Raw genomic sequence first — 225783 nt, forward strand, 5'->3', positions numbered from 1 at the left:
TTAAGAGCCAAACCATCGCTGAACCGCAGTCGCACCATAATCTAAACAGTTCTTGCTAGCAGAACCATAAATTACTATTTCGCCGAACCACTGCCAAAGCACAGACACACCATTTAATGTTTCGCCGAACCATCGGTGGCCGGATCACAATAGCACGCAGCATTCGGTCGCATTTTTTTTGCCAAATGCCAGTGGTTCAGCTGAGCTTCGGAGGCGGGGGATCGTAGTCAGAAATAGGTTATTTACAAAAAAAAATGTATTTCCATTTTTACTCTGATGTGCTGGGAATGAAGGATCCCACAACATCAAATCACTCCAATTAGAGAGAGTTCATGCGGCATAAGATATAGAAGGCATCGGGCAAGTAACATTCTATCTTATGAACCAGTTAGCATGATAGGCTACAGAGCATGTAAATTTTCTTAAAACAAGAGAAAGTATAGACTGGGCTATAAACACTTCGGACATAATTCATGCTCATCACTCAAGTTCAGCATTCGCTCAAGTAAAGTCTTTATTTTATACCGCCCTATTCTGCTATTCGATTCATGTGAAAGTCTAAAATAAGAAGCGTTTAAATGGGTGTTCAAATTAAACTTAAAACATTTTTTTTTCTATAGAATTTCTAAAACAGTCGGAAACAACGCTTTGTTTTTGAAAGTTAGAGGTTATTCAAAGCCAGTCTGACGTGATAAAGGAAGGAAATATTATACGATCCACGAATAGCAAAATAAGACTGATAGCCATCACTAAAGTCGAAATGTTTCTAAATTGAACGTCTGGGGATGTATTTTTACTTGAAGATTTCCTCAGCTCACACTAAATCCATATTTAAGTGTTCCTTGTATTTATAACCAGAAAGTGGGTTATCATCATTCGGTCAGGATTTTTAGAAACGAAAGATTAAAGTGTTTCCTTGATAAAACTTTACTTTTGATTCCTTCATTGGTTTGACAAAATTTCTGCCAGTGTTATCAATTCTTAGGCCCAATTTATTCACTCTCCATTATATTTAAAGTCATTTAGAATTCGGTTTGAATGCATAAAAATTTTAAGATTTCCCGCTCTAAATGGCGACTTTAAATTTAAGGGAGTGTGAATAAATTGAGCCTTAAATTCATTTTCATAAAATGTTTCTGGCAGACATTAAACATTTTATCTACTTTTTATTTTCCTTAAATTGGGCCAGCTCGCCAAAGCATTAAAGTTTTCTGCAAAACAAAAAGTTTTGAGCAAAGAAAACGTCTTTTCAATAGAAAATGGCAGTCATTTTCGAATTTCGAATAGTGCTTAGTCTTGACTTTTCAAGCAAGACTTTTTTCGAATAATTCTTCGAAACTGATTAGCATTCTGTGATAGACTCGATAGTAGTTGCAAGAACGAAAAATTCTGATTGAGAGCAAATTTAATTTGAGGACTCGGATAAATATCATATTATAATATCTTTTCTACTCTTTTCGTAATTAAATGAGTGCGGGGGAGAAAATTATCTTGCATACCCTTAAAACTAATTCGAAAAGAGTTAGCCTCATCGTGTAAGCAGTCTTACGGTAATTGTTATTCGAAATTTTGGTACTCTAACAAACATTTGTATATGAAAAAAGAAAACAATACAAACAGAACATACCCTATTCGAGCAATTTTTCAAATTATTTTTATTCAATTCGAAAAGTCGGAGTTTGAGAAACTTTCGAAAAACCTTCGTACCCATCAACAAGAGCTACAGGTTCACGAAGAGTATAGGATTATATAAAAAAAAAATCCAAGAGTGAAGAATACATATTATGCAATCATTCATCGCGACCGCGAGAACAGTAGACAACTACATTTATACTCTTTACTTCATCGGATGCGGACATGAAGATTAAGCAGACATTAACCCCTATCACCGCTATCTGAGTAGAAAAAAAAAAGATACTTTAATTTAACATTAAGGATTAATGAATTTGGCTTAAATAAGATGACTCTCTGTACAATTCAGAGACAGATTGTTCCCTATAGAATGAGACAAACCTAGAAATACACTAGTTGCATGTATACACATGTGCAAGTGCATATGTTGGATATCGAAAAATTCCTTTGCTTTGATTTGTTTGCATGCAAACTCTAGCTGCCTGGCAGTGTTAGGTAGTCTATCTCTCCCTTGTAACCTGCCACTATACCCAGTGTGCATTAAAATGTTGCAGATCTAGCAGATCCGCAATCATCATCACATCGTGGTGCGAATTTGCCGCAATTAATTTGCCAAATAAGATCTGACATGCTCTTGTTTAGATTTCGAGTAAATTTTATTTAAAGCCTTTCGGATTGCGCGTCGGTCGGACGTCCATCATCATCATCATCGGTTGAATACAACTAGAACTGAGTCTGAGTCCATAGAACAGAAACGTGCCAAGAGTTTTGTTGTGGTATGGCAATGGGATGGTTTGATGATGCTGGGCAATAGGAAAAAAAATAAGGGAAGACAACTTCAATTGGGGACTCAGGAATTTCCCGGAATGAGATCGGGATGCGAATTGCGACTATGGGGATTTTATGTGGTGCGCGAAATGTAATCCAAGCTAAGGGCATTGTACACTCTGACTCTTTAGAATCAATACATATAGAAGAATACATACTTATACAAAATTTACGTGCATATAAGATTTTTGTTTTGTTTATTCAACGCACTTCATTATGGCGGATGTTTAGCTTCCGGTGGGAGTTGGGGTCGAGTTTATGAAAAGTGTGTACTCTCTCAGCGTTTTGATGAATGATTCTGAAATTGGTTGGGTATAGTGTTTAGTTTATTCAGGTGTTTAAGAATGGCACTAATGTTTTCTTAATTTAAAGAATTTACTAAGAAAACTTTAAAGAATGTTTAATGAAAGTTGTAGTTTGTGGTAGAGAACTTCGTGTTCAAAGGGTAGAATGATTTATTAGCTTATAGGTGGATGGCGTTAGTGGCAATAGCAACTAGTAGGTAATATCGATATGGGAGGTTGAATGAAAAGTGTTTTGGTTTCGTAGAAAGTATACAACACAGAGTTGTTCTTAGAGACTTAAAGAAAAGAAAATTGTTTGCTTTTAGTGTGATTTCTGGCTGTGGTAATTTAGCAGATGCAAATAATGAAACATATACATACGTTCTTTTGCAGAAAATTTTTAGCTGAAATTTTGTTCTGATAAATCGAAGAAATCATTCATTTGACAGCACATTTGATCAATTATTTCATGTTAATTGTCATTCATGTTTGTTTTGTATACTATGAATTCTGTGTACAAAGCCCTTGTCTCCCTGATTACATAAATACCCATGACAGACGTTTAAGTTGCCCCAAAACACCCGACAGACAACTATCTTTAATTTTTCTTTAACTGCCTCCTCCTTCCTAAAAGGAGGGAGATGAGATAAACTTCCTCGAAAAAATATGCTTAAATTTGATTATATTTGACTCCTCTACAAGAATCCTTTAATTTAGTACCTGTTTTCTATTTTTTTTTTATTAACTCAAACGACAAACAAGATGAAAATATTGTTGAATTATCCAAGGCAAGTGTGATTTTATTTTGGTTTCAGTATGTTGGCACCTTAGGCCAAAGTTGTAATTCATATTACTTGTACGTTATTTTGTATTTATTTGTGTGTCAATTCCACACAAGAAGTAGATATAGTACTCCTGAAATAAACCTTTTTTTAAGTTGGTGGAGCTCGGGAATTGAACCAAACATCTGGCGTCATAGAGTCTATCGCATTTACCATCGCACCATCATCGAGTTCGACAACTTTCTTATTTTTTCAACCGTTTATTTTCAATCGATTTTAATGTTTTTACCGGCTTCCAAAAAGGAGGAGGTATTCAATTCGTCTGTATTTTTTTTTTTTTTTTTTTTTTTTATGTTTGTTACCTCATAACTTTGGACTAAGTGAACCAATTTTGTTAATTCTTTTTGTATTGGAAAGCTGGTGGCTGCAGTGTGGTCCCATTTTAATTTTGTTCAGTTTTAGCTATGGGAACTATTAGAAAAATCATAAAACCCTGTTTTGATCCATGGAAGTCGGTTTTGTTTTTTGATAAAAAAGATTATTCAATGTTGAGAAGATATTTAGAAGAAACTTATATTTCTATCTCGAGCTGCAACCGGAATGCCTCAAACTTCTTGCTGAAAGGGAAATTAAAATTTTGGGGTTGGTTATAGCGATCAGGAAAATGAATCAGGAAACACTTTCAAATAGATAATTTGTGATGTTTTAATTCGATTTGAAACACAAATGCTATACCAATCGATTATACTGGTTTACAAGGGTTATGTGTGTTGAACTCGAATCCGAACTCAGAAACAACTAATCAGCTCCCGTTTTTGAGATATTACCGTTAGAAAATGCAAAAAAAAACGTTTTTTTGAGTTCTTTGGACCTTCTTCTTATTTATAAGGAAAATTGTTTGAGCATATCTAGTAACGTTTTCCGTCTTTAGATACCTGTTTAAATCTTTTCAATATCTTTTGAATTGCCCGAGATATCTAAAAATGAAGTAAGTGGGTTTGGCTTCATATATCATAAAGGAGATAATAGCGTTATAAAATTTATAAAAATACCAAACAACTGAGGATATCTCGGGCAATAAAAAAGATATCAGAATGATTTAAACAGATTTAAAAAGGTGGAAAATTCGAGTTCAGCATACCGAAAACCTTCAGTAAAGTATATTTTAGTTTCGGCAACAAAAAAAAGTTTAATTTTGTTTACTAGTGTTATAAATGACTCAAAGAATTTTTTTCAAAAGAAAATTTACAATGGAACTATTATTTTTTGTTTAAATTGTATTTGTTTGTATTCCTGATGCAAATTCATTTTTCGTGCCAGCTGATTGTAATTTGAAACAAAATGAAACAAATCGTTCCCCTGAAGTGTTTCAAATTTTTCCTGTTCCACAGCATACGAAAAATTTTTTCGTGTATGTTTCAATCACGAAAAGAAGAGAGTAGGTAGATTTTGGGTGTTAACTGAAGCAAGTTTTCCTGATCGCTATAAACGAGCATCAGCTAAAAATATTCAATTTCAAACTGTTTCCTTTTCCTGATGCATTTTCCTGATCGCTGTAACCGGCGTCTTTCTTAGGACCAAAATTAACGGTAGGTACTTGCCATATGACCAAAATGGAAAAGTTTGTTTTTCTAAAATAGGCCTATACGATTTTGATTTAAAAAACATATGTAATTTGGCAAATAAGATCATATTTTTGCAAAAAAAAAATATTTTTTCGACAGTTATTTAAGGTAATCCATAAAACAGTCCGAATTTTTTTTATGCCACGTCCCTTTGGATAAAAAGTTTGTAATAAACTACCGCCCCACCAATATTCAGGCAAATCGGCTCAGTCGTTCTTGAGTTATAAATAGTTTAACGAACACAATTTCTTTTATATAAACTATATAAGACTATTCAATGTCTAAAGTCTAAACCCTATAAATTGATCCAATAACTAAAAAAAATAATAAAAAAGTGGAAATGTTCAAACATTTTTTGCGAAGGTTTTTCCAACTAAAAAACATATTTAAAAATATTATTTAAGATCTTAGATTTTTCACTAAAAAATATTTGCACACTTTTTTGAGAATTAATTTGTGAGAAAAAAAAATGCTTTTACTTTTGTGTTTTTACAAAAAATGGATAATGTAGTTAAGGCTTTGAATAACCTCTCTCAAAATTCTGTCAAAGCGCTCCCATAGCTTTCAAAGTGATTCAACAGGTTGAAATAAAAACTCATGGCACGGTGAGTGTTAACGTTAACGCGTATGCAGTTTTAATGCCAAATACAAGCAGTTATAACAGTTTGTTTGTATAACAGAATCAGAACCAGGGTAAAGTTCAATGAACATTAGTTCTTTTAATAACAGAACCTGTTATAACTGTTATAATATAAAATTAGATTCGGGTCACTGTGGTGTATAGGTACGTACTTTTTTTTTAATTTTAGCTTATTGTGTAAATTAAACAAATTCTCTTAATTTAAAGATGCTGGGTACGTCAGACATCTCTATACTAACTCAACAATCAACTTGCTCGACAAAATGTTGCTGCCTTAGGAGAAATAAAGATATTTACTGGTAAAAATGACATTCTTCACAAAAACCTGTACATACATATGTATTTATTAACATCTAGTCCATCAAATGTCGATTTCTGTTAAACACTTGCATTATTTGTTCCATAAAGCCTTTTGCATCTTAATAAATTATTAAATTCCACTTAATGTTAATTATAAGTTTTTTTCTTTTCTAAAATTAGCAAATTGCATTTCTTCGATGAAAATTAAATATTTTCCCTCTTCTGTATATTATATCCGATCACTCATCTCATTAGCATCATCTTTCTATATACTTGTTACAAAACTGACTTGGACACGATATGTGATGATCGCGTGGTCCTTCTTTAGTGGAAATATAATTTCCTCGATGTTTAGTTGATGGTGGCGTAGCACACCACACCTCAGGCAATTGACTCCTGAGCTAGAATGTATAAAACGTAGGATGATTCAGATTTGGATTTCAGGGCGGATACGGATTGTGGACTTGTCTATTTACGATGACGTTTCAAGTAGCCACTACAGGCATCGGTGGTGGCGGCGGTGGCGATGGCGTCGTGTCGTCGTCGTCGTTGTAGTCGCGATCACGTCTTTATTTAGTGTCGCAAACTGAATGCAACATTTCCAATTGCAGCTCGTTCAGGCGATTACTTTCTATTTTGATGCCACATCAGTGAGAGAAAGAGAGAGCATACACACTGCCATCTAGCGAGGGTTATAAATAAAAACAGAAGTTTTTTGCCTTAACCTTTATTTATTGGGGTAAGCCAGCCCAAGGGAGGTATCAAGAGAGAAGGACGCTCTATAAAATGCTAGAAATATTCTAGGGGAAGGGGGCTATACAAAAATGATGATGGAATGAGCGAGGTGGATGTCCGCGCGCGCATTCACAATCATAAAGTGAATGACTGTCCTCAATGGGAACCCAAATGATCATCATTTTGATGAAGATGATGATCATGAAGAAAGATGACGATGCCCGCAATGCACACGCACCTCGACGGAGGCGGCGGAGGGACAATTAGTATAAGTTTGGGCTCATCATACTGTGTCGCGCCGGTGTGTTTACAATTTTACATGCAAGCCGCTGGGTGTCGCCCCTTTGGTATGCAGTACAATATTAAAATAGAAAAGTTTAGCGAATGGAATTCAGAGCACTCATCGTCATTTCGGTTTTGTTGGTTTCGGAGGACTCGCTAGAGCTATATGGTGTTTTCTGGTGTGATTATTTGAGCTTTGTCTTTTTAGGTTTTTTAAATATGTTTAGGTTCTTTTCTATAATTCTTTCGTTTTGTTTTTTGTTGTTGTTGTTGTTTTTAAATTTTAATTCAACAAGAAGAACGCAATCTATTTTGGTGGTGAAAGAATCTCTATTTTTAGGTTCATGCTAAGGAATTTATCGTATAATTTGTTTAATTCTGTATACTTTTCGGTTTGTCATTGGCTGAGAGAGAAGATTTTTGTTTTCATGAGTGTTGACTTCGACAGAAGAGCTGTTAAAAAAGTGCATCAGGGCGATTATGTTAGACCGATTTTGTTTTTTTTTTTTTAATTTGGCAACACACAGATGAAATAGTTTGAAAGGAATTTTGTTTTAATCTTACAGCGAGGTCAATGCTCTCCTACTCGTATAGCTCAAAAAGGGCCAGGTCATGTCATCGGGTTTAAATAACTTGGCATGGGTTGGCTTATATTCTTAGCGTAGAACATTCTTTGAGAGTCATTGTATGTCAGTGACAGTTGGTCGAATTAAGGAATTTAAACTGATGAATTAAAACATAAACAAATGTCTTTTAAGCATTATGTTAATGAGCATTAACGGTTTTTCTCGCTATTTGCTGTCAAAGTATTTTTACGAAACTAAAGAGCGCAATTCAGAATCGTTACGTTGAAATTATTTTCAACTCCAGTAAGTTAAAAAAATATCTTAAGCATTTGCTCAAGCAAAATCTTTGTTCATAGCAAAAATAGATTGTTGACAATGAAATTTGACTGAAGTTTATTCAAACTTTAGACTAAACATTTTTTTTTATTATTATTCGGATATGTCCCGAGCATGTCTTGAAGATGTCCCGAGCATGTCTCGAGCATGGTTCGAACTGTCCCGAAGCTGTCCCGAGCATGTTCTGAAGCTGTCCCGAGCATGTCCCAGAATGTGCCGAACATGTCCCGAAGATGTCCTAAAGATGTCCCGAGCATGTCCCGAAGATGTCCTGAGTATGTCCCGAAACTGTCCCGAGCATGTTCCGAAGCTGTCCCGAGCATGTTACTAAGCTGTCCCGAGCATGTCCCGGAATGTGCCGAACATGTCCCGAAGATGTCCCAAAGATGTCCCGAGCATATCCCAAGCATGTCCCAAGAATGTCCCGAAGCTGTCCCGAGAATGTCCCGAGCATGTTCTGAAGATGTCCCGAGCATGTTCCGAAGATGTCCCGAGCATGTCCCGAGAATGTCCTGAGCATGTTCTGAAGATTTCCCGAGCATGTTCTGAAGATGTATCGAGAAACCCCTGAAAAAAATTTGTATGGTTTCCAAAGTTGAAGTTAGAACTAAAGATATTACAATTTGTATTCAAATATCGACGAAAACTAAAACTCACTGCGAAATGATAAAACTTGTACTTGCTCTTGCTCTCGCACTCGCACCTTTGCTTCTACAAAAAAGTTACTTTTAATTTTTTTCTGTGGCATGTTACTATAACAATAGCTTTTTTTAACAATAAGCATAATACTTAAAAATTAATATTTTAATAGTTACATAATTACTAAGTTGACTATTACGATTGTCAACTATCAATAGATAGTTTATAAAAAATAAATTTCGATCTCTTATTATCTAATTTGCAAAAAAACTTGAAAACAAAGAATGATGCCAACCGTTATTATGTGAAATGTAATTGAAAAATTCAGTTAAAAAAAGGATCAGTTTTCCCCTAAAACACTTAAAAAATAGCTATTTCCAAAATTTAATTGAATTCTGTCAAGTGACTATGAAAATAGTAACTTTATTTTTCTCTGAGTGTACTTTCGAAATTGAAATTCGGAAGTGGAATTTTCGTACTACGTTACTAGTTTCCGAATAGCAAAAGAATTTAAGCTTTGATTTGACAACATACTCATGGCTGAACGTTTGTGACTCAAGAACCATATAATTTTGGCTTAAATACTTTGAGTGTTTATTTCAAGAATTTTGTGTAGTCGATACAATTGAGTATTGGCAGCATCTAATTTGGTTCAATCGAAGGTTTTCAATGGAAAATGATCGATTGGAAATAGGTGCTTTCACTGCTCGATTGTACAAAGTTACGTGCTGGAACCCCTGAATTGCCGTTTGATAAAAATACAAATTAAAACCATATTTGTATATTTTTTAATTCTTTATTTTTTTTTAATAAATTTATATCCCACATATTTGAATGCTTGTTTTGTATTTCCCCTTTTTTTTTTGTATCATAATCAAAAATGTTCAAATTTTGTATCCAGTTATTCATTTTTCTTTTTTTTTTTTTGTTAATTTATTTTAAATCGAAATTTATAATTACATTGATTTTGCATTTAGTTTGTTTTATTTTTATTTATTTTTTTTTTTTTTTCATATCTAACACACGAGACAAAATATTTATTTCGATTTCTGATAAAAAAAAAAACAATTTCCAGATGAGTGTTGAGGTTAATTAACATTATTTTTTTGTTTTTGTTTTGTTTTTTTAAATAAAATATTATAAATTTAAAATAATGATATATAATTAATAATAATATAATAAATTTAATATATATATATTTATATTTTTTGTTTGTTTTATTTTTTTTTTATAATAGTGCAATTCTCTTTTAAAACAAAATAAACTAATTGATCAATTGATCATGCATAAACAGAAATTGTTGTTAAAAATGTAAAAAGTTGTTTTTTTTTTTTTTTTTTTTGGATTTTGAAGTAAAGAATCCCACTATTGTTAAATTACTATATTTTATGTTATGGTATGTTTCTATTAAAGATCAGAGCATTTGGGACTATAAAAGTAATTCATTATTTTTTATTATTTACTTTTATTGCTTAAGTGCTTCTGTGTGTGTATTTTTTTTTTATAGGACGCTGGGGTAGGGGTAACATTTATCTATTATTTTTGTTTTAGTGCGGACATGATTTGATAAAAGATCGGAAGGACTGATGTTTTTTTTTTAATTGAGGAACCGCAATAAAATAATTTGATTATTTAAATATAATAATAATAATTAATAAAATAAAAAAACTTCTATTAGAAACAAAATAAAAAGAAAAAAATTAATTAAATTAAAAGCACAGTGACGAAACGAATTCGATTTGTTCGAAGTGCTCGCCGGGAAGATTTCACAGGTACTTTCGGTAGTTGCGCAGATCGCCGTGGTCATCGGCGGCAATATCTCCTACCGCTGCCGCAGCTGTTTCAAACGATGGCGGCTCTGTACCTATTCCGGGGCTCGGAGGATCCAATAGACGACTGGTGGCGTCTTTGGGTACCTTGCGTCGACCTCGACCGCCACGACTGCCACTCGCACCGGCTCCAGTGGCACTCGATCGACTCTTTCGACTTGTTTCTGTCGGGGTACCAAGTGATTTTTTGCCCGGTCGTCGCTTTCTTCGTTTCTTGTTGCCGTAACGTGGGTCATAGTCGTATTCGTCATCGGCTGGTGACTTTGGTTCTTCCAATGAATCGATTTCATTGATATCCATGTCATCGTAAAACCATTCCTTGGGTAGTTCTTCTTTGAGATGTTGCTGGCTGTCTTTGCTATCTGATGTATCACCAGCCCCACCTAAGGATGAGGATTCTTCCAGTAAGGCTCCATTGAATTCCGGTTCGGCTGGAATCGTTGGAGGCAAAGGAATAGTAACTGCTGCTGCTGCAGCAGCTGCTGCAACACTTGCACTGGGAATCACCAAACTGACAGACTCTTCTTTACGAAGTGCTTGGAAAGGTCGATCGGGAAATCTAGGACAAAATACAAAAGGCATAACGATATTTTTAAATTTCATTAACATTGGCATACATATTGTATAATGTAAATACATAGAAATTAAACGTTTTTATTTTTCTTTTAATTCAAAACTGTAACCTATTAATTGGTTAGGCATTGAATACCTATGTTAGTGGTAAATTTTTATTACAAAAAATTTAAAATAAAACAAAAACAGTTACAATTTCAGAAAGAAGAAATAGGGACCAGGAAAAAAAAAATAGTATAAAATTGAATAATTTCCCTGATGGCCGTTTATAGCGATCAAGAAAAATGTGTCAGTTGGAAAGCCACACAATCTGCTTCCTATTTTTCCTGATTAAAATGATAACGAACAAGATTTTCCTTTGCAGTGGAACAGGAAATATTTTAGAAGTTTACTTCAGGAAAAAACCCAAAGAAGATAAATGAAAAAACTTCAAATACTGTGTCCGTAAACAGGGGATCCTAATTTCGATTTTCTATGCATATCGGTTAGTGATCTGATAACTGGTGATTCTAACCTTAATGAAGATCGTCATGCGATTAATGAATCCTCTTTTGTTAAATATGGAAAAGTCTAAATGCATGCTCTTTAATGTACCTGTTATACCGTCTCATATTTTTACTAAATGTGCTGAAATCGTCCCAATGAAATTTTCCTCATATAAAATACCTCGGGATTATAACAGACAATTAACTATCATGGAATGAACACATAAGCTATGTTTTCAAAAAAATTTCAATAAAAGTGTATAATGTGATAATTAAGACCCATTTTGAGTATTTTCATACATATTTCTCATACGGAAAACGCCACGCATTTCTATATTTTTTAATTTGCAATGTGATTTTTTGCTACGATTCCCAAAAAAACAATCATGCAAATTTTCATACAAATCTTTCATACATCATTCCCAGGGATTTTATTTCACGATAACTTCCAGTATTCAACTAAGAGTATGTTAACTACTATTTGGAATTTTTTTCAATACCAGAATGACTTAACAATAACGAAAGCTTCTCGTGAAAGATTTTAATTGGATATAGAAAATCGACCATCCTAAATCTTTAAAAAAATATAAAAAAAATTCTTTATAAAGTTTTTTTTTTTGGTTCATCTAATTGCAATATTATGTCAGTCTCAATGCAGCTATTAGCTGCGGAAAAAGACACAATTTGAACGTTTTTAGTGTAGATAATTGGTACATGAGGATAAAACCTATAATTTAACTTGGGCAACAACAAAGGAATACTTTTATTTATTATTAATAAACCGTTATTGTTGAAGGATAAAAGATGGATACGTTTAGAAAAGAAAAAAGAAAAAAAAAATAAACAAACAAATGAAAAACTTTTGTCTATCCTTAGCAATCATTTGTTGTTATTTTCCGTTCAAAATCATATATCGATCTACCTCGATCAACAGATTTGACTCTCTTCGTAAATTTTTGTTCAAGAAATATGGAAAATAAATGTCAAACTGATGTGATTTTCACAGATTTTTCAAAAGCGTTTGATAGGGTTAGCCATCGAATTTTATTAAAAAAAACTTTCCTTTTTTGGATTTCACTCTTTTCTTTTAAAATGGTAATTATAATTATATAATTATATATATATATAATTATAAGTAATTATTTGTGTGATCGTTCACAGTTTGTGAAAATTGGGTCTACATTACCTTTTAAAAATTTTAACCACTCGGATGTGCCACAGGGCAGTCATCTTGGGCGCCTTCCATTTTTAATGTTCGTTAATGACCTTCCTACAATAATTAATTTTATAAAATGCTTAATGTGCACGGACGATGTTAAAATGTTCAGTAATGTCCTTTTCGAGGTTCACCATGCCTATTTTATTTAATTATATGATGGGTGGAGTGAGGTTGCAAAGAGTTGTAACTCAAAAGGACTTGGGGGTTATTTTTGATCTACATCTCTCTTTTAGTGTACATATTGATTATATTATATCAAGGGCTAATGCTATGTCTGGATTTTTGTTTAGAAATTCTCATGAATTTCGGGACCCCTATACGTTAAAAACTCTTTTTGTAGCCCTAGTTCGTCCTATTTTGGAATATTGTTGTGTAGTTTGGTCCCCACTTTTCAAAAAAGATTATAATCGCATTGAAAAAATTTAAAAACGATTTACAAAATTTGCTCTTCGAAAGTTGAATTGGTCTTGCTCCATGCCATCTTATGGCAGTAGATGCCTACTAATTGGTTTAAAGCCTTTATCTAGTAGAAAAACATACTATTCGGTAATACTCGGGAGAGACGTTTTAACGAACCATATTGAATGTCCTATTTTAGCCTTGTTCGGTATAAAAAGTAACTTTTTCTTTCTCAAAATGAGCCGATAACAAATGCTTGTGTTAAATTCAACCAGTATGCAAATTCGATTTTAATCAAAGCAGAAGTAATTTCAAATCACTTATTATGTTAATGATAATCTAATTGCTTTGATTTTTTATTAATTATTTTTAATTATTATTAAGTAATATCTTTGTAATTAGTCTAAGAGAGTTGTAATACTTATAGACGTAATTAAATAAATAAAAAATTTTACTGAACTAAGTACTGTAAAAAAAAACACGGCTAAAATAAAAAATCATCTACTTAAAGACAGCTATTCTCAAAATTGCTTAATAAATCTTAAATGGATTGCAAACAAATAATGTCGAATTAAGTATTGTCGCAGCTAGACTTTCGATTTGTAGATTCCAACTATAACGAAGTTTTAATTGATATTCCATATGGATTTGGCAGGTACAACTTTCATAACTTCTATGAAGTATTCACTAACTCAAGTACCTAACAACTGGAATACAAATTCTTAAATATCATAGAGGGAGCATAGACATAGAGGGAGCATTTGATAACACCTCACATGTCGCTGTAAACAAAGCTCTTGAAAGGAAAAAAGTTCCTATCACTGTAGTGAGATAGATCAATGAAATGCTGAGCCCAAGAACAGCTGAGGTAAGGACAGGTCTTAATGTACAAACTATCATCACAACAAGAGGCTGTCCTCAGGGGGGATGGGTCCTTTCACCCTTGCTTTGGAGTATTGTTGTTGATGAACTATTAGAAAATCTAACTTCCTTAGGTATACCATGTCTCGGTTTTGCCGATGACATAGTAATAATAGCCAGTGGGAAGTTTGAAGAAACTCTTTGCGATATTATTCAAGGAGGATTGAAAAACATTCGGAAATGGTGTCTATCGGCTGGACTTAACATCAATCCTACCAAGACAACAATTATACCATTTGCCAAAAAAAGACTTCTTCCCCGTATGAAACCTGTAAGGTTAGCTGGAGAAGTAATAAAAACACAGAAGGAGGTTAAGTATCTAGGTATCACACTAGACAGTTAACTCCTCTGGAACAAACACGTAGAAATAACCACTGGTAAAGCTACGAAAGCCTTAATGATTTGCAAAAGATTAGCAAGCAATTCATGGGGCTGCAAACCATACATCCTAAGATGTACCATGATGGTAAGACCTATAATTACCTATGGTGCGGTGGCTTGGCACAAAAGAACAACTAGGAAATCACTAGATAAAGTGCAAAGACTCGCATGTGTCTGCATCACTATCTATCCAGTCAACTTTAATTATAACAATAATATCTTAAAAAGTACTATTGAGATCTCTGACGCGTTTGCAAATAACTTTAGTCAATCTTTTATTGATACCCCCATCGATATAGATATAAATTACTTCCATTATTTACGTGATTACCCCCAAGTTACATTTAACAGTATTCCAGTTGAGCTCGATAAGATCTCACACTGTCTTTCACTTCTTCATGACGATTGCTCTCTGGGACCTGATGGAATTCCTCCGATAGTTTTGAAAAACTGTAGATCCGTTTTAGCTCTCCCTCTTCAACACATTTTCGTATTATCTCTTAAATCGGGTATATTTCCAAACATATGGAAAAGCGCATATATTACTCCTGTTTTTAAAAAGGGAGATAAAGCCCACATAACTAACTATAGGCCAATATCTAAACTTTCATGTATTCCAAAGCTTTTTGAGCAAGTTATTTGTGATAGTTTAACGTTCTACTGTAAAAATATTATTTGTAATCAACAACATGGTTTCATGCAAAAAAGATCAACGGTTACGAATCTACTTTCATTTTTGCAAAATTGCTCCTTCGCTTTAGAAAGTGGACAGGAACTCGACTGCATTTATACAGACTATTCTAAGGCTTTTGATCAACTTTCTCATGACATCATAAAATTTAAATTAAAAATGTTTGGTTTTCCTATAAGTTTTATCACTTGGATTTCTTCTTACCTTAAAAATAGATCATATCAGGTGAAATTCAGAGGGACCTTCTCAAAATCGTTCATTGCCAAATCGGGCGTCCCGCAAGGTAGTCACCTGGGACCTCTTCTTTTTATTTTAGCTATTAATGACGTACCGTTATGTTTACGTAAGAGTGAAATTCTTATTTTCGCAGATGATATGAAAATTTACAAAAGCATTAGCTCTGTGAATGACCGCATATCCTTGCAAGATGATCTTGATAGATTTGCTATTTGGTGTACAAGGAACGGTTTAAATCTCAACCCGACTAAGTGTCAGACGATGACCTTTTCAAAGAAAAAAACTCCTAGTCTGTATGATTATAAGATATCTCATCACACTTTACTCCGTGTGCATAGCTTTAAAGACCTTGGTGTTAACTTTAACTCCAACCTCGATTTCTCAGAGCACATAAACCTGATTGTAAACAAGGCCAATTCTATGTTAGGTTTTGTCAAGCGTTGGTCGAAAGAGTTTAGGGACCCTTACGTTACATTAGCTCTTTACAACTGCTTAGTTCGCCCCCACTTAGAATACGCATCTCAAGTTTGGACACCTTTTTACAGCATCCATATAGAAAGAATAGAATCAGTCCAACGTAATTTTATTCGTTTTGTCTTAAAAGGCTTACCATGGACGGACCCTTTTAACCTTCCTTCCTATGAGCATCGAATCAACCTACTGCAGATCCAAACCTTGTCTCAAAGGAGAGTAAATAACGACCTTGTATTTATTCATCAACTTATAACGGGTGTAATTGATGGCCCGGATCTGCTTAATTCTATTAATTTTAACTACCGGAGAGGTGCTTATAACTTTCGTAGCTTAGATTTAATAAAATTACCCCAACACCGTACTAATTATGGTATGCATGTGCCCTTAACTCGCATGTGTAAGCTTGTAAATTTGAATACTAATCTGTTTGATTTTAATATTAATAAAACTAGTCTGAAAAAAATACTAAAAACCAGTGTACCACGCTCATAAACTTTTTTTTTGTATTTATGTTCAATGTTTACTGATTCTTTTCTCATTTAATGTCTTTATACCTAATTGTATGTACATATGTATATTGAATTATTTTTTTATCAACACTCTTGACTATTAAAACATTTTTGTTTTAAAATTTTGACACTTTCTGAAAATTAAACATGAAATATTAAATTTATTTTTTTGTTCATTTTAAATTTTTTTTATTTTGCACAGATATAATAAATGCTTGTACTAAGCAGTCCCAATCTTTGACCTTCCTTTGATATTCGTATCACCATTCTCTTTACTTATTTAGTTCTTTTTAATTTGTTTTTACCTTCAAAAAACACTAAAAAGTGCCGATACGATAATCATCCGCAAATGACTTCGTACTCGGTGAAAATGGACCCCAGCGCGTGCGGTATCTGGGGGGGAAAGAGGCGTGGGAATTTAAAAAAAAAAAATCACCGGGGCTATGAGAACATGCCCTACAGCAGCAATGGAGGTTATTCTTGATTTAACTCCACTTCACCTATTCATTGAAAGTGCTGCTAAGGGAGCTATCATGAGATTTGCCAAGGAAGGAACTGGGGCTGGAAAATGCATAGGCAACAGAGAAAGAGAATTCCTGTCCAGATCCTCAGAAGAAAACTTCCTTGACTTTCCAAGAGATGCCATGGTCACAAATTATAACTTTGTGAAAAACTACAATATACATCTCAGTAGTAAAAAAGATTGGGTAGGTAAATCTATCAACTACTCATTCAAAGAAAATACCATTAAATGGTACAAAGACGGGTCGAGAACAGCGGAAGGTACAGGGGCAGGCGTCTTTGGGCCTAGTACCAAACTCTCCGTACCTATGGGTCAATCCCTAAGTATCTTTCGAGCTGAGGTAAATGCCATTGTAAAATGCGCAGAAATAAACCTCGAATTAAATCACCGAAACAAAAATATTGCCATTATGTCTGATAGTCAAGCTGCCCTAAAAGCACTTATGTAAATCCTATTGGAGTGTATAGGAAAACTTAGTGAACTTGGCAAAATAAACAAAGTCACTCTCCACTGGGTACCTGGGCACGTTGGTGTCCAGGGTAACGAGGAGGCGGACTCCTTAGCAAAAAACGGGAGCAAATTCCCCTTTAATGGGACCCGAACCGTATTGCGGAATAGGAGAAAATGTCATTAAAAATAAAATAAAACTAGACGAGGAGACCAGGAGAGCAAAAAACTGGGCAGAACTACCAAAACTGAGACAAGCGAAAATGCTTCTCGAGAACTACAACCGAGAGCGTTTCAAATCATGTATCAGTCTAAGTAGGAACAATCTCAGGTAAATCACTGGGCTGCTCACGGGCCACTGTAAGTTAAGAAGGCACCTACATATTTTGGGCTTAGTAAATAGTGCAACATGTAGATTTTGTAGCGAAAAAGAAGAAACACCAGATCACATCCTGGGTAGTTGCAATGCACTAATACACCAAAGATTTAAACACATGGGTCGCTACCAAGTCGAAGAGGATAAATTGCACTCTTTGAAAATACCCCAAATAATCAATTTCATGAAAGGAATTAGGTTAGAGGAGGAGCTATAAAATGAGGTACTAACTCATAAAGCTTAAAAGGGGGTTACAATAGATCTTACAGGTCGCAGTACAGCTTACAACCCAATATCAATCAATCAATCAAGTCGGTACTAACTTTAGGACTAGTACCGGTACTAGCGTAAGAAAAAATTGGTTGTTACCGAAAATAAGCTGTAGGTTTTTGTTATATTTTTTTACAACAATTCTACTTGAAAATCAAAGTCGTTTATTTTTTGTTAACAAGACAGCTGCGACCGATTACCAGATGGCACCATCTAAGAATGAGTCGTGCTTTAGAAACTAGGTAGGTTTAAGCCTTAGATTTTAGTCTTATTAAGAACAAGCTTATATATAAATTTATGGAAATAAACTAATGCCATTATAATGTTTTGAATTAAAAATTGTCTAACCAATATTATAAGTAACAAAAAATATAAGCTTACCTGTACATTTTACTCAAATACTGACGGCGGCTCTTGCGCCATCTCGCCGCCGGATACGTGTATATTTGTCCCTGCCGAAAGCCGGGCATTCGTTGCCTTTTGTCCATAAACAAATTGGAATGATTCTGTGCGACACCGGTTTGCGGATCGAGGAATGGCAACCGCAGTCTCCGTTCGATGCATAATCTAGTATTGAAGTTGGCACTAACTTCTATCGTTTCCCTGTATGTCGAGTCTTTGAGGAAATTTTCAATCTTCTCCAGATTTGGAGGATTAGATATTTGTATATCTAATGCAGACGACATGATTTATTTCTGTTTATTATTTTTGTTTTCTTTTTCGTTTTTGATTTTATTGAATACAATTGCAATTTTGTTAAATGAATTTCTATTTTATATTCATCTCATTGGAATTTTTTTTATGAGAATGCCGACCTTAATCAACTCTTACTCGGAGAAAAGATTAAAAAAGGTGATTAGGGCACAGAGAATGCTAGTGTCTATTAGTCGCTACTCTGTGCTATTGCCTGTGGATGATGATAGAGCACCACACCACCAATACCACCACCGCCATAAACTATTCTCCGGCAAAGGCAATTACCTACCCAATTCGGATGAATTTGCTGCTTTTTCTCACCAATTTGACCAATTTTTAAACACGGCCAATAGCAAACTCATAAATACAAATTGAGATTAATTAAGTTGGTATTATAGTTTTAGTTAAATTGTATCTTTAGTTTTACAAACATTTTCTTATGAGATTATTTATTCATTTTATTAAAAAAAAATAAAAACTTGGGATGGATTAAAAAAATATTTTTCTTTTTCGTTTAATGAAGAAAATTGACAGATTTTTATTTGACAAGTGCAATTAAATATGGCGGCATAAACAAAAAATACCAAGACTGGAAACTCGGCGATCAACTGACGTTTGCCTACAAGCTGCGAGGTATGGTGAATGTCGTGAACCTATCGTTGTGTTCGTGTCCGCTGTGTGGTGAATGTCGTGAATCTATAAATGTGTGCGTGTTAACGTCATTTACCAACGTGGTGGCTTTCACATATATTCACAGACAGCACTGTACACAAAAGGGTTTTGCGGGGAAAGACGTACGAAATTTTCCAGTCTTGGTATTTTTTGTTTATGTATGGCGGCTTGTGTTTGTACGAAGGGATATTTTTTTTTTTTATTTATGACGTATGGAAAAATTCCCTTTTTTGTTGGAGTGTAGAGAATTTAAAATGGGAGCAAGTTGGTTTTTTGAATTTTTGAAAAACATGTAAGTACTTTTTTGAGAAATCCCGTTTTTAAAAATTAATAAAAGTATGTATATCGGTGGTATTTAAATTTCTCACTTCGAAACAGAAGTCATTTTTTCGATAAATTCGAATCAATGGGGTTCTTATGCCCCATTTACACTAGCAGTAGAGTATTTTTGACAGAATGTTGCCATTATATTTTTTTCATTCGTGTAAATGCTGTGCCATTTTTTTTTTAAATAATGGCAATTTGCCAAAAATTAATAAACTCCCTCATTTCTTGGCAATTTTATGACCAGAGCATTTTATAGTAAGTGCCAGTTGTACAAACGTGGATCAGCCTTGGTTCAGGAATTTAATCCACCGATTTCGGCGGATTAGCTGCGGGTCAACTTCGGTTCAAGCATGAATGTGGCTATTTCTACGTATATGAACCTTGAACCAGTGCTAAACTTCAACCTTGCAACCGATTTCAGAAGATAAAAGTTGCTGATCCACGGATTAAATATTTGTACAACTGGCCCTAAATGTGTGTCATAATTACTGGCAAGTTTTTCCTATTGTAAATGGACATAATTAGTCCGCACTACCATACAAATTCAATAGGTAGAATTGTGTAAAGCACATTCTTGTTGAACTGGGTTAGATTGTTTACCTACTTGAAGGAAACACGGATAATGTAGCCGGGGATTTAATATTCTTAGTCTAATGGGGGTATTATTTTCCTTTAAATTTCCCCGAGTTCATAGATGAAAATTTCTGTGTGCGTTCGAATTTTTATCTATGATGACATCCCCGTTCGATTGGAGATGGTAGTTTAGTCATGAGTAGATAGTAGTATATAGAGAGGTAGTAAGTAAGTACTACAATTATTAACATATGAACTTCTACTTGAGGAGATGGGAATGTGTAGTTGTTGTACTACATTTCTAATCACGAGTAAACTGCAACCTCCAATGGAACAGGGCTAATATAACAGCCCATGTTCCATTGGAGGTGGTAGTTTACTCGTGAGTAGAAATCTACTACAACTACACTTTCGTATATCCTCGAGTAGAAGATCGTGTGTTATTTGTAGTACTAGATCTACTCATGAGTAAACTACCACCTCCAATGGAACAGGGCTAACGAAAGGCTCAAATAACCATAAGTCTAGCCACCGTGATAGTTGTTCTAATATTCGTTCCAACTCGAAAATGGGAGAAAATTGAATATATATATCTCCCTCATCCTAGAAAGTTGCCAGCTTAAAAAAATAGTAAAACTTCTTTGACTATCGGAAGATTTAAGGCTTGGCCACACTGGAGGGTATGCGGTAGCGGTATGGGTAGCGGTGAGGGTACTTGTATGAAAAAAATTCCAAACTGACACATCAACGTTCAGGTGTGGAATTTTTTTAGTACAAATATCGTTACCGCTATACCGCATACCCTCCGGTGTGGCCAAGTATTTAATTTGATTAAATCTGCCAAAACAGCTGCGAAATTAGATAAAAGCCAGAACTATAATTGTCGGATCGTCGGATTCAAACGGAGGGGAACAGCGCTCGCAACCGCACTCGACGGATGAAAACTTGTCGAAAATACAAAGAAAACAACAACAATTGACAGTAGCTTCTGACTCCATCCGCCAATTATGGTTCTGGCTAAACTCTTCTACAAATTTCCAATTGGGGATTGGTTACGTTGAATTTTACCACCGGTGGTTGACATTTGAATAAATAATCAAATAGTGTTATAAACTAGATACGCGTAGTGTTGAGAAAATTTAACACAAAATCAATCTGCCATTGGCGTTTTTCTTTTTTACCTTATGTCGTTTTCTATTGACGAATCTCAGAATGAGATTTGTGAATCTGACAGCCGAAAGGGGGGGGGGGGGGTGAAGAGGGGGAATAGTGGAAAAATCTCAGATTTCATGATCTATTTGCGTCTTGAGATTCAAAAAAATGACAAAAAAAATGAATCTGATGTCGTTTTCTATTGACTTTTGAGATTATGAAATCTAGTTTTGTAATTGTGTACGAAATCTGTGCGTATAAAATAAATAAAACAACAACAAATGTTCAGACAAATGTCAAACAGAGGAGTGTGTGTGAAAGTGCGTGTGTTTGTATGCGTGAATCTTGATAAAAATCCAGATTCAGATTTCTGATTCTCAAATTCATTTTTTTGTCATTTTTTTGAATCTCAAGACGCAAATAGGTCATGAAATCTGAGATTTTTCCACTATTTCCCCTCTTCACCCCCCCTTTTAGCTGTCAGATTCACAAATCTCATTCTGAGATTCGTCAATAGAAAACGACATGAGATTCAAGAATCTGAATCTGGATTTTTAGCAAGATTCACGCATACAAACACACGCACTTTCGCACACACTCCTCTGTTTGACATTTGTCTGAACATTTGTTGTTGTTTTATTTTTTTATACGCACAGATTTCGCACACAATTACAAAACTAGATTTCATATTCTATTTGCAGTGGAAAATCTGAAATGTTTACACAAAAATCTCAAAAGTCAATAGAAAACGGCATTAGATCAGATCACGGAATTGTCACACAAAATAGGTATAGAAATATGATTTTTTTAAGGACAAACATATCAGCACAAAATTGTAATCTTTGAGCTTCATCGATTTGCTCAGTTGTATTTATGTTACTTTTTTAATGGTTTGATAGAAAAAAAGAACCAAAAAATCAATATTGATTTCCAGGACAGTCTTACTTCAGGCAAACAAAAAAAAAATTAATGAAATGACAGCTGAGCGCTCAAATATGTTTCATAATTAAATCTGAGAGCTCTGAATATAATCTGCTCTGATCGCTTAGAGATTTCCTCAGAGCCAAAAAATAAAAACGCCACATGAGAAAGAATCAGATAGAAAAAACGACAGTTATTCGCATACGAAATAAGAAAATTGGTCTTCGTCAACAATGCCAATCGTATACGAATTCAGATCAATGCCAATCGTATTGAAAATTAGCTACGAATTCTTATCACAAATTTCCTAAGAATACCGAAAATCACACAATCAGCAATCAATACCAACGAGCGTTTGTTTATTAGAGGTCGAATAAGAGCACACGATTACGATCATACGTTAATGTTTTGACTATTGCCGTCTCTACTTAATTATTAGAAAAAGATAGGGACAGATAGCGGTCATACGTTAATGAACGAATGCCGTGATTCGACCCCAGGATTGCAGAAGTCGACTGTTCTAATATTCATTCGAATTTGAAAACGAAAATTGAATCCGTACGGATTGAAAACGGTTGTTCTGGTTTCCATTCGACTTTTTTGTTGGAGAATATTGTTTTCCCGTAGCCAATTGCTACCCGGATTGAAAAAGGCAAAAATGTGTTCGATTACGGAATTCGGAGCAGCTAAAATTCGGAAACGGGAGAAATTATTCAAGGTCCTAAGAAAAATGTAAACCAAGCCATAAGTTAAAAAAACGTCAATTTTATAATATAATATATATTTATATATATTTCTTCAATTATTTTAAGTACATTAGTTCTTATGTATTTTCATTTACATCTAATTTATGTTTATATTATGATAACTAAAAAAAAGACAAATGTTTATTATTAAAAACACAAGATAATTAAAATAATGCGATCAAAAAATTTGAAATTTTCCTTTAAGCAAAATTAGCAAATGTGTAAATTAAAGAAATAAAGCAAACAAATTTAAATAGCAATTAGATTTTTTCTTTCATTTAACATAAACTTAAAATCCAAATATGCGATCTGATTTTTTCTTTTTTTTTAAATTTTTTGTTGAAAATAATAACTTTTTAGGATTTAATAAAATACCAACAGGAAACGGGACGGTGTTAAGTATAAAACTTTATTTGAAGCCATTTGAATTGTTTTTTTTTTTTTTTATTTTTAGGTTTTATATATTTTTTTTTGTTTGAATTCCATTCAAAAAGCATTTATACATAATTTATATATTTTTCTAAAACAATTTTGAAATAAATAAATAATAAATTTTCGTGGCAATCAATCGAGACTGATTCCACTTTTTTAAAATTAAAGTTGCCACAATGATTGTGTGTCTTTTTATTTGTTTCTGTGTAAAATTCTTAGAGAAAAACAAAATAAAATTTGAAAATACTAAAGACAAATGTTAAAATAAATAATTATTTGTTTAAATAGTAATTTTCATTTAAAAAAAAAAACTGATTTTATTAATCAATATATTTAGAAAAAAAAAAATGGGAAACAAAGAATATTTATTTTTTTTAATTAGCAGCTTAACCAACACTTTCCATCCTTACAATTCAGTTAACAATTTTTTTTTTTCATTTCATAATAATATAGGATAATACAAATAATAAATTTTACATTCAAATATTTTGCTTTTGTTTTTTATAATTGGTTGGTTTACTTAATTGTTTATGTTGTCTGTTTGTATTTTACAAAATTGATGGTGTTGTTTATTTTTTTGAATTGTTTTTGTTTATTTTTATATAAATTTAATTATTTTGATTTTTATTCGGGGGAATTATCGGGAAATCCAGTCACTTCCGTTTGTTCGAGTACCGGTTGACCATCTAATACATATGATATGCGTAACCTCATTCGGAGGATGGCCTGCAATTAAAAGTTTATTTTAATATGTACGTAAATATTTTAAAATATAGATGATTTCGAAAAACTATTTGCCTTTCTATAAAACTTCTTTTGAGTCTACATCTATTCTATGTATTAACAAACTGATGAGATAACAACTCAAATAATCAAAGTATTACTATTGCGCCATCGTTACACTTCCCATTGAGATTGAGATTGAAAATCGCCAAATCGTGCGTCGGCGGAAAGCAATAATCGTCGGTACAACCTCAAAACCGCGAACCTGCATTTTTTGACATTTTCACTTCAATGCCTTATTTTATCTTTTATCGGTTTCTCTAGTCAATGCATCCATCCCAATCTTCCATAATATGTTGCTTAGAAGTCTAATAGTCTAAGAACGCACAGCAAATTTTGTGAGTGGAGGTATAACCAAAATGTGAGTATACAGTTTTATAGCCTTATGAGTTCTAATAACGAGTTCAAAAGTCTGGCAGCTTTAAATCGCGGCTTTATATTGTTTTCACGGGGCTACAAAATGTGGAATTGCTTCATATTAACACCAACAAATTCGAATCAAGAGTATTTTCAAGTTCTGTCAGGAGCCAGAGCCGATGTCGGAAATATGTACTTAAGAAATGGTTAGAAAATACAAACTTAAGCTTGAGTTTAATGTTAGTTTCAAAAACAAAATAAACAAACGGAACCCAATTTCTGCAAAACAGAAGATTTTTGACACTGAATTGATATGCTTTCAAATAATGGGGTATAGACGAGTATGAGCGATTTTTTTTTAAGTATTAACTTGCGTTTGCAAACCCAAGCTATGCACTGTACCAAAAAAAAAAAAAGGGCTTCCCAAACTTATCACCAGCACCTTAAAGACTCGGGCAGATTTTATTTTAAAAGTTTTTTGTCACCCAGGTTAACGGTTATCTTAAAAATTGCTGTTAAACAAAGTAAAGAATTAAAATTGTTGGATAGCGAAGTGATGATTGATGAGGTGGTTTCTGTATCAAATAATTGAGAAACATGAAAATTATGTGGATGATGCCTTTGAAAACAAAGCAGATTATGTTTTTTGTGCCAAAATTAACTAAACTAAAGATACGTGACTGATATCCTCGAACAACATTCGGTGGCAACCAGCCATGAAGATTCTAGGACTATGAATAGTTTCAAAATACAAAACTACAAAGTAAAGAGGAGTGCGTTAATTTTGAGCAAGAGTGTATACCGTCTTTTTCATTTATAGACCAGCGGCGATAAAAGTAACCTATTCCATGAAATTAAATTTTTGCACAAGAACCAAGAACAGAGCCCTACATGCGAATTTTAGGTTAAGGTTTCATAACTCTTAGGGTATCATAATCGATGTCGATACTCTAAATTTAATGTAGTAAGATCAAATGTCAACCCATAAAGCCAACTCACTAGTAAAAAATATCTCTTTTATAAATTGCTACACACATCTATTAAAACTACTTGTTTAAGGTTTATAATGATTACTTTCTAACATAGCGTGATTTGCGTTAGATGACTGATTCTGAACGATGATTTCAAATCACATTAATTAAATAATGTAGTTCATGGTTATGAAACGAAACCTTGATACGGCATTAATAACATGAACTATTCTTGAACGTTACTTGATTTTTTTTTAGTTTCATATAATAATATAAAGGTACCATTTAAAGCAACTAAAGGAAATTTTATAGTAAACAATTGTTTAACTCACCTTGGACGTACTAACGACTCTCATTTCTTGGGTTATAACACCACCAGGTGCTAGTAAAGAACCCGATGGTGATAACATTTGCAGAGTAAAGCTCCTAGGAACTGCAGCCTATTTCAAAATAAGAAACAAAAAAAATATGTATTATATAAAATATTATTAAATAAAAATTGATATCTACACAAATATTAGAACAAGCAATTTAGTAAAAAATCAATATTAAAAATTCAAAATAATTAAAAGAAAATTTGAGTTAACTTGACCCTAACTATATAATCCAGAATCTAAAATAATGTTTCTTAATATAATTAGACTTTTCATACCTGAAACAAATATTGTTCGATTGTACTCAACGAACTATTTGTTGTTGTCATAAATATCTGCATACAATCACTTCCTTTAACTGGAACTAGTTGAACTAAAATACCATTTTTATCTAAAGCCGTTAGTTTAGGTCCTTGAGGCTGTAAAATATAATAATAAATTAAAACAATAAATATAATCACTTATAGGTTTTTATACCGTTACACTTGTCGTTGTCGCTGTCAAATCATTTAATAATGAATTTGACAAAACATTAGATTCTATAATCGATGGAGCATTCAAATTAAGTCCACCTCCTCCAAGGGTAGATATATCGTTGCCATTAGTCGATGGTGATGTAATCATATTACCACCACCAACAACACTTCCACCACCATCAACCAATCCCATAATATTTATATTTTGCACAGGAGCTGCTATTGTCGTTGGTGCTGACATATCCAAACCACCAAGTAAATCCAATAGATCTTGATTGTTGGATGTTTCTGTAGTTGCCAATGTTCCTACTACATTTGCATTCTTTGAATTCTTCTTTTGCACTGTTGATGCATTCGATAAATCTGTTCCTAAATCACTTCCACCCAAGAGATCCAAAAGGATGTTCTAAAAGAAAAAAAAACAAAAGAAAGATAAAATTGTGTTTTTTTTCAGGGATTGCATTTCTTACCGATTGATCACCTAAGGCAGGCATTGAAACTGTATTACTTTCTGCTTCCTCGAGGCCATTTTCGATTAAATCGGGATTATTTTCGTCATATGTGCCACCATTTTGTGTTGCAATTCGACTTATTTGCATTGGTGGCATCTTTTCGAGCAACGCCGGACGTAGATGATTGTGGGATCCGAATAATTGAGTGAATTCAACACCTCTCTGTTGAAGATCTACATTCAAGTGGCTACCAAATGACTGGATTAGACTTTGGATTTCACTAAAAAATAAACAACAACAAAAATATTTAAACCAGGTAAATGTGAATTATGTTGAAAAGTCTTACTCTTGACAGTGATGTAATCTGGTGCTGAGTTTCGCTAGCGCCACTAATGCATATTGCTTGCTAGTAGTCGATACTTGAGCTGAGGTCAAGAACTTGTGATACAATGCAATAATATCTGCTTCTGTTGGGCGTTCTATTTCTAAAAAGGTTTTGAGACAACAAATTTTTAAAGGGTTATTCAAAATCAATAGAATCTAAACTCACCATCTTCAGAAGCTCCATACATGAACAGGTCACCATATTCTCCAATAGCCCATACCGCCACTTGCAATAGCGGCTGCTTGTCCTCACAATGATTGCTCACTTGAAGTGATTCCCAGAAGCGATTAGTTATGTAAGTTTGCTCCGAAACTGGACTACTTGATACTAACTGGATTGTTGATGAGACCACATCATCTCGTACATAGTTACCAGCCTAGAAGCAAAATACATCATCTTTCAATAAAATGATCTTGGTTTTAAGTTAAATATTTTACCGCAATCAAAACACTTAATTGTGTATCCAAATGCCATCGAGTTGTTGGTGAATATCGTTCAGCCGATAATATCATACCCGAACTGCATTGCGCTTTGAATTCGGGATCGGCCTTCTCAAGGAACAACAACAGTTCCTTGGTCATTGTTCTAATATTCTGACCATTGATTAGAGCAAATGATAGTTCCATGGCGCGACGACGAATCGAGACATCGGGATCCTTGAGACATTCAAGTATTGTTGTGCGATGTCTTTGCACAGCCGAAGTGTCTGCGTGTACGGTACGCAGCAAAGTGTTCAATGCAACATAGCGAATATTTTTATCGGAATTTAAGAGAAAACGTCCCAAAATATTGACAGCCAATACTCGAAGTCCTCCTTCAGAACTAAAATACAAACGAAAATAAATTTGTAATTTTTCCCTTCTCCTAAAAGTATACTATACACTTACCGAATATCCATGATTGAGAGAACAGTTTCATAGAGAATAGTATTTCCAACATTTTTACTAGTCTCCGTGTTGGTGGCAACTTGCGCCAAAATATCGTTCATCGCTTCTGATGCATCTGGATCATTGTGTCCAAGAATTCTTAATAATCGCAAGATTTTCACTTGTAAAAATGGATCACTAACTCCACTGACATCGTGTTCGGGTGAATAACCGCCAAGAATAAGATTTTTCAATATTCGCACCAAGTTGGGGACAATCTGAACAAAAAGTAGTGTAACCAAATTTAAAATAAAAAATTCTCAAAAAAATATTAAAATCAAAACATTATGTTTTTGACCATTTCTATATCTCATCTAGAACACTCAAAAATATTTTCTATAAGAATTATATATACAAATAATCTAAATTAACTAAGTTTTAAGATTATAAAGATAATTTATTTATTCTAGCATTTTGAAATGAAAAAATAGAAAGAAAAAAATGAAAGAGAAAACGAAAAAAAAGAAAGAAGAATGTTTCAAGCCAACTGGCAAATTTGGCATACCTCTCGATTTCCGCTATCCTGGCAAGCAACATACAAATTTGGGTATAATTGGAAGAATTAGCTATTTTAATGCTTATTGAATACTTTAAATGCATAAATCATAAAATAAAATTATAACAAATATTTTTTTATACGAATTTAACGAATATGTATGTATGTTTTTTTGTATTTACAGTTGTGCACATGCACATTACAAAATATAAAGTTCATAATAATGCATCTTCTACAGTGATATACATATGTTCACTTTTTTTTTCTCGATTTAAATTTGGAGGGTGGTGTAAGATTTGTTTGCAGCTAATCAACTCGACATGTTGGTGAAGTTTTCAATTATTACTAGCTTCCAGGATAATTTCTCTGACTTTTCCTGATTTTCGCTGGTCGAAAATGCATGTGAAATGTCTAAAATAACTAAAACTGATTTTACGATATTTTTTTAATATTTTTGGATAACTTTGTTGAAGAGACATAAGATTTTATAACAAACTCAAGACTGGTACCCTGATAAACTACTTTTATTATGCCATTTGTCTTCTTATTTTAAATAGAGAATTATTTTGAGGTTTTACAGTGTTCAAGAGCCGAATGTTAACAGTGAAAGAGACCAAAGGGAATAACTAACAACTAGTTAACTTTGATCTGATAAACTATCCCTTATTACAAAAAGTTTAGCAACAATGCATTTAGCACTGAAAATATATTTTTTTACAATAGACGGATATATCCTCCTCAAACCGGTATCACCTGTAATACTCTTGCATTACTGTGATTCTGTGTCATATTCTGCTCTGTATATGAGCAAAGTGCATACTATGCAAACCCTTTTTTTTAACAGTATATTAACTTTGAAACCTTTAACCGTTTTATTAATTTTTCTTTTATACTTTTTTTTTTAAAGAGATATTGCCAAAAACCAAAGATTTAGTAAGAATTACTTGGATCTCAAGAGAATATGAATAAACACTTCCAAAGAAAAGTTCTAGAAATGAAGAAATAATAAAAAAAAGTCACTGTATTTCTATTCTATTCGTTTTTTTGGTTAAAAAAACGTATTCCGCTTGAAAGTGCTACTTGTTGCAAGACAAGTGTCTGGCACTTTACGTTAACATTTTTTCCTTGAAGATTTAAGAAAGACAAGGTAGGATGCCTTGTCTCAAATTTTCGTTGTTTGACAGGAAGAACTCAATGACAAAACAGAAATAAAAAGTTTAAGGAAAGGAATAGGCATTGCATCCTCAACAATAAAATCAGACTTGATGGCCATCTCACATTTCGTTTCTTCATTGATCTAGCAAATGAATAGATTTTATAAACATTCAAAAAATCGCCAGTGATAAAAGTTACAGAACAGGGTCATCAATGGAAAAATCAATCAGTTTATCAAGGTCAAGAAACCATTAAAAGCATTTATTCATACAGATAGACATATGAGGCGTTCAGAATAATAATGGATCAAGTCCACTTCTCTATAGGTTGAAGGTTTTCAGGTCTTAAAAATTAACGGTTTTGTTTTATATCAAATTGCACCAAAGAAAACAACTCTGGAGATATACATAAACATAAGTTCTTTTAGTTTCTGAGAAAAAGCTTCTTAAAGTTCAAAATAATGCACAAATTTCAAATGGACTTGACCCATTATTATCATTCTGAACGCCTCATGTACAGATAAAGTACGCTGACAGCATAACTATATACTATGTTTAACTACAACTGGATTCAGATATTCGAATAATGCAAATTTCTTCACCAGTTAAAAGAATAGTTTTATATGATGACCTTAAGTCAAGTACCCTTGCAAGGGTGATATTACCCTACAGCCTACACAACCTTGTGCATGAATGTCTACAAACTTACTATGGGCCGATAGTTTAGTTGGGTTGGGCTGCTAGTGTGCGCATAATAGGCCGACTTAAAAGTCGGATCGCTAAGATAAACTTTAGTTTGAAGATAGTCTTTTAGCAAAACATGCTTTTTTTCGATCGTTCAAACTTTTTAATCGATATTTATTCATTGTAGTGTGCGGACTTGTATACATTATCCGGGTGATAGAAAGTCTGTTGTGTATGGGGGCTGCAAGACTTGGTATTAATAATTTTATATTATATAGTTATAGTTATAAGTTGAGTTTTTAAGTTTCCCTTTCATTTTTTGACTGATGATTTGATATCATTTTTTTTTACTATCGGTATCGGTAAGACTAAAATTTTAAAGATGGAGACTTACTTTTTAATATGATTTCAGTTTTTTAGATTCTTATTGGCATCGTTTATGAACCTAAACTGGCGCAATTGGTATCGAGTGCAAAAATTTGGATAACAAAACTACTTAGTTCCAAAAAATTAAAAAAAAATGAATTTATCTCGATTTGAAAAGTCGTACCTCGAACGCTATTTTTCCCTACCCTTAAGCGTATTTACTTTTCTTTGAATACATGTTTTTCATATAAAATAATTTCATGCATAATGTTATATAACTCACGTGAAATCTAACTTGTATACAAAAAAAAAACTACCACACGTGCAATTTTCTTTATTAACTTAACTAAACCAGTTAACACATGACCTAAAGATTAAACAAAAATCTTACCCACCCTCCATTTTCAAGTTAATATTTTTTTTTTCTTAATTGATTTTGATATTTATTATATGAAAATAAAAAAAAAAAAAAAAACAAAACAAAAAAAAAAATAAATATCCATAAATGCAATGCCTTTCGCGAAAGCAGGGGGGTTAGGAGAATAATTACTATATTATTATTTAAATGGGTTTTCTGTTTTATTTCGTTTATGGTGTAAAATTATTTACGATTGAAATGTTTTTTTTTTTTTTTCATAAAATGATTATTACAAAATGAGTAACGAGCATATCCAATTAAGAATTACTTACCTTTTTAAAGTGGCTTAGTGTGTCAGCACTGTTCTCGCACATTTCAGTGATTAATGTGACGCCAGTTATTAGTATTCCTTAAAAAAATTAAATCAAAACTTAATTATTATGGAAATGACAAATTAAAATAAAAAGAAATACCATGATTTTTCTCACTCAGCAATGACCTTGTTGCTGGCAAGAATATCTCCATTAATTCGGGCACCCGTCTTATAACACGAAAAGCACATAAAGTCGCTTTCTTCCTTATATATGTGTTTGGAGATTTCATTAGTCTCTCAACTTCACTAGCCAAATCTCGAGCCATTTCTGGTGAAGCTATTGCACCCAAGGTACATAATGCCAATCCCACAACAAATTGTGTTGAGCTATTAAGATCACTAGAAAACAAAAAGAGGTTTAAAAATGAAATATTTCAAACTACAAACGACTAACTTTTTTAAACAATTTGTTATCAGCAAATGCACATCCTGTCTCTCGTCTAGTAAAAGCATCGCTCCCAGATAACCAATTCTTTTGTCTGTGAATCGTGTGCTGGCAGTCAATTTAAGGCATTCCAATTGGCCAAAGTGCGCTGGATACCCAAGCATATGGATGTACAATAACTTGGCGATGTTTCGACATCTGCAAAAATGAATTATGTGAGTCAGAAGTGAACACACAAAAAAAAAGCATGTAATTAAAAATTCATATCCTTCCTCCTCTCATTGTTGAAGGAAAATGATGTTCAACAGAAAAAGTAAAAGGAACATTAGCGGGCAGCACTTACCTCCAGACCGAGTCTTCTTCTCGAAATGTACTACGAATGTAGGCGCATTCCTTGTTCACCACAGCCCTCTCTTCTGCAGCTGTTCGAGCAGCGCGAATTTGTCGAATGAGATCTCTTAGCCGTGTGGGTGTTGGCATTCTCACTATGGTGTGATGGTGGTGATTGGGTTGGACGATAGTTGGGTTGGTACGAGTAGTTGCCGTTTTCAAGTTAGTTTTGTCATTTTTCAATTAAATCCAAGAAAGGAAGTAAAGTGAAATAGAAACCATCAAATAGAAAACAAAATAAAAAAAAAAAGAAGAAGAAAAAACAAACAAGTTAAAGTGTATTTTCTTTTTTTGTTTCAATTTATTTTTTAATTACACATCGCGTAGTTGTGCGATAGTCAGAGAGGTTGGTTGGTTATAGTAAGTAACCAGGTCAATGCACACTTAAGGGTTAATGCAAAAGTAAATGTTAAATATTCGGTGGCTACTTACCCCGTTCGACGGCTTCTGTAAATGCTTGGCGGATTGTCGCCATATTAAAGGCCGGATTAAATCTGTAATGCACAAAAAAATACGAAAAAAAAACACAAAAAATAGCATCAAGTAGTAGCATGCAGTTAATATTGTTTTTTAAATTTTTAAATTAAATTAAAAAAAGAAAAATACAAAAGTTAAGAGGAGTTGGAAGGGGTTTTTTTCTGCTACCGAAGCGCATAATTCCATTTTTATGGAAAGTTAACGTTGGGTTAATTTTTTTTTTGTTTTTTTTTTTTTTTATTTTCCTGAATACCAGCAGTTGTTAAGTGGTGTTTGGCATATCAAAGGAATGCAATTAAAAATTCAAGCAGAAATAAATCTCATGGGGATGCCTATAAGTGCCAGTTTACATTGTTGTTGTCTGTGAGAAAGTCAATGACATCATTTTTACATGCAGATGAAGATATAATAATAAGTAACATGATAATGATTGTGTCAGTTAAGGAGGAGGCTACCTCATGCAAATAGTAAAACAGAGTTGTTGTGTACTCGACAAGTAGATTACTTTTACGTTTTAACAGATGAGCCACACTGATTTGGTAGATCGAAGACATGTGGCTGTTTTGAGAACCGAGAGAATAACTTGAGAAGCTTTTTGGTTGAGGGCCAGTTTCGGTTGAGGGCCAGAATACCTTTATTTTGCGTGCAGCGCTACCAATATATCTTTGAAGAACATGAAATAAAATCCAAAAGTCTACCCTCTTTTGTGAAGATCCGATAGTCATTTTTAAGGTTAAACTGTGGACGACCGGATAGACAAAATCAGAAGCAGAAATGACTTTGGTTAAATTCTAAATTCATTGATTATTTTGGAGGCTATTTTTGAAGGAATGAAAATGCTACATTTTGAATAGTTTTGATTGTCATTGTTAGATATTATTCTCCAGGGTTTCAACACTTCAGACTGGAAAAACGCTGAAGTGATTCATTGATTTTTATAATGACCGTCTGATTTTCGACTTTATTAAAACTGAAGAGTTTCAGCAGGTCCTAAAACTGGACGCTAGGACTCTATTGATGAAATGCCGTTTGTCTCCTATGTAAGTTATCTGTTATTTAAGTGGTACTAGTAATGATAATGTTGATAATTATCAACAAAAGGTCATCACCATCAACATATTAGTAATGATAATGTCTACAAAAATGATAAATATGCATAAAACCAATCTTAGTTTAGGTAAGATTATGAGCGGCATGTACAGCTTATACGCTATTGCATCCAGGGGAGCCTATTGGTACATTGTGATCCTTTTATAAAAGATGGCAAAGATCCAAAACCAGTGGTTTACATAGATTTGCTCATTTGCGAACCAGCCTGTGCTTTTTCTATATTATTTGGAAGTTTAGATAATCGTAGAGCAAATGTTTTATGGTTTCTATCTCATCTGAGTTTTGATACGTCCTACAGAAATCGATTGCAAACTCACGCAATAGCCCTTTCAAGATTCTAATATTCTTTTTACATCGGAATGCCTGGTCCCATATCTAAATATCTTGTCAGTTCCTGCTATATCATTCTGTTTATATCATTCTCTATTTATAGTATATTCCGTATTCTTAAGTTTATTATTGTACCAATATTGAATCGAAATATATAAGGAATTAATCTAATCTTTATAAGTCTGTTCTGGAACTCAACAGAGTTTGACTTCGTAAGTGTTAGAAATGGTATTAAATTTTTAAATTTCATTTAATTTCTCTCTTTAGTTGAAATTTAATAAGCGTTTCCATGACCTTGGAAAGGTAGCTGGACGGTGAAAAAGATCAACCTTCTTAAGGGACCGGCTGAACAAATTTTGTTTTCTATCTACTCCAGAAGAGCCCATTAGAATATGACAGATGAAAAAGCTTACGTAGTGGTTTTGGCAGCTTGGATTGGCAGCCAGCGGATTCGTTGAATGTAACGTTAGCGAACATGAATGGAATCATGCTCGCTCTCGTATATGGGAGGAGCTATGACATGACTATTTCTCGAAAAGATTCACTTTCTTAAGAGAGCTAGATAATTAAAGGATTGTCATTGAAGACAAATGTTTGAAGTGATGATAACGTAGCTCAATTTAGTACTCGATTAAGCTAAACACGATCTAGCTGTACTCGGTCCTCAATTGAAAGTTCTAGTGCTTAGTAATTCAGTGAGTAAATGAGTTGATACCGATTTGAGTACTAACTTTAGGAATAGGTATTAGCGCTAGGGCTCTGTGATTGTTTTTATTACAAATGAACACAAATTTTAACTTCCTGTGGGACATTGTAGAATTTTTGGTCTTATTCTTTGATCATCCAAAAATTAAGTTCGTCGAATATGGGCGTTGCTGGCGTTCCTAGCAGTTTTAAGATTTTTTACAGTTTTCCTCAGTAGGGTTAGCTTTGTAACAACGGAAGCTTGCCTCTTTAAGTCTGCATAACAACCTCTTTGCAGCTCGAATCAAACAATGAATTCTTTCTTGGTTTAATAGTTTAAACCCTATTTCGGATAAAGAAAAGAAAAAAACTCATTTTGAAAAGAGTTAAATCTGTGAACATATCTAAGCTGGAGTCTACGTCACTACCGGAAAGCATATTGGCCAGTTTAAATTTCGGAAGAAATCATTGAGACTGTCCCAGTTATGTTCTCTTTGGTGTTTTTACTTTTACTGGAATAATATCACACGAGAAAAAAGCACACACTAAAAGTGTATTTATCAAAAGTGCAATGCCTAAGATGGCTAGGTCATGTGGAGCGGACGGACAACAATACTCCAACCCGGAATGTTTTCGACTTCAACCCAGGTCATGCACGCAATTGGAAAGCCTGCAAAACTGGAAGCAGCGAGCTAAGGATAGAGCTGGATGGAGATAGAGAAGCTTGTTCGTTTAGGCCCAAATTCACAGCGAATGCTAGCCGCCTTATGGCGCTGATCACCCTAAGTAAGTAACAGTGGGGCATATTCATAGTCGTTTTTATACCCCAGTTTATCTTGCACTACGTTTCCAAGATTTAGCTAGAATAAATCTCAAGATTTATTCTAAATCTACTTAGATAAATCTGGGATTTAGGGTAGGTGGGAACATAGTATTAGACTGGGGTTTATCCAATGCCATTTGAATAGGATATACTTCAGTCTTTTATAGTAGAAACTTAGGCAGCGTCTATAATTATGGTCCAGCGTATTTATTAGGGTCAGAGGTAAGAAACAAGTCTAGAGTGTTTTCAGCTCAACAATCAACGTCCGAAATTCAAGTTGGCTGTGTTAGCTGGTTTAACTCAGCGAAGATATCAACATTACTTCCTTCTAGTGTTGCCTGGCCAGAATAACCCAATCCACGAGGAATTGTGGATATTAAAATCATCCGTAATGACGATTTTAATGTGAGGAGCATCAATTTCGTTAGAAGTTGAATGCAGTCACGTTTGAGTCTTCCATAAATAAATCCATTGGTTTTAAAAGGGATACCTTTTTCATAGATTATCCCATGTCTTTTTTGGGTATTATCAACATTCGGATCTCAAGTCGGGCATCATTCTATTCCAAACCATAATGAAGTATTAAATAAACAGTATTAAATTAGCCATATACAAATTAAGTCACCAATCCTTTTAATGTAGGTACTCTTACCAAGTCGCGACCCCACGTTGGGCGCCATATGAAATGCAAACTTAATACCAATTTTGTGTTGACCATATGGAATTAAAAAAAAAAAAATTAGTAATAATTTTGAGAATTGTGTTGTTCTTTTTATAACCAAAAACCCTTCCAACTCCTTAGTAAATTTATGATGATGAAGATGAAATATTATTAAAAAGCGTTATTTACCCATGTTCGGAATTCATGATTTTTTATGGATTGTTTTCTAAAGCAATACTGCTTGTTTTTTTATTTTTTTATTTAATTAATTATTATCTTAACTGAGCAATTCTATTATAATTATTTAATTAAAGTTTTCAATAAAGTTTTAAAGAAAAAATAGGGTACCCACGCACAGACAACAAAATAAAAAATTAAAAACAAATCAAAATTTAAAGAAGGCGGGGGCGGTGGCGATGATGGCGGTCTTCGGAAGAAACACAACGGAACTCCAAAATCGACGACGAGTGAAACGACCACGACAAGAGGACGAAAAATGAAAAAAAAAAACGACAACGGACGACGACAACGATGTCACACAGGAAAAAACAGAAAGAAAATCGTGTCACAGCACAACCACACGCATTTCGTGGGTTCTGTTCTTTTTTTTTAGAGAAACAAAAAGAAAACAATACTCTTGAACTTTTATTATATTGCTTTTAGATTAATTTATTCTTTTTTTTATAAATTAAATCTTTTTAACAAAAATTTGCAGTCTGTGTGTTTTTTAGAGAGTTCCAGCATTAATCACATCAGCAGGGTATTTTTTTTTTAACAACTTTGCATAATGACAGCCACAGGAGGATGATGATGGGGAGAAAATCTAGAGCACACAATTCTCCACACACACACAAAAAAAAAAAAACCCTCAAAAATAATAAGAGAAAAAAATCAACACCAAAATTGCACAAGCAAATTGCTTAAATTTATAAAAATTATTCTTTTATTTACAATTAGAATCTGGTTGAGTTGAATAATTGCAAATATGTATATTTAACAATTATTTGCTGGTAAATTAATGAAATAAAAGAAAGAAAAGACCGAAAATATGTGTGAAGAAAAAATCTTCTTCGACTCGCGGAATGACACACGACAAGGGGATATATTTTTTTTTTTTTGCTTTCGTTTTTCTCTCTTGTTGTTTTTGGTATATTTCACTTTTAACCAAGTTCAAGTGTGTGATTTTTTTGAAGGAAAAACTTTTATATATTGATGTTGGAATGTATACAGATTTGAATGGTTATATTTATTTAATAATAAATTGGGATAAATATATCCAAATAAATTGAAATAAAATCACATAAAATCACACGAAATGACGGATGGTTTGACGACCGAACACTCTTCTTTCTTTTTGTGACGATGACATTTTTCGTGTGTGGAGAATTTGTTGGTGAATTGTTGAGAGAGGGAAATTTTGTTGTCTTTTGTTGTTCGCTGAATGCGGTGGGATTTTTTTTTGGTGAAATATGAATTTGAATTTAAGGGAGAGTTAACACTTTATACAGAAATTCTTTGATTTTGTTGAGTGTTTTTAAAAATAAAATATGTATAAAACTAATAAAACTGTAATAAAATATAAACTGTATAAGATGTAAACTTTTTTTATTAGATAACATTGCATTAGTCCTATTCCATTGGAGGTGGTAGTCTACTAATAGTAGATGTTTTGGTTAATTTAGTACTATCATCTACTCATGCTCTTCTTCCCGAGTAGATACGATTTTTATTGAATTAATTGAAAGTGCGTTCTATTGAAAATCGCTAGTAGTAGTAGTACTTTGCCACCTACCAAAGGAACAGGGCTATTAGCTGAGTAATTTCAGACTGAAACTTAGTAAGTTCTACTTTTAATATAACAAATTAGTTTTGTTTTTTTGCATACTGATGTCGGTTTTGATTGATTTCACTCAAGGATTCACTCATTTTGAAATCCAATTTTGGACAGTTTAAATAGCTACCACTACTCAATTTAAAAATTTTGTTTCTGTTTTGTGCTTTTGAGTTGTTAGAATCTACTAAAATCGAAAAGAAAATTTCTCTTCTGAGAAGTGTTCTATCTTACATTTTCGTTCCAATAAAACACTTTCAGAAGACTTTGGGATGCATTCGGACGCTTCAGGACATTCAATCGAAAACGACATAAGTATCATTTAGAATCTCAAATCGTATATAGGAAATTATTTCCCTTGATTTTTAAAAATGAGATTATTATGATAGAAAATACGAAAAAAATTTTATCTGTGCGCATGTCTGTTTCTTTCTCGAGCTTCAGCTCGAACTTGGTAATTAGGTTTAAGGAGATTCCCTAGAAGGGAAATTGAAATTTTGTTTTAAGCTCAAAAGTTATCAAAAAAAAACTTTTAAAAAAATCGACTCTAAAGCCTTAGTACGCTGCTGAAGCGAAACGAAAAATTTTGAAGTCTCCAAAATCAACAGCAGACATGTTAACGAAAAAATGCCATCAAGTATTATAGCAAAGTAAAAGCAAAAACAAAACAAATTTAATTTCGTTCAAGATTTCGTTAACGAAATTTGAACGTTCTAAGCAACGTTTACTATAAGAGCAAGTACGTGCAACCGTGAATGATAAAAAAAAATGAAAATGCTGAAAAAATGAACAATATCTATTGTAAACTATTGCTGGTACAAACAAAAAAAAACACTTTTAAAACTTTTACTCTTTCCAGAGAAATAGAAAACGTTGAAAAAAATTATGGTCTTTAGCGGACAAAAGGCCTATGATTGGTTTGAAAATCAATATTTTTCAGTTTTCATGTACGTATAATGTTCTAAACATTGCACATTTTGAAAACCATTTTATTTAAAGCAATTTTGAATAACATAATAATTTTTTTTCTGAAGGGGGGGGGGGGGGGGGGGGGAGTCACGACTCCGTAACTACCAACCCCCCCCACCCTCCTATGGATACGCCGTTGATTAATCGCAAATATTTCACACTACAGTGATAAGTGAGATGGAACCACTAACTGACTACTTGTACTAAAATGTATTTAAAAAAATATATTCGTTTTCAACAAAATCTAACGATTTTAGCAAGGGATTAAAATCAGCAGATATTAAAATCAAAAGATGTCCTGTCGAAACTCAAATTGCGTTCGAGGTATCGTTTGCGGGATAAAAAAAATGCGGCCTACAATCGCTTTTATTTTCATAAAATAGTATGCACAACTATTAGTCGTAAAACTTCGATATCAGTACACACACCTGTAACAAGCGATATTTAAAATATTGCTTTGCATTGTGTTTGTGTGCATTATATGCTGAAGATTTTTCCGAAATGTCAATCGGAACGGATAGGAATATGTTTCAACAAGAAATAAAAAACGCCTTTTCTTTTAAAAACTATCCCTCTCTTAACTCTAATTAATTAAAATTGAATTAAATAAATGTATCTCCATTACAAAAGTAGTGCATTTAAATCACACATAAATTATCCAAGAAGCGTTTTTTAAATTCTAGATAACACACCAGAGAGACATTATTTTTATCCGAGTAACTAGAACAGATGATTCAACTGTTTATCACTATCAATTCAATACAGAATAATACTATTTGAAATGAAAATACTACTAAAATATAATTGTTATCAATAGGAATCTTAACAAACCTTCTATTATTTTCCGGTGGTAAAACACTCCAATCTTGTTCATAATAAGGATACATTTTGTATGTATTTTTTTTTTTTTTTTATTTTAACACTTCACTTCCAAGGCACACAATAATTTTGTACTTTTTTTTTTGTTAAATCACTATTTTCAAAACATCTTTTATAATCTGAATTAAATTTTCTTCTTCACACAATCAAAATCAAAATCACAATCAAAATTTCAACTTTAACTACACGCTTCAATACGCACACCATTTACGAGAACGACTAGTTGGTTGGCATTGTTATCTTCAGAATACCTACTTCGCTATAAGCAGCGCGCATACATAAATTTATTCCCCAATCATTTCAATTGTAGATATAGAGACTCATTCATTATCAGGAGAAAGTAAATTAATTTACTGATAAGAACCAGGTAAGTATTACTTGTATCAAAGCAGGTAAGCAATAAGCGACACACTAGCGAAGACAAGTCAGAGGCGGTAGTGATAAAGAACCCACTGCTTGACTGCATTTAAAGTACAAACAAATGAGATAGGTATTTGGTTCTATAAATTGTTGTATTTCTTATTTCTTTTTCGTTTCGATTAAAACCTTAAAAACTAAAGATTACACACAAGGAATAAACTTTGTGTTTTATTTACATTAAAGTTGGATTTTAGTTTTGGAATTGATTTGGAAAATTTAAATTGGAGGGGATTTATTGGGTAGGGTGTTTTGGGAGTTTCAGTCATTTTCCATAGGTGGTCGGACAATTGAGTTTCTTTTGACGGCTTCCACAAGCCATTTGATGCCTTCGTCAACACCTTCCCTAGAAATGTATTTTATTTTTTATATTTGGATAAATTTGTGTCAAGATTTCTTACCCCGTTAGAGCTGACACGGGCATAGTTAGGCAATCCCTGCGACCAATTAGATCGCCAGCTTGTTGGAAAACAGGCTTGATTTCTCTCACACCCATGACATCAGGAAGATCCTGTTTATTGGCCAAAACTAGCAATGGCACTCCAGACAAGTGTTCATTTTGAATCATAGTATCTGAATAAATAATGAAACAAAGTCTTTTAGTGGAGAAAGTAAAGCAAATAATAAGGGAACCCAGCCGAACAGCTCCGATGTCGATGACCTTTTTTCAAACATTGGTAATTAAAAATACTTTAACAACTGCCGATGTTGCCGTATTTTTTTTTTTTTTATTTAAAATTATTTTTTTTTTAACAAACCAATATTTTTGCTTAAATTTCTGAATTAAATTATACCAAAAGATTCTCTAGGTAACTATAGGAAAAAAAATACATATTTGGGATTAAGGGACAATCTTCCATCGTTTAAGCGATAAATGCAATTATCTCACAAACTGACTTCAAACAGAAAAAAAAAAAATATTTTGAACACAACGGCAACACCTATGTACAATATTTAAAAACACATTTTTAAACAGCCAGATGCTTATTCCTATCTATAAAATTTAAATCCTCTAAATTTAATGAAGAGTTTTTGAAAAAATGGTCTCCAAACTTAGAATTCTGAAAAAAAATGTTATTAAAAAAATTTAAATGACTTTTTTTCAAATTTTCTCACAATAAAATATGAATTTATTTTTAAAAATTGTTTGGCTTTAGAAACTATTAGTTAAATTCCGAAGAGGAAGAGGTAATATATTTTACAGTTTTGAAAAAAAAAAAAATTAAAAACTACTTCAATTTCATTGGATTTTTTTTTATCAAAACAGAATTTTTGTATCGAAATAATTGATTTTCTTTGAGACTTTGGAAAATAAGACCTTCAAATTTTCACTATTTAACCTTTAACAATAAGGGCTGTTGAATGAAGAAAAAATAATTTAAATATTTAAATGTTGAACTTTGAAAAAAATAAGTTAATTTTTTTCAGAGACTTCTATTGAAACAAATTCTTCAAAAATGAAATACTTTTTAATTAATCATAAACTGTAATTTATATTGATATTTGCTTATATGAATTAAAATAAAAATTAACATAGCCGAAATTTTTTTTAAATTAATGCATATTTTATTACGAAAAAGTTTTAAAAATGTTCAGTAAATTTTTTGTTTCAAAATTCTGAGTTTGAGAAGTTTTTCGAAAACGCTGCATTCAATTAAATTAATTTTTATTTTACACACAGTAATAAGTTCCTAGCTTTTTAAAAATGTATGTTTTAATATTAATTAATTTTCCAAATGTTCCAAAAAATTTGTAATTAAATTTAAAAAATCAATACGACAATAGCGGAAATTCTTAACCTATAGAGCAGTAGCGTATCCAGAAAAAAATTTGGAGAAGGCTGGAAAATTTTTCAAATATTTTTTTTGTAGGTAAAATGTACGAAATTTGTTCCCTCTTTTTTATTCATCTTTGATCGAGATTGAAGAGCTGCGCTGCGGTACTGAAAGTGGTATAGTAGCATTTTACTGCTCTCGACATCTTTGTACTACTGTCTCCTCCTTTCACATTCAAAGTAGTGTTTTTGTTTCAAAGTTCTTGTGTCCCAAACAATTTACACAAACAGCAAGGGGTTGAGTCATCCTTAAGAAAAAAAAAACACATCATTTCGAACTTTGTCTATTGCTGAATTCAAAACTGTTAAAAGATTTATTCCTATCACGTCTAGTTTTTGAGCTATAGTCATCACTATTTTCTATATAAACGCCCATATTCCGCAATTACTCTGAAAGTGAATTGAAATCACTTTTTTATTTCACGTAAAATGAAAAATCATATTCTTCCAAGACGATATTATTGCAAATTGTAAAATAAAACTGAATTAGGTGAAGTGTAAAGCTAATGAGATTGCAAACACAGAGGCAGTGTTGAATTATGATAATTCATGCTTCATGTGTTTTATGGATTTTATATTAAATTTACAACAAATAAACATTACAAAACAATAAAAATTTAAGTTTTGATTATATTTTGTCCAAAATTTGCAGATAAATGAGTGAAAAAATCCAGAACAACTAATTTCACTTTCGGCAAGTGAATGCGCAAAAAGTGAAAAAGCAGAACTTGAAAGCTTCAAAAACTAATATGTATATATATATTTTTCGATAATATGTTGCTTTTTTTATCCAAATCAGAAGCGCAAACTGGAATTTGCTTAAAGAAACCATTAGTTCTGTAGAGTAGCTTATGTTGACTTAAGGAATTTTCGAAAATTTCATTTTTAATCTTGTTTTTTCATGGTTTTTAATTTTAATTGAACTGAAATTTTTGTCTCTACATTTAAGCGTGAGTGAACTAAGGTCCATTTTCTTCACTCGGAGTTGAACATAACTTGAGAATTTTTATATTAAAAATTCTCAAGTTATGTTCAACTCCGAGTGAAGAAAATGGACCTAAATTTCTGTAATTTTGTTTTTAAATTAAAACTTATAATGTAATGAGTAAATGCAGATAAGAGTTGACTGGTTTTCAATTTTTTTTTTTTTTTGGACTCAAGCTACTCTGTCTTATTGCCACAGAATGTTGACCACTAAGATTTTGAAGATTTTGATATACCAAAAATTTCATCTTTGAGATATTATTTTTGAAAAAAAAGTAACTATACTTAAGACGATACAATACGGCGTATTGAGATTGCATAAGAAGTTTAGCAAAATTTAACGGTGATGTAATTCGACGTCAAAATACTACAAAAATGATCTGAAGAATTCCGAATTGGACTAAAATCCGAAAAAATGTATCCCAATCTTAAAGGTCAGCTAAGGCACTTACTCAAACAAACACAAAGATCATCAAAATCGGAGCTGTTCGGCCAGGTTCCTAAATATTGCCATTTTTTGAGCTTTAGTTACTCCACTATTTAGCTCTTACTTAATAGGCTATTGATTATGTCGAAAAAAACAGGGTAATAAGGAACTAAGACGTTCACGGGTTTTTATTGCACGAATCGTTCAATGGGTTATAAAATAAGATAAAACCGCGGAGTGCTATTAAATGAGAGGGTGGAAACTGAAGATAGGGGTGCAAAAGCCCCCTTTTTGGTTTTTTTCAATATACCTCGTAAACCAAGCAAAATTTTGATATATTGCACATACAACTTTTTGTAGAGAATTAAATTTCCAATTGGAATAATGTTTTTTAAAAATTGAAAAAAAAATTTTCCATACCAAAATAGTCGAAACAATCATAAAAAAAATATCAAAAAATCGATTTTTTGAGTTTTTTTTGCTTTTTTAGTTGTACATTTTTTTTTGGGTTGAGATAGACATAAACATTGCTCCAAAGAAAAAAAAAAAGATTAAATTTCCTTCAAAATGCTGTACTCACTAAATTTTTTCATTGAAAATTGACCGAAGTATGGCCATTTTAATCTATCTTTTATTCGCATTTTTAGTTTTACTTAAGTAAAACAGAAACATTTAAGGGGAAAGTACGATAACTTAAGCACCAAGAACTGATAATGAGATTTTGTAGAGGGGTTAAATACAATCATTGTTTACTATAGGAGGGAGGGTCAATGTCCCCCCGTTTTGGAGGGAGGGGCAATTTTCTAAAAAAAAATACTTAAAATTTAAAAAAATTATTAAAAAACAACGGCAACACTTACAGTTTTGATTGATACTTTTTTCAAAAGCTAGAATTATAAACTTAATATTAATTTTAAAATTAAGTTATTTTAATCAATTCTTTTTGAAATAAACGATTGATTCCGATAAAGAAAGTATTTTGTCTATTTTTCAATTTTCTCAAAAAGTAGAAGGCATAGGAACATTATGATTTTCATGATTTGATAAGAAATCAATTAAGGCAGTTTACTTTGTCGTATTGAAGTCCACTGTCTTTGGGAAAATTGTACTCAATCTGCTTTTTAAACTTTTTTTTTCACAAGTTTTGACTTTGAAATCGGGCATTTCAAAAACAATTGATTAAAATACCTTCATTTTAAAATTAATATTAATGGCGTTTTCGATTGGCAGTCTGGAAGCGTCCGGAATCATTCTGAAAGCGTTTTATTCGTACAAAACTGACAGTTTTGTGTGAATAAAATTTTTTCAGAATGATTCCGGACTGCCAATCGAAAACGCCATAAGTTTATAATTCTAGCTTTTGAAAAAAGTATCAATCAAAACTGTAAGTGTTGCCGTTGTTTTTTAATAATTTTTTTAAATTTTAAGTATTTTTTTTTAGAAAATTGCCCCTCCTTCCAAAACGGGGGGACATTGACCCTCCCTCCCATAGTAAACAATGATTGTATTTAACCCCTCTACAAAATCTCATTATCAGTTCTTGGTGCTTAAGTTATCGTACTTTCCCCTTAAATGTTTCTGTTTTACTTAAGTAAAACTAAAAATGCGAAAAAAAAGCTAGATTAAAATAGCCATACGGTTAATTTTCAATGAAAAAATTTAGTGAGTACAGCATTTTGAAGGAAATTTAATCTTATTTTTTTCTTTGGAGCAATGTTTATGTCTATCTCAACCCAAAAAAAAAAAATGTACAACTAAAAAAGCAAAAAAAAAACTCAAAAAATCGATTTTTTGATATTTTTTTATGATTGTTTCGACTATTTTGGTATGGAAAATTTTTTTTTCAATTTTTAAAAAACATTATTCTAATTGGAAATTTAATTCTCTACAAAAAGTTGTGTGTGCAATATATCAAAATTTTGCTTGGTTTACGAGGTATATTGAAAAAAACCAAAAAGGGGGCTTTTGCACCCCTATCTTCAGTTTCCACCCTCTCATTTAATAGCACTCCGCGGTTTTATCTTCTTTTATAACCCATTGACCGATTCCTGCAATAAAAACTCGTGAACGTCTTAGTTCCTTTCTAAACTACATAATCAATAGCCTATCTAGATCTTAAGTGAACAATTATTACCAAAAATCTCTTTTGATTCATCCATTCGTTCACGATCATTAGAATCAATAACATAAATGACACCATGGCACTCTTCATAGTATTTATCCCATAACGATTGCAATTCTGTTTGACCACCTAAATCCCAGAAATTCAAACGTATTCCGAATACATCAATTTGGCCAATATTTAAGCCAACTGTCGTTGTGATTTTAGCTGGATTCATACCTTTATAGTTTTTTGTGAATTTTGTTTTAGCTGCTTCCAGGTAAGTCTGAGTTTAATGTTGATTTTTATTAATTTGTAAAGAGTATTATTTAGAAATTTTAGAAGAGAATTCTTGAATACTTACTGTTTTTCCGGCATTATCCAAACCAAGAATTACTATACAATATTCATCTTTTTGTGTATAATATCTGTATAGACCCGATAGTAATGTGTACATTGTATTTTTTGTCTTTTCTTTTTGTTAAAAGAAAGTTGAATTTATTAAATTTTTTAACATTTCCTATTTATGTTTTTTTTGGAGAAGACTACTTGGAATTTTTGGAAAAAGTGACATTTGACAGATTTGTGGAATTTGTATGTGGATTCTATGTTTGACAGTAGATTAAACAGAGATGCCACTTTGTTTTAAAAAATAGTGACATAGAAGTCATTATATTCGTCGCAGAGTTCGCTTCGTCGGTTGTATATTATTTTCGGGCACAGTACACATAAAAAGGTAATATATTCCGAACTGACATTGGTCGCCAAATTGTCAAAACATGACAATTTGGCGACCAATGTCAGCTACCGTAATTCTTAATTGTTTAAATTACCGACGAAAAACGCACAAAAACCGAAAAACCACGCACACAACTAATTTTTTAACAATTATTTACCATTTTCCGAGACGAAACACGAAGAAAATTTGTTATTTTTCAAATTATAATTTTTTTTAAATGACATTTTATGAATTAAAACAAAAACAAATTTCCTGTTTACTGCGATTGAAATATAAAAATTAAAGGCCGGCTTGACAGATTGGTGCCCATTTTTTGACAAACAAATTTTGACGTTTTCCGGAATATATTACCTTATTATGTGTACTGTGATTTTCGGGTATATTGAGTTTTTTTTAATTTATTAAAATGTTTTCGTTGCACATAGAGCCCGATAGAGTTGTTTTTTTTTTTAGTGCCGAGCTAAACGGTGATTTTTCAATCGCCTAACCAGTCAGGTTGTTGGCAAGAGGGGTGAAGTTTTTCCTCTTTTTGACGTTTGTTCCTAGAAAATGTAAATTGGAACGTGATTGGGCACAACACTGTGTAGCCAGGCCCTTATATTTTGGGTGTTTTTTTGAATAAAAACACATAAGAAAACGAGAAAATAGCTGTAAAATTTGCGTCTTCTAAAAAACACTACGTGTAGAAGCGAGCGACGCACCGAAACAAAAATGAAAAAAAAAAGTGGATAGTGTATGCACAAAAAATACTTCACTTGAGAATTTATTCCAGCTTATAATATTTTTTCCCAATATTTTGTATACCAGTTATAAATGTATATAACAGAATTAACAGGTTCACTACGTTTACATGAAGGGTTTAGATTAGTTTTAACAACTCTTTGACCACTTTGTAAAGCTGGGTCGAGTTGAAATGTACTTGGTAGTAAGGCCTAGTACGCAGCTGAAGCGTAACAAAAAAATTCCAGAAAAACATCAGAAAATTAGTTTTATAGCAAAAACAAAAAAAAAAATAATTGGTAAAATTTTAAGCACAAACGCCCTCGATAGAAAATCATTAAAAAAAATTTAATTTATTATGTAATTGTTTGTTGTTAAAGCCTAGTACGCAGATGGCTCTAAATTTTAGCTGTCATTTTTTTCTCTTTTTTTTTTAATTTGTTTTTAATAAAGGCATAGTGCCGGGCTACACGGTGATTTTTCAATCGCCTAACCAGTCAGGTTGTATTCAAGAGGGGTGAGGATTTTCATCTTTTTGACGTTTGTTCCTAGAAAATGTGAATCGGAACGTGATTGGGCACAACACTGTATGTGTGTAGCCAGGCCCATAAAGGTCAAAAATTGAAAATTTGCATACTCATTTTCTGACAGTTTTTCCGACCACAAAATTAAAAATAATGATGCAGAAAGCTTATGAGGTCTATAAGAAGCTTAAACGAATCCCCAAAGGAACGCAGCTAATATTAACTTGTCTCCTTATACCATGGTAACAAATGTTGTTTTATGGAAATCTTAAAAATAGTCCCCCTCCCCAGTGCGTACACGGCAGGCATGGAAAAGTCGATACAATTGTATCGAATTCGATACAAATGAGTTTGCTCGAGTACAAAAATACAATTCGTTTAAATTCGATACAATTATTTTGCATCAATCTAAGATTTAAAAAAAGAGGAAACCGAAGGTTAAAAAAAACGAGAGATCTATTTGTTTAAGTTTTAATTTAATTCCAGATTTTTTGAATTAAAATAAATGTTGCAATTTGAGTGTAGTGACTTGTTTTTTTTTGAAAATACTTATAAAACTGATCAAGTTGTTCTATTTTTTCGACATTCATCAGCAAATATTGTAAATGTTGTTGGAATCTGAGACTTATAAAGTCGAAATGCAAAAACTGAATTCACTCTTATAAATTCATAAAAAAAAAATGAAAACAATTTTCAAAGTATGTAAAGCATTAGGCCCGGAGTCCTGCAGACTTTTAAATGGAATAGTCATGTTAGTGTAGATTAAACTTCGTGAACTTCAAAGAAAACACGTTTGTCTTTATGCTGGAAATGTGTTCACATTATATCTTTTTAAAAAGTTTTGGTAATTACCGAGTATTCAAGTTCAAATGTGAGTCATTACCTAAAAACAACAATTATTGCACTTTTAATTTAGGTCTCCACGATTTTTGCATTTTTTTAATACATAGTGTTTTGTGAACAAGTACTTTTCCCCATATTTATCTATACCGCAATTAAATAAAAATTTCAATTTTACGCAGAAAATAATGAAATGTATCTTAATGGAAAATTTAAGAGTTTTTTCAAATGAAACATTTTGATTAAATTTTATTTTATTAATTACTCGCGTGAAAAATATATTTCAATACAATTATACCCATTTTAGTACAATACAAATGAAATTTTCAGTACAATTGAAAAATTTCATTTTCCATCCCTGGTACACGGCCTTATGAAAAACCCAGTATCAAACTGTTATACACAGTCCACAATTTATGACTTACCAAAATTTCCCAACTAACTGGAAGTCGCACATTTCTACTGGAAATCTTGCTGTTGCTTATTGGGCTTTTAAGCAATTTGTCTTTGTCTTTTTCCTTTCTATCATAACTGTTTATTAAAGAAGTACAAGAAAAAACCAACCAATTAAATCAAATCAATTCTGAGGAAAACAAACGCATACATGCATAATACATAAACACATGCATGCACAAGCGTATACATATACGCCACACTTTTCCTCAGAATTGAAATGTCAAAAGTTTTTTTTTCTGTTTTCTATTTTTTTTCTTCGACACTGACGTTTGGCTTAAAATCCCAATAACACAAAGTAGAGGCAAAAAGAAAATCCAGTTTTCCAACAAATGAATGGCCCTTTCTTTTATTAAATAAAGTTAACTTTGGTTGTTGTGTCAAAAAATTCGTTATTGTTGTTTATAGCCGTTTGTTATTATCACTTGATCCATATAGATCATTAATTAACACGTATTACAGCAACTACATCATGAGATCTTGCTTTTCATCAGGATCACGAATCGTGATCTTGCTTTTCATCAGGATCACGAATCGTGATCCTGATGAAAAGCAAGATCTCATATAGGTGTAATACGTGTCAATTAATGATCTATGGATCAAGTCCCAACTAGCACAACAGCTTCTATAAATTGAGATCTCGCAGGTTCTGCTTTGTATACAGCTTGTATTGAGCTTGCTTCGGAATTTAATCGCTTATAGAAGTTCGGACTTATTTAACAACTTCTAATAAGTTGTTTAAATACTGTTAAAGAAACTTAAACGAAGAAAGCTTGTTTTTCGGATAAGCTTGCTTAGTGAATTTATAGAGGCTTTACAGAAATTACCAAGATTTTATTTGATTTTTGATTTGATTAATTTAGCTCGGAAATTTTTTTCTTTGACATTTCTGCTATTTGAACTGATTAAGTTTTTGATTTCATTAATGAATATACTAGGATTGCCGAGTGGGTAGAGTGATGGACTACTACCAAGCAGATACGAAGTTCGACTCCTGGGTGTGGTAAAAAAATTATGTACTTTTCAAATTATTATTAATAGATAAACTAAATACTAATGGAATGTTATATATAATAGGTGTGTTTTTTTGTTTATCTATATAGATTTTGTGCAAAAAAACGACATCGAGATTTTTGAAATGAAAACAATTTACGTGTTAAAAACAACAAAAACTTTATCTGTATAGATTTTTGAAAAATCCAGATAATTATCCAGATTTTACTTTCTCTCGATAAAAACAGTAGTGCCAAGGTACTTTATTTGTTGTGTTCATACAAAAATATCTGAAAATATTAACAAAAAAAAAAAAAGCGGAGAAAAAGAGGTTTGAAAAAAACTCTCATAGAAAAAAATAATTACAAATTTGTTTGACATGGTTGCATTGAAATGTTAATATCTCGAGATATACGCAATGCACTTTTCAGATAAAAGTCTTAAATGGATCCTTATAAGATTGTTGAACAGATATGTATAAAAAATTACCAAAGTTTTTTCGAAAAATTAGAAATAAAAATAAAAAAGTTTTCACATTTGATTTTTAAAAAATCGAAAAAAAATTCAATATGGCTACCTTCAAACGCTTATAACACAAGAACGACGCAACTAATGTTAATGGTCATGGTCTTAAAATGTAGCTAAGAATATACAGATAATTTTTGGTTTTTTGTGAAAAAACAATTTTTTTGAATCCAACATGGATGCCATGGCCATATGAAAATTTTTGTTTGCATCCAACATGGATGTAATGGCCTTCCCACTTCGGAGTTAAAATAAAAAAAAAAAACAAAAGCAACATTTTTGACAGACAGCTGCCAAAGTATATGTACAGTGGTGCCAAATGTTTGCATGGATTTCAAAAATCCCGATGTCGTTTTTTTGCACAAAATCTATATAGATAAACAAAAAAACACACCTAATATCAGGTCAAAGGATAAAATTCATGATTTAAGGCTTGGCCACACCAGAGGGTATGCGGTAGCGGTACGGGTAGCGGTAACGATATTTGTATTAAAAAAATTCCACATCTGAACGTTGATGTGTCAGTTTGGAATTTTGTTCATACAAGTACCGTCACCGCTACCCGTACCGCTACCGCATACCCTCCGGTGTGGCCAAGCCTTTAAAGGCTTGGCCACATTGGAGGGTATGCGGTAGCGGTACGGGTAGCGGTGAGGGTACTTGTATGAAAAAAATTCCAAACTGACACATCAACGTTCAGGTGTGGAATTTTTTTAGTACAAATATCGTTACCGCTATACCGCATACCCTCCGGTGTGGCCAAGCCTTAAAACCTGCTAAATAAGAATTCTTTTTTGTTTTTGTAGTTGTTTTTTTTTTTAATTTCGATATTAAAGAGCTATACAAGCTGTTCCGAAGCTATCTGTCAAATCTCAAAGCTTCGGTAGAGCTTCGGTAAAGCTTCGTTTAAGATCCTTATAGAGAGTCAAACTTGTATAACGTTCTCCTTTTTCCATGCCCAACAACCTTACTAAAGTTTAAAAGAAGCTGAAATGTAGCATTTGTAATACCTTAACCGAAGCTGAAATGTTAGTTGGGGTGGGATAGTAAAAAACGGCTTATATGTTAGATTTTGTTAGAAAATTTCAACTTTAAACCAGAACTATAATTGGCGGATGGAGTCGGAAGCTACTGTCAATTGTTGTTGTTTTCCATAAGTTTTCATCCGACGAGTAGTGCGCTCTCAACCGCACTCGACGGATGAAAACTTATGGAAAACAACAACAATTGACAGTAGCATCCGACTCCATCCGCCAATTATAGTTCTGGCTTTATTTAGGAACTTTTGCGTCTAAGTAAGGGTATTTCAGGTTTCAGCATCTAACTGATGAGCCCACTGTCATACCTGGGCGAAACGCATATGGAGTTGAGGTCATTTTAACTTTTTAATTGAATTATATTCAATCGCCCAGCTTTAAAATAAAAATAATTTTCATTATTTTTTTTCCTTCCTTTATTTATTTATGAACGACTAATGTTACATTTTGTTGATCTGTCAAAACAAAATTTTTTGAGATCAATTTTAAGCATAATTCTTTTAAATTTAATTCTAAACAAATTGAAACAAAAATATGCATTAAATAATTTCAAAAATGAAAAAAAAAACAAACAATTCTCTTCTCACATCTTCCCCTCTCTTCCCCATTTACTTGTGTTTGACAGATTAACAGCCCTATTCCTTTGGGAGGTGGCAAAGTACTACTAGACTAGCGATTTTCAATGGAACGCACTTTCAACGAATTCAATACAAATCGTATCTACTCGGGAAGAAGAGCATGTGAGTAGATGATAGTACTAGTTGCTAGATTAACCAAAACATCTACTATTAGCCCTGTTCCATTGGAGGTGGTAGTTTACTCGTGAGTAGAAATCTAGTACAACAACTACACATTCCTATCTCGTCGAGTAGAAGATCATGTGTAAATTCTAGTACTAGATCTACTCATGAGTAAACTACCACCTCCAATGGAATGGGGCTATTAGTAGACTACCACCTCCAATGGAACAGAGCTTTTGGGGAATAAAAGAACGCACTTCTTCTTCCTGGTAAAATATGTTGTTTTAGTGCCGGGCTACACGGTGATTTTTCAATCGCCTAACCAGTCAGTTTGTAGGCAAGAGGGGTGAGGATTTTCCTCTTTTTGACGTTTGTTCCTAGAAAATGTGATTTGGAACTTGATTGGACACAACATTGTGTAGCCAGGCCCTTAGAGATTTGAAAAATAGCCCCTAGTGCGTACTTAGCTTTATGAAAAAATCCCCATATTAAACTGTTATACACAGTCCACAATTTAAAGCTACCAACAAAAATTTCCCAACTACCTGGAAGTCCCACAATTCCCACTGGAAATCTTCCTATCCCTTCTAACAAAAAAATAGAGAGAAAATGAAAAATCCAATTTTCCCATCAAATGAATGTCAACAGCAGCAAATACATACCAATTTGGGAAAGTAAAAATAAAATTTCAATTAAAATAGTATATTTATTGTTATTTTTTTTCATCTTTTCAATATTGCAGGTGTTCACAACAACCTAGAAAACATTATCTAGTGTTTTCTTCAACTACTACGTATAAAAAAATGTCCATCTTACTCGAAAAGAAATCCACCATATCAAATTGTATACAATGGACACAAATTTTTTATGTATTTGTGTTAATAATAAACACCAACTACTGCATTAAAGCTGAACAACATCCAGCCGAAGAAGATGGCCCACTATTATCTGTACAAACTGCTATAAATTTAGAAGTTAATCTACCTTGCGATTTAACACCAGCAACAACCATGAACACAGACAAAGTACAATTAGTTATATGGTACAAACAAGGTAGTATTAAACCAATATATACATTTGATGCTAGAGGTAGAACATTACAACAAGCTATACCATGGGCTGATGAGATAGTATTAAAAAATAAAGCTCAATTTTTATATGATACTAATCCGCCAGCATTGAAAATCAAAAATGTACAACAAGATGATGCTGGTTTGTACAAGTGTAGAGTTGATTTTCACAAGTCTCCAACACGGAATTGGAGAGTTAATGTTACCGTCATTGTTGCACCAACTAAATTAACTATAATTGATTTATATGGAGCTGCTATTCGTAATAATATAGTTGGTCCATATTTAGAAGGGAATAGTATTAATTTGACATGTCTTTCGAGTGGAGGAATTCCTCCACCAAAAGTTTCATGGTGGAAAGAACATGCTTTAGTTGATGATTCATATCAAATACTTCCTGATGGGACAGTTAGGAATGTCTTGCATTTACCAAACATATCTCGAGCTGATTTACTATCAGCTTACACTTGTCAAGCTAGCAATGGTCATATTGTGGCTGTATTGTCGGCAAAAGTCAAAATCGAAATGAAATTGCCTCCTTTGAATATCTTACTTCAAGGAATCAATCATCCAATAGTCGCTGGGGTGAGAACTCATGTGACTTGTACTTCGGTTGGGGCTAGACCACCGCCCAGAATCATCTGGAAGAAAGGTGGTGTCGAAATGAGGGGTGCCACACAGTCGACATCGACAGATGGCAACTCTACCATCTCCGAGTTGGTATTAGTACCAGCTCCGGAAGATAATGAAAAAGAGGTAGCTTGTTTAGTTGCTAAAACATTACCATCGACTCAACTCGATTCGGGAATGCAACCATCTTATGAAAATTCCTTTGGAACTATGGAATTATATTTAAAAGACTCTCGTGTTCTTAATGTTACTCATGCACCGATTGTGTCATTGAATTTGGGTGCTCCTCTGGACGCCAATAATCTAATGAGTGGTTCGGATGTCTTTTTGGATTGTAGTATTGTTGCAAATCCACAAATCACACGAATTGAATGGTATCATAATGATAAGAAACTCCATTCTGCCCGAGGAGTACTTATTTCCAATCAAACTCTAGTTCTTCAAAGTATATCGAAATTTTCACATGGAAAATACTTCTGTTTAGCAACAAATATTCAAGGAAGTGTATCGAGTAATGAAGTTTATTTAGATGTTAAATATTCACCAATTTGTGAAGCTCAGTCGACCATCATTAGAGCAGCTATAAAACAAACAATAAATATAACATGTTCAGTTGATTCAAATCCATTATATGATTTAAATTTTAAATGGCATTTTAATAATTCATTAGATAATATTATTGAATTGCCAGAACCATCAAGTCAAATGGAAGAAGGATTTCATAATTTTGCACCTTCATCGCTTCCTTTAAAAGGTGACCCACCAGCAACTTCATCTGTTCGACATAATAATCATTATAAGCTATATCAGCATCAACATCACAAAAATCCACATCATCATCATAAAACATTGTATGAAAAAATTATAATACAACAAAAACATCATCAACCTTCGTCGTCGTCGTCAAATGGTTTAAATAATCATGATTTTCATGGGAAAATACATTTCTCATCAGTATTAGCATCATCATTAAATGCACCACTTTATACAACGTTAAATGCATTAGAAGAAAATCCACCTAAAAGACATCATACATATCATATTAATGGTAATAAATCAAAAATTGATAATAATCATAATCATCATCAACATCATAATGATTATAATTTAATTGGAAATCATGACAATAATCATGACGAAGAAATGCCACTTGCACAAATGCTTTATTCAAATATGGTCTACACAAACCAGATAGATAAAAACCATCGATCACATTATGATTATTCAAAAGATCAAATGCAAGATAATGATATTAGTAGGAAATCTCAAACAACAACAAATATGAGGCATTTTAACCAAAAAGGTGGTGGTTCTATAAAATCTACAAAACCAGAACAAATATTATACAATGTCTATCCATATTATATTGAATCATATGAAAGTTTTGGAGCAATTTCATGTATTGCAAGTAATAAAATGGGCCAGAGTCAACCATGTTGGTATCATATTCAACCGGCAGATGTACCAGATCCTGTAAAAAGTTGTTCTGCCCACAATGCTACTCCGAGTTCGATACAAATACAATGTACTCCAGGTTATGATGGTGGTATACCACAACATTTCCATATACAAGTTTATGATGAGCTAAATCGACAAGTTTTGTATAATGTAACTTTTAAGCATTCCACATTTAAAATTAAAAGTTTACCATCTGATTCGGTATTTGTCTTAAGAATAACTTCGATTAATTTACAAGGTTCAAGTAAGCTTGTTTATCGATTGAGAGCGAGGACTTTATCTGTTCCATTGTTAAGAACTGCATCATCGACTGCTGTTTTGGTACAATTAACACCGGTTTTGGGGGCTTTAGTTGGATTGACTTTAACCCTTACATTGGTGGTTATTTGCGTGGTTATTTATATAAAATTTCGTAAAAAACACATTTATCGATCAAATGGAAATACTATCGAAACATTAGATAAAGGTGGAAGTGTAGAATTACTTGGTCGTAATTTAGGAAGTCGTCGTTCATCGTATGAAGATAAAAATCCTGATGTAGTTCCTCTAGAAAATAGTGATGATGAATTTCATGCTGAAGAGGAAGCATTTCATCGGCTAAATATGGAATCAAATAGGATATTATGTCGACAGGCATTATCTTCATCACCACCACCTCAACTTCATCATTCATCGAATCAACAACAACAACAAGTAAAAAAAGGAGAAATATCATTAACTACAAATCCAGTTTATAATGTTTGTAATACACCACAACGAATACAACAGCCAACTTATTCAACTACATGCTCTCCACATTTAGTAACGAGTAATAGTTCATCGAACATTTATACCCGAGTACCAGGACGAACAAATATTGTACCTAGCAGCTATGAAACATCATCAATAACCCCGTCCACATCACCATATGGTTCATTAAATGTATGCATGATGCCATTATTGGGTCAATCTTCATCTCATTTACAATCATTACAACCGCATCAGCTTCAGTATCAAAAAACCCAACTTCATCCCACAACCAGTGATAATTTAAGATTTTACAGTTATACAATGAATCCCTGAGAATTACTTAATGATAATACCAAACTACACCAACAAATGGTTAGTATTGGTAGTAGTAATAACAGTGTTTGCACGAGTTCCGCCGAAAGAACGACAATTGTTTAGCCATTTTTTTGTTCAAATGACTCAAATTAAACAAAAAGAAAGAAGTTAAATATACTCGTATAACAATAATTACGTAAGACTTTATATGTAAAATAATTAAAAAAAAAAAAAAAGAAAACTATCGTAGCTTTATTCCCTTTTTGAAAACATGAAAAACAAAAAAAATAAGTCTTCAAAATTAAAAAAAAAACATCTCTCTTTTTTCATATCAATATCTAGAGATATTATTACAATTATAAGCACTTTTATATTAATAAATTAGTTATAGACAAATAAAAAAAAAAACTTATCTTTCTTAAAAGATTAATTATAAATGATTACAAAAAAAAAAAAAAACACAAAACTAAACGTGTTATATGTTTGTTTAAAAAAAATAGATATTAAATAAAACGCAACAACACAGCATAATAAAAATATATAACATAAATTATAATTGTGTACAACGTTAAATAATAAAATTACACTGCAAAATGTAACAAACAAAACTTTTATTATTACGTTGGCGCTCGCGCTTTATAATGTTTAGGCAAACAGTAAAAAAAAATCGATTTTAAGAATAAATAAATAAATAAAAACACAAAAAAACCTGTCATTTTTAAATGCAGTTTAAGCAAAACAGAAGTGCCTCTGGGTTCGATGATCTAACGCATCGTTGTGCAAAAGTGCGCATTGGACAAATTTTGGTATTAAAATTTTCAAAAGCCATATTCACTTAGAAATGTTGTGAAACTTTTGAAAAACTAAAATGTACAAAAATAGAGGTATATTTTTTCCCTAATTTTGTGAAAAGTTAACACAATCAATTCAGAAATATAATATTTTTTAATTTTATTATTATAGTTTCCTATTTTTGTTATTACATAGGCTGTGTTACTTTGGGCTCAGCAAAGTACTTTTTAGTACTTCTGAATCCATTTAAAGACATTTTTTCTATAGAAGAAATGGAGTTGAATACAACCAGAAGTACTTAGCAGTAGATACTTAAGGCTAAAGGAACACAGCTATATTTAGTTTTACATATTATTATCGTCATTTCTATTTTTAACCCTCTGTCGGCACACGTGTGCGAATATGGCAGGACAAAAAGAAAAAATTACGATTTTTTTTCGGAATTCTAAATACAATATTCGAATTCCTCGGAATATTCTACATCAATTTCATACTTGATTCTCTATAAAATATTGTGACCGAAAAGAGTTCTAGCGACATGAAAAAGTATAAACCAAATTCGCACCCGTGTGCCTTAGGGTGGGTCAAAAAAATCGAAATTCTTTATTTTGATTTGGTACTCCGAAAAATCGATTGCTAGACACCTCTAGAATATACACACCAAATATGAGCTCTTAATATTAATGGCAAGGTCCTCCGCTTCGCAATTTTCCATTTTTACATCTAGCTTCGACAAAAAAAATCATTTTTTTAAAACTCGAGTTTTTAACAAATTTCTTAACATATTCTTGTAGGAAATTGAACGCTCTACAAAAAAGGCCCTGTACACTTTTTTCGTTTGTCTAACCGTTTAATAGATATTTGAGGTCAAAAAATCGAGAAAATCTTTAAAAAATCGTTTTTTGTTCTTAATTTTGTAACAAATTGAAAAATTATAATAATCAAACGCGCAAGACATATTCTTGTATGAAATAGATTGTTTCAAAAAAAGGTCTTGTTAACTTTTTTCATTAATCTAACCATTCTAAAGAGATTCAAGGTCAAAGTTAAAAAAAATTATAAAAACATTTTTTACTTTTCAAAATTTTCTAATTCACTGAAAACTCATTATTTTCAAATTAGCAAGATATATTCTTGTAGGGGCTTAAACGTTCTACAGAAAATTCCTTGGAATCAAATTGATTGCTTTAACCGTTTAAAAGATAATCGTATCCAAATCGCAATGCATACGAGTCATAATAAAACTACTGAAATCAGTGGGCATTGGTTTGGATACGGATATCTTCTAAACGGTTAAAGCAATCAATTTGATTCCAAGGAAGAACGTTTAAGCCCCTATAAGAATATATCTTGCTAATTTGAAAATAATGAATTTTCAGTGAATTAAAAAATTTTGAAAAGTAAAAAATGTTTTTATAATTTTTTTTAACTTTGACCTTGAATCTCTTTAGAATGGTTAAATTAATAAAAAAAGTTAACAAGACCTTTTTGTGGAACAATCAATTTCATACAAGAATATGTCTTGCGCGTTTGATTATTATAATTTTTCAATTTGTTACAAAATTAAGAACAAAAAACGATTTTTTAAAGATTTTCTCGATTTTTTGACCTCAAATATCTATTAAACGGTTAGATAAACGAAAAAAGTGTACAAGGCCTTTTTTGTAAAATGGAAAATTGCGAAGCGGAGGACCTTGCCATTAATATAAAGAGCTCATATTTGGTGTGTATATTCTAGAGGTATCTAGCAATCGATTTTTCGGATTACCAAATCAAAAAAAAATATTTTGATTCTTTGACCCACCCTAGTGTGCCTATCACGTCACAAAAAAGAGGTGTGCCTACAGAGGGTTAATATAATTATGTTTCAGTTAAACGTAGAAAATTTTTTCATCATATATTTTTTAATAAATTTTTCCGTTTGGCAAATTTATATTTTGATCTACATATAAATTGATTTTTTTTGGATTTAAAAAAAAAACTTCAAATATTTTTGTTTTTTAAACGGGTTGATACCTACCTATATTTTTTTAAAATTTCGTTTTCATTTTCTTTAAAATGGCATTACAACTTTTTCTTTTATTTGTACTTTTATTATTTTGACTTTGACATAATCGTCGATGGTATTTTTTCGTTAACATGTTCGCTGTTGACTTTGGAGGTTTAACAATTTTTCGTTTCACTATAGCTGCGTACTAGGCTTTATAGCTGAGGGAGATATCCTGTCCACTTCTATTCATGGGTACATAAAATCTGATGCATTTACGATCGATATACATTTCTACATATACATATAAATCTGGTAAATTCACAAACGTCAAATTTTTTGGTAGTGATTACGCATCACTGCTTTTTTGCGATGCTGATCGTTGCTCAGCTGATTACGATGCGATGCTGATTGACTAAAAAAGTTTTACGTTTAAAAATAATTTTTGCTTAATGATGGAAGTGATACTAATAAAAACTCTTTGTTGTAATTACAATCTGGAGCCACACATTTTATCTCCTCCAGAACTTTCCTCAATTTGATTGTATACTTTTCATTGTCCTTTTCCCCAATTTTTACTCTAAATCGCGTCGGCATCAACAACTTATCAAAAAAAAATCCTTCATGCTTTTTTGTTTGATATTTGCACATCAGTTGATCCAACTTTGCAACGATTGACATTTTAAGTGATGCTATTTATTTGCGTGCTACAGGAATAATCGCAAATCATTTCTGCAGTGATGCGTTTGTGAATTTGCACATCTTTTCTGCCGGGTACAAAGGGGTTAAGTCATAAATAATAGTTTACCAGAAAATGCGATTGAAGCTGAGCTAATGTATGAACATCGATGAATTTTTGAGCATTGATTCTTTTATAGGAAAGAGTTGCTCTAAATTTATGTTTATGATACCAAATATGAGATAAAATAGAGCTTATTCTTATTTCATCAAAACCCGAAAAGAACTATCTGTGTCCTGAATAAAGTTTGTATTTTAATTCATTATTCTAATAGTTAAAAGTTGTCATAAACTAGCGTCATTTCATATCATAGAAAGGGTCTCGGTCTATCGATAAGTAGTTATCTTCACAATTAGTCCAGAAATCAAGCTTTTAGACTGTTTTCACTAGATCCCAATGAGATAATTTCAAAAAATTTTCTCATTTCGAATATCTAATCGTATAGAAAATCAATTAGAAATTAGAACATACATTGCTAATTTCCGAAATTATCTTATTTTGGCTTTATAGAAAACATTTAAATTTTGTATCCTAAAGCACACCTAGTAGGTATTTAAAATATTAAGAAGTAAGTTCACGGAGATAGAAAAAATTTCTATTGAGAGCTCATTCAAAATTTACTGTGCCTGTTTTCACTAGACCCCAAATGAGATAATTTCGCAAGTAAGGTTCGATTTGGCATTCGAAATTACCTCATAATGGGCTCTAGTGAGAACAGGATTAAAAACTGTCAGTTATACAAGATAAATTTTAAACAATATCTATTTTAAATAAAGAAACGTTTAATAGATCAAAATGAGGCAACAATACAAAAACCTATTTCAACAGCCAAGAGATCAAAATGAAATTATAAAAAAAAAAAAACAATAAATACAAAGATAAGCATCCTCGCCGTGATGTCCAATCATTTGTCTTCAAATTCATTAGTGGCCAGGTAGGTATTTCTGTAAAAAAAGAAGATTAAATTAAAAAACAAATTTTGTATGTAGGTCTAGGTACCTACAATATATAGTTCTTTCAGATTATTTACATAAATCCTAAAATTTGGGGGGAAATTTTATAACATCTGTGTAATCTCCATTTGAGTTTATACACAAATTCCAATGTTTTTTCCAATCATCGAAACACTTTTGAAAAGCTGTTCTCCGAATGTCCCGTAAATTCTTTTCAATACTAATTTTAATATTTTCCGGCGAGTCACGAGGGTAGAAATTTTTAAATTGATGATAAAAAAAAAAGTGATACGGAGATAAATCTGGTGAAAAAGGAGGTTGATCAATTGTTTGTATTCCATTTAGGGTCTTAAATTCGATCACATCTTTAATTCTATGCGATGGTGCATTATTGTCATGTAAGATCCACGATTTGTTCTTCCACAAATCAGGCAGTTTATGGCGAATTGTCTCAGACAACCGCTTCAATACCTCCAAATAATAACCGCTATAATAAAACTGTTCTGCTTGAAGGACTTCGTAATGAACCAAACCGTTAATGTTAAAGAACGCAATGAACAAGACTTTGCCATCTGGAGAACACTCAACTGGTTTCCTACCATCAAGGTTTTCGTTTTGTTTTCTCGTGAATTCATTGACCACGTAGAAAAAAGTCTCACCACCTGTTATAATGCGTTCCATGAATTTGGGATCAGAATTAGAGCGAGCTAACATATCTGAAGAGAATTGTTTGCGACTATCTTTTAGATCAGAATTCAATTCTCTTAGGAATTGATATACGCCGACACCTCGAACACGCAGAATGTCGGTTAAAATCATTGAAGCACTAAAAGAAGTTATGTGACATTCACGTGCAATGTCGTAATCTGAGGAAAGGCGATTTTCGATTAAAAGTTGTTTAACTTTTTCGACTATATCGGCTTTTCCAATATCAGGAGGGTAATATTGGCAAGCCTCGTGAGGTCCCATTTTTCGTAAATGTTTATAGTAAAATGCACGAGCGTAAGTATGTGTTTTATTTGCAAATCCATTGCCATAAGTCTTTTTTAACATATCCAATGCTTGCATATAGTTTTTTTCATTTGCACAACAAAAGTGCATGCAAACTTCTAATTCAATAATTATATCATTCATTTTTTTTTTAATTTGTGTTTGGGTAAATTATTGGTATGGGGTTTTTTGTTTAAAAAGTAACAGGATAACAGAAAAAATCAAATGTGTTTTTAAATACATACATATGTAACTAAAAACAAAACAAACTATAGATAGCCAAACAATAGTTTGCAAAAGGCGCGTTCAGGAATCTATACAAATAAAACATTATCCGGATTTTGGATAAATTTGGGCAGTGTTTACATTAGAAGTTTTTCTATCCGCGAATGGTGCACTAATAGCCTTGTTCCTTTGAGGGTTGGCAAAGTACTCCTACACTCAGGGGAAAAAAATAGTTATTTTCTTAGAGGATATAATATATGGAGTGCTTGTGCTGTTAGTTCCGTGAAGCTTTTATAGAGGGCTCTAGTTTCTTTAAGTTTTTCGATGAGTGCATGCCTTCATTTTATTTTCATTTGATGGCTGTCATCAACAAGCGTGTTTATTTACAGCTGCGGAACCGGACTCTCATTGAAAAACGAAGGCAGCGACCCCTATCCATGCATATGGCGTTACAATGTATTAGGTATAGGAACAAGCACTCCATATATTAGGTATATCCTCTAAGGTTATTTTGTAACTATTTTTTTTTTGATAGAAAATAGTTACAAAATAGTTAAAGATGACTATTATAATAGTCACATGCTAAAACAAAATAGTTAAAAATAACTATAAAAATAGTTAAAATTGACTATGCCGCAGTAATTACGTTACTATTAAAATAGTAATTTTTAACTATTAGGGGTATTCACGATTCGATGCAAATGGTCTTGTATCGTTGTAAAAGTGCAAAAGTGTAACATTTTCTTAAAATAAAACAACCAAATATACAGACTAGAATTTTTTTACACTTTTACACTTTTGCTATACCCCAACCCTATTGCAAAAATAAAATACAATATTGCAAAATTTGTCTATTGTAGTTGTAGTAGTAGAAAACAAAATTTTGCATTTTTACACTTTTTTGTTACACCGGATCGTGAATACCCCTATTATGTTTATAGTTAGAAATAAAGGTATAACTACAACGGCCACTTTTTGCAAAAAGTCAAAAAGTGAAAATTTTCAAACTCATTTTGTGACAGTTTTTTAAAATTAAAAATAATGATGCAGAAAGCTTATTTTTAGCGCTAGTAAGAAATAAAAAAAAATTTAATTTTTTAAATTTCCCACTTTTTCACTTTTTAGGTCATTGTAGTTATGGCTTAACTATTATAATAGTTATATGCCAAAGCAAAATAGTTAAGCCTTAACAACATTGGCTCAAAAAGTGAAAAAGTACAAAAGTGAAAATTTTCAAACGCATTTTTGTATAGTTTCTCGTGATAAAAAATTAAAACAAATAATGCAGAAAGCTTATTTTTTGGCCTAAAAAACACTTTGTATACTCTTTATACAAAAGTACTTTTGTACTTTTTGAAAAAGTGGTGTATGTAGTTAAGCCGTTAAAAGTAACTATTTTGTATAGTTGCAGAAAACAAGATGTTGTATAGTTACAGATGACAAGATGTCGGAGCTTGCCAGTGCGAGTACAAGTTTCAACTTTCAAGTCGTTCGGGTACAAAAATGGAGACTTTTGTTTAAAAAGAATTAAACCTATTGTTCGTTTAATTCTTTTTAAACAAAAGTCTCTATTTTCGAAGAAAACCAGTGGCAAATCATAATTTTTTTTGAAGGGTTCTGTTCCAAACAAAATTAAGTAATTTTTATTATAATTATTAATTGTTCAAATTTTATTAACTAATTTTTTAGAGAAACAAAAATCAGTTATGAAAAGGAAGACCAAGCTACTAAACCCTTATTTTGGCCAGCATAGTTCGATTGAACCATTACTTCTGGGATATTGTATAAAAAACGATTCTAAATAAAAAAAAACTATAAATAAACATTTTTTTTCAGTTTTCTTTTATACAATTTTGCCTACCGCAAGATAAGAGGAGGGAGATATATCACCCCCCCCCTCCCCCTGAAAAAATGCATTGTATATAGCCCCATAGCACCTCCCTCCACCTGACTATTTTAATAGTTAAAATTTACTATTTAATAGTTAATTTGGAAGATAGTTCGATTGACTATTAAAATAGTCACAAATATCTATTTTTAACTATGTATTTAAAATAGTTATCCCGATTTTACTTATGAAAATATTTAAAAAATGACTATTTTTTTCACGAATAGATTTCTTTGTTTTCCCTCAAAGCGTTTTCAGGTTTGTGTTTTCGGTTTTTATTGCCGGAACTTCATAGCCCTGATTGCACTTTTGGTTACAATCTGCATCATTTAGCTATATCAAAATTTCCTGCCACTCTTTGACTAATCTGTGCCACATATTATGTCAGTTCATCAACAGACACACTCTTTCCAAGTTCCACCAGTTTTTCGAAAATTTTTCAGTCATTCGATTCCCCAAATTCTTAACTTAGGCAACCTTTAGGCCTTCGGGGATGTATGCAAACAGGTATTGTTGTTTCGTTATTTTTATTGTCCAAAAAACGCATTCTTATTCTATTGCAGAGTTGCCATCTTCGTTTATAATTTGGTTTGAAGGCAATGATAACTTTAAGAATGTCATCTTTTTTCTCTATAAGAGTGTTCTTCTTCAAGTTTCTCTTTTTTTCCTTGTGTTTTTTTCCTGAGTGTTCTTCTTCAAGTTTCTCTTCTACATATCTAGCACTTATGATAGACTATATTGCAGAGTTTTGCGCATTATAAAAAACATTAATATTTTTTAAAAATCAACAAAAAAGTGCACATTTTTTAAATGTTGACCTAAGCTCAAACCTGAGAGGTCAAGTTGAGAAAATTGATTTTTGGCTATGTTTTAAGTCAAAATACCGCACTGTGAGTCATCTGTTATTTATTTAGATGTCTTTTGAATTCACGACCCTTTGTGGAGTAATTAAGATGTACAGCCCTCATCATTATGCTTCATTACACATCACGTAACTTTTAATAAAATTAAAACACGTTAGATTTTGTTTTCGTCTCTGAATATGTTTTTCTGATTTATTGAATTATATTCGAACTCACATCAATTTTAAAATAAGATTTGTTATATTTTTTTTTTTTTGTTTTTTTTTGTTTCTTTTTGTTGTTGTTATTGTTTGTTTGTTTGTTGTTGTTGTTGTTGTTGCATTACATTTACGAGAGAACAAACAAAAAAATATTAATTCTTATCATAAGTATTGCGAGAAAAAAATTATATTAATTAAATCAAACAAAAACAACAATGAACTTTATAATTTTCTTTTTAAACTTAATTGATTTGTTTAATGTAAAAAAAAAACTCATAAAAGAAAAAAGACAAAAAAAAAAGAAAAACAAATCACAGAATAAAGTAAATAATATTGATAATAGTTGGTTTATTTTTGTTTTTGTTATTTAATAATTTTTTCATGCGTATCAATTTATCATTATACCTATGTATATGCATTTTTTTATTTAAAGAAAAAATAAAAAAGGAACTGGTTAAATATACAAAGTTGAATTTTAATGTTATAAAAAAAAAAATAGTTTTATATTTTTATTTTAATTTTAATTTTTAATTAAATGAGATATCAATTGTTTGTTTGCGGAATGTTTCGATCGCTTCTGCTCATAAGTTTATGTTATACATTTTGCTGAATAAAATCAATCAATTCAGCAAAAACAAAAAAAAATTGAACAATATGTGCAAGTAAATCTTCAAAAATATAAATTAACAATATAAGAATTAATAAAAATCACATAATTTTACATCAGAATAACTTGTTTTTCTTTTTAAACATTATCAAATGAAGTTATGAACGAAAGAAACAAACTTTGATATTTAATTATTTGTTTTATATTTTTTTTTAAAGAGGGAATTGCGCTGCCGTTTGAAACGAACAGCATAGGGGGATAACAACTATTATAGTGTTTTTGTTTTTATATTCTTAAGTATGTTTTTTTAATATTTCAGTTTTATTGTTTTTATTTTTATTTATTTATTTTTTTTTTTTAAGCTAGGCAATAGCATAATAGTATAGATTTACATTGAATATAATTCAAACTTGATGTTCTGTTTTATCTTTCATTGATTTTGAGTTACTTTACATTAATATATGTATGTATATATATTTTTTTTGTTTTTGTTTTAAATATCTAAATATGTTTATAGATTAATATTAGAACAGAAAAAAAAATATAATCTTCAAAAATAAAAAGAGAGAACAAGAAAAAAATATAGAATTGCCTTCATACATAAGTACAAAAATATTGTATTTAAAAATATTAACGAACTTTAAATGATTTGCCCCTAACAAGAAGATTGGAATATATGTATGTATATGTGTTTTGTATTTATTGGAAAAACAAAATTTTTTATTTAACTTTCGATTGCTGTATTATTCGTTAATACTCGTTTGTTGTTGTTTTTTTTTTTAGTTTTTTTCTAATGAATATTAAATAAGAAATATAACAATTTTATTTGTAATAATGTTGTTTTTTTTTTAACTAAAACTTAATACAAAAAAGAAATTAACTACAAATTTATTTAATTCTTTTAATTTTTTTGTTTTTTTTTTTTTTTAATTAATATTATTTTTTATTTATTTTTTTTTTCGGTCCAATGATAAATGAATAATAATTTTATTCTTGACATTGGATAAATGTTAATGATTTTATTTTTTTTTTTAATTTTATGTATTTTGTATATATAATATGTATATATGTGTGTGTGTTGTAAAAATACAGTTCAACAATGTTTATACATAATTTTTTTTTGTTTTTTAATTTTTTTCGTTAAATGTTTTATCATTCTTATGAATTAGATATCTTATTTAATTTTTTTTTGTATGTAAATATTTATTTATTTTTTTTTTCTTGTTAAATTATTATTATTATTTATTCATTATGGTTGTTGGGTGTTTTCTTTTTGTTTTTTTTTTTACAATAGCATTTTTAAGTAATATGATTTAAAACTGTACCCAGTTTGCGTTTGCTGCCGATGACTGCTGATCTTGTGCTTGGTTGTTGGCTCTAAAACACACCAAAAAAGAAATAATATAGCTACATAAGATTTTTAATATTTTTTTAAAAACATTAATAAATATATAGCCTTCAGAAACTTTAATAAATGGCAGAAATATAAGAATGAATAAGGCAAATCCCATAACTACCAAAGACCTGACGACTAATTAAGAATCCTAAGGTTGTTGAATTTAAGTCCAGAGACTGAAGGCAAATTTCCGGAACTGTTATACAAGTGTTATAAATTTGCCATTGCTTACAAAACCAATTAGATTACATAATTCTATAGTAGAATCGAGAGTCTTAAGGCTTTTTTATATAAATAAATGAATTGAATAAATTGAATCGATTGAGGAAACTTTTTTTAACGACATCTATTGGTGTAGCATGTAGCTGCATTTTAATTGTCTGTTGACCACGCAAAACCGAAAATTTTACTTCGTGAGAGTACTTGAGATGAGAGTTTTTGGCAATAGATTTTTCTTTACGCAGCATATATTTTTGTTGATTTTCTATCTAAAAACTAACTACAAATCGTAGATAGCTGTGAACAATGAGTATTTTTGTGTTTTACAACATTTAAACAGAATTGCGAGTTTCTGTTGTAGAGATTGTACTCGACATTTTTTAAATAGAACTTTTATGTTGTTCAAACATCACATCTTTTTTTTTAAATGTTTTTAATTGGTATTCTTTTATTTTTTTTATGGTTACCAGTTTTTGATCTGCATTTAAAAACAAAATTTATCTTAAAAATCTTCATTAACGGTACCTCCTATCGAAACGTTTTTTTAATTTCATAATTTCTCCTAAATCACTTGTTCAATTTCAACGATTTTTTTTTGCACATACTTGCTTGTCCCTTTTTTTTCATTTAAAGCGTTTATTTCATAATATCTTTCAATTTTTTTTAACAAAACGTAAGGCAGGACCAAAACTTGTGATATTTTTCTAGCTACGAAACATTCCTACAGAATGTGTGCCAAAAACTTGATTTAACTTCGTTTTTTTTTTACATACATAGAACTTATCTGTCAAGAGTTCTTATTTAATAAATGTAAATTAGCATTCTCGGTGGAATGTTTACATCTTTCTTTTCCCCTTTTTATAGTTTGAACTTATCCTCATTTCAAAGGCAAACTTAAAGTGGGGCGATGTGTTGAAAATTGTTTTAGTTTTCAATTTGCTCGAACAAGCATTTATGTATTTGTGCTTACTACGTATTGATTAGTTTTGCTAATCTTTAAGGCTTTTCTATCTTCCAAAAAAACCATTCTTTCACAAAGAAATATCTTACTTATTTTTTTAAGGTAGTAGTCTTTCTTCAAAATTCTTTCTGGAAATATGTACATGGTAAAAGAAGCTGAAAGCCAGTTGTACAACAGAGGATCAGTACTGACTGGTCAACTACTGCCAAATTTATCTCAACTGACGTTGCAACTCAGTCATCAAGTTTTGTCATCTTGTAGTTATCTGTTCAGAATTCTGTTCATAATATTCCTATATTGCCATAAATTACTTTCAAGTACCGTTCAAGCAATGAATTTGCAATCACATTTGCAATCTTCGCATTGAAAATATTGCTCAAAAACGTGCAACGAATTGCCTTCCGGGTGTTCAAGTGTTTACCCGATTGGCAAGTTGGAACAACAAATCTGAAGTCATTTTGTCATCAGACTTCCGATAATATGCGCTATTGTGGCACATCGGGTGGTTGAATCGTCAATTCTTAAAGGCCCAATTTATTGGACACGTTCAAACAGCTATCGGATAGGCTATCTGGGATACCCGTATCTGGAATATCTCTTTGAACGAAAATCTATCCAGATAGCTTGCCAAAGCACCTACAAAAAAAATATGAAAATATTGAAAAGAGGAATAGGTTTCTTTTGAGCAAATTCGCGTTTTTTTATTGTTGCATAGTACTTGCACAATCGATTTAACTTTAATTCTTGCAAATTTATTTTATTTTCAAGCTGAATAATCGCGCGAATAGAAATCAAAATAAAAAATAGCCAAATATTTATCAGCTGATGACTCGAATACCTGAGGTATACCAAAAATTCTCGGATACCTTCAGATTATTTTTTGACAGAAAATGGTTCGTTTCTTTGCTAATTTTTAACACTGTTTACAACAACAAAAAGCTATCCGATAGCTTTATGTTAACTGTTTGAACGTGCCCAACTCTCCATTAAATTTAAAGTTGCCATTTAAAATGGGAAATTTTAAAATTAGTATGCGATTTGACAGATTTTATATTTTTAATGGCGACTTTAAATTTAATGGAGAGTGAATAAATTGTACCCAAGTCAATATCTGATTTAAAATACCATCTTTTGTGATACTTAAAATATTGTGATAGTTAACTATACCTACAACTATTATTTGTGTATTATTTTAATTGTATGTTTGTTAACTGGGAGTGACTTCTGTAAGATTTATGAGTTGTTTTGTAATGGTGTTTTTGTTTGGTAAAAAAATCAATTTATTTGTTGATCTAAATCTGTCAAAAAAACAATTCTTGATCTGTTCAACTACTACAGTTTTTTGACAGATTTAGATCAAAAAATTATTTGATTTTTTTACCAAACGAAAACACCATAAATTATTGAACCGAACGAATTCGAGTTCAGCACACCGAAAACCTTTGGAAAGCATAGTTTGGTTTCGGCAACAAAAATCTTGCAAACTAGTGTAATCGTTAAAATTGTAATAAGACTGACTGTGCCTTTAAAGTAAAACTATCATTCAGATGAAAAGGTTAAGACAGGCAAAAAAGTATATATATTTTGAAATAGTTTTTCAGTTTCTTACCCAGCAGAAGCGTAATCACCCCACTCAGTTCCAGTTTGAGGTTTATGTGCTGGTGAAGCAGCGGGGCTCTGTCTAACACTGCCACCACCACCGGATGGTGGTGGAGCAATTTTACCAACTCCACCGGGCGGCGGGGGCAAGATTCCGGTTCCAGTTTTCGTTTTGGACGTTCGAGATGGTCCCTCCGATCCGTCTTTTTTCTATAAAATAATCATATTAATCATAAAATTGTCATTATTCTTATTCCAACTCGCTCTCTCCTTACAGTTATTCTCATATTAATTTTAATCGTCTCCCCCTCTTTGAAACCTAAATCTAATTCCTGTTTGGGTTCGGTTTTTTCCTTTTCTATTTGCTCTTGATTCTTAACCCATTTAAAATGATCTTGCAGCGCCACATTCAAATCAAACGAATCCGACCGATCGCCAAAACCTAGCCCAAGGAATGCCGATCGACCTGAAGAAGAAGACGAACCTACACCAATCAAATTGTTTAACCCTTCTATCAAAACCATATTAAACTCATACCATTGTCATCCTGCACCCGAATCACAAAATATCTCGAACTGTCTGATACAGCTTCGATAGCAACACCGGGATATGTGTCGATGGGACAATTGGCAAATAATGCACCGGACGTCTTGTCCTCGAGTTTGAGATTGACAGTGGTGCCCTTGGCAACCAATCGCATTCGGCCCGTCCATGTTGGTTCGCCAAGATTCCAGTCAGCAGCTCTGTAAAGTGCATTGTTGGCAATAAAAAAAAGGGGCAGTCAAAAAGTCAGTCGATTGTAAATAGATTTTTTTTATTGATAACAAATCATTAAAATAGTGATAAGCTTTTTGTTTAATTTAAGTGAATAAAAAACAAAATAAATATTTTAATTTATTTATGTGGTATTTTTTCTATTAACAAAAGGATTTTAATGTGAATCATCGTCATCATCGTAATTATAAAAAAAAAATCATTCTTTCTTTCTTTCGTTTTTTTTTTTTTTATATTCATCACCTGTATCCTCTGTTGCTGGCCCTTGGGGGAATTTTATAAATGAATACTTCGGGTTTGACAATTAATACACTTTCGTATTCCATTGTTATTTAAGTGACTGGCAATATTTTTAATAAATTTCTTATTAAAAGGATATAATTTTTGTTATAATAATTTTGCAGAGTAACTTTTTTTGATTTTCTTCTGGTGGTGGGGAATATCAATTTTTATTTCTTGTTTCTCTTTGGATCTTTGTTCTGACAGTTTTCTTTTGGTTTTCTTTTGCATGACAGTTCTAAATTAAAGCTAAGGCTTCGTTGACACTTTACTCCGAAAAAATACTTAATTACTCCGAAACAATCATATTCAAAAATTGTTTTTTTAGTTGAACTAAAGTAAAGGCTTGGCCACACTGGAGGGTATGCAGTAGCGGTACGGGTAGCGGTAACGATATTTGTATGAAAAAAATTCCACATCTGAACGTTGATATGTCAGTTTGGAATTTTTTTCATAGTCAGCTATAACATGAAGCCTCAAGAGGCGCGCCTCTTTTCAAAACTAATGAGTGCAAAAGAGATAGAAGATAAAACAAAAAATTATCCGACCGGAGAGTCGTGGGCCAAATTTCTGAGACTCTTTTTTGACGTTTTTTTTTCCACTCTTTCTTTTTTCAACATACCCTCAAATTTGAGTCTTTGACTCAAGATAGGCATCGTGTAATAGTACGCGCCTCACAGAATGATTATCAAAAGAAAATTCGAAAAAAGAGTCGCGCCTCTTGAGGCTTCATGTAATAGCTGACTAACGGAATACCTTCCGGTGTGGTCTCTCCTTTAAGTCGACTTGTTTAAACGTCGTAAGCCGCAGGTGACTAAAATATGACAGTCCACATAAAAAATTCTAGTCGACTTTAGCCGTGCGACTTTTGCTGCTAATAGCCTTTTCACACCAAACCCAAAAACGCGGTTTATGGCAAAAAGTTTTCAAAAACCTGAAAAGCGTTCACACTACAAGTTTACAGGTTTTTGTTTGACGTTTAAAATATTTTGACATCCAAATGTCAAGTTTTCGATGGGATTTAATTTTTATTGCTTAAATCACCTTGAGCTTACAAAATTAATCAAATAAAAGGAACTCTGACAATTTAAATAAATAATTTTAATTCATTAACATAAAACAGAGGAATATATAAAAGTTTTGCAAAGTTTCTTCCTCTTTGAGACACCAAATACAAGGAAAAAAAACGACTTCGAAGTAGCATCCAGATAGCTTAATTAGTAAAGTTGAGAAGAGATTTTTGATGAAGAAGATCGTTTGGACATCTTTTTTTTTGTTTTTTTTTTCTGCTCTGCCATTTTCTACAATTAATGAAAAGAAATTTGATTAATTATACAGAATATTTTGTTAATGAATACAAAAATATTTCTTACCAGTTGCAAAAATCAACAAACTGCATTTGTAAAACAGCTGATTCTGTCAGTTCTTTTTTTTTTGTCTGCTCTCATTTTTTTTTTGTCTGCTGAATTTGTGCTGAATTCTTCAAAAGGTTTGTTTGGTTATTTCGTTTGGAGTTGAATGTTTTCATTTTCAGGTTTTTGGCGAGTTTAATCAAAAACTTGTGTTTTACGAAAACTTGTGGTTTATGGAAAATGTATGGAAAAACTTGTGTTTTTGATATAGGTTTTTGGGTTTTTTCGCAAAAACCGCGTTTTTGGCTTGGTGTGAAAAGGCTATAAAATTAACTCGTGAAAAGTCGGAATAAAAATCGCCAATGGAGAACTTCCAGCGAACGTGAGTTCTGGGCTGGTGAAGAAACGTTTATTATACTGAAAAATAGCTTCTTTGTTGTAATTAGCATTGGAAAAAATGTTTGTTTACCTCTTCACCAGTGCAGATTGAACAGTGAGAAAGAAGTGGAAAAGCCCCATAGAAATAACCCTGCAAACCAAACCTCAGTAGTTTAGGGGAAATTACAACCACCAACAAAGTCTATACTTTGTAGATGTATGTGTTTCCTTATTTACCAAAATCTCTCCCCTCAAAATATTGTAGTTTTGTTTCTCCTGAAAAAAATAAACTCTTTGGTAAATGGGAGGAAAAGAGCGCGATGTATGCAACGCACAAAGTTTTGTCTCTTTTGTAGTGGCGGCTCGCGTTTGATTTTACTTTTCCTGCATTTTATATTTTCTAGTGAAGCCTTGATAGCCACAGCAACAAGTATCATGAGTTGTTTTATACCGTCATTGCCTCGTTGCACTCTTTTATAAAAGTTTGCATTTAAAATTATATACAATTTGCATCAACTAAACTCTTGTAGTAGGTTGTCTACCTTAAGTAGAACAACTCCGCAAAAAATAACATTTATTTAAAAAATGTACTTTTGGCAGCACTGCGATTTAAACAAATTTATAAAAACAAACCGTAAAAAAAATATGCTAGAAAAAAAGATATGTACATTACAAGATAGATTAATAATTAAAGAAGCATTAAAAGAAAATTGAAGTAAGTAAAGTATGTTTTTATACAAGATTTTCCATTATAACTTTTATTTCCATTGAAACGTGTTTTATCTGTAATTTATTTGATTTTGGTCTTGAAAATTTAAATCTTCATCTTCACTTTATGGAAGAAGTAGTTCTTCAGATTAAACAACTAGTTTTTTATAGGCTTGGCTTATCTAGTTTAGTTTTATAGACCGAGAGCTGGGAGCAGATTTTTTGCGTGAGAGGTAACCGATTCATATTAATATTAGAATAAGTCCCAGCCATGGTGATGACGAAAACGAACGTGTGCCAGCATGTGTCTGCGCCTTTGCTGAGAAAAAGTGCATCAAAAGTACATTTTTTCTGAAAATTGATCTAGTGAGGGTAACCACCTGGAAACAATTGGAACCTGACGCCCTCGTCGCCCTGATTACAAAAACACCCATGACAGACATTTTAACCGCGCCCAAACACCCGACAGACGAGCCCGAAACGCGTTTTTTACGCGTTTTTAGGGATTATTGTAACCACCTAAAAACAATTGGATCCTGTAGCCCTTGACTCCCTGATAGCAAAAATACCCCTGACAGACGTTTTATCCGCGCCCAAACACCCGACAGACGAGCCCAAAAACGCGATCTTTTACGCGAACGCAAGGGCTTGGGGTAGCTACTTGAAATTAGTCTCATTTTGTTGGTCTTGACTCTCTGATTACAAAAATACCCATGACAGACGTTTTAGCTGCGCCCAAACACCCAACAGACGAGTCCTAAATCGCGATCTTTTTCGCGGAATAAAAAAGCAAGGACTTGGGGTAACTACTTGAAATTAGTCCCGTCCTGTTTTCTTTGACTCCCTGATTGTAAAATACCCATGACAGACGTTTTAACCGCGCCCAAACACCCGACAGACGAGCCCAAAAACGCGTTTTTTAAGCGTTTTTAGGGATTAGGGTAACCACCTAAAAACAATTGGAAACTGACGCCCTCGTCGCCCTGATTACAAAAGCACCCATGAAAGACTTTTTAACCGCGCCCAAACACCCGACAGACGAGCCCGAAACGCGTTTTTTACGCGTTTTTAGGGATTATTGTAACCACCTAAAAACAATTGGATCCTGTAGCCCTTGACTCCCTGATAGCAAAAATACCCCTGACAGACGTTTTATCCGCGCCCAAACACCCGACAGACGAGCCCAAAAACGCGATCTTTTACGCGAACGCAAGGGCTTGGGGTAACTACTTGAAATTAGTCTCATTCTGTTGGTCTTGACTCTCTGATTACAAAAATACCCATGACAGACGTTTTAGCTGCGCCCAAACACCCAACAGACGAGTCCTAAATCGCGATCTTTTTCGCGAAATAAAAAAGCAAGGACTTGGAGTAACTACTTGAAATTAGTCCCGTCCTGTTTTCTTTGAATCCCTGATTGTAAAAAAACCCATGACAGACGTTTTAACCGTGCCCAAACACCCGACAGACGAACCCAAAAACGCGATTAAATTTAAATGAAGATTTTTGTGAACAAAAAAAAATTTTTAAAAAATTTTACAACAGGATGAGACTAATTTCAAGTGACTACCTTAAGTCCTTGCTTTTTTATTTCGCGAAAAAGATCGCGATATTGGACTCGTCTGTTGGGTGTTTGGGCGCAGCTAAAACGTCTGTCATGGGTATTTTTGTAATCAGAGAGTCAAGACCAACAGAATGAGACTAATTTCAAGTAGTTACCCCAAGCCCTTGCGTTCGCTTAAAAGATCGCGTTTTTGGGCTCGTCTGTCGGGTGTTTGGGCGCGGTTAAAACGTCTGTCATGGGTATTTTTGCTTTCAGGGAGTCAAGGGCTACAGGATCCAATTGTTTTTAGGTGGTTACCCTAATCCCTAAAAACGCGTAAAAAAACGTTTTTGGGCTCGTCTGTCGGGTGTTTTGGCGCGGTTAAAACGTCTGTCATGGGTGTTTTTGTAATCAGGGTGACGAGGGCGTCAGGATCCAATTATTTCTAGGTGGTTACCCTCACTAAATCAATTTTCAGAAAAAATGTACATTTGATGCACTTTTTCTCAGCAAAGGCGCAGAAACATGCTGGCAGACGTTCGTTTTCGTCATCACCATGACTGGGACTTATTCTAATATTAATATGAATCGGTTACCTCTCACGCAAAAAATCTGCTGCCAGCTCTCGGTCTAATATATTAAATTCCAAGGAACACACAAATATTTAGAAACAAACTCTTTGATATCGAGAAAGATCATGAGTATTTCAATTAAAAAATACATTTTGGAGCGACTTTCCATTAAGGGCGCACACCTAGAGTTCTGATTTTATTTTTTACAGTGAGCTTAGGGTCTCAACAGAATACCTTTAAGGAAACACCCCTAAGTATGATAAAAAAATATATATTTAAATTTTTTATACAAAATGTATGAAAATGACGACCACGAAGAATTTGAAGTTTGAGGTGTATAAAAGTCAGATGGGTATGGGGGGCATTTGCTGCCCCCCTGCAACCCCCCTGCTAAAAAGAACTTCAAAAAAATTATTTTTTTCTTCGCGGTCGTCATTTGCATGCATTTTGTATGAAAAAATGAACTTTAAAAAATTAATTAAAAATATAAATACACGTTTCCTAACATAAAAATTGTTATTTTTATTACTTTTAGGCATTAATCTTTCAAATTAAATTATTCGAGTATTAAAATTCGTGCGCCCCTAAAGGAAAGTTGAGCCTACATTTTTAGTAGCGTTTCTTTGGAGGGGATAAGTAATCATGCTCATTAATTAGTAGATGGAAACCATATTCTAGTGGACACTACCGTTAATATGCGTTCTTTTGAAAATGACTTGTAAAAGGAACTTTGTCACCTCCATATCCATGAAAGTCCTATAGAACTTTAATTTGATATTTGTTACTACCTGCAAAGCCTTGATATTTGCGGATCTGTATCGCATTATCCTACATAGAGTCTGTTACTTAAAAAAAAAAAGAAAAAACGGGTTTTAAATCAGTCGGGGTTGTAAAAAAGGAAGGTGACTTGAAGTATGGAGACTAAGCTCAACTTTCCTCATCTCCTTTTTCCTAAAAGTAATCGGCTTGTCGACGTACTCGAAGAATTCGATTTTATTTGCCTTAAGTTAGGATTTTCAGTATTAATATTGACGCTTGGGATTTGTTAAAAATCCTGAGGCCCCCGGTAAAACTAGCGATTCTTCTTTTCATTAATTTAAAACCCCTGGGTCTCAGAAGGATGACAGGTGTTTCTACTTGGTATATTTTCTATGAACTATGGAGTTTCATATTCATGAAAAGAAGACTTCAAACTAAATCATCTATGCAAGAGCAAGTGCTTGAATTTCAAAATAGCAATTTGAAAATTCGACCTACAGTTGAATTGTCGAGTAAAATTAGATTATCATGTAATTTTTGTTGCTAGATCAATGGAAACATAATTTTGCAGGTTAAGACTTAATTTTTGAAATTGTCATTTAAAGTACAGAGTTTACTTATAAGATTTAGAGCAGAATTTCTTTATTTATTATTAAAATTAATTTGCCCGAAGCTGCGTTTTTCTACATCCAGAGATGGTAACTCATTTTTTTGTTCCATTTCTACAGTAAACTGTATTTTTGTTTGGAATCCATTCAAATGTATTAGTACTTTATCGACGTTCATTTTGTCCATCACAGCAAATATGTATCATCTACGTATTTTACAATGACTGTTGGTCTTTCTTTCATTCAATGGAAGCATTCATCTAATAAATGTTCTAATACCAAATCTGCTATAATAAGGCTTACCCATAGGTATTCCGAAAAATTTGAAGGCTTTTGTTCGAAATATCATCTTAAGATTCTTAAATATTTAATTTTAACGTAAACTTTTATTCCCTCCTAATTCGTCTGCTTAAATTGTCATCAGTTGTTTAGAACTTAAATTATTAATTCTCATTAAAGAGCTACTATTTCCTAATCTTCTTAAGATTTTACTCATTTTACCGTTTTTTCGTCCCTCAAATTACGCCAGTAAAAGTTAAAACTATCTAGAACGTCTAGTTTGATGTCAAATTTATCATAACTCTCCCACATATCTGCTTCACCTAGTGATCCGCCTGTGCGGTTCGCCGGGTTGACCTTAGAAATCGGCGGCAACCCTCTCGGTTTTGTATTTTTCCATTTCTGAAATGAATACTGGTTTTTACTTCGGGGTCGTATTGAACGTTGTTTGTGTCGATTTAACGATTTTTAGAAATAAAGAAAAACAAAATATCAAAACCGTTTTCGTCATATTTCAAACCAGTGAAAAAAACACTTAAAAATCTCCTCAAGTTTTGAACTTAAAGTGTTACCTGAGGAATTCCTCAAGTAAAAATATCTCCTCAGACTTGAGCGATGACTATATAAAAGGATTTTACTTGATATATTTTCCGACTTGAATGACGACTATGAACTTCGTCCTACATATGATTGATTTCCGCTCCATGTCATGTTATTTCTGGAATACTTAAAACTTCCTTAATATGATGCTGCTTTAAATTCGGTTGTTATGTTTTTGTTTTGGAATGTTTGGTCGGCCGTAACTTCTAGATGTGTTAAAATTTAATTGAAAACCTCTCATTGACCTTGAAATACTCTTCATGCAAAGCAATCAATTCGCACATGTCCCAACTGTGACAAAAGTTTTCCAACCCGTGACATTATTATTCCAACTTTTTTTTTATGTAAAGACAATAAGGCCATTCTAAGATAACTTTCTAATTTTGTCGAGTGTATCTACACCCTTATTCAGGACTCGTTAGAATTATAAAAAAAAATATTTCTTTAGAACTTAAGAGCTCTATGAACTATCAAATACAGAACTAAACTATTTATAATTTGAAGATTCTTAAAGAAGGGTGTAAAACACTCAAAACGTCGACAAAACATCATCATTTATCATTTAGCTCAAATGACAGGAATTACCTACATACATACATGAAAAACTTTGAAAAAAATGACGTAACTTATAAAACTTAGCCATTGTATTCAATGTAATAATATCATTTTTTTTTAATTGAAAATGTAATTATTTTACATAGGATAAAAAAGGAAAAAGCATTTTCTCAAAATGTAGATACCTACGTCAATTTTCCTTAACAAGGCAGGATGCAAAAATTTTAAAATTAATCACTAAAAATGTATCCCCACTGTAAGCTCCTAAAACATGAATAATTTTTACTGTTGCGCCATCCTACAAAGATGAATATCAAATGAATATGACATTGCTCCAAAAACACTATACTACGTCCCTTTCATAATCTTCTTCTATTAATCTTCGATTTGAGATGAAATTCAAAATTTAAATGTTTTGTTTCTACACAACAAAAAAATAAAATAACTTATCTTGTAGTTGTATGAAATTAAACTACTAAAAGAAGCCATAATTTATAATAAACATGAATTTCCAGAAACTCTTCTCACTTTCTTTCTTTCACACACTGTGCGAAAAAAACCTTGTGACATCATTAACTGTTTTTCCTTTTTTTTTTTTTTAATAAAATCAGAGTGAACGTACGCGAACTGAGTTTTAAGATTTTGAGTAAACACAGCAGAACATTCTCCATTTCTCTATTGATTATTCAATTATTATTATGCGTAACTCGTCTTTTATCTGAGACAATTTCACACTCCTTTTTTTTCTTCTATACATTTACATGCTTGTATATTCAATCTCCCCCATTTCCCCACCCACTTCTTAGAAAAATACTTTCACCCAAATTGGCAGAGAATATTTTTCAACTTATTAAGAAAAAAAGGAAACAAAAATATACATACATATGTATGTATATCGAAATTAAAGAAATTAATTTAGATATAGAATCAGAATGAATATGCTCCCCTTTTTATTATTTGTTTTGCTTGGTTTGCTAACCAACCGCAAAATATAATAAAGATTACGTCAACTCTCATATAGTTTTTTTTATTGATTTTTTTTTTTTTCTTCTAACAAACGATGTCACATAATATAATGGCCAGTAGCAAACAGAGTATAACAATATCTCACCCGAGAAGGACATTTTCCATATATACAAAAAAAATCTTTCATTTTTTGGCAGCACAATGATTATAACAAGTACTGTTTGGAGTACTCGTCCCTTTTTTATTAATGTTTGGCAAATGTTAAGAGAAAATATATCAACTCCATTAAGCTCTCCCCATGCTGCCTCCCTTCGTCCTTCTAATTTTCACCCTCTCAACACTGCCCCTTAATTTTCATTCAGATTTCATCAGATTGTAATCTTTAGGACAGAGAAAGAGAGAATCCTTGCTTATACACGTACGTGTGTAGTTTTTAGTGTGTGTATATCAAAAAGCACAAGCGCACGAATTTTCCATGACCTTTAACGAGATGAAAAAAAAAAACTCCCAAAATGTTAACTAACAACAAAAAAAAAAAAAAAATGAAAGAAAACGATAGAATTTAAGATATATATTTAGATAGTTTTATTTTTTTTTTCTTTTAAATTTATTAATTTATTGTATAATTTTCCTTATTGTTTCAATTTTTTTTTTGTTTTTGCTTTTTGTTTTAAATTTTAAATTTATTATTCTTTTAATTGTTGTTTATTTTATTTTATATAATTTATATGCACAATAATTCCGTTAACAATACTGTCTTTTCACAAAATGACACGAGAACATAATTATTATATTATTTATTTTATTATTTAATTTATAATTTTTTTTAAGAGAGAAGGCAAGAAGCGGCTATGCCGTCCTCTGCCCAGAACAGAACAACGAAAAAAAAATATTTTATAATATTCTGAGAGACAAGTACAATTATTATATTATTTTTTTTGTTGTTTTTTCATTTTTTTTTTTTAATAATTATTTAGTTTATATTTTTTTAATTTTTTTCTTTTTTTTTTAGAAATTCGCACGAATCAAATGGTTAAAACATTAACATTAAACATTAATATTGTTTCAGGTAGGTATATCAATACATTTTAAGCATCGTAATTGTAAAGTAATAATTATTATAATTTGTAACATTTTGGATCAAGCAACACCTGTATGCTAGATATTTTTTAGAGAGAGAGTGTGTTTTTGGAGACTTGGAGACGACAGGCTGAGGACTGAGTTTTTGTTTGTTATTAATTGTTTGGGAGGAGGGTTTTGTAATTTAATTTGTATTTGGAAGTGGAACAACAATTTGAACATAAGACTGTGGAAAATAACCGGTACGACCATTAACTGTACCCTCATACCAATTCTCATCGACACGTTGCAATAATGTAATAATATCATTTTCCTTAAAACCCAATTCGCCGGGATTCTCAGGCTCAAAATCATACAACGCCTGACACGATGGTGGCTTTTGAATAGTTGGTGTCCTTGCAGGCGACTTAACTGGTGAGGATAATGGCGATGGTTGTCTACCACCTTCCCAAGGTTCACCCTCAACTTCCAAATGCATTGGCTTATCATGGTCATCTAAATTCAAATCGTTCAGTGATTTTGGAATAAATTCAATTTTTGGACGATTTTCTGCCTCTTCACGTTTTTGTTGCAGTGTTTCTTGTAATAATTTGAGCATATCGGCACACTGCGAATGATAATCATATAATGCCTCACAAAAGACAACCAATTGAGACACTGGCTCCGTATCATTATCGAGTAAATTAAACATACCCATTTGAGCTGCCTGCAAGGATTCTTCAAATTTCTCCTCAGCCCCTCGAATTTCATCGTCTTTGGCTTTTTGACGACGTTTACAATCGAAATCTAATCTTCGACCTTGTAATTTCTTTCGATGGTACATTACTTCTTTCAAGTCTTTAGTTTGTAAATGATGCAGTGGCTCGAGGAAGTTTTGCTTGATATTGTCATCGAGGGAATATTTAACATCGGCCATTTGTTTCAAAGACTCACCAAATTCAACCAATGCACAAGCAAAGATACCATCTTCGCCGAGCTTTTTGCCATAGGTGAGCATGCAATCGGCTAAAATGCCTTCGGGCTGTGGATAGGTATTACTTTTGGCTTGGCCAGAAAGTTTTGATATACCTTTGACTGCAGCCATCTTGGCCCGAGCTGTCGGATTTGGCTGCAGAAACTCCTTCGTTCGCAGTTGCAGCTCCTCGACGAGTTCCACTGTGACGTCAGTCTTCCTTTCCATCTCCATGAAGTCCATGTCTAGTTTGGTGCCTTCAGCACCACCCATTTTCTCTGTTACATACTGGTTGGCTTTGTTTATCTTCTTTTTTAATCCAGCAAATGCCATTTTATTATATTATTAATTTTTTTTTTTGTGTGGTTTGTTGTAGATTATTTGTCTGTTCACTTAAATTGTGTTTTATTTATTAAGGCGAATATATTTTCTTAATTATAAATAATTTTTATTTATATATGAATAATCAGATCTACTATATTATATTATACACCTCCAACTCTCTCGCAGTTAGCAGTTTAGGATTTTCATTAAAAAAAAATTTTTTTCCGACCGAGTTATCGACACACAATTTTTCACTACCAAGTGAATCGGAGATCAATAAGTAGGGAGATGGCAGAGTAGACTACTTGTCGAAAAAAAATTGTCTCACTCTCCCCAATCTCACTCACAATATACAATAATGTTGGTTGGAACTTGGAAGTGATGTTGGTTTATTTTATTTTGTGGTGTGTATATGTGGTATATCGTCGTCGTAAGGTATTAAATGTGGACGATGTTTTCTTTATAAGGTGGAGCGGAGCTTGGACGACTTTCTATGCTTTGCCCCCTGCGGCGTACTGTGAAGTGAATCCACGAATGTGACGGAAAAAGAGAATCACTGATTTTGTGTGTTCATTTGCCATGTGCACAATACATTGATAAAAGTAGAATATCAGAGATTTTTTGAGAATTTTCGAGTGTTGAGAAAAAAAAAAAAGTATTTAGAGGCAAGTAAAAAAGTGGGTGGGTGGGCGAATTTTTATTAATATACATTATATTCCCAGTAAAAAGGCAATTTATAGGAGCGTTTTAGTCGTTGTTGTTGGAAAAGTGGATGTATACATCATGATGATGATGATAAAGAGTTGACTCACATGCAAATAGAAATAGAAGAGTGTGTGACAAGCAAAGGTAAACAAGTGGCATTGAGGAGAAAGCAAGGACGTACGTTAACATTTTTTTTTTTTCGTTCTGAAGCAAAGCAAGTGATTAGTAGAGAGAAGTGTTCGTGTTTGAGTTCAGTTTTTTTTTTTTATATTGGAAAGCAAATTGGAAGTCTTAGGCTCGTTCAAGAATCTATCGGATAGGTTATTTTGGGTTTTCCAGAAACTATATTTGTCTTTTCTCTTTCTGATTACACAGAGGATTGTGGGAGAAATTATTCATGTCGTTTTCTATTGACGAATCTCAGAATGAGATTTGTGAATCTGACAGCTGAAAGGGGGGGGGGGGGGGTTGAAGAGGGGAAATAGTGGAAAAATCTCAGATTTTATGATCTATTTGCGTCTTGAGATTCAAAAAAATGACAAAAAAAATGAATCTGAGTATCAGAAATCTGAATCTGGATTTTTATCAAGATTCACGCATACAAACACCCGCACTTTCACACACACTCCTCTGTTTGACATTTGTCTGAACATTTGTTGTTGTTTTATTTTTTTGTACGCTTAGATTTCGTACACAATTACAAAACTAGATTTCATATTCTATTTGCAGTGGAAAATCTGAGATTTTTACACAAAAATCTCAAAAGTCAATAGAAAACGACATTAGTTGTCATGAGTTGGATTTTTGTTATTTCATGCGCCATAAGAATAAATCTTTCATATAACGGTCATCAGTTCATGTAAAATTTTACATAAGCTTACGATTTTGCACAATTGAGGACCTAGCATCAAAAAAGGGGACAGGTCCAATTTTTACTTTTTACGGGAAATCTTCAAAATTGATTATTTTACGAATGTATGTATGTATTAAAAAATTTGCATATACTCACATGTTTTTATTCAAGTCTAGTACGCAAATCAAGCTAGATTTTAGCTCCCATACAAAATTCTCTTTAAATTTTAGCAGAGTTAAGTTTTAACTAAGGCAAGTTGTGCGCAGATTAAACTAGAAACTCACATATTTGTTTCCACCTGTACATTTTTTATCTATCACAATTTATGACGCAGAAAAAAGTGAAGAATATCGGAGATAAAAAATTTCAGTTAAAATTTAGTTCGATTTGCGTACAAGGCTTTAACCTTAAAATTAAATAAAATAAAATAAAATGCCACTGTGGTGCGTTCTTTTATTCGACGATGTTAACTATTGTTAACAATAGTTAACTTTCATCGTTCCTAAATGAGAAAAAAGTTACAAAATGTAACATCGTGACGTCACAACATCGTTCCTAAATCCAATGTTGAAGTGTCAAATAGTTACATTTTGTTACTTTTTTCAACTCAGCTCCTGGACTTGAGTTTCAATGTTAATCTGTCAAACACAACTAAATGGGGAAGAGAGGGGATGATGTGAGAAGAGAATTTCTTGTTTGTTTCCATATTTGAAATTATTGAATGCATATTTTTGTTTCAATTTGCTTAGAATTCAATTAAAAAGAATTATTTCAGTACCAAATTAATTTTTTCTTATTTATTCAGTCATAAAATTAATCTCAAAAATTTTTCTTTTGACAGATCAACAAAATGTAACATTAGTCGTTCCTAAATCAAAGTTGAAATTTTCTAACAAAATCTAACAAAAACAAATACAACGATTTTCTTTGACACAACAACCAAAGTTAACTATATTTAATAAAAGAACGGACCACTGGGCTCGCACGTATGGTTAAAAATAAAAATTTTCTTTTTTCAAAAAAAAAAGTTGGTATTTTTAAGACAATATTATTGAACACATAAAATCGAAATTGCAAAATTCATCGAACCGTTTTCAAAAAATTGATTTTTCAAAAAAAAAAAAAAAATTTCAAATATTTTTTAAAAATCTAAAATTTGGTTTTTGAAAATTTAAACAGACAAAATTGCGGATCTCACTTTTTTGTCACCATCATTGTAATGTCAATTCTGATTGTTATTTCGAGGTCGATTTTTTTTTTTCGAATCCTAAACTTGACCTATAGTATAGTACCTACTTACGATTATATCACGAATTCTAAATTTTAAACAAATTTTGCTTTATTTTTGGTCCAGTAAATTCCTAGTGAGCTAAATTTTGGTATACAGCTTTATAACGACATTGTTATGAAGATGAAAAAAATTGACTTTGATATCGTGCCGGTTAAAAAAGTTATTGAGGTAAAAAGGTCACGAACATTTCGCAAATATCTCGGAACCTATTGCTTGAAGGTCAATAGACGTTGTTATAAAAATTGTTTTTCGTGAAATTATCTACAAAATATGCCCATAACATTTTTCTGTAACATGAACCATTTTTGGAGTAGAGCGCTGAGAAAGCGACTAGAATGCACTCACATACAAAATATTATCAAAACCTATATTTTTATTATTTTGTTATGTTTTTTCAATGATAGTTTAGCACCAAATATACATAAAACACATGAAGCATAAAATATAATCATTCATTTTTTTTTTTGGGTAGGTTCACTGGGAACTGCGCATGGCCTGTGTTCGCCAACTCATTCACTATTTTACACTTTAATATTTTTTTCTATTCAAATTTGCAATAATATTACAATTACCTATTTGCTTCACACGCAGTAATTTCACTTTATAAACAAAATAAAAATAGATGATCCTTCAGTTCTGACAGTTCGAACATTAGGGTGGGTCAAAAAAAAAATCGAAATTCATTTTTTTTATTTTGTACTCCGAAAAAATCGATTGCTAGACACCTCTAGAATATCATACACCAAAATATCATCTTAACTAAACTAAAATTTGATGCCAAGGAATTTTTTGTAGAACGTTTATTTTAACTTTGACCTCGAATACCTTTAGAATGGTTAGATTAATGAAAAAAGTTAACAAGACCTTTTTTGTGGAGTAATCTGTTTCAATTTGTTACAAAATTAAGAACAAAAAACGATTTTTTAAAGATTTTCTAGATTTTTGGACCTCAAATATCTATTAAACAGTTAGATAAACAAAAAAAGTGTATAAGATCTTTTTCGTAGAGCGTTCAATTTCCTACAAGAATATGTAAAAAAATTTGATAAAAGTCAATTAATAAAAAAATAAATTTTTTTTAGTAGAAGCTTGATGTAAAAATGGAAAATTGCGAAGCGGAGGACCTTCCCATTAATATAAAAAGTTCATATTTGGTGTGTATATTCTAGAGGTGTCTAGCAATCGATTTTTCGGAGCACAAAATAAAAAAAAAAAAATAATTTAGATTTTTTTGACACACCCTACAGAACATGCAATTTCATTTCACGTGAAATTGAAAATTGATTTAAATTCACTTTCGATCGATTGTGGAACATGTGCGAATAAGTAAAAAAAAATATACACAGGTTAAAAGGTTATATTTTTTTAGAACTTTTCCCTTGAGGAGCTCGAAAAGACATTTTTTATGATATTTATGCTCTGGGGATCACTAGATCGATCCAATACTTAAATTTTTTAAATTCAGAAATAATGTGACACTGTTAATTTTATGGAAGAACATTATAAACCTATTCCTAACTTGAAGAATCAAAACGTTTTTAAGCTCCCTTATCTCTGTACGGTCCCGCGTTATGGTGTTTGTTTCTATAAAAAGAATCGAATTCTTTCCCTGAGATAGCAGAATAGCCCATAATTATGGAAGAAAATGGATTACAGAACATGGGAACTGATGTTTAAATATATAGCATGCTTGACGGGTAAAAAATTTGTTCTACAAAAACAAGTAATGTGAACTGGCTTTAATAGACTAGAAATAACCTGTTTTCTAAAGCAGATGTCACTTCGATCAAATTAAAAACGATTTTGGAAGTGTCAATCAAAAAAGGAGTCGGCTTCACATCGTGGTGTTTATTTTTGTTTTTTTTTTTGTTTATCGTCTAAAAAAATCTCAAAATAAATGAACTTATAAAATAAAAATATAAAATGCGTCCCGAAAAAAAATATACTTCGGACAGCGACTTGGAAAGTGTATTTTCTAACGAAGAAGCCAAAGCAGCAGCTGTTGGAAAATATGTTTGCAAATTTGGATGTGGGCAAACTTTCAAGCGAATGGTATACTTGGATCGACATGAATTCAAACACTCAGGGATTGTAAGTTAATTAGTTATTTGTAATATAAAATTAACCACAATATATTTACATTAATTTAGAGAAAACATAAATGTTTCCATGAAGGATGTAGCAAAACCTATACAAACAGTCAACACTTGAAACGACATCTTAAAGTATTTCATGAAGAAAAACCCGAACAAATAAAAAATGTTAATTGTCGTTTTGATTTTTGCAATAAGATGTTTGTATCGATTGATAATATGGAAAGACACATTCGGGAAGTTCATGAAAATCCAAAAGTCTACGAATGCACTCAATGTGGGGATAAATTTACACAGAGACTGAAGTTACGTCGACATGAAGTCAAGCACACAGGAGTTTATCCATACAAGTAAGTATTTATCAAAAGGAACCGAAATTGTTCTTATATATTTTAGAATTTGAAAAATAAGAAGTTGTTAACTTTAACTCCATGTAAACAAAGGTTTATTAAATCGCCAACAATCTGTTGTTGCCACATGTAGTTGCTCTGGAAAAGAACAAAATATTTATTGTTCTTGTAAATCTATTTCATCTTTTTTTGATTTGATTGATGTGCTGTTCACCACTGTGGTTAGTTGTTCTGGACGAACTGTATCTTCAAAGCTTTCTCGATCCTCTGAACATTTTATCCAAAGTTTTTACTGGCTTGATGGCTAAAGGCATTTTACAATACCTTTAAATTTTCCGTAGCTGAAAATTTACTCCGCTACTTACCCTTCAATATAACCAACTTTGTATGTTCTACAACTGGAAACCTTTTTTCTAATCTTTTTACTCTCATAAAAAGGTAGGTAGAGATGGCGGTCAAAGCAAACCGAGCTTGATGGGTCATCAAGCGGTTACGCAGAATGCGCCGTTTTGATACCAAAACTCATGAAACCTGTGAGTGATAAAGGGATTTATTTGAAATAAAATGTAAATTGGTTTTAAAAAGGGGAAATACAAGTGTTTAGGCAGTCCTAAATCCACTTTGTTGCATTGAAGAACGAGATTAAGTCTTTGATCTTTGATTCTGAGATGTTATCTATGACATTAAAGAATTCACTCCCCAGAGAAAGTGCTCTATTTCTAGCGAGGGCAATACATTGGCATAGAAAATGGAAGACCGTTTCTTTTTCTTGCTGGTCCAAACAGCTGCTACAATAAGTATTGTGTGGTATACCCAACTTTGCTGCATGTTCCCCTATCGGCCAATGTCCTGTGCACACCGCACTGGTTATTACGGCTGTCGATATCTTCCAATGTAATGGAAATTTGCAAAAATATGTCATCCTCGATCAATAGAGTTATTTACCCTGATTTAAAACATGTTCTCATAAATAACTATTTTAGCGAATGAATCTGAAAAGCAAGAGCAACTTATGTCGTCTTCGATTGGTTTCACTCAAAAACTGATTCTGAAATCGAATTTAACAGTTAAAATTTCTTCCACTCAATTCCGAAGTTTTATGTCTGTGTTGGTGAATAGCCAAATAAAAATTATTTTCGTAAATTTGATTTTACGTTTGAGTTGAGACTTCTGGATTGTTCTGGACGCTTCTGAACGTAAAATCGAAAATGAAAATAATTTTTTACGGCTCACCATATAAGAGTTCATCCACAACTCACTGTGTGTAACCTTTGTAATTTGATATCAAAGAAGATACTTTTCATTTTTTATGAATCTGCCCAATTTATAAAAAAAATAGAATCCTTTACTTTGTAAAGTCAACTCTTACTATGGAGCAAACCTAAAATATTTTAATAGTTAAAAATGTTGAAAATTGTAATTGAAAAATCAATATGTTACACAAAAATGATTCTTGCTGAGAATAGAATAAATTCGTTCAAGAGTTTTTAGTGCTGAATATGATTTCTTGCCAAAAAAGTATGCTTCACCTTCAGCCCAAAATGCTCCTTAATCCATTGGTGCATTTCTGAGAAAAGGGTAAAGCAGCTCGGTTTTCAGTTTTTTTTTTATTTAACTCGAAAACCAAGCCTAACTTTAAAATGTTTCAAAGACACTATTCATATAAAATTAAATTAAGGTGGTTAAAAAATTTTAAAAATTAGTTTTGACAAAAATTCTAACCTAAAATGAATGAAAAAAAAGCTAAAAAATTGAAGATTAATTTTTTTACTAAATTAATTGCTATTTGGTACCTGAAATCGGAACGTTCAAACTCTTCTTCTTCTTCTTCCTTTTTCTCGGCGCTGTTATGATCTTGATGTCGAGGGGATCATAACTATCCCACGTAACTGCTTCACACTAGTGATCCGCCTGTGGGGTTCGCCGGGTTGACCTCAGAAATCGGCGGCAAGCCTCCCGGTTTTGTATTTTTCCATTTCTAAGGACAACTGAATGCTGGTGGTTTTGCATTTGCTTGTACCAGGAGTTTTTAGGCCTACCTTTCTTTCTATTTCGTGTTGGAACGTTGTATGATATTGCTTTTTTGACGGGGTTCTCAGGATCTCTCCTTTGAACATGGCAATACCAACTGAGTCGGTCGTGTTCAATTTTTTGGGAGATGGTGTTTTTAACATGAAGGCTTCCTCGGATCTTCGTTCAAACGTTCAAACTCTGAACTAATAAAATAAAGAAGAGGTGAAATCCTTTACTAATATGTATCTTTAAATAATCTTTTTAAGAAACGACAGAAATGTAACTTTTCAAAAATTAGCAGTTTTTCTTTATTAACCGTATCTCGAAAAAAGTCTTCAAAAAGTACAACGAGTTCTTATAGTAGAATTAACCAGCTGTTTCATTTAAAATTAGGTTCATGTTCATTGATTTTTATTTTATCTTTTAAAATATTCAGCAACAAAAAACCTTAAAATTGTGTACCAATTTTTAAATACAAACTTAATTGAAAGTGTTTTTTCAGTTATAATTACTAACAAAAGCAACAGAATATTTTCAATATCCTGCTCCAAAGAAGTTGTTTCATGGTATACAAATTCTTTTGCAATATACAAACACGTCAGGCTGTTATCATTGAAACTAGTAGATTTCAATGGCATGAAAATGTTTTTTTTTTTTTTTTTAAGATTGTGTGGAAAAAACTCAAGTTTAACATTGAACTAATGTTGATTTCAATAGAAATGCCCAGAATCGTTCTCAATGATTCAAATTTAATCATTGGCTAAATTTTAATTAATTTTGGATCTAACTTCCAAGGTTTTTTTTTTTAGAATGTGAAAGTAGACTTCTGAGATAAAAATACGAAAATGGTCAACCATGGTCTCCAGGGAGAATAAGCTAAATCATAATATTCTTTTCTTGGTAATAATGTGAATTTCCATCTACCGCAAAAAATCAATAATTCTTGACCGTCTGTCATTCTATTTGCCGAAAGAGATTTTTTTTTATCCGAGATCAAATTTTACAGATCTCGATTTTTTAACGAGATTTTTACCTATTTACGCATTCTCCCACACACCGCTGTATTTGACATTTATGTGAATATTTGTTTTTGTAAATTTTTGACCAGTTATTTTTTATTACATGGAAAAATTACTCACACAGTTACAAATAAAAATAAATCTCTTGACAATTTCTATTTGCTACGGAAGCTCATTGGATCTGATACAAAAACTCTGTTTCTAATAGAAATCGACATTAGAATCTTTAACCGTTAAGTCATTTCCTCTGTTCATTTCATTAACTAAAAATGTATTATGTACATAAGAACCATATAAGATCCATGCGAATGACTATATTAAGGTGATGAATTTATTACCAACAAACAATTTTGCTGTATTATTGTGCATTATAAATAAAATAAACCAAATTCTAATTTCAGTTGCTCCATCTGTTCTAAAGGATTTGTTCAAGAATACTTTCTTACACGCCACATTTGCACGAAAACCTACAAATGTGATCAATGTGATGTGACCTTTGCAAAATGGTCCGAATTAATTGCCCATCGCAAAGCTTTAAATCACAAAACGCTACATAAGTGCGATCAATGTTCCAAAGAATTTAAAAGTCAATTTTTCTTGGACGAACATAAGAACTGCCATGAAGATGATAAAGAAGTATTCAAATGTACTTACGAAGACTGCACACGTTTTTATACTTACCGTAGGAATCTATTGCAACACATACGAAACGTTCACGAGGGTAAAAAAATTCAATGTACTGTTGAGAATTGCGAAATGACACTATCGAATAAAAGAGCTTTGGAACATCACATAAAAGTTATTCATAAGAAACAAAATAATGATAAACCTAAAGGTGGGAAAAAGGAACGTGCAAAACGCAAAGATGCTGGCAGGCGTAAGCAGTCTACACTCTCCAAACTATCGGGTGTTTTTATTGAAAAGGAAATTGATCAAATGATTATGGATGGAGTGGCAGAAGTTGATATCGATTTGCCAGCATTGGAGGCAGAAATATCAAAAAGTATAGAGACACTGGGCAATAATAGCGCCGAAGATCAGTAATAATTTGTGTTGTATTTTTAAATATGATTCGTTGATAATATTTATTCCATATGTTAAATATATAAAATATATGTACATGCGTACATAGAATATTCAAAAACAATGTTGACTTAAATGGAGAATTAGACTAACAATATTTTTTAAAAATTGCGGAAAAGCTCAACTTTTTTGCAGGCTATTATTTCCGTGTCTTTGTATAATAAGTATTTTTTAATTGAATGGACCTCCGTTTTTGAAAAAGATCAAAAGAGACATGGCTTGATAGCTAACGTCTCTTAAAAAAATCCACAATTTTTTTTGGTTTAGAAGAGTAAAAAAATGAAAGATCAATTTGAGGATGTTTCTAAATTTTATTTGCTGAATGTAAAGCAGAAGTGGGAGCGGTGCGGTAGAAAACTGAATCGATTAATGAAAGTTAACGAACGCTGACTGAATTCTAATCTGTTACTAGATTAAGCAGTGGCATAGGTAGCCCTTTGGATGCCCTGTATCTAGGGTTGCCAATCGTACTGTAAAAAAGAGTACTGTACTCTATTTCACGTATGTGTACTATAATCTATAAGTCTGAGTGTACCACCGCACATAAACATATACCTCTATACGTTTACAAATTGGTGGATAAAATTAATTTTTCTAAAGATAATTGAATGAAAAAAAACGAGGCTTAAGATATTCGACCTTATAATTTCTAAATTTGAACAATTGTAATTTGAAGAGTACAAAACACTATAGTTTTGGTCGTTGTTTTAGTACGACCTTTTAGTTTTGTGTTTGTTTCCTAGTCAGACTTAAAATTTTATTTTTTTTAATTTCTATTTTGGAATGAGATTGAATTAAAGAAAGGAATTAAGCTATTTTGAAAAACTTAAACTTTGTTTTTTATGGAACAAAATGAATCGCAACTGACTATTTTTCGTAACCTTGCAATTTTTGAACTGGTGTAACTTTTGCAGTTATCAATATAATTCATCGAAATAAAAAGAATAATAGAATATTTATACCTTGATTTTTTTTTCAGGTTTTAGATATTAAAGAAAAATGTTTAAAAAGGATTTTTTTAATAATTTAATTCTTTTTTATAATTAAAATTTTGTTCTCTTTTTTACTTTGTTTTGTTTAAGACCTCATTAGACATTTTCTTGTAAAAATTCTAGGAATGTATTTATATTTGAGTTAAGCTTCTTATTTCTTTTTATTTCAATGAATTTATTGATAAGATAACTCCATTAATTGTGAGTCATATCTGTTCTTGCCACTTTAGTATTCACTGAGAGAGTATTTGTGCCCTTGATTATGAAAGTGGACTAAGTGTAAGTCACTCCCAAAAATAGGATCAAATCTAGCCTAAAAATAATTATTATTTAAGGGGTAAAGTTTATTTGAAAGCGAAATTGCATTAAATGAACTTCTTGCTCCTTCAGTGATTGCATTAAAGAAATACAATTAAATCGTTATAAGAAAACTATTATGTAAGTTTTTCTTTAAACAATGCAAAAAGTGACTTAGAGCCGATTTTTCAATCTTCTAATAAACAGTCAGTTAACTGTTTGACTAATAAAGTTATTAGGCTCATAAACAATCAGATAATAACATTGAATTTTTCAATCAAGAATAATTTATTCTACAGAATAACAAAAAAAAAAATTGTCAAATTCAAAACTATTTAAAATTAAATGTCATTTTTATTAATAATTGTTTTTGTTTTCTTATGTTCCTCTGTATTTTTTGTCAAAATTCTTTCAAAGCAGCTTTGACAATTGACATACATTTTTTTTGAAATTATTCCTTAGAATAATTTTTATTCGTCTATGAAAGAAGCAGATAGTTTTATTCCTAGGAATAGCTAAATCTGCCTGTTGAAAAAATGATTTTTGCTCTATCTGAGGAATAAACACTAACTGACTGTTTATCTGACTATTGAAAAATTGGCCCTTAGTCTACTTTCATAATCATTAGCACATTTTCGGTTATGATTATGAAGTGGCGAGATGTGAGGAATAGGGCTTCATTGAAATTGATAAAAAAAATGAGCTCTTAATTTAAATGAATTTTGAATTTGTTTAAAAACAACAAAAAATTGTTATGTACCTACTGCAAGAAGCACCAAAAAATACATTTTCAAGACTTGAAATAAATGGTACTCTTCTTTTTTTCAAATGTATACTCTTTTTTTCGTCTCCTAAGGCAAAAATACTCTATTCTTTCTGGCAACGCTACCTGTATCCAAATTTGGGAGGTTCTTAAAATTCGTCCTTAATTTTAGCTAAAAAAAATGCAATTTTTTTTCTTCTCTTAAGCCTGGTACGCTGCTCGCGCTAAATTTTAGCTCCCATACAAATTATCGAAAATTTTTAGCCGAGATAAAATGGATCCCATACAAGTTATCGATAACTTGTATGGGAATTTTATCTCAGCTAAAATTTAGCGCGAGCAGCGTACCAGGCTTTAAGATGCATTTTCAAAAAAAAAAAAAAAAAATTTCAAATTCTTCTTATAAATAATTTTAAAAGAAATGTTTAATGTGTTGGTATGGAATTTAGTAGTTTTTAATTGTTATTAATCAACATCTAAAAACAAAATTTCAAACATTTGCCCCATTTCAAAAATTTGACAGTTCAGTTTTTTTTTTTTTTAATCCAAAAATCGAAATTTAATTTTTTATGTCGAATTACTTTCAACAAATAATCATTTTTATCAAAAAACTAAACCGACTTCCATGGCTAAAACTGGGTTTTATAATTTTATAGTTTTTCTAATAGTTCCTATGGCCAGAACTGAACGAAATTAAAAGAATTATCAAAATTGTTTCACTCAGTCCAAAGTTATGAGATTGAAACAGAAAAAAAAAAAAAATACAGACCAATTGAATACCTCTTCCTTTTTGGAAGTCGGTAAAAAAAATCGAATTCAAATCGATCTCAATGCGTTTTACGTGTCGTAAACAATGTCCCGAGCATGTTTGACAGAACGAAAAATCGATTTTAATTCGATTTTTTTTTAAAGGAATATTTAAGCTTTTTAATGCTTTTGTATCAAAAATTTTGTTGAAATTAAATCAAATGCTTGTGAGAAATTAAAAAATTGAAAAAACCTTCTATGGCGGGTGACGTTAATAACGAATTTTGATAAAAAAAAAAACTTTTACATCAAAAGATAGACCTTTGCTTAGAAATATTTGAATTTTTCATCAACATTTTTTGAACCGTTTTTGTGAAAATTAAATTTTCAAAATTGGTATATTGGAGGTTCCGATATTTTTGGTCTTAAAAAAATAAAATCACATTAAATCTAAAAGTTCAGAAACATCAAATTATGATCAATATTAGGTGTAAAAAGACCTCTGACAGCAACTTTGCATTTTATGTTGTCGGCCATCGTTTGGGAAATTCGAAAGAAAGCTGTGTTATTTAAATCTTACACCTGAAAGTCGACAGCGAAAATATTTTTTATTTCAATTTTCCTTGGAACTGTATTATTTTAAAGGTATAATTACACCGCCCACTTTTTGCAAAAAGTGAAAATTTTCTAATGCTTTTATGATAGTTTTTCCGACATAGGCGCTTGAAATTTTCAAATTTATTTGTTGATATTTTTTCTGAGTGGAAAACTTAAAAACAATTATGAAAAAAGCTAAATTTTGTTTTAAAAAATGTATACTCATCAGAAAATCAACTGCTAGCGAGAAATAAATTTGTAATTGTGCAAAAAGTTGCTAATGTAGTTATACCTTTAACATTGGACATTTTCCTACTGCACCATATGGTGTAGAATAAATTTGTAAATCAGCTTACATGAAGCCTCAAGAGGCGCGCCTCTTTTCAAACGTAATGAGTGCAAAAGAGAAAAAAGATGAAACAAAAAATTATCCGACCAGAGAGTCGTGGGTGGGAATTCTGAGATTCTTTTTTGACGTTTCTTTTTCCACTTTTCCTTTTTTCAACATTCTCTTTCATTTCTTTATGCTTCTTGGTGCAATACAACAACAACAAATTTTAAATCAAAAGAGAAATGTCAAATTTGAGTCCTGGGCCCCTGTTCTGTAACTTTATCACTGGCGATAAACGTTTTTCAATGTCTCTAAAATCCATTTTCTTCCATAAATAAAGCAAAATTTCTTTCAAATTCAGAATGTATGAATTAAGAAATTATGATCTGGAACAAAATTTCTTTTATTTTGATGAGATTAAATGGATTTTAAAGCCATTCAAATATCATACGTTAACGTTTTGTTTATTGCTCTCTCTATTTAATTAGTAGAAGAAGATAGGGACACATAGCAATAGCAACCACACGTTAACGAACGTATGCCGTAGTCCGACTGCTGGACTTAAGAGGCATCGTGTAATAGTACGCGCCTCACAGAATGATTATCAAAAGAAAATTAGAAAAAAGATTCAAAGCTGAAACACAATCACGCTTTAGAGCGTCGCTTCGTTGCGTTACGTTAAGAAATCCTCAAAGCGCGCTTCTGTCACTTTGACTTTGAACAGCTGATTGCAACATAAAATCTGCTGTCAAATAAAAAAAACACAGTCACTCACAAAATTATTGGGCCAAGTCTCTATCTTGATTAAATTGTGGAAAAATGAAAAAGGATATTAATGTGTTTAAAAAATGCATAGAAATTTGTTTATTCTTTAATCCTATAGTTATAAAAACAAAACCAATCAAAATATATTGTTTTTAACAATAAAACTTAGTCTAAAACATCATTAATTTTTTTTTGTTTTTAATACGTAAATTGTTTTGATTTAAAATATCTCGATGTCGTTTTTTTGTGCAAAATCTATATAGAGAAATTAAAAAACACACATAGTTTTGCAATAATTTATTTTTTTTTATTCACATTTGGCGCAATAATAATGTGGGTGACTGTAACTATGTCTGTTAAATGTCAGAAAGCGAGCAAAAGTTCAGTCTGGTTGAACTTTTGCTCGCTTTCTTACGTTTCCTTACGTTTGTCAAAAAAAGCGTACGTAAGAAAAGCGTCATTGTGTGAGGATACACAGATTTCCTATAGTTGAACTTTTCGCAGTTGTCAAAATCGACGGCAAAGCGTGATTGTGTTTCAGCTTTCAAGCCTCTTGAGGCTTCATGTAATAGCTGACTAATTGTGCAAAAAGTTTCTAATGTAATTATACCTTTAACATTGGACATTTCCCTACTGCATTTTTTTTATATATTCAACTGAATGCGTTCATTACCAAATGAAATTGGCATCACTAGTAAATTTTCGCCACTTCGCCTTCGCCTTGATTTCAAATTTGACAGCCAGTAAAAATTTCAAAGTCGCACAAGAAAAACAAGCAACATTTTCGTCCGGGTGAAATTGAAATTAACGTTTTAATTCAAGCTGTGAGAAATATAATTTTTGTTCGAAACAAATTTATTCAGAATTTCTTTTAAACTATATTTGGTTATTTAGTATTTATATTGTTGAATTGAAGAAACATAAATATAAAAAAAAGAAACTATTGGTAAGTGAAATACATTTGCTATGGAAAGAGTAATTTGAGCGTTCGATATTCTTTTCCTAATTAACCCCCATGAAAAAAGTACATAAGAAAGCATAAAATAATTTAGTAGATGGTTTAGATTTTCTTCAATATGATTATGAATTTTAATTTAAATTTTCATTTGTTATTAGTATATAAACATTTCCATTGAAAATTAATCGAATTGGAATTTATTATTTTGCAAAATATAACTGTCAGAAAATTCCCCAACCAAAAGTTTTCCCCCAAAAAATATATAACCATCCTGCTTTAACTAATGTACATGCGCAGTATTATTTTGTTTTATTTCTTCTTTTTTTTCAAATTTGGGGTAGGCCGGTTAGTTAAATGCATTCATAGAAATGTCAAAACATAGCTTACGGCGAAATAAATTTAAAAACATCGCAAACAGTACACACGGCTGAAGGGAAATTTGGTCAAACATACATAAAATAATGTAACACGCGAATAGCATATTTTCACTTAAGCCAGGGGCCCTATTTTGTAAAACGATTACACTGGTCAACAAAATTTAATTTTTTTTTTGGTGTCGAGACTAAGATATACTCTTCTATAAGTTTTCGGTGTGCTGAACTCGAATCTGAAGTCAGAAATATCCTATCAGCTCTCGTTTTTGAAATATAACCGTTAGAAAGTTCAAAAAAATTGATTTTGGACTTATTTTGAAGTTAACAAGATTTTTCCTAGATGAACCAAAATATACTTTTCTGAAGGTTTTCGGTGTGTTGAACTCGAATCGGAAGTCAAAAAAATCCTATCAGCTCCTATTTTGGAGATATTACCGTTAGAAACTGCAAAAAAAACGTTTTCTTACCACTTTTGATGTCATGCCTCAATTTGAAGATTTTTTTAAAAATATAAATCATAACGGTTTATATAAAAACTATTTTTCTTCTTTCAAAAACTTTTTAAATCTTTGCAATATCTTTTTTACTGCCCGAGATATTTTGAAATGAAGTAAGTGTGTTTTTATCAAAAAGGAGATGAAAACGTGATATCTGTTTGATGCATTACAAAAAACTGACGATATCTCGAACAATAAAAAAGATTTCGAAAAGATTTAAAAAGATCTTGAAAGAAGGAAAATAGTTCTTATAGAAACCGTTATAATTTATACTAAAAAAAAAAAAATTTTCTTCACATAAAGCATAACCTCAAAAGTATTTTTTTTACATCTTCTAACGGTCATATTTCAAAAACGGAAGCTGATAGGATATTTCTGACTTTAGATTCGAATTCAGCACCCCGAAAACCTATACAAAAGTATATCATAGTCTCGGCACCAAAAACCTTGTAGACCTGTGTTATCGTTGAAACTACTTCGTTCTTGTTAAAATGCGATTAGGTATTATGATAATCGTTTTATTTTAACGGTACTCAAACGATAGGCAACTGTCATTTGCCTATCGTTTGACTTTCGTTCTCGTTTGGATTGCTTAGAAAAAAAATTTGCCAAACTTCGAAGCCAATTTTTTTTCTACTGATTGCAATAAACATACAAAAATATAAACATACTCAAGTATTAAAACGAACAAGCAAATTTTTTATTATTATTAAAGCACCACAACACAACAAAAGAATAAAACAAACAATTGAACAATTAATCTTCATGGCCAATTAGCAATGGCAAAGATAAAGTTCTTCTTTAAACTCATAAAAAAAATAGTCAAAGTCACAAAATATGTCCATAACTTCAATTTTGTTATGTTTTTGAATAGAAAATATTATTAAATTTTCTCACTCAAGATGTTTCTTTATCAATTTTTTGACAGCTATTAATAGGCGGCCTTCAAGCAAACAGGTCCGACTTCGGTCCGAATCCGCTCCGCCTCAGGCGGAGCTGAGTCCGACTTCGAGGCAGAAACTGGTCCGAAGGCGGCTCAAATTAGTATGGAAATTAGAATCACCGCCGAGCCGATTTTATATGTATTGGTTTTTTCACCACGATTTCTCCTTCGACTTTGTGTTCATACACAAAAAGTTGCAAGTGTGTGAGTGCAACCCCGATTTTCGCGGTATGAGGTCGGAGTTTCTTTGTTGAACTCAGTTTTCTTGCTTGAAGGGCGTGAAGTTGGATGCGCTTGAAAAAAAAATTGTGAATCTACACGGAGAAAAATGAATCTAGTATTTTATACTCCATATGACTAGTAAGGTAATTAAAGTAAAAAGCCCTAGATTTTAAGTAAAATTAACCTTACGTATTGAACATTTCTTGGATCCGTAAAGTAATTTTTACAAGAAAGTTATGGTGAACAAATTATAGTAGTATATACCTTACGAGTAGCAATATTTTCTTTACGTAGAGTCAAATATACCTTCAACCAAAAAAGTGTATGAATCTTTTCACTTTAAGATTCTAGTAAAACATATTTTACAAATTTAACTATTCTATGAATAAATTTTACCTTACACTAAAGTAATAATAATACTGAATTCTAGGAAATTTCCCCAATAGAGATCAGTACCCTCGATACATAGAAAAAACTCTTAAAGCTGTCATTGAAAAGTGCGCCATTTTTTCTCCATTTGTGTTCAATTTTTATTTTTTGTCAAAACTTTTAGGTGACGAGTGCGGGATAATTACATTAATTCATAAAGAATTCGCAAACTATTAGATCAAATAAAGTCAATTTAATTTTTATTGAGGATATTTGCCTAAATAAAATTGTATGCATTTATCTTACAGAAATTAATTAAAATAAAAAAAGGTGATTTTTGTAATTATTGAAAAACATAACAGGGTCATACGTTACTTACTTCTAAATAGCTTTGAGGATTAAGTACGTGTTACCTAGTTATGCTTTTCAATAATTACAAAAATCAACTTTTTTATTTTAGTTTTTGTAAGATAAATGCATACAATTTTATTTAGAAAATGTCATCAATAAAAATGAAATTGACTTTACTTGATCCAATCTGTAACTAAATTATATACCTTCCATAGAGAAGTTCAATTTACTTTAAAAATCAGTATTTTCAGCCTTATAGTAAGGTTAAATATGTACCTAACTTTCTAGTAATTTCTATTAGAAATTCATACAAAAAAAGGCTTTACTGTAAAGTTAATCATAAGCTATAAATTTACTAGAAAAGTAAGGTAAATTCCATTTTATTGGGGAGTCATCCCTATTTAAACTTTACATTAAAGTTAAATATACCAGAAATAAGGTGGTTCATACCTTATTTTTTCTCCGTGTATAGTTTCATTTTGTGCCAAAGCATTTTACCTCGTTTTTAAGTTGAAATTCCATATTGTAATCTTTGCATACTTGTGTTATATCCTTTTTAGATGTCTTTGGGTAGCTCAAAGTTAATTTTGATACTTATATGGCTACTTTAAAAGAACAGTTTATTTTTTACCTCTGTTGATTTCCTAAACAGTCAAAAAGTATCGACTTTTGTAGCGACTGCAAGTGGTTGAAAGGAGTTCGATATTTGTTACAGGGCGAATAATGGGCATAGAATAAAATCTGAAAAAATCATAGAACTTTTTAATTTATATATAGACGATTGAGTAGATGTCTTCATTAATTTTCGAAAAAAAGAAAACAGCAAATAAGGACCGGCCTAATATGTATAAGTAAATGTACCTTTCGAAAGAATTTATAATGAGTGTTATTGGTCAGATGGCCACGAACAATGAAATGTTTGCTATTGATATTATTTTTTTTCCTTGCGCACTAGCGCACGCTTATTAGAAACTTTTCATCAGGCCTTGCAAAGTACTTCAAAGTACTGAAGACTACATTCAGTTGTTTTCTCTATGAACAAGAAGGCGTTTAATTTTTTATGTAAGTTTAAGTACTATAAAGAGTTCAAAGAAAAATATCTTTTTTACAAAGCAACTAATTCTTTTAATTTGCTGACTCTAAGTGCACTCGCTCGCTACAGAATTGAACGGTGTTAATATTGGAATCATTTAAGCGAATTGTTGTGTTGGGGTTGTACCCTGTTGATTGCACACAACAAATGTCAAAATATTTAAAAAACAAATTTGCTTCACTTCGGCCTAATTTATTCACACTCAATTAAAATCGTCATTTAAAAGACGAACATTTTAAAAGGAGAATGGGCATATTGGACGTTTGGCGGCCAGTAATGAAATTGGTATCAAATGAAAGAACTATAACGTAGGAAAAATTTTTACTATGGCCATTTCGTTTTAATGCATTTGGAATGGAAGATATGGCAATATTAGTGTTGTTAATGCATCGAGCAATATGCGAAGGGCAAATTGAATTACTATTTTAATTAAATTATGAAATATGATTTTATGTCATTTTTTCTATGATTTAAAACCTCAATCTTGAATATCCGACCAATGGAACTCAAAATATAAGCTTTTTAAGCCATCTACTTCAAGATTTAGTTTTTGAGTTTTCAAAGGGAAAAAACAAACAAAAAATTGGAAAAAAAGTCTTAAAATAGACTTGAAATTGATGTTTTAAAAAGCCAATATTTTGGGTTCTATTGGTTGGATATCCAAGATAAAGGTCTTCAGGATCATATCTTGCACTTGAAATACACGTTCAATTTTAAACATTGAGACAATTTGCATTAACTTTTAAATGCAAAAATGCATTTCATCCGTTTGTGAAGAACGTTAGAAGGATAAAACTTCTGCACAATGTATGTAAGATTTAACTACATCAAAAAATAACAAAATCGTTCTTGGCCGCGGAGCGTCCAGGTTCCATACAAAATTGCCCATTCTCCTTTCTAGATTATTGTTATTTTCAGACATACATTTCTGTACTTACTTCTTGTTTTCTGCACAGAAATAAATAGTAGGTTCATACCATAACAAAACTGTTTTACAATTGAATCATTTATTTTCAAAACATGATAAGTCCATGATTTCAAATTTTTCAGGAGAAGAAAAAAACGTTCTATCTTCTTTTGTTAAGTGTAGCAAAATGTATAAAAAATATATTTTGTAGAACTTTTACCTAGCTACAGAATATCGTTTGGTATTTACTTTTTGGACCGATTGTTTAAAAGATAAAAAATAAAAACGATTTTGGACTTATCATACTTTGAAAATAAACGAATGTGAAATTAGTTTTAAAATGAATATACAATTGCATTTGGGAATAGAATATAATGTTTCGAGTAGTTATTTTACTTGAAAGAAGCTTTCAAGTTAAGATTCTGAGACAGTAGTCAGCTTCTCTATGTGTAGTCAATTACTCATAAAAAAGTTGCTGTTTATTTTCAAAAGATGATAAGTCCGGGACTTTTATGATGTTTTGACAATAAAAATTTTTTTTCGCTTAGCTGTAAAATCGAATATAGACTGTGTAGATGCTTCATATTTTGAAGGCAGGTGTGGTTATCCCCCAAGAACATATTCAGTTAAAAAAACGAATTTTGAAAAAAAGTGGACTTATCATGCTTTGAAAATAAACGATTCAATTATTATGAGCACTAGATGGTGCTACTAGTTAATCCCTGCGACATTTCATTTCAAAAAAGTAAATTTTTACTAGCACAAAAGTATAAATTCAATACATTTTGGCGTTTTATGACACCCTAACTTCACTGGACACACGTTTTTCACAAGACGTAAAGATCGGAATTCATTTATAATTTCAGCCGTGTTTTTTTGATAACTCAGTACTTAGCTCAGTAAAATTTTTCACGGGAAAGTATAAACAAAAGTTTTTATTTGTTGTTTTATAGAGGATTTTTTTCTAAACTTATAGCCTTTTCCCACCAGATCCAAAACGCGGTTTTCGACAAAATTTTTTTGAAAACTTGAAATGTGTTCCCACCGGAAATTTTCAGGTTTTCGTTTGACATTTTAATTATTTTAATTCTGCAACACCCCAGAACCCTCAAAATTAATGGCAAACAAAGATAAAAACGCACTCTTTTGAACGGTATTCTATTGTTTTTTATTAAACAAGTAAAAAGAAAACATTTAATAACATATAAACAGTGAATAAAATCTTGTAAATTATACTACGTTTCCACCTACCGTAAAACCGAGATTTAGCTAAGTAGATTTATCATAAATCTCGAGTTTTATTCTAAATCTCGGATTGAAAGTAGGTGAACATTTTAGATTTAGGGTAGCTGAACCCATATCTGAGATTTAGCGAAGTAGATTTAAAATAAATCTCGAGATTTATTGTACATCTACTTAGCTAAATCTCGGATTCAGCGTAGGTGGAAACTGGAAACGTAGTATTATTTTTTTTCGTTTAATTTGATAACCATTTCTTCCAAACGCCATAGTTCAAGTCATCACACAACATCTTATTCTTGTTTCGTGTTTTCTTTAAAGACAAAGAAGGACAAAGATAGTTTTAGTTCACCCAAATTCACCGCAATAGAGAGCTGAATTCTTTAATTTTTCAGGTTTTAAGTGGTTTTATATAAAACTTGTGTTTTACGAACAAATCTGCTGAGCAGAAATGTATGTTAAAACATGAGTTTTGGTACAGGTTTTGGATTTTTTTTTTGCCATAACCGCGTTTTAGCTCAGTGGAAAAAGGCTATTAAACATTTTTGACCCTTCAACAATAAAGGATTATTAATAATAAATAAAAGTAATAGTTTTTTGTTGTTTACAGCATAAAATGTTTACTCACTAAAATACTGAGTACCAATAAAACACGGTTTTTATGTTATGCCTAAACTTCGTAGACAAATTGTGCCCCGTGAATTGGCGATTGGAGCACGTACTACTAGCGCCGTAGTTTCAACTTTTGAACTAATTTTAACAGGACGGATGTTTACGTTATGTATTTCTAAAAATGGCGTCCATGTCAAAAGTCCTAACAAAAAAAAAGTAAAATGTCGTATGCTAGCTCCTTCCGTCCTGTTTATTTTAGTTTTTGTTTTGACCACCGGTAGCGCATTTCAACTTTAACAATCGCCAATATTTCACTCATTTTCTGCAATTTGAAGTGATTTGTTGCGAAAATCAAACGACGTAGTTTGTTCGGGGAAATTTCCTTCATCAAAAATTTATAAATATCCCAAATGTTCAATCAAACAAACCCAAGTCAAAAAAAACATCGCACACTACTGCTGCTGCACGCACACCCAACTACAACTACAACAAGCAAGATGAAAGAAAAAAACATCGCCTTCATTTTTCATTAAAAAAACCCATATGAAAAAAAAACCAATGGGAACGACAGCGAGTCGTCGACTACTCTGTGCATTTCGCTATCAATCGGGTAATTTGTGTGTTGTTCGTTTCGTGTAAAAAAAAATTATACAAAAAAAAAACGAAAAATAAAAAAAAATACTCTTCCTTGAAAAAACAAAAAAAGAACCCACAACACAGTGTAAAATCTACTTTCCATATAAATACTTTTAAATAATTAAATAAAAACTAAAACACAAAAGAAAAGCGCCTTTAGAATTAAAGTCTTTTGTTGTTTTTTTTTCACTCCACTCGATTTGTCGATTATAGTTTTTTTTTACCTACTTTGGGGGCTTCCAAGTCCAAGCAACACAAAACTAGAACTCTAGAAAAGAAGATTCTCCAATTTTAGTTTTTTTTGTTCTTAAATTGCAAATAAATCTTTTGTATTTTGTACCTAATTATTTTTGTATCTTAAATTGTATTTAGTTTTAAGTAAAATAAGAAAATAGAAACAAAATTGATGCCAGTTTCAGTTTAATTTATTTTCTCAAAAAGAGGAAGACCGAAGACCAAGTGTGTCGCAATCTTTCCTCACAACTCAACTCACAATCGAATCGATTTCCTCCAGCTGCTTGCATTGTTTTTTTTTTTTTGTTTAATTTTTTAACTACTTTTGGTTGTCGTTTTTTGCTTCTCTTTTTGATTTGATTTTGAAAAAAAAAAAAAAAAAAAAATTAGAAAAAACTTAAAATCATAGTTGGTTGGGTTTTTTTTTTTTTTTTTATATTTTGTCGAATATGAAAAATTACTTTTTTCTTTCCACGTCAATCTAATTTTGTTGTTTTTTTCTAAAAAACTTTCTCAATTTAGAAAAAGAAAAATTAAGAAAAGAATATTATATTTTATTTAATTTAGCAAACAATTCTGGGTGAATTTTTCTCATAGTTACTGTCGTCGACTGAGTCAATATATAAAAAAAAAAAAAAATTGCAAATCAATTTTTATCTGCTTCCCTTCTTTCTCTCGGTGTGTCCTCCCCACGATCGAAACTTTATAACCCACTCATACAACAAATATACACGGCAGCAAATTTGTTGAAAAAAAAGAAAGAAAAAAAAAAAAAAGAAAAAGATTGCCAAGCTAAGCTGAGGCAAAGCCCACACAAAATAATAAGAAATATCAAAGAAACTTGGAAACGAACACCAGGCGCTGTAGCAACAAGCAGCAGCTCAAAGTCGTCGTCAGCTCAGAGCTAAGAACAAGGAGAGAAGCTCTTTTGGCAACAACAACAACAACAACAATAGCAAAAATGGATCTAATCGAAGTTGGGCAAAGTGTTAAAATCAAGAGAACTGACGGTGAGTATTATTTTTTGAATTTTTATATTTTTTTTTCTTTTTTCTTAAATTTAAAAAAATAAAAAAGGTTTATCTTGGTCGTTGTCTTCTTCCTCGTCATCATTATAATCAAATAAAAATCTTTTTTTTTTCATGATGCAAAAATGTTGGTGTTAAAAAAAAAAAATGAGAAATAAAATGACTAACAGCTGGTGGCAAAAATGCTATAAAAAGTCACATCAGAGAAACTTGGACAGTTTGCGAATGCAAAAAATTGAAGTTCCCGTCACAAATATACCAAATAAAATGAGTCATTGCAAAGTCTTTGGTCTTTTGTTTGTGTCTCGCAATTAGACCCACAATCCACAGTGTAGAGTTCCTCTATAACTACGGTGACCATCCGTCCCGGTTTTCCCGGCACTGTCCCGCTTCTCCGCAGAAATTTATTTTTGATTGAATTCAATTCGTGTATTTTTTTCTATTTTCTCCCCAATAGCAGGTTTTGAAAATCACCTCCTCAATTGTCCCGTATTTGCACATTCTCTGATTTTTACTATGATTTTTTACTTTTTACTTTAAATTTGTATGAGTAGTTATATTCAATTTTTTAAATAAATTTGAATTTTAGTGAATTATCGAAAAAAGTTCCTTTTTAAGGCATAAAATTTTATCTAAATTAAAGCTACAAGTTGTAGTAGCAAATTGTAGCACAATTATTTATGGCATTATCTTGTGTTGTTATTGTTCTTTGAGAACACGTTTAGTTTTATTGCTAACTTTTGCTAACCTTCAAAATATTTGACTATTTGTAAGACAAAGTCAGACCATAAAAAATGAACAACTTTTTGAAAGGTGGATTTGTTTTGGCAAAACCAGGGGAGAAGATGAAGTTATTAAGTTTATTTTGAATAAGTTAAGTACTAGCAACTGTCACATAAAAGTGTTTTAGAATTAACTTTCGACATAAATCTTGATCCAAAATGGAAGCAATGTATAAAGAACTGCTTTTTATCGCTTTTTTCTTTAATCTTTAAAAAAATTACAAATTTATAAAAGTGGATTTGTTTTATAAAAAATCACAAATTGAATATGTTATGAATATGAATTGAGTTATTCTGTATGAATTGAAGATAAACAAATGATTTAAAATCCAAACTAAGTTTTTTGACTTAAACCTTTAACGACGATGGAAGCAATGTTCATGCTTTCTTTGAAAAGCTTAAAAATAGATTTACACCTCCTGATAGCATTTTAACCTATCTGCAAATTGTATCGCCACTTGATGAACGAAAAAAAGGAAAATTTGCAATCGTTTAGCCTTTAGTCACTAAGGTGGGCGTGGCAGAGGCCGGAAAGGGTCAAAACTATTTTATATTTTTTAACTCATTTAGATAATCAAATTTCCTCAATTTTTTGCAAATGGTGCAAACCGTTTTTAAGATATGTTTTTTTTTTCTATAAATTTTTTCAACCAAAAATGTTGGTTTCACTATTTTTTATTATCATTTTTTTTTCTCTATTAACAATCATTTACAAAAGTGGGCGTGGCAGGAGGCGTAAAGAGTCGAAACAATTTTTTTTTATTGTTGCACTCATCTAGATAATCAAATTTACTAGATTTGGTCTAAATGGTCCACGCCGTTTTTTCGATATAAAAAATCATATACAAAAGTGGGCGTAAAAATGTTGTCAATTTTTTTAGAATTTGTTTTTAAATTACATCTACAACAAATTTTTCTTTGCAAAGTCAATTCCTTTTTGGAAAATTGATTTTTGTCCACCAACTCCATACAATCACCGCACTGTGCGTCTGTGTGTCCCCCTGTACACATTTCCACAGCCTGAACGGGTTTACGGATTTTTTTTATAATTTGGTACAGATGATTTTTATGGAATTTTGAAAATTTTTTTTATCTCACTTAGAAAGCGCACCTTCCATACATTTTTTTTTTAATTTTTGCAACTTTCTCGAAAACGGTTCTAACGATTTTGATTAAACTTTGCACACGTTATATTTATTACAATTATTGTAATATAACTGCATTTTTGAATTTTCTAAAAATTCAAATAACAAAATCAATTTTTTCCTTAAAATGTTTATTTGGGCAGTTTATCAAGGTAACGAGCGACCCAGTTGTTCATTTTATTTTATTTAAAATTTTAAATATACTTTGTAGGGAAAACAAGAAAACAGTGGTTTTTGGTTTTAAGAAACTTTACTTTTTTTGTCCCCGGTTTCGCTCTCAGAAATATGGTCACCGTATCTATAACACGTCTACTACACTCTCTTTTTTTTAAGACTCGACTTGAGAAATGGTAGTTTTTTTTATATTTGTTTTTTTTTTTTTGCTTGTTGATCGTTGGAGTTAAAGTTGGAGTTGTTCCATGGACCGATTTTGATTTGGTCACTTTGTCGTGGAAGTATACCTTCTACCTACCTTTTTACTTTGCGGTTTGGTTAAAGTAATAAAACAGTTTTAAACTTTATTACGTTGTGTATACAGTATACGTAGATTTTATTTAATTTTATTTATTTTTTTTGCGAATTGCTTTATTTGGTTCGGCCCTTTTTTTATTACTAGTATCTCTACATTTTTACAATAACAAATTTTATTTGCGAAGATGATAAATTTAATAAAAAACAGTCTAGTAGCAGCTCTCTATCTTCGAATTCTAATAGGAAACCCATTTTTGCGTTACTTTTTTTTTTGTTACTTCGTTTTTGGTAATGTAGGTATAGATTGGCGATGGTGGTGATTGTGTTGTAGGCGTTTTTTTTTTTTAAATCACGAAATCAAATCGGTGGGACGGTGTTGTGGTGTGGCAAATAATCTGAACTCAAACAAACACATACCTAGCTTCCACTGTTTAGGTATTTCAAATAAGATTTATAGTAGTTTAAGTTTGTAGAAGATAACGATTTAAAGGTTTTGCAAGTTTTAATTTAATGAGTAGGTTTTAGGTATTCCTAAAGTTGCATGTTATTGAAACAGAATAAAGTTTCTTTAAAGTAGAGTGTTCTGTTGGGAAAAAAAACTTTGAAATTAATTGCAAAACTTTCTTTGATAAAAGAAAGAGAAACTGATGTAATTTATTGATCAAGTGTACATTTGTTGAAGCTCGTAGGGTGCCAAACATTTTTTTTGTTTTTAAGGGGAAAGAAAACACTATTATCAGCTGATGTGATTATCCTTGAACACAGAATACCGAAATAAATGTTGTGTCAAAATAAACTATTTCATATGCCAAAATCCACCAGGACGACAAGCCGCTCTTTATTCGCCTTAGCTCATAATGTCATAATATATCCAAGCTGATCATATAAAGTGTTTATTAGTTTATCCTAACTGGAACTGTTGATTTTATCTAGGAAATTCTTTCGCTGCCGTCCGGATCCAAGGAAAAGTGCCTTAGTGGAAACACTTCCCCCTTCCTCACTCGTTTGCTAACGCTAACAACTTTCTGCTGGGGTTTTATACAATCTTAGGTTAAGGGACTAGGTACTCGATATTCACCGCGGAAAGGTGCGAGTAGAAGTTGGTTTTGATAAAAACCTATGGACGCTTGTGTCCACTTAAATGCAAAATGTGTACTTGATGCAAAATGTGTATTTGAACATCATACAAAACTGTTTACATCAGTTATCCCTGATTAAATAAATTTTCCGTTAAGCTTGGTCTAAATTAAGCATCTTGCTTCACTTTAAAACGTTAACACTGCCCAACAATTTTTAAAATTTGCCAGAAAGGTTTATATTAAATTTTATGAGTTTGGGTTCATTAAGCCAAGAAATCTGGAAAATTTGTGTGCACTGGGCACGGTAATCACTTTTTATTAAACGATATCGTTTTCACGATTTCAAAATTTTCTTTCAATAATTTGGACAGGAATGAATAGTAACTAAAATCACTGATTAAGTGCATTGATGTTTTGGACACGAGCTTCAGTAACATCTGAAGTTGTTGAGCAATGGTGAGCATTAAAGTTATCGGTTAAAGCGACCCACAGTTTGTCGTACCTTCCATGGTCCGTATTACGCTTATATTTCCATATTTGGCTTATATCGTTCCGTAAAATTTTTAGGATCGTCCAACTGATCTTAAAGCTGGAGCAAAATAATATCTAAAAGGTATTTTATTTTATCTACATTTGTATGTAAATGAATGAAAATTCCTTAAATTTTGCATATTTTGTTTAATATACACGTTAAAATGTTTGAAAAACGAAAATGAAATTTGAATTTTCATGCCTGAGACTAGAGAGTTGCATTTTTCATAACTTTTTACATTTAAAAAATCGTTGTGTTTTATACAATCGTTGTGTTATTCTGAATATCGCGATTTTTTTTATAAATTGGATTTATTTTTATGCTAATAATGTTAACAAAAAAAAACAAAAAACAAAAAAAAAAAAACAATTTTACGAGATGGTAGTGATAATGATAGAGACAGAGTTACGTGAAGCAAAAAACGGACGATTTTTGTCGAATATCGTTTACGTTTCGAGTGACTACATTGGTATTTCGATAGGAACAAATATTTATATTTTTAAAGTACTATACTTCAATATCATGACTATCTTAATTTCTTTAAAAGTTATGTTTGCGTTTTCTAAACAACCAAAAAAGTTGTTTCGAAAACGAGAGTCGAGAAAGCGTTGAAGAAAGAGTTTTTAAGACGACACTACATCAGCTGATGAGGAACACGACAATCGATACATTTCTGATTTTGTTGTAACTGCAAAAGGATTATCGAAGATCAATTGTGCCTGTATAAAAGTAAAGGAGGTTAAAAAAGATAGTCTTTCAGACTGTTGATACTTTCCAACCTGTCTAGGATAAGACTTATGTAGGTATTTGTTATGAAAACTTGATTCAAATGGAAGTTGCAATCTTATTAAATAAAAATATCGCAAGTGTGTACAAATTGTTTACTTTTCAAAATCTCAATGTCAAGGTAAAGTTTAATAGCATACTTTTCATATTAATCAATTATATCGCAACTTAGAGTAACACAATATTTCACCCAATCTTAGTGCAAGACTGAAAAGAGCATTTTCAAAAAGCTTGAGAGTTGAGCAACAAACTAAAATACATTTATGGACACAAAATTGGTACAAGGCCAAGTGTTTTGTGAGAGAGAGTAGGTACACTCAAATTGCCTCAAGTAAAATATTGTTGTGGTAGCCCCTTCAATTTATATCTTTTTTTCCTAACAAACAACCATGTTTTTTTTCCGTAGGTCAATGGAAATACTTAAAAATAGTTTTGGAGTGCACACAAATAAGAAAAAGAAATAGTCGATCTCTCTCCATGGCGCCCAATGCCACGACGAAAAAAGAAACAAACATGTCTTTCTCTAATTCGTATCCGAATCCAAATCTGAAATTCAAAAGATGAAGTACATTTTAATATTTATTCTTAAGATGGTGTGTGGGATAGATACGAGTAGTCTCTGTGAAGATTCATCGTTTGTTGTTTTTTAAGTTTTCACACACAACTTATACATCTAGACATAAAAATTAATTATAATTATAAAACACGCAGTGTGGAGGAGACCAAAAAGCACGCTTCTCTTACTTTTTTTTTTGGTTCGTTTCTATATTTTTTTTGTTTGTTATTAATATGCCGTCACCGCGACGTCACCGTCACAATTTCTGTGTGCTCATTCAATTGGAAAGGGTCAATGACTTTCTTTTGCACACAATACAAACGCAACAAAGAAATACATTTTTAGTAGAAACAACCGACCGGCAGCAAAGAGGCGCGGCGGCGGTAGCTAGAAGAGACTTGATGTTGCCTTGTCTTGCCTCTGTGCATCAATCTTGTTACGCACTTTTTGATATTTAGAATAAAAATGCATGAGCACACATGCCGCCGAGTGGTGGAGTGCTGCAAATTTAAGTGACGATGCTGACGACACAACGGCATTTGGATAGACGACATTATTTAGTCAAAGAAAATTCCATAATCTAGTTTTTTCCTTTGCTCTGTTTTCTCTTAATTAAGCTATTTTTAAAGATTCCATGCCAAATATTCGTTGAAAGTTAAATTATTAAACTGTAAAAAAATAATTAATAGCCCTTATCCAAATGTGTGCTAAATATTTGATGAGATGCCTGCAACAAAATGTGTTGAGGGGAAACGATAAACAAGGTGCTGAATTGTGTTTCACCTTTATCAATTTGTTTCATCGTGTTCGCACCCTTAAGCTCTTTGTGGAGAGAGGGTTGAGAAGAAAGTTGAAGTGAATTGTAGCAAAGTCAAATTCATTTCTTATTCAGCAGCAAAGAGAGAGAAAACTTGGAAAAACAAATTGGACGTGAGAGGGTAGAAATACACAAAAAAAAAAAAGTCTTAATCCCTCTGCACAAGTTGATGAAGGTGTAAAGTTCGAATATAATCAAAGTGATAAGATTTATCGCCCAGTTTCATAATAAAATCGTCATGAAAGAACTTTTCTTTTTTGTGGTTTTTGTTGTTGTTCCAACTCAGAAACGATATATGCGACGTTAGTTAACTAGAATCGGTTAGTAATTTATTTTTATGTTAAGCGGCTTCTGAAATTAGATACTGATGCATGAATTTCCAACAATGTGAAAGGTAACTCATTTCCGATGACGTACCATTTCGCTTTTAATTTTATTTTTCAGGTTTCATTTCATAAATAGAATTTTTTGTAGTCTTCTCTTTAGCATTTGCTTACTATTATTTTTTTGTCTTCTCAGTTAAGCGTGAAAGCTTTTAGAATTTTTATATCAATCTCGGACAATCTGAATGGAATGTCAGTTCAGTTGAATAGAAATAATCAAGTGTAAAGAGAATGAGAAGAATATATTTTTTTTTTATTTTTTAAAATTAAATACTTTAAAAAGGAAAAAGAAAATGATAAACAAAAATAAAACTTGTAATGTGAAAGTTTATTCATGTACAGTTTACATGCATATACACACCACATAGAAATATGAACATTTCATTCATAATAATCGTTAAAATGCTGGAAGCTAAAATTAGGTTGTCAGTCATTTGGGGGAAAAAAGTTGAATTTATTCGAAGAGAATTTTTGTTTTAATTGCTGACATAGATCCAAAACAGGTTTTGCTTTTTTTCGAGTTCTTTTGTTCAGATTTGTTTGCCATCATGTGCATACTACTGGTGCCAAATATTTGCTTAATGACTTTTAAGAAAATAATAATACTTGCAAAATATAATTATCGTTATTATGAAAGAATGTATCGAAAAGCAAAGGAGAGCCAGAAGACCAGCTATTTTCCCAATTTTTATTGCTATTAAGAGACAAAGGATTTGATTTGTCTTTAAGTTGCCTTCTTATTCGTATCGTACCTATTTAATTTTTGAAAATTTTCATTTTCCAAAATTAGTGCGTTTAAACGTCGAAAAATTTTGCTATAGCTGAATCAATATGAATTTTTTTAATAACCCAAAAGTCAAAACTTACATACATTGAATATAATTTTGGAATATGCTTAAAGTGTTTTGTTACACATATTAAAATAATTTACTCTAACATTATGGTTATTTGTAGAAATTAATCATTAATATTTTTTTTTTGTTAGTGGAGTTTGCAATTTAATCGGTGATTGGAATTAATTCCTAAACACTTTAAAAAAATCAAATATTACATCCAAAAACGAATAAATTCTCCAAAAACGAGACCTATTTAGCTATCGTTTATTTATTGACGATTATTGACGATTATTGAGAAAATAAAAAAAAAAACAATTTCAATTTCAGAAATCGAACCTCGGACACCCGAGTAAGAGACAACTACTAAATCACCTAGACTAATACGACTTCTAAGGATACGAAAACTTTTATTTATATAAACTATTTAGGAAATATTGAATCAGAAATGACTTAAAATAGCTTTAAAGATTCTCAAACTGTAAAACGATTATCATCGATTCGATTATCGTTTTCAAAATTACGGAATGACCCCCCAGTTTATGCTTGATCTGCTTGCCCAAATGTTATCAATCTAAGTATTGCAGTTCACACATGATATTCCTAAGGCAGCATTCCTCTCCTACATATGCTCGGAGTCAGTGGGTTTGTTGTTTTTGGCATGGATTATCAATGTCTTACTCACAAGATTAGAGGGTAGTGTACTGAAATCTAACCGTCACGTTAACCTGTAATGTGCAAAGCTGACAGCTTAGTTCAGTTTCGCACTATAAGCTTCGTATTTACATCATTCTTTAGAAAAGTTCTTGCAGTCTTTCACGGGCTATTCTCTGTAAACGAACACAAATCGATCAGAGATCCAAATTTGAGATGCAAATTCGGACACATTTTTTGTAGAATTGCATAATTGGGCTCCAGAGAGAGCTTTCTATTAAAATTCTGCATCCACATTCTCAAAGGAGGCAGGGAAAACCCATAGCAGCGTCATATTTTTGCAGATAGAATTGTCTGTTCAAACTGAAATATTCCGCGGAAAGACAAAATTCCTTAGGATGTAAATATTTTTCATTTAATACCGGAGGTTGAGACTAGCTCACGGATGACAACAAGAACTTTTTTGCGCAGGCACATTAAAAGTGACTTAACATCAAAATATTGAAATATATTGTCAAAGCACAGCATCATAAATAATATTGATGTCAAGAACATTATATCAACAAACATGTGCTCGTGGGCCTGATGTTTATGTTCTTCTGCCTCACGATATACTTCTATTTCTATTATCTAGCAACTGACCTGAGAACGGTCTTTATCTTCCAAATCTAAATAGAGTCTATCATTTCTTTAGGATAGTATATAAATACTATCTAGACTCTAGACGTAGATTGCGGTTGCTGGTGATAAGGGATATGTGGAAGTCCGGTATGACGAAAAACGTGTAGAAAAAGTGTCTTAATTTAATATCTCCAAGTTGATTCCAATTTGAGCTGACGGCAAAGCCAAAGCTTTAGAATTCATTGTAAAAATTTGTAAATAGTATTTAAAGAAACAAACCAATAAATGAATTACTTACTTACTTACTTACTTACTACTTACTTGATTCCAATTTGCCGAACTAATTCTTTTTCCAATAGAGTAGTATCTACTGAGTTTTCTTTAGTAAATATATCTGTTTGAAGATATAAAATATCAATAGTTCATACTAAAGTACGAGAGAAATTTTAAATTGCAACTATTGTGAAGAATCCTTAAAAAAAATAAATACTTCTCAAGCAATATAGACGAAAAAATACATATCGTCGGTGAAACCAGAAAAGTGTGTAACTCCATTTTAGCACATTTTATAGGAGAGCAAAAAAACAAAATCGTTTTGAAGGCATTTGTATGAGTTTTCATTTTCTAATTTGCTAATAAAATAAAAACTATGAACTTTAAGGGGATTCTGAGTTTATGCATAGTATATATATTCTTAATTAATATATATACAATGGTTTATGGAACGGTAGATATTAGGTTTGTCTAACAGATGGCATTCAAATCTAATTTTCTGAAAATTTGGAGTCACACACTTTTCTGGTTTCACCGACGATATCCCTCTTCATAACTGCAGCCAACGCTAAGTTGGTTAAAAATTAATAAAAAAAATAGTTCGCAGGACCAATTTGTGGAAGATAACTCAACTTGTATCGGCAGCTCACAAAATATTTGTTCTACTCACGTCATCAAGTCTCTTCTCTTATAACTTAGAAGTAATTCTTAATCTCGAAAATTTCAAATACTTTTTTTTTTTTTTTGATGAACCTGAATGGAAACACATTACAAAAGATTCAAATCTTCTTTTGTATCATTTTGTATCTTTTATCTAACGTAAATCACAACAAAAATAATAATGAATCGAACACCTAGTTCCATAAACGACTTTAATAGCAACAAATCAAAATAATGTACAAACTTACAAGGTATAAACTAAACAAAATAAATTAGATATATTCGCCGGAAGCAATACAGAATAAACAGTTGACAATTTACAGTGAAATCAATCACAAGTAGTTAAAGATATTCTGTTTCAGAAAGTTTGGAAAATTGAATTTTAATTTTAAATCATTTTAACAGTAAATAATAAATCATATTTGTTTTTATTATTAAAAGTGAATACAAAAAAAATTAAATAATCAAAAAGTTAACGATGAATTATTAATAATTTGTGTTGTGTTGTGAATTTCTTTTTTGGTTCATCATTAAGTTCAATCTTTTGTTTTTGCTTTTTTCTCTCCTTTGCCTTGGTAATTGCTTTACATTAGCATTGTTTTTAGGTTAGATTTATAGAACATTCCATTATCCTTTCAAAAATAAAAACTTCCTGTTTTTTTGACCTTCAACTTTTCCAAACCTCGATTGTTTTTGAAGATGACATTCTATTCAAACTTTAAATGATCTAGCTAGCAAAGTACCCCTTTTCTGCCCCCTGCCTATCCCACTAAAAAAAAACAACTCCTTTATTTCCCCCAGAATTTGTATAAAATCTTTTAAACTTGACTCTGACATTGTTTGGATTGTGTTTTATTTTTTTTTTGTTCAACTTAGTTTTCCCCGCTGCTTTTTTTTGAATATAGTTTATTCTAGGAAAAACTTTGCACACGACTTTTGTGTATATTCAATTCCATATTTGGATGCGAAACCTCACAAAAAAAAAAAATATAAATAAAAAAAAAAAAAAAACCGGAAACTTCCATAAAAGAACCCAATCTCTGGTCGTGTATGGTAACGTACTGAGTTTACACAATAGAACTGGATTTTTTTTTTATAAGAGTGTCTTGGCCAACTATCTATATGAAATAAAATGAACACAAAACATAAAGATAGACAAGCACCCAAGCTATGCAATTCTTCCTCCTCCTCCTTGTCAAGAGAAGCTATATATTTCTGATGTGTTCTCGTCACATTGCGCGGGTAGATGGGTAAAATGCGTCTAGTTTGGGAGATTGACTCTATTTTTGATTAAATGAACTGATGCCTCCTCTTGGCGGCACCTCATCTATCTATCTGTTTCGTGTGTTCATTTTTTTTATAGAAGAAGAAAAAGACTGAAAAAATAAAGGCTTTCAATGCAGAGTATGCACTTAACCTTTTGTATTGTAATTCAAAAAGGCAAACGGCCAAGAGGAAGCATATAGGCAGTAGGCACATACTAAATGCTTTGTTGTTGTGGTTCAACAGAGGTGCACGTTTTTTTTGTTTTTCTTCTTCTATTTTTCAACTCGATTATACTTCGGTCAAAGCTGTAACAATTTTTCTCTATTTTGTTTTATTTTTTTTTTTTTTTTTTCATTTTTTGTTAAATGCAAAATTACTTTATATTGTTGAAAAAAGTGAAAGTAGTCTATTTGCCGGTGCAATTTGAACGGACACAACACAATTGCAAATTCAATTTTGTTGCGCGTTAATTTATCTCTTTTCTATGATTTGGAAATTTTGCTAACCAATTTGTATACTTCATTATTACGTTTAAGTCTAAACTTTGTGGGTTGTGTAATATTTAAACAAACGAGACGTGAATAGAAACATTTTTGAAAAAATGATTGAACTTGTGATATTATTTGTTTCCGGATTATTAATTTGGCGTTCGTTATCCTATGCACCAGGTATGATAATAAAATGAGTTTAGTTTTGTTCAACTTATTATGAATTAGGATCATGTGTTTTGAATTTAATGCTTTTAAAATTGTAGCAAAGTAAGTTAGGGAATTGAGGTCTTAACTTTTACATAAGATTTGTTTTTTTTTTATATAATTTAACTAATGTATTCATATTGAAGTGGATACAATGAAATGGGAATTCAACCATTCTCATCAGGAACTCATCATTTTTTATTTAATTTACCCACTAGGTTATACACAAAATCAAGAAGGGTTTGAATAAATTCGTTGATTAAACTGATTTTTGTTTTATTTTTCGAGGAAAACTTTTAAAGAGTTCTAAACTGATTTTTGCTGCTGGATTAAAATTGAAATTCAGTTTCGGGGATAACTATTTCTTATTATTACAAAATTTCATCCTTGCTTTGAAGATAAATGTTATTTTCTTAGTTTGCCATCGAAAAGTGCTGCTTCTTCAGCGTTAAAAAGTAGTTAAACTTTTAAACAACTTTACGAAAATGATACACCTTGAAATAATCCATTTAACTATACTTTCTTAAGTGACCTTTTTAAGACATGTTATTTTAGTAGAGTCCTGAAGTCGTTGCAAAGTCATCAATCATCATGATACACATGCCTCAAATTGTCGACTGTAAGGTTCCAGGTGCACAAATAACAGCTGGCGACAAAAATGCAAGTGATTCACGAACTCAAAGTAATGTTAAAAGGTGCGAAAGTTCTTAATCCCAGAATTCGGAATGAAAGCCGTTCGCCATTCGAGCTTAAACGAATTAAATTTCCAATCGCCTTACAATAGTAATGACGATGAGTTTTTGTGACCTTAACAAATTGCCACACCTTAAAAAATTGCCACACCAGAGCCGCATAGTGGTTCCTCTCTATAAATTCAGTAAGAAAAAACTTGTAAAAACTTAACTTTACATGAACGTGACAGAAGAACAAGCCCACGGAAAACAAGATGAATCTAATATTGACGGTGACAATTGAAAACAAATTAAGATTCTTAATTTCACAGAAAAACTTCATACTGTGGGATTCTTAAAACTCGTGTCTGATTATTGTAACGTGTAGGTATTACCAACACACTTTTATTTTTTCTTAGCAAATGCTTAAATTACACAAAAATGTTTTGCTTGATTATGAAAGTAACAGTTATGCTACATTCATGGGCAGTATTTTCGTATCAATTTATATTAAAATTGACAAAAAAAAAAATCTATTTATTTATTGGAAATTTGTGTGAATGTAACGTGAGTTACCATGGAATTGCCCGGTTTAAATAGAACAATTTCTTCACATGATTACCCGATGGCTTTAAATTATGCGTATGTGAAGATTTTAAGTAATTCCTTAGAGGGAAAATCTGGGATAGTTTGTTTCGCATGCTCAACAGGTCGATAACTTAACTTGTTATGGGCTCTCTTATAAGCAAATGAACATGCGGAAGCCCCTGTTTCTGCCAATTTACATCAATAATATTGAGTCATCCAGATATACACGTAACGGTAATAAAAAGGTCTGACGTGCCATGATATAGTACGTAGGTCATTGCATTTTATAAGCCTTCATGCAAACAACGCTTCTCTTCTCTGAAAGTCAAATTGAATACAATTCATTTTGAACGATTCAATATTTTCCACCTACATTTATTGTTGCAATATTATGGAAAATACCTGTTTAAACAAAAACCAGTAACGCTTTTATACTCAAACTTTTTAAATTAAAATAAAAACAAAAATTTGACCTATTCCACTTAATCCTCACACTCCATATAATGACTAACAGAATGCTAATTAATTTTATTTATAAAGAAGTGATTTTATTTTTGACAAGAAAAAGAACAAAACACTTATAATCTCATTCATAAACATTTATTTTCTCGGTAATAAAATTCAGTCACCAAAAAAAGATACCTACAAACCGGTAAAACACACACAAATTCAATTATGAATTCAAAACATGCTATTAATCTTTTTTCCAAAAATAAGACACATTCATGTAATTTGCCATAAAAGGTTTTTATAATCGACAAACAAACCAAAAATAAACTTTTAGTTTTTAAACTTAATTAAACTAGGTCAAGACCATAATTTCATGCGACGACTACATCAAACTACTACTAATTTGTGTTCTTTTTTTCCTAAAACCATAAATGCGAGTAAGGAAATACAAAAAAATGAGAAAAGATTGTATTCGAATACACAAAGATGTTTGTTAAAAATCCATAAAAACGTTTTCCGATGTTTGTTTTTTTTTTTTTTTACTTTTTTACTTTTTTGAAAAAAGTGTCTTCCACTCCTCTGCTTCAAATAATGAAAAGTGTTTAACTCAAGCAAGCAAAGGTATTTTCTTTTTTTTTTCTTTCTAAAAGTTGGTTTTTATCTTTCTTCTAACTGCAAGCTATTCTTGTTTGCGTTGTGGATGTAGGTAAGGAACATGCAACCACCCCTTGGAAATAAACACAAGCGGGCGGGCAATTGATTTATGCTTGCTAGCCCACTTTATCTGGGGCACAAAACACGCAGCATGAATGATGGAATGGAACTCAGCATATTTGCTCTTTCATGTACACACCACCCTCGGTCTTTTGTGACGACTTGACTATACCACGACGACGATATGATTGCATAACATAATTTTATTTTTTTATTTCTTTTTTATAGTTAAGGTAGGCGGTTTTTGTTGTTGTTGTTCTACAAGAATATAGATTTAACACTGCATTGAGCTTGTAATTGATCGACAGAGAACCGGCGACGAATGATGTTGGCTCGGGCGGTGACGGGAGGCAAGTTCTCTCCTCTCATCAACACACTTCACCTATAAAATTGTGAAAATCCGCTCAAGCATGAGAAGAGCCAGTCAGTAATATAATTGTTCCAAAGCATATACAAAGCTTACTACAAACCAACCAACAAAAGATAGAGCACGGTTGCTAAAACGGGGGCATAATATAGATAGATACAAGACTTCCAGAAAGAATGAAAGATTGAAACACACAAAGGAGGCGACATCGGCCTTTATTGTTGTTGTTGGCTTAACGTTGAGAGTTCAATTCATGTACTGTGAATACTGCGTAGCCAAGGTTTTATGTAGTTGAAACTTAACTATGGTTGCCTTTTTGCTAAAAACCTCGCAAAATGAGTCATCATTATAGTAACACGTTCAAGTCGAGACGCGAATAGTTTGAAAAACTTGTCGTAGTCGTTGTCGTCCAAGCGACCACGAATAAATACAACAAGAAAAAAAAAAAGAGAATGAATATAAACGTGACTCGACGTTTTGATTTTTCTTTCTTTTTTTTTTTAAATTTATTTTATTTTAAGAAACAAGTTTACTTATATGGGGATTTGTGTAAGGAAATCACTATAATTGTAGGTGTAAATAGCGCTACACACAGCTTTGATATACAAAGCTGTATCTAAAACGGTGTTGCAATTTCTATAGTCAAAGTCATTGTAAAGTGTGATATGTGAGAAGGCTTATCATCATTGGTTTTGCTAGATCAAGAGATGCGCGCGCACTTGTCCATTTTTTGAGATGCTAGGAGTCACGGAAATGAGATCAGGCTTTTTTGCTTTGTATATAATATGTGCACTTGCGCTCGTAGACAGTGACTGTCCTTCAAATAAAATACAACGACCGAGAGAATAAATTCAATGAACTCTCATGGATTAGAGTTGCCAGTTTATTGATTGTTTTTTCAACCATACTTTTGCAGTATGGAGACGAATTGTTTAACTTACTTAATAATATTCTAATGATTTTTAGAAAAAATCGGATTTTCAGCTGAAGATATTTTTTTTTTGTAAATAAAGATTCTAGCATTTTTCATTAATTTTAAAGAAATGGTATACACTTCATTCTCTCGGGTTGTATTCCTTTTTGGATTCTAGAAAAGTTTTTTGTGTTCTATGTACTTTTTGGTTGTTTTATGAATCAAGGAAGCACACTGACCCGTTTGTATCAATTTGGCAACTCGCGTAAATTTTTGGTACATCAATGCTTTGAATTCAGTAATTAAAGTATTAAAAAAAAAATTGACCTAACAATTGGCTTTATTTTACCTACTAGCACTTGTGAAGGTAAGCTTGACTTGTTGTAAGTAATAAGTGCAAGTAATGAACAAAATTTAAATGTAAACGAACACTGAGCCTTGGATTAAGAACTTAAATGGTAACGACTTTTGATTATTGCACCAAACAAAGATTGGGTTCTGTAATTTGACAATGATAATTGAGTGTTGTAAATAGGCAAGCAACTTATTAAATGACTTCTTTGCAATAACTCCACATTTTATTAGTTTCCCGGTCCTCAGCAAATGAATAAGGCGCACATGGGGATGGCTCGGATCTACCATTTGATAGCAGATTCCATTAGAATACGCACAGCTGCATTTCTTAAATCTAAAGCAAATATTGGAATGACCCAGTTTTATACGAAAATATAGTACGATAGCACTTTTCTTTTAAAACGCTTAAAAAATAGCAAGGCGACAGACTCCAACGCAATACCTGTTGAGGTTTATAAGTACGAAACTATTGAACTTACATCGTGGAATCCTCAAAAGTTTGAGAAATCCCCAATTTGTATCTATTCGAATGAAAGGAAGTACGCGAAATACGGAGTACTATCGCTAGTTCACCCAAAAACATATAAAGTTTTATAAACTCAGGATTTCTACGTTAACTTTAAAGAGGGGAAATCACAATAAGCCCACCAGAGGCCGCAGTGATAAGACGAATTATTCCCACCCCTCACCCTAATCTTAATCTTAATCGTACAATAGGCTTTCTTAACAACACTGGTCAACAAAATTTAACTTTTTTTTTGCCACAAGAACCAAAATATACTTTTCTGAAGGTTTTCAAGTTGCTGAACTCAAATCCGCAATCGGAAAAATTCTATTAGCCTCCGTTCTTGAAATATAACCGTTATAAAAAAAACCCTTTTTGCATTTTATAACGGTAATATGTTAAGAACGAAGGCTAATAGAATTTTTCTGATTGTGGATTCGAGTTCAGCAACCCAAAAACCTTCAGAAAAGTATATTTTGATTCTTGTGGCAAAAAAGTGTAATTTGGTTGGCCAGTGTTGTTTCTGATTCAAAGACCGCTACTTAAATTTTAAATATCTCGGGCAATAAAAGAGATATCGGAAAGATTTAAACATTTTTTGAAAGAATAAAACTAGCTCTTATAGGCACCGTTACAAATTTATTCACAATTAATTACTCCACATAAAAACATAACCTCGAAAACAGCCAAAATTAAGTTTTTTGACATTTTCTAACGGTAATATTTCAAAAACGAAAGCCAATCAAATTTTTCTGACTTAAAATTCGAATACAGCACCCCAAAAACTACTAGAAAAGTATATTTTGGTTCTTGTGGCAAAAACCTTGTTGACCAGTGTAATTCATACAAAATATATACCCCAATTCTGCAACATCGACTTGGGTATGGATAACCAAAAACTAGTTAACAAAAGAATTTCAAGATGGAACTGTTCACTCTACGGTCGATCACATATTTGTTCCAAGGAGCATTAAAAATCTTTCCTTTTAAGCAGAAAAAAAAACCTGCCTTCCAACACACTAAAATATGTCGTAAAGATAGAAGCAGGAATCAAAGTTTTGATATGAATATGAAAAGTCTTGCGAAGTTGATACCTCGTACTAGCTTTTTCAATTAAATTATATGCCGCTTGCCGCATAGAGAGAACTTTGTTGTCATATGCACTATGCAGTTTGTTGTAACCTGAGGGAAAGAATTTTTTGTTTTCATTTTCTTGGTTTTAATTTAATTTTCCGGTTTTAATAGAAACTAGGAGATTTTTCTTCGGCTGCAAATATATAACCGACACTGAATGTATTAAAAAGAAATGCTCCTTGCAGGATTAAAGATTATTTTATTCCAATGACCTCTGCATTAATAACTTTTGAGTTATGACAGTATTCAAGTAAATGAGCGATATGTGTGAAACTTGAGAAAAATCCAGAGCCAGATATTTGAATCTCGATCCGATTTTTTCCAGATTGTAATGGGAAATGCCATATTAAATCTGAGATTTTTCCAATAAAAATTTCACTCTTTGTCAGAGTTCCGCTAATTTTTTGCAGCAGTGTATTTCCAAATGGTAACACTGATTTTATTTTAAAAATGTTAGTAACAAGAGAAGTATATAAAGTTGTAATAACAATTTATCAAGGCAACACTACCTTATTTGACAATAATGGTATATATTGTCTTCCTCTCTGTCTCTTTTTTTCTGCCTCTCTATAACAACTATAAAACTCTAGATTTGTCTGACAAGGTGTACTCAATGACTTAAGCCGGTTGGTGTAACTTCATCACTGTGTTATTGGCCATAAAAACACACTGAATTAATAATATTTTTTTTTTTTTCTAAAGACGTATGTCACCATACTTAGCGGTGATGTAAACCATGCAAGCAACCAAACAAACATGTGCAGCGCCCACAGAACTTCAATTTTTTTTTTTTTTGCTTTTAAAGAAGCCTACTAAACGTTGAGCTTAAATAAGAAAAATATCAAATCTAACTAAGAGACAAGGGGCATTTATCTCATCGTTATGCTATCACTATGGTGCTGGTTGGTGACTCGAAAGCAATTAATCAACGAAAACAGTGTGATTGTTCAAAAGAAGACTCATCATCATCATCATCTTGTCGTTTGTTGCTCTATCAAGATAATTAAATTCGTGCGAATTGCGATTTGTTGTTCGGAAATGGAAACAAAAATGCCAACGGACCAGTTTTTCATCGTCGTCGAATGAATTTAAACTCACAAAGTGAGTGGAGTGCACTTGTCCAGTGGCTTTAATAGTCTACACCACAACCAAGACACAATGATACGTTTGATTGAATAATAATCCCAGAAACGGACAAATTAATAATAATAATGAAAGAAAAAAAAAATACAAATAAATAAATGATAGATACAAAAAAAAGTTAATAATAATTGGAAGAGCTGTGGCGCAGGCATGTGAGTCACGACACGATCCATGGATTCACCAACAACATCATGGGTTGTTGTTGTTGGTGCAGGGCTGGTTTTTGTTTTATTTTGTTTTGATTCCGTTTATTGTTGTTGTTGGGATCTATTGGTAAATAATTCAACTAGATACCTACTACAAGTATATACTTTAACATGGTGTTAATTGAATTATAAAAATGGGCGCGGTTGGAGCATGCTTGCGTTCGTTTTGCATAGGAATAGTTATAGCTGTAAATGATATGCTAGATATTCCTCAAGCACATGGAAGCGTGAAATATTTTAAATAATTTTTTTTATTTCTTTTTTGTTTTGTTTAAGTATAAAACGTTAAAATGCGTGACGATATTTCACGAAATGTTTAATTGAGTGCTTGATGTTTTTTCAATGACTTGACAGACATATGTATATTTTTTTTTGTAATTTTTTACATGATAACTTTCAAGTTAGATGTTACACCACAAAACGCATTACAAAGGTTTGTAATGCATAGATTATTTATTAGAATGTGGGATGAGAAACACACCCAAACTGCAACCGTGACAGAGAAATGAGGACGTTTCGTCAAACCAAAAATTGAGAAACAGACATTTATGATGAGTATTGTTTTTCAGGTTTGATTATTTTGTCGGGAAAATCTAATTTTCATTTGTCTCAATTGAACCATTGAGTAATAAAAATAACTATTGAAACAATCAATTGGGATAGTTGTATAGAAGGGCCACGTCATGTCACAATGAAGATGTCAAAACAATTTTGTTTATTTTTTAAAATTCGTTGATGAAAAAGAACTAGGTAGCCAAAAAAGACGAGCCAACTCGTATTACGAACGTTGTTGGTCTAGCTGAAAACACTAGACTTGTTTAGTACCTCTAATCCTGATAAATACACTGTTAGTGTGCTATGGCCTCTAGGCACGTCATATCGCTGTGTTTTATTTGCAAATTTCTCATGCCCCAAAAATCCATTCGAAGAAAAAACTCCTAAGAGAATTTTAGGGCCAACCATGACTGTCTCAAAAAATTATTCAAAAACTATGCTTTATCGATAGTGACGTTGACTCCAGTACCGATATGATCAAAAATTTAATCCTTTGCGGAATGAGAAATGTTCCATCTTCATCAAAGAATAACTGATGCACTTTTTAGTCCTTCACTTTGCCTTAAAGCAAGGTAATCAAGAATTCTAATAAAAAGCAGAGCACTCAAGACACTTTCCTTGTTTACAGCTACTGTGATTACGAATTCTTCGGTGTCTAGGTGCACATCTTGCTTTAGTAACTGCTCCTCTATACATGCCCATAATTATCCGCACATAGGATACACAGTGGAACTCCTCGTTGCCCGAGTGCCACCCATATCAGATCTCCTGTGTGTCGATTAAATGCTTTTTTCAAAATCAACCAATACGATATGCAAATCCTTCAAGGAATGATTTTGATACTTTGATACTAATTACAAAATATCAAGGTGCATTTCTCCCCTGAAACAATCTAATCGTAATACTATTACTTCAAGGAATGCTCATAAGTAGTGTAAATTAGAGCCCAATTCCGGACGGAAGGTCAAGTAGAGAGATTTATTGTGTAGTCGTACTACGACAATGTGGAATAAATTTACCCGCCCTCTCCTTTTAATGTTCAAAACCAATGTGTATTGGCTTCTCTCACGCTTTTCTAAACGCTTGCATTATATTAATACATTTAAAGGGTAGCCAAAACCCTTTTCGTTCAAATACTAAGCAGATCATTATTTACTTTCTTATCAATTGGATCACGCTTATCTACTTGCAAGCTGACAATAAATTCATCAGTCATGAAAATGACGTTTAGACAAGTGCGCCCAGCTTTAATGAATAAATTAAATTATAAAAAATCTGGCTCGAAAACGATTGGCACTTGTGATAAGTGGTTTGTCTCGAAAATCAGCCGTAACAATTTTTATAATAAATGTTTTTATAAAACTAAAAAGTTTTGACAAGTAACGTTATTTTGGTTTGAAATAAAATCAAGCCTTTTCGAGTTACAGAAATTAACACAAACCCACTGAACCAAATTAAGTATAAAAAAAATTAACAAATGAATAATTCATAACTTAAATAAAATTTCCTAATTGACAGAAAATTACAAATTGAAGTCAAAAGTCTTCATCAATCGATGCATCACAAACACCAAGTACAATCGTTAATAAATTTTCAATTAAATTAATTTATGTACGTGTTTCGTCTTCACTCTATAAATTTATTATTTTATTTTGTTTGGTTTTGATAATTTTCTGTATTATTTATTTTAGTTTGTGAATTAAATTACATCACTCTTTAAGTAATTAATTCATTTGCGGCCTCATCAAATTGCTTTAAAACAAAATGTTCTATAACATGGGTCTGCTCTCGTAGTGACTCTTGCATTTGATATATTTTTGTTGTTGTTGTTTTATAGAGTTTTATCGTTAAAAACACCCAAGTTCCCACAAAATTACTTGATTTAATTGTTGACTTTTAGTAATTAATATGCCATGAGAGAGATCGAGTTATTCCCACAGCAGATGGGTTTTATTTTTTTCAAAATCGAGGCTAACAGAAAAATAAACAAAAAAATTGAGAACTGAAAACAGCGATAGTAAAGGTGAATTTAGAAAAAATAAAAAAAAAAAAAAAACAATGCCATTTACGAGTACAACTTTTGTTTAGTGTGAGAGAGCTGTAAATTCTATGACTACTAAATTATTCTCCAATCAATAAAGCAGATAGAATTCTTAGAGGAATAAAGAAACAAATGAACCATATCCATGGACTCGATTGTGGGAGCATTAATTAAAGTTCGAACAGCTTTTGTGTGTTCCATTTACAACAACAAACTAATCTAGACAAATTAATCGACATCAATTGCAACAAATTGATTGTGTCACTCTGAAAAAAGATAACTAAGAAGACAAAAGTTTAGCATTTTGTTTGATTCTTCAAGCAGAAAACTAATTTATAGAGATGTCTCGTAAGTTTTGTCTTTTCTATATGAACCCGCTTTTGAAGCCATATATAAGATCAAAGACAAAGCGAATAAAACATTGTACCATGACCTTGGAGTTGGTGTTGCAAATATTTTACGGTTCTATAGTCATGATTTTTATTATTAACTTACTTTACTCACTTAAAACAACAACAAAAACTAATGCATTGAAACAACAACAATTTATTTTTTTCGCATTACCTTCACGCGATATTTGATATTAGCGTTTAATGTTCTTTTGTGTTGTTCGCTTTCGTTTCGCCTTATTCCGCCCTCCTTTTGTTTCAAATTGTACTTTTTATTTGGTTCATTTTTTTTTTTTAATTTTCTTGTATCGTTTTTATATCGAGGACGTTGCCGCCGCTTATACATTTTAAAACTTTTGTGCAGATAATTGCTATTTTAAAGTCGTCATGACTTATGAGGGGTGAAAATGAACCAGTTTTTTTTTTTTCTTTTTGTTTCAGTTTCATGTTCATTGTAATGATCTTTATTGACCGTTAAACCTTTCTTTGGAAGGATGAGTCAGTTTTAAGTAAAATTTTGCAAAAAAGAGAATGAATAGAATATGCATAAATAACTTAAATAGATCTACACCTCATTTAATTTTAATTCAAAAATGTTGGTTAGTCTCCTTTAGCGATAGCTTTTAGAATGATTTACTTCGAACTTAGTTTATAACTTTGAATGAATACTCATAAACCATGTGTTTTCCGATAATGGATATGATAGTCTTTTTTAGGAAATATTAACTATTGATTTCTTTTAGAAATTCTGTATTTATTTTTGAAGGACAATGTTAAAAAAGTCACATGACAAGGTGTTTCTTTGTCTGAATCTTTACTTGATCAATATTGTTAAATTACTGATTCTATTTTAGGGCAAGAAAGTTTTCTATGAACAGAAAACAAAAACAGAAAAAAACCAATAACATATTTTTCTCAATGCAACTTGAACTTTAGTGCAGTTGCATATGTTTTCTTCCAAAATCTAAAAAAATTCATCTAAAAGACGAAATCAACTTACACTGTTACAAAAGTCTAAACTGTGAAATAAAACCCAAGTGATTTTTAGCAAACAAAAGTTTGAAATAGGCATTTTTACTATTAGAGCCCCTGCACACCACAGACTTTCTATCGGCCGATAGTTTAGTCGGGCTCTTGATCAGTTTGAAAATATATGAGGGTACGCATACTAGAACGATTAAGTATCGGCCGATAAAAAAAGTTTTTTTAACTACTCGATTGCTTTCAAACTAATCGGCAAACTATCGGCAGACACCGATTATCACTGCCCAGCACACAAAAATTTTCCAGACCGTCGTTTATCATTTCTTACTAAATGGATTGTGCTAATTCCGAAAACAACATTAGTTTTTTTCCTACTAGCTCTAGTTTTTAAATTATTCATACATAAAAAGGGATACCTCCAAATTCATACAATTTTTTTTAATTTAAAATAAATTTTCTTGTTGTATTTTTGTTTTATTTCCAGCAAAACTTAAAAACACTTGTGATAAGAAAATTTTAAAAAATACATACATAGTATGAAATTACCCCCAAAACTTGAAAAATGAAAATATCTAAAAAATTAGAGCTCCTAGAAAGGAAACAGTGTGATTTTATTACCAAATTTACCCAAAATGTGTAAAACTAAAATATTTAAAAAAAAAATAGAGTTCCTGGAAATACATAAATGAATGTGATTTTTAGGCTTACTAACTGCAAATACATTAAGTTCAATATACATTTTTCCATACCCAAATCTATAGAACTTGATATAAATCTTTCGGGAAAATTTTTAAAAGTTGAAAATTGTTGGCCAGTGAATCGGTTTTCATTTCAAGAACCTAAACCTAAAGTGCAAAGTACCACCAAAAAATTAGAAAATGGTTGAATTGCAATTTTGTTGGTGGTAAACCTCTTTGCGGGTCAAACGGACCTTGGATTTTGATTCAGCTTATCAAAACACGTACATAACTCAGGGTACAGGTGATGTCAAATTCACAAGACAATTTATACTGGTTTTTTTTTGTGTGCCGGCAACGAACCACCCAGCACAACAAAAAAAAATGTGCGTACATAAAGAAATTAGGTGTATATCGAACATAACAATACTTAACACGGATCTACATACATAGTTCGTTGTACACGACACTTTTTGTTTTTTTTGTTATGCCGGTGTAATTATCTTCTCAAAAAGGGGAAGCAGTGTGCGTGTCTTTAAAGTTTTAAAACCCTCGGATGACATATTTTGTTAAGAAAGGAAATGTTAAAATCTTTTTAGATCTTTCACACCGTATAGCTTCTAACAACATCTCCCACAAAAAGTATTTTTTTTTTTTTTACTATCAAACTTTATGTTTTTATTTTATGAGTGCCTTAGTCACGTTGTTCCTTATTTTTATATCCTCTTTAATATAAGATATGAAATAATCATCTTCCAACAGGGATGAAAAATCGTCTTTGAGCATTGTATCGAAAGTGAAATAAAAAGTGTATCGAATTGTACTTTTTGAATCTTTAAAATTTTTTTAAAGAACAATTCGAAAAATTTATTTTTAGTCAACGAATAACTTTTAGCCCAGTAATTTTTGGCATTTTTAACCCCAATCTGCGGAAAAATTCTTACTGGGCTCGATTTTGGTATAGACCTTCGTTACGGCGTTGTTATGAAGATGTGAAAAATCAAAATTGATTCGCGCCGGCGCACAGTGTGCAATTTTGCTAATCTAGCGGTACTTAATTCTAATTCTAAGTAAACTTAATTTTTTTGATGCAAACCAGCTTAATTTTGTTAAGTATTGTATTTCTACAAGGGTTTTATTAATTTTCAATTATATTTCTAACTTTATGTCCAATATGTGGTATACGAGTACAAAATGTACCACAACGGGTGGGGAAGAGCCGACATCGAGCAAAAGATTTTGGGAGTTGGTTCTTAAACTGTCTCTATTTCGAAAACGAAGCAAAATATCGAAAAATTTTATTTAATCTTTTTGTCTTATTTTGCCAACAAGAATCTAAAAAAGTCATTTTTAATTTGTAAAAATGTGATGTACGATTTTTCAAAAGATCAAAAAATTGGTTTTTGACCTATGTACCTGAACAAAAAAAAAAAAATTAATGGTTTCGCACACCAGACGCAAGAAAAGTAAACGAATTCTAACACAAAATACATCGACGGAGATTTTAAGCCCAAAAATAGGACGGATACACGAGGATACATTTTTAAAACGCTTTACAAAGTTAAACAACACAAAAAAAACAACACTCTTTAGGTCTTCACACAAATGATTTTTTATTTTTTTTATTTTTTAGTGCACAAAAAAATTTACTTACCTTAAATATTTCTTAAATGTTACTTAAAATAAAAAAAATAAATTTAATTTAAACAACTATTATTTTACTTAATCACGCTGTTATCAAAGTGACACAAGAAAAGCAATGAGCTTTAAATTTTTTTTCTCTTGAGCCAAGCTAATGTTTGTGATTCTGTGGAACGGCAAATTTGATTATTTTCTTGTTGTTTTTTTTTGCAATTCTATTGTCTGAGGTTTTACCTTTCATATGATACCAATTTTGTTGGATATGGGAGACATATATTTTTCATTAAAGTACAGCTAGATTGCGAAAATTGCACACTGTGCGGCGTTAGAAGTCATAGAGGTCAAAAGGTCAGTTTTTCGCATATTTCTCGCGACCTGTTTCTCAGAAGTCAGTAAAGGTCTGTAGATTATCTATCTTAGAAGAATTGAAAAGAAAAAATTGATCCAGAATACCTTTGACATTGATATAAGCGGAAGGACAAAACTGTATCGAATTTAGTAAAAGTGTATTTGTGTACTTAAGCCAAGCCAACTGTATCGAATAAAGTACAATCGTATCAACTTTTGCAACCCAGTCTTCCAAACAGTTTAAGGCTTCTTGAGCACGATTTTCATTTAGGGTATGAATCTCCTTACTATAAACCACATTTATTCTTCCATGAAAATAGGTTTATCTCTTGATTTGCACCGAATAAATCTCTGGCAGTAAATATATAGGTAGTTTCCTCATCACCCAAAAATCTATCCTATATCAGACACCACACAATCTGATTTGTATAGGTTCATTCGTATGTATTGCATCCATAATCTGCAATATGGAAAACTTATATACTTGTCGTAGGTACTTTCTCTGCATTGGCCTTGAGCCAATTTTCCAAAATGAGAAAAAAACCCTCTCGCACAGACTCCGCAGAATATTGAGATTTGTCAACCTCTATCTGTGGTTTGTAAAATTTCAAAATTTGTAGTATATAAATTTTTACTATACAGGGAAAAATCAATATCTGAAAAAAAAAGTTTCATCCTCCCTCTTGTTTCCCTGTTCTCTATAATGCTTTTTGGTTTTGTTTGGGGGTAGTGAACAACAACACCCCTTCTTGATGACGGACACTGACTGCATTAAAAAAGCTGGTATACTCTCCTCTATTTCCTTTAATTCAGTTAATTGAGGTTGATTATTTTTACCCTAATAAAATAGTGTGCGGGTGAAGATTAGTTGTTTATTCGGTTTGGTTTCGGTTTTGTATTTGTTATTTCACTTTGGTTGGCAAGTGGGGTTGGTTTGATATCACAAAACACACCACAACTGTAATGGAAAAAAAAAGTGCCGACCGGTGTATTAAAAAAAAAATGCTTCCGCGTGATGAAAGGGAACAAAAAAGTGAGATAGTTGGAACTAAATTCTGTAAATATCGTCTCTCGGAACAACCCAATTTATATTGTTCAGTTCAGTCTTTCACAATTTATCGATCAAACAAGTCATACGTAGAAATAGAAAAAAAAAGTCTTTACTTTCGGATGTGAAAACTGAGTAATCATCATAATAATATATTAGCAAAAGCAATATAGTAACGTAGGCAACTCTTACTTGTATTTTTTTGCAAACTACCTCGTTCCATTCTCCATATCTAATGGAGTGAAGATGAAATTCGATTAGAAACACGAGTTTCTTGATACCCACTCTTTCTTTCTTTTCTTTTTCTTCATTCATTCATCCAATTCACTACTGCTGCCCTAGTTATTGCCCCCTGTCTTTCTATTTTTCTAAATATTTGCCATATTCTGAGGGGACTTGACTACTAGCTATCATCATCTCAGCACCCAACCACGCTATTTTACAGATACCTACCAGCTAAAACCTACCTACCTAATTGTAATTTGAATTTGTGAAAGTAGTGCTGCCTCCGCGGTTGATGCGATTTACTGCAACAATAGTCTTCTTATAAGCGGCGCACACTGGAGCAAGACGACCCAAAAGCTGGCAATAATTAAAAAAAACTAAACATATGCATGATTTTTTTAATATTTTCTAATAAAGGAAGTTTGATGAAGTCCGTTATCTTTTGAATGTGTTCCAAGTTGGTCCGAGTTGTGATTTTTTTTTTAATGTTTGTGATGTTTAATTTGTGATTCCGTCAAAAAAAAACGTGCTACTTTTCTGTACTTTTTGTGGGCCAAATTTTTTTTTTTGTCGTTGCTTTAGAAATCTCTTAAATTAATTTTTTTTACAAGAAGGCAGTAGGTATTATCAAAAGATGTGAGAGCATTATTATTGACGATCAGATGGATTTTCTTTGAAAAACATCTTCTAACTACGACAAAAGGTATCGAAATAGTCAATTTAAGGAATTGAATTGAACTTTTTCACATTTTAAATCCGAGTTCAAAATGTACTGGAACAAAGCTTCTAGGATCGAAGAAAAATTAATAAAACAAACGTAAACTGTCTTAATATCTCAATTGTTTTTAAAAATGCGGAAGAATCGGCAAAGACACATGGTCGTCCGGTAGTGAACATTGAAACATCTTCTGAACGCAAAAAAAAACTCAATACTGGAGAGAAACCGTTTCTATGTCCGTTTTAAATTTGCAAATTAGATTAGCCTCTGGGGAAATTTAGTCCTCCAAACTTCTAAAAACTTCTGAAAACATTGACAGAGAAATTATACAATCAGCATTGTTGCCAATTGGCCAAAATTTCTGAGGAAGTGCATGCTATTGGCTCGTAAAAAAGTTCGAGAGCATTTTTCAAGAAAAAACAAATGATGTATTTAGCTATTTTCTGCTTATCTCTGATACTATCATTACAGCCAATCAAAAGCAATTCACGAAAAAGTTGCAGTCTTATTCTAGATCTTTTGAAACCTCCAAGCATTTCCAAAGTAAACATTTTTGTTGAAACCAATATTTCTGATGACAAAAATGATGAATATCTTATAATTTTGTTATTTTTGTTTTTTTTTTCTTGCATTTAAATTTAAAACAAATCTTTGAGAATAAAAATCTTTAAATTAAAAAAAAGAGATTTTTGTAAAACTGATTTTCACTACTATAAGATAAGGGTATTAGATAGCATGGATTATAGTGAGGACCAGATGAAAAATTAGTGTATTATTGAGTCTCTTTAGCCTTAAAATAAAGTTTCAATCTGAAAAATATTGAATTTTTTATTAATTCCCAAATAATATTAGTTAAAGTGGGCGTTAAAGTGGGCGTGGCAATTATACCTTTTGATATGATCTAGTAAGGGTCTCAGAAGCATGCATGCATAATTTCAGGCTCCTAGATTTAACGGCTGATTTAATACCACGTTTTAAGCCATTTTGCCCCACTGTTCACTTTTTTACACATCCATTCATCTCTTCTTCATTTGGGAATTGTTTTACTTTTTTTTTGTTTTCTGTAAAAAAAAGTAAATTAATATACTTTTGCATCTCTGCACTAGAAAGTCCAATTCCCGGAGATGAGATGATGAGATGCGCAATGGGAAAATGAGAACTTCTCCTTTTGTTGATGATGGCTTTAGTTTTTAATAGAGTTGAAATTGGTAGTCGTCGTCACATTGACGACCGGCGAAATTGTTTCTTTTAGTCTTTGAGTAGAGAAGAGTCATCATCATGCCGTCGTGGTTCAAGAAACATTTGACTTGTTTTAAACGTCAATCGAGCGATTTATTTGTTGTTGACAAAAATTCTACTTCTAACAATGATGAAACTACTACCAACGACGACGACGATACAGATGGTGATCTAGATCCAAATGCAGATGCAGATGGTAATGGTGATGCTGTAGCATCCTTTGACCTTAATGGAAACAATGATGACAATGATGCATCATTGCAATTTAAAAAGTGTGATATTTTAAATAATAGAAATGCGACTTTTACTCGCAAAGACATTAATACCATCAACGCCTCCAACAAAGCCAAATCCACCAATTCTACTTTGTTGTTAAAGAAAAAGAGTTGGTCTTCTTCTAGGCCTCGGCAGGATGAAAATGATGACAAAAGCAATAACAATGCAATTGTTGTTTCACGATATTTGATAAATGACAATGGCATCGACCAAGGTAAACATTTTTTATAAAGAATAGAAAAAATATAAGAAAAGGAAGTTTTTATTTTAAAAATTTTTTATTTTATACTAACATTTCTATTTTTCTAGGCCGAGTACATCCAGCAGTGGTATCGAAAATAAATGAAGCATCTAGATCATTTACTGTTGAATGGTATGAACGAGGCGAAACTAAAGGCAAAGAAGTCGAATTGGATGCCATATTACAATTGAATGAGGATATTGTACAAGAGCGACATGCTCCACCCGAACCAAAGATTCCAGCAACATTACCAGCACCAACACCAATACAACAAGTTTCAGCGCCAATGAATTTATCGAGAGTGAGTATTTTTTTTTTAAATATACAAGAAAATACATAATCAAGCACATATTTTATTTACCTACAAAAAAAAAAAGAAACAAAAAATTAAAACGTTTTTCTTAACAGAGTTGAAAAACAAAAAATATTGTTGTTAACATCCCTTCCTTACTTACCCCTACACACCAAATCAATAAAAACTAAAAAGAAAAGAAAGTTTAAAAAATACCCATTCCCAAAGTCGTTTTTCTAAAACAAAACAAACAAAAAATTAAAAACTAACACGTTTTTAGAGAAAGCACCAAAAATGCTAATGATGATTTTTTTTTATTTCGTTTGTTTATTTTTGTATTTTGTTGGTAGTTTAAAAAATAATAAGAGACTTTTTATTGTAAGCGGTTTTTTTCAGTTTATTTTTTTTTTATTATTGTTTTTTTTTTTTAACAATTTGTTTATGTTTACCTTCCTCTATAACAATCTTAGCAACAACTGGATGTCATTGATAAGGAGTTAGATTGTCCGACTTCTTATTTTGATTTGATGGTTAGCTTATTAGGATAGATCCTTCTTCAAGAAAAAACTAAATAAATAAGTAATGTGTGGTTTAAACTCTCAAATATTTCTTAAATGTGAAAATTAGTTGCAAAAAATGAAGATAAACTATAATTTCGTATTGAGGAGATACCCTTTTTCTCTTCACTCCTTGTGAAGAAGGTACCATGAAAAAGAAACAAGTGGTTTAAGCTAAATTTTAATCCAAACCACGGAACTCTGTGGTCCCAAATGCTAGTTTCGTTGCTTTTGAATACAAAAATATATCACTGAAATTTAGTCACTAAAACATTTCCATATTTATTCATATTGGGTGTTTTGAAATTAATGTCTTAAGTAAGATTGTTTTTAGAAAAAGGAATTAAAGAAAAGTAGACTTATGTTTGTGCGAATGCTGTGATAAAAGTCTATGATAAAACGGTAGAACCAATTTGTATGTGCATTTAACAAATACATATACATTTTCATTTTGTGATGCATGGATATAATCTTAATGAACTATTTCACTGATAATTTTTATTTGAGACAGATTCTCCGTGCGTCAGTTCATTTAAAGTCACATTCAAATTCATTTATACGTTCCTTATCGTTCGCCGTTATTTCTGAATTTTCCAAAAATCTTCTGGGCGTTTTTCCATTATTTTTATTGATAAACCATTATTTTGAGTATAAATAAATTTACCAAGTTAAGTCCTTGGTACATTCATTGTTAGTTCTAAAGCAAGTAAAAACAATAGGACACTGTGCTTTTATGAGTTTGTATTGAAAGTTTTGCTTTTCTACTTTCATGGATCCATCTCTCGTCTTGTTTAAGACTGTATTTTAAGATTACATATATTAATAATAAAAATAAATGAAAATTAGATTGTAAACTAATTCCTAACTCGTATTGATTTTTTTTTTCTCATTTACCATTATATTAGTTATCGCTTATAGAATAGATAATGATAGTTTTGGTAAAAAAAAAAAACTCCATTTAGAAATAAACTGTCAAGTTTTAACGGAACTCTCTTTGGAAGTATGGGCTGCGGCTCTATCTATGTTTGCACATTAGGGTGGTTCTTATCGGGGGCATGGAGTTGAATAACCGCCATCTGGTTGAAAATGCTGAGAAACAATTTCCCTAATTTGTTTAGAATTTTTATTTGACTTCCTTCTTCTCCCGGACTTAACTTGAAATTTTTGTGTCAAACATTTCCTTTGATTTTTATAGGTATTTTATAAAGGGTATTCCATAAGACTCGGGGATTGTACCGAGAGACTAAGCAGTCGAAATAAAAATCCAGACAGACAGACAAAGTTGCGGAAACCAATTTTTTTAAACTCTCTGTCTTCATTATGTCATGTTTAATTGGTATGTCGAGTTAGATTTTTCACGTATCCTAATCTTACCCTGCAGTACTTATGTATATCGCAAGTAAAAACTGAATAACCTAGTTCTCGCACTCAGTGGGCGATATTATGGAAAGGTAAAATGTTAATTTTAACAATGAATAATATAAAAATTAACTGAAAATAGTTCCAGCTAAGATCTTGCAACAAATAATTGAGCTAAAAATTCCTGGAATATTTATGTATTTATTATCGATTCTATTGCCAAAACCTCATAAAAATGTTTTAGCCAAAAATTAACTAAACTTACTATTTTTGAAACTTTCTGTTCACTTCCAATTTTCGTACGTGAAAGTTTCGAAATTGAATTCGAATCATTAAATAATGTTTTTATAGAACTCTTCTTTTCCCTAAAAACGCGAATGCAGTTGATAAATGTAAGGTTTGTTTCACAAAATTGGATTCATGTATGTATTTGGTTATTCTTAGACATCTTCGGTTAAATTCAAAGTTGCAAAAAACTGGCTAAACCATAGTTATGCAATAAATTCAATGCATTCTAGATCATCATTAATTATCTACTCGTACCTTACATAGAGAAAATATCTCAAATATCTCAAAAACATGCAATATGTTAGGTTTCACTATAAAATAACTCTGAAATTCAATTCATTCATGAATCATAATTCACAACACTCCCATCAAATTCCCATGCAGAATGTACTTAATGAACTTCTTTGGTAACAAAATATCCCTGACCTGGTTCGAACATAAAAAAAAAAAATAGTTAAAAATAAGGTTAATGCAAGTTATGAAATTACCATTCCTTCAACGACATGGTTTTGAACTACATACTACATAAAATCGTATAATTTACTAACTGTTCCGCTCTGGTGATGGTTTAAAAAAAAAAATACTAATTATTAACGCTTATTCCTGAAAGCTCCTGTTTTTTTTCTGTTTATTTTATGTTGCTAAGGAAGCCAAAAGTGCATTGATTAGCTTGTGTAGAGTTACTATAGTTAAGGTCAGCGCCCGGTTAGCTTGTTTTAATTTAATTTACAAATTTTTGTGCTTCTTAGTTGCCGGCTTAGGTGGTTGTATCGTTATTTTTTAAGAGAATATTGTAACTTAAGAATAAAATCTGTTCAAAAAGGCAAACAAATTATGTTTTCCATATTCATAGCAGCCTATAATACCACTTCGGTGAGTTCCTTGAGTCTTATTTTATGTGTTTCTGTGTGTGTGTCTCGTCTAAATTTAGGGACGTAAAAACCCAAAGATTCAAAATACCAATATGTTAACGCTGCTGCAAGGCAATACTCATAAAATGCTTAATTTAAAACTTCATTGTTCGTTTTTTTTTTGTTGACTCTTTTTTTTTATTTGCTCTACTCTCATCTGAAAATATAAAAATAAATCACAAAAAACCAAAAAAACAATTCGAATCTCTCTCTCTCACTTAAATCACAAAATCGTTTAAAAAACCGTCCTCATGATTAAATACTCGTACATCACTCAGGAGCCATCGCATTCTTCGATCGAAGAGGAAGACGAAGAGGACGATGAAGAGCTTGAGGATAACGATGGAGTCGATCAGATGCGCACCAGCATTGGAGGTACCAGCCAGTCAGGTGGAACTGGAGGCAGTGGCGGCAGCGGAGGGGGTACTTTGCCCATTCGGCAAAGTAATTCTAGGCTCACATCGGTACAGAAAAAAGAAATTCATTTTCAAAAAAAAAAAACAAATCAAACAAAAATTTACAAAATTCTTGTACATTTTTTTCTCTTTTTTTGGATTTTTTTTTGTTTGTCTTAATTTTGTCTTCTTTTTAATTCTTAGAGAATTTATTTCGCTTTCTTGATGTTGTTCTCTGGAGAAAAAAAAAAACACATTCACCCATTTAACAAAATGTTTTGTTTTTGTTGTAATCTATGATTTGCACCATGCTCTTCACCACATTTCTTTAACTCATCTTGATTTTTGCATTTCTTTTGAATCGTATCTTATTTTTATTGTATTTAAAAATGACTTTTTTTCTCTTTTTTTTTTTGTTGCAAATCACTTGCGCCGCCTTGCTATCATTTTCATTTTTCAAAATGCAAAGTTTTTCTTTGATACCAAAATATATGAAAAAAAAAAAAATGTGAAAACATAAGGTTTTTCATGTTCAAATCTGTGTGTCCTAGTTTTTTTTTTATTGTATTATACACGAGACTTGTTGTGGTCTTTTATATATGTAATTTTGTTATACATAACAATTATTCTTTTTTTTATGATTTGTTGTTTTCAGTGGTGTGTTGACGTATGATTTTTTTTATTCTATGTGTAAAGTGTATTTACATTTGTTTTTTTATTTATCTCGTGATACTAATCATTCATTTTTTTAATTTAATTTTTACAGAATGCAACACATGGGGCAATTCGGATGTTGAATAATGTTCAAAATGGTAAGTTTATATTTTTGATCCGATGTCGAGCATTTATTTTTTATAAGTTTAGGAGTTTTTTGTAGTTCAGCTTAAACACTTTTTGACCACAATTACCTTTTCTTTTCAAAAAAAAAAAAAATAAAATGCACGACTGTGTCGCAAACAGGTAGCCAGCTAGATATGGCAATGATCTTAAGAGAACTGATTGGCAATATGAAAAACCCAACCGGGACGGTCTCAACGATTTCTTTAAAAATTTTAACTGGTCGCTATGCTTCCTTGATAGTGACGTTGATTCCAGTACAGATATGATCAAAACGGAATGAGAAATTTTATCCCAAATAGGGTTAAAACAATAAAATCGAGAAATAATCTCTGATTTGGGTCCGTTACTTTTAAGCCAACCCGACTGAGGAAAATCGGACAAAGTTTAAGCAAGCTAGAAAGGCCAACAATGCCCATATTTAAAGAACTATAATTTTGCACGAAGAAAATTTAAGGGAAAAAATACTACAATGTCCCACAGTTAAAAAAGAAATCTAATCTTCTCGTCAGTTTGCTGTCAATTTCACTTTATCCAAAAGTGTCATGATTTCCCTTCACTTAAGAGATTAGAGTTCTTAAAGATCTTGATATACACAAATCCGCTGAATAGCTTACCTTCCATCGTTCTGAAGATGTGTTCTTCCACGCTGACAATGCTACTTCGTAATCTTTTTCATTTGTCCTATTCTACGGGATGGAAAACTATATAATGTCCAGCCTGTCCAATGTAACAATAAGTCTACTGTTGATTTGATGGTTTATCGCACCGTGGAAACAAATCTCACATCGTTTTGAAGAAAGTAAGATTATTGTGCTTGATATTTCGAAAGCCTTTCATAGAGTTTGGCATCAAGCTCTCTTATCGAAAATGCATGCATTTGGTAACAATGGTTCTCTTTTTGCTTTCGGACCGTTTAATTCAAGTAGTACTGGATGAATTCAAGCCTGAAACCCACAAAATAAACGCTGGTGTGCCCCAGGGCTCCGTTCGGTCTCCGACTCTCTTTCTCATTTTTTTTTTAATGATCTCCTTTGTAATAATTCTAGTCCAACTTACTTAAAATTTGATGTCTATTTCAACCTTTAATTTTTATCTCCTAAAATAAAGAAAAGAAATAGAAGTCACTAGCATTTCTTCTTAACCGACAAAATGGGCACTTGTTCAGCTCCGAGGGTTCTTTGGCCGAAAACGAATAAGGAATACTTACTCAAGCTGATAAAAATTATTCCTCTTTGGTTTTGACCAGAAAGAACATACCCACATCCGACTTATTACTTTCCCCAGCTGCGCCCAAACCATAAAAACAACCCTAGCAGAATACTTTTTTGACGGTTTCTGACCTATGTACCTCGAAAAAAAAATAGCTAAAATTTCAGTGCAATATTGAGCTGTAGAATAAACTTAGCTGCCGGATGAGCAGACTTGAGAGAGGTATACTGCCGTGCTAAGCAAAAAGGGCGCATATCCATTTTTGTAGTTTTGAGATAAATACATTTTACTGACAAGGGAAAAGGTTGAGAATTGTAAGTGCGCTCAATTTCAAAAATGATTTTAAGCAACTTGTAGTATGAAAATTATAATTTTTAGTTTGCACAATAATTATATATTGTTCAAGATTCCCAAATGCGTATCTAATTTTTTTTTATTTTTAGAGTAAATTTATAAATGCATTTTTCTATTGAGGAATACAGCGGAGTAATATTGTTGAGCTCATCTTCATTGACTATTTTGAGCCACTTGGAATTGGAAATGCGCTGTTTTTGTCAAATATGCCTTTAACTCAATTTTGGATTTTTGGCTCATGCGCCCTTTTTGCTTAGTACGGCCGTATAGCTAGCTGTTGAAAACCTTTGCTGAACTGATTTAGAATGTATTTAAAGCTGATCTTATTTTTGATGGGAAGTAAAAAAAAAAATGAAATACATATAAGAAGTTCAGTTAAAAAATCATCGTGAGTGGATTGGGCTCAGTTCATAACTTTGCTCTTATTTTTGTGAGCTTTCAATCCTGCCAACAAGCAGTTTGGCATCAACTGCACGGTTTCTCAGTACAATATACATTTGGTCTGTGCGCCACTTGCCAGCTAAAAAAAAGTTCTCATTAAAACAAATCCAGGTACTAATTTGAGAATGGTCATACGTCTCGCTAACCGCCTTGCAAAATGAGCGAATTTGAATAACCTATTCCGGTTTCCGATATTTTTAGATTAACCATACCAAGAACCGGTTAACCGCCTACGCAGACTGGTTTAATAAAATGCCGGCTGAAAGATTTTTTATTTCAGTTGTGTAGTCGATTTCTTAGTGTAATAGGAAGATGTATGACAACTAGTCCACTCAAATCTCAAAAACCATGAACAAGTTCAAACCTTTTGAACAAACCTATGAAAAGAAAATATGGTGTGAATTTCTTTTTGTCTGTTGTTTAATTCCAAAAAAAAGTAGCTAACTTACCATAGAGTGTTCCTCGATCTTACATCCTTTCATTTTGCGAATTTCAATGCAATGTACAATTTTTATAGCAAACTTCGATGTCTTTTATTATAAACAATACAACTTTTCAGTGAGCAATATAAAAAATAACTTGAGTATTTCTACTCAAATATTGATCCACTTGACTTGGTCAAGGTGACACAATGAGAGTCTTCCTCTTATTGCAACAAAGCAAAACTTGTGTCCTCCCACCAGAGCAGACACCTGCTATGACAGTCTAGACAGGACCAAAATTCTCTCCCCACAGAAATACAAAAAAATCGATTTAGCACAAAGTTTTGCCAATGTTGGGGACATTAAGTTGCCAAGGTCACACATGGTAAAAAACCCCTCTGTATTTATACATATATTTATATTTACCCAAATGCATTTTTGCACTTTCAAAAATTATTATTTATTTCACAAAGGATACACACATTAAAAAAATGATAACAAAAAAAAAACAATGTAATTTGTGTGCAACTTAAATTATATTTACATAAATAAAATCGTGGTCTTTCTATTCTGTTGTGTGCATGTTTTTTAAAAGTCCATCATTAACGTTCATATGGGAAATGATACTTTTAATAATTGCCTCTACCAAGAACAAAAAACAAAAACAAACCACATCATCAGCTACATATTTAGTCTCAAATGGATTTTTATTGAGCTTTAGTTCTTGTTTCAATTGTGTATTGAAGACAGAAAAAAGTGTTATTATAATTACCTACGGAGGAGGTGGTTCTTTGTTTTTATCCCCCATTTAAAGGGGCGAACCGAACCACACATTTATGAATATATGAACGAGTGTACATTTCCATATCAATCATATTCACGTAAGACCACCATAGAGCTTGGTGAAATTGTTTAGCATTTCTGGTTTAGACTTTGTTGAAAGCGAACGTTAGGTAGTTTGTTAATTTTAACTGATTTCTGATTGAATTTTCTGTTTTCGAAAATCAATAAAACTATGCATTCTTCTTTTTTTTTTCTAAGGACACCGCACAAATCGGGCAACATTATCTCAAAGTGCTATCAACACCAACGGCCAGAGTGAGCACGCTGAGAATATTCCTCCACCATCGGGTATCGCAAGGTCACGGACAACTAATAATACGAGAAACATGACGACAACGACTGCCAGTTCGTCGGTGGCGAACAATAATGCCGGTCCACGGCGATCCTATGTGGTCAAGGAAGTCGAACGTTTAAAAGAAAACCGTGAAAAACGTCGAGCTCGACAAGCTGAATTGAAAGAAGAAAAAACTGCATTGATGAATTTAGATCCGGGTAATCCGAACTGGGAAACTGCTGCTATGATACGGTAATTCAAAAAGAGATCTTATGTAATCTAAAAGTATCAACTAATTTTTTTTTTGTATATTTTTAGTGAATATCAAAACAATTTAGATTTCCGACCATTAACTGATGGTCAAATGATTGAAGACCATCAAATTACTGTGTGTGTTAGAAAGCGTCCTCTAAGCCGGAAGGAAAATATGCGAAAAGAAATCGATGTGATATCAGTGCCTTGCAAGGACACACTTATTGTACACGAACCTAAAAACAAGGTCGATTTGACCAAGTTCCTGGAGAATCATAAATTTCGTTTTGATTTTGCCTTTGATGATCAGTGTAACAATGAAATGGTCTATAAGTAGGTTACAATGACATTTTTGTATTAATTTATTTTTAAATTATTTATTTCTTTTTAGATATACAGCAAAACCATTAGTTAAAACGATTTTTGATGGTGGAATGGCTACATGTTTTGCTTATGGCCAAACTGGTTCGGGTAAAACTCACACCATGGGTGGTGAATTTAATGGAAAAATACAAGACTGTAAAAATGGTATTTATGCAATGGCGGCTAAAGATGTATTTGCCTATTTGAATGGGACACGCTATCGCAGTTTGAATTTGGTAGTGTCGGCGAGTTTTTTTGAAATTTACAGTGGAAAGGTAGGTTAAGATTTTTTTTTATTGCATTTTTACATTTAAAATGGTTTTGATTGTCAATTGAATTTTTAACTTGATTATTGGAATTTAAAAATTTATCCCATAGAAAAATGCCGTAAGATGCAATCCAACTGCTCGTTTATCAGTATTTAATATTAAGCCGAGTTGACTCTGTTATTTCAATTTTGATATTTTGATACATTCTCTTTTTTTCTTACGAAAAATATTCTTAAAAAAGGAAACTTCTTTTGAGTTAATAAAGAGTTTCAATTTATCTGATTTAACTGAGCATTGAATAATAACACTGTGTTACAAAAAGAACCTTTCAAAATATACGCGGGCGGAGACCTATCACGTTTTGTAGAGCTGATTACGAAACGGTATTTAAAAAGCCCCTACCACCCCCAAAATCTGGAGTTAGGGGCAAAAAACGGTTTTTTGGACCTTCACCCATTGAAAAAATTCTAGCTTCGTCAAATTTTTACCCATTTTTGATTTTTTTATAGAAGATAATAATTATACGTTTTAAAACATGTGATTCGGTTAAACCACCTAGAATTTATAAGCTGTCAAAGTTCAAAAATTCCTTTTTTTTTCGTCATTTGCCCAATTTCTACATCAATTTAATTTATTAATTTAATTAATTTTATTAATTAATTAATTTTATTAATTAATTAATTTTATTAATTAATTAATTTTATTAATTAATTAATTTTATTAATTAATTAGTTTTATTAATTAATTTATTCTCAAATAATATTTATTTCCAAATAAATCGGTATTTTTTTGAAAATCAGTTCAAAATTGGCTTAGAAAAAAACAATATTCAAAAAAAATTAAAAATAGGCGAACAAAAAATTTAATAAACTCATTAATTACTGTTATTGTCCAGACTGTGAATTTTAATAAAAAATTGACTCATGCAGAAAACTGCCTCAATTGATTCCTTATCGAACAGTGAAAACTATGTGTTTCTATGCCTTCTAGGTTTTGAGCAAATTGAAAAAAAAAAAAAAAAAAATAATTTTTCAATTTTCTCAAAACCTTTTTACGAAAATGAAATAGACGTGCGTTTCCGTTTCAACATTTTTTTAATGAACGTATCAAAGGGAAGGGATATTAAAGGAGATTCGGTATAGAAGAATTCCGTTTTAAAGAAGTTTGACTGTATCATGTTTGTTGCAGGTGGAATAGTCGAAACCCGCCAGAATAATCCTTCTTCGATTCGTAAATATATAACACATAAATTTGGTTCTTTATAACGAATTTCTCTATAGCGAATTACTATTTATTTTGTACTGAAGACAAAATCGTTTCTTTATAACGAAATTTGCATGCATATTTATAAGAACCCCTGTAGAGAAAACAAAAAACTTCTTTGATTTTTTCATAAAACTTTTTTATAACGAAGCAATTGTGTGTTCCTTGAAGGTTCGTTATGAACATTTTCTTGGTCCTTTCGCAAGCAAATTTGTTGTAGACCAAATCCGAGTGAATTTCACATTAACTTTCGAATTAGGGAGAATTAGTCTGTCCATAGTGACGTTCTTTTCAAGACCGAATTTTTTTTTCTTAGCGAAGCTTCCCGACGCCAATCTTACCCTAATTGACAGTCTATAACCTTTTTAAAATATAATAAATACAAAAATAAACAGAAATTGAATGCTCTGACAAATTTGAATATTTTCAGGTCTTTGATTTGCTCTCGGATAAACAAAAACTTCGAGTCCTTGAAGATGGCAAACAACAAGTTCAAGTAGTCGGCCTAACTGAAAAAGTCGTCGACAGTGTCGAAGAAGTCCTGCGATTAATTCAACATGGCAATAACGCACGAACATCCGGCCAAACATCGGCCAATTCAAATTCCTCCCGATCACATGCAGTATTTCAAATTGTCCTCCGACCGCCAGGCTCAACTAAAATTCATGGTAAATTTTCATTCATCGATTTGGCTGGCAATGAACGAGGAGCCGACACCTCATCGGCGAATCGACAAACTCGTATGGAAGGTGCTGAGATTAATAAATCGCTACTTGCCCTCAAAGAATGCATTCGTGCTTTGGGTAAACAAAGTGCACATTTGCCATTCCGCGTATCCAAATTGACACAAGTATTGCGTGACTCATTTATTGGTGAGAAGAGCAAGACCTGCATGATTGCCATGATTTCTCCAGGGTTAAGTTCATGTGAGCATACATTGAATACATTGCGCTATGCTGATCGTGTTAAGGAGCTTGTTGTGAAGGATCCAGAGCTAAGGAATGATGATGACGTGGAACAGATGATGGAAGATGATGATCATAAAAATGGTGAAATCAATGAGAATGAATATGCTCATTTGCGTTCCTTAAATGTAAGTTTATTAGGTGTTTTTGTCTTGACACAATATTTTGAATGATTTCTTTATTTTTCCTTAGGAACATGATATGTCTGAAGAATTACTAGATCAACATGCCGCTATCTCTGACCTTCAATGCGCTGAAGAAATCGTCGTAGATCAACACAAAGCAATCAATGAATTTTTAACACAATTTCTACCAGAAAGTCATAAGCTCTATAATCAAACTAATTACGTGGATTATGATCAAGATAGTAAGTACATAAATTTTATAGACCGAGGGCCAATGACATAATGAATAAAGTCATCTTAATAATGTTGTAAGGTTCTTGGGGAGTTAGACAAGAATAGTGTAGCAAAAATATGAGAAATCATATTTTTATTCACTATACAGTGTGATTTAGACAAATGTTCCAAAAAAACCAATGCGTGTAGGTTGGCTTGAGACAAGAAAAAATCGTATGGGAGGGGGGTCTATTCCCGCCGTTTAGTCAGGAGGGGCAATTATCTAAAAAATTGACTTTATTTGGAAAACAAATTGGGGCAATCATCAATAAAAAGTTTCTACAAACAAGAGCCAAAATATTACCAAGTACTCCTTTAAAATAAGTGGTAGGCTGATGAAATTTTGTATGCACGTTAACTATACCATGTAAAAAAATAATAAGATATGTCCATCGAAATATTTCGGGTCAAAGGGTGTTTTTTTTTAGCGAGAAAGAACACTTTTGAAATGGTACCATTGCACCACATGGAAAATTTTTGCATTTTTTTGAACCGCATATATATTTTATACATCGTATGAGGATCAAAAATAATCAAAATATTAATTTTATTTACCATGGCATATTGAATTTTCATGCAAAACTTAAATTGCTTGCTTTTATTTTTTATTAAATTTTCATACAAATTAATGTTTTGAAGGAGTGAGGTGCAAAAGTAAAAGTATGAAAAATAATTGTGCAATTTGTGATAAAAGGATCAAATTCATAGGATTGTTAGTACAATATGTAAGCTTAATTTTAAGATATTGGGCCACTTAAAATTTCACTATGACGATGTAAATGAGCCATCTAATAATCACAAATTTCACAAAACTTCATTTAAATTGATTTCTGTGCATCGTTATTAACATCGTCATAGGTGAAATTTTAAGTGGCCCAATATCTTAAAATTAAGCTTACATATTGTACTAACAATCCTATGAATTTGATCCTTTTATCACAAATTGCACAATTATTTTTCATACTTTTACTTTTGCACCTCACTCCTTCAAAACATTAATTTGTATGAAAATTTAATAAAAAATAAAAGCAAGCAATTTAAGTTTTGCATGAAAATTCAATATGCCATGGTAAATAAAATTAATATTTTGATTATTTTTGATCCTCATACGATGTATAAAATATATATGCGGTTCAAAAAAATGCAAAAATTTTCCATGTGGTGCAATGGTACCACTTCAAAAGTGTTCTTTCTCGCTAAAAAAAACACCCTTTGACCCGAAATATTTCGATGGACATATTTTATTATTTTTTTACATGGTATAGTTAACGTGCATACAAAATTTCATCAGCCTATCCACTTAATTTAAAGGAGTACATGATAATATTTTGGCTCTTGTTCTTAAAGTAAATGAGTATTTATAAAAAGTGCAATAACTTTTTACATGATGGTCTAGGGATATTGGCATTGGTTTTATTCGATCGGGCGTTAAAAGTTACCTCGAAATCATGTATTATATTAGTAAAAATGTTTCATTAGCTATACTATGATATGCAACAATGCGGGTGCAACACAGAAAACCTCTTGTATCTACCCTCCTGGATGGAATACAAGGTGGCCCAATATCTCAAAATAACTCTTATATTGAGTGCTACCAATGATATACATTTCATGCTTTTATCACAAAGTGCACGATTTTGTTGCTAAGCCGGCTCAAATTCTTTATAATTTTTCTTCGACGTTTTGGTTGTGATTACAACCTTCTTCAGGAATTTATAATAAATATTCATAATCTTAAAAATACTAATTAAAAATAAAATAAAAATCAATACTTACAATGTTAAGCTTAAAAAAAATTTAAGTGGTTTCTTAAAATCTTTAATTTTAGCTGGATTATCTTTCTTAATTTGTGTAGTATTTTAAAATTCAATTAATGAAGTCTTGAAAAAGACGTTTTAATCAATCGAAACTCTAAAATAATAAAATCTAAATTTATAAATGTTGCTCAACCCGTCGCAATCAGATCTCCTATTAACCGTACTTTCTGTATTTAAAATATGTAACATTTTTAACATACATACTTTTGCTTTAGTGTTTTTCTGTCTATAAAATATCAACGTTATTGAAATCTGGCAATGTAAAGCTAATGCTGTTTTTGGTAAATGTTCGCTATTTATATCTGATCTATGACCAGCTAAACGGTTTTTAAGTTTTTTTTTTTTTTAATTTTATTAAGTTCAACTTTTGAATTCGAAAACAATGAACTTCTTAGAAAATTTGCCAATTTGAAGGCTATACGAGCATTATCTTTATTTCTTATTTATTCTTATTTTATACATTCCAAATCATGGGCACACAACAAAAACCAACGAATCTGCAAAATTGTAGTTTTGAGAAAAACGGCTTCAAAGTTTTGGAAACTCATGCAATCTTATGGAAATTCGTGCAACGGAAATTGATAGTTTAGGCTTCTAGGCAACAGGTGGAGGATTGGGATCGACGCAGAGAATAGAGGGACCGATAACAAGTAAAATGACGCATTACAGTGAAACTGTCCCAAATTGCAGATTCGCGGTTTTGGCGTTGTGCCGACGAAATCTTTCAAATAGAATATTAAATAATGAAGATAACAAAAAAAGCAAAAATATCACTCATAAGGTTGCCAAAAAACCACACGGCAAAATAAAAAAAAGTGTTTTTCTGCTTTAATCTTACATTTTAAATAGCGAAAACTAAAAAAAAACTATTTTTGTTGATAAAAATATCTTTTATTAAAAACGCAGTTATACCAAGTGTTCAAATTGTCCTTCTTGGTATGCATGCTAGATCCAAAAACACAGTGAAATCCGAAAACGGGCTCTAGCATGCGTACAAAACCAAGAAGGACACTTTGAACACTTCAACACAGAATTTTCTCGCGAATTTCGAATTTGTCTACACTTAAAGTTGTCTACCAGTATGTTTGTCCCTGACCTTTCTATTGATATGACATTCTTAATATGACTTGATTCAATATTTCGTTGGCTCTTAGACTATTTAGAAAAGTATCGAAAGTTGTTCTAACTTATAATGTGTGTTCTATTCCAGCTTATTGCAAACAGGGTGAAGAACTCTTTACACAGCTGGCTGAAATTGCAACAAGTTGTCGAGATTCAATGGCTGATTTTAGACGAAAATTGGCAAAAGAAGAAATGCTCTCGTGTACTATGAAGCCAGGAAAACGCTAAATAAAAAATCAAACCAAAACCAGTAACAACAAACTAACAACTTTCTGCAAATTATTTTGGTAACACTCAAATGATAACTCTTTCAAAAAACAAAACAAAAAAAAAAAAAATATAAGAAGAAACTAACGCATTGCTCCACCACAACCAACACCACACGCGCTCTGTCCTCGTTTGAAAACAAAAAAGAGAGATTGTTTGAACATAAAACATCATCATCATCTGCTACTGACCAAGTCGCTGGCCGCCTATATCCAAAATAACAATAACACACACAACCATAAATGAAAGAAAAGGAAAAAGAATGGACAAGACAGCATGCTGGACATCCATTTCAAATCAAGGGAACGATATTGTTTTCTTTAATTATTTTCTTTTCTGCATTAATTTTATTTCATCACCCATTTATAATTAATTATAATTAAATTCATATTTTTTTTAAATATAAATTTTTTGAGTTTGTTTCTTTAAATCACTTTTCTCTCTCTCGCCCAGTGACAATCTTTTCTAAAAAAAAAGATAAAAATGGGATAACACAATGTCGTCATCTACCAGTTAACAAGGTAGAGCAGCCTCTCCTCTTACATATTAATTAGTCTTTATTCTTTGAAGAACAAAAACATCGCATGATCTATCATATCGTTTAGTATTTTTTTTTTGTATTTAAATTTTCTTTAAGTAATTTTTAAGGGTCCTCTACTGTCCTATGTCCTTTTTCCAAATCTTAGTTTTTAAGTTTTGGTATTATGTTAGCCTAAAATTTTTGACGTTGCTTTATTTTGTCTTCATATCAATTAAAATTTGTAACAAATAAATATCCTGTCCATTAACTTTTTTTATTTGCTTTTGTAAGATAAATTATAAAAAAATATATATAATTTTTAATTTTTCCCTTAACCAAATAATAATTTAAAAAAAAAATTATATATTCGTGTAAAATGCTTATAAAACAAAAAAATTAAATTTTAAATAAAATTTGTAAAAGCTGCTTATTAAAAAAAAAAAAGAAATACAAAAACGAAATAAAAGAAAAATTCATCAACCGTGTTAAATTGAGTGAAATAATAAAAACCACAATAAATTTATTAAAAAGTTACCAAATCGAAAAATACTCAAGATTCACAGACTTATTAATTAATTAGATGTTTCATTTTTTTGCATAGTTGTTTTTTTGGTCTTAAATTTTGTTAATTAATCAGAAGAACCAGAAAACATAAAATTAGAGAGAATAACTACTATTTTTGTAAAGAAAATTGAGAAGTAAATTTGACTAAGAAGATAAGAAGTAAGGAATAAAGATTTTAACAATTATTATTATAAAATTTTAATCAAAAAAAAAAAAAAACATCTTTATTTTCCAAAATGAGCTAGGCTTTTCTTGTTTTTTTTTTTAAGTAGGTATTTTATATTTAAGGTAACAGATTGATACCTTCAGTTTTTGTTAATTTTTGTTTTGTTTTCCATTTTGATACTTTTTTTTAAATTAATGTAATGAAGAGATAAAATCTAGCAACCACTGTTTATTTAATAATATTATTCCTCCTTTTTTTTATTTAACTTATCTTTTTCGTCTTTGAATAAACTAATATTTAGTACAGGACATTTTTGATTTTGTTTTTAATTTTGTTGGTTAATTAAAATTGTTGGGGATGCTTTTTTACTGATGCATCGATTATAGTTAGGTATGAATTATGCAAACTAAGTAAAGATTGTAGCATTTTCTTGTTCTTTGGTTCCGGTACTTCGACTTTTATTTTCTTGGTTGTATGCAGTCAACTTGTATGCGGAAAACTAGTTCCCAAACATGCAAACATGCGGAAAGGACTGAAATTCCGGAGTTGATTATTAGTTACATGATCTATAGGTGTGTTTTTTTGGCATACATCTTCCGCTGTAGAAGTATACATGTAGAATAGAGCTTAGGGTGTTTTCATAAACGTCTGCCTAACTTAGGCCTGCGTTAGTCGTGTTCATAAAGTCAGATCTGCGATCGGACTAACTTAGTCCAACTGCAGTTCTGCTGTTCATAAACGTCAGTATGTCGTCAACATCGGGCAGATTGCGCAGCCAAAATTTTATTGCTGCAGAACTCAAGAAGAAATTTATTTGACTCTTGATTCGATTTTTTTTTTGTTAATAAATGTAAATATTGTTAAAAAAAAATGAAAAGCAAACATATTAATTACGGTGGTGCAAAAAATGTTTCTTTTTGCATGTTTCGAAAAATTTAAATTTTAATGACACAGAAAATTTCTAAATCGTGTTTTTTTTGAGATAATGAGTTTATATTAATTTTTTTCGTATTAGGGTGGCTCTAAAAAATGTTATCTTCCACAGTTGCTTGAAGAATTCCAAAAAAATCAACGTGGATATTGTTTTGACCAAATTATCGAAGAAAAAAAAATTTCCATTAGGGTGGTTCAATTTTTTTTTTTTTTTTTAATTAATTACAAAAAAAATTATTTTTCACTGCAGAGAAAGTTTGTAAAACATGGTTTATGAAATATAATGTAAAATTGGGGTAGCTCAGAAAATAAGGGGGCTCAGAAAAATGGTATATTTAACATTTACGATTGGAATACAACCAAATTCAATTTAATTAATTTGCCATGAATTTAATATTTCTATAGCAAAAACGCACTTAACAAACTTTCTGTGCACTAAAAATCATTTTTTTTTTTCAAACGCATAAAAAAACTTTCTTGAACACCCTAATTAAAAATATTTTTTCCATAGGTAATTTGTTTTAAATGTGAACTACTCGGTGTTTTTATTATTTTTTTTCAGCCACCCTAATGTAACACGGTTTACAAATTTTTCGTGTTATTAAAAACAATATTTTCGGGGACTGAAAAAGAAATATTTTTTTGCTTAAACAAAACTCATTCTGTGGTAATTAAAAAAAAATTTTTTTTTTTGACGTTTATGAACACTCAGTGACTGCTGAAAATTGTACCAACGCAGGCCTGCAAACATTCTGCAGAATTGGTGTGTTCATTAATGCAGCAAAGCAGAAAGACGATTGGACAGACGCAGATTTCCGACGTTTATGAAAACACCCTTAAATTCAACTTCGGGAAGAATATTCGATGCTATCTAGTTATCCGTCGTCGTAGCGGAAATTTGGATCAGAGAGTTAAACTATAGGAAAAACATCTCGAAACATGATATGAAATTGAAGTGCAGATGATATACCCCACCCACCTAAGAAAATGTCTGCGTATTTTGAAAAGACTTCTGTGAGAACGTAATGGTAAGTATCTCTACAGTTTATTATTTATCAATAGCTAGTTGGTAAGTTAAACGCCTGTTGTAATGTTATGTAATACGAAACCAGCGGCAGTCGAAAAGATTAATGAATGTAACTAATCGCAGTTGAACGATAATAGTTTTACAAAATAGGGCCCATGTTTATTTCAAATTGTTTCAGGTGATATTACGGTAACATTTCAGACATTAGGTGTGTTTTTTTGTTTATCTATGTATATAGATTTTGTGAAATCAAAACAATTTACATGTACTTTTTGTCGATAAAAGCAGTAGTGCCCAGGTAGTTTAATTGTTTTGTTCAAACAGAAATATCTGAAAATATTAACAAAAAAAAAAAAAGCGGAGAAAATGAGGTTTGAAAAAAGCTCTCATAGAAAAAAAATAATCAAAAATTTATTTGACATGGTTGTATTAAAATGTTAATATTTCGAGATATACGCAATGCACTTTTCAGGGGGTCTATTACGTAATACGAAACGAGCGGGCAAGTCAACGATACTGAAGTAAACGATAGTCGCGACAAAGAGCGATTATGTAAAACGAGAAAGTCGTTTGGCCAAACTAAACCGAAAAAAATATATTTTTGAAGCTCACGTGAATTTTACTAGCAAACGCATTTATATTATGACAGCTAAACGAAAATGAAAGTTAAACGATAGGTTAATGGCAGTCGTAAAGATTAAAGAGTATCGTTGAAGTAAAACGATTATTGTAATACGTAGTCGCATTTCAACGAAAACGAAGTAGTTTCAACGATAATCGTTTTACAAAATAGGGCCCCAGATAAAAGTCTTAAATGGGATCCTGATAAGATTGTTGAACAAATATATACATAAAATTACCAAAGTTTTTTCGAAATAAATAAAAATAAAAGAGTTTCCACGTTTGAAATAGAAAAAAAATCAAAATGCTTATAACACAAGAATGACGCAATTAACCCTCTGTCGGCACATGGGTGCGAATTCGGCAGGACAAAAATAAAAAAATTACGATTTTTCAAAAAAGTGGTCACAAAAAAGTCTCTTTATAAGGGTGAAAATATTTTTTTTTCGGAATTGTGAATACAATTTTCGAATTCCACGGAATATTCTACATCAATTTTATACTTGATTCTCTATAAAATATTCGGCCCTAGCGAGGTATTCCGTCGGAGCGGATTTTTTCCGATTTTCTACGAATCGGAGACTTTTTGCTTCGAGGTATTTCTCCGATCCGCTGATCGGAGATTTTCTCCGACAAATTTCAACGCATGCCATTTCATGCGATGAAGTACTTCTAATGGTTGTCGGCCCTAGCGAGGTATTCCGTCGGAGCGGAATTTTTCCGATTTTCTACGAATCGGAGACTTTTTGCTTCGAGGTATTTCTCCGATCCGCTGATCGGAGATTTTCTCCGACAAATTTCAACGCATGTCTTTGCATGCGATGTAGTACTTCAAATGGTTGTATTCTTGACAGATACAAATCATTTTTTTTCCGAAGTCCTCCGACAAGTTTTTGTTGCGGAACAAATAATCTGCCCTAGCGAGGTATTCCATCGGAGCGGAGATTTTCCGCAACGCATACTCCGTCGGAGGTTCAAATTGCATTCGAGGTATAATTTGACATGCGTCAGATTCAAGATTTTAATAGTGATGTGCAAAATATACCGATATATCGATAAGTTGGTATACCTTTCGATATTTTTATATAAAAACACCTAAATACATTTAAATTGTCATATAACTATATAGAGAGTTTCATTTCATAGTTTCTCATAAGTAAGAATGTCAATGTACGGTAAATTACACCCTTGCGTTAATTTGAAAATGAATCGATATTCCGATATTTCTATTCAACAAAATATCGAATCGAAAAATATCGATATTTTTTTTGAGAAGGCCATCTCTATAATAATTATCACAGATGACAGAAAAAAACAACAGATCAAAAAAAAAAAAAACAATTCAAAGAATAACAACGAGTAGAAGTTATTTCATTGAAGAAAATTAAAGTGTCTGGCAAGTTTCGCGTTACTTTTGAAAGCCGAGTCCAAACAAATAAGGGTAAAAAACTCAAGAAAAAAGGAATGTTTTAAAAAGTGAAAGAAAATTTATTTTTGAAAGACTTTTGCCTGTAAGGCCCCCGCCCGCCAGTGCCTGCGATTTCTTTTCTGTTTTCGATAGTTTTTTTTTATGTTGGACTTATGAATAGTCAAGAGCATCCTTTTTTCCATTCACCAACATCCCTTTGTCGTGGTCCAATTCAAATCAACTGATTGGGCAGATCATCCCAATTCCCAATTTATCCACAATTTTTAGTGATCTTTTTGTATATACTTATGTTTTTTCGTTTTGCCTAAACAAAAAATCCATAATAAATAAAAAAAATTTACTAAAATACTTTGTTTTTTTTTTTATTACTTACATTTTAATTATTTATTCCGCAACAAAAACATGTCGGAGGGCTTCGGAAAAAAAATGATTTGTATCTGTCAAGAATACAACCATAAGAAGTACTTCATCGCATGCAAAGACATGCGTTGAAATTTGTCGGAGAAAATCTCCGATCAGCGGATCGGAGAAATACCTCGAAGCAAAAAGTCTCCGATTCGTAGAAAATCGGAAAAAATCCGCTCCGACGGAATACCTCGCTAAGGCCGAATTAAAATGTAAGTAATAGATAAAACAAACAAATTTAGTAAAATTTTCTTATTTATTATGGATTTTTGTGTTTAGGCAAAACGATAAAAATCATAAATAAAAATATACAAAAAGATCACCAAAAATTGTGGCTGTATTGGGAAGATCTGCCCAATCAGTTAAATTGAATTGGACCACGACAAAGTGATGTTAGTGAACGGAAAAAAAGATGTTGTACATCAGTGCAACATAAAATAAAACTATTGATAAACAAAAAAGAAATCGCGGGCACTGGCGGGCGGAAGGCCTTACAGGCAAAAGTCTTTCAAAAATAAATTTTCTTTCACTATTTCAAATCCTCCTTTTTTCTTCAGTTTTTTTTTCCCCCTTATTTATTTGGACTCGGCCTCTAAAAATAACGCGACACTTCCCATGGACACTTTTTAATTTTCTTAAATGAAAACTCGTTTGTTATTCTTTGAATTGTTTTTTCTTTCTTTTCTTTCTTGTTTTTTTTCTGTCATCTGTGATAATTATAGAGATGGCCTTCTCAAAAAAAATATCGATATTTTTCGATTCGATATTTTGTTGAATAGAAATATCGCAATATCGATTCATTTTCTAATAACACAAAGGGGTAATTTAATGTATATTGACATTCTTACTTATGAGAAACTATGAATTGAAACTCTCTAAATATTTTTATGACAATTTAAATGTATTTAGGTGTTTTTATATAAAAATATCGAAAGATATACCAACTTATCGATATATCGGTATATTTTGCACATCACTATTAAAATCTTGAATCCGACGCATGTCAAATTATTGCGATGCGGTGCGTCGTAGAATTTGCCTAGTATTTTTTCCGATGAAAGATACCTCGAATGCAATTTGAACCTCCGACGGAGTATGCGTTGCGGAAAATCTCCGCTCCGATGGAATAATTCGCTAGGGCAGAATATATGTTTTTTGGGTCGCTGAAACCAGATTCGAAGTCTATTTTATCCTATCACGTCAGGTTTTCGAGATAACTTCAAAAAAGGTTTTCGTCACTTTTTTGAGGTTATCTCAAAAACTCGAAGTGATAGGATAAAATAGACTTCGAATCTGGTTTCAGCGACCCAAAAAACATGTATCAAACATAGTCGCACTCCCAGATCAAAGAAAAAATTTTTTTGAGACTGTGACATTTTTTGAGGTTATCTTGAAAACCTTACCTGATGAGGCAAAATGGGCTTCGGATTTGGATTCAGTGACCCTAAAAACCTATGAACTCTGCTAAAAAATGGGGCAAAACACAATATAGAGAGTTACTATCCCTTATAAAAGGTATGAGATAGTCATAGAAAAAACCCGTTATCTTAAAAACTGTCCATTTTTTTGCTCTCTGCCCATTTTGATCAAGAGCTTCAAGAGAACAACATACTAAAATTTCAGACAATTTCACCGAGGGCCACTTCCCATACAAAATTTGCGGGGTCCTATTGGGCAAAAAAGTTGAAAATTAAACTTTCAAGGTCAAATATATATATGATGTGCACCGCTGAGGCCTGCCAGACCAAGATTTTCTTACTAAGCATGCTGAAAACTACCCCTGCACGAATTTTCAGCCTTAAAAGAGCTACCTTAGTCAAATGTGCCACTAGCTCTCCTACTATTATCTCACATAAATTTTGGTGCCGAAGAAGATACTAGTTTGACGAAAAATATAAATTCCCTTCGGGTGAAACTCAAGATAGCTTATAAAATCCCGGGCAAACAAAAATATTCCGGGCGGAAAACATTCCACGTGAAAATCATAATAGGGCTGAATAACGATTTTGTAAATTTTGAAAAAAATTGCAAGATATCACAAAAAAATTAAGCAACAGAAATTTAAATTTTAATTAGGTTACGTATACGCCACAGTGTATTTACGATTTACCAATTTCGTTGACCAAATAATACAGAAATTAAAATCTTAATTATTATTTAGTTTATACTGGAAAAATGTATGTAGGGTAAACTACCCAGTGACCGACACCCTTGCCAGTTACCGACACCTGGCACAGTTTTTCCGTTTTCTTAAGGTTTTGTTAGGGTGAAGCGTACGAAAACTATTTTTAACGCGTTCAGGCATGTATATTCCATCAGAAAACACTTTACTTCATAGTTAGTAGTGATTGGTTTTGTTGTAATAAAAGGGGCAAGTTTCGAACCTCTGTGAAGTGCATGAAACTTGAGAAATTCTTAAGAAAGACGTAAGTACAAATCATTGTTTGAACAATATATCTGTATATGGTACAAAAATTAAAATTGAATATTTTGTTATAGCTCAGGGAAATTAGTCAAAATATGGGCATGAAATCGCATTTTTCGAGGGACAAAATTTTTTTCATGGAATGTGTTCGGGTGGTTGCCCTTATCATAAAAGTCAATTTGTTGGGAAAATTGGAGGTTGGGAACAGCCGCCATCTTGGAAAAGAGATTGGTATCGTTTTTATTGAATAGCTCCATTGTTATTCATTTTAACAAAAAATGACAAAGGTAAGACTTATCAACAATAAAATTATCTAAAAAATGATATACAAAACAATTCCGTGAGTTGATTAAATAAAATTTTACAGTTCGTCAAAGTGCGGGTTTGTTTCGCAAGGTTGGGACAAAATGACATTTGTTCATATATCTGACGAACTTTTGATTTGTTTGGATAATTCTTCAAGAATGAATTATAGTACTTATAATTACCTATAAAATGAGCCCACAATCGTTATTGTAACCATCGTATTGTAGAAGTAATCCAACTCCGAAACTCTCCATGTACTAGTCAAAAGTGAGAAAAAAGCTAGTTTTTTGCTAGTAGGCCGAGAAAATTTTGGGAGTAGAGGTTTAACCAAAATACAAGTACGCAGTTATGCAGCCATACGCGTGTTAATGTCGATTTCAAAGGTCTGATAACTCTAATTTTGTGTTTTATACGGTTTTTGGGGGGTTAAATAACGTACGTTTTCCAATTAACGTGAATGGGCTAAATTTATACTATTTGAAATTATAAATATACAAGCTGATGCTCTTTTATTTTTCCTAAATCTGGACACCTCAATCTTTGCTATGAGGTTAATAGAACTCACGATATAAGCTTTTTTAACTAACCATATCAGGCTTTTCAATTCAAATAAACAAACAAAAATCGAAACAAAAAAGCCTCTAAAACATAATCGTATAAACGGCTTATATCTTGAGTTCTATTGGTCACATCCTCAAGATTGGGGTGTCTAGATTTAGGAAAAATAAAAGAGCATCAGCTTGTACATTTATAATTTCAAATAGTATAAATTTAGCCCATTCACGTTAATTGGAAAACTTACGTTATTTAACCCCCCAAAAACCGTATAAAACACAAAATTAGAGTTATCAGACCTTTGAAATCGACATTAACACGCGTATGGCTGCATAACTGCGTACTTGTATTTTGGTTAAACCTCTACTCCCAAAATTTTCTCGGCCTACTAGCAAAAAACTAGCTTTTTTCTCACTTTTGACTAGTACATGGAGAGTTTCGGAGTTGGATTACTTCTACAATACGATGGTTACAATAACGATTGTGGGCTCATTTTATAGGTAATTATAAGTACTATAATTCATTCTTGAAGAATTATCCAAACAAATCAAAAGTTCGTCAGATATATGAACAAATGTCATTTTGTCCCAACCTTGCGAAACAAACCCGCACTTTGACGAACTGTAAAATTTTATTTAATCAACTCACGGAATTGTTTTGTATATCATTTTTTAGATAATTTTATTGTTGATAAGTCTTACCTTTGTCATTTTTTGTTAAAATGAATAACAATGGAGCTATTCAATAAAAACGATACCAATCTCTTTTCCAAGATGGCGGCTGTTCCCAACCTCCAATTTTCCCAACAAATTGACTTTTATGATAAGGGCAACCACCCGAACACATTCCATGAAAAAAATTTTGTCCCGCGAAAAATGCGATTTAAATTACTAATTTCCCTGGGCTATTAGAGAATTGCTTTGTAGATCTATTTCAATTTAAGTTATTACAAAAATAATAACAAAATTTAATTTTACGTGGGGTGTTCATAACTAGAATATAATGTTCAACGAAATTCAGTGACCGACACTGGTGTCCATAACTGGCGCAATTAGACACGTTTGATGGTATTAGTTATGGACACCGTTCTTTTTCTGCAGAGTAGCAGTATAAAAGATCTCGCCGAATGAACCAATTATTTTCAAACCACTTTTTGTTTGTTCTTAAGCCTAGTTTACAGTTCACCGTGTAAAAAAAACAAAAGATTCAAAGCAACGCGTAGCGCTTTTAAATAAGTTTATAAAGTGAGTTTCCTTTCGACTGTGTAAAATTACTTTAAAAAAGTGTGAAAGGAATCTGAAAACGATTCATTCGATTTATGCAAGGTGTGTGTATTGTTTGACAATCATTTTCATGCACACGTTAAAAACTTAGCCCTTGTTTGCCTATTTTTATTTCCCTTAAGTTCACACATACTAGCTTTTAATTTACAAAGAAAACTTCTACCTTCAAGTTTGAGGTCAAATCTTCTTTGTGTTCCTAAATCTTTCTTTTTAATTTTAAGGCATGTAACGTTTTTTCTGGGTCCTTATTCTGGTTCTGTGAAAAAATTAAATGATAAAATTTTCACCATCGGAGTTTTCATTCGACTTTCATTTTATCATTCCATTTTTGCTTTTAAGCTACCTGTCCCTACATTTTTCTACTGATTAAATAGATACGGCAATAGTCAAAACGTTAACGTATGATCGTAAAAATATAATTTTTGACGTATTCTATGGCAACTTTTAATTTTCTTGTTACGCTAAGGATGTACATATTTCCTTTTTCCATCAAAATTTGTGTCTTGATATATGTATAGGTACGCAGTTCAACGGTTGTTTGTATTGCTCGACTGCTAATCTTTTTATGTGGGCTCGAGTTCCTTTTTTTTTTTTTTGTTATCATGGCAGGTACTTATTGTTCTTTTCACAGAAAATATTTCGATGAGAAAATTATTTTCATGTGATAGAATTTTGACTTTAATTTCCATGTTTCCACTGATTCAGAATCGATGAAAACTATTTTCATCAAACTTTTTACAGAACCAGAATAGCCCACCTAAAGTAGAACAGAGAACAGGGGTCGAACCACGGCACACGGTTGTTAACGTATGAACGCTATCTGTTCCTACCTTTTTCTTTTACCGTGATTCGACCCCAGGTATTGAAAATTAAGTTTTGTTATGCGTTGAACTGTAAGCTAGGTTTAAACAGTATTTTCAAGTACTTGAGTGTTCGTCGGCGTCGACATTTCAGGCTATTATTTAAAAAGGCCAAAACAGAAGCAAAACAAAGACGAAGATCTGCAAAGTGCATTAAATGTAGTTGAATGCTTAGCTGCATTTACACTCTCAGTTTTATCGCCGGTGTACGATGTTCCTCCTTGAACTAACACCGTACAACGAGAGAATGTCAGTAGTAAAACCGTCTTGTTGTTCGGTTCTAATTCAAAAACGGACATCTTACACACCGGCGATAAAACCAAGAGTGTAAATGCAGCTTAGATATGGGTGTCCATTACTAAAAAAATCGGGTGTCCACTACTGAAAAAATGGTGTCGGTAACTAAAAAACCGTTAAGGTATTACATTTTTAATTTTAATATTTTTAAGGAATTACTAAATTATTTATGCTTTCATTATACTTAAAAACCATTTCTCATAGTTAAATTAACCATTTAAATAAATAAAATTGAAGCAGTGTAGGGAAAGTTATGAATTTTCAAACACAAATTATCCCTTAAGGGTGTCGGTCACTGGGTACGTTACCCTATCTATTTTAGATCAAATTTAATTTATTCTCAACAAATATTTTCCATGTATCAAAAATGTAATGTCAAAATTGAATTACCTACAATTTGGCTTTGCCGTAGTCAGGTTATTAGCCTTTATTCCGAGTCTTCTTGAATTCAATTCACTGACAAAATCTGAATGCCCCATAGTAAAAACAAACACACAAATTTTTACGACAAAATAATTAGTTTCTTTTTATTTATTATTTGTTTTCCATTTTCTTTTTAATATATATTTATATTAATTTAATTTATAATTGAAGTTTTTAATAAAAATGTGGATAGTAGAGAGATGAAAAAAATTGTATTTTTACTTGCGATATAGGTACTATATATCAAGTTATGCATTCGTACAAAAAAAAAAAGTTGAGATAACATTTTTCCATGACATTACGATGGTAGACAATGCCAAAAAAGTGGGTCCTGGAAGTCCGTCTGTCTGTCTGTCTGTCTGTCTGTCAGTCTGTCTGTCAGTCTGTCTGTCTGTCTGTCTGTATAAGGAGCTACAGCCTAAACGGATGGACCGATTAATGTCAAACTTGGTATGTAGCGTTATTTGGCGACTCTCCAGAGGGGTTTTTGGAATTAATTTTTTTGGACCAAAAAGAACGGTACTTGTCCTATACCGATTTTAGTAAAATTGAAATATCTCAAAAACGGCTCCAACGATTTTGTTTAAAAAATTCAAATATTAGTTTTAAGCTGAGGTCTATATTTCAATGAAAAATTTTTTTTTCGAAAATCGTTATTAACGGTACCTGCCATAGAACCGTTTTTTTCAAATTCGAATATCTCCGAAACTTCTTATTCGATTTCAACGAAACTTTTTGTAAAGAAGCATTTATATAATATAAATATAAACCAAAAATTAAATTTCCAAAAAAATAATTTTTCGATTTTTAAAAAAATTTTGAAAATTTTTTTTTGAAAAATCAAATTTTCGAAAACGGGACATTGAACTTTTTTGAAATTTTGTTTTTAGATGTTGATTAGTGATTTCTACCAAATGGCATACTAATTTTATTTTAAAACTTTTTTTCCAAAAAATTATTTATAAAAAATTGTTTTTTTAAAAAACGGCTCTAACGATTTTGAAAATTTTTTTTCTAAAAATGCACGTTAATATATCAATCAAAACTGCATACTTGTTTTGGAGGGCAATTTAATTTCAGATTTTATTTTATTTTTTTTTTAAACGAATTTTATTTTTTTTTTCCAAATTTCTATATAAAAAGTCTTAAAAATGTAAGCAACTTTAACTCCAAGAGCAAGTTCGTGCGACCCAGTCGTGCATTTTATTTTAATAGTTTTTGTTTTTCTTCGTTTCGATTTGTTGTTTTTCTTTGTAAATCAAGCGCCAAGTGTTCGTTTATTTTGTTTTTGGAAAACAATTTATTCCCATTGTCAGTATGTTGTTATTGATGATTGTGTCTGATGTGGGTGTAGTGTTTCTATGTACTTTTTACATACTACGAAAATAAAAATGTACTTCTGTTGAAAATTGAGAAGAAAAAAAAACAACAAAATCACATGTGACATTATTTATATAATCAAACAATAAATAAATTTTTAATTTTATTCATCATCAAAATATTTTTTTTTTGTTTAAATTGTTATAAATTAAGAAGAACAAAAACAAAAGCAACAACATAAAATAATAAGAAACGAAAAATAAGTTCGACTTTTCTTTTTGTTTGTTTTAAATATATTTACAATTTAACTTAAACTTCTAAAGCACTTTTTTTTTTATTAATTTAATTATTTTTGTTTATTATTTAAAAGTAATTTTACATTTTCGTTTTTTTTTTTTTTTAATAATTTTTCTTATAGAGTTTTGTTTTTATTTTCTTTCTTTTTAATAAAAATAAATAATATTTTTTGTTTTACTTTTTCGTCGTTCCGTGTTTTTTTTTTTGGAAATATATTTTTTTTGGATTACTTATTTCTCTGACTTTGATGTTAAAATTTGATACACAATTTTGGTTAATAATTTTTATTTTGTTTTACAATTATTTCTCTTAGTTAACTATTTTTATTATTGTTTGCTTCCTTTTTTTTTTTTGTTTTAACTATTCTTAGATTTTATTAATTGCACTTAATAAAATTTGTTGTTTCGCATGTTAATTTATTATTTATTTTTTAAATATTTTTTGTTTGTTTTCGATTCTTTTACTATTTTGGTAAATGGCTTTTGTGGCATCAAAGAAAATCGATTACTATTAGTGTGTTTTTTTTTTCTACTTATTAGTCTAAAGGTTGTTTTTTTTTTTTTGTTAAATAATAAGTTTATGTTTTTGTTGTCTATGTACCTAGATTTAATATATATAGATTTTTTGTATTAAATTTATATATATTTTTTTCCTTTCAAAAAGTCTTTGGTTCATCAGATTAGAATTATAAATAAATAATATTTTTTAGATGTTGATTTTTGTATTTTTAATTTATTTAACAAAAAAAATAAAAATATTGTTATTGGTATAAAATAAAATAAAATAAAATAAAACAACAAAATAATAAAATAAATTATTAATAAATTATACAAACAAAAAAAGAAATAAAATATAACTAAGACTAAAAATACAACAAATAACAATAAAATATATAAATAAAATTAATTTTCATTAAATGATTTAACACAAAATTTTGTATTTTTAGTATTTTTTGTTCTATTTTAATAAACAAATTATTATTTTTTTTTGTTAAAAACTAATAACTATAATTTTCTGTCCTTAGAAAAAAAGAAATAATAACAAGTTGTAAAAAAAATTGCATAAAACATCATTCCCAGCAGAACATTGATTAAGAAAATCGGTTCTTGTTGTCCTTGCAGATAATTATTATTGTGATGGTTATAGCTTTTTTTATTAAATCTCACAACATCATCATTATTATTATTATTAATTTGATGAATTCTTGAATCTATTGAATTGGATTGGATTTGATTTGTTGGTGAATAAAATATTGATTCAGGAAAATCAACAACAAATTGTTGTTGTTGTTTTCTTTTAAAATTTTGATTTTTTCGATTTGACAAGTAGGAGGAGCTGTTGGCGGCGGCATTATTGATGATGTGCTCTTCATTTTGTCGTGGATGACTGTATGCGAAAATATATGATGAAGGAGACAGAGGATGTCTTTGTGATTAATATTGCCGCTTTCTACTTTTTTTTTTATTTTATTTTTTTTTTTTAATGTTGTGTGTGGATTGGTATTTTTTTTATTTTTAATTGCTGGAGAAAGATATATTTTTATATATAGAAATAATGAAATATTCAAAATCGAAATCAATTATTTTGAATGAATAAAATTTTAGTTTTGAGCAATTTGTTAGTATTAATGGATAAGGAGATGTTGTAAATGAAAGGCAACATTTAGCAAAATGAAACATTAAAAAAAAAAACTTTGTCAATTTCGGAAACTGCAAGTGTTTTTATATGCAACGCGGAACTGTTGTTTCTTGAGAATAAATCTAAAATACATTTTTTTCCACTCTATTTTAGCTAAACGGACAGATTTCATCATTGTATTCTTAATAGTAAACTATTCATTAAATAAACGGGTCTTAATTTCAATCTATAAAACCTTACGCTCAAAAAAAAAAAAAACCTGATAGATCTTTTCTGATTGATGGATAATATCGCAGGTTGCAGGTTGATTTCCTTATAACATTCCTGCTCCTTAACTATTTATTCAAATTGTGAATATAGGTTAAGTTGGACGAATGGGTTCCGAAGAAGATTGTATGCTTAGACTGGAAACCTAGACTTCTAAGCAAGGAATGACATGGTATTAAGTAATACGATAAATACATTTGGCTGCCCCTGATGCTGAATACAACAAAGCTTCAAAGCCAACAAAATGCACGAGGCGAGAGATACTAAAACTGAAGATATTCAACTAAAAGATCATTGAAAGAATTGCCAATTTACAATCTAAAGTACTGCAAAAGAAAAACTATGGTTCGCAAAATCTCCGCTGCCAAAAGATGGCGACATGAATGAGATAATCTAGAGCTTTAAGCACCAAAATCGCAAAGCTTAAATAAAAATCAGACGGAGCTGACTAAAGGCATCTTATTCCGAACACGTTGGAGGATCTGAAAAAAAGCATTTAGCAACTCATAAATATGTTAATTATGGTCAAGGAAAAGCATACCTAATGTGGGCTATCGTGAATACAAATTTCCCGGGGAATGTTTCTCATGTTTTAAACATGGGAACGAAAAATGATCATGAAAAGTTTCCCTCGGAATTTATTGGCAATCAATTTTCCAGGGGAATTTAGACGTCATTTCATACGATTTTTGTTCCCTTGAAATAAATTCTGAGGGAAGTTCATGATCGCACAATAAATTCCGGGGGAAACAAATATTTCGAAGGGAACAAAATTTCTCTGGAGATTCACGATAGTGCCCAATAAGTGGAATTTCAGAGCCATCTGCCCGATTTTGAAAAAAAAACAACCACCTTCTCTAAAGCTTTTACGATCGTATTAAGCGTTTTATGTGATGAGCGAACCGTTACTTTCAATAATGAAATCTGAGTATTATGGACGTCCGAACGTTCCAAGGAATCAACATTGACTCTGATCACTCTCTAAAAGTAGGCAATATACGGATGCGGATATCATACCATCAAAATGCCGCTTCCCCGTGTAGGGTTTCACTAGGTAATTACAACGAAATCCTTAATTTGGTGATGATTTCCTCTTTTTAAAAAGCTAAAACGGCGAACTATACGAGCTGTTCAATGATGTGTCACTAGTGAAGAAGCTATACGCATTTAGCTTTTAGAATGGCTGGGATATATCAAGCAAATGAATAATGAAAGCTCCAGCCCGTGTTCTTGGGCTCAAGAAACTAAACAGATCAATCCTCATTTCAGATGAAATCATCAATTTGAAAGACGTGAAATTCAATATTGGAATATAAATCGAACTGACTGTAAGAGATTATTAAATACGACATTGATGATCACACACAGCGTTGTAATGACATAATAAATAACATTGAAAAATAATAAGACTTCCATTTGTCTCTGCGACTATATAAAACGGCCTTCTTCTTTCCTAGTTTACTTCATACTATTTTTAGAACCCAAATTTTTTTCATAAAAAAATTTTTATTTAAAGTCGATATTCAAAATGAGAAATCTTTCAAATCGCATACAAATTTTAAAATTTCCCCTTTAAAAGGTCGGTAAAAACAAGAAAAAAAAACTTTGTCGACTAGACTAGCAGCAGTTAATAACATACAAATTGTTCTCTCAATCACTAAATTGAATAGGACGTTGTTTGGATATTTTAAGCTAAGGTTTCACACACACAAGTTTTTAGTTCGGTTAACTACATTTTAAGTTATTGTTATAAAAATAGTTCTTTTTTGTTAAAACTTATAAATGAATTAGTAAACATTATACATTTTTTTTTTCTGTTTGTTAAATAAAAATATAATAATAATAAGGATCTTTTTAGTTGTTAGTTTTTTTTTTTTTTTGCATAACATTGTTATAAACGGGAAAGCGGCTATGATACGCCAACAAATGTTACTAGCAACTATGATATGAGCAACTATGATACGAGTATAACGATGTTACGAATTCAAATGCCCCGAATTCAAATGCGACGAATTGTATGGAGGCTTTTTTTTCGTGTTGTATTCGATCTGGCAACAATAAGAGGAACGTTGTGAAATAATGATAATAATGGAACATAAGAGATGTTAGCTGATTGGTCAAACATTAGTATATAAGCCAAACAGAAGGTGGGGTTGGTTGAAATTTTTTTGTAAGGTCTCAAAGAATTATGAAGTCGTTGTCGGTGCAAAGGAAAATGAAAAAATGATAGAGAAGCAAAAGAAATAAAATTGGAGGGGTGATTGCCATTGCATGTACATATGCTTGAAAGTAAGAAAGCTGGAACATTATAAACGTAAAGGCAAAAACAATGTAAGTAGGTTTGAGCATCTTGCAGACCTTTTAGAACAAGTTTTGGTCTTGTAAGGAGTTTTGTTTTTTAGATTTTAATGAAGGGAGGTCTTTACTAGAGCCGGTCGTAGAAGTGTCCGTGCATCTGTTCAGTTAAGGGTCCATTTGTTAGCTACTGTTTTGAAGTTTGATGATTTTTATGTGACTACATTTTTTATGTTTTAGGTTTAGGTTTTAGGTTTAGACTCAAATAATTTTGTTAATATATAAATACCTACATATCGTCGTCGGTGGAAAGCAAAATTGTTCTTAATCCACTTTTTACCATTAATGATGCAGTTTTACTAATTTGAGGGTGCTCTTTTCAAATTTGAAAAGCGTTTTTGTCTAAAAAAATTTCTGAAAGTTAGACCCGAGTATTCTTAATTGTTCTAGGTTCCATCATATTTTGTTCTAAGTCCACTTTTTATTTAACCCATTAACACCCAAGTGTAGTAAAAATTAAAAATAATATATTTTTATGATATTTTCTGTTTATTTAGATAAAAGTTAAGATATATAGAAACAAAAATTATTTTTAAAAATTGTTGGTAAGGAGTTATGGGGGTGTACTTTTTTTAGTACAATGGGATCATGCATACCATATTAATTTTCATAAATATTAGAATTTTCAAAACACTCTTTCGCAATGCATAGTGCAACATTGCACATTCAACAGCAACATTTTAACCATAAATGAAATTTGAGACACTTTAGTTGAGTAGGCAGTTTTTTTTTTAAAGAAACTGTTGTCTAGCGCTCTCTATAATGCGATTTTTGAGGTATTGGAGTGTTAGTGCTTCTGTAATTTTAAGTCGAACATTACGGTAGCTCTATTATTTTTATGTTGTCATCATCAATGACTTCTTCATCTGTCATACTACCCAATGGTCAAGAAATCAGGGATATAAGGCCCAGGGACATAACCTCGCACGTACAACAAATCCTATAGTTGTTTACACACCATTATTGCTTACATATTATACAGTGCTTGCACTCAGTATTAGTGAAATATGTTTAGGAGGGGAAAGAGGGCATGCTTCCCCGCAACCCCTGCTTGGACGCACTATTGGATATTGGGTAGGTGCGAAGTTGGTTGTATGCAAAGTTCCTTTGCATTTGAGGACTTGAGTAGGTTATAAGCCCCATAAAAGTGGGTGTAATTACCCTGAGCCTTATTTCCCTGAGCCAACTATAAGCTTTTACTACTTCCGCATTGTTATCGACTTGTTCTAGGACAGCACCAAAAGTTTTTCATACAAATTTATACTGGGGATAGTTATAAAATCCATTCAAAGTACTTGAAAGAAAAATGTATGTATGATCCCACTGTACTTTTTAAAGTACATTTAACTTTAGCTTTGCTTATCTGCGTATTTATGTATAAAAATATGATAAAATTTATTATTTTCTAAATTTTGGGTTTATTTCCAATTGATTATTGCAGAAATAAGCAAAGCATTTGGTCTATTAATTTTTTTTTTATATACAAACTTTTTCGACCGTAGCAAAAAGAAAAATAATTTAAAATGCTTTGCGCGAAAAGACAATTGGGTACACCCTAATTCAATTTTTTTAAAAATATATGTATTTGGAAAAATCAAAAACACTCAGTTAAATCAAAAAAATCATCTTTAAACGAATATTTTATGTCCCCGACTGCTTTTGCATGCACAAAATGTCAATGCATTTCGCTGTACTTTAAAAAGTACAATGGGAGAGAATGGGTTTTAAGGAAAGTGCGTAGATAGGTACTTGTATAGGAATTTTTCTATGTTCAATTTTGGTTTTTAGTAAGAAAAATAGAAGTAGGTTTGTAGGGTTTCTTCAAAAGGAAAAAACAAACTTTATAAAAAATATAACTTGAAATACCGACGAGCAAAAAAATATCACTTTCAATCAAATTGAAACTTAAAAATCGCTTTTTAGTGGGGTGGCTTAGCATTAAAAAAGACTTCCATTATGCACTACTTTGTGATAAAAGCGTGAAACTTATATCTTTGGTAGTACTTAATAGAAGAGTTATATTGAGATATTGGACCAATTTGTATTCCATCCGGTATGGTAGATCCAAAAGTTTTTGTCTGTTGCACCCGCATTGTTGCATTTTATAGTAAAGCTAATGAAACAATTTTATTAATAAAATACATGATTTCGAGGTAATTTCAAATGCCCGATCGAATAAAATCAATACCAAAATGTCTGAACCATCATGGAAAAAGTTATTGCACTCTTTATAAATAGTCATTTACTTAAAGAACAAGAAGTGAAGTGACATGATGGTCGAGACATTTTGGTATTGATTTTTTTCGATCGGGCGTTACAAAACACCTCGAAATCATGTATCATTTTACTAAAAATGTTTCATTGTCTATACTATGATATGCCACAAATCGAGTGCAACACAGAAAAAGTATTGTATCTACCCTTTCGGATGGAATACAAGGTGGCCCAATATCTCAAAATAACAAAATAACGATTGAACTATTTTTTAACGCTAAGCCTCATACATAAGTTTTATGTTTGACTTCGTTCTACATAAAATGCTTCAAAAGCCAAGTTTAGCTATATGAGCAAATACGTGCGACACTTTCGTGCATTGTACTTATAATTATAATTACATATGCAGAACCTTCTCGTCAGGAGGCTATTGAGCCACTAAAAAAAAAAAACAAATATAAGAAACAAAATCTTCACATTTCAGTTGTTTCGGTTTGGTGGGGGGTTACTTATAAATTTTTATTTAGTCAAAGTAACCACCAATCAAAATTTTTTAAAATGACCAGCCAATAGAAATTGCTTTTCAAATAATAGGTGGTAAGGTGATTGCCTCCCACTCTCACTGTTTTGGGTTCGCATCCCAAAAGTTACATATGTTTTTTTTTTTAATTTTTAATTTTTTTTTTTTATTTTAAATTTCAAAAAATATTGCAATATAGCATATCGTCCCGTTTCTGCGTGAACCACGTATCTACATAGCAAATTTTGTTCTGTTCTTAAAAGAAATATACATTTTTCTAAAAATTAAAATTATGAATTGAACAAAAGGAAATCAAGTTATGTTTATGACATATTGATTGAGTTGTTTCTAAACTAAAACCTTTGTATCTATTCTTTTTTTAAGTTCTAGAGCAAATTTTAACAGAAAAAAAAATCTTAAACAAAAATGTACTTACGAGGTTCAAGCAGAAACGGGACGATATGCCATATGAATTTAAAATGATTTTTTTTTTTTTAAGAAAACCTTGAAAAATTTAAACGCGCAGTCTAATTTTCAAATGCTCGGAATGATCTTCAAAAATTTTTCAGCTTCCAACGTCTAGGTATTCAAAAGAATTTTTGGGTACACTCAGGTGTATACGTACTTATTTTTATTACTTAAACAGTATTAATTATTAATAATTATTTTAATTAGCTAATTTATCATTCTTTTTGGGTTATTTTTACATTGCTGCTGTACCTAATGCCTGATTTACAATATTGCGAGACGACCGACGAGACGAGAGCGTTGCGATTTTCCCAGCGTTTTTTCATTTATTCAAAACTCGTTTTAAAATCGTTAGGCAGTTCACAATGCTGCGATTTTTTTTTTGACAAATTAAATTAATTTTTATTAAAAAAATTTAAGCAAAAAATAAAATAATCTCTTTTCATATCGGGATTTGAACTTTGAGCGGTAGGACCAAAATGCAAAATCCTTATCCACTAAACTAATACGACCTTTTAAATTGTGAAAACTTTTATCGATATAAGCTACTTTGAATATACATATATAATAAAAATATAAAAAAAAAAATTGGAAATCGTCGTCTCGCGCGGCTTTTTTTTTTATTTTCGAAATTGTTAGAAAAAGGAATTCACAGAAAAAATAATTGAAGTAAAATTTTAAAAATTGTCCTTAGCTTTGAAAATTTTGTAAAAAACAAAAAAAGGTGGAGAAACGACTAAATCCATGTCGTATGGTTTGTGGTTTAAATTCATAATACCTACCAACATTTTTTGAGTAATATATGTAACTTGTAGTTTGAGTTGCATTTTTGAAAAATTAGTCACAACCTTCGTATATTTAAATTATTTTAAAACCAACAAGGTAGTTTCGCACACGACTTCAAAGTACAGAAGATCATATACTTACTCAAACATTTTTTGTTATTGCATTTCAATCTATAAAAAACGATAAATGCATTTTTTTTTAAATTAAAGCAGTTGATGGATTATTCCAACAGAACACCGTTATTATTATGTTTTTGAATCTAGTCAATAGAGCATCTAAACAAATGAGCCACGTCCCATACAAAAGTGTTCTAAAAAACGAAAAATGCATTGCGTCATGGGTGAAAACTGGGCCCTATTTCACCAACTACAAGTTACAAGCACAAATTTGTAACTTGTAGATCACAAGTACAAATTTGTACAATGGAATTCTGTTTCACAAAGTACAAATAAGTAATTCACAAATTTGTGATTATCGAGAAAAAAAATTACAACTAACTTTTGAAAACCACAAGTTTGTAGAATTACCGTTTCACCAAATATATTTTTTTCTTGTAAGCAACAAGTTTATCTCACAAACTTGTAAAGCTCTTTAAAGTCAAAGCGGTGACCGTTGAGTTACTTAACTCGTAACGACAGAGGTTAAAATTTGTTTCAAATGAAAACTAAGTTGATATTGAATATGAAAAAATAGGATTGCCATTTTTAAAACTTAAGCAACCCTATTTTAAACGAAAAATTGTCAAATAACTTATACTGTCATATCTTAGTAATTAAATCAAATAAGAAATTTTTTTAAATGCCAAATAAAACTGTAAATAAATATTAAGATTTTTGTATTGCTGGATTATTTTTATATTTATTAATTTAGAATGACATTCATGGATTTATAGAAGTAAAACAAAGGGTAAAATAATAAAATTGTAAAGAGTGAGGAAAATTAATAAAATAATTTAAGGAAGGAAGAACTACAAATATGAGAAAAAAACAAGCCTCTTTGATCAAAAGAGAACGAATTTTTACATACACTTAAGAGGCAGGTTATAGCGGAATCAGGAAAATTTTTTAAACAGATATTTTGTGATGTTTTCATTCGATTTGAAACACAAATGCTATACCAATTTTTAAAGCATTTGTTTTCCATTACAAATTAAAAAAAAAAATATTTATTACAAATAAAAAATCGCCTTAAAAAATATTTATTGCAAACAAAAAAATTTGCATTAAAAAAAATGTAATTGCTACTGAAAAATATATACAATTTTTTTTTCACTATGAAATTTTTTTACTTGCAATAAATGATTTTTTTTTAAATCTCAAATGTATTTTTACAACCGTGAATAATAATAATATATAGCTTTTATTAAAATAATAATAATGACCTTCGGCGTAAAGCCATTTTAAACACTTTAATCACGCTAAATACGGTTTTTACAAACTTGTAACAAAAATGACATACGTCTTGACTCTTGTAGAAAATTTTCACAAATAAATAGAAACTTGTAACTTTTTTTTTTTGGTGAAACAGAAACCCACAAGAAACTTGAAAGCTCACAAATTTGTTACTTGTAAAATACAAGTGTCGGTGAAACAGAAAATGGATTTTTTCACAAATTTAAAATTGTAGATTACAAGTACAATTTTGTGATCACAAGAAACTGGTGAAACAGAATTTCTCGATTTTTTCACAAATATTGTGAAAATTACTTGTAATTACAAATTTGTAAGTTGGTGAAATAGGGCCCTGGTGATGGAATAGCCCAACTGAACTTCCAACACAGTTTTGTAATGTTTTTGAAACAATTTTATCGAACGTCTAGTCAAAATGTATACTTTTATGAATTTTATTACATACATTTTTAAAAATAAAATGCACCAATGCACTTTCCCTGCACGAGATACAGACTTGTGCCCATACAAAAAAATAATACACTCATCGAGACCTTTCATTTGATGTATGTCTCAATGTGTTACACCGATGGGCCAAAATGCCCACTCTCCTTTATATATGAGTGTAAAATTAAGTGACACTTAATTTTTTAAAAACTTTTTACCTTAAATCTTATGAAAAGTAGGTATGGACTTTGAAAATTTAACAATTATCAATTGATATTCAATTAAAAAATCCAGTTTACGGACGATGTTTTTACGTGATAACGTCGTCAGAAAACAGATTGTGTTCTTTTTTTTTTAAATGAGTCAATTGAAGTGTTTACTTATTTCAAACAATCATAATTTACAAGAAAAAGCTTAAAAAAAATACCTTTTTATTTTCTCAATCTATTAATTTTTTTATTTTAAAAGCTTAAAAAAAATTATGCAACTTAAAACCCTTTTTCTTAAGAATAAAACCATTTTTAACTTTTTACAATGCGCAAAAAGTATAAAATATATCATTGAAAACAATCATTTACATCAAAAAAAACAAAAAAACACCTATTAAATGCAATTTTTTCTGAAACAGTGTATAAACAAATTTATACTATCTGAAAGCATATTGTTTGAGCTTAAAATATTCGTATCGATCATCCTTATATGACATCTACAAAAAGAGCTAGAATTTTTTGAACTCAATCAAATTTCATCAAAAAAAGCAAAAAAAAACATTTATTTTTATGTCCTCACGCTATTCTATCAATTTTTTTCGATGACAACCTATAACTAAACTAATTAATTATAATTTGTATGTAATTTCGTGGACTAAAAGTGTAAATCTTCTAATTCCACATAAAAATGAGTTCAAAAATAAAAATGCTAAAAGCTTTCAAATATTATCATTTCTTTTGAAGTAATAAAAATAAGTACGTATACACCTGAGTGTACCCAAAAATTCTTTTGAATACCTAGACGTTGGAAGCTGAAAAATTTTTGAAGATCATTCCGAGCATTTGAAAATTAGACTGCGCGTTTAAATTTTTCAAGGTTTTCTTAAAAAAAAAAAAAATCATTTTAAATTCATATGGCATATGCTATATTGCAATATTTTTTGAAATTTAAAATAAAAAAAAAAATTAAAAATTAAAAAAAAAACATATGTAACTTTTGGGATGCGAACCCAAAACAGTGAGAGTGGGAGGCAATCACCTTACCACCTAGACTAATACGACCACATAAATGAAGATATCTTTCATCTATATTATATATATCTGCTAAAAATATAGAAGAAGAGTAATACAAACTACACCACCCTCTGCTTAGGAGGTCAGAGACCCACTAAAAAAAACACAAATTTGCATTTCACTTTCAGTCGTTTCAATTTTGTGGGGGCAGTTTCATTTTTGTAATTTATTTATCAAAGCAATAGCCAATAGGAAATTTGAATTTTTTTTTTGTAGTTGCGAAAATTTTTAAATAGGTAGGTTAAGTATATATTTGAAAAGCAATTTCTATTGGCTGGTCATTTTAAAAAATTTTGATTGGTGGTTACTTTGACTAAATAAAAATTTATAAGTAACCCCCCACCAAACCGAAACAACTGAAATGTGAAGATTTTGTTTCTTATATTTGTTTTTTTTTTTTAGTGGCTCAATAGCCTCCTGACGAGAAGGTTCTGCATATGTAATTATAATTATAAGTACAATGCACGAAAGTGTCGCACGTATTTGCTCATATAGCTAAACTTGGCTTTTGAAGCATTTTATGTAGAACGAAGTCAAACATAAAACTTATGTATGAGGCTTAGCGTTAAAAAATAGTTCAATCGTTATTTTGTTATTTTGAGATATTGGGCCACCTTGTATTCCATCCGAAAGGGTAGATACAATACTTTTTCTGTGTTGCACTCGATTTGTGGCATATCATAGTATAGACAATGAAACATTTTTAGTAAAATGATACATGATTTCGAGGTGTTTTGTAACGCCCGATCGAAAAAAATCAATACCAAAATGTCTCGACCATCATGTCACTTCACTTCTTGTTCTTTAAGTAAATGACTATTTATAAAGAGTGCAATAACTTTTTCCATGATGGTTCAGACATTTTGGTATTGATTTTATTCGATCGGGCATTTGAAATTACCTCGAAATCATGTATTTTATTAATAAAATTGTTTCATTAGCTTTACTATAAAATGCAACAATGCGGGTGCAACAGACAAAAACTTTTGGATCTACCATACCGGATGGAATACAAATTGGTCCAATATCTCAAAATAACTCTTCTATTAAGTACTACCAAAGATATAAGTTTCACGCTTTTATCACAAAGTAGTGCATAATGGAAGTCTTTTTTAATGCTAAGCCACCCCACTAAAAAGCGATTTTTAAGTTTCAATTTGATTGAAAGTGATATTTTTTTGCTCGTCGGTATTTCAAGTTATATTTTTTATAAAGTTTGTTTTTTCCTTTTGAAGAAACCCTACAAACCTACTTCTATTTTTCTTACTAAAAACCAAAATTGAACATAGAAAAATTCCTATACAAGTACCTATCTACGCGCTTTCCTTAAATAAAAAGTGGACTTAGAACAAAATATGATGGAACCTAGAACAATTAAGAATACTCGGGTCTAACTTTCAGAAATTTTTTTAGACAAAAACGCTTTTCAAATTCGGAAAGAGCACCCTCAAATTAGTAAAACTGCATCATTATCTCATTAATGGTAAAAAGTGGATTAAGAACAATTTTGCTTTCCACCGACGACGATATGTAGGTATTTATATATTAACAAAATTATTTGAGTCTAAACCTAAAACCTAAACCTAAAACATAAAAAATGTAGTCACATAAAAATCATCAAACTTCAAAACAGTAGCTAACAAATGGACCCTTAACTGAACAGATGCACGGGCACTTCTACGACCGGCTCTAGTAAAGACCTCCCTTCATTAAAATCTAAAAAACAAAACTCCTTACAAGACCAAAACTTGTTCTAAAAGGTCTGCAAGATGCTCAAACCTACTTACATTGTTTTTGCCTTTACGTTTATAATGTTCCAGCTTTCTTACTTTCAAGCATATGTACATGCAATGGCAATCACCCCTCCAATTTTATTTCTTTTGCTTCTCTATCATTTTTTCATTTTCCTTTGCACCGACAACGACTTCATAATTCTTTGAGACCTTACAAAAAAATTTCAACCAACCCCACCTTCTGTTTGGCTTATATACTAATGTTTGACCAATCAGCTAACATCTCTTATGTTCCATTATTATCATTATTTCACAACGTTCCTCTTATTGTTGCCAGATCGAATACAACACGAAAAAAAAGCCTCCATACAATTCGTCGCATTTGAATTCGGGGCATTTGAATTCGTAACATCGTTATACTCGTATCATAGTTGCTCATATCATAGTTGCTAGTAACATTTGTTTGCGTTTCATCATTACTAATTCGTTATAAACTAAGTTAAAAACTAAACTATTAATAACACATGTGGTGTGGGATTCAATATAATTCTTAATGTTTTTGTTGTTAGTTGTAGTAAAAATACAAAACAAAATAATAATAATAATCTTACGCTCGTTCGTAGAACAAAATGTAGGCACTAGATGACACTAAATGACTTTCCGTCAATTCACTGCTCACACTGAAAGTAAGAAGACGATACATATTAATTAAATTTTAAATGCAGTTTTCTATAATTTTAAAAAGAAAGTATGTATTTAAAATGAAGCAACAGTGTGGGATGGGGAGCCAATTGTCTTACAGATGTTTTTTTTTCATAGCTGATGAAAGAGAAAAACTGTTAAAATTTTGTCTAAAGAAATTGTTTCGCCTGTTTGAAATTACTCCAACGTACAAGCTTCATTTGGAGGTTTGACTTTCTCCTCTTAAATTGTATACTCTGAAACTTCACTTCAGCTGTATCAAAAATGTTATAGACCACCTGCAAGATTGTCGTATCACATTTCGTGGATTGCTTGGAACATAAAGTGCATCTAAATAACGGTCTCCCTACAACATGAAAAAAAAACCCTGGATACTATAGTAAATGCTATCAAGGAGCGAACATTGAACGAACAATGCCTGATTGCTGTCTCGAGTTCGAATCATTATGTCTTGCTACTTTACTAGAGCAGTTGTATTTTATCTGTCTGATTGCTTAAGAGAATGTACACGAATTCGGGTGGTTTCGGTGCAAAGCTTAAAATAATTTAGTTTTAAATTTGTTTTAACTTTTTTTTTTTAAATCACATTAAACCTGTTTTCCAGACTTCGGGCAGTTGTATCACACAATTTTCAACAAAAGCTAACAAATAATATCAACTCATATAATTATTTTGTGAAGTTATAGAAAATATTGCATCAACCGTCAAAGAATTTCAATGTTAAAAAAAAGGTTACACATACGCCATAGTGACCGTTTTATTTATGCACTTTAACTTTAACGTTTGCTGTCAAATATTGGTATCACTAATAAAATGTACTTTTGATTCCGAATGGTAACAGTAAATTTGGTAATAATGGTAAATTTTATTTTTGAGTTAGACAGACATTAAGAAGAAGAAGAAAACGTAAACAAGAATTTGTTCTTATTTTGTGGACTTTATGAATTAGACAGACATTGCTCGATAAAGTCATCGACTTACAAATATTTTTATATAAATGAAAGCCAATGATAGTTCTGGAATGCTGCAATGGAATATGGAAATATAATTTAAGTAAGAAGATCTGCTTTTTCAAGCCTAACACTAACTTTTAATCATTATAAAAGTTTTACAAAATCAGAAATTGTTGTGAAAATCTTTCAAATACACTCATGAGTCATGGCCGACATTTGTTAAAATGCTTAACTCTTCTTTTCTTTTTTTCTTTTGGTATTTATGATACTCTACATATGTTTCCTTTGAGATTTCGAGGCTTTTCAATTTCCTGGTGAAGGCCGTGGAGACCGAGGAAAAGTTTCGTTTCGCATCAGCAACTAGGCTTTAACTTTGAAGTGAGTTCAAATTTTAGTTTAAGTTAAACAACAACAACAACAGTTTTCTGCCGAAAACTCAGCATTTCTAACAGAACTCAGGTATAAACCTTGACTGTGAAACTGGGGATACATTTTTTTTTGTTGTAGTTGAAACCAATTTTAAAATTTTTGATATAATTTCAAATGGTTAAGGTTTTATGTAAAGTTGTCAAGTTGTTGTATAGAGCGGAAACATTGCAAAAGGAAAAACACGTTGCAAACATTTTAAAACAGTACTAATCGTTTCATTTCAAAAATATTTTTTAATTCACTTACACGTTGTCGTTGAACTCATGCCATTTTTTGGTGATAGGATGTTTACACAACGCTACATAATGTCCACCTGCTGTTGAACCTGTAAAACATCAAATATATTTAAAAAAAAAAAACATTTCTTAATTGTATATTTACAAAAAAAACTTATTTACCCATGTGATTTGAAATTGCATACAACGAATAATAAACATTTGTACTTGAATTAGATCCATAAGGACCCATATTCAATTCTCGCTCGCCAGTAGGGAATTCCACAATATTCGACATCTTACTCCATCGTGTTTCTGAGAAGCGTTTCAAATCTTTAAAAGAAAAAAACATACATTTATAAAAAACACATCAAAGTTAAAAATTTAATTTTTGTGGAACTTACGAATAACCAAGTACTTCGGAAATCGTTGAATTGTAAAGCTTTTCGTACTTTTCCGTCGTGTTTGGCATTTTGAACAGGTTGGCATCTCGTCTCCATCGAGCACTTCTTCCCGTATAAATAGATCCAAGCAGGCTTCTAATTTACACCGCGAGGATGAGGGAAGCGGCACACTTAAATCCCAAACGGGATCAAAAGTAACACTTGTATTGCCACAAACCGTACATTTGAGTGTACTCTTTAATTGGCCAACAAATAGATCACGGATGACAGAGTTTTCTGCTTTTGCATACCATTCCCACGTAATGTCAGCTTTTCTGTTGTCACTATAAGAACAAAAAAGTGTTATCAATAAGTTTACAATTCAAAAAGACATAAAAGGTGTTTTTTACCTTAAACTTTCATCAATTTTTAAAAGATCACCTTTTACACCTGAATTCAATGCTGAATGCAATGAATCTAAAAAGAAACGCAAAAACTCTTGGGCATCTTGTTGATTGTAATCACTGTACATTCTGTGTTTGCTGGAAAATGCCCTTTTCAGTTCACTCGGTGTAACGCTGTTAACATTTGAAGTCCACATTTCACGGATTAATTTGGCAAACTCTACAAAGAACAAAAATTATGTATGTGAGAGGGAGGGAGGGAGAATAAAGATATATTTCTATTTTACTAACCACTTAAAATTTGTTGATCCTTCGACGATGAGGATCTGACACCATTTTGTGTTTTCAGGAATTTTGTTAGCTCGCTAGTGTGACTCAGGCATTGAATCACTGAATTCATGAAACATGTATTGCCGATATTTCTCAGTCCGCATAATCCTACAAGTAAAAATATAATTTTTTATTTCATATTTTTAAAATTTTAAAATAAAATAAATTAAAAGAAACAGTCAAATACGAGTCGAACCTGCTCGAAGTGAGTGATATCTAGACATTCAAAATTTGACATAGAAATAAAAACTAAAAATGAATAAATAAAAGGAACGATTTTTGTTTGGTGTCTATTGAAAAGTATACTTAAACTTAAAAGTTTAAAAATATGATTATCTTGAAATTTGGTTTGAAACAATTTCTCATCGAACTATGTATGTACATACACATTAACCGTTTTATAATCAATAGCCACGTCCCATTGTTATTCAGAAAAACTTTTAAGAGCCTTTTCTACTATTTCTACTACGAAGAGCACTTCTCAAGGTTGAATGTGCAGAACTTATTGAATTTGTGAAGTCAGTGATGTAGTTTGATGATAAACAGGGGCCCAATTCCGCAAGAGTGAGTTTTTCTCTCCCTTGTTCTTAAGACAATTTACACGTTTTTTTCGTGTACACAGAGGAATTCACTCTTGCGGAATTTTGTCCCAGGCTCCAAATTTCTGAGATCTCACAGAATTTCCTCTGACAGACAGAAACTGAATGAACTAATTTTATATTTTTTCTGTGCAATCTTAAAGGAAAAGTCTTATAGACCGAAACGAGGGCCCACAGCAAATTTTTGGGAATGGAGGTATAACCAAAATGTGATAATGCAGTTTTATAGCCTTATACGTTCTTATAACGATTTCAAAAGTCTGGCATTTTTAAATCACGGCTTTATAAACAACGCGAGTTTGCCAATTGCAAATACAAGGTTCTACTTTTGAAAAAAAAGCATATTTTTTAAACCAATATTAACGATTCTTACATAGTTTCTTTTTCTTTATTTCTGACTTTATATTTTGCATACATAAGCTATTAATTAGCATTAAGGAGAACAGAAATCGGCGACAAGCCTCCCTGTTTTGTATTGTTCAATTTCTAAAGCTAACTGAATGCTGCTGTTGCATTTGCTTGTACCAGGTCAACATTTTTTTTTATTTTGTTAGAAAAGAAATTTAAAAATATGACTACGTAGTAGTTGAGAGATCGAATCTTTTGTTAAGACTATTCTTGTCTCTTACTGGTAGACTTATTCCAAAACCTATTTGATGGGCGAAAATGGCTTACAATTCAGATTCAGCAGCACAAATGCACTGCGAAACAGGCATACAACTTTAGGCAACAACATAAGCAGGCACTCGTGACCTGACGGCCAATTCCTAAGTCTGCTATTACACAATGACTCAAAAGTCATGACTTTTATCGAAATATAGACTCAGTCAGTTAATTTTGAAGTTATAAGATTATGTTATCCCGATTTCACACTTAAATCGTTGCCCGGATTGTGAAAGATTGAAATATGCCAACAATTTTAACTTTCCTCCAAATGAATTGGTAGACAAGTTTTTTGAAGCCACTAGGGACTGGCTTGGACGTAATTTTTAACGTGGAAGCAAGTTAGACCTCAAAACGCGTGCGACTTAAACACAAACATTTTTACATAAAAATTCAACTTTAATGGGGTTTTCGTTTGGTAAATTTATATTTTGATCTATAAATTGATTTTTTTCTTTACGAAACCAATACGTTTTCAGATTGATTTTTATTTTCTATAGTATTGGTTTGTATTTGTGTCTGTGAACCAAGCAGCGATCGCAGTTGTCAAATATTGATTCGACCGTTGATTTTTTTTATCCGAAGATGAGCTGGACGAATAAATTAATTCACTCAAAATTACTTCCATTTGAATTCAGAACTATTTTAATTCTTTCTTGAAACCGAAATAAAATAATTATCAAACAAAAACTTGTCAATCAGATGAATGCCAATAACAATGCATAGTGTTGTTAGTAAAAGAGGGTAAATCTCCCGAAAAATCCAGATCTGGAAAACTGATCTAAGATCAAAAAATAAATCAATTTTTTTGGCCAAACGAAGGCAAAAATTGTCAAAATCAGTTTTTTGACAGATTTTAATCAAAAAATAAATTAATTTTTTAACCAAACGAAAACCCCATTAGTACTTGCATGTTATTTTTGGGGCTAGTAAAAATGCAATAAGATATGCAAGTGATTTGATAGCTTCTATAAAATTGAACATTGAAATCGAGTAATTGCAAAATTCAACCTCTAAGCTAGTTGATATGCGTGTGGCAAGCCACTTACGTACGTCACATCAAATACAAAACTTGGACATGTGGTCGAAGGGTCAGCGAATTTATTAACAGCTTCCCTTTCAAATGAACTCATTTAACAACTTTCTTTTTCTATAGAAGAATAGGAGTTTCATGCAACCATTAGAAGTACTTCTCAGTAGATGCTGTACCTCAAAGAAACAAAGTTATTCCTATTTAAAGCACGGGTTGTACCTAGCTAATTGTCAGCCATAAAATGAGAAGCTACTCCTAGCCTAGTGTGAGGAAAAAAATCTGCTTGGATCTTTTTATTATTTTTTATCTGAAGCTATAAAAGTTGAGTAATTCAACTTTTCTAGCAAGCCAACTATCAAATTATGAAATGAGTTCTCAGGTTCTGAATGTAAAAGTGAATTTGATATGTAGGTATTTTGTATGTACTTGTAAAATTAAGGATAAATTTTATAATCATCTGACAATGCCAGACAAACATAAGAAACTCACCTTCTTGTTCTGGTGTTAATTTTCTCGATGACGACGACGAATAATCATCTGAAAGATTTCGACTGGATAAAATTGATGATCTACTACTGTCACGATCCCAATCACGTGTTGGGTTCGGTGGCAATGGTGGAAGGGTAGTCCGTAATGATGAGGTACTTCGAACCTGTTTTAAATTATAATTAAAATTTTATAATTTCATTATTAATTAATGTTTAATGCTTAAACATTTTAATTGTTTTAATTTGTTATTTGCGTTTCGAGAACAAAATAAAAAATAAAATGAATATTTATGAATTTTATAAGAAAAAAAAAAAACGAAATTTACAAACAAAAATTAAATGATTTTTTGATTTTTATAAAATAAAACGCGATTTGGGAAAAATTAAGACCCGAAGATTTTCAAGAAAACTAAAGTAATGTTATGAAAAAATTAACTAATTTCGATATAATTTTTTTTTTTTGATAATGTAGAGTAGTATTTTTTTGTGAAAAAGTGTAATTATGTTGTTCTGATTTTCTTTCAAATACAAAAGTGTTTTGTTAATAAATAATCGAAAATTGTATCAAAGCAAAAATAAAAATTTATTTTATTAAATATTTTGAAATTAACAAAAAAAAAAATATAAAAAAATTAAACAAACAAATTACTGTGAGTAAAGGTGTTATGGGAATAATTAAGCATTTTTATTTTTAAATCATAATACAAAAGCATGCATTTTTATGGAAAGCAACATTATTTTATTTAAACATAGCAAAGCAAAAATACAAACCTTTTTTTTTATTTAAGTTTATGTCTAGAAAATATTATATTTACATACATAAAACATTTTACAAAACATAAAATTAAGTTGCTGTATGAACGAAAGGTGCCGAAAAATTGGGAAATATTTTCGTTTTTTTTTCTATTTCAACTGTAATTTTCGTTTTACGTTTAAGTACGTAACGAAAGAAATTTTTAGGTAAAGAGCAGGACACCGATAAGAGTTCTAGTATTCTCAATATCACTAAGTTATGTTTTAACCCAGTATGTTTTGATACCCTGATTGATTTTTAAACCTTTTACTTATGTTGGCTTACACAAAAGGAGCCATTTATTATTGATAACGCTCAGCCATTTAAAAAAAAAATAATTTTTTATAAATAACACTGGTTAACAAAATTAAACTTTTTTTTTTGCCGAAACAAAAATATACTTTTCTGAAGGTTTTCGGTGTGCTGAACTCGAATCCGAAGTAAAAAAAAATTAATCAGCTCCCGTTTTTTAAATATTACCGTTAGAGTATACAGTACTTTGGACCTTATTCTTTTATATAAGGAAAATTGTTTGAGCATATTTAGTAACGGTTTTTATCAGAACTTTTTATCACCTTTTTAAATCTGTTTTAATCTTTCCGATATCTTTTTTATTGCCCGAGATATCTTCAGTTGTTTGATATTTTTATAAATTTTATAACGTCATTAACATTATCTCCTTTATGATATATGAAGAAAAACCCACTTACTTAATTTTAAGATATTTCTTTCAATACAAAAGATATGGAAAAGATTTAAACAGGTATCGAAAGTTGGAAAACAGTTCTTATAGAAACCGTTACTAAATATTCTCAAAACAATTTTCCTTATACAAAAGAATAAGGTCCGAAGAAATCAAAAAAACGTTTTTTTTTGCATTTTGTAACGGTAATATCTCAAAAACGAAAGCTGATTGATTAGTTGTTTCTGACTTCGGATTCGAGTTCAACACACTGAAAACCTTCAGAAAAGTATATTTTTGTTTCGGCAACAAAACCCTTGTAAACCAGTGTAATTTTTTGGAAAAAAATTTTTAAAATAAAATTGGTACGGCATTTTGTAGAAATCACTAATCAACACCTAAAAACAAAATTTCAAAAAATTTGATTTTTCAAAAAAAAAAATTTCAAATTTTTTTTAAAAATCAAAATATTATTTTTTTTAAATTTTATTTTTGGCTTATATTAAAATTACAGAAATACTTCTTCACAAAAAGTTTCGTTGAAATCAAATAAGCAGTTTCGGAAAAAATTGAATTTAAAAAAAACGGTTCGTTTATAATGATTTTCAAAAAAAAAATTTTTCATTTGAAGATAGACCTTAATTTAAAATTTACATTTGAAATTTTTAAACAAAATCGTTGGAGCTGTTTTTGAGCAATTTCAACTTTACTAAAATCGGTAAATGACAAGTACCGTTATTTTTGGTCCAAAAAAATTAATTCCAAAAATCCCTGTGTAGAGTCGCCAAATAACGCTACATACCAAGTTTGACATTAATCGGTCCATTCGTTTAGGCTGTAGCCTTATTTACAGACAGACGGACTTCTGGGACCCACTTTTTGGGCATTGTCTATCATCGTAATGTCATGGAAAAATGTTATCTCAATTTTTTTTTTGTACGAATATATAACTTGATATCGAAAGTAAAAATTGTTATTGGCCTCCGTTTTGAAATATTACCGTTAGAGAATGTCAAAAAACGTCATTTTGGCTGTTTTCGAGGCTATGTTTTTATGTGGGGTAGTTCACTATGAATTAATTTGTAACGGTGCCTATAAGAACTGGTTTTATTCTTTCAAAAAATGTTTAAATCTTTCCGATATCTCTTTTACTGCCCGAGATATTTAAAATTTAAGTAGCGGTCTTTGAATCAGAAACAGGCCAACCAAATTAAACTTTTTTTGTCACAAGAACCAAAATATACTTTTCTGAAGGTTTTTAGGTTGCTGAACTCGAATCCGCAATCAGAAAAAATCTATTAGCCTTCGTTCTTGCAATATTACCGTTATAAAATGCAAAAAATGGTTTTTTTTTATAACGGCAGTATTTCAAGAACCTTCAGAAAAGTATATTTTGGTTCTTGTGGCAAGAATTCTGTGACCAGTGGCTTGAACCTTTAGATTAAGTTTAGTTTCTATTTGGCTTATTAACTGAACCTTAAGATATCTCGAGCAATAAAAAAGATATCGGGAAAATTGAAACAGTTTTTGAAAGAAAAATATCTGTTCATAAGTTAATATATAATTTTGAGCGGCCATTTCAAAGCCTTTCATGTTTTATAAATTTCCATTTGAGTTTTGACACGTAAAAATTAGATCTGTTTGTTTTTTCTTTAAGCACTGTTTGTTTACTTATTCGGTTTTTGAAGCGTTCACAAGAGTTAATCATAAAAAAGTATCACCCCTTTTACGATTGTAACGTGGAGGTACAATACACAAACCTATTTTCCTAAAAATTCTAGTCTCAACTGCTGTACTCGTAAAGTTCATGAAAGGATCTCTACCTAATTTATTCGCTTAAGACACTTTCCTGATAATCATTTTTATCAACACAATTTTCTTAAAGCCATAAACTAGATATGAACGTTAACACTTTTTGTAATAAAGCTTTAATTTTCATTCTTCATCTTCTATGTTTATATATAACTTTCTTTTCAATTTCATAATTTGTGTATATACATATGTTTATAAATGAATGTAGATTATGCACTTCAATTCAAGTACATAGTCAATAAATTAATAAAGGTTTCTTTTGAACTTTCTGTTCGAGAATCAAATTAATTTTCAACAAAATGACAAACTTTCAAGAATTCATGTTGATGAGTTGAAAGGTTCAATAATTGAATTTTAAATTGAATGCATCTGTTGTTTATTGATTGATAAAACAATAGCTTTTATTAAACAAAAATGAATTGGTAGTTGGAAATATTGATCCTGAAGAATAAAACTATGTATTATTATTCGATTAAGATTCATTAGGTGGTTTCATTGTCAGTTTTAAGAGTTCTTTAGTACACTGAAACTCCTATGTATTTTAAGGAAATTAAAATTCTGCTTTTTTTTTGTTCTTCGAAGATTGATTTAAGAGATGTTATGAAGTAGTAAACGAACAACCCTATATGTCTCTTTTCAAAAATTACCAATAAACATGTTAAGTCATTGAACGCCCCTAATGAACCATTTAGCTCAGCCGCAACGGTTGCTGATATTAGCTGTGTTCTTAAGCGTGACAAGTTTCTAATGAATAGATTTTTAATGAAACACAATAGCAGTGTTCCCTTGAAGGTAAATGAGTTCTACAATAATTATAATTAACACATTCATGATCTTCTGCTCGATTAGAAACGATGTGTAGTTGTTAGGACTAGATTTCTATTCATGAGTAGTCTACAAACCCTAAAGGAACGCAGCTGTTAGCCCCGTTCTTTTTTAGGTGGTAGTTTACTCATGAGTAGATCTAGTACTACAATTAACATATGATTTTTCTACTCGAGAAGATAGGAACGTGTAGTTGTTGTAGTAGATTTCTGTTCACGAATAAACTACTACCTCCAATGGAACAGGGCTATTAATGCAAATCAATGTAATACACCTGGAAGAAAAGTCTGAGGATTATACTAGATTATGGTCTTCATTAACTTATGAGTACTTTATCACTTCCAAGAAAACATGTTCATTGCTGAGATTTCTGTGATCTCAGCATCTGAACTAGTAAGTACCGTTCATAGATTTATTGACTAAGGCGTTGTTCACATTGGACTCAAAAAGTTTGACGATGGACCGAGATAAATACAGAAACATCAAAATTCCACTCAATGAGTCTAATGACGCTTCTCTTAAAGAGTTTATGTATTTCTTTTTGTTGTATATTGTTGATATTCATTTTGCGAACACCAAAAAAAAAAATATCTCCCAAAATTAGCACAAATATAATATTTAAGTATAAATATAATAAAAAGCTCTACCATCACCAAATAAATGTCGCACAAAAAATCTATTTTTATTCTACTACATCTATGAATGAAGCAAACAAGATGCAGATACTAAACAAAAAAAATAATAATGAAAATATATATAAAATACATAATTTTAAAAGAAAATGCCGTTTATGTGTGCAATAGAATCATCATATTTATATTACAACAAAAATAAAAAAAAAAGAAAATGTAATAAAAATGAAATAATCCTGTCTCCCATCTTTTTTTCTATTACTTTTTTTCTTAAGAATCAAATGAAGACAGAAAAGTAGAGAAGAGAGAAAAAAATAATGAGTTTCTAAAAGAATAACTTACACTTTCATCAATGTCAGAATTTTTATTCGATGGCGACGAATTCGACGACGATGCAGATGGCGCTGCTGTTGATGATGGTATTTTCTTGTCAATCGATATCGTTCTCGATGTCACTGTTGACAGTGTTGGCGTTGGACAGCTCAACATTGACACCGTAGTTAATGTAATTTTCTCATAGGTGGCGTTACTTTTCACCAAATTCGATGTACTTCCATTATGCAAACCACCTGTAAACTGAGTTATCGAAGTCTTTCGCAGATTTTTTGGCGAATGTGATGGCGACGATTCGGTACTACGATTTCTAAGGATCAAATTATTACTTGCTATACTGCCGCTACTCGTACTATTGCTAGCGGCTAGATTCGATGTAATGCTAGAACCTCGGGTTGTGGCCGTACTGCTACTTGTAGCTGGGGATGCCGAACGCTCCCTCAGCGGAACTCTTCTATCATAATCGTTGGAAAGTTGTAAATTGGTAGTACTACATCGGGTTGGTAGACGTTTGGCTTCGGCAAGAGTATTAAACTTTTCAATAGATGCCTTAATGCTAGATGTATCGCATCTGCGTCCGCCCATCAATGGCAACGTTGATGACGGCGACGATGTCGCTGTCGATGTTGTCGAAGTTGGTGCCGATGATGAAACTGGCGGCGACGAGGAGAGCAAAGTTCCATTATGATACTTGTACGGGTTGACCTTTTCGAAGAGCAAACTCTGATTGGACGAGGAGATTATGGAAGATTTTGGTCGGAGTTTCGGTTTGTGCTGTCTTGTTTGGTGTTGTTGTTGTTGTTGCTGCTGCTGTTGTTGTTGTTGACGTTCGGTGTCATCGCTATCGATGTACTTAATGTCATCCAACAATTCTGAATTCGAATGCAGACAATGCATGTTGTTGTTGGCTGCGGCCAATCGTGACGACGACGACGACAAAAACCTGTTGTTACTACTATTTGGGGCACGATGAATAAGGGGCTTTATCGAGGGCTGATTTTTGGCGCTGGCAGCACTGCTCACACCCTGTAGCTTTTGATTGTCATGGATGTAAGTGACAATGCTACTTCCTGCCTTTCCTGCTAATAATGGAGATCCACCATTTTCATTATTGTTGACATATTGACTGTCATCGATGTTGTTGTTGTTATTGCTGTTGTTATTGGTGTTGTTATTATTGTTGTCATCATCAATACCGTTATTGTTGTCAAATCTCTGTCTCGATCGTGAGACTTGCGAGCGTGCCAATTCACATTCTTTCTTAAGGAAATTCTGATCCTTGAAAGCGGAAATTAAAAAGAATTGTTGATTACCAGCTTTGGCTGATGTTGCAGTTGCAGTTGCAGTTGTTGTTGTAGTTGTAGTTGTCGATTGGTTTGGATTGTTGGAAATTGAAGTTGTGTTGTTAGAAGTTGTTGTTGTGGTGGTTGTGTTGTTGGCGGCAGAAGTTGACGTGGTTGTGTGGTTGTTGGAGGAGGTTGTAGTGGTTTTAGCCTCAACACTACGTTTTTGCTTGGGGAATTTCAAATTTTTAATATTAGCATCTATCATATCTATGTAGCTTTTTGTTTTTTTTTTTTTATTTTTTTTATAGTTTTTTTTTTGTTTTTATTTTTTAACTATATAGTGGACTTTTTTTTTATTTTACTCACAATGATGCACTCTAAGGTTTGTAACTTTTGCTTTAAATTTTACACAACACCTTTAATTATTTATTTTTTTTTATTTATGTACAGTAAAATATAAATATTTATATAGTAAATATATAAGTGGCTATAAATGTATATATAGATATATATATTGATCACCCTATGATATCTATGCACACGCACGTAAACACTATGTTTGTTTTTTTTTTTTTTTTTTTTTTTAATTCCGTATGGCGTTTAAACAACACACTCTATATATTTTTTTATATTTTATTTGTGAGCCATTTACGAATAGTACGTCTAGAACAGAGAAAAAAATTAATAAAAAAATGTCATTTCTGCTTTTTCAACAAATGAAAAACGTAGAATTTTTCACATTTTTTTTTTTTTTTTGCAAAATTTTTGTTTTTTTATGTAAGTTTTTTAAAAATTTAAATTAATTTTTTTAAGAAACAAGCAAAAAACAATTTGAAGCATTGCGATGTTTTTCAATTTTCTCTACGTTCTGTAAAATATTGGGGATTTTTTTTTTAATTTGAAACTTTCAAACAAAATAATGATGGCTAGCAAAATATAGAAATTTTGTTTTTTTTTTTATAGAAAATACGGAATACAAGAAAAAAAAAACATAAAATTTTTGGCAAATTGTTATTAATTTTTTAAATGAACCTTTGGGTGAGGTGAAAATTATAAAAATCAAAAACAATTATTTATATGATTTACATATATAATTAAAATTTTCAAGCTGAAAGATATACGAGTGTGTTTTATTGTATTTTTTGGCCGTGTTTTTTGTGTGTTTAAGTTTCTATTAATGTAGCCTTTGAGTTCGAAAAAAAAAATAGTCGGATTGCGGAAAATAAAAATAAACATTCTATTTCAACGAAAATTTTAATATTTCTATTTTAAATTACATTTAAGGAGTTCCTACATGAATTGACTTAATACGAAAATCAAAATTCTGCCATTAGCCTGGCCTGTCGATTGGAACCTCATTACCATCTCTGCATTTCACAAATTATAAGATTATTTTGCTTTGTTCCCACCATAAATGGCATTAGTCATTTAAAAGACACCTAGTGAAATGCCATTCTCGAATGATCAGTGAAATTCTTCTTGAGAGTATTAGCTAAATAAAAAGTGTCGAAATCTTAACTTCATTCTTTCTAATAGGGAATAGGTACGAATTTCCATTAAACATCAGTGTTTTATATGGTAAAAACAAACATACTAAAGCTTTCGTCATAAACGTCAAAAAAGATTTTTAATTTTACTGAACGTCAGAGCAAAAACTAAATCCAAGCTTGCAATGAGATTTCCATTGACTTCCACAGAAGACCATACGAATATAATAGTACTAGATTTATCAAAAAACTTTGGTAATGAACTACCCGAAGAAGGCCTGCAGAGGTAATATTCGAAAATCTATTAAAGTATAAAACAATTTATGCAAGGAATAATAGCCCAGAATTGATCCTGGTATTTCAAACCAGTTATTTTTCCAACTAAGTGCATCGGTTTTAAAAGTGTAACATCTTATTGCAGTACTGTTTTGCAACACAAACAGATCTATTACATGACGTTTTTGAAGTTATACTCCTTTTGGCGCTTTACACATGAGTAAAATTTACAATTAAGCGGCCATTTTGAAACTTTAATATTGTTATAACAGTCTCTATTTGACACGTTAAAAGTGGGACTGTTTGTTTTTTTTTTTTATTTGATAGTTTAAAACATATTCTGTTTGATAACACATTTTATTCGTTCACATAAATCAGTAACAAAAAACATAACTTTAAATTTTAAACATCTAACGTTTTAAAAAGTATTTAACATTTCATTGGAATAAAATTGAACTTCAAATAATAATACTTAGTTTTTTTTATCAAAATATGTTTTCGAGGCTTAAGCATAAAGAAAGCTCTGCATAAGATAACTTTAAAATGCTTAATATTTAAGATTAATGCATCTATCTTGTACATATTTTAACAAAGAATTTAAGACTTCAAAATACCTTAAACGTTTAATGTATACGAAAATATACTTTCAAAAATAATTTAGCTTATAAGAGCAATTAATTAAATTAAGCAAAAGCTCAAAAGGTAAATGACAGATTTTAGCAACCGATATATTTCCAACACAACATTAACTATACCTATAGTTAAAAACCAAGACTTACCTTTCCCTTAAAAATACTTCGCAAACAGATTTTTGGTCAAAATATATTTTATACCTAAATAATTATTTTCAAGAAAAGGATCAGAGCTATTTCGCTTTCATTCTGAATTGATATTCAGACAGTTCGAATTTATACGGGAAATTTAATTAATTTGGAACGAAGTTTGTTTGAGTTTTGAGAATTCGCGAGGTTTGTTTGATTCGTAATTCATTATGAAGTCCATACTTGAAAACTATCTTTTCGAAAGCATTTCAGCCAACCACTCAGGGGACAACTTTGTAGAGCTCTGTTCGATTGTATTTACGAAATGCAACGCTTATAACATAGTATTTTATAAGCAATAATTTAATATTATTATTTTATTAGATTAGTGGTTAGTAAAAAAACAATACTCTAAAACAACAATCAACAACCAAATTAAGCGACAAAAAGACGGCGCATTGCCGAACATAAAGTAAACATTTATTAGTACATTGATTTTCCGCAAGGGTGTGCGCCAAACTATACAAATCAAAAATCAACCAAAAAAAAAAAAAAAAACTCGGGAATAAGGAAACAACAACAGTTTCAAATGCTTTCAGGACACTCAGGATTAACTCTTCGATTAGTTTTGTTTGTTTATAAATTAATTTTGTGTGTTTTTTTGTTTTTGGTTAAACAGTTTTCAACTTCAAATTATAAGAGAAGAGGTTAGGTAAAGGTATTATTATTTTACCTTGGTTGCCAATTGTGCGGTGTCCTTTGTATCCTGAGAACTAGATGAACTAGTAGTAGTAGAAGTAGTGGTAGTAGTGGTAGGAGAGATGCATGATATTTTTAAATCTCTTAGACTATTACTATCGTCCGGCAGGTCATAGCTCACATGCAGCAGCAACTTGTTGGCAGCACTGCTGCTGCCACCATTGCTACTCGAATGCTGCGGCACCGACAGATACGTGTCGGTGATGGTGGAGGAGGAGGAAGAGCATGCCAGAGCAGAGGCAGGAGCTTCACTATTCTCATTTATGGTACCATTTGTCTGTCGACTATTATATCGTCTGCTATAATTATTATTATTGTTATTACTGATTCTACTAATTGAATTGCTATGTGTTATCTTGTTATCATTATTTTTGGAAGAAGGAGAAGAAGAAGAAGAAGTTGTAGCTGCATTGGCTGTTGCTGCTGCTGTTGCTGATGCTGCCCCTTCAGACAGTGAGCTGGAACGTGATAATTCACATTTTGGTATATAATTTGCTGGACTATATTTTTCATATATTTCCAAAGCAGATGTCGCTACTAATCGTGCTAATGATGATGATGGATATGAGGAGGATGATGCTCGGGGATTCCTACTTGTGCTACTGCTACGTTGTGATTTCGTGTGACTGTTGTTGTTGTTGGTGTTCTGGTTGCAATCGGTGTTATCTGTGCTTCGTTTACGGTCTAAGTCTCTCTGCGGGGGGGGTGTAGCCATTCAGTTTTATAGAGATTTCAAATATTTCGATCGTCGATGGTAAATGATGATGCGATGATTTGGAGGAGGGAAATATTTCGTAATTTTTTTTTCGGGGGAGAAAAAAAAAGTTTTGAATAATTTCGTGTTGTTGTTGTTGATATTGTTGGTTTGGTTTTTCATTGTTGTTATTGTTTTTTTTTTTTGGAAATTTTGAAAAGGTAAAATTCGTATTTGTTAAATAATTTTTTATTCAAATTATAACAGATGATATGTTTTGGTAAAACTGTTGACAGTTGCTAGGTTTTATTTCGGAATTTAAGCTTTGAATACGATCGCACGATTTATTTTGGCAACTTCCTTTGAAAGAGAAAAAAAGTGCCATAAGTTAACAAACGTCAAATGTGACATATAATATCGGGAAAATGTCACTTAGCACATTCATCTTAAAACCGATTAAGCTATTTGTATAACAGTAAAACAATATTATTAAATTTATTTCTCTCTTTTTTCTTATTCTTAGAGTGACATTGTGCGCGATATTTGAAATGTCAATTTTTTTTGTGTCTCTTTTTATCTTTTTTTATTTTACAAATTAACTATTGCGCAAAGAAGCTAATGCTTTTATAACAGTATAACAATATTAAGACACTTTTTCGCTTCTTCTTATACAGAATGAGCTGGCATATCGTGGACGATACTTCAAAATGTAATCATTAAATGTAGCTTAAAAATGCAAAAGATTTTAGGGAATCCGTTTTCGAGTGTATTATAGAAATTATATTACGAAAAACCTAGACTCTAGCTCTTTCAAACTGTTCTGTAAAATTGTTGTGAATAGTCTTGGAGAGGAATGAACAGAAATATATCTTATAATCTTGGAGAGCCCACAACCAGCAAAAGGTCTGAAGGATCAGTAGAAACACTGCCATTAAATGGTAAATTTCATTTAACTACCTTTCTAGCAATTTCGGCATTCTAACGAAAACAGCTTATTTCAAAAATATAATCTATGTATGAAAGTACAATCGTATCAATATCTTTTAAATTCTATGTTTTACATTGTCATCTGTCAAACAATTTTACCAAAAAAACAAAACTATTGGTAGGCGATCACATCGTGAAGTAGGTTTATCTCGTGATCACGGGGTAGAAATAATATTTTGTTTTTGTATAACCTAAACCTATGTTCGAATTAAATGATACCTACTTATTAAAAGCGAATCTTTATTAGATATTGAATGCGTTCAAAAATGTAATATGTATATTTTTTTTTAATGCATAATAAGAAAAAGTAACGAAACAAACCTTTTTCAGTCAAAATAAAATCTAAGGCCGTGTGTCAATTGCTTTAAAATTTGGGTTTAATTTTGACGTGGTGAAAAAAAAAACAATATAACACAAATTTTAACGTAATTAACACATGACCATGTTTTTCACGTTTAATGGACATGAAAAAAATAAATACTTTTAAGATGTATGTGACAAATACATATACAAATTGAGCTAAAAGGTTTTTGAACACACCCACTTCTTCAATTTGATTCGCTCTGATCTGTCAGATTCCAATGAGTACTCCCAATATTTAATTGACAACGAAGTACGAAATTGTCACATTCGAAATACTAGGAGTATTCATGAAACGGTGTCAACTTTGGGTAAACCTGGTAAACGTGGTAAAATGGTAAATGTGTCAAAATTTTGCATGAATTTGACAGTTTTTTTACCACGTTTACTATTTTACCAGGTTTACCCTGAGTTTACACCATTGCATGACTCCCCCTTTCTATTTAACAAATCCTATTCAAATATTTGAAAATCTAGCCTCTACATGGGTTAATTTAAATTTAGGTGGAATATCTACTTGTCTATTTTAGCTTAACTATGTTCGCCATTAAGAAGCTTTGGCAATATATTATGTGTTTTTGTTGTTGTTGTGTTTTGCAGCAGTTGCACTATATGATAAATCGTGTTGCTACAAAACTCAGCGTTATTTATATAAAAAAAAAATAATAATAATAAAAAATATAAACACGACCGCCGCGTTGCCGCCGTGGTGAAAGGTGGTGATTGTGGTGGGTGGTGTTGTATAATTTAATTTAATCTATCTTTAAACTATTTTATCTATTTTTTTTTTCGACTATATCTAATAATAAATACAAGAACAAAATAATAAACTCATTGATTTCATCAAAGCAAAATACTTACTCCAAATCGACTTGATGATGTTGTTGTATCATTATTTCCGCCACTCAGGTACGAACTGGCACGATATGAGGAAGATAAACCTGATGAGCCACCAGTTAAAGCCGACGATGATGAGCTACTTGAGTATGAGCTTCTGCTACTAACCGATGGATATGTTGATCGAGGCAAATATGATCCAGGATAGAAAGAGCTGCTCGAATATGTCGATGATGGAGTTTTTGTATATCCGTTGCTTCGATAGGTTGAGCTATAGCCACTTGTGGAAGAAGACGACGACGAAGATAGTGCACTGGATCCGGATCCGGTGGATTTGTTTGCTAAGCTCGAGGAGTATGTGCCACTGGTTGTTTGTGGTATATACAAACTTCCACTGGTTGATGAAGTTGATCTTCTGGGCGAAATTACAGGCATATTATATTTGTATTTTGTGTGATTTGTGGTGGCGATGTTGGTGGTGGTGTTTGGTGATGGTGGTAGTGGTTGGAGGACTATGATGTTATTTTTTGTAAGTTTTTTTTAGCTCTTTTGTTGACTAGTTTATATTATTTTTATTTTTTAGCGATATCCTAAAACCTAAGCATAAATATATATTTTTTTTTTTGTGATTCGGTATCTTTTTTTTTTTCTTCTCCAGTTTTTTTGTTTTATGTTCTGGCTTTTTCTTATCTTACAGTAATATAGTTGTGAGTTTAGATTTTATTTTTTTTTTCTATACTTTGAGAGTATCGTTGAGTGGTTTCGAGGTATTGCAAAGTTGGTTATTTAAGGTAAGTGTTGACTTTGTTGTTGTTTGATTTCGAAATATTTTTTTTATTTGTTTTTTTTTTTTTTTTTATAATCTGAAAAGGAACAAAAATAAGGAATTAGATTAATATAATTTAATAAAACATCAGACATTATGAGATATAGTTTTGTGTCTGTGTGACACAAAATATAAAACGACCGTTATTTAATGAAAAAACAATGGAAGAAAAATATAAAATGGGGCCTAAACGGATGTATGGATTTGCTTGAAACTTGGTACAGATGATTTTTACGTGATTCCCTAGACCCGTTTTTTTTATTTTTTTAATATCTCCCATATAACGTTTTCGAGGTATTGCAATTTTCTCGAAAACGGCTCTAACGAAAATATGGGGTTGCGGTTTTTCAAAAATTGACATATTTTTTAAGTTCATAGATTTCATCAAAGCATAGATAAATTTTATTCAAAATTTACAGACATTAAATTGAAGTATAAAATGTAAAAAAAAAATTTAAAAAAGTTTTTGAAAAAAAATTTTAAAAATTAAATTTTTTTAACTTTCGATTTAACCCTTTGCTCCCTAGTGGTTTCACCATGAAACCACCTATTAATTATTTTTTATTTTTTATTGCAAAAACCAAAATTTGAAAATTATTGCATGAGCTATTGCATTATGAGTAGTACGACCAACAAAAAATTTAATATCTGTATAAAAGTTAAAATTTAGTTAAAAAAATGCAGGATTTGTGAGGGCTTTCTCAATTTTTCAAGTAGCCTTAAGCTAAGAGCTATAAAATTAAATAACGGTAACACTGAAAGAGAATGATTGTAATGGTTCTTCAGTCTATGGAATATGTGAACATGTTTTTCATCAAAAAATTTGCTTTTCCAATCTAAATACTAGATTAATAAGACTTTTTGGTAAAACACATTGGTTTGTACGCGCATTTTTATCTTTTAGTTTTTTTTACTAAAAAATGGACTTCAACTTTTGTACTCTCAGGTCAAAACATTCCTTATACAATGTTATTACTAGTTCAATCATTATTTTTTCGTTTTGGTGTGTTATTAGAAAATATCAAAACTTTTTCTCAAGATTTTTGGAATTTTTCGTGAAAAAAATTTAAAAAAAAAGTTACTCCGGGAACAAAGGGTTAAAAAAATTTTTTTTTTCTGCACACTCAACAAAATCTTAATTTTCCAATACATATTTAAGATAAAGATACTTTGAACTACAAGAGCAAGTACGTGCGATCCAGTCGTTCATTTTATTTATTATGAAACTCAAGCTATTTGAGAAAAGTTAACATGCGTTTTTTTTTTTTTTAAATCACCTCGAATAGAATAAAATTAACTAATTAATAAAATTTCAGTTTCTGGCTATAGTCCTTGGAAAGTTTAGCCCACTAACCATAAATCTGGGGTCGAATTACGGCACACGATTACGATCGTACGTTAATTTTTTGACTATTGCTGTCTCTATTTAATCAGTGGATAAAGATAGGGACACATAGCAACCATACGTTAACGAAAGTATGTCGTAATTCGACCCCTGATTGTCGAATTTTTCAGTCCTTGGAGATTATATATCTTTAAGGGTAGTTGTTGATAAAAATGATGTATCACGGCCTTAACATTTCATTTAATTTAATCTTAAACCGTCTCCAAAGCCTGATATTTATTTTCAAATATCATCTAATTTGTCGAAAGCAAAAACTTATTTTTAATATTTGTTTTTAATACTAGTGGAAAATGTGGCCCCTCTGTTACATTCTAGGATAGGAAAACTGTAATTTTTGAACGTCGTGGACTCAATCCATCGAAACGTTTTTAAAGGTGCATATAATTACGTGGGTAGCCAAAGTGTCAACTTAAATGCCCATTTTGAACCCAGTAGAAAAGCAAACTAATTAATAGAACAAAAAATCTACCTGCAACCAAATTGACTTGCAAGGAACGTACAACTTACGTTACATCAATTACACAAATATAAATTTGAAAGATAATGCGCTACCGGTGGTCAACATTTGAACTTATTCTGTTGCCTAATAATAATAAATCAACCATTGGCGATTGGAGCACATACTACTAGCGCCGTAGTTTCAACTTTTGAACTTATTTTAACAGGACGGATGTTTACATTTTGTATTTCTAAAAATGGCGTCCATGTCAAAAGTCCTAACAAAAAAAAGTAAAATGTCGGATGCTAGCTCCTTCCGTCCTGTTAATTTTAGTTTTTGTTTTGACCAACGGTAGGGTATTTTAACTTTACCAATCGCCAATTGTACATTTATTTTGCTTATCTCCTTGTGGATGCCATTTTTGTGCATTCAAAAAATTAAATAAAACAAAATAAATGTTAGATGTTAATTTACCCATTTATGTACATATATTAGGGTTGTTCCTTGTGGTGTTCTAAATTTGAAAAGGCAAAGTTTGTTCGTTTACTACACTACAGTGACAATTTTATTATTGAATTCTTTAACTATGTGTATCTTCCATTTTTTGTACCCAAGAAATGTAAACAAATAAAATACAGTTTAAAAAAACTTAAAATACGCTTTTGATTTATAGGAAATGGTTTGATCAAAAAGCGCCGAGCGCTTTGTTCAAAACTTTTTGATCTTACCATTTCCTATAAGTCAATCAAATTATTTTATAGTTTTTATTTTAGTGCGTGATAAAAGCGTATTTTTAGTTTTTTAAACTATGTATTTTATTTTTTACTTTTTAGTCTTATCATGATTGCAAATTAGGTTCAATTCGACTTGGGTTGTATTACATCCAAAGCCCCTCTCTTTCGCTGGTACCTCGTATTGTGTTGTCATCCGAACTACATATATGTACATATCGCACTTTCAGTGCAAAAGAGCGATAAGTCAAAAAATGACATTTTTGAGATAATGATGAGGAAATGTTGCTTTTTAAATTACCTTTCTTTTGAAGGGCTTGTTGTTAACGTAAACGAAAAATTCGAAAGATTATGACTGTTTTTATCCAATTCCTACTATATTAAAAGTCAAACTCTTTAATTTAAACAATTTTAAAAAATAAATTTATTAAAACTACAAAATAAACATAATGGTTCTTGTAATAGAGCTTTGACATTATGGAAATTGCTGTCACATGGAAAGTTATAGGGGAAAGTTTAGAGTCAGTATGTATTTTGCAGAAGCGTTTTCTCGAAATGAACTTTTTTGAGTTCTCACTCTTTTGCACTGAGGGTGCGATATGTACAAAGTTTCAGTTCGATACGATTATTGGAAGTAGGCTAAAATTGATATGTGGTGGTACAACCCCCCAATGCCCCTCCCCAAAGTTCGGATCACTAAAATATTGTGTTGTCACCCGAACTACATATATGTACAAAGATTCAGTTCGATACGATAATTGGAAGTAGGTCAAAAAAAAAAGTTCCAAGATTTTATTACATTATTCTTAGTTAGTTAGTTAGTTACAAGTGAAGCTAATAAAAGCGTATTAAAAAGAATTTTGAGCACTTCTTCACTTTTAGTTTTAACTTCGACCACTAGCGGCGCAACAGTTTATAGTCTCCAATTCCCAATAAATTTAAATTATTTCTGAAACCACGAGTAGATGTCAAATTGAATTCGGTGTGTTCATTGCTTTTTTTTTTTTGGGATCACAACTAACAGCCCTATTCTGCTATTCGATTCACGTAAAAGTCTAAAATAAGAAGTGTTTAAAAGGTGGTTAAAATTAAATCTAGACAATTTTTTTCTTTGGAGTTCCTAAAACAGACGGGAACAACACTTTGCTATCGAAAGTTAGAAGTTTTTCAAAGCCAATTTGACATGATTAAGAAAGGGAATCCTTCGATTGAATCGAATAGCAGAATAGGGCTGTAAGTTTTATTTTAACTTGAAGTTTCATTTAGACTTTTTCGTAGGAATAGCTTACTAGTTTCAGGGAATAAAAACAAACTTCATTTTATGATGTTTCAATAAATAAATAATAAGTCAACATTTTCTTACAATTTTGCAATCAGTCAGCAATTTGCTACGCATCAGTCTTTTAAAATTCATTTATATATTTTGTTTACATTTTATTTATTTATTTATTTTTTTTTCAATAAAAATAAATAAAAATAAACAGAATTATAAATTCTCGTATGTATTTGTTGTTTATATTGTTGGCAAACGTTAAAAATATGTCCACCCATGTTTTCAATAACCGAAATAGTATTTTTTTCTAATTTAAAAATAAAAATAAATTCTTACTTTCTATAATAAATTCTTTTCAAAAAAGAGCTGAGAGAGCTTTTTTTTTTTGTTTTTAGCTTATTTTATATTAGATTATTTTATTATTAATAAAATGCGCGAACAATTTGAAAAAGGTAACCTTTTTCTTGGGTTAAAACTTTTCACCTCACATTTTGCAAAATATTTTCACTATTACTCATTATTTTTGATTTTTTTTTTTTCAAAAACTCAGAGACGTTTAACAACAATTTGGCGACAATGTTCTATTTATAAATTGCGCGAAAATTCTCCAACAATCGCATAACATTCACCAAACAAACGCGAATGTTATGTGGTGTTTGCTTATTGTTTTTGTTTTTTTTTTATTGTTGTGAACTTCTAAGTTCAAGACACCATTAACGTCTGAAAATTTAATGTGTGCGCAAGGCCTTTTCTTACGTTCCACATAAAACTATAAAACTAATCGTATTAGAATTTCGAATAAGAAAAAAGCAAAATAATAAATAAAAATAAAGTGAGACAAACTAAACTAGTGAACTTTTTTTGTGTGTTATAGTCGGAGAATTTAGGTTGCAGTTTGGGCAGTGATTTAAGATTAACATTTTTCAAGTTAAGAGCTGAACAGAATGCGTCGCTCGGCGACTAAAATGACAGCTGTCAAAAAATGTGAAATTTGTATGGAAGTCGCGTTGATAATTTAATGTCACTCTTCGATTCGCTCAAAAGTTGAATTTTTTTCAATTTTGTCGCGCGATGAGTTTGACGTTTATGGTTTTTTTTTCACGAGCTGCTTTTTGTTTACTGTTTCTAATACTTTTTGTTTAAAAAATGAAAAATACAAAAACAAATCATAACAAATTCTGAATTTTTCAAAAAAAAACATCTTTTTATTTTTTTTTTATATATAATTTGACAGCCTGTCGCGCGACTGCATTCTATTTACTCATTTTCGGCGATTTTGGAAAGCGTTTTTTTTTTTACAGCCGTCATTTTAGTCGCCGAGCGACGAGCTCTTTAAACATCTTTTAACGCGTTATACAAAATTAAACTTGCATTTTCATTTGTTATGTCAATTTCCATTTGGCACGTAGACATTAGATCTGTTTGTTTTTTACCGACTTCCAAAAAGGAGGAGGTATTCAATTCGTCTGTATTTTTTTTTTTTTTTTTTTTTTTATGTTTGTTACCGCATAACTTTGGACTGAGTGAACCAATTTTGATAATGGTGGCTGGTGGCTGCAGTAAGGTCCCATTTCAATTTCGTTCATTTTTAGCCAACTATTTTAAAAACCATAAAACCCAGTTTTGATCCATGGAAGTCGGTTTTGTTTTTTGATAAAAAAGATTATTTTTTCTTATTTTCCACCATTAAATAAATTCTGTTTGTTTACCCATTAGGTTTAATTTATCAGTTGTATTTAATTGTTAAATATATTTGTTGATAATTTAATTTGATCACCGAATTTTGACAGCTCATTGGTAAATCATTCTTAATTTTTACAATATCGTTTTTGAATACCCCTTTTAACTCAATTTAAAAAAAAAATAAGGATGATTTCATCATTTTAAACCCTGCCTCCTTGGCTATTTATTAGGTGTTGCAATGAGGAAGAGACAACGAACAGCAAAAAACGATAAATTTGTTTGCGCTTTTATAACACACAAAAAAAAAAGCTTTGTTTGCAGGGTAGGTATAGGTATACGATACATAAATGCTGCATAAATTACATCATTTTTGTTCTTCTTTTATTTTTTTTTACTTGCAATTAATGTCGTTTTTAAAGGGTATTAGTTATATAGGTTTGATGAAAGAATTACACCTCGAAGTTTTAATCATATATGACATCATTGATGTGCAGAAAAATCAAGGTAAAAATAGTTGACCTTCATGTCTGTAGTCTGACAGATTTGTTTCGAACTGCGGGTAAATGGGCTTAATGGCATGGTGAACAAAATACCGGTGATCAAAATTGGATTCATTGACAGTCAAATCTATCCGTCGTTTCACATTTTTTTTTTTCTTCGAATTTCTGTGTATTCACCATTTTTGTACATTATTTAATTTCGAATCATGTTGTCAAGTTTTCCGAAAACATTTGTTCGAATTATGATTCTTCGAACACAATCCATCAAAAAAAAAAAAAAAAAAAACAAATAAATGAACAACTGTTTTTAGAGTTGTTTACCTTTTGATACAGGTAGAAACACAAATGGTTATTCGAAGAATTTTTGTTCGATTAATTGTTTTTTTTTTTTGTTTCGATGAATTATGTTCGAACTATGGTATTCGATGAATTTTCCTTATTATGAGTAGCGATTCGAACTTCAAATCTTGTTCATCCGTTGATTTCCGCAAATTTCATTAACGCAAACCAATGAATATCGAGAATTCGCTTCATGAAATACTCGATTCGCTATTAAAAATGAGAGCTTGCTTCTGCTTTTGGCAAATTCGAATCTGAAGAAAGAAATGCTCTATAGATGTTTAAAAAACGCTTACAATGAATTTAATTTAAGTAAACACTATTTTATATTTAAAAAAACCCATTCGTTGATCATATTTGTTTATATTTTTTTTAGATTTTAACCTTGAATTATAAAGTTTCAATTGTTATTCAAAACGCCAAAAAAAATTAGACAGACAGATGGATAACTCGAGATGATAAATAGCTTCCCTATTAAATGTTATTCTCAATCTGATATTATAAATAGATTATTATTTAAAGTTAAAAATATTTCACAATAAAGTGAACTCATCCATCATTTATTTGAAAAGACAATTTGTCTTGTTCAAAAATTTAAAACTAAACAAAGAGATTATAAAAAAAAAACAATTTGTTTCTCTCTTTTTTATATCGTTGAATATAAAAACTATATCAATATTGTTTTTTTTTTCAATCCTTATGTAGAACAAACAAAAATTTATATTGCCTTTAAGCTTTACACTTGGATGTTAATTTGCTTGATCAGAGATTTTTGCATATACAAAATTTCAATGTTGAATTAATTTTAACGTGTTAGAACAATGTGTAAACAAACATTGTTATCATGACAAAAATTAGATTAAGAACATGCGGTCACTCGGGCGTATGCGTAATAAAAAAAAAACATTTTCACGAGTTCGCACATATTTTCGAGAACATATTATAAGAGTTTAGATAAAAAAAAATATTTATAGAATTAAATAAATATTAAAGAGGTTCGTTAAATAAAACAGAAGTAAAAATAAATTTCATTGGGTATACATTTAGAATGCGAAAACACTGAGCAAAATTGGGTTAAGATTGTTAGAAACATAATTTTTTTTTGACAACCATTTGAAATATAAATTTTTAGGTACTATTAGTCAATGAATATAGTAAACAATGATGTACAGTGGCTCAAATTGATTTTGTTACTTGCAAAAATTAAAGCTTTCAAATGAAGAGGTATATTTTTGACACAAAACTGGAGATACTAAGAATTTCAAGAAACCCTTCTGTAGCTTAGATTTTCGTTATCGTTGCTTTCAAGAAGTCCTTACCACTAACTAAGGTTTAAGTGATAGGCTCGATCAAAAAACTTGGAAAAAATTAATTAATAAACAAAAATCTTGAGGCGATGACCTCAAAAAAAAAAAAAAAAAAAAAACACCCTGTATACATTTAGCTTACACATTTCAAATATTTTTGCTCTCGCTTTGACCAAAAAAAAAATTTCAAATAGATTTCTTTTCTCTTGAATCAATCTATTTTCGGATACTGTCACAGACACCTGCAACTTGTATTTTATATTCGCATTTTCGAACATTTTCTATAATTTTTTTTTTTTTTGAAGACTTAATAAAATTGCATTGTTTTGGCGCAGAAATTACAAAATAAAAGTTTAATAAATGGCATAGGAGGGAGAGAGGAAAAAGAGAAAAAAATACTCTCTCTTACCAATTCACTAAAATAAAATTTTGAAAAAAAAATCTATTTTAAAAAAAACTTACATACATATGTGCAATGCAATCGAAAATAAATAATTTATTCAGAAACTACTCACAAACAATATTATGTTTGCATTGATGATGGGGTCATTGCTATATCGCATACAAAAAAAAATGTCATTGAAAATACCAAAATAACAAACTTTCAATTGTGATGGGTGTTGTAGAGGTAAATAGAATCGATTGGATTGTGATAAATAATAAAATATTTAATTTGTTCTCTAAAATTGTATTGTTGTCGGGGATAGGTTAGATTCTTTAGCTTTACGCGATAAGTTAAATATTTAATTTACAAAAAAAGTAGGTTTTGAATAAGTCAAGAAAATTCTTCCAATTTAGGCAGTTTTATTGGAAAAATTACTGGAAAGTTAAGTAAGTAAAATCTCCCTAACTCGATTCCTCTACCTAAATTTCAGTTCAGAAAATAATGTTGACTACGTAACTGTCTTCCTAAACGTGCCCATTCAGATCTAGCATGTTTTTCGATTTCTGAGTTCCGATTCGGGAATTCTGATATATTCTGGTGTCATGAATCAACAAAGGAACGCGTCTATTATATAGGTCAGTGAAAGTTTTAGAATAAAACGTCAAATCCCGACCTGTTTGTATGTACAAAAATGGAGGTTGCACACATTAAATAAAAACAGATGAAAAATGACAGCAATTTGTTGACAGTTTCTGTTTTTCTATTCTGTTTGTTCTGATTTGACATTAAGTTCAAATATTGAATAAGTGATGTAGGTATCGCATTTCGACTTAACTAACTTCCAATTGGGTATTGAAGGTTGCTTTTTCACCTTCAAACAATATGATACATCACAGTACACATAATAAGGTAATATATTCCGAACGTTGTCAAAATTTGTTTGTCAAAAATGGGCACCAATCTGTCAGGTCGGCTTTTAATTTTTATATTTCAATCGCAGTAAACAGGAAATTTGTTTTTGTTTTAATTTATAAAATGTCATTTAAAAATATTATAAATTGAAAAATAACAAATTTTCTTCGTGTTTCATCGCGGAAAATGGTAAATAATTGTTTAAAAATTAGTGGTGTGCGTGGTTTATCGGTTTTTGTGCGTTTTTCGTCGGTATTTTAAACAATTAAGAATTCGGTAGCTGACATTGGTCGCCAAAGTGTCATGTTTTGACAATCTGGCGACCAATGTCAGTTCGGAATATATTACCTTTTTATGTGTACTTTGATGATACATATCCTTATCAATTTTTGAATTCGAATTGCTTAAGGCTCTCAAAGAGAAAGAACACACTTTTTGATAACCGATAACGCATTTTGTTTTTCGCAGCTATACGAAGATAATATTTTTGTTAACAATTCTTTAAAAAGTTGGGGACATTAGCAATAAAAGCCCCGTTCATTTAGATGTGGTAGAATTCTTCTAGAACATTACTAGTGATTTTCAATCGAACGATTCTCATCTACTTGAGCAGTAGAGCATGAGTAGTTCTAGTAGTTAATGTACTAGATCGTCAACTCATGAGTAGTTTATCACCTTTAATGAAACACGGCTCAAATTTTGAATAATGAATCAATTCAGAGACATGTAAAGCGGCCATTTTGAAACCTGCGGGGTTTGTTCAGAGTGAAAAATTACTTTTTGACAGGATGGTCAAAAGGAAGTAATGCCCCATCTCCACTGAACCTAGAACATAGATTAAGCGTAGGAGATTTAAATGGTGTATCCACTGGCATGAGATGATTTATAAGAAGATTTATTTTGACAGTTTTACAAAAATTGAATTGGAATTTCAATACCTACTTCTGGATGAAAAAAAAATCCTACTCATTGTGTATTTTCAGCTATGAAAACTGATTCTTTCACTGTCTTAAACTTTTATTTAATTTATTTAACGCAAAAAAATTTCAACATTTCGCGAAATCGTGAGAAAATTGCAAAATAATTAAAATGTTCCATTTTGACATTTTTTTCATAAGTTGTCAAAAAAGAAAATGATTGCGTTCAGCACACCAAAATCGGGTATGTCTGATTTCCTGATTTTCGATTCCCAAGAAGGTTTAGAGGAGATTTATGTATGGTAAATCTCGTGATAAATCACCCTAAATCTAGATTTAGGTGTCAGTGGAGATGGGGCATAACCAAATAGTTCTCATAATAATTGTGAAACAGTTTTGTTTGTTATGGTCTTAACCTAGTAATTGAATTTCTGTGAGTAAGAATCGCTTGTAAACGTGTGGTACACACATTCTTTTTTTTTATCAAATCACAAGAAAGAGGTATTAATTCTTTAGAAAGATTGACCCCGTATCTAAAACAATAATACAAAATCCACCGGAACCGGAACTTCTTCACTAAAAACTCAAGACGTTAAGCTTTAATTTCATTTGATTGTTTAAACAAAATTTAATACTATTTCATCATAATTAAGACTGCACTCAATAACAAAAAGTGCTAAAATCCAATGCAAATAAGTTCAAACCAATTTGCTCAGCATTAAACTCCAGTTCTAATTTAATTTATAAAAAAAAAACATCACTCGTGTGCTGCTGCTGCTGCGGTACGATAAACAAATCTCAATGTGTAAACAGTCAAAAATATTATGTCATCGATGACAACCTAAAACTATACTTTTACACAGTACAGTATCCATAGACAACCACATCGTTACACTCACACTGACACACACACAAGCTCAAAAAAAAAGTTTCATGGGCTTTTGGAGGAATTCACTTGAATTTTCTCGCTTGTGTAGCGGTCACTTTCCTATTCGCTATCAGCGTTGCATATAATAGGAAAAAGGAAAACTCACAAGTTCAAGTGCACTGCGACTGCATTAAGCAAACGTAACATATTTTAACGGAGGAGGAACAAAAAAAAAATGAAAATATTGCAAAATCAAAAAACGAAACGAAATGTAAACATCGCGTATACTCTTTTCGTTTGTCGCTCTGTTATAGACCGAGCCGAAGGAGAACCTTATGTAATCTTTCGAGTGCATTCAACAGTAACGCTTTCTATATTCATAAAAACTATATTTCTATTTTAAACATAGAACTCTTTTATTTTTTTTTTTAATTTTTGTTTACCAAAAAGACATGTATATAACAAAATTTATTTACTTTAATTATATTTTTAAAGTAACAACACACAACTAACGCAACCGGACGGACAAAATAGTGTTTGCAAGCAGCGAAAATGCTTTTTAATATTTTGTAAACAAGACATAAACCACAACTGACTGTACAAGGAAGAGCATAATTTGTGTGAGGTAACGCTGAGAAAACCTTAATTTTCGCGATTACAATCATCACAAACTGCGCAGGTGTTAAACTTAATAAAAAAAAAAATAATAAAAGCAAATAACCTACAAAACCCCAAAAGAAACCGAAAAGAAATAAAAAATCGAACATACCTACAAAAAAAAAAAAAAAAAAAAAAAAAAAAACAACATCTTACACGTGAGTGTAGGTGTAATCAGTTTTGCTGCCACTCTCTTTGATGCTATTGAATTTATTTCCTCTCCCGTTGCTGCTGCTGTTAAAGCTGATCTATTCCCTTTGCTAAAGTGCTTCTGCATTACTCCTATTACCGCTATTCGTCTATTCACAATGAAAATGCATTGTGTTTTGTGTAGATATTCAAGGAACTAGCCTCTAGTTCCGGTTTACATACCTCAACTTATTTTTTAATCTATAAATTGTGTACAGTAGGTATATACAAAAATTGTTCTGGCCAAGAGTGAGAGCATTTTTTCTATGTATTTATGTATGTTTGTATGTATGTATTATAGAGAGGAAGAGAATCTAGGAAAAAACAAAAAACGATAACAACAAAGTTGTTGGCTACATTCTGTCTGGAACTGATTGTATAATGCCCTACTTTTGACAACAACAAAAAAAAAAACGAGAAGAAAAAAAAAACATGATTTTCAACTCGAGGGATAAATCATAATCAAGAGCCTTCAGAGAGAAATAATGTAGATATGTATTATTGTGAATCAATCCACTTTTATTTAGTTTCTTAAAAATACATAACCTTGATGATATGATGGTCATTCACTTAAGTTCTATAAAAGAGCTATAAGTCTTTCATTGCTGCAACATTGCCAAACGCAAAAAAAAAAAGATATACCTTAATCTATTTTGACAATGACACCAGAAGTTGAGAACATTGGCGCCATCATATACAGAGAACAATGAACTGCGTCATAAAAAACGTCAACGTACTAGAACAAGGTTTAGTAACTAAATACTCAAATGGAAAGAAGTAAAAAGTACGAATAAAAGTAAGAGTTTTCTATTTTTTTAACAAGGTGCGTTTAATTGGGCCTTTCAAAGTAAACTTATTTTTTCTGATATTTTTTCCAACTAGAAAAATTGAATACTCTTTTTTATTTCTTCTTTTGTAATATTGCAAAAAGTATCCAATAGCCTTGTTGTTTTGGAATGTAACAAAGTTTTCCTAGGACTTAACTAGCGATTTTCAATAGAAAACACTTCCAACGAAATCAAATCAATTCCCATCTACACTAGAAGAAGAGCATAAGTAATTCTAGTACCTAGTAAATGTACTAAGAATCATCTACTACAATTGAACGGGGCCAATAGCCCTGTTCCTGTAAGTGGTAGTTTAATGTTTGCTTTGGGTTGGATGCACTTATTTTACTAAATTGCAAATAAAAAGAAAAGTTATCAAAATAGAAAACTTTTGTTTAATTTTCTCAAAATATTGGAATCTTTTGCAAAAAAAAAACAAATTAAATTAAGGCTAAATGCAGTGAATGATTCAGTTTAGAAGTATTGAAATACCAAATTGATTTTTGAAGAGCTGTCAAAATAAATCTTATAAGTTATCGCATGCAAAACCACAAAAAGAAAATGGGGCTTGGTACGGATGATCTATGCAGAGGCTGCGGTAATGAGGACGAACAGGAAAACACTGTTCACTTCCTCTGTCACTGCCCAGCACTCTGTCGCACTAGGAAAAAATTCTTAGGAAACTACTTCTTTAATGAATTAGAAGAACTATCGGAACTCTCAGGCAATAGCCTACTGAACTTTGTCAAGTCCTCCAAATGGCTCGAACAACCATAGCTTTCATAGGTTAACACTTTTTTTTTTCATGAAGTTACAATACTTCAGGGTATCACAAGGGATCTACATTGATCTAAGTGTGACGGTAACAATATCAACTGTCAGCCCACATAACCTAACCTAACCTATCGCATGCAAATGGAAATGTTACTTTAAATCTCCTGTCCTAAATCTAGAATAAGGTTTGGTGGAAACGTATCATAACTCTCGAAATATCTTTGAGTGCATTCAACGACTTATTCTCTATGACATTGAAAGCAATCATAACACTCTTGGCAGTTAATCCTTCATACACTTGGTTTGACATTCATATGGGAATTCGTTTAAACTAGAGATGTCAATTATTAAGAACGATTCGTTGTTTTTGATACTATCATCGAAATAATATCTATTTATAGTTTGAAATGTCTTTTTTACCAATAATCATAAATAAACTACACTACTGGAAAAAATTAAGGGATCAAAAAAAAATTCCAAATTTTTGGGCAAATTTCAACAGGCCGTAACTTCGAAAGAAATGGTCGTACAAGAAATCGATAAAGAAGGAAATTGTAGCTCCAAGTGTCTAGTTTTTGGATTAGAACTTTAAAAATTTTTAACCTCCGCGGTTTTTGAGTAATCGTAGAAAAACCAGCAACAAAAAAATTTTCAAAATTTTTTTAGTTTTTTTTTTTGGTCTACGGGCGTGGAAAAAATTTTTTTAGCTTAACCACTATAAGGATCGGATACTTTGTTCATTTAGCTTTAATTTGTTTTTTTGAACACCTCGATACGTCCACTTCTCGCCGAGATATCGGTCTTCAAATGGAAAAAAATCCTTTGTGTATGATTATCGATATCTCAGCAACCAATGATCGCACAGAAAGTTAAAGGTGGGTTTCAAGAACTTGAATGAATTCTCCTTAACGGCTAGCCATTGCTTTTCCAAAAAAAAATTTTTTTCTTATTTTCACATGAATTTGAAAATGCAACAAAAAAAGGGCTTTTGGTGGTTTTTTGGAAAATCGAGCGCTAGATCGAAAATATTGAGGAAACCGCTAATGTTAAGTGTGCATTTTACAGTTCAATATGTCCACAAAAACCCTACAAAAAATCAAATTAATCCAGCCAGCCGTTTTTTTGTTTCACTCGATCGAATTTTTGAAAAAATTAAAGGATCACGTTTTTTGCTCTGAAAAGCTCAATTTTCTTTTCTCATTTTGTAATGAGAAAAAAAAATTGTTTTTAATAGCTTTTTCCACATTTTTGCTCCAGAAAAAGCTTAAATTTAAAACAAAACAAAATTCCAAAAAAAAAAAAAAAAATTTTAAAAAAATAAAATTTTTTTGAATTTTTTTCTCTTGAAAAGTTTAAGAGAAAAAAAATTTTATTTTTTAAAATTTTTTTTTTTTTTTTTTGAATTTTGTTTTGTTTTAAATTTAAGCTTTTTCTGGAGCAAAAATGTGGAAAAAGCTAGGAAAAACAATTTTTTTTCTCATTACAAAATGAGAAAAGAAAATTGAGCTTTTCAGAGCAAAAAACGTGATCCTTTAATTTTTTCAAAAATTCGATCGAGTGAAACAAAAAAACGGCTGGCTGAATTAATTTGATTTTTTGTAGGGTTTTTGTGGACATATTGAACTGTAAAATGCACACTTAACAATAGCGGTTTCCTCAATATTTTCGATCTAGCGCTCGATTTTCCAAAAAACCACCAAAAGCCCTTTTTTTGTCGCATTTTCAAATTCATGTGAAAATAAGAAAAAAATTTTTTTTTGGAAAAGCAATGGCTAGCCGTTAAGGAGAATTCATTCAAGTTCTTGAAACCCACCTTTAACTTTCTGTGCGATCATTGGTTGCTGAGATATCGATAATCAAACACAAAGGATTTTTTTCCATTTGAAGACCGATATCTCGGCTAGAAGTGGACGTATCGAGGTGTTCAAAAAAACAAATTAAAGCTAAATGAACAAAGTATCCGATCCTTATAGTGGTTAAGCTAAAAAAATTTTTTCCACGCCCGTAGACCAAAAAAAAAAAACTAAAAAAATTTTGAAATTTTTTTTGTTGCTGGTTTTTCTACGATTACTCAAAAACCGCGGAGGTTAAAAATTTTTAAAGTTCTAATCCAAAAACTAGACACTTGGAGCTACAATTTCCTTCTTTACCGATTTCTTGTACGACCATTTCTTTCGAAGTTACGGCCTGTTGAAATTTGCCCAAAAATTTGTAATTTTTTTTGATCCCTTAATTTTTTCCAGTAGTGTAAAAGAAATTTTTAATAATATAGAAATTTACTTGGTTGTACAAAAGAAGAAGCTGAGAAAATGAAAACTGAGAAAATTTTTGTTTCGAACAGTATTTATTGGTGTTTAAAGGCCTTGTCTAATAGATGAGAACAAGATTTTTTGTATGAATGTACTTGCTTTTAAGTCAGAACAGTTTAGAAACTATAGTTTTAAAACGGTCGCTCAATAGGGAAATTTCTAAATCTGTTAAAATCAAATGTGTATCAAATATACGAAATGTATTTTAATGAGCCTGACAAATTAAAAAAATAATAAGAGACGGACTTTTAATTTATTTTTTAATGAATTAACAGTAACTTAATAGTTGCCAACTGTTTAAATAAAAATATTAGCCTTTTCTGTCAAGCTTTTTAGTGTCCTGATATTTTTGTTTTTATGTTTTGTTCAAAACAGTCGACATAGCAGCGAAATGCATTGTTTGATTAAAAAATATCTTCGCTGTTTAAATAGTTACTATCACAGAGATAAACAAATGTCTGTCATAAAATTACACAGTTTGACTTTTGAGATTTTTTTTACTCGTGTATAACAGATAAAAAGAAGTAAAAATGACATTTGCAGTTGGATTTTGTTCTCATTATTGCTAATGCCAAAAAATCGATTACAAATTAAATATTCAAAACAAATTGAGGCATTGTACTGAACCATAACATAAACAAATGCTGGGAATTATGCGAAGAGCGTTGTACATTTCAGACATTAAAAGTTATTGGTCGTTTAAAGTTCATTTGTCAGTTATCTGTTATGCAACGCTAAAATCGAACAGATCAATAATACATGCATTGACATTTTTAACCTGAAATTAAGTGAAAGCAATTACTTTGACAGAGCCCAAATCATATCTCAAATACAAATGTCACTTAGGCCCAATTTATTCACTCTCCATTATTTTTAAAGGCTCCATTAAAAATTATAAAACTGTCAAATCGCATACAAATTTTAAAATTTCCCTTTTTTAATGGCGACTTTAAATTTAATGGAGTGTGAATAAATTGGACCTTAATGAAGAATATTACAGGGTGTTTTTGACATACCTAATACTTTCCGGATACGATTTTTAAATTGTTTTTAATTGATCTATTAAAAATTTGAATAGAAATTAAAAAATTTTAAAAACTTGCCTTAACTCTTTCAAAAGTTTTATCTTACTCAACAAACCTTAACCACCCTATTTAAATCCACCAGCCCCAGTATGCGCTTAAAGGTTGAAAGATAGAAACTAAGGGATGATAACTATGTATAAGTAAACAAAAAGCGGAATTATTAAAATACCCCCTAACTTTAAAACTGAATTGTTGCAATCAATAAATTACGTAAGATAAATTAAAATTCTATAAAAATACACAAACATAATGTTTTGCCTACCATTGAACTTAGCCAAAGTTAATAGCAGTGATTCAAGTCAAGTAAGTAAGTACTACTCGACAATAGTAAAAAAAAAAAAAATTGCGACCTTAGCTTGAGCATTGTCTAGACTCTTGATGAGGAAGAAGATGATTCAGAGCACAATGTTGAAGGTGGCTCACTTGTATTTTTTTTTTTTTGTTTTTTTATCAAAATGTTGATGATTCAGGGGATTTTTGTTTTGTTTTAATTTAGGCTGACTCTATTAAGTTGGTATATGAAAAAGTATTCCACAATGGCAAATAGAAAAAGGTTTCATTTTATAATTGACAACAACGTGATTGCATTTTTTCTATCTTTTTTTTTTGTTTTTGTAAACAATAAAAGGTTGTCGGGTGTGTGCAGATAATTTGTTTTGTGGTTTTAATTAGAAAGTAGAGAATAGAAAAGTCGATGGATTGAAGATTTAAACGTTTTACGTGAGTTAGAATTAAATGAAGTATGTAACCTTTTGGACAATTACATGAACAATTCATAAAAAATAACAAATACGTATGTTTTATTTTGCTTTTAATTTTTTTTTTTTTTTTTTAATAATTTGTAGTCGAAATAGTAACCCGTAACACAATGGAATATGACTCCAGACAGTCTGGGTTCGTATTTAAAGTTTTAACAAGCAAATCTTATTACACTCGAGCTTTTTTGCAAACAAATTCACCTTTTTGTTACTTCCATGTTGGCTTTCATGAAAGTTTTGAAGCCATGAAAGTTTTATGGCAAGCAAGTTATTTGATACCTTCTTTCAAATCAAACAGAATCGTTTTAAAATTTGAACCTGAAAGCAAGTTTGACATGCAATTGGCGTGATATCTACCTAGCAGCAATAAATTGAAAAGAGATAACATGTAGGCTAGTTGCACCTACAGCATGTGTCGCAAAGCATGTTTACTTTAGTTGACTTTTAACAAACATATGATTTTATTGTAACTGATGTTCCAAAACAAGGAAAATTTAAAGCGTTCGATTATAACTACACTAACAAGTCTACTACAACATCATCAATGTCTATGTGGTCCATGTACTCAAGTCTGTGATGTTAATTTATTTTTTCTTGCCTCATAGTGTCACAGTATCACTTCAACCTAGAAACTTCCCAAAAGTTTGGCTTAAATCCAACTTTTACTACCAATTACATCAATTTCATTGAAACTGATCCATCTGTGATATTATATTGCATGTGTTTCTTTTCAGAGATGTAAGATAATAAAAACTGAAGAAATGTTGCTTTTGTAATTCATAATTCTGTCTATTAAAATATTTCAAACTATTGCGTGGTAATTTTTTTTAGGGTTGACAAAGAAACCATTATTACAGCCTAGAAACATTTTCGTATAAGCTGCTTGAATTGGCAATGATTCTAAGAAAATTTATCTTATTTTTATTTTTGTAATGTTTAATGTACGAGTCAATAAACTCGCATTGTTAAACCACCATGTCTACGACCTACACACAGCTTATAATTTTTTAATACGCACTCGTTTAAATGGACAGAAATATATATTCATAACTACATAAAAAAAAAAAAAACATTTAACCTTTTGGCAGGCTCCATAGCCAAGATATATAAACCAACCCACTTTAGTTGGCCCATTTTACATTATATAAAAAACAGCTAATAAATATCACAACGAGACGAAAAACAAAAACAAACCCGGTTAAGACTTTTTTTTTTGGGTAACTGTCATCACTTTTCAATAAATATTTAAGGTCTTCATTATTGACACCGATTTGCTGAAATTAAAGCACAGGCATTTATAACGAATAAATAAATAACGAATATTCGCGAATGATTCACAATGAAAGCCAGAGTTCCTTTGAACAAGTTAACGAGGATGGCTCGAAAAATGACTGTAGGCCTAACTAACGTTAACACTCTTCGAGCATGTTATTGAGAATCATCAAAAATTATGCATCTGCAAAATAAAATGTATTGCGTTTGATAGCCGCTAGCCGCAGGCCATTTGATGGCAATGTAATTCATTTGACTAGTAATTCAGGGTGGCTGATGAATTTATTATTGTTTTCAGGTAAACTTCATAAACTCTATTTTTAATTTGATTTACAGATTATTATTAATGATTAATGAAATATAAATTAGCACTTAAAATGATGAAAGTCGAATCTGAATTTTTAGCCACTATCATGTAGTGAAGTCCAGAATTTCCGCTTAAAGTCGTTTGGCACCACGCCTTCAACCAGATGAGGTCAATCACTTGAAGTTCCTATTACCGAAACCTTCGAGTTCAGAAATGCAACTTCAATCGTTTCAAAAATAATTTTACCTGTTCATATAGGCATCAGCAGGCAATCACTGAGCACAATTCTGTAGAAGGATTTGAATTTGTTTCCTCATAAGGTTCTTCAATTACAAGAAAATTAAACTTCACATTTGCTTGGAATTTTAAAGGAAACTCATTCAAAGGTTGATTCTGTGCTCAGTTTTATTTTATCCTAGATAAGGCCTCTAACCTAAAAATTCTCTACGAGAAGTTAAAGTCACAGAGTAGGGTGCAATGTCATCAAACTGTTTTGTCGGCTCATGCATTTTCAAAAAAAAACCTTCGCACTTAACAGGTCACTGCCGACCGTTATTTAATAATTTTTAAAAATGTTTTGTCCCACAATTAAACAAGAAGAGAAGTGATTTGTGATAGTATGCTATTTAATCCCATAAACGGCCATTCCATTGTACAAGGACGCTAACCTAGCCAAGAGAGTGAAGGTGCAGCGCCTGAGATGGCTAGGTCACGTGGAGCGCATGGACAACAATGCTCCGGCGCAGAAAGTTTTCGACTCCAACCCAGAGGGACGGCGCAGTAGAGGAAGACCTCGTCTGAGGTGGCGCAACCAAGTGGAAGGGGCTGGCTGGCGAAGCTTGTTGGTTAAGGCCCAAATCCACAGCGGATTGTAGCCGCCTTACGGCGCTGGTCACCGTAAGTAAAGTAAGTAAGGCCATTCCATTATAACTTTAAGGACATTTTGACGCTTGTTATCCAGTTTATCTCGTAGAAGAAGCAATATTGCTTGTAAAATATACATTGCTCAGCTGCATATAGATTTTTGAATAAAACACGCAATTGTTCAATTAACAAAAAATAAAATTAAACTGCAGCTAATTTACTCATTAAAAAAAAAATTTTTAAAGCACGCCGCCATTAATTTTTAAATTCAATAGCCCATATGTTACCTGCTTATAAATTATAATCTACTAAATTGCGTTCCAAAATGCATTTTAAGTTTATAAAACTCCTGATTCTCTACAAAATTAGTTCGTTTTCACTCTCTCCTGGTACTTAAATCATAACATAAAGCATCCATGTCACACAAAACAAAAATCAATTTTATAAGTAAACAAAAAAATGTAAAAAAAAAAAAACAGAAATTATAGGTATAGTCAAGCTAGCTGTGCCATAATTCTATAGTGCTAGTCATAATTCATAAATAAATATAAATTACAAGATTCTATAACCGATAAATAAAATAATGTACTTTACATTCCTCTTCATCGTCATCTCCACCAATCACAATCAGATGTTTTGATTTATTTTTAAAGTTCATTCCTTAGCTCTCTTCAAAACTTTCCTCTCAATTAGTTCTAGGATGAGTAAGAAGAATATTGTCAATCGCAGCATCAATGTAACATAACACAACACAATAATCGAATCAAAGATGCAGCGTATGCAAAGAATAGATACATCGTAAGATACAAGATATATATAAAAATACAAATTCCACATTGTGCAAAAAAAAAAAAAAGCAAATAATATTCTTTATTATGTTCTCATCTGCGAAAGTACGTATGTATACAATACATAAGCTATCGTAATGTCAGTTTTGTGTATTACATGTGTGTTTGAGTGTTTGTGCTAAAGCATGGAATCAAGGTCGATGACAACGACCTTAAGCGACTTGGTTTAAATATACACATAGAGAGAAATGTATAAGTACATAAATACATATATGTATAAAAGCTCTCTTTTGTAAGAAGAAAAAAAAATATATGTAAATAAAAACGGTGAATGTGTAGTGTATTAAATAAGATAGATATACGGATAATAGATACACACATATTTTTTTTTTTTTTTTATTCTAGTTAGTTAGAGTGGAAACACATGATTTTCGTTGTTACAGTGTTGCCAATATTTTGAATTTTTATTTTTGATTAAATGTCGTTTGTAAATAAAAGCACTCAATTTACAAATATGTACATATTTTTTTAAAAGAAGAAAATGGTACGCATACGCCACAGTGACCGTTCAAATAAAAATTTAAAAATTAATAAAAATAGGTATTATTGGGCAAATAAAGATAATAGAGGATGTTAAAAATGTGAGTTTTACTTTGTATCAACTTTAAAGCCTCTGTGACAGACTGTCCTAGAAGTTTAAAACAAATTTTGGAAATAAGGATAAGCATTTTGGACATTTGGGGGGGCAACAATGAAACTGGTATCAAATGAAAGAAAAATAACTTCCAAAAAAATTTTACTGTTAAAGTTTCGTTGTATTGCATTAAGAATGTATGCAATTGTTATTATTGTTAACACATCGTGCAATGTATGAAGGACAAATTGAATAGTATTTGTATCTGAATATGTATAAAATTTGATGCTCTGCTCTCATTTTTTCTAATTCTGAAAACCTTAATATTGAATAATATAACCCAAAATATACGCTTTTTAAACCAAAAACTTCGAGACTTTACTTGACCTAAAATAGAGTCAAACTTGTTAAACTCCATAATAGCCCCCAATATTGTCGATCTCCTTGCACGTGACTACATGGAATATCGGGCGAATTGATGGGGAGTGATCTATTTTATTAATTCCTTAAGCATTGTACGCTCCTCAAGCGAAAAAAATTTTTTTTTCTAAGTCTCCAAAGAAAAAAAAAACTCTTTTGGAGCAAGAAAAATCATGTGGACGATTAAATGTGAGTGGAAAATGATTTAAAACTCCCTAGCACAGTTAAGTATTTCGTTGGTTAACCTGCGTACTGTGCAACGAAAAGTATAACATATGAAAATTTTCGTTTCGCTTCAGAAACATACTAGGTTGTATTTGTATTAATCAAAATTAAATTCAAACAAATATGTACATAGTTACTTTTGAGAATTTTAAATATGAACCATGATAAAACATTGCACTTGAAAGATAAAATTAAAGTTATTTATAACATAAAAATGATTGGATCATATCAGATATCATATCGCATATTGTATGCCAATTACTTTATGATAGATATGCATGTACAAATGTTTATAATTAAAAATTAATAGCATAAGTTATTCCTTATCTACAAGGAAGCAATAATATCGATCAATTTGTCACCACAACAGAACTGATAAGATAAACAGCTGTTTCATATGAATTTCAATAAATTGTTTCCTTGAAACTTAATTTATTTTCTAATGTTGTTGTCACTGTAATTATTAATAAAAATAACAATTAATCATCAGATGTAAAAAAGAACGCTTTTTTTTCTGTTTCTGTTCAGAAAATATTTGAGATGTGTTTTTAATTGAACTACTTGCGAGACAAATTGGCATTCCCATTTCTTTAACCATCAGCTTATCGCACAATTTTTAATTCAATAAGTCGATTATTAAATCGGCACGAGGCGCCGTCAATGTTATTTAATGGTTTAGAAGTAAAAATAGCAACTCGTTAGTAAAAATAAGAATTGGAGACAAAACAGAGTATTGTGGCGCACCATAGATATTAAGAATTAAATACCTACAGTAAATACGACTTAAATTAAACATGTAAACATGTTTTAGTTTTGGTTGCAGCCAGTAGTTGCCAGCAGAGTAATTATTCTCATTATTTTTTTAAATTTAAGAATTTATTTAAAAAGAGAAACAAATGGCAGGGAAACAGCGTAGTTTTTGAAATAAACTTGAATGGCAACTCTGTCTTCGTTACATAGTGAAACAAAAAAAAATCAATGTTTCAAAGCCAAATTGCAAAAAAATCAATGAACCAGCTTCCTTCCTTATATTTTTCTGAATCTGAATTTGAACGAACAGACATGAGACATGAGACATGACAAACATGGATATATGGTATTGGATAGTTGTTGTTGTTTGTATTGTCGTTGTTGAGGTCTTCGACGTAGCGCCCGTTGTCTCATCCACATATCCACTATAAATGGGGTGGTGGTGTAGGCTGGTGTAAGCTGTCCTGTGCCTGTCAGCTTGTTTCTTTTTTAGCTGTTTTGTTAGTTTGTTAGTTCCCCTTTTCTGATTAGTTAGATAGATAGATATAATATGGATATTGTATGTGGGTAGAGGAGATAGATATTCCAACAATAAATCTATTTTAAAGGTCATCGTCAGGGCTGTCGTTTCGAATTTTCTTAAGAAAATAAGAGTTTTTTTTTAATATTAACATAAGAATACTTTCAAACTCTGCTGAATTCAAAATGTATTTTAATAAAAAATTTCTGCTTAAAACTGGACTAAAAATAAAAAGATTTCTTAACTATTCTGTGTTTATACTTTTACACTTTTTTCGTTTATTTAACCGTTTAATAGATATTTGAGGTCCAAAAATTGAGAAAATCTTTAAAAATTCGTTTTTTGTTCTTAATTTTGTAACAAATTAAAAAATTATAATAATCATTTATTTATAATCAAACGCACAAGATATATTCTTGTGGGTAATAGATTGCTCCAAGAAAGGCCCTATTATTTTTTTTAATTAATCTAACCATTTGAAAGATATTCGGTGTCAAAGTTAAAAAAAATTATAAAGAATTTTTTTGATTTTCAAAATTTTCTAATTTACTGAAAATTCATTATTATAAAGTTAAAAAGATGTATTGTTATAGGGTCTTAAACGTTCTACAAAGAAGTGCTTGGCATCAAATTGATTGCTTTAACCATTTAGAAGATATTCGTATCGATGTACTGTCATTTTTACTGAACCTGAAGACCCTAATCTTGAATCTTGGTAATGGATACCAAAACATAGAATTTTTGTAACAATACTTTTGAGAGTTTTTTGTTCAATTTTTTTTGTTAGTTTGAAATATTTGAAAACTCTCAAAAAAAGACTCAGCACTGTTGGTTTAAAAAGCTAATACAGTAAAACCCGATTAATTGAAACACTTTTTTATCCCAAAACGGGGTTCGTTTATGTAAGTGAAAAACCTGCTTAAGTGAAAGAGAGACTTTGACATTTTGCCGTTTCTCTTAAACGGGTTTTACTGTATTATGAGTTTTATTAGTCGGATATTCAAGTTGGATGCATTGAAACCCAGGAAAAGTGTGAGATTATCATATTTTATGATTAAAACAAAAATATACATACCTAAATTTTTCCTTTAAACATTGCACGATGCATTAACAATACTAATATTGCAATATCTTACATTCTTACCTAGTTTTACCTAAGATACATATATTTTCTTCATTTGATATCAATTTCATTAAAGGCCCCGAAATGTCGAAAAATGCCCATTAGTGCCCACGTTACAAGACAAAAAAAACCTTATACATCATTAGTTTCCCATCTTTTACTTTGTTACGACACATCAATGCCAGTATATCGGTCCGTTTCTGCCTGAACCACGTAACTACGCAGCAAATTTTGTTCAGTTCTTAAAAGAAATATACATTTTTCTCAGAAATAGAATATGAATTGAACAAAATTAAACAAGTTATGTTTAAGACATATTGATTGAGTTTTTTTCTAAACCAAATCCTTTGTATATATTCTTTTTTAAGTTTTAGAGGAATGTTTAAGAGAAAAAAAAATATTCAAAAAAATGTACTTACAAGGTTCAAGCAGAAACAGGACGATATGCTGAAAGTTTAAGCCCTCTTAAGTTATGGGAAGAGGGCGCTCATCAGCTTTGAAATATCAGATTTTGTAACACTTATTATCTAATGATATCGTAATTGGACTTGTATTGGAGTTGGAATTCGGTTAAAAATGATTAGCCCACAAGTTCCCGACAACTAAGTAAACAAATTCCTCATTTTCTGTCGTGTCGAGTGACTCATTTTTTATTCAATATATTTTTTTTTTTAATTTTTGGCAAAAAAATAAATTAACAAGAGATTGAAATAAACGAAATTAATTTGTCAAAAATATCAAGTAGCTACCGGTTTTTATGAAAAAAGGGAGACATATCATGAAAAATTATACTAAATCCTAAATAACTTCACCAGATAAATTTATAAAAGATCATGTTTTTAAGTATGGGCTCCTGCCTTGAGCAGCATCAAAGCAAAAACTTTGAGCTTGTTGAGCGCCCAGTTTCACCTCAGTTAAAAAGCTGATATTTCACGTATTTAAAAAATGGACCACCCTAATGCCCATCCTTCTTTTGAAATATTTTTCAGAGTTAAGAGAGTACAGTGAACGCATGGGTAGTACAAACAGTGTTGCCAATAGTGCAGATTTATCTCCATTTTGCAGATTTTTAACCCAAGAATAAGAAGTACTTCTTATTCTTAGTTTTTAACCCATTCCCAGACTTTTGAGAACCATGAATCTGCAGCTGAAACTTAACCTTTCAAAGATGAAAAAGGATTACATTCCAAAAACAAAAGTAAAATGTCAATTAAATTAAAGCCAAGGACGAACTAAAACATCATGTATTTGGCCAAAAACTACAATTTGTCCTATTCTTTTAAGTTTAGTCTTCAAATCACCTGGGGGGTCATTCCGTAATTTTGAAAATGATAATCGAATTGACGATAATCGTTTTACAGTTTGAGAATCTTTAAAGCTATTTTAAAATCATGCCTGATTCAATATTTTCAAAACAGTTTATACATATAAATAAAAGTTTTCATATCCTTAGAAGTCGTATTAGTCTAGGTGAGCTAGTAGTTGCCTCTTAATCGGGTGGCCGAGGTTCGCCTCCCGAAATTGGAATTGTTTTTTTTTTCTTTGTTTTTTTTTTTCTGTAAGTCAATAATCGTCAATAAATAAACAATAGCTAAATAGGTCTCGTTTTAAGGAGAATTTATTCGTTTTTGAATGGACAGGCGAACATTTTGAACAAATCTGTGAGAATTATAATATAATTTATAATAATATTTATGAACGTTAATATGTATAAGATCAAAATGTTGCACTAACATATGCGTTGGAAGAGACAAAGAATTTGATTTGTCTCTAAGCTGCCTTCTTGCGTATCTCAAGTAATTTTTGAAAATTTTCATTTTCCACCCGATTAAGAGGCAACTACTAGCTCACCTAGACGTCTTCTATGAATATGAAAACTTTTATTTATATAAACTGTTTTGAAAATATTGAATCAGGCATGATTTAAAATAGCTTTAAAAATTTTCAAACTGTGAAACGATTATCGTCAATTCGATTATCATTTTCAAAATTACGGAATGACCCCCCTGCAATTTTTTTCATAACGTTCTATTTTTTTCTTTCTTGATTTCAGGATTTCTTAATTTCTTAAATGCAAATTATAAGAAAACTCAGTACATTTTTGATTTTATATTGAAAAAAGCCCAACAATACAATAAAGCCACACTTCCAGGAAAGCAACAATTGATTAAAACAATTTAAGCAAGGAAAATTGCTCTCGAACCTCGAAGTAATTTTTTATTGTTTGAAATCAGGGGGTCGAATTACGGCATACGTTCGTTAACGAATGGTTGCTATGTGTCCCTATCGTTTTCTAATAATTAAATAGAGACATAAATAGTCAAAACGTTAACGTATGATCGTAATCGTGTGCCGTAATTTTTTATTATTTGAAATCAGTTCGCAAACTTTCTCCTAAATTTTGTATTTTTTCGTCCTTTTTTCAGATTTTTCCAAATATTTTCATGGCAACACTGAGTACAAATACTCCCTTTAGTAGTGATTTCGGCAGCCCTGGCATCGTTTATAGTTAACACAAAAAACAACAAAAAATAAAATAAAAATCGAATCTATTCCGAAAGGAGGAAAAGTTTTTTGAAAAACTGAAAACTCTGCAATATATAAATATAAATATATAAAATGCACAATAATTATGACAACGACAAAAACCGATTCAATTATTTATATATTTTATTTTGTATTTATTCTATTTTATTATACTTTTTTTCTCTTTCGCTCAGAGTCAAACTGCGGTAAAATAAATTTTTATTTTATATCACTTTTTCGTGGGCCGAGAAGTCGCTCCGCTCTTGTTGAGTTGAGTGTGATTTGATGATTTTCTGCGGGCTAATTTTAGGTTTTTTTTTTTTCTTCTTGCTAATTTTCGCGACGTAAGGTGGCAAAAAGGTAATGATACTTAAAATTTAAAACATTCGAACAATCATTGAAAAACTATAGAGAGGAATCAGCCAAAGGAGCCCCCACAAATAAAAGAGGAGTGTGGACATTTAACAAAAATGAAAAGAGCCCCCCTTTTTTTTGAAAATCGATCAAACAAATTTACTACAAACGCAAACGTCCGTCGTCGTCGCACTTTTTATCACACAGAAAAGACTTTTTGATTTTATCGTTTTTCATCAAATTGGAATTCAACCTTCGACAAAAAAAAAAATCAAAATTTTATAGAAATTTTTTCAGCAGGTTGAATCATAATTTTTCTTTCCGTTTCATTTCATTTTTTTTCGTTTTTCGCAAAAGAATCTTCACCCAAATTTTTGTATTGAAGAAAAAAAAAAAAAACTAGGTCGCACTAAAAATTTTTCCTTTTGAGAAAAAAAAAATTCTACGTTTTTGGGTAATTTCACGGTCGTTTTATTTTGGCGACACACAGAATTGATATAATTTATTGAATTTTATATATAAAAAAAAAACACTTACATATTATTTATTATATTATAATCATGTATTTAAGTTTTATTTTCGTTTTTTTGCTATTTTTTTAGCGGAAATTATTGCACAGAAAACTTTGCACTTGGGAAACGTACGTCTCCTCCAAATCCATTTTTTTTACACAAGTCAAGTATATTTTTTTTTTCTTCTCTTGCTGCTGTGGTATGTGAGAGGCGAAATGGATGAAGTTTCGCTAAAAATGACGTTTTGATGACAGTTGAAATTAGGGCGAATTGGTGTTTTTTTTGGGACAGATTTTGTTGGTTGAAATTAAGGTTGAGTTAGCACTTTGTCGAGGAACAAGTGAAAGCGTTCAGTATGAAAATTTGCGTTTCTTTTTTGCAAAAAGTCAAAAAGTGAAATTTTTCGAACTCATTTTGTGAACTTAGTTTTTGGTTTAAAAAACAATTTTTCTTTTGTAAATTTCCCAATCTTTGCAAAAAGTGGCCATTATTGTAGTTATGATTTTACTCCTTTTGCGACGTTTTCGGGTATGAAAATGTACCTACATTTTGAAATGAAATGTCAAAGGGATTAAGCATAGTAGCACCATAGCGCTCATAATTGTAAAACCGTTTTGAGTAGGTGGAGTGAAGCCAATTTGAACACCGTCAAAGCTTCCAATCCTCAATTAAAGGCTGTCCTATACCAACGATGATGACCAGACTGACAAAACGCCGCAGACTGCGTTTTTGTATGAAATCATTCTACACTGGAACGTCCACTTTCAAAAATAATGTCATGTCAGTGGTGTTTTTTAATCGTCTATCGTCGTTGCCGTGGGAAAGCCTTTAAAGCCAGAACTATAATTGGCGGATGGAGTCGGAAGCTACTACTGTCAATTGTTGTTGTTTTCCATAAGTTTTCATCCGACGAGTGCGCTCGCAACCGCACTCGACGGATGAAAACTTATGGAAAACAACAACAATTGACAGTAGCATCCGACTCCATCCGCCAATTATAGTTCTGGCTTAACCGTTTTTTTTTTTCTTTGAACCCTGAGAAGGAAGAAGCGAGGCACTGAGCTGTCAAAAAAAAACTAATATTTTTTTTAGGTTGAATCATTCTGAAGTGATCCTTTGCCCTTATCTAAAAATTCCCTATTTATCGTAGAATAATAATCAGGAAGATAAAAATCATTTATTGTAGAATCCCAAAAAGAACATTCACAGATGCCATTCGTAATGATGTACTATATGTATTAAATTTTCAAAAATCACGAAAACTGTAATTGATAGTTCATCAAAACTAGTGATTGATGGCATGGGTCTTGTGATGAGATTGACATTTTTCCGTAGTTATTATTGAGCCGATCTTGAATCTTTAGGGAACTTTTGTTTCCCTTCGGATTTTTACTTGTGATATGTATGTATTCATTTATTTAGTGTGATATTAGGTACTATTTAATACCTACTACAAAATAATGTTAACCTTAAGATAACTTGCGATAAGTTACTTAAGGCAAATTTAGGTTTATAATACAGTCAAATAAGGAGAAAAAAGGGGTAAATCTCGGAATGAATGCTAATAGAAATGTTTTTTGCTCAAAACCTTCGTTTTGGCATTCTATAACATACCTCAAAAGTCTAGAAAAATCTCATGTCCGCAAGTCGCGATTTTCAAGATCAAAGCGCGAAATGGGGGTTTTCAAAATTAGCAAAAAAGACGATGGTATTATATACCATAACTTTTAAGTTTAAGTGGCTCTAGCGAATTCGATTAAAATTTGTGTGTATAATTAAACAAATAAGACCGCACATTTAAAAAAATTTCGGACTATTATTAACGGCCCGAAAATTATTTTTTTAATATTTTAAGTTTCAAAATTTTGAAAAATTAATTTTTTTTAAAGCGGGTTGATGCATGTTTTTAATTTCGTTTTTAACTGTCGATTATTAATATTTGATTTTTTTTCATAAAATAGCTACCAACTTTTATTTTGAAAAATGTTATAAAATGTTGATGTATAAAAAAACATTTTTTTAAATGACTCTAACAACAAATCAAATAGCACTTCGTCATGTGGTTTTTAAAAAGTCAAATTTTAATTTTTTTAATTTTTATCTCTTATCACTAGATCAAGCAAGTGCGATCCAGTCGTGCATTTTATTTTTTTGCCTCCGTTAAACTCCTTCAGAAATTATTTATTTCCGGGGGGCAAAAAATCTTATGAAAGGACAACTTCATTCCTCTGGAAAATTTATTGTAGGTACCAATAACAACTTTCGAAAAAAAAATTTGAGGATCGTTTTTCGTTCTCAATCAATCAATTCAGGATTTAAAAAAATGGAGATCTAGCGATTTATAAATCACTATAGGACCCTTATCTCCAATTATTGTAGGTGGTCGTAGATTGGCCTTCATTATGTCCACGTACCACGTTCACAGAAAGCTTATCGGGAGGTCACTAACTATCACGCAGCGCCCAGCGATCTGCCGATAACCGCCAGCATAATTTTCTTCTTCAGTAAATCAATGAAGAAGATATTTTTCCTAAAAGTCGCCGTCAGTTTAAGCATGTTTTTTGTTTATCTAGAATATTCTTGATCCACTGCGTTCTCTCATTATGTTACCAACATAACAGACTGAGCCTGACTTGTAACTCCATTCGAAGATCATATGATATATTCCGTTGTTTCTCCATGTTTTTTCACAATTGAAGATTTGGTGATTGGAAAGTTTGTCCAGTCCCAATATACATTGACTAACGTCTTAATGGGGAATTGCGATACCACGGAAGACGGAAGTGATTTAGGAAAACTTGTAAAATTTCCAAGTTTGGAATATAATATGGTTAAATAATTGCTGAACAGTCTGCCTTAATAGCTTCTTGGAAAAAATATAATATTAATACATAATATAAAATAAAAACACTACAAAGATCCCCTTAT

The 225783-nt window shown here is 31.3% G+C and overlaps 10 protein-coding genes and 1 long non-coding RNA gene across 27 annotated transcripts; 3 read left to right on the forward strand and 8 right to left on the reverse strand.

The window, feature by feature from the left end:
* Positions 1-9425: 9425 nt before the first annotated feature.
* LOC129911391 (zinc finger protein ubi-d4) lies at positions 9426-19223 on the reverse strand. Its single transcript, XM_055989193.1, has 2 exons — positions 18365-19223; positions 9426-11037 (listed from the first exon to the last, which is right to left on the reverse strand). Exons 1-2 carry the CDS (start codon positions 18667-18669, stop codon positions 10416-10418), a joined length of 927 nt encoding a protein of 308 aa, XP_055845168.1. The 5' UTR covers positions 18670-19223; the 3' UTR covers positions 9426-10415.
* Positions 19224-23404: 4181 nt separating this feature from the next.
* LOC129911369 (AP-1 complex subunit gamma-1) lies at positions 23405-40281 on the reverse strand. 6 transcript variants are annotated; one of them, XM_055989142.1, is made up of 16 exons: positions 40149-40281; positions 32865-32926; positions 32386-32527; positions 32052-32240; positions 31758-31996; positions 31617-31693; positions 28732-28749; positions 28188-28444; positions 27738-28122; positions 27466-27676; positions 27262-27400; positions 26934-27195; positions 26465-26869; positions 26266-26406; positions 25946-26053; positions 23405-24228 (listed from the first exon to the last, which is right to left on the reverse strand). In XM_055989142.1, exons 1-16 carry the CDS (start codon positions 40202-40204, stop codon positions 24127-24129), a joined length of 2793 nt encoding a protein of 930 aa, XP_055845117.1. In that variant the 5' UTR covers positions 40205-40281; the 3' UTR covers positions 23405-24126. The 6 variants fall into 6 exon arrangements, with proteins under 6 accessions (XP_055845117.1, XP_055845119.1, XP_055845121.1 ...); XM_055989144.1 differs by lacking the exon at positions 40149-40281 and adding an exon at positions 36707-37410 and having other exon boundaries at positions 23407-24228; XM_055989146.1 differs by lacking the exon at positions 40149-40281 and adding an exon at positions 37469-37885 and having other exon boundaries at positions 23408-24228.
* Positions 40282-40689: 408 nt separating this feature from the next.
* On the reverse strand, positions 40690-46526 carry LOC129911400 (ADP-ribosylation factor-related protein 1). Its single transcript, XM_055989206.1, has 4 exons — positions 46324-46526; positions 45993-46245; positions 41015-41186; positions 40690-40959 (listed from the first exon to the last, which is right to left on the reverse strand). Exons 1-4 carry the CDS (start codon positions 46414-46416, stop codon positions 40875-40877), a joined length of 603 nt encoding a protein of 200 aa, XP_055845181.1. The 5' UTR covers positions 46417-46526; the 3' UTR covers positions 40690-40874.
* Positions 46527-53147: 6621 nt separating this feature from the next.
* LOC129911368 (uncharacterized) lies at positions 53148-57446 on the forward strand. The gene is made up of 2 exons (XM_055989141.1): positions 53148-53204; positions 53273-57446. The coding sequence occupies exon 2, from the start codon at positions 53334-53336 to the stop codon at positions 56748-56750; it is 3417 nt and encodes a 1138-aa protein (XP_055845116.1). The 5' UTR covers positions 53148-53204; positions 53273-53333; the 3' UTR covers positions 56751-57446.
* A 3566-nt stretch (positions 57447-61012) lies between these two features.
* LOC129911389 (histone-lysine N-methyltransferase SETMAR-like) lies at positions 61013-62416 on the reverse strand. 2 transcript variants are annotated; one of them, XM_055989191.1, is made up of 2 exons: positions 61281-62416; positions 61013-61194 (listed from the first exon to the last, which is right to left on the reverse strand). In XM_055989191.1, the coding sequence occupies exon 1, from the start codon at positions 62335-62337 to the stop codon at positions 61288-61290; it is 1050 nt and encodes a 349-aa protein (XP_055845166.1). In that variant the 5' UTR covers positions 62338-62416; the 3' UTR covers positions 61013-61194; positions 61281-61287. The 2 variants fall into 2 exon arrangements, with proteins under 2 accessions (XP_055845166.1, XP_055845165.1); XM_055989190.1 differs by having other exon boundaries at positions 61254-62416.
* Positions 62417-65688: 3272 nt separating this feature from the next.
* Positions 65689-71407, reverse strand: LOC129911396 (NECAP-like protein CG9132). Of its 2 annotated transcripts, none has more exons than XM_055989199.1 (5): positions 71169-71407; positions 70689-70894; positions 70427-70617; positions 70162-70361; positions 65689-67353 (listed from the first exon to the last, which is right to left on the reverse strand). In XM_055989199.1, the coding sequence occupies exons 1-5, from the start codon at positions 71249-71251 to the stop codon at positions 67290-67292; spliced, it is 744 nt and encodes a 247-aa protein (XP_055845174.1). In that variant the 5' UTR covers positions 71252-71407; the 3' UTR covers positions 65689-67289. The 2 variants fall into 2 exon arrangements, with proteins under 2 accessions (XP_055845174.1, XP_055845173.1); XM_055989198.1 differs by having other exon boundaries at positions 70427-70635; positions 71169-71406.
* Positions 71408-72284: 877 nt separating this feature from the next.
* On the reverse strand, positions 72285-72638 carry LOC129911407 (uncharacterized). The gene is made up of 2 exons (XR_008771632.1): positions 72578-72638; positions 72285-72505 (listed from the first exon to the last, which is right to left on the reverse strand). It is a non-coding gene; the product is annotated as an uncharacterized LOC129911407 (long non-coding RNA).
* Positions 72639-80773: 8135 nt separating this feature from the next.
* Positions 80774-82767, reverse strand: LOC129911388 (endophilin-A). Its single transcript, XM_055989188.1, has one exon. The coding sequence runs from the start codon at positions 81887-81889 to the stop codon at positions 80789-80791; it is 1101 nt and encodes a 366-aa protein (XP_055845163.1). The 5' UTR covers positions 81890-82767; the 3' UTR covers positions 80774-80788.
* Positions 82768-86205: 3438 nt separating this feature from the next.
* Positions 86206-91339, forward strand: LOC129911387 (zinc finger protein 726). Its single transcript, XM_055989187.1, has 3 exons — positions 86206-86820; positions 86880-87172; positions 90606-91339. Exons 1-3 carry the CDS (start codon positions 86653-86655, stop codon positions 91246-91248), a joined length of 1104 nt encoding a protein of 367 aa, XP_055845162.1. The 5' UTR covers positions 86206-86652; the 3' UTR covers positions 91249-91339.
* A 5220-nt stretch (positions 91340-96559) lies between these two features.
* On the forward strand, positions 96560-149530 carry LOC129911371 (kinesin-like protein Klp10A). 8 transcript variants are annotated; one of them, XM_055989153.1, is made up of 11 exons: positions 96560-96725; positions 104782-105224; positions 134291-134523; positions 137908-138093; positions 138791-138836; positions 142332-142659; positions 142726-142992; positions 143051-143297; positions 144985-145647; positions 145712-145886; positions 148945-149530. In XM_055989153.1, exons 2-11 carry the CDS (start codon positions 105176-105178, stop codon positions 149082-149084), a joined length of 2334 nt encoding a protein of 777 aa, XP_055845128.1. In that variant the 5' UTR covers positions 96560-96725; positions 104782-105175; the 3' UTR covers positions 149085-149530. The 8 variants fall into 8 exon arrangements, with proteins under 8 accessions (XP_055845128.1, XP_055845129.1, XP_055845126.1 ...); XM_055989154.1 differs by lacking the exon at positions 96560-96725 and adding an exon at positions 103903-103979; XM_055989151.1 differs by lacking the exon at positions 96560-96725 and adding an exon at positions 103932-104065.
* Positions 149531-163507: 13977 nt separating this feature from the next.
* LOC129911367 (ubiquitin carboxyl-terminal hydrolase Usp2) lies at positions 163508-195239 on the reverse strand. Of its 3 annotated transcripts, none has more exons than XM_055989139.1 (10): positions 194401-195239; positions 186939-188207; positions 181854-182016; positions 179031-179177; positions 178746-178959; positions 178357-178679; positions 178136-178285; positions 177984-178062; positions 176265-176333; positions 163508-163940 (listed from the first exon to the last, which is right to left on the reverse strand). In XM_055989139.1, exons 1-10 carry the CDS (start codon positions 194809-194811, stop codon positions 163559-163561), a joined length of 3207 nt encoding a protein of 1068 aa, XP_055845114.1. In that variant the 5' UTR covers positions 194812-195239; the 3' UTR covers positions 163508-163558. The 3 variants fall into 3 exon arrangements, with proteins under 3 accessions (XP_055845114.1, XP_055845113.1, XP_055845115.1); XM_055989138.1 differs by having other exon boundaries at positions 186939-188441; XM_055989140.1 differs by lacking the exon at positions 163508-163940 and adding an exon at positions 164001-164075 and having other exon boundaries at positions 186939-188441.
* Between the last annotated feature and the right edge of the window lie 30544 nt (positions 195240-225783).

The sequence above is a fragment of the Episyrphus balteatus genome, chromosome 2 (genome assembly GCF_945859705.1).
Source record: "Episyrphus balteatus chromosome 2, idEpiBalt1.1, whole genome shotgun sequence".
NCBI lineage: Eukaryota > Metazoa > Arthropoda > Insecta > Diptera > Syrphidae > Episyrphus > Episyrphus balteatus.

Bases quoted from the DNA above. Each gene is read 5' to 3' on its own strand.
- LOC129911391 (XM_055989193.1), bottom strand. From the start codon at position 18,669: ATGTCGTCTGCATTAGATATACAAATATCTAATCCTCCAAATCTGGAG. The intron at 11,038-18,364 runs GTAAGCTTATAT...ATTTTGTCCTAG, and splicing joins TATTTGAGTAAAATGTACAG to ATTTCCCGATCGACCTTTCC.
- LOC129911369 (XM_055989142.1), bottom strand. From the start codon at position 40,204: ATGTATCCTTATTATGAACAAGATTGGAGTGTTTTACCACCGGAAAAT. The intron at 31,694-31,757 runs GTATTTCTTTTT...AATTTTTTTAAG, and splicing joins GCTGAGTGAGAAAAATCATG to GAATACTAATAACTGGCGTC. The intron at 27,677-27,737 runs GTAAAATATTTA...TTTTGCTTCTAG, and splicing joins AATTAAGTGTTTTGATTGCG to GCTGGTAACTATGTACGAGA.
- LOC129911400 (XM_055989206.1), bottom strand. From the start codon at position 46,416: ATGTACACATTACTATCGGGTCTATACAGATATTATACACAAAAAGAT. The intron at 41,187-45,992 runs GTAATAATTGTT...TTATTTATTCAG, and splicing joins TGAATCAAAAGAGATTTTTG to ATACTATGATTCAAAATGAA. The intron at 40,960-41,014 runs GTAAGAAATCTT...ATACATTTCTAG, and splicing joins CCCGTGTCAGCTCTAACGGG to GGAAGGTGTTGACGAAGGCA.
- LOC129911368 (XM_055989141.1), top strand. From the start codon at position 53,334: ATGTCCATCTTACTCGAAAAGAAATCCACCATATCAAATTGTATACAA.
- LOC129911389 (XM_055989191.1), bottom strand. From the start codon at position 62,337: ATGAATGATATAATTATTGAATTAGAAGTTTGCATGCACTTTTGTTGT.
- LOC129911396 (XM_055989198.1), bottom strand. From the start codon at position 71,251: ATGGAATACGAAAGTGTATTAATTGTCAAACCCGAAGTATTCATTTAT. The intron at 70,362-70,426 runs GTAAGGAGAGAG...ATTATTTTATAG, and splicing joins AAATTAATATGAGAATAACT to AAAAAAGACGGATCGGAGGG. The intron at 67,354-70,161 runs GTAAGAAACTGA...GGTGTGTTTTAG, and splicing joins GGTGATTACGCTTCTGCTGG to AGCCAACAACCAAGCACAAG.
- LOC129911388 (XM_055989188.1), bottom strand. From the start codon at position 81,889: ATGGCATTTGCTGGATTAAAAAAGAAGATAAACAAAGCCAACCAGTAT.
- LOC129911387 (XM_055989187.1), top strand. From the start codon at position 86,653: ATGCGTCCCGAAAAAAAATATACTTCGGACAGCGACTTGGAAAGTGTA. The intron at 86,821-86,879 runs GTAAGTTAATTA...ACATTAATTTAG, and splicing joins AATTCAAACACTCAGGGATT to AGAAAACATAAATGTTTCCA. The intron at 87,173-90,605 runs GTAAGTATTTAT...TTCTAATTTCAG, and splicing joins ACAGGAGTTTATCCATACAA to TTGCTCCATCTGTTCTAAAG.
- LOC129911371 (XM_055989149.1), top strand. From the start codon at position 133,745: ATGCCGTCGTGGTTCAAGAAACATTTGACTTGTTTTAAACGTCAATCG. The intron at 138,094-138,790 runs GTACAGAAAAAA...TAATTTTTACAG, and splicing joins GTAATTCTAGGCTCACATCG to AATGCAACACATGGGGCAAT. The intron at 143,298-144,984 runs GTAGGTTAAGAT...GAATATTTTCAG, and splicing joins TTGAAATTTACAGTGGAAAG to GTCTTTGATTTGCTCTCGGA.
- LOC129911367 (XM_055989138.1), bottom strand. From the start codon at position 194,811: ATGCCTGTAATTTCGCCCAGAAGATCAACTTCATCAACCAGTGGAAGT. The intron at 176,334-177,983 runs GTAAGTGAATTA...TCTTACTTTCAG, and splicing joins CATGAGTTCAACGACAACGT to TGTGAGCAGTGAATTGACGG. The intron at 163,941-176,264 runs GTAAGATTATTA...TTTCGCATACAG, and splicing joins ATTTTGTTCTACGAACGAGC to TCATCCACGACAAAATGAAG.